Source organism: Heterocephalus glaber, unplaced genomic scaffold (assembly GCF_053883595.1).
Source record: "Heterocephalus glaber isolate CG9 unplaced genomic scaffold, H.glaber_assembly_v1.0 deba00001481, whole genome shotgun sequence".
NCBI classification, from domain to species: domain Eukaryota; kingdom Metazoa; phylum Chordata; class Mammalia; order Rodentia; family Bathyergidae; genus Heterocephalus; species Heterocephalus glaber.
The window spans coordinates 147,205-435,562 of NW_028258317.1; the positions used below are offsets into that span (position 1 = coordinate 147,205).

General features: G+C 37.7%; 5 protein-coding genes and 4 pseudogenes across 23 annotated transcripts; 7 read left to right on the forward strand and 2 right to left on the reverse strand.

Moving 5' to 3' along the window:
* Nucleotides 1-10,168: 10,168 nt before the first annotated feature.
* On the forward strand, nucleotides 10,169-47,310 carry Ptgr1 (prostaglandin reductase 1). Of its 4 annotated transcripts, none has more exons than XM_087184187.1 (10): nucleotides 10,169-10,333; nucleotides 12,016-12,131; nucleotides 13,628-13,673; nucleotides 14,662-14,718; nucleotides 17,941-18,108; nucleotides 29,437-29,554; nucleotides 32,248-32,403; nucleotides 35,086-35,194; nucleotides 38,942-39,060; nucleotides 45,428-47,310. In XM_087184187.1, the coding sequence occupies exons 2-10, from the start codon at nucleotides 12,023-12,025 to the stop codon at nucleotides 45,536-45,538; spliced, it is 993 nt and encodes a 330-aa protein (XP_087040313.1). In that variant the 5' UTR covers nucleotides 10,169-10,333; nucleotides 12,016-12,022; the 3' UTR covers nucleotides 45,539-47,310. The 4 variants fall into 4 exon arrangements, with proteins under 4 accessions (XP_087040313.1, XP_087040315.1, XP_087040311.1 ...); XM_087184189.1 differs by lacking the exon at nucleotides 45,428-47,310 and adding an exon at nucleotides 40,068-41,323 and having other exon boundaries at nucleotides 10,188-10,333; XM_087184185.1 differs by having other exon boundaries at nucleotides 10,253-10,508.
* LOC147825780 (protein FAM162A pseudogene) lies at nucleotides 35,213-38,935 on the forward strand (annotated as a pseudogene).
* On the reverse strand, nucleotides 46,469-102,803 carry Znf483 (zinc finger protein 483). 3 transcript variants are annotated; one of them, XM_087184184.1, is made up of 9 exons: nucleotides 102,664-102,803; nucleotides 89,466-89,536; nucleotides 88,591-88,717; nucleotides 62,178-62,416; nucleotides 59,483-62,031; nucleotides 57,394-57,473; nucleotides 55,781-55,907; nucleotides 55,013-55,108; nucleotides 46,469-52,589 (listed from the first exon to the last, which is right to left on the reverse strand). In XM_087184184.1, the coding sequence occupies exons 5-9, from the start codon at nucleotides 59,868-59,870 to the stop codon at nucleotides 51,031-51,033; spliced, it is 2,250 nt and encodes a 749-aa protein (XP_087040310.1). In that variant the 5' UTR covers nucleotides 59,871-62,031; nucleotides 62,178-62,416; nucleotides 88,591-88,717; nucleotides 89,466-89,536; nucleotides 102,664-102,803; the 3' UTR covers nucleotides 46,469-51,030. The 3 variants fall into 3 exon arrangements, with proteins under 3 accessions (XP_087040310.1, XP_012928866.2, XP_087040309.1); XM_013073412.3 differs by lacking the exons at nucleotides 88,591-88,717; nucleotides 89,466-89,536; nucleotides 102,664-102,803 and having other exon boundaries at nucleotides 59,483-60,024; nucleotides 62,178-62,354; XM_087184183.1 differs by lacking the exons at nucleotides 62,178-62,416; nucleotides 88,591-88,717; nucleotides 89,466-89,536; nucleotides 102,664-102,803 and having other exon boundaries at nucleotides 59,483-60,024; nucleotides 61,733-61,928.
* LOC101711658 (RWD domain-containing protein 1 pseudogene) lies at nucleotides 65,718-66,158 on the forward strand (annotated as a pseudogene).
* LOC110350003 (endogenous retrovirus group PABLB member 1 Env polyprotein) lies at nucleotides 79,414-84,645 on the forward strand. The gene is given in 5 exon segments (XM_087183549.1): nucleotides 79,414-79,512; nucleotides 79,978-80,598; nucleotides 83,563-83,850; nucleotides 83,852-84,076; nucleotides 84,079-84,645. Coding segments are annotated over 5 exon segments (1,800 nt in total).
* On the forward strand, nucleotides 82,293-82,411 carry LOC147825781 (U2 spliceosomal RNA; annotated as a pseudogene).
* Nucleotides 102,804-102,915: 112 nt separating the features above from the next.
* Nucleotides 102,916-229,950, forward strand: Ecpas (Ecm29 proteasome adaptor and scaffold). Of its 14 annotated transcripts, none has more exons than XM_087184173.1 (51): nucleotides 102,919-103,054; nucleotides 110,290-110,393; nucleotides 134,099-134,229; nucleotides 139,181-139,297; nucleotides 141,090-141,208; nucleotides 142,131-142,280; nucleotides 150,297-150,465; nucleotides 153,322-153,461; nucleotides 157,545-157,626; nucleotides 158,240-158,344; nucleotides 160,007-160,126; nucleotides 173,894-173,979; nucleotides 174,188-174,266; nucleotides 176,065-176,114; nucleotides 177,416-177,482; nucleotides 177,572-177,694; nucleotides 180,701-180,804; nucleotides 182,776-182,899; nucleotides 184,447-184,527; nucleotides 185,352-185,577; nucleotides 188,334-188,425; nucleotides 191,983-192,117; nucleotides 193,028-193,190; nucleotides 193,763-193,935; nucleotides 195,141-195,242; nucleotides 197,225-197,348; nucleotides 199,957-200,102; nucleotides 201,146-201,200; nucleotides 202,338-202,452; nucleotides 203,007-203,075; nucleotides 204,572-204,689; nucleotides 204,984-205,151; nucleotides 207,464-207,543; nucleotides 208,535-208,640; nucleotides 209,723-209,770; nucleotides 210,791-210,912; nucleotides 212,159-212,309; nucleotides 213,918-213,983; nucleotides 215,184-215,273; nucleotides 218,104-218,170; nucleotides 218,691-218,782; nucleotides 218,857-218,923; nucleotides 219,082-219,273; nucleotides 220,027-220,235; nucleotides 221,030-221,073; nucleotides 221,170-221,362; nucleotides 222,733-222,871; nucleotides 225,380-225,485; nucleotides 225,640-225,728; nucleotides 227,830-227,901; nucleotides 229,668-229,950. In XM_087184173.1, the coding sequence occupies exons 2-51, from the start codon at nucleotides 110,372-110,374 to the stop codon at nucleotides 229,802-229,804; spliced, it is 5,625 nt and encodes a 1,874-aa protein (XP_087040299.1). In that variant the 5' UTR covers nucleotides 102,919-103,054; nucleotides 110,290-110,371; the 3' UTR covers nucleotides 229,805-229,950. The 14 variants fall into 14 exon arrangements, with proteins under 14 accessions (XP_087040300.1, XP_004848178.1, XP_087040299.1 ...); XM_087184171.1 differs by lacking the exon at nucleotides 102,919-103,054 and adding an exon at nucleotides 103,295-103,636; XM_087184174.1 differs by lacking the exon at nucleotides 110,290-110,393 and having other exon boundaries at nucleotides 102,916-103,054.
* Nucleotides 229,951-265,588: 35,638 nt separating this feature from the next.
* On the forward strand, nucleotides 265,589-266,552 carry Or2k2 (olfactory receptor family 2 subfamily K member 2). The gene is given in 2 exon segments (XM_013073375.2): nucleotides 265,589-265,812; nucleotides 265,814-266,552. Coding segments are annotated over 2 exon segments (948 nt in total). The 5' UTR covers nucleotides 265,589-265,603.
* A 1,598-nt stretch (nucleotides 266,553-268,150) lies between these two features.
* On the reverse strand, nucleotides 268,151-272,776 carry LOC101711524 (transcriptional coactivator YAP1 pseudogene; annotated as a pseudogene).
* Between the last annotated feature and the right edge of the window lie 15,582 nt (nucleotides 272,777-288,358).

The window sequence follows — 288,358 nt, forward strand, 5'->3', positions numbered from 1 at the left end:
ATATGCCAGCTCCATGGGATCCTATTTGGTTACAAGGATATATATATGTGTGTGTGTGTATATATACACACACACATATATATATTTCTTTAGGAGAGGAAATTAGAAAAAAATTAGGAAATTAGAGGAAAAAATTAGAGAAAATTAGAGAAAAAAATTAGGAAATTAGAGGAAATTAGAAAAGATCTTGAGGAAAATTGAGATGCAATTTAGGCTTTAGAAATCCAACTAGATTCACTGGCTGATGTCATATTACAGAATAGGCATGCTGTTGATTTGCTAACAGCCCAGAAAGGAGGAACTTGCTTATTTCTCAGTGAAGAATGTTGTTATTATGCTAATGAGTCTGGTATAGTACAAGAATCATTAGACAAACTGAAAAATCAGATGAAAGTTCTTGATATTTGGTATAGGAGAGCCATGCTATGGAATTAATTTTACTTTGGCAGGATGGAAAACTTGGATAGGACCTCTTCTGAGTCCCTTTTTTGTTACAATATTAATATTAATATTAATGTTTGGTCCTTGTGTCATTCAATGGATTTCAAAATTTATACGGCAGTGCATTGCTGCCAGTCAGCACTACCAAATGTTAGTGCTAAGAAATGTAGATAAACTAGATAGAACACATAATAGACAGAGGAATTATCCCAAAGTAAATAGAGGGAGGAATGATAGGGAAAAGTTTTAGGGAACATAGGAAGTTAGTTAGACATTAAAGAAATTGTAAAAGCAAAATAGGTAATTTTTCCCTTTAAGACTTGCCTTTCCCCATTGCTCTTGTTGTTTAAAGTGAAGGTTATATGTCTCTTTGATCTGTAGCTCTACTATAGAGAACATCTTAACTCTCAAGAACAAAGTTGCAATGCTTGGGAAAATTTGTGATATATGTGCTTTAACTGTCATGTGTTTATGACTGTAATCAGTGACAGAAACCACCTGTGTCTAACCATTAAACAGGAACTGGAATTTTACTTACACAACAAAGACCACTAGGGATGAGATAATGACTAAAAAAGGTATACAAGGGGAAACTGGACAAAGAGCAGCATGGACACTGACTGGACCAGTTTCTGGTGGTCCTGCCTCCTTGCAAGTAAAATTTTATTATTTTACCCAAATTCTGTGTCTCCATGTATTTCTTTCCATGATTTCTGGAAGATGAGTGAGTTACTATCTGCCAGAAAGAGCCATTTAGGATGTGGGGCTGCCAGAGCCATTTCATCTAGCAGAGAACTGTATCATCAGCAGTATAATTTTTTGATATGTATTATATCCAGACATATTTGAATATCAATATCCATTGCAGCATAAACCACAAAAGCCTAGTGATAGGCCTAACATACATGTTCATGGGTGTATAAATGGATATAAAAATGTGATATTATTCAGCATTAAGAAAGAAGGAAAGCCAGTCAAATGCTGTACCATGGATGAACTTTGAGGACATTATGTTAAGTGAAATAAATCAGCTACAGAAGGACAAATACTACATGATTCCATTTATATGATACATCTAAAGTAGACAGATTCAGAAATAAAAAGTAGAATTGTGGTTTCCTGTGCATGGAAGAAGGGGGAAAAAACGGAGTTGTTCAATGAGCACAGAGTTTCTGTCATGTAAGATGACAAAGTTTTACAGTTTTATCTCTGAAGTGAACATAGTTAATGCTATCCAACTATATACTTAAAATGGTAAAAAAAATGGTAAAGATGGTAAATTTTATGTCATGTTTTTACTACAATTTTTTAATATGTAAAAGCTTTTCTTATTTCCCAAGGTATACCAAAAAAGGGTTGTAGGCTGGATTTGGCCTGAAAGCCATAGATAGTTGGCCAACTCCTGTTCTAATCTATAGTCTATATCCAATTTCAATCTTGTGTCTTAGTTATCCTTCCACCCTCATCCAACCTAATTCAGACTCATCTGGTCATGTGTGAAGCACTTTTTTTTGGTAGTGGGGATCGAACTGAGGACCTTGTGCTTATGAGGCAGGTGGAAGAACCACTGAGCTAAATCCCTGGCACAAGTCATGTCTGTTTTGTTTCCTTTGATTTAGAACCATTCCTTAGTCTTTCTTTGACCGCAAAGACTTTGACACTGGATTGTATAGCAGGTTACAAAACCAACATTAAAAAACTAATAGCTTTTCTATATACACCAGCAGTGAACTAGCTGAGAAAGAAATCAGTAAAACAATTCCATTCAAAGTCGTTTTGAAAAAATTACATGCCTGGATGGCTGGGGATTTAGCTCAGTGGTTCTGGCACCTGCCTCGCTAGTGCAAGGTCCTGAGTTCAATTCCTGGTACAAAAAAAATTACATCTCTGGAGATTAACCATGGAAATGAAAGATTTCTACAGTGAAAATTGCAGAACACTGAAGAAGGGAAATGAAGAAGACAATAGGTGATGGAAAGACCTCCAATATCCTAAAATGGTTATACTACCAAAAGCTATTGACACATCCACCAAAATTTCCTTCAAAATTCCAGTGACATTCCTCACAGAACTAAAAAAAAATCCTAAACTATATATGCAAACACAAAAGACCTAGAATAGCCAAAGTAATCCTGAGCAAATCAAGCAGGGCTGGAGGCATCACAATACCTAGTTTCAAATTATACTACAAAGCATAGTAACAAAAACAATATGGCACTTGCACAAAAACAGACATGTAGACCAATGGAATAGAAGACACAGAAATAAACTCATGTTACTGCAACCATCTATTCTTGATAAAGGAGCCAAAAACATACATTGGAGGTGAGACACTCTCTTTTACAAATGGTGCTGGAAAACTGGATATCTATATGTAGAGAACTGAAATTAGTTCCCTGCCTCTCACCCTATGTAAAAATCAATACAAAATGAATCCGAGACCTGGGTTTAAATCAGAAACATTGAAATTGCTAGAAGAAAACATAGGGTAAACACTTGTAGCCAGAGGCACAGGCAGACTTCTGGAACAGTACTTCATTAATAGTACAGGAAATAATAGAAAAAATCAAGAAAGGAGACTAATGAAATTAAAATTTCTACACAGCAAGAGGACCAGCTAACAGGAAAGACACAGCCTCCAGAATGGGAAAAAATCTTTGCCAGCTTCTCTTCCAATAGAGGATTAATATCTACAATATATAAAGAACTCAAAAAACTTAACATCAAAAACTCAAGCAGCCCAATCAACAAATGGGCAAATAAATTGAATGAACACTTCTCAAAAGAAGTACAAAATGGGCCAGGCATGGCGCACATGCCTGTATTCCCAGCACTCAGGATGCTGAAGCAGAAGGATCACCACAAGTTCGAGGCCAGCCAGGGATGCACAGTGAGTTCAGGGCCAGCCTGAACTACATAATAGTATTCTGTCTCGGAAAACAAAGTACAATTGGCCAATAAGTATATGAAAAAATGTTCCACAGTTTTAGCCATTAGGGAAATGGAAATTGAAACTACCCTGAGATTTCATCCACTCCAGTCAGAAAGGCTATCATCAAGAATACAAACATCAATAAATGCTGGCAGGATGTAGGGCAAAAGGAACTCTTCTACTCTGATGGTGGGAATGTAAATTAGTACAGCTTCTATGGAAATCAGTATGGAGGTTCCTAAAAAAATAACCCTAAAAATAGAAATGCCATATGACCCAGCTATGTCACTCTTTGGCATATATCCAAAGGAATTAGAGCTATCTGCATACCCATGTTTATTGTGCCCCAATTCACAATAGACAAGAAACTGAAACAGCCTAGGTCTCCATCAGCCAATTAATGGATAAAGAAAATGTGATACCTCTACACAATCAAGTATTATTCAATGATAAAGAAGAGTGAAATTGTATCATTTTCAGGAAAATAGATGGAACTGGAGGTCATTGTGTGAAGAGAAATAAACCAGACTCAGAAAGACAAGTGTCACATTTTCCCCTCACGTATTGAATCAAACAAAAAAAAGAGAGAAAAAAATACAAGGAAGACTATTCTGAAAGAAGAGGAAGGGAAAAGAGGGTGTAAAGGAGAGTAATGGGGAATGAATATGCTCAAAATATACCTATGTCTAAAATACCATATTGAAATCCACTATTTTGTAGAATTAATAGGTACTAACAAAATATGTTTTAAAAGATTATATAGTATAAGTTAGTTATTTTGCAGAAAGTGTCTCATTTTTAGTTTGTCTGCTATTTCCTCATGTTTCAGTACAGGCTATGCATTTCTATCAGAGTAACACAAAGTGATATGTTGCCTTTCTCAAGATATAATATCAGAAAGCTCAAGATAATATGCACGTGTCTCATTGTTAGCAATGCTGACTTCGACTTTTTGCCTGCCAATGTTTTCCCACTGTAAAGTTACATTTTCCCCTTTAATGAATAATCTGTCCAGAAATACAAGTAAATGTGTACTATGTAAATATTTTGTTACTTATTACACTTTCAACTACTTATTTCAGCTTCCATGTTTCTTTTTTTCCCATGCTTCTTACCTAAATCAATTATTGACATAATGATTGCAAAATAATGTCATTTGAATTCCATAATTTCATCTCGCTTTAGTAGTTGGCATTCTACTGAATGGAAGATCTTTTTTCTTATGTTTCCATTTATGAACTCATGGTAATTTAGTTTATATTTTAACATTAATTGTTACTGTAAATTATGTAATATGCTAATTTTACTCTTTACTTTGATATTCAAATTGCCTTAGATTTGGCCAATGGAAGGTGGCTTCTGTGTCCTTTTGACACTGATCCCATTCTATTTGGCTGCATCATGTTTTAAATATTTTATTTTGTACACTTTATTGCTTACTGACATAAAAAGGCTATGCCTCAACCCAAGCCACAGCCATCACAAGACAGACAGAAGCCCTGTGACAGAAATACAGGGGACATTAACCAAGCAAATAAGAGGCGAGAGGAGAGACTGGAGAGAAGCCAGGAAGAGAAAATGATACTCTAAGACCTTCGGTGAATTTGTATGGCAGAAATGTTACTGATGATACTTGACATCCCATAAATATCATCTTTCCTAAGTTTGTTGTCATCTATGTACAAGAATCCACCATCTGTATTGGAAGGTAGAATAGAACAAAGAAGGGAAGGCTTTGGAGCAGACTAACTAGATTTCGATGTGCTTGCTGAATTATTACATAGACTAAAAATACTAGACACTAGGGGCTACTGCAGTACAAGGCTCACAGTTGGTGCTGCACAAGCCCCATCTCACAAGTGCTGTGAGAAGAGTGAACCATTCTCTCTCCCAGATGTGGTGTGACCTTACCATCATGAGAATATTACTACAAATCAGTTTGATAAGGATTTCACAAGCATCCCACTAGACGAGTGAAATGGAAGATTTCATAGCTGAGAAAGAGAAGGACATATCTGTCTAATCCTTAAATCCACTGCCATAGAAAAACATCCAGGACGAGTTCCTGTCAAACAGATAATATAATTTGCCTTTTACACTTTATACATCTGTACCGTCTGGATTGTTTGGGGTGGCACATTCTTTAAAACTTACTTAGTAACATCATTTTGTTGTTTTAAGTGAATTATTCTTTAGGTAGTGGATTGGAGGTCACTGAAACCAAAGATCAGAAGTCTTGATTAAGAAAGATTTTTTTTCTCAGAGAAAAACCAATCTTTGACATCTTTTCTTGATCTTTGTTCCATATTCTATCTCTGTGTGCGATTATATGTCAGTCATGACTTACCCTAATCACCATGGACTTAGCAAACTGCAGTAATAATGAGTCATTATGACTGGCAGAGAAATCCTGTTTGATATGGCATAGTCAGCTCTTGTCCTGATCTTTCAATTCATATCAAATGGAACATTCTGTGTTCCTGGCACTTTAGTTCTAGCATTCTCACTTTCTTTGCAAAGACTTCCCACAGCCACAGCTTTATTGGCTCTTTCAAGAACCAAAAAGCAGAGTGTTTTTCTCATCTTTGACTTCCTGATGTACCTGAAACATGCTTTGTTAACAGCAGGAGCTCAATAAATATATTTAATGTTGAAAACAACATAAGAGAGCTAGGCATGGTGGCACATGCCTATAATACTATCAAGTGGGAGGCTGAGGCAGGAGGATTGCCACAAGTTTGAGACCAGGATGGGCTACATAATGAGTTCAAGGCCAGACTGAACTACATAGTGAGACCCTGTGTCAAAAAACAAAAAAATAGGGCCGGGGATTTAGCTCAGCAGCATAGCACCTGGCTGGCAAGCACGAGGTCCTGAGTTCAATCCCCAGTACGAAAACAAAAACCAAAACAACAAATACTCATAAGAAGATATGGAGGAGGAAGAGAGAAGGAAAACAAAGTGTTTGAGGGCCTTGCTACTTGCCCATACTATGTATGCCATGTCTCACTGATCTTCACAACAATCCTGTTTAGTAGTGTAGTGAGTTTCTGTGCATGTTTCCCTGAAATCCACTCTGCACATGCCAGATAAGATTTGGTGATTCTCACCCCCCGGGGGGGGGAATATTCCTCTCCTCACTTGGAAGAAATATGGACTTGAGAAATTATCTCCAAGGAAACACTGTGGCACAGGCTCGGCCGGTCCCCCCAGGTCATGTCTGCATTCTATACAGAAATCACACTATCCAGAAACCCAAGCCAGAGTGGCTTACAAAGCACTTTTATTTCTCTCTAGGGAACAAGGAGCCTAAAGTAAAGAAGGCCAGGGCTAGCACACCAGATGCCTCTTCTCTGCCTCCACTTTTCTAGCGAGTGGCTTTCTTCCCCATGGTCACAAGAAGTCTGTTGCACCTCTCCCCCCATGTAGCACCTCCACATTCCAGGCAGGAAGAAAAACAAAGATATATGTCTCCTGGATTTGTCCCTTTTCACTTTAATCAGGAAAACAGTAATGTTCTTAAAAGCTCTACTCTACCTACTAGATTATTATAGCTTACTGGTCAGAATGATGTCACAACTCCAGTAATAAAGAAGGCTAGACCACAAAGTTCTTTAACTGGGAACATTGTCACTCTGAACAAAAGTGAGGTGTGTATGTAGTACAGACAGAACAGATGATGGAGAATGGCTGTGCACACATGGTATACCAAGTATGAGATTGTTAAGTCCTTATAGCTGTTCTCTTCCATTAATGATATGTGCTTACTGCTTCAATAGCACTGTAGTATTTCTGTTAGAGACCAAAGGAAGCCCCAACTCTATGCACCCCAGATGGGTATGCACCTGGATGTTAGCATTTGGGCCAAATATCAGAAGAAGAGAAAGGCCTATTGTCTTCTGTCCATGGACCTGGACCATGGCAGAATCTTTCTTTTCCCTGATAAGAAGATGAGTGAGAGGTTTCGTGGATTCTTCCATGTTGCATTGATTTTCAACCTCAGAGTTGAGGAGTGAGTTCTTCACACTCATCAGTTTGTAGCACATCCCAAACTCATTCTTTTTTTTTTTTTTTTTTTGGTACTGGGGATCAAACTTGGGAACTTGCACTTGTGAGGCAGGCAGTGGAACTACTGAGCTAAATCCCCGGCCCCCAACCCCATTCTTTACCCTTCTCTTCTTCATACTACAAGCAACCAATGTCATTTGTTTCGTGTGTGTGTGTGTGTGTGTGTGTATGTGTGGTTTTTTTACATGATCTCAGAGCATGTGCTGTGTCCATATACTTTAAATTTGTAGAAATGATATTACACACTTCATTCTGTTTCTTATTTTTCTACTGCAGCACTGTATTTTTAGGATCCGAGTGGCTTTATATGTACCCAGCTTCTTCTGATTGCTGTATTATACACCAAAGTGTTCATCTAATGTGTTTTATCCATTCATTCACTTACAGGCTGAACTCTGCCACCACCAGCACCAGCACCACCACACACACACACGCACGCACACACACACACACACACACACACTTACACACACAAATCCGTATGTTACACTCCCAATCCCTGGTACCTTAGAATGTAACTACGTTTAAAGATAGGGTTTTTAGGGGCAGGGATTTCGCTCAATGGTGCCACCAGGTGTCTTGCAAGGTCATGAATAGGTGTTAATCCATGTGATTGTATTTGAAAAAGCCTTGAAAGAGGAGATTAAATTAAACTGAGGCCTTTAGGTGGGACTGTGATCCAGTATGATTGTTGTCCTCATAGGAAGATACCAGTGAAGCATGGTAGCATGGCAACCCTCTAATTACAGCTACTCGTGAGGCTGAGGCAGGAAGATGGGAAGTTTGAGAACAGCATGGCAACTCAGTGAGACCCTGCATCAAAAAAAAAAAATTTTTTTTTTAAGGAGCTGGGATTTAGCTTGGCAGATCACTTGCCTAGTATGTACAAGGCTTTGGTTTCAATTCAAGAAGAAAGAGGAAGAGGAGAAGAAGAATCCAGAGAAGGAGGAGCAAGAAGAAGAGAAGGGGCCAGGGATTCAGCTCAGTGGTTCCACTGCCTGTCTCACAAGTACAAGGGCCTGAGTTCGATCCCCAGTACCAAAAAAAACAGGAGAAGGAAGGGGTGGAAAGAAGAACAAAAGGAAGAAGGAGGATGAGGAAAGAAAAGAAAAACAAGAAGAAGATGAAGAAAATTAAAGGAGGAAGAGAAAGAAGAGGACAGGAAGAGGAGGAAAAGAAGGAAGACGCGAAGAAGGAAAAGGGGAGGTGGGGAGAAGAAAGACTCTAAGGAGAGCACTCACAGAGAAAAAGCCATGTGAGGACACAGGGAGAAGGTGGCCATCAACAAAGCGCGGAGTGAGTCCTCAGGAGAAACCAAAGCTACATATCCATCAGTGCTGGCGAACCTTGTAGAGACGAGTGCCCAAACTGCAACCCCACACCCGCTTATTATCACAAAGTGCCAACACTGCACTTAAACCTGAGTACTGAGGTTTGAGTTTAGAAGAAACAGTTCATACATTAAAATCCTTTGTCATAAAAGGAAAACAAATGACATGTGTGCTATAAGTTCCCCACCACTGATACAGATCTTCAACTTCCTGCCCCCACAACTTTGAGAAAGTGAATTTCAGTTTAAACCACTCAGCCTACAGTATTTTGTTGTAGCCCTAGCACCAAAACTAGTACATTCTCTCAGAGACACTTAGATTTCTTTCAGTTCCTTTGTTGAAAAGCTTTTGCCATTTACAAACAATTTTTGGTGGGAAACTGACAAACCTGTACAACTACCATCCAATTACTACTTCACATTGTCTCAGAAAACTGTGAAGTCTTATCTCTTGGAATTCTCAATCTTTCACTTAACACCTTGTTGACTGAAAGCCTGGCAGGGAGAAAAGAGGAATCCTACACCCAAGGATACATGATTGGTTTAGGTGACCCAGGGCAGTAATTTGCACTCATTTGAGAGAGGGTAACAAAGGGGAGTAGGGGGGAGTTTCAAAGTCCTTTAAACGTCTTTGCATTGTTTCCCTATTTACATTGCATGACTGAGGGGAGCCTGGGCTCAGGTTGGGCAGTTACACTAGAAGACAGTGTGGCTGGACAGGTTAAAAGACTTCTAGCGTGTATTGAGAATTGACCATGAGCCTGTACTGATCTAAGCACTTGATATTGAATGCTTTTAATTTAAAAATGATATTTAATCCCCATCTAGGAGCTCGAGATGAATCCAGGGCCTCCCCCAGGCCTAGGCATGTGATATTCATCTTGACTCTGGGGGTAAGCACTGGTGTTCTCTATTCTAGTAGTTGGGCTGAGACAAGAAGTTAAAGAAGCTGCACCAAACAGAGCACTCTGGGAACCAGCGACTTTCCCTTGTGCCCCACTGCAGCCTAGATCCGTATCTGGCCGCTGCCTGCTCAGGTGGTGACAAAGCACTTGATTTCGCAGGGGTGTGGTGCATGGGGCCTGCAGAAGGAAAAACCCTCGCTCATCCAGGAAAGAATCAGGAAAATATCTTTTTCGTGAGTAGATTTACAACAGGCAGACTTCTGACAGGCAGGTAGGGGGTCGCACCAGGGGATCACCCGGCTGCTTGGGCCACCTGACCATGGACTCTTTCAGCCCCCGCTTCGCAGGCACGGCTGTTCTTCCACGGGGGATCTTTCCACTGGGTTCCCAAAGAGGGCGCTGCAGCCGCAGGCCCCGAGTCACCCACGCGGGGCTCCAGAGCGGGCTTCCCTACTGCGCGCACACTCAGGAGAACACACAAACACCTACCTCAGACCTCCTTCCCTTCCAGGCTCCCCGGGAGTCTGAAGTCCAGCAGTAGCTCCGCCCTGGAAAAGCCCCACCCTCCCTCACAGCAGCCAAAAGGCCCAGCCCGCAGCGCTCCGCGGTGCAGACAAGCACAGCAGTTTCTCTGGCAAGCGGAACCTGCGGACTCCCGTAAGTCGACGCCCTACTTTTCCTTTTCTCCCGCTCCTCCTTCCCGCCTCCTGTCTTCTCCTTTGCTGCTGAGCTTCTGGATGCCGCCGCGGTGGAGGAGCGTTCGCGCCAGCGGGGCTCTCCTCGCGCTGAACAGTCTCCGAGCCTTGCGCAGCTCGAAACTTGAGATCCGGAGGTACCGGCCCTGCTGGTTGTTTGAAAGATCCGGGCCGGATTTGGAAGGGCAGGGCAGGGGAGGGCTGCTTTTCTGATGCACCCCCTTAGCTCCTTGCACCCGGGAAGGGGCTGAGCAAGGAATTTCGCGACTGCACAACTCGGGCAAGTATGCTGGAAAAGGAAGTTGGGGTGGGGATCCGGGCATGGGCGCGGTGGGCGCAGCCCCAGACCCCCTTCCTCAGGGCGGCGGGACCTCCTTGCACTGCGCAGGCCTCTGCGGAAGGCCCAGAGGGGGCGTCTGGACTTGTGGCAGGTTGAATTAAGGGCAGTTGCATTGGGAAGAGAGCGACAAGAATACTATGGAATCTTAAAAAAAAAAAAAAAAAAAAAAAAAGGACTCTGGAAGTAGAGAGTAGAATGATGGATACTTGCGGCTGGGAAGAGTTGTCCAGGGGTTGAGAATTGTTGCTCAAAGGGTCACAAAGGGAGCCTGGGATTTAGTTCAGTGGTTCGACCACCTGCCTCCCAAGCGCAAGGTCCCGAGTTCGATCCCTGGTACCACAAAACAAACAAAAAAACTTCTGTCCCGAGTAATGATGTATATTCCAAAATACTTGCAATTTCAAATGTTTCACCATAAAAGCTGATACTTAAGGACACAGGTAAGTTAATTAGCTTGATTCAGTCACTCTACATCGTGCATTATATCAAAACATCACACTGTACCCCCTGAATATACGGAACTATCAATTGGAAATACATTTTAAGACAGAAGAGGACGAGGAAGAAGGAAGTAACACTCCACGTGCAATGTGGAGGTGTTCCTTTCAGGCCAAAGTGTCCCTGCTCCCAGGTACTGGACAGAGTAAAATCTCCAGCTGTGTGGGCTCCTCTGTAGTATTCATGGTTGGAGGGCGTGGTTTCCTGCCTGGTAGTTCCATATCAAAAGTTCAGCGCCTTTTACAATTTTTAATTATCCTTACGTGGAGACAGGTTTCAACAAATCCTTGATTTTCTCCTTGGCGCTAAAACCAAAGAAAAGTCTCTGTGGAAAGTGAGGTGAAGCAGTAGCGCCACCCAGTGGCTTTCGGTCGTCCCTGAGACTGCGTTAGGAGGGATGTCTCTAAGCATAGGACAGGAGCAGGATTTCTAGGATGCTTTTTCCTGAGGACTTTTTATGAGAGATGACAAATTGGAAGCATTTTCACACCCTGTAGCTGTCAGTGCCCTAGAGAAACTGTAGTGGTGCGTGGGAAGAATTTCTGTGTCAATTTACATGGTACTTTGCCGTGGAAATTCCCTCATCTCCACTTTGGCAATGACAACAATGCCTATCTTTTAGAGAAGTTATGGGAATAAAATAGGATCATCTTCATGAAGTGCTTAGCTCAGCACCAGAATAGTCAACCCTAAATGGATGTGGTTGGTGCCAGTTAAGAGTACGAAAAGCATTATGGTCATGCTATTTGACCTCAGTGCAACCTAGTGACTTCAGGGCAGCTGGCTACATGTTTATTGTGTTCTAGGAGCCTCATGATGGTTCGTGCTAAGAGCTGGACCCTGAAGAAGCACTTTCAAGGCCATCCTACTCAGAGTGACTTTGAGTTGAAGACTGCTGAGCTCCCACCCTTAAAAAATGGAGGTAAGTTGGACTCATAAGATTGCAGAGTTGGAAAAGACTATTGGTTACCCTTTGCAGCATAACAGGCTACTCCAAAGTTCAGTGACTTCAAATAGCAATTATTTATGAGTTTATAATCCTGAGGGTTGGCATTTTGAGCTTTGGTAAGGTGAATGATTCTTCATCTGGGCCAGATAGTTATTTTAGGACAGGCCTCACTCTCGTGTCTGGTGGTTAGCAGATTTTCTGCTGCAGTACAGGCCTCAGTTCTCTCTGAGCCTTCCTGGGAGGCTGGTTTGAGCTTTGTTCTCATAATGGTCTTGTGGATCTGCAGCAACCAGAGTTGGGGACTCCAAAGTGCAAGCACTTTTCAAGTTTCTACTTGTATCATGTTTGCTAATGTTCTATTGGTGAAAACAAGTAACATTACCAAGCCCAGATTCCAGGGATGGGAAACCACATTTCCTTCTTTCATTTTGGTGAGAGGCTGGAGATTGAACCCAGTGCCTTATGCATGCTCAGCAAGTGCTGTATCATAGCACTACATTCTCAGCCCCTAGAAATAGATTTATTGATGGAAGGTGTGGCCAACAGCCAGCACACAGCTGTGGGAGGTATTTGTAGCCATTTTGTAATCTTCCGCAGAGAACTTTTCAGGGTCCTCTGCATGAAGGTTCGATGTCCTCCTAGAAGTTCCCTTTGTTTTCTTTGACAACTGAAATTCCTGCTTGGATGAATCACTCTTTAAGGCTTTGACCAGACCTGGGGAGGATGTCCCCTTTGTCCTCCTAAGCCCAATCATACTAGTGGGGTAAGCGCCACCCAGTACAGTGGGGGTAAGTGCCGCCCATGTGCAGAGCTCAGATTCTAGGAGGAATCTGTGAGGAGTCTTACAGGTAGGTAAGCTTTTGAGAGAAAGGGATGGAATCAAGTAGCACGGTAAGGTTACCAATGTCATTTAAATTGAGATGGCCACTACTCAGATGCAAAATTCCAGAAAATGTGTGCATGAAGGTTACTCCAGTAAAATGCCTATTCTTCGTACTAACTGAGGCTGGTAATGAAATCCAGTGTGAGCACTGTAACATAGGGGTTGCAGATTTGGCAGAATACTTAACCTAAGCTTAAATAAAATGGAAATACTAGTTAAGAACATCAATTTAAGTAATCCATATAAAGCATGGAATACTGAGTAAATATCATCATCATCATCATCATTATCATCATCATCATCATGATTATTAAATGGGTTGGGCCAAATGTGACAGCCCTTCTTATCTCTTCAACAGAAAGCACAGATGGTGGGCTGGGGGCATAGTTCAATTGTAGAGTACCTGCCCAGCATGCACAAGGCCCTGGGTTCAATCTCCATCATTGCAAAAATAAAATTAGCACAAACGTAGATAAGAGGTAAAGCCCAAAGTAGAAAGATATTGTGTTTGTATTTATAAGGCCAAAACAATAAAAAGCCATCAGGCTTGAGTTTTTAAATGCCTGTGGATTGCTTTCTTTTCTAGAGGTCCTGCTTGAAGCTTTGTTTCTCTCTGTGGATCCTTATATGAGGTATTATTTTTCCTCCTAAAACTTCTTACGTTATGTGTTGGATACTACAGTGAAATACCTTAGCTTGTCTTTTTTAAAGATTTTTATTTATACCAGTGTAGAATTTTATTTATTTCAGACCATCTGCAATGACCAGTGAGCATTGTAGCTCATCTTTTATGATGAGCTTCCATTTCCTCATTTTTCATGTTTTGTATCAGTGATGGGATTCACAGATGCTCAGTTTCTCCACACAAAAGTCTGAGAAGCTCAGCAGAGGATTACCCTGGTCCTTTTACTTTAGAAGAATCTCTAATCTGCTGTGCATAGTTTGCTTTTTATTGCTTACCACAGTTGCTTCCAGAAAAAAAGGAAAAGAAGAAACTAGCCCCTAACTTGTCCATTTCATTACTGGAAAATTATTTGAGCAAATTATTTGCTAGAACTAAAAACAGCTATTCTTGCCTTCCACTGACCTGTATTCTTTTAATCTAGGTAATCAGTGGTTGACTCAAACTTATATACACAGTAAACAATCCAGGGAGGGTAGGGCACAAGAAGTCTTTATAGGCTACGAATGCCTCAGTAATTTTTTGCCAAAGTAAATAATATACTTGAGGCCATCAATCTTTTAAATATTTTTTCATAGTTGACTGATAAAGATTCAAATCTTAAATGAAAAGCACAGTTTAAAAATGTTAATTAGAATCCCTTTATGTGAGGCTAGTGTTTTGTATAACAAAACCAGGTGTATATTTTTAAAGTCACTTATTGAAACTCATCTCTACTTGAACATGGTAGTAAGAATCTTAATTTTACTCATAAAAATACTACTACGGTGCATCTTTGGAGATCACAGAGCAGAAGTACTTCTAATACTGCATATGCTGCCCCTATGGGTTTTGTTTCTGCACATAGCATCCAGTGCTTTTCTGTTTCTCTAGAAATTAAAAAATGTTTTCCCCAGATACTCTTTGCACTAAGAATCAATTTTTTTCTTTTTTTCCAGACTGGCAGCCAAAAGATTGAAGGAGGGTGAAATGATGATGGGGCACCAAGTGGCCAGGTAGTTGATTCCGTGTCCCAATGCTTGGAAAATATGCCTCTTTCCTTCCTTCTGAGCTCTGTCTCTGTCCCTTGCTCCTACGATTACTTCAGCCTGCATGATTCACTCACTGTTTGATTCTGGGAGCAACTGAAGCAATCTTACTCTCTTCCTGATTAACTGGGAAGGAAGAAAGAATGTGAAATTGCCATCATGTCAGCCCCACTCTGCTTTTGGACTTTTCATCTGTTTTATTGATTTGTAAAAACTTCTTGTATGGCAATATTGCAAATACTTGAGTCTGCTTTTCTTTCTCCACTGTCCAATCAAAGTTTAAAATTTTTATGGCATAAAATTAAAAATATTGGTAATCATGGCTTTTTGGTTTGATCTCATGCCTAGAAAAACGTTCTCCCCAGGGTCGGGGACTTAGCTCAGTGGTTCTGGCGCCTGCCTCCGAAGTGCAAGGTCCCGAGTTCGATCCCCGGTACCAAAAATAAAAAAAAAGAAAGAAAAATGTTCTCCCCTAAAATATTTATTCATGTTTTATTCTCTATTTTATAGTTTAATTATTTTCATTTAAATTTTTCAATCATTTAGTTTTTGTGCTGGAATAAGGAGTGAAGTATTTATGTCTAAATGATGAGTCAGTTGTTATAATACCATTTGTTGAAATCTTTTTTGGATTTTTATTGGTATTTCAGTGATTTTTAATTTATTTTGAAGAAATTGACTTCTTTGTAATCTTTCTAAGTACAAAATATATTTCTCCATTTTTTCTACACTCTATTAACCATTTTCTTTCTATAAGGTTTTATAGATTTCTTGCTGCTAAGCAAAGACATGAGATGTGTTTGTGTTTGCTGAATTGGCAAAGATTTTTAAAAAATATAAATGCCAGTTTAGGAGATGGTGTGATGATACACTCATACTTTAAACGGTGTCCACCAAGTAGACAACTTACTATCTATCAAGAAGTTGCCACAACCTTCTAGAAAGAAGTTTGACACTATTCAGCAAGATTTCCAAATTTTTTCATACTCTTTGGTCTAGAAATTCCATTTATAAAAATGCAGTCTAAGGAAACAGTAAGTTAATATTAATAAAAATGCATTTAAATATAATTCACATTAGGGAAGATATTGGAAATAGGCTACTAATGGGGAAATAATTAAATTCATTACAGTTTTTGAAGAATTCTTAATAATGTGGGAAAAGGTTAAATTATATAGACTAGTATGATGTTGAGAGAAAAATTAGGTTACCAAACATTACTTGGATTATGTAAATACATATAATATGCATTTATAAATACATCATTAAAATTGCCATTAAAACACCAAAATATTTGCAGTTCTTTTTGTGTTGTGGGATTATAACTGATGTTTTAAAATTTGTGTTTATTTATTAAAGTGTTTTGCAGTGCAAGGATATTGAACCCAGGACCTCAAACCCAAGAGTACGCCAAGTGAAATCCTTAGCCAGCCTGATATTTTATTTTCTAAATGGTGTTTTACATTTTCTAGGGTAAATATGTATTATAATAAATTTATGATTTGTTGAGAAGATAGTAAAGACTGGTAAAGTGAGAGAAGATGAAAGAAAAAGAATCAATAAATGAGACAGAGAAGGACAGTTTAGAGAGGGAAGTAAAGAAGCCAGGAGAGATTGGTATCCTAGAAACCCATGGGGGATGCATTTTGGGTGATCCACAGCGCTGAATAGAGTACAAAGGTAAAATCTGATAATGACTAAAGAATATCCATTGGACTTTGCAATCAGGAGGTTGTTGGGATCTTAGTGCAATAGTAGGGGTGGATGGCAGGTGTGGTAATCACTTTTTTGTCACTGTAACCAAGTCCACAACTCAAAGGAGGAAAGGTTTGTTTTGCCTCACAGTTTCAGAGGTTTCAGCCTGTGGTTGGCTGGCTCCATGGCAGAAACACTATGGTGGCAGGGCATGGCAGAGAAAAGCTGCTCACCTCATGGCAGCTGGGAAGCAGAGATGGTTGGAAAGAGCCAGAAAGGAAGGGGCTAGGAAAAACATAGAACATTCAAAGCCATGCTGTCATCCAGGTAGGCCTACCTCCAATAAGTCCATTCAGCTATTAACTAATGAATAGCTTAATCCACTGATGAGATCAGCACCCTCTTGATCCAGTATTTCTCTAGGCCCCACTTCTGAGCATTGTTGCATAAGTCTTTGGGGAAAGCTTCATATTTCAGTCATAACAGCAAGTTATAAAATGAATGGGAAGTGAGGAAGTTTGGCTGTAGAAGGTAAAAAAGAGGAAAGGAGAGGTTGGGAATACCAAATGGCAGAGTTGAATGGGCTTATATTCTAAGAGAAAGGGGCATTAGAGAGGAAAATGTTAAAGATTCAAGAGAAAGGACTAAGGAATAGAGAGTGACCTCTGAAGAAGAGAGGATGGTGTCCTAGGCAACTTGAGCCATTGGGTTGAGTCTTCTGGGTTAGAAAGAAGACAAGTGGGTGAGGACCGGGACAGGTGCTAGGTCAGTAGAAAGAGTTCTCTGATGACCCCTTTCCCAATGGCTAAGAATTAAGGTGGTGAGATGTTGATAAAGCAATAATACACAATAGGGCAAGCCTTTGCCCTTGCCCCCCCACCATGTCTTTTTTTCCATAAAATGTTCTGTTCCAGAAATGTAACCATTTGTGATGCACAGTGTTCCTGCCCAATGTATCAAAATGTTCTGTCACTGTTTGAGCTGCAGATGTTCCTACCAGGCAAATGTTCTGTTAACTCTGCCCCTCTGCTTCTGTGAGCTTGCTCATCTGGTACGTGTTTCAGGAATGTTCTGTAACTCCACCTTCCCGCTTCTGTGAACATGCTCACCTAGCATGTAGGCCCACCCTCCTACCCCTTAGATCTCTATATAAGGCTCCTCCCATTTCTACTTGGTGCTCAGAATTCAGAATGGGCAAGCTCCTCTGAGTCAGCCAGTGATAAAGGTTTTTCTCTGTCTCTTCGAGCAACTTTCAGATTGTCAGGTGTACAAATTGCTATGGGTGTAGCACTTGAGCTGTCGCACTTGAACATGCCACTTGAGCTATAGAACTCGGCTATAACACTGAGCTGTTCCACTTTGCCACAACAGTGTGACAGGATATCAGCCGTGGAATGTCAACCTCAATGCCCTTGGTGAATATTAACCACACAACATCCTGACTTCCATGAAAGAGAAGATGTGTCACCTGTCTTACTGTGCTTTATCTTTCAGAGTTGTGGAAAGTAAAAACTCAACCTTACCAACAGGAGCAATTGTGGTGGCTCATTCAGGCTGGACAACACACTCCATTTCTGATGGGAAACAACTGGAAAAATTGCCTACAGAGTGGCCAGATACATTACCACTGTCTTTGGCGCTGGGGACAATTGGCTGGCCAGGGTGAGTTTCTGGGTATATTTCATTTGTTTGAGTGCCTGACACTCTGGTTTTGAAAGACAGCTTGTATAGAACTTGGTCAACAAGAAAAGACTTGGGAATTATAGCCCAGAGGCTGCTTGGAGAGCATGGTAGGACTAAGGAAAGGAACGGGAGCAACCTAAAAGTAAAAATGGATAAAGAAAATGTGACACACGCACACTCAATATTATACAACCTTTAAAAAGAAACAGATTCTGACATTTATGACAATATGGTTGAACCTGGAGGACATTTAGTGAAATAAATTAGGCACAGAAAGACAAGTGCCACGTGATGTCTCTTATATGTGGAAACTAAAAAAGTTGAACTCAGAAGCAGAGAGTAGGGCTGGGGATTTAGCTCAGTGGCACCACACCTGCCTTGCAAACACAAGGTCCAGAGTTCGATCCCCAGTACAAAAAAAAAAAGAAAAAAAAAAAAAGCAGAGAGTAAAATGATGGTTACCAGAGGTTGAGGGGCTGGGGCCTGGGACCTGAGGAAATGTTGGTCAAAAGGCACAGGGCCGGGGATTTAGCTCAGTGGTTCCAGCTGCTGCCTTGCAGGCACAAGGTCCTGAGTTCAATCCCTCGTACCAAAAAAATAAAATAAAATTTAAAAAAAGACACAAAATTTCATTGAGGCAGAAGGCATTCAAAGGAGCTATTGTACAACATGGTGACTGTAGTTAACAACATCATATTGCATTCTTTAAAAAGTGCTAAGAAGGTAGATTTGAAGTGTTCTTGCCACAAAAATGATAACTATGTGAGGTAACATGTATGTTAATTAGCTCAATTGAGCCATTTCCACTGCAACTAAATGTGTATGTTAGTTTAATTAAACCATTCCATTATAACTAAATAACTATATATTTCAAAACAAGTTGTGCACAAGAAATATTTATATATACATTTTTTATTTTTTAGTTAATAAATTCCAAGAAGAAAAGAGTAGCCTAGTGTGTTAGTTACTTTTCTCATTCCTGAAACAAAATACTCAACACCCAGAGTTAAAGTTCAGGGTTTGCAGAGGTTTCATTCCACAGTTGGCTGACTTCAAGGCAGGGTGGCATGGAAGGAGGACTTCACACAGGAGAAACAGTTTATGGCCTGGCAGGCAGAAGGCAGCAAGCAGCAGTAACAAGCCCGCCTTCCCACTTTCCCTTTATATTCCATCCAGCTGTAAGCCTATTAATTGGTGGCACCCACATCAGGACAGGGGGGCATCCATTATCCATACCCTTAATCCCAGGATCATACCCTTAATCCACATTCACACACCCTAATCCAGCCACCTTCAAAACTCCCCACTTATGACTGCATGAGGCTTTGGGGAGACATAGAGATACAAATCATAGCACCTAGAATCAGCCTTGCAGCTAAAGGAAAGGGAAGGAAGAGATCCTCAAGTCAGAGATCCTCAGATATAAAGAGAAAGCATCAGTTCAAAGTAACAAGGAGCATGATCAATACAAGCATCTGACAAAAATGTGGCATAAAGGAATCAGCTCCTCCTGTCTCTGGGGGGCTCTTGGCTTCACACATCACTCATGTCTGTCTTCACTTCACAGTTTAGAAAGAGAGTTCAGTCTACCCTGCCTTTCCTTTGTCTTTCTCTGTGTACATCTGAGCTTCCTAATGTGCAGGAGTATCTGAAGTCTGAATGATTCAGATGAGTCACAAATGTGGCTGTCCAGTCACTCAGCTTGGAACAGATTTCAAGTTCTTAAGCTTCTTATGGCTTCATCACTTAGAAAGACTCCTGCTCAGTCCATCCTGTGTCTTCTCTCCAGTTCCCAACTCACCTTTAGACCTCATTTCCTTTTATGTCTAAAGAAGCCCTTCTTCCTTCTCTTCCTCTTCCTCCACTCTTCCCCCTCCTCTTCCTCCTCATCTTCTTATATGTGTGGTAACGGGGGTTGAACCCAAGGCTTTCACACTGAGCTACATCCCCAGCCGTCTTTTATTTTGATTTGATCCAGGGTCTTGCTAAGTCTCTAAATTGCTCAGGCTGGGCAATTTGCGATTCTTCTGCCTCAGCTTCCCAGACTGCTGGAATCATAGGCTTGTGTGATCATGGCCAGCACCATTCTTTCTTTTATACCTGAAGATCATTGCTTTTGAGATTCCTAAAGCTTTCCAAGCCTGGTATTTATTTACTTCCTTTCCCTAAGTTGTGTATGTTGCACGATCATTTTCTTTTCCCCCTTTCTGCCCACTTTCTCTCTCTCTTCCCGAAGGACTTCTAAAAAATGAAATGAAATGGAAATATTTACCACCTGTGTTAATCTGCTTTCTCTTGGCTGGGACCAAATATCTAACAGCCAAACTAAAATAGTTTATTTGACTCACGGTTCAGAGGTTTCAGTCCGTGATCAGCTGACTCCAAGGCAGAAACATGGTCCAACGTTGCCAGATAACAAAACTGCACCATTCATTGGTGGCCAGGAAGCATAGTAGGGGAATAGCACCAGAGAGAAAGGGGTGAGGGACCAGGTGTGGAACTCAAGATTATGCCTCCATTACCCACTCAGACATGCCTAGAAGTATGCTTTACTAAACCCCTAGTTGGCTCCCAAGCCAATCGAGTTGACAGTTAACTGTCACACCCCCAAATTTAGCCTCTACCAAAAACAATCTCCATATACCTCAACTTCATTATTCAGTCAGAATTTCAGCTCAAAATCACCCCTGCAAGAGAACATCATTGTGAAATTAGAGGATGCTTAATGCCATTTTACTTTCAATTACTGAACACTAACCAGAATTACAGCCTTACTTCCTGGTCTTTCCTGCCTGACCTGCAACCCTTGACTGGTAAGAGCTATTTCTCCCATCTTGTCATCCTACCCATCCTCCTCTGGACCGTGACACAGGCATTGTAGGAGAGCAGATGTGAAGGTAGGTAGACATGAAGAAATTTATGAGCAAGGCCCTCATGGCTTTCTGGGTGGAAAGTAATTTATAAATTATCAGGAGAGCCTGACTGCTAAAAGAGAAGACAATTTATCTACTTGTGTGTATTTCCTAGGCATCATCCCTATCCCAAGGACTGTGCTTTTATTCCAGTCAGTCAGCTTTATACCAGTGGTTCTCAGTTTTTGACTGGGAACCAACTTATGAAGAGAAAAGATTTGTTTTGGCTCTTGATTTTAGAGGTTCTGATGCATGATAGATTGGCCCTGTTGTTTTTAGACCTATGGCCAGGCAGCACATAATGGTAGGAGCACATGGTGAAACAAAATTACTCCCCTCATGGCCAGGAACTGAAAGAGAAAAGAGGAAGAGATTGGGGTCTCACTCAAGACATAACCTTAAAAACCTAAAGACCCTCCCCCCCAAAAAACTCCACCTCCTCAAAAATCCACCACTTGGTGCTATTCTGGGTGTTAAGCCTTTAACACACTGGTCTTTGAGGGAATTTAAGGTCCAAACTACATGTTTTTCTTTCCAAGCTGTTGATTCTAAGTTCCTCTTCATCCAAAGTTCACCTTTAATTTTGCACTTGGATTTCTTGTTGACTTCTCCAACCTATCTCCATTTTATTTTTAACAAGAAGTGAGGTTTGGTAATGGTCTTGTCTATGTTAGTTTAGTATGTCTAATTAAGTTAGACTCTGATCTCTGGAAATACCAAAAAGGTATTTGGGGAAAGGAGTTGCAGGATGCTATGGGTTTAATGATAACAATCCGAAAATATATCCTCTGCTTCTCTTTTGGTGTTAGGCTAACTCACCCAGGAAACTGACATCAGTGTTCATTACACTGATGCTACACTGATGTTTACAGTTGCTAGCATTCATAAGAATTGCCTAGAGTGTTATTAAAATTCAGATTTCCATGGTTAAGTATTTCTGAATGAGTAAATCTAGGGTGAGACTTGAGAATCTAAATTGGTTTTTTTTTGGTACTGGGGATCGAACTTGGTACCTTGTGCTTGGAAGGCAAGTGGAGCTAAATCCCTGGCCTGAGAATCTAAATTTTTTTTAAGAGGCTGTCTTTTATTGGTATATTTTAGGTGTTCAGTAAAATGACATTTGTCATTAGAAATATGTACCTTTACATAGTCTCTCTTGGTTTTTATTTTTCCCCCTTCCCCTGCCCTCCTTTCAACCCCTCCATCCCTATTTACAAAGACTTTGTTTCCTTTTTTTCATTTTCTCATATTCCATTCCCTTCTTTCCTTTCACCTACCCCTCCCAATTCCCCTCCCCCCTCCCTTTTGCCCCTTTTCTTCCTATTTCACATTATCTATTATCTTTTACTCCTTATTTACACTTTCATTTTCTAACACTAAAGAAACTATTCAGTATTAATACATGTGTATCCTATTTATTTCAAGTAAGAGTATTGCCTCAATGTGCATCCATTTAGCTATAAATGTCTCTGATTTCTCATTTTGGATGGCTGAGTAGTACTCTGTTTTATTGAAAACCCCATATTTTCTTGATCCAGTCTCCAGTTGATGAGTATTTGGGCTGTTTCCAAGTTTTGGCTATTACAAATTGTGCTGCCATGAACATGGGTGCACATATATCACTGTGGTATGATTCTTTTAATTCTTTGGGGAAGATACCCAGCAGGGGAATAGCTGAGTCAAATGGGACTTCTAGTCCTAGTTCTTTGAGGTATCTCCATACTGATTTCCACAGTGGTTGCACCAGTCCACACTCCCACCAGCAGTGGAGCAGGGTTCCTCTTTCTCCACAGCCCCGCCAGCATTTATTATTGGTTGATTTCATGATAGCAGTCATTCTTTCTGTAGTGAGGTGGAATCTCAGTGTTGTTTTCATTTGCATCTCTCGAATGACCAGTGATGTTGAACATTTTTTCATATGTTTATTTGCCATGTCTACTTCTGTGTGTGAGAAATGTCTGTTCATTTCAGGTGCCCATTTTTGGATTGGGTCTTTAAATTTGGGAGGTCTGATTTTTGTAAGTTCTTTATAGATTTGAGATAGTAGACCTTTTTCTGCAGGACCGCTGGTGAAGATTTTTTCCCACATTGTGGGTTGTCTCTTCACACTGCTGGTGGTTTCTCTTGCTGTGCAGAAGCTTTTTAGTAAAAAGAGATCCCATTTGTTGATTGTCTGTGCCAGTTCACGGGCAACTGAGGTTTTTCTCATAAAGTCTTTCCCTACACCAATGTCTTCAAGAATTCTACCTCACCTCTGTTCCAGCCGGTTCAGTGTTTCTGTATTTATATTTAGGTCTTTAATCCATTTAGAGTTCAGTTTAGGGCATGGTGAGAGATATAGGTCCAGTTTTAGTCTTTGGCAAGTTGAAACCTAATTTCTCCAGCACCATTTATTAAAGAGACTATCGTTCCTCCAGTGATGGTGTTTGGCTCCTTTGTCAAAGATGAGGTGACTGAGTGTGTCTGGAGTTGTTTCTGCATGTTCTAATCTGTTCCACTGGTCTTCGGGTCTGTTTCTTTGCCAGTACCATGCTGTTTTATCACAGTAGCTCTGTGGTATAGATTCAAGTTGGGGGTTGTAATACCCCCTGCCATGTCTCTGTTACCTAGAATTGCTTTTGCTATTCTGGGTCTCTTCTTGTTCCAAATGAATTTTTGGATTGTTTTCTCAAGGTCCATGAAGTGTTCTACTGGGATATCAATTGGGATTGCATTGAATCTATGTAGCAATTTTGGAAGTATGGCCATTTTCACTATGTTGCTCCTTCCTACCCAGGAACAAGGGATGTCTTTCCATTTTCTGATATCCCCTTCCATCTGTTTTTTCAAAGTGCTATAGTTTTCAGAGAAGAGGTCTTTGATTTCTTTTGTTAGGTGGAATCCTAGATTGTTCAGTATTTTGGATACTATTTTGAAAGGAATTGTTTGCCCTATTTCTCAGTGAGTCTGTTCGTGTAGAGGAAAGTTATTGAATTCTGTGTGTTGACCTTGTATCCAGCTACTTGACTGAATTTGGTTATTAAGTCTAGCAGACTTTTGGTGGAGTTCTTGGGGTCTTCTGTGTAGAATATCATGTCATCTGCAAATAATGACAATTTGACTTCTTCATTTCCTATCTTCATTCCTTTTATTTCTTTCTCTTGTCTAATTGCTGTGGCTAATGTTTCCAAAACTATATTGAACAAGAGTGGTGATAGTGGACATCCTTGTCTTGTACCTGATTTTAGTGTAAAGGATTTCAATTTTTGACCATTTAGTATGATATTGGCTATTGGTTTTTCATAGATGGCTTTTTATCAAATTGAGGTAGAGATCATCTATTTCAAATTTTTGTAGGATTTTTATCATAAATGTGTGTTGGATTTTGTTAAATGCTTTTTCTGCATCTATTGAGGTGATCATATGGTTTTTATCCCTGGCTCTATTGAGATAGTGTATTACATTGATTGATTTCTGTATGTTGAACCATCCCTGCATCCCTGGGATGAATCCCACTTGGTCAGGGTGTATGATCTTCTTGATGATCTTCTGCATTCTGCTTGCCAGTATCTTATTAAGGATTTTTGCATCTATGTTCATTAGTGAGATTGGCCTATAGTTCACTTTTTCGATTGGGTCTTTTTCTGCTTTAGGGATCAAGGTGATGCTTGCTTCCAGGATGATTTCAGGAGTATTGCTTCCCTTTCATTTCCATTGAAGAGTTTCAACAGTAGTGGCAGTAGTTCCTCTCTAAATGTCTTGTAGAATTCAGCGGTGAAGACATCAGGACCCGGGCTTTATTTGATTGGTAAGTTTTAAATTACGTTTTCAATTTCAGTGATTGACACTGGGTTGGTTAGAATTTTTAGGTCTTCTCCATTCAACTTTGGTAATTCATATGTGTCTAGGAATCTGACTATTTCTTCTTTGTTTTCCATCTTATTGGCGTATAGGTTCTTGAAGGTAGGTATTGATGATTCTCTGGATTTCTGCTGGGTTCTCTTGTAATTTCACCCTTTTCATTCCTAATTGCATGGATTTGGGCCTTTACTTTCCTTTTTCTGATAAGGTTGGCTGAGGGTTTGTCAATTTTGTTTATTCTTTCGAAGAACCAACTTGGCTTCATTGATTTTTTTGTATTGTTTTCTTAGTCTCCATTGAATTGATTTCTGCCCTGATCTTTATAATTTCCTCCCTTGTATGAGTTTTGGGTTTGTCCTGCTCTTCTTTTTCCTAGAAGCTTGAGGTTCAGCATCAGGTTGTTTAATTGGGCATGCTCTGTTTTCCTAATGTGAGTATTCACTGTTATGAATTTCCCTCCTAAGACTGCTTTCATTTTGTCCCATAGATTCTGATATGTTGTATTGTCATTGTCATTTATTTGAAGGAACTGTCTGGTTTCTTCTTTAATTTCCTCTGTGGCCCATTGGTTATTCAGAAGTGTGTTGTTCAATTTCGATGTGTTTATGAAGTTTTTGCAGATTCTTTTGCTGTTGATCTCCAATTTCATCGCAGTATGGTCTGATAATATACAGGGGATAACTTCAATTCCTTTGCACTTACCTAAATATGTTCTATGAGCTAGTATGTGGTCTATTTTGGAGAAGGACCCATATGCAGCTGAAAAGAATGTGTATTCTGAATTTGTAGGATGAAACACTCTGTAAACATCGGTTAAGTTCATATGTTTAAGAGTTTAATTGAGTTCTAGTACTTCCTTGCTTGTTTTTTGTCTAGTTGATCTATCTATTTGTGACAATGGGGCATTGAGGTTCCCCACTACTATTGTATTAGGGCTTATATGGTTTTTCATGTCCATTAGTATTTGTTTTGTATAGTTGGGTGCACTAGTGTTTGGTGCATAGATATTTATGATTGTCATCTCTTCCTTGTGGATTGTTCCCTTTACAAGGAATATAATTATAGTGTCCTTCTTTGTCTCTCTTAATCAGTGTGGGTTTGAAATGCACTTGGTCTGCAAAGAGGATAGCTACTCCTGCTTTTATTTGGGCTCCCGTCACATGGAGTATTGTTTTCCACCCTTTAACTTGCAGTGTATGAGTTTCTTTTTGAATTAAATATGTTTCTTGTATGCAGCGTAGTGTTAGATCTTGCTTCTTGACCCATTCTGCCAGTCTATTTGTTTTGATTGATGAGTTGAGACCATTAACATTGATGGTTATAACTGATACATATTGACTTATCATTATCATGACTTTTTCTTTTTGTTTGATCCTCTCCTTTTGCTTTTAGTTTCTTGTCATGCCCGGTGCAGTCATTCTGCTGGGCTTCCTGGGGTTGTAATCCTCATTGTCTTTTCCTAGGATTGTGTCTAAAAGTTTTTGGAGTGCTGGTTTGGTATTCATGAAGTTCTTAAGGTGCTCTTCGTCATGAAAGTATCTTATTTCACCATCAATTTTGAAAGATAGTTTTGCAGGTACATCAATCTGGGTTGCAGGTTGTTTTCTTTAAGGCTTGAAACATATCACTCCCAGTTCTTCTTGCCTTGAGCTTTTGCACTGAGAAGCCTGCTGTGATTCTGATGGGCTTTCCTTTGTATGTGATTGGTTTCTTTTCTCTAACTGCTTGTAGAATTTTTCTTCTGTTGGGTTTCTGGAATCTTAACAATTATATGTCTATGTGTAGATTTTTTTTTTTAAACAAGGCTACTTGGAGTCCTATATGCCTTGCTTATCTGTATGTCAAATTCTTTTCCCCTGCTTGGGAAATTTTCTGCCATCACTTCTGTGAAGAGTTTTTTTGTGTCATCTGCACACTCTCCTGTTTCTTCATTGACTCTAACCAGTCTTATGTTATTTTTCTTTGCATCATCTAGCAGCTGCTGGATTGATTTCTCATGGTCTCTTACAATTTTAAAGAATTTTTTCTTTTCCTGGTCACTCATTGCAATCTTATCTTCTATATCTGAAATTCTGTCTTCACATTGGCTCATTCTGCTGCATAGACTTTCAATGGAGTTTTTAATGTCCTAGAAATCTGTTTGCATCTGTTTTATGGATTCAATTTGTTTCCTATGTTGGGATTCCATCATGTTCCTCAGCTCCTCTATTTTTTTATCGGTATCCTCTCTAGATATATTAATCATGTCTTGCACTGTGGACAAAATCTTTGCTGTTATGTGAGAAATTATTTCTGATTTCATTTTTTCCAGGTCCTCTTTCATTGCTAGTTCAGGGAGTCCAGGTGGTTGAGTATCAGAGTGTTCCATCTCATTTCCCTTTGGGGTTGTTGTAGGTAATCTGGAAGTCTGGTTCTGAGGCTTGTTTACCTGTCTTCTCATTTTGATGGGGGGTGGGGGGATAGGCGGGTATTCCTGATGCCCACGCAGCTCACCTCCTCTATGCTGGGAGCCACAGCATGCCTACCCAGAATCCTTTTCCTGGCTGGGAGACATGGTGCGCCAACCCAGAAGTCTCCCCTGTGCTGAGAGCCATGGCAGTTGCACCTGGAAGTGTCCTCTGGACTGGTAGCTGTGGCACACCAACCCGGAGGCCTCCTCTGGGCTGGGAGCTGTTGGCACACCAACGCGGAGGTCTCATCTGTGCTGGGAGCCACAGCAAGCCCACCCAGAAGCATCCTCTGTGCTGGGAGCCACAGCACGCCTCCTGAGAATCTAAATTTTTTACAGCTACTCTAGTTTAATTATGAGGCAGGTGGTGCTGTATCCAACTTTTAAAAGGCACTGTATTAATGGACTATTAGGTATAGTCACATATTGTTGTAGGAAATCTAGACCCAGAAAGACAAACCCATTTAAAAGACATGGAGGAAAGCCAAGACTTTATTTGACCAGCTGGCACAGTGGAGGTAGATAAAGACCTGGGCCCTGAAATGAAACATGGGGGAGTTTTATACAGTACTTTAAGTTTGGGTGGTCTTGGGAGGAGCCATAATGAAACTGTCTTGAGGTTGGGACTTTCTTTAGGAACAGGATATTCACATAGCATAACACAATAGGATACATATTGTGAACATTGAGGCTAACTAGATACATTTTTAAGGCTAACAGAGAGGACATAAAAAGATATAAATTGTGAACTTTGAGGCTAACGATATATATATATGTGTATATATATATATATATATATATATATATGTACTTTTTTTTTTCAAGGCTAACAGGGAGGACATAATAGAATACAAATAGTGAATACTAAAGCTAACAGGGTCTGGGGATTTAGCACCATAGTTCTGGTGCCTGCCTTGCAAGCACAAGGTCCTGAGTTCAATCCCCAGTACCAAAAGCAAATACTAAAGCTAACAAGATCTTTTTGATCCTGATCTGTGTTGAGCTTGTGCAGATCTCCTGCCCAAAGTGTAACTTTGCCTCTGAGTCTCCAACCTTGTCCCCTTCTTCTCTTCAGTCCACTGAGCTATGGTTCTGTCTTCACCCAGTCCCCACCAGAACTGTCTGTGCTGCATCTTTGTGGGCCCAGTAGTTCTTTTCCTGCAATCTAACTTCAGCATCCCACTTGAGGCGACAAGGACATTGCAGAAGTTCTCCCATGCTTCTAGGGAGGTGTAGAAAACTCTAGATGTTCTCTGTAACCCTCTCCTGCCTAGACATATCCCGGCATTGTATCTACTCTGTGGCCCAGACACCGTGATAACATGGAGCTCACCATCTCCTTAGGACTTATGTGGTGATGAGGCATACATTTTCCATTTTGGAATTCCCTAAAGTTTAAGGGATGAGCTGGAAAATAATTTCTAAGCAAAACGGCTTTTCCTGCGGCTAACAAATAGCCACCCCAGCTCATATCCCCTCCCACACCTAACACAAGTCCTCCCTCATTGTTCCTTGTTCTCAGGAAGTGTAAGTATCCAGTGTACTTTTCTAGCAAATCATGTATAGTAAACATAACTCCTAAACCAATGAACTGATGATAAATTCCTTGCTTCTGTATCTCCAGCCCCCTTCCCTTAACCCATATTAGCCCTGTTCACTGCCAGCTCCCGGCTGATGGCTTTGTGGAGAAATCCCCGATCAGTCTGCTGATGTAATAAGCTTGCCTCCAACCTCCAGGTGCATTCTCGATTCTTCTTGGCCTGATCTTCCTGTACCACTGAGACCTGCCACACTGTGGAGTATAAGTCTGTGGTTACAGGGGAACCTATTTTCTTTCACCTTCTGAGACTTGCCTTGGATGTGGACTGGATGTAGCTTCTCTCCAGCTAACTATTCCTTTCCTAGTACACATAATCTTTATTTCTCTCGGAGTAGAGAAGAAAGTAGACCAAGGTGTCTGGTGATACTCATTTCCTATGTTTTTAACTTTTTTAAAATTCCAGGGCTCCTGGCACTGGGCTGCTAAAAAGGCCTTCAAGGTTTATATAAAAGAGCAATAGGGGAAAGAAAGAAATCCTTTCACATACCCTTTTTTCCTTCCCTTAGCCTAACTGCTTACTTTGGCATACTGGACATCTGTGGCGTGAAGGGTGGAGAAACAGTGCTGGTTAATGCAGCAGCAGGAGCAGTGGGCTCCGTTGTGGGGCAGATAGCTAAGCTCAAGGTAAGTGTCTTTTTCCAGTAACAAATATTTATTTAGACCCGCAGTGTGCATTGGGAACACAACAGCCTTTTCTTGACCTCAAGGAACTTATGCTCTAATTAATGGACCTTAATTCGAAGTTCAAGGTTGAGAAATGAGGGGCAGCATAGCAAAGATGAGCTGAATAATGTCATTTGATAGCATTGTAGGTATCAAGTCCAAAATGGCCTCCGTCTACAGATGTGAGTTCATAAGAACCAATATTTTCATATGTTTAACTAAACAATCTCTTTCTATAGCTTAACATCTTTTCTCCATGATTGCCTATAATCAAAGAAGGACTTGAGGTCAGCCAAACTAAGAGTCATCACCCACATCGCTGCATTGCACAGGCTGTTGCACCAGAAAGAACTAACTTTTGGGAGGTACCCAGCAGACCTCTGCTCACAGTTTGAAGTTAGAGGACCTTAGGTAGCTCAGATCCAGTTTAACTTAGCCAAAGGCTAGGGTTCAGGACTCAGGACAAGGTAAATGGAAGGCTACACACAACAACCAGTGATTCAGTTTGGTCTCCTGTACTGATGGGAGTTTAGAATATAAATATGAAGCTGCCATGCAGATTGCAGAAATAGTTTATTCAAGCAAATAAGACTAGAAGTTGGATTATAGGAATGCCATTTCTTAGTTAGTGTGTAAACTTTTTTTTCCCAGCATTGGGGATTGAACCCAGAACATTTGAACCGAGCTACATTGTCCCCATCCCTTTTTTTATTTTTTATTTTGAGACAACGTCTCACTAACTGACTAAATTACCCAGATGAGGCTGGAACCTGAAATCCTGCCTCACCATCCTGTAGTGCTAGGATCACAGGCATGTATCACCATACCCAGTTTAGCATGTTCACTTTACAGTTAGTGAGTTATATTTGCTTTCCAACATGGAACCAATCTCGCATTCCTAGAATAAGTTTTATTTACATATGATATATTATAGAGTTATACCTCTGGAATTGATCTTTTGGAGTTGTGTACTGGGGACTGAATCTAGGGCCTTCAGGGTCCTAAGACATGCTGTACCACTGAGTTGCATCCCCAGCCCTCATTTAATAACATTTTAAAAGAGAATGTTTGCATCTGTGTTTCTAGGTGAGTTGAGCTTAAAAGTTTTGTTTTTGCAAACTCAGAGTGCCTAGTTAGACTTAATTTATGCTAGACTTACAAAATGAATTAGAAATAGTTCCAGTATTCTTGTTTCAAATATTTTGTCAAAAGCCAAGGGACTTTCACTGTAAAATTTGATAGGAGTTGCCCTTAAAGTTATTGTTTTATACTCAACCCTTCTGTTCATTTTATGTGTATTTTGTGTAAATAGTGGATAGCTGCATTTTATTTCTTCCCTATTTGGAACAGTGCTTTTATAGGTGAATTTAAGCCATTTTGTTTTGTTTATTGGTTATTGGTTTCTCTTCCTGTTGTAAAATTTATTTTTTTCCTAATTACTTAAAATCAATGTTTTGTTTAGATTCTGCCAGTGCTTATATTTAAAATGTCTTATTTATATTCTGCTAGTGTTTGTACACATATTTTCATACAAAAATAGGATTTATATGTATATGAACTTTCAATAGCGTATGTTTTACTCCTTTATTCTACTTCGATATCCTAGATTTTGTTTCAACAATCTAAGTTGAAAATCCCATTTAATTATTAAAAATCTGAAAATGCTCTTTCATTTTGCTGGGGTTAGATTCCCAAGGACCTAATCCCTCTGGGTCAGTGCTGTCATCCTAAGACTGCTTTTCATAATGCTCTCCAGTTCTTCCGTGATTAGGGAGTCCTGTGCTTTAGAGCATATCAGACGAAGGGTCAGTTGCCAAGGGCTGAGCCAAAGAATAGTCTAAAGAACCACCGCACCGAGAGATAGAACAGTCATCTTTGAAAGGGGAAAACAAATGCCCAAATGAAAAACCCAGGAAGTCGAATAAGTAGGTTGTTGAAGCAGCAGGTTGAAGTGAATTGCAAATCCAAAAAACATTGACAGGATCTGTTGAGGGTCAAGGCAAGCTAAGCGGGGTTGTAGGGTGGTATAGGGGCCAATGTCATGCATGAGGTTTGTCAGCCCCACATGGTATTCCTTATACATGAAGCGTGTGTCATAAAGAATTCACTGGTCAAAACTAGGCTTTTGAAAGGAAAGTTCATTCCACTTAACAGGGTCTAGCAATCGGGAAATTCGAGCAGCTAGCTGGGAAAAGCTGAGTTTATCACTTCCATGTGTGGATGACTGATACTGGGAGAGATATAGTGGGTGGTAGCTAGGTGGGAGAGACTTCATCTGTGATTGGATGGACTAACACCTGGGCAAAGAGATATTAGCAATGAACAGGGAAAGGAATCAGGCTTATATAGGTATTGAAGGGGCTAAGGAATCTGGGGTGAAATATGTATGACTTGGATGCCCAAGGACGGTCTGCTCAGGTGTGTACACAGTTGGCACCAGGGGTGTTATATACTGCATTTGGAGTCCTTCTGCCCTATTTACGGAGCAGCTGCTGTTGTTTGCTAGAAGCAGCCTGTCTGCTTTGTCCCATTTGTTTGTGAAGGACTCAGGACTGACAGTGTGTTCGTGGGGATCCCGACCATACTTGAGTAAAAGAGTGCAGTTGGTTCATGTTCCTGGTTCCTTAATAGTTGCCATTTTTCTCCCTATTTAGGGCTGCAAAGTTGTTGGAACAGCAGGGACTGATGAAAAGGTTGCATATCTTAAACAAATTGGATTTGATGTTGCCTTTAACTACAAGACAGTAGATTCTTTGGAAGAAGCTTTGAAGAAAGCCTCCCCTGATGGTTATGATCGCTATTTTGATAATGTAAGTGTGAACTGGAGTTACCTGATTAATTGATGAAGTACCATATGAAAGAATGTATCTCTAAACTTCCTCTATAAAATATAGGAAGAAAGTACATATATATGCCTCTTTTATCTTTTTTTTAATCAGTACATGTTTGTAGTACATAATGTTTACATTCCCTGTGGGGAGTTGGTACACATACATAACACATTTTAATTACTTTTTAAAAATCCCCCTTCCTTCTCCTCCTTCCCCCTTCCTCCATCTCTTCATCTTGTTCCCATTTGAGAAAGCTCTATCTCCTTACTTCCTATTATCTATCTTTTATTTTGCTCTTTATTCATATTCTGGGTTTCGCTTGTAGGAGAAACCATGAGATATTTAGGCTTGTGTGTCTGATTTGTTTCACTTAACATTATGGGCTCAAGGGGCATCCATTTTCTTACAAACAATTCAAGTTTATCCTTCTTTATGACAGAGTAGTACCTCATGTTCTCACTCCAAAAGTGATCTTTTATGACTGAGTTCTAATGCTTAGCAAAATGTTTTCAAGGGCCATCCACACTGTAGCATCTATCAATACTGCCTTCCTTTTTATGGCTAAAAAATAGTCCATTATATGGATATACCAAATTTTAATTATCTCCACATAATTGATGGGCATCTGAGTTGTTTACACTTCTTGGCCATTGCATATTATGCTGCTGTGAACATTCATATACAAGTTTTTGTACAAACACGTTTTCATTAACCTTGGGTGTCCACCTATGAGTAGAATTGCTAGGGCACACTGTAACTTCATATTTAATCATTTTGAGGAACTGCCAATCTATTATGCAAAGTGGCTGCACTATCTTATATTTCCAATCTGTGAGGGTTACCATTTTTCCGTATCCTTACCAACACTTGTAATTGTCTGTTCTCTTCTTGTAGCCATCTTAGTGGGTTTGAAGTATTTCATTGTGGTTTTGATTTGCATTTCCCTATGGCTAATGATATTTGGGATCTTTTCATGTACATTTGTATATCTCCTTTGGAGAAATATGTGTTCAAATCCTTTGCCAATTTTCCAAGTGGGTTATTTCTAGGGTTGTAAGAGTTCTTCATGTGTCTGATAGAATTGATTTTCATTATTCACAGTTAGTTACATTCTGGAAAGTCACCAGGACCCCTAAACCACTGCTTCTAGGAGAACTGCATACAGATATGTACGTTGTTTTATTATACTCTTAAATCCTATAAACAACACTTCCTAGTATTTTCCATTTTCTTTATTTTACAAAAGAGAAAATGAGGTTCAGCGATGTTCAGTAACTTGCCTCTGGGTGCCCTACGTACTCCTCCCCTCAGACCTGGTGTTCATACCCATCCAGTGGTCCCCAGAGCCCGGGCTACTGGAACTACACTGCACTGCCCGCCCCGACTCTCCATCCTTTGGTTATCTGTACATGAGAGTTGAAAAAAAAAGCAGTGGATTACCTTCCTTGCTTAGTCAGCTGGGAACAGCTGTCTCTTTTCTGCTACTTTATGCATGTCTAGAAATGCCCAGAGAAATCTCTGTGAGTTTTGATCTTGGCATTATGAATAAAATGTAGCATGTATCCCAATTTACAAATGTAGAATCCACTGTTAATGAGGTTTCCAACTATTTTCTCCTATTCCACAAGTTTTCTTCACTTTTACGATGCTATCCTTTGAAGCACAAAAGTTCTAAAGTTTGATGAAGTCTAATTTATCTAGTTTTTCTTTCCTTTGGTTGCTGTGGGTTTTTGTGTCACATCTAAGAAGGCTTTGCCTTTCTGAAGCTCACCAAAATTTACTCCTGTGTGAGTTCTAAGAGTTTTGCAGATTTTTTTTTATTATATCCATGTCTATAATGTGCGTATAGTGGAGGAAGCAGTCCGATTCGATTCGATCATAAATGTTCATTTTTTGTACTCTCAATTCAGTTCCACTGATCTGTATTTCTAGTCTCACACTGACCTGATTAGTTTAGCATTGTAGTAAGTTTTGAATTTGGAATGTGAGTCTTCCAACATTGTTCCTCATACGTCTTTTCAGTATTTTTCCATATGTTTGGATTATAGGAGAAGCAAACTATTGGACTTATCAGAGAACCAGAACATTTAGCAAATTAAAATTTGTTACTATATGTTCTTAGAGTCTAAAGGAAATGTCCATTTTTCTTTCTTTCTTTCTTTCTTTCTTTTTCTTTTTTTTTTGTACCGGGCATCAAACTCGGAACCTTGTGCTTGCGAGGCAGGCGGTGGAAGCGCTGAGCTAAATCCCTGGCCCAGGAAATGTCCATTTTCAACTTCTCTTTCTAACTGTAATTTTCTGCACAGATGTGCTCATGTAATTAACTCTTTTTGTTCTGGTTTGGTTTGGTTTTGTGTGTGTGTTCTGGGAATCGCACCCAAGGCGTGCACATACAAATCAAGCACTCTACCTCTGAGCTACATCCTTAGCCCTTTTTAAAAGTTTTATTTGGAGACAAGGTTGTGCCAAGTTACTCAGGCTGGCCTTGACCTTGCGACCCTCTTGCGTCAACCTCCCGAATAGCTGAGCTTAGTAATTGCGTGGCAGCGTGACTGGCCCAATTAATTTTCTTGCTACTAAACATTGTGACTTTATGATTCTTGTAAATTTCATGTTTACATTATGTAAAGTGTTTGCTTGTTTGTTTCCCTGTCTGTTTAGGTAGGTGGCGATTCCTCAAACACCGTTATACCCCAGATGAAGGCGTTTGGAAGAATTGCTATCTGTGGGGCCATCTCCGTGTATAACCGCACTGGCCCACTTCCCCCAGGTAACAAGTTCATGCAAATGATCACGAATGCAGACAGACCGGGTAAGGGAAGATGCACCGACATGGGATAGGCCAGTGACTGTAAACATAAGTGAAAGATTTCATCATATTCTTGATGAATAATAAAGAAATAGTATTTATGGGATTAGAAGTGTGATTTTATATATTTTATACTAAATCTGCTTAAGTTAGCTTTCAATACTGAAAGCAGGATGAACAAGTATGGAAGAAACATTTGCACTTATTAAAAGTTTTGATTACCTATTATTTTCTGTGAAGTCATATAAAGATAGCCAAGATTTGATTTAGAAAGAGAATGTCTGAGTTCTTCATATTAGTCTTACTGCTGAAGGTGCTGGATTGGGTGGAAAGTGTCTTGATGTGGGTGAAGGGAAAGGCAGTCTGCCACGTTTCCTCACAGTCTTAGACAGTGCTTCCTGGCGTGGCAAGATACCCTGGCCCGGTCAAGTTAACAGTTTCCACTAAAGAGAAAGGGGGTATGTATTTTACCTCCATCCTTGATTGTCCTTGTTTATTTGTCTGTGCCCTGCTGTGCCCTCCATATCCCACTTCTCCCCTCTCTTATACTGAAGTCATTCTTTTCTCTCCGCACTCACAGCAGTCCAAAAGCAGTGCCAACAGAGAACTGTATGCATTTCTCCCAGTCCTACGCCACATCTTGTACAGGCCTCAGTTTATGGATGGGAAGATGAACAACCTGAGACCCCTTGAATCCCATTAGCAGTAGACTCACAACAAAGACCCTTGTTCTGAATTCCTCAAATAAGGTCGTTCTCTGCCCTAATCATTTCATGCTGTTATAGAGTTACAGATTTACCTGTGGTCCCCAAAAGGGGGAAAGAAGAATAAAAAGAAATCTTTCAGACTATAATGAAGATCTAGGCAAAGATCGATCAATTGGTTACTCATTCTTGATCAGTGGGAATGATGTCTTACAGCCACACTAATTAGAAACAACCACATGGAGCTAGGTAGGGCTTAGAGTGGCATGGGCTGAGGAAAAAATAACTTGCAGATTCTCTCTTGAGTTATGAAAAAAAATCAAAGTGTGAGCTTCTCCAAGAAGGAAACTCCAGATCCATTTGGCAATTTCATCGTTAGGAGACATTTTCTCCCTACGTTTTTCTGCTTGGTGCTAAGCTAGAATCACAGCGCATCATGTGCCAATCAGTTGAGCAGAGCTCCAAGATACATTTTCTTAGCCCCAGTCTAATGAGATATAGCCAAGTATTTTGGTTACAGGAACTTGATCTAGTCTTTTCAGCAATTACTACTTGGAAGTTCAGCTACTCAGAGAGGTCATGGGGATGTCAGGTGACCTTGTCCATTCCACTTTAACCAGAGGGAGTTCTGCCTTGCTTCTGATCTCCAGAAATTCTTACATATTCCATTACTAGGACACCTAGGAATCCAGTAATTATTTCCACCAATTTTACCACTATGTTTGGTGTTTTGCTCTCAGAAAAGAATATTCCCATCAGCAATACTATTTCCCTCTCTTCCAAGTTGAGCAAATAGGGTTTCAATCCTTAACTCAAAAAGAAATACTGTTGGTGTCTTCTGAAGAAGTATTTGAATGTGTCACTCATTATGCAGCAGTTTCTATTGGCTCAGGACAATGTTCTTGCTTAATGCTTCCTTCTTCAAAGTAAAGAGTGGGGACTGTACACTTGAGTGATGCCAGGTGTCTAGGATGCTGAGGATACTTTCCACAAGTTGTCTGGGCTCTTCTGGCTCTGATACTCGCTAGGCACCTTCACCTGACTTCTTGGAACCTGAAAGACTTTATGTAGGTGTTATTTTCTCACTTTCTGGTCACTCAAGATCCTTGGGTGGGGGGGCGGGGGAGCTGGCAGCCCGTATGACCTTTTCTGTCCCACGGAGAAATAGGCCCTTTCTTACAGGGTGACAGAACCGCATGCTCATTCTAGGCGGATGGTTCTCAAGGTGTGGGCCCAGGGCCCACAGTATCCCTGTCTCCTGGGAATTTGTTATAAATATGAATTTTGGGGGCCCTCTCCAGATGCATAACCTGAAATTGTAGGACGGCCCAGCAGTCTTTCTCCATGAGCCCTCCACATGATTCTTCTACACACTAAACTGGAGATCCACTCTTCAGGCTGACTCTTGGTATTCTGCAATGGCAAGGACAGGGCAGGTGTGAGAGCTCATGGGTCTCCTGATCTATTGTCTCTCGCTAACTCTGAGGCTGGGGGTGGACACTGGTTCTTTGCATCTCCTTTAAGAACAGAACATCAAGAAATGCAAGGATGAGGTAGCACGAGGGTGCTGTGTTGTCTGCGAAGTGGCGGCCATGGGGAGCCTGCGCAGCTTTCGCCTGGTGGCAGGAAATTTTTTTAGGTTAGATGAAAACAGTGCTTCCTCATCACTAGGGTTTACCAGAAGCTCTGATTTGAAGAGACTGAATGGATTGTGCTCCAAACCACAGGAAAGTCCCAAGCTCCAACCAGCACTTTCAGCCACAAACCCGCGGTCTGGGAGAAGAAGATCCTGAGACGGTCAGGTCGCTTCAAGAGCCAGGACCAAATTCCATAGACTATCTCGTTTGAGATGCTCGATTCTGTGAAGAACAAGGTGCCGATGGAGATGAGCTGCATAATGATTGCCCTGATGGTGCTGGGATGTATCGTGATAGTTATCGAGGGCAAGGAGGCTGCCAAAAGAAATGAGTCTTTAACAACCTTGAACTTAAAAAGAAAGCTCATCTGAGAGAGGAAGCAGCTCTGAAGGCCAAAACAGAGTAGCGGAAGTCTCCATGCCGGCCGGACTGTGAACATCCAGGAGTAATGCAACAACTGCCTGTGTTGAGAAGAGTGTGGTATGACGACCCACTTCCTAAATGTATGTCTTGCACAAGCTTATACCAGTTCCTCAAAGAGGTACAAATAAATTTTCTTGAAGAAAATTAAAAAAAGAAGAAATGCAAGGAAGTCCTAGAATGCCTGGATTAAAATAGAAAGAGAAGCATGCTATGTACCAGGAATATCAGAGCAATCATTCTTCAGAAGTGCAGAAAACTATTAATACATCATCCCTGGGCCCTCTTTGTGTCCCGTAGCACTGTTTGGGAAGTTTTTGGTGGTTCTTACTTCCAGGATGTAAGAGATGAATGCTGCCTGACCCATACAAGGAATCTTAGTGTGCATTAGTTTCCTATTGCTGCTGTAACAAATTACCACAAACTTAGTGGCTACCACAACAGTCATTTATTCTCCTTCTTCGGGCAGTCAAAATTCTAAACTGGTCAGCAGGCCTGCCTGCCTTCTGGAAGCTCTAGAGGAGGATCTATTTCCTCACCTTTGGAACTTCTAGAAGCTGCCTGTATTCCTTGGCATGTAGTCCCTTTCTCCATCCTCAAAGCCAGCAGCATCCATCTTCATCCTACTTGTTATTCCTCTTGTCTACCCTTGCCAATCCCAGCTTCCATCATCGCTTATTTTTTCTTGGGTCTCTCTTGCCCTTACAAGAGTGCTTGTGATTACGTTGAGACGATCTGTCTAACCGAGAATAATCTCCCCATCTCAAAGTTCTTAATGTAATCACATTGGTAAAATCTTTTTTACAATGTAAGGTGAAATAGTCACAGATTTCCATTGTGGATGCTTTGGGGGCCATTATTCTGCTTTCCACACAGTGTTTGTTGTAAATCATGGCATGTTGACACCTCCATGGACCCTGTGAGCCAAATGTGCCCTCTGCTTTCAGGTCCAGACCCAGAAAGTATTATCTATAAGCAACTCCGCATGGAAGGGTTCCTGGTGTACAACTGGCAGGGAGAAGTCCGTGAAAAGGCTCTGAAAGATTTGAGGAAATGGGTTTTAGAGGTAAGCAGCTCCACAACTGCCCCATTCCACTGTATACTTGATCTCTTTGCTTTTGGTACTCAAAACCATTAGTCCATCCGTTCTTCCCTCTGGTATATCATCAGTTTCTCCATGCCTATTGAATCACTGCTTTTCAAATACAGACATTCTCACTTTTCTCATCTTAACATAGGAGAGGAAACAAAAAGAACCCTTTCTAAATTTCATCTCCACTGCACTTACAAGACCACTTCACTGATTTCCTCCTTTGTAGCAAAATACCTGGACATGTTATCTATACACATACATGCCGACTCTCTCCATTCTTTCTTGAACCCATGTATCAGGTTTTTGCACTGCTGCCATTGCATAAACACTGCTGTCTTCATGGTCACCAGTGTCTGTCACACAGGGAAATCCAGTAGTCTGTCTGTACTATCACTTGGTTATGGGGGAATATTTTAGAGAGTGATCGCTCTCCATTACTGTACTTTCTTCCTTTGGCTTCCTTAGCACTTGGTTTTCCTCACTAATTAATCTTCTGCTGACTTTTCTTCTGGCTTCTCTCCAAATTAATAATAGAGGACCTGAGGCATGGTCCTTGGACCTCTTTTCTTCCCTATCCACACTCTATTATCCCTTCATTAGCTCGTCCAAGCTCCTGGCTTTAAATACGAGCAGGATCCTGAGAGCCCCCCAATTTTTGTCTCCTTTGCAGTCCAGTCTGGTACCTGGATGCCTAATATACATCAAAAACTCCTTATGTTTTAATCCTTCCTGCTCAACCTGCTCTACACTCAGACTTCACTATCTCAGAGATAGCCGTTCTACTCGTCTACTGCTGAGTGCAAAACCTTTGAAGTCGTGAGGTTTGGGAGCTCTTGGGGAGCTAAGGTGGGAAGATTGTGAGTTAGACGCCACTGTGGGCTATGTGGAGAATCCAAGGCCATCTCAGACTATGTAGTGAGACCCTGTTTCAAAAGCAAAACAAAAACCTTGAATTGTCTTTGGTGTGTTTTCTCCCTCAGATCCATGTCCAACCTTTCAGTAGGTCCTGATGGCTCAATCCTCAATATATGTACAGAATCTGACCAGCTCTTGCATGTCCTCTGCTCCTACCGTGGCCCAGGCTACCACACCGCCTGTTCTGGACATGTGCAGTAACCTCTATCTTCTATGTGGTCTCCCACTTTTGCATGCCTACAGACAATTCCCATCTGGGTAGCCAGAGTGATCTTTTAACTGTCATTCTTATGTGCAAATCCCTGCAAGCCTTTCCACTTCAGTTAGCATAAATCCAAAGTGCTTTATTATAATAACCTACAAAGCTGTACACAGTCTGGCCCTTATTCCTCTTTGATTTCATTTCTTTAGTGTTCGTGCTTTTGCTTACTCTGATAGGTATCCCTCCGTGCCCCATGACTGCTTCCTTAAGTCTCTCCACGTTCTTCAAGTCCTTGCTTAAAAGCACCTGAGAATGAGGCAACTTTTAAAATTTTTTGCTGGGGATGGTGGTACACGCCTGTAATCCCAGCACTTGGGAAGCTGAGGCAGGACTGCTGCAAGTTCAAGGCCAGCCTGGGGTACAGAGTGACCTCAAGCCCAGGCTGAACTGCAGAATGACACTCTCTCAAAACACAAAGATAAACATTTTTCATTGACTTGATGCATAATATTTGTACACACTTTTGAGTTACACTATGATTTTTGATATACAATGCATAATAATGCATATACAATGCATAATAGATGTATCAGGTTAATGGAGATATCCAGCACTTCTGTTATGCTTTCTTTGGTTGGAATACTATTCAAAATCTTCTCTCCTAGCTATTTTAAAATACGTATTTCAGAGTTAGTGGGACTTTGATAGAAAACTTTATAAACTTTTTTCACTTCAGTAAAGATTTGTCTTGCATCTTGCTGTCATTAAAGGCAGTTGATCCTAAAATTTCAGTCACTTAAATGTACCCACGAAACAAAAATATATAGTCTCCATTTTTCCCGGACTTTAATTTGCTCAATTATACCTCAGTGTTGTAGCAGCATTGTGTACCTGACACAGTGCTTTGATCTTTTCAGACCCTTGGTACTGACCTGAAGGAGATCTAAGAGTCCTTTCTCCTTTTGAGTTCGAATCACAGCCTTAATGTGGTCTTTCTTGCTTTATGTGCGTTTGCCTAATGTAAACGTGTTTTAATGCTTCTTGTTTGTATTGGGTAGCATGGGGATAAGATTTTAACTGGTTATTCTTGAATTGCTTCTACAATAAACCAATTTTATAATCTTTAAATTCATCAGCTTTTTACATTTGTGTTCTTTCCATTTAAGGCTTCTTAGATCTAGTTATGATTAATGGAGCACATTGATTTGAAGTTTCAGATCTTCCAAAGCACTATTTTGTAATAATTATTTTCTAAACATACTGCCTTAAAAAAAAAAAGTAAGAAAGTGACTGTGATACAAATAATGTTCCTCTTCTAAGTATTCATATTAAATATGAAATATTAATATTAAATATGCTCTTGGAGCATAACAGACTGAAAAATAGCAGTAATTATATAAGCCAGAATTCATACCGATCAGTGTTGAAACTCAGTGCAAAAACAAAAGGCAGTATCCAGTGATTAAAAATTTCATAGGTTTTGTACATCTGAGAAATGAGTAGTCAGATGAATTTTTATCTTTGCATGTTTTTATAAGAATTGTGGATGTGCCTACCTCAACAGTCATTTCTTGTATCTGGAAAAATATTTTCCACATTTTAAATGTTTTATATTAGAGATTTCTTTAATGAACACTTGTCAAATATATATATATATATATATATATATATATATATATAGTACCAATGTTGCTATTTTTTTGTTTTAGATGTAAGAGCATGCTCATGTTAGGTACTTACATAGATTGTTACGTTATTTTTTCTTATTTACTATCTTTTTGTTTGTTTCTGTGGTTCAAATATATTCTTTCTTGAAAGTAAAAAAAAAAATACATATTTAATTGGATGTAACCATAGTATGCAGCAGAATATTAGAATGAATGGGGGAACTTTTAAAATGACCTTATTTTAAGTTCAAGTATCCCTTTATTTCTGATCTCGTCTTTTTATCCATAGCAATCCCATTTGTATGTATTGCCATCTCCCTTCCATGAGACTGTAACCTCCATGAAGACAACATTCATGCATTTTATTTTCTGATATAGCTGCAACACCCAGAATAGGGTTTGAATCAATGTAAGCACAAAGGGGCTGAGGGAGGTAGCTTAGTGATATAGTACATGCTTAGCATGCTGAGGCTGTGGGTTTAGTACGTAACACCAAAAGAAAAGGAAATATATATATATATATACTAGATAAAAGTTGTAGAAAGAATAAATAGTAGAGCAGCACATAAGTGAGCCATGGCTGTCCTAGGTCCTAGGTCACAAAAAGCTTTCTTATAGCTGTGCCTTTGGGTCCAGAAGAAGAACCTCTTTTATCATGAGCTGTGATCATTTTCCCCCATTACCATGTGGACTTTTAGTCAATAGAAATCTAAGAGCTCAAGGTGCATTATCCTAGTTTTGGAAAGGAAGTGTGATATGATACTTCCTAATTCCTGGCCCATGGTCATTTCCCAATTCCAAAAAATAGATTGCTCCTCTGGCAGCCATTGGAGCTTGGCAGTTTTCCCAGTGTAACACATGGAGTGCTGGGCTGGGCTCTCTAGAATCCTGAGAAGAGCTGAATTATTTTTAAATTCCTAGCGTGTTGCTTTTTTGTCCTCTATGACAGAATGGAATCTTGCTTTTCCATGATCACAGCTAACAACAAGAAACCCCCGTGCTGGTGAGCATGATGTCTATAATGCTTATTTCTAACAAAGTGAAGCTGATTAGCTTCTACTTTAAGTAACTAGTGAATTCTAGTCTTTTCCTTTCCCTCTCATCTTGATTTTGTAATATACATTGTATTTTAAAACAGTTTTACATACTACAGAGAGCTCCCTCTCATATTGTCTGCATTCTATACCATAAATTCCCCTATCATCAACATTTTCTATTCTATTTGTATTAATACAGTAGCTAGGGCTACTGTAACAAAGTTTAAAGCAACAGACTGGGTTGCTTAAAAGGCATTTATTTTCTGAAGGCTCTGGATGTTGGAAGTCTAACATGAAGGTGTCAACAGAATTCTTTCTTCCGAGTCCTTTCCCTGCATCTTTATTTAGTCTTCTATTATGTCTTAATCTCTTAAAAGAACACCAGTCCTATTGGCTTATGACCGACCCATGTGGCCTCACTGTATCTTTCTTTTCATTTTTTTTATTAGTACATGTTTGTAGTACATAATGATTACAGTCCTCACGGGGAGTTGGTACACGCACGTAACACATCTTCATTCTTTTTTTCATGCCCTTCTTCTACCCTCCCTGCCATGTGTCATCTCTTGGCAGCCTTCCCTTTTGAAAAAGATTTATCTCCCTACTTTCTGTTATCTATCTTTTATTTTGCTCTTTATTTTGGGTTTCTCATATAAGAGAAACTATGCAGTATTTAAACTCATGCACTTGATTCACTCAACATGACTCAAGGTGCATCGATTTTCTTATAAATGACTCAAGCTTATCCTTCTTTATGGCAGAATAGTACTCCATTGTTTATAAAGACCACATTTTCTTATCCATTCATCTGTTGATGGGCATATAGGCTGCTTCCAAGATTTAGCTGTCATGAACTATGTTGCTATAAACATGGGTATGCATGTACCACTGTAATATGATGTCTTTAACACTTTCAGGAAGATACCTAGAAATTGTTTCTTTAAAGGCCCTGTCTCCACACACAGTCACATTGTGAGGTACTGGGGTGAGGCCTTTAACATACGAATTGAGGAAGAAGGGCTTCACATTTCAGTCTACAATAGTATTCATTCTCTTTTAAACATTAAACTAGATTCTAGCTTTCCATTCTATTCAGATTCTATGCCTGTTCAAAACGTAGCAATGAGCTGAGGGTTTCAAGTCAAGGATTCAAGTCGCAGAGCTTCCCTGTTTTCTGAGTGCCTTAAAACAAATAATTTTCTTCCTAAGTTCATACCTGGTGTCAACCATCAGTAGAACACCTTGGAGAAAAAAAGCTTCCAGTTATTTCCAGTCTGTCTCAACATAGACCCCTTAGGAGAATCTGAAAATGTAAATCAGCCCCACATAGCAGACTGTATCCCTGGGGGAAGAAAAATGAAAAATCTTCCTCCCTAAAGTAAATCCTTCCCTCCCTTGCTCCTAAATAAATGCTAAGCACAAATTGAAAGAACCTTGGGCCGGGGATTTAGCTCAGTGGTTCCGTCGCTTGCCTTGCAAGCGCAAGGATGGGAGTTCGATCCCTGGTACAAAAAAAAAAAAAAAAAAACACACGCGCACAGAAAAAGAACCTTGGCCTGAGGGGGATACAAATTATTGGACTGCCATAATTATAGACACGTCCCGAAAAAGCTCTACCACTGCAGGCCCCAATGGGAGTAAAGATTCTGCATTGTGTGACTACGAGAAATGACTTTTGAAACAGACCATCTACCCAACACTCACATTTTAAAGGAGGAAAGGCATGTTTGGGTTCACAGCTTGTAGAGGTTTCAGTCCATCAGTCCAAGGCAGGGTGGCATGCCACAGGGGCATAGCAGAGGACAAACAGCACACGGCATGGCGGCAGGAAGCAGATAAAGCAAAAAGGGTAGAGGAAGAGAGAGATAGACCTAGGCCACACATCCCCCCTGTGACCCTCCTCCTCCAACCAGACTTCACCTCTCAAATCACATTTAGCTATAAATTCCTGAGTGACTAGTCCATTGGTAATTATCACACCCCTGTGTTCCAGTCACCTCAACAAAGCCCACCTATGAACATGTCAGACTTTAGCGGGGACATCCAGATATAAACCATAACATAGACAGTATCTGGCAATGATGTTCTGTTCTGTATCTACTTCCACCTTTTCGGAAATCATTGCATTAAACTTGTTATTAAACTTGTCTGGGCTGGGGACATAACTCAGTGGCACAGTGCCTGCCTGGCAAGTGAAGCATGAAGTCCTGAGCTCAATCCCTGGTACCAAAAAACCCCCAAATGATTCTATACAATTTGTTTAGCAATTTCTAAATCATAGCCTGTGACATTTCTTCTTTCATACTGTGATCTGACACCTACCTACTGTATTCTTATGTGTACTTTGTAATGTTAATACACTATGTATGGAGATCTTGCCCCTCAAATTAACTCAGTTCACAAAAAACATGCCTCCATCTTATGAACTGTTAAAAACAATAAATGATAAATTTGTGCTAGGATGAGAAGAGAAAATCATTTGGAATATGAAATCAATGTTTGTTGTTGTTTTGATTCAGGGAAAAATCCAGTATCACGAACACATTACCAAAGGATTTGAAAACATGCCAGCTGCATTTATGGGAATGCTGAAAGGTGATAATTTGGGGAAAACCATCGTGAAAGCATGAAAAAAAAGACATACGAATTATCATAGTGTGAGATTTGGATGACTACTTAATTTTTCACTATTTGGTAAAAATGTATACTGTACAAATAATCTAAGAAATAGTAACTATAATGATCTAGTGAATAAACTACATTAAAGTGGTCTGTAATCAGTGACAAGTAATACAAATTTCATAGTTAACAACAGCCAGTCACCTTTTCTATCTACTGCTTTTTCTAGTTTACAGTAGCAAATAATGACTTTGGGGTCTGTATTAGTCAGTTTTCCATTACTGTGACAAAATATTTGAGATAATCAACTTATAAGGAGGAAAGATCTATTTTGGGTGTTTTGTAGGTTTCAGTCTATGAGCTGTCAGCCCCATTGCTTTGGTCCTGAGGTGACAGGAACAACTGGTGGAGGAAGCAGCATACCTCATAGCAGTTGGAAAGCAAAGGAGACCAAAATGGTGGGGCTGGGGATTTAGCTCAGTTGTTTTGGCACCTGCCTTGCAAGCTTAAGGTCCCAAGTTTGATCCATGGTACCAAAAAAAAAGAAAGATGCTGGAGTCCCAATGTCCCCAGTAAGGGCACACCCCTAATATTCTAATGTCCTCCCACTACACCCAACCTCCTAAAGTCTCCACCACTCCTCAGCAGCACCAGAGGCCAGTGACCATATCTTTTAAAACAGAAGCGTTGGTGATGGGGCACTCATTCAAATCATAACAGAGTTTGAAAGTTTAGTATCTCTGTGACCTTCGACTTCCGATTTTTCATCTGATCCCCAGTACCAAAAAATAAATAAATAAAATAAAAATAAATATAAAGACTATTTCCTATCTGTAGGGGACAGGGGAAGGGGACGTTACCAGAACCTCTGCAGTGAGTCCTGGTCTCCTGCGAGCCATGGCAGCACATGGCGAATTACAGGAAAGGTAGAAAAATGAGACTGAGAAGAAGCTGAGCTTTGGGTCTGATCAGTGCTGCTCTGGACAGCAAAGACAAAAGCCCCCAGCTTACCACACCTTTTATTCAGTACATCGGGAGAAACAAATGTAACAAATGACTTGCAGAGAGTTCAATAGTTCACATTGGGATAAACAAGGTGTAACGGAAGGCTTGCAGAGAGTTCAGTACATCTCCGGCAAACAAGATGTTAATCAGTCCAAGAACAATGAGGAACTGAGCAGATGTTTGTTCTCCCAGGATGTTTCTTGTCCTGGAGAATCACAGCATCACCGGATCACTGAAGTCTCAGTTGCGACCGGAGGCCAAACTGGAGTTATTCTGTAGCTGGGCTGTAGGCAAGAGAACTAGGCTAACCAAATGATTTTTCCCTAGAATTATGTAGCATTGCTCCCAACACCTATCCTCCACTGCAATGAGGTTAGGGCCAATGTGATGGATTTCTGGCCTGTGGAAGAAAGAATCCTAAGGCAGGGGGCCTGAAAGTTTCTTGGTTAAAGCATCCTTAGGACTTCAATCATTTTTTCATAGTGCCTGATGCCAAAAGAAATATCTAACAGTTCTATTTGGTAGTTACTGTAGTTCCAAACATAGTAGCCATAGTTTATGCTGCATCTTTCACTGTGTTATCTTCAAAATATTCAAATGTCCTAGGGAGCCCCCATCAGTTCTCTGCACTGTCCTAGAATATTTTGGCTCCCAGTTGGGACTTCTCCAAGCTGTTTCTAGGCCAATGTTTGTGTCTGACCTAGGAGGTTACCTATTCTAAACGCCATGGCTACAAAATGTTGGAAGACTGCCTGGGAATAAAGTTTTATTGAGTTAATCAGTTGAGACCTGTTGGCTTTTCTGTGGGTAGCATTGCCTTCTCTAACTTTGTACTGTGCAATATGGCTATGAATAACTGAGAATGCAAATATGCCACATTTCAAAATTTAAAAAACTGACAGTGAAGCATTTTTTCATTAAACACTACTTTATTGTTTTAATAAAACTACAATTCACTTTAACTATTGTATTGCAGAGGACACTGTTGTACTATAACTTATATAGGAACGTGCATTATTTTTAGTGTCACATGTAAACACACTACCAATCTCTAGTCAGTTTCAAAGACTGATTCAGGTGACTTTTTATGCATGGATGAAATATCACGATAGGTCTACTTGGCTATATTATGCAAATAGCACAAGAGTATACCTAAGCAGACAGCAAAGTCACACTGTTACATAAATCATAATCATAAATTGATATCTATTGTCTTAGTTTTCTAGTTAAAATTTAAGAAAATATTAAAAATATAAACAAATGCATAATACTGAAACAGAATTCAGTGAAGACACAGAAGCTCATACTATAACCAGTCAAGAAAAAAGGGAATAGAAGAGTATAGTGGATGTTCAATGATAAATGATAATTGCAATTTACAGCAGCAAACAAAACCACTGTTTAATTCCAGTGTGAAAGACAATAATTGAGATAATATTTAAGATTTACAGAACTTTTCAACAACTTAGTCAAAAACAGAATCCACCAAATTAGTCATATGAGAATTTTAACAAAACTGTTCAAACAAATTTTAACAGGATCTGAGTTTGTAAACTTAGCCAGCTATAAAACAGCTTGGTTGTTACACATACATAAATATGTGCACACACACCCACACACACACAAATGCACACACACAACCTCAGATTGATTAAAAATAATCATGTTAGATTTCATAATTTAGAAAATTGTGAGAAAATGACATCTAAAAACTCACTGAAACAAATATTTAAATACCATTAAACAATTTTGCTCACACAATATACATGAAGAAATCATATTTTTCCTATAGGACATATATTTCTAATAATATCAAAGATCAGTTGATTCAAAATTTGAAATTTTTCAAGTATTTTCTTTAGTTTTAGGTAAATCATGTGATATAAGACACTGCCCAAGAAAAACTTTGGATATGTTCCATCTCAAAGAAAAAACAAAATGTCAACTCCCTAAACTCAAACTGGTGACAGACACTTTTTGACAATTTTCCATCTTTCAGAGAATTTCAGCTAGATATAAAGATCAATTTCTATCATGAAGATGGAATTTTACCCATGTAAGCCAAAATATCGGGCATATCAGAATTTTAAAGCAAGAGGTAACTTTTCCTTCATTGCTTTATTGAAATGTACAAGTCATGCTGAAAATATTTTAACAATAAGAGTATTATGATGTACTATAACTTGGATAATATCCTGAGTTCAATCCCTGGTACCAAGAAGAAAAAACAAGGATTGTGGTGAAGATTGTACAAACTCAGTAAACTTATTAAAACTCACTGATCTATACAGCTGAAATATTTTTATCATATAAATTTATACCTCAATAAAATTTAAGAAAAGTTTATACTCCAGACCCCCAACTGATATTGAGATAAAACATCCACTTATGAAAGTTGGGAAATCTAACCTCAGGAAACAACCTGGAACAAGTCTCTTCTGAAGAGTTTTCTTTAATTCTTTCTATAAATTGTATCTTTTCAGAAAAACCCCACTAGTTTACACTAGCATATGATTCTTATAACCCATATTCCTTTCATGGCTAGAGTGCATTTGGTAGGTCCATTCAGGAATAACTACACAGATCAATCTGTCACACAGTATTTGAACTGCAGGCTTTTGAGGTTGAGAGACACACAAAGAAAAAAACAAAAACCTTACATAGAGAGGTAGCATTTAAAACCTAAGCACCTGAAATTACAGCAAATATTCCTGAGACTCTGATCAGCATTAAGATCTCTTCACTGCCATAAGCCCAATGTACTATAGTTTAGTTCTGTATTTAAAGGAGCTGCCTCAAATTTCAACTTTATTAACTTATTTCAGTACACTGTTGAGTCAGGAGGGCTCCTGTGGAGCTCCATGACCTGAGACCCAAATCTCACTCAGGGTCTTTCATTCCTTTTTCAGTTAGAAATTATTCAGACTTCACCAAGGTAATTTTGAATATTCAATACCTGTATATTCCATACTTTGTAGAACTACTTCCACACACACACAAAAAGTAAAACTGAAAACATTTTCATCAATTCTACATTCGTTCCTTGAACTTGACTAGCTATCAAATGGGGTCTCTCTTAATTTTAGCGTATATATCCTCCAGAATGTAGAGGATTAAAATACCAAATTCCTACAACGGGAAAGTTGGGTTATATGCAGGACAAGAGCTGACAAGTAAGAAAGTAGATTTCCCATTTAAAGGAGACAGCTGCTACCCAGATCCAGCTGAGTGCTCCGTGGATACATGAGCCCAGTTAGGGCAGCCCTTAACATTTTGTTTTTATTGTTCTTTTTTTTTTTTTTTTTTTTTGGTACTGGGGATCAAACTCAGAATCTTGAGCTTGCAAGGCAGGTGCAGGCACACTGAGCTAAATCCCCAGCCCAAAATTTGGTTTTTAAGGAGAAACCTCAACATGAAATTCCCTATTTTGAAATACTGGCAACTAAACATACACACATAAATACATATATACATTTACATATAAATATCCCACCATGAAGACAACCCAAAATATGACTCGGTCTAAGAGATATGACCTCTGCAATACTGAATGCTTACACTGCAATTGCAGGAAGCTGTACTTGCTACAGGCACAAATTGTAAAACTTATAATTCTATGTTGCAAACGAAAACCTACTCGGGAAAGGTGTTTTTGGCACGTTTCTTTCCTCTACATCCAATTTATTTTTGGGGGGACTGTGATTCTTATGGCTTGAGTTAACTCAAGTTCAAGATTTTTGGATTCTTAATCCCTTTAGCCAGTAAACAAAAGTTAAAATTTGGGGTATTCTATCTTAGTAGAATTTCCCTGAAAACAAACCTCTTTGAGCTTCTCTGATTTGTTCCTATCATATTTTAGGGATTCCTGCACCAAGTGTTTAAAAAGTATTCAGCATTCTCACTAAACTAGAAGTCCAGTATACTGCAAGAGAACAGTTTTCTATCAGAGAAACAATAAAATTCCAAAAATCAAAAATGTTTAACATTTCTACAGCATCACAATTATCAGAGATAAAAATAACAAAACAAAAAACACCTTAGAAATCATTAGTCCCATCCATTCACTCTACTGGTACAGAACCTACAATACAGAAAGGTCAAATGATTTCTACCAGGTTATATAGTATAAAGCTGGCAATCTGAGATAGTAATGTGAGTCCAGTCAAGTTCTTTCCATCTTGATACACTAGAGTGGGAGAATAGCAGGAGAGAGAAATCCTCTGAAGAAAAACACTTTTCAAATTTAAGACTGGCCTTTTAGAACCGTTTCACATCTCATACTTTCTTCACTTTCCACATGGCTTTATCTACTCTATTACCATTCATCGGCAAGTGACATCCTTGAAATGAAGAGGGATGAATGAAGAATAATTTCTCTAGCTGCTAGCCCACTGAAGTTGCAGCTATTAATCAATGTTGTGGTAGTTCATATCCCAGGATTTCCAGTATTTTGAACTAAATTTCCAACCCCCTGCCCCATCTTACTTTATTTGCAGAACTACTTTTTAGTGTGTGATGCCCGATGTCTGATAAGGCTTGAAATACTTTTAAATTTTTTGTCACATTCATTGCATTCATGGTCACTTGTTCTGGTATGAATTTTTACATGTTCTACAAGGATTGTGCTCCGAGTAAAGGTTGCTCCACAAAAGTCACACTCATAGGGTTTCTCTCCAGTATGAGTTCTGTAATGTTCATTAAGAGATGAACTCTGACTAAAGGTTTTCCCACAGTCTTTACATTTGTAAGGTTTCACACCAGTATGGCTTCTCATATGACGACTAAGAAGGGAATGGGCAGAGAAAGCTTTCTCACATCGGTCACATTTGTAGGGTTTTTCTCCTCTATGAAGTCTTTGATGATAATGGAGAGTTGAAAAATGGCTAAAAGTCGCACCACAATCATTACACAAATATGGCCTTTCTCCAGTGTGAATTCTCTCATGTCGCTTAAGGCAAGAAGCTTGTCTAAAGGATTTTCCACATTCATCACATGTATATGGTTTCTCCCCCGTATGAATTCTCTGATGTTTGGACAGGGAAGAGCTATGACTGAAGGATTTCCCACAATCCTTACATTTATAAGGTTTTTCTCCAGTATGAATTCGCTGATGTTGATAAAGAGATGAACTGTCACTGAAGGGTCTCCCACAGTCTTTACACTGAAAGGGTTTTTCCCCACTATGAATTCTTTGATGTTTTGTGACATTAGCTAGGGTGATACCTTTTCCACAATCATCACATTTGTGGGGCTTTTCTACATTTTGATTTTTATAATGTGCCTTGAGCGATGAACTACCACTATGAGCTTTTCTACATTCAGGACACATAGAGGGTTTCTCTACAGTGTGAATTCTATGATATTTGCTGGGGGGGGCACTAAAGCAAAAGATTTTTCCACATTTACTACATTTATGAGTAGTTTCTCCAGTTTTAGTTCCCTCATCTTTATTTGAGGTTGCATCTTTTAATTTCTTCTGACATTTTACACAGGTAGAGTTTTTTATCTTAGAATGGGATGAAATTTGTGTAAATGCTACCCCACACTTACCGCAATTTGGGGATTTAGCCCCCAGATGAATTTTCTTACATTTCTGATGTTCAGGAAGAGATGAAGATGAATTTAGGTCCTTTCCAGCTTCACTGTGTTTCTCTGACTTTTCAGCAGTATTCTCTCTACGGTTCAGAACAAGATCTGAATGAAAACTGAAGGGTTTCTTGCATTCATTAAACTTTCTACACTTCTTCAAGTAGGCTTTCAGATGTTTAGCTTTGTCAGAAGTCCATTTGAGTTTCTGTCCATTGGGGCTCTTTTCTGGGTCTAATACTTCACCCTTATTGTCTATCCTGTGAGTTTTCTTTTGTATTACTGATCCTTTTGAATGTCCCTGTTTGTCATGATCTTCCTTGGATTTGCCATAATGTTTCCGGAATTCTGCTATCAGGCCACAACCATCATCCTTGAAGCATTCTTCTATTATTTTCTCTAAAGTTAAATCTTCCATAAAAACATTACAGTTTTGAACAGACACCTCCAATTCCCCTTTAGGCTCACACTCTAAAAAAGAAATAACACATAGAACATTTCCTGTTTGCTAAACTGATGTATTGATACTGAAACAGAAACACAGAAAGTCATGATAAGGAATATGGCTTAGTTAGTTTTCAATTAGTGCTCTATTGAACAGGGGAAAGAAGAGCAATATAGGCAAGCAAGTTAACACAAAGGTTAGGAAAAATATTGAGGAAGATGGAAAGTATATGCTTCATAATTAACAGATGCAAGTTCTTATCCTTGTGTCAGATTTCTATTTCAAACCTATTCTTCTTACATCCAAACTTTTCTCTTCCGAAACAATGCTAATATTAATATTTACTACATACTTATCAAATGCCAGGTCCACCCCAAGCACTTTGCTTGCATTATTTTGCTTCATCTTTACCACAATCCAAGTACTAGGTCCTCCTATTATCTCTGTTTTATGGATGTGACACCTGGACACCTGAGTGTAAGCAGCTTGCCTATGGTCATATGAATTACAAGTAAGCTTGATTTTTAATCTGGTCTAACACCAAAGCCCATGCTTTTGATCCCTATACCATATGTCTTCTTCTCAAAGCAGACAAAGCACTAATTTTATACAAAATGTTTATCATATTACAATTATGCAATACCATGCATGCTACACTTTCAAAGGTTATCACAACCTGGCCCATTCAACTATAAGGATCCTCTAATCTGGCATACATTTCTGGTCCTTCCTACATTGCTGCACTTTTGCTCCTATTCTTTTGGTCTTAAAACTTCATACTACCTAGTATTGAATTTTGCAGCACCTTCAGTATCACATATAAATTTGACAGGGGCTAGGCTTCATGTCCCACAGTCTCCAAGAAGCTTTCTCCAGTACTGTACTCTGATTGTGCTCTTATCAGATCTTTGAATTCATTTACTAAGCATATAATTCATCCTGATTTTTCATCACAAGGTCACATCATTTTCATAAATTGATTTTAAACATAACTATAAAATACAAACTCACTCACAATCCTATTACCCAGAAGTTATCTGAATGTTCTTTTAGAAAATGTTCAGTATACTTTTGAATAGAAAACTGTACGTGTATTCTTACTGTTTTTCTTTTATAACTATTTTCCATCTTATCCATAATTCAACATAAAAATGATTTAATCAATCATTAGATATACTTTAGTTATTCCCTTAACCAACCTTTCTAACCTACTTACTGTTCTTTATTAATTTGCATTAGCCTTTTTGTTTGGCAACAAGGTCTCTCTATGTAGTTCAGGCTGACCATGAACTCATGGTGATTTTCCAAGTGCTGGGATTACATGCATGCACCATTACACCCGGCTGATTTGCATTAGCTTTGTAAAATTCTGGCTACTGACTCAGCTTTTCAAAAATTTTTTGTGCAATCTTGTAAATGACTTTTTAAAGAACTTATACATCTACAAGCTGTTTCCTCAAAATAACCATCTTGGGCAAGGGATATATTTTATACCAATGATTTTATAGCTGAGGCAGGAGGATTGCTAAGAGCAAGAGGCCAGCTTGAACTATGTGGCAAATTCAGGGCCAGCCCAGTCTATACAGTGGGACCCAGTGTCAAAAAACCAAAAACGACTCTTCCTCACCAACATTTCTTCCTTCTCTTTCTCATTCACAAGCATCAGACCTGCATCATGTTCTTGTTTTGTTTTGGTTGTTATTTTTTTTTTTGGTACTGGGGATCAAACTCGGGTCCTTGAGTTTGCAAGGCAGGCAGCAGAACAATTTAGCTAAATCCCCGGCCCCTTACATCATGTTCTTATAGCTCTTCCAGCTTCTCCCAAGTCCCTCCCCATTTGTCCTCCTGAAATCTGCCCCAATAAATCTCCTGCACAGTTAATCATGTCTTGGCATGTACTTCTCAAAGGACCCAAAACCAAGTCTCTCCCGTTAAAAAAATATTTCAAGAGCTGGTCGGTGTAGCACATGCCTGTAATCTCAGAACCTGGGAGGCTGAGGCAGGAGGATTGCCATTGGTTTGAGGTCAGCCATGGTTATATATTGAGTTCAAAGCCAACCTCAACTACATAACAAGACCCTGTTTAAAAAAAAATCCAGTTGGTGCATTGCTGGCACATCTGTAATCCTAGCTACTCCTGAGGCTGAGGCAGGAGGATCACAAGTCTGAGGCTGGCCCAGATAATTTAGTAGACTCTCTCAAAATTAAATTGTATTCAATTTTAAAAATAAAATAAGGGCTGAGGATGTAGCTCAGTGGAAGAATACTTGGTCAGCATTCCCAAGGCCCTGAGTTCAATTTGCAGTATAAAGAAAAAAAAATCCAGAAGGCAAGTGATCTCTTCTAATCACCCTTATATTTTTGCATCAGGCCTGCCCAACATGTTAAAGGCTCTTTCCAATGTACTTGGTAAACAACTCTTTTTATTTCCTTCATCTCTCCAACTTACCTGGCCTGGAGTCTTTTGAGAGTTCTTTTTCTATTAGTCTTGATAATTCAACCCATTTTAGCTGAGAAATCAAATCTAATTTGGAAACTGGAAAGCCTGTTCATACAGAACAGAATGGAAAATGGTTATGCACCGAATAAGACATTTCAGCATGCATGTATAGCACTGGGCTGTCCAGGCAAGAAAAAAGATGCTATCAAACGCACAGAGTTCAACATTGGAATCAGATGAGGAAATGGGGGAAATGAGGCTCCACACTTCCAAATACTGAAGCAAAGACCTTTTCTTGGAGGAAACATCACAAAGAATATAGTTTTTAGAATCCACTTATAAGATCAGTCATATCAATGTGAAATATGGAGAAAAGGGGCAAAAGGGAAAGGGAAGTGGGAGAGATAGGGGATAGAAAAGAAGTGAATAGAAGTAACATGAGAAAATGAAAAAATGGAAACAAAGTCTTTATAAATGAGGAGGGATGGAGGGGTTGAAGGGAGGGCAGGGGAAGGGGGAAAAATAAGCACCAAGAGAGATTATGTAAAGATGCAAATTTCCAATATAAATTTCATTATATTGTATATCTAAAATGTACCAATAAAATAAAATTTAAAAAAAAGATCAGTCATATCAGTTCCTGGATGGCCAGGTAAAACAAAGTATGGGGGAGGGAGACAGAGAGGGAGAGTTTTCACATATCACCTATATTTCAGTAACAGAGGACAGAAAGATACCCAGCTTAGTTGCTAGACCATCAGGAAAGGATATCTTTACCCAAAAATTCTAGGTTCCTTAGGTTTTCCTGTAGCACGTCCTTATACAGCTCTTTCTGAAAAGGCTCCAGCTTCCTCCACTCTCTTCTAGAAAAGGTGATGGCCACATCTTTGAACACTATGGATTCCTAGAACATCAAACACAGTCCTTTTGCTTTATATCACTCCCAAACAGATCCAAAGGATGCAGAAAAGTGGTTAGGATATAAACTAGCAGTTTTGATAGTATTCAGGTTTTAAATCATTCTAAAGTAAGCTATGGAGTAGCTGTTATATGACTATTAGAAGTGATGCAGAATAAGGATATTGAGTAAACTCTGCCTCTCCCATTCAGTCCCTGGTGTTAAATACTGTACATGTATGCTAACCCTAACCCTGACACTAAATTTAACCCTAACACACTAATTTCTAGGATTAAAAAGAAAATCAGAAATGAAGGGTATGATGTATATCCCAAAACACCAAATTTTCAGGATTAATATAAGGTAACTATTTATATCACCAAATATCTTCCATATTTTAACTTCCAGTTTATGTACAGCAATTATCCTCTGTGTAGAGTAACATACATGTGGAGATACTCCATATTTACAAACAAGCAAACTGACTCATTCCATTTTCTATTGCATACTCTGCATGAAATTTTGACAGGCAGTATAACAGTACTATTAGCACCTATAGTGGCTTCCTATGGATGTAATATCACAAACAAATTACCATAACCTCAGGGGGTTAAAACACTAGAAATGTATTCTCTCATAGCTCTGGAGGCCAGAAAGAGGAGATCAAGGTGTTTGCAGGGTATTCCCTTCAGATTCTCTCAAGAAGTCAGTTCCTGGCCTCTTGCCGCTTCTGGTGGCTGCCAGTACTCCTTGGCTTGTAGCCCTGTCACTTCAAATTGCCTCCCTCTTCCCATCATCATCTCCAATTTGTGTATTCAAATTTTCTCTGCCTCCAATAAGGACATTTGTGAATTCCTTAACCAAAAACTCTTAATTCAATCACACCTATAAAGATCCTTCTTCCAAATAAAGTAACATTCACAAGTGCCAGGGAGTAGGATGTTCTGAAGTCATTATTGGACTAATATAGCACTATTATTCATTTATCAATAATTTTTTCCTATTTAGTAATTAATAGTATATAGAAAACACATTGATTTGTAACCAGCGACCTTTCCCAGATATTATATTAGTTTCAGTACTTGCTCAGTTGATTCTGTGAGGTTTTCCAAATGGACAATAATATTGTCTGGAGTGTAAATTTGCTTCTTTCATACTATGACATTGGCTAAAATGTTCAGAAAATATTGATTAATAGCACTATTTCCTTGTCATTTTACTGACACTGTAAAGACTGATTTTTATTTTACACTGTCTAGCTGGAGATCTTCTTTATCATAGTAACAATACTATTTGTACCTAATTTTACTAGGAGTAACTGGTGAGTTTTAGGAAACGTTCATGTTTAGTGCCAGAGTTATGAAACTGTGATCTCACATAAATAGCATGTGAAAACGCACTGTGAATTCCTCGTATTATTTTGTTTACTTATACTACTAAAAGTTTAGTTAAGTGTCCATTTAAGAATGAAAACCAGTGAAAGGAAACTTACACATGACTCAGTATTTGGAACCAGTTTATCTTCTTCTGAGTTATCCTCTTGGTAAACAGCAGAATCCTGAGCTCCTGGATCTAGGAAAGGGGGAAAAAAATCAGTCCAGCTTTCAAATCCAGTCTTCAGACTAAAAAAATTTTTTTTCAGACTAAAAAATCTTTATATACGGTACATGTTACTGAGATATATAGTGGGGGAAAAAGTTTCTCCTACTATATAATAGAACTCTGCTGTGATTCCATATGTGTATCAAGGGGTTCCCCACACCAACCATGCAATTATGCAATGCACTCTCCAGTGGATACCCACTTGGTGTCCTCCAATTTAATTCTGATGCTATCTGCAGATAACATCACATTTACAGGCTGAAGTCGGTCCCACAATACTGCGGCCCCCCTACCCCCTTTCAGCCACCAATCTTGGCCTCTGGTACCTCTGACACCCACAAATCAGAGTTCCTCCAAACTTCTCCTTGGGTTGGAAACATTCTAATGGCTCAAAGAACTCAGAAAAAAATATTTTACTGACATTTACCCATTATTACAAAACATACAGGTGAACAGCCAGATGGGATGGATGAATAGGGCAAATCACACAGGAAGAGGTCCCCAGCTTTCTGAAATTGGCTAAGGCCGAGACACACTGGGACATAAACTCTTTCCATGCCCTTTTCAGGTACACCAACCTCCATTAACTTTCATGTGTTCAGCTGTCTGGAAGTTCTCAAACCCTATCCTTTTGGAGTTTTCAGGACGTAGACATGATTGATTTCAGCCCCTCCCCACCTTCAGCAGTGGAAGGCAAGGCTTAAGAGTTCCAGCCCTCTAAGTGCAGGTTGGTTCCCTTAGCAACCAGCCCCTAAATGGTGGTTATTTAAGGGCTTTCCAAACATCAGGTGCCAGGTATGGTGGCACATGCCTGTAATCCCAGAACTCAGGAGGCTGAGAGAGGAGGATCACTGTGACGTCAAGGCCAGTGTGGACTACCTAGTGAGACCCTGTCTCGAAAAATAAAAATCAGCTCACTAATAAGCTCAGGTACATATGAAAATGGCTCAGGAGCTGTCCTGGAACAAGTTTTAGGAGCCAAGAAGAAAGGTTATTGCTCCAGTCACTTAGGAAATTACAACATTACAGGAGCTGTGAGCCAGGACCTACAGACAAAAACTAAAATATGTATTTCATAGTATCACAATGTTTCATGTTTCTCTGGAGAAAAGGTAAGAAACAAAGTTTCCACACTATTTGAAAACAGAACAGCCAGAGATGTTTCTTATAAAAACCCAGAGTTTTTTCCCCTACCACATCAAAAAGTTCTTTCAATTCCTAGGCTCACAAAAACTAATTTCCTTCATTCAATAAACCCTTGGCTTTACAATATTTAACTTGTAATTATACAAGATATACTCAGGTAGAACAGCATTTCTCTTTCACCTCCATTGTCCGTCTGAGCACAATGCCCTGCTAAGTGTCATGCGAATGTGTTTTTTGAGTAAAGGCAGGAGCTGGTTTCAAGAACCCACTCTGCATGTTGGATCACCAGCAGCGTCTTAAGCAGTTTTATTGATTAGACAACCAGTAAAAATTAAAATTGCATAATCAAAAACCAATGAAAATGAATTTAAAGAAAATGTCCTTCTTTACTAAATGCTAGCAATCAATTCTTTATTATAGGTGGCATCCACACCATCCAATTTTGGAGAAACACCACGTTGCAGTGATGGGTAGAATTTCTTTTTCCAGGAGTTGAGATACAGGGAAGTAGTGTTTACCTCTGTATATTTATTTTGTGGTCATGCAGCTAACTGGTGTGTCTAAGATGTAGGTTTCCTGACTACTGTCTGATGCCACTGCAACACGGTGCTTTTTCAAAACTCAGCCCTCTGAGGTTGATGCCCCTATGTAAAGACTTGAGCACTCTGCAAGGTGGAACAGTTTCCTTAAATTAATCCTTCATCTTTGATTACATAATTCTAATTGTTAAATTTTAGTCTTAAGACTCCTCCTTACTAGTAAATTCCTTCCTCTGAGGAGTTTATTTCACACTTTGAAGAGATTCTCCCACTTCCTCCATCTATAAATCTCACCTTCCTTTTCTTCAAGTGTTTGTGTTAAATCCTCTACCAGCATCACCACCTCCTCACTATTCTTAGGGTGTTGGGACTTTACCCAAATCCCAATCTCCCCAGGCAAAATGGTCAGGAATTGCTCGAACACTAATAGTTCTAAAATCTGTTCTTTTGTGTGAAGGTCTGGTCTCAGCCACTGAATGCAGAGCTCCCAGAGTTGATTCAGGGTTTTCCTGGGTCCAGCCTCTTGTGAGTAACAAAAACACCTGAACTTTTGTCTGAAAGACTCTGGGTCAGCAGTGTCTCCTCTTAAGATAGCTTCTTGGTTCCCAGAAGTATTCACTCCTGGGACCTTGTTTTGCTTGCTTGTGGCCAGAATTGGATAGGCTGGGGAAATGGCTGTCATCGTGTTCAGGGGCACTACAGCTTGCCCTGCTTATCACAAGCTGGAATGTGGTCCCCTGTAGATTATTTTGAGTATCAGTACACTCCACCAAAAGGCACGATACACAGGCAAATATCAAGGTTTCCAGGGATCCAGTTTACAGTCTTGAGCAACTCTGAAAAAGAAATATAAGACATAGATAAGTGAAACAAACTGTTAATCCTGAAGACATTGGTTTGGTTCACACACACTCTTAGGAGGTTTAGATCAGCCCTAGCTCAACTACTTTATTAAAGGATAATTTTCTTCATAGGTCAAAAGCCAAGAGTTATCCACAAGTAAAGATATCCTCCAGGCAGGCAGCTACTTTAGACTTACTCCTTTTCAGAAATCTTATCAGAAAAGACTCATTGTTCCCAGGGATAGTCATAAACCTACTTAATTGATAACTCCTGCCCTCTCTCAAACTGCCACACATTTCCCACCAGTTGCTCAACTCGGAAGCCCGACTTCAAATTCGACTATCACATTTCTCTTCCTCCTTACTTTTTACATAATTTTTTAGGGGGGGTACCGGGGATCAAACTCGGGACCTCTGTCGGCAATGAGCTAAATCCCTGGCCCACTTTTTACATAACTAATAACCAAGTTCTGCAACTTTATTTTCCAAGATTCTCTCCATGCTATCTACTGAAACTGCCTGAGGAAGGCTTCTTCAATCTGGTCTCACACTGCAGGCGAAGGATTTCTTCTGATGTGCAAGTTGATTCTGTCACTCCCCTGCTTACACTCCCTCACTGGCCCACAGTCTCAGCTAAATGTCAACCACAGGGTGGCATAACCACGGAGACAGGCAGGGATGACCTCACCTCGTGCTCTCTAACCTACCCTGAGGACATTAGAGACACAAAGAAATAGCTCCCCCTTCCCAGCCTCAATGCTCTCCTAACCTTAGTATCCATCGGAGTTACTCCCCCTCCTTGGAATGCTGCATTCTTCCCTTCTCCTACCAAACTTTCATTCATTCTTTAAAGCCTCTTTTCAACTGTCACCTCTTGTGTGAAGCTCTCTTTGGTTCCCCAAATGGCCCTTTGTGCACACCCTCCCCTGTGTTGCACGCTTTCATTCACTGCACAAATGACTGAGCATGGACAATGCGCCGGGAGCTGGGCACACAGCGGGCTGGGCGGTCCAGCGGAGCCTCCGTTCTCACCAAGGGCCGAGCAAATAATAAAAGCTCGGGAAGCACAAGGGAGAGGGTGTGCGCTTCCCATCGCGATTATCATACCAACAGCAACTCATCTCAGAGCACACAGTATCCAAGTGCAGCGTCCCGTTTATTCCTGTGCCGGGTGTGAGGTGCCCACCCGGTACCTAGCGCTCTTCTGAGTTCGGTGAAAAAACATACTGGGCTCCGTCTCCAGGGAGCTTACCATACAGGCTCCGTGAAAATGTGACGCACGCACAAGTGTCAGGCCGAGGAAGGGAGGAGGGGGCGGTTTTCGCTAAGGGGTTACAGTATTTGCAACGTCTGGAGGTACTTTTGCTGATCTGGACCGGCGAGAAAGATGCAGATCTAGGGATGCTGCTAAATATCGGGAAAAAGGGTCAGCCCCCCGCCCCCGCCCCCCCGTACACATACACACAAAGCAAGAAATTATCCCGCCCAACATGCCAACACTGCCCAAGTTCAGAGCGCCCAGGCACAAGCAGGGATGGAGGGAAGCCGGCTGGACCCTGCAGGAAAGCGCCCCACTCTCGAAGAAGTAGCCTCAGGGCACACCCAGATGGGTCTGCTGCTGTCCACCCGCATCTCGCCCCAGCTCTGCGCTCCAAGCCTGCGACCTGGCCACAGCTCCGAAACTAGGGTCCCAGGACAATACCTGCACCCGTCCGCAGCCAGCTCCACTGAAGTGAGCTTCCAGAAGCTCGACCCGCAACGACTGCCCGCGCAAACCCGCGGGAGCCACTGCGCCTGCGCAGAGGCTCTTACCTAGGATTCCCAAAGAGCGCTCCTCCCACTAACTCAAAGTTCTGTGCTTTCCATAGGCTTCCCCCTGTCCAGTTGCGCATGGTTAACGGAAGCGGTTGGTGGGCTCAGCTGCAGAATTATTGCTGGGCCAGAGGCCTAGAGGCCTAGAATCCTCTCAGGTTTTCAGGTCTAAGCGGTCACTACCATTTTCTGTAATCCAAAGTGGAAAAAGCCACTATAGAAGTATATTAGCAATACATTCAGTGCAAGTTGTAATTAACACTGCAACTAAACAAATGTTCATCTTCTCACACACCTGCCACCGTAATCCAAAACAAACCACTATCAAGCCTCACCTGGACTGTTGAAATAGCTTCTTGGTTTCACCTTTCTTCTCTTGTCCATTCATAGGCTAGACAGATGTTTATAACATCATACAGATTAGGTACCTCTTCTGCGTAAAAATCCTGCAAAAACTTTGCATTTCACTCAGAATAAAAATTCAGGTCTTCACAGTGGGTCTTTAGAGTGGCCTAATACAGTGAAAGTGACTCTGCCAAACATCTACGACTGGATACATTCATATAGCTAGCACCTAGATAGAGAAACAGAAGAATCACTTTACTTGTTTTCATATCCCACAATCTAGAGCCTAGTGACTAGATTCAGATGCTATGTGCTCTCTGGGTATGGCTTCTTTCATTCAACATTATGTTTATGAGATTTAACAATGTTGCTTCATGTGATTATCAATCAGTTATTGTCATCGCTAAATAATATTCCTCTTTCACCTGTCACTTAGTTTCCTGTTTTCATAACCCCTTAGCCCAGGATCTGTTGTCCTATACGGAGGTGTGGAGGAAGTATGTATTTATGTTTGTGTTTGTGTAAAGGGAAGGCTGATTTCCCTGCCTTCCTTCTGGAATCACACTACTTTAAAGAAATTGAAAAGCCAAGTTCTTACCTACTCCTCCCCACTTCATATTTTACAGAAAATAAGATCCAGCACAGGGAACAGGTTTGCCAAAGATCACTTGGTTGGTAAATTGACAGCTGACCAGCTCCAAGCCAAAGCCTTTTGGGAGGGAATACATCTCCCCCATCTCTAGAGGGAGTAGGGCAGGCTAGGAATATGACCAACAGTCCAGGGTAGATTTTTAAAAAGCTGTTGCTGTTAAATGTTGTAAAGTGTCAAGTTCTGCCTACTAGGAATATTACAGATGAAAAAGGGGCATTCCTGATTGAAGCCCTGGCTTCCCCTACTGCTGGCAGACTTTACATATCTCCTCGGGATCTTGAGGGCTCTTGTGTATCCAGTGTGGAGGCCCTGAATAATCTAAAGATCTGAGTTACTTCAAGGACAACAAATCCTCACTTCTCTGGGACTCAAGGGACTCCAGGGACTCCAGGAACCTTACAGCCAATGGGAGGCCATGATTTTCTTCCTAGGAGAACTGATCATCCCCTGGAAAAACAAAAAAACCTCTTCTTCTTGGCTATGTAGACACACAGGGAGTGGTATGTACTGGAAAGAAATAGCAAACTACCCACTAGAGAAGAAGATGAAGATATGAGCAAAGGAGCATTCAGTAGAGTCAAGACCCTGAGAGACTGAGAGGAAGCACAGGTGGAGAAATTAGCTTTAAACAATCAGAGGCAAGCCCTAGTGTTCCTTGTAATACAAGAAAAGAAGGCAAGAAATGGTATAGGTTCAGGGAGATATTTAACTTGTGCTGAGAGATCATCTACTGAGACCTCAGCAGAAATGAGGTAGCAGAATGTTGGTGAAAGTAGATTAGGTTTGAAATCGCAGCTGGGGAGAATGAGAGCTGCCCAGAAAAACACAACTATTTCCCCACAAACTTAAAGGCAATTTGAGATTAGAAGATACCAATTTATGTCATTCTCTATTTGAGCAATGAATGATTTTTCTCAAAGTAGCTCCAAAAAAGATGCAAAGAACTGGGACAGTTGGATTGATCTAACATATAAAGTTTTTTAGCATGAGTTTCACAGGAGAGCAATGAGACAAGCAGTTGAAGATGTATGAGCAAACATGTTTGAAATGATAAATGATAGAATCCAATTTGGATAAGTAAGATGAAGGTGAGAGTATGTAATATAAAAGAAGAAAGTAGCCCAGGTGCACACCTGTAATCCCAGCATGTGGGAGGCTGAGACAGGAGGATCATCATGAGTTTTGAGGCCAGTCTGGGCTATATAGTGAGTTCAAGGGCAGCCTGATATGTATAGTGAGACTCTATCTCAAAAAAGCAGAAAAGGAAAATCAAACTTTATTGATTAATGTACTTACAAAGTTAATCATATACCCACTATATGACCCAGCATCACACAGCTAGGTATTTACTCATGAAAAATGTAAACACCATATGGGGATGTTTGTGACTGTTTTATTAAAAATTGCCCCAAACTGAGACACCCACCCCACCCCCTTCACAGAGGAGGTGAGCCTCTCAGGTGCCAGCACCTCCTGACTCCCCCTTGGCTGTGGCCAGCCATTACCTGGATCTACACTGCAGAATTGCAGGGGTCATAAAGGTCATTGTTCTGAATTTGAAAAGATAGAGCAGAAGTGAACAACAGAAAGAGGGCCTCTCTGAGGACCCTTCATGAAAATTAAAGCCCACAGGAAAAGTGAAGAAAATCTCGGCAATAAAGGCACACCAGACCACCTTAGTTGGGGGAGCACAGGTGTGGACCAGAGCAGCACAGCTGCAAGCAGATTCCAGCCAGGGCTCCGCCCCTACCCCAGAGGATGGGCCACACAGGCCCAAGACAAGGGCCTGCCTGGAAAAGAGCTGCACAGGCACATAAGCAACAGCCAGAGGTTCAACCTGATACCATCAGTAAGTACAGGAGAACCTAGCCAGAAGCTTGCTCACACAACAGGAACTGGGATGCACAGCCCCCAGCCAAAGGCCCTCCCAGACAACAGCTACATGGGGGCCCTAGCCAGTGGCACACCTAGATACCATCCCAAATGTGCACAGGCCCAACCAGAAGCCCACCCTGACAACAGGTCAGCTCAAGGATCCAGAAGGCCACCTTTCTGAACCCAGGAATTAGTGTACTGGTGAGCAGCAGAGAAAAGGCAGCTCTGTGGCTTGCTGAGAAATGAAGACCACTGGGTGAGCAAAAAGTTGCCTCAACAAAGGCACAGCAGGCTGCATCTGTTGAAATGAGAAGACACATAAACAAGTCTCAAAACCAGACTTCCAGATCATTTAACACAACCCCAAAGGGAAACAAAATGGAACAATCTGATACTCAATCACCTGGACTCACCTGAACTGCCAACAAAAGAGGACCTGGAAAAAATGAAATCAAAATAATTTCTCAGATAACAGGAGAGATTGTGCCCATAGTATAAGACATGGTTAATACATCTGGAGCAGACACGGATTTTAAAAAATAGAGGTTGAATGCAGAACTAGCGATTGGCCGAGAACGGCGTGGGGCTGTGGCTCAGCAGGCTGGGCCTGGCCCGAGGCCTCGGGATTCAGCTGTGGTGCGCTGCCTGAGCGTCGGCGTGTTCCATGGGCAGCAGCCAGGGCCGTGATGACAGACTACAGCGAGGAGCAACGAAACGCATTGGAGGCTCTGGCATCTATCTACCCCAACTCCTTCACAGAAACTCTGGAGTTGCCACCAGTGCTTTTCAGTATTATCAGAAAATCCACCCAGCTTCACCATCACTGTGACATCTGAGGCTGGAGAAAATGATGAAACTGTCCAGACTACCCTCAAGTTTACATACAGTGAAAAATACCCAGATGAAGCTCTTCTTTATGAAATATTTTCCCAGGAAAACCTAGAAGATAATGATGTCATAGACATTTAAAAATTATTAGCATTACAGGCTGAGGAAAATCTTGATGTGGTCATGATCTTTAGTGACAGCAGTGCAAGAAAAATTAAATGAAATAGTAGATCAGATAAAAATGAGAAGAAAGGAAGAAAAGAAACTAAAAGAAAAAGAAGCAGAAGAAGCAGATAAGCAGTTATTCCATGGCACCCCTGTTACAACTGGGAATTTCTTATGTTGGAAAGCCAAGTTTGATGCAGAACTCTTAGAAATTAAAAATAAACAGATAAAAGTAGAAGAGCAAGCAGGAAAAAATAAATTAAGTGGTAAACAGCTGTTTGAAACTGATCATAATCTTGACTCATCTGATATCCAGTTCTTGGAGGATGCTGGAAATAATGTGGAAGTAGATGAGTCTTTGTTCCAGGAACTGGATGACTTGGAGCTGGAGGATGTTGAGGATGACCCAGACTACAACCCTGCTGGCCCAGGGAGTGACTCAGAGGACTGATGCACCATCTCTGGAGAGCTCCACAGCCACAGCATCTGTGGCTGTGCTGAGAGGCATTTAATTTTCCTTTCTTTTTTTTCTAAGAAAAAATAACTCTCAGGAGAATATTCTTCTGATAACTTTCACCATTGAACTTACACTGACCATAAAACTTCAAAAAAAAAAAAATAGAGAAGCTGGGGAACATGATAGAATCCCAATACAGGAAACAAATGGAATCTATAAAAAAGATGCAAACATTTCCAGGAGATTAAAAACTCCATTGAAAGTTTACACTTTGGCAGAATGAGCCAATGTGAGGATAGAATTTCAGATATAGAAGATAAGACTGCAATTAGTGACAGGAAAAGAAACATTTCTTTAAAATAGTAAGGAACCATGAGAAATCAATCCAGCAGCTGCTAGATGATGCAAAGAAGAATAACATAAGACTGATTGGAGTCAATGAAGAAAGAGGAGAGAGTGCAGATGACATAAAATAATTGTTCACAGAAGTAATGGCAGAAAACTTCCCAAGCAGGGGAAAAGAACTTGACATACAGATAAGTGAGGTGTATAGGATGCCAACTAATTGTGATCCAAAAAAAAATCTACACATAGGCATATAATTGTTAAGATTCCAGAAACTCAACAGAAGAACAAAATTCTACAAACAGTTAGAGAAAAGAAACAAATCACATACAAAGGAAAGCCCATCAGAATCACAGCAGACTTGTCAATGCAAACCCTCAAGGCCAGAAGAGCTTGGAGTGATGTATTTCACACCCTAAAGGAAAACAGCCTCCAACCCAGATTAATGTACCCTGCAAAACTATCTTTCAAAACTGATGGAGAAATAAGATACTTTCATGACAAAGAGCACCTCAGGAACTTCAGGAATATCAAACTAGCACTCCAAAAAATTTCAGACAATATCCTAGGAAAAGACAATGAGGATCACAACCCCAGGAAGTCCCACAGAATGAATCCATCGGACATGATAAGAAATTAAATGCAAAGGGGGAGAATCCAACAAAAAGAAAAAGTCATGACAATGATAATTCAATATGTATCAGTTATAGTCATCAATGTGAATGGTCTCAATTCACCAATCAAAAGAAATAGACTGGCAGAATGTGTCAAGAAGCAAAATCCAACAATATGCTGAATACAAGAAACACACTTAATTCAAAAAGAAGCTCTTAGGCTAAAAGTTAAAGGGTGGAAAACAATACTCTATGCAACAGGAACCCCCCAAAAAGCAGGAGTAGCTATCCTCTTTGAAGATCAAGTAGATTTCAAACCAAAATCTGAAACACTTCTGGTACCAAGAATTTCAGATAAGGGATAGTCAACCTGTATGTACAAATCTATTGTGAACATGTGTTTTCATTTCTCTTAAGTTAAAAACTTAAGAACAGAACTGTTGGTTCTTAACAGTAATACAAGAAATTTCTATATTGTTTTCCAAAATGGTTTTATCCTTTTACATTCACATTAGCAGTATTAGAAAGTTCTAACTGGTTCACACCTAAGCTGACATTTGTTCTTTTAAAACCTTTAACTTAATCTCCCTAATGAGTGTATAATACGATCTTGTTATTGTACTGATTAGTATTTTCCTGATTATAGTGTTGCACACCTTTCCTTGTGCTGTACTGGCTATTTATCATCTTCTTGTATCTACTTTTTAATTGGATTGCCTATTAAGGAGCTGTAAGAGTTCTGATATATTCTGGTTATATGTATTATAGGTTATATGTATTATAAATATATTGTTTAAGGACTACATTTCATTTTCTTAGTGATTTTTTTTTGTGTGTGTGTGTGGTACTGGGGATTGAACCCAGGTCCTTGCACTTGCGAGGCAGGTGGCAGAACCACTGAGCTAAATCCCTGACCCTTAACGATGTCTTTTAAAGTTTGAAAGGTTGATGGAATCTCATTTACCATTTTTTTTCTTTTTTACATCATGTTTGTTGTATCCTAGGAAATTCTTGCCTACCCTAAATTCATGAACATTCTCCCTTACAACTTCTTCTTAAAGGGCTGGGGATTTAGCTCAGTGGTTCTAGTGCCTGCCTCACAAGTGCAAGGTCCCAAGTTCAATCTCTGGTACCCCCCAATAATGATAGCAACTTCCTCTTAAAGTTTTATAGTTTTAGGCTTTCATATTTAGGTTCATAGACCCTTTCAAGTTATTTTTATGTATGGAAATAAAGGGTTGAGGTTAATTTTTTACATACAGCTACCAGTTGTTCTAGTACCATTTGTTCAAAACACTATCTTTTCCCCTGCCTTGAGTTCAGTTTATGTTCTATAAATGTTAATGTTAAATAATCTTTCAAAAATCAGTGGACCATATATGTGTGGTTCTATTTCTAGATAATGTTTTATTCCATTGATCTATATGTCGTTCCTTACTCCAACATTGCCTTGATTACTGTAGCTTTAGAGGAAGTCTTAAAATTAGGTACTAAATGTCTTCCAACATGGTTATTTTTTTTCTTTTTACTCTTCTAGGTCCTCTGTACTCGTACATAACTTTTAAATTTCAATATCCAAATCTTCATTTATAGCAAGTAAACATAGACCAGAATTTTTATATATACCTTAAGTTTTTTAATCCTGCTAAATTCAAATACAAGTTCTAGGGGCTCCTAGAGATTTCTTAGTATTTTCTCTGTTGATGATCATTTCATCTACATATAAAGATTTTACTTCTACCTTGCCAATCCCATTCTTTTTGTTTCTTTTTATTGCCATATTATTTTGGTTTGGGCCTTTGTTTCAAAGTTTAATGGACAGATAAAGAGTAAGCATATCTGCCCTTGTTCCCTACCTTAGGGAGAAAGCATTGTATCTTTTCTATTCATATAAGGCATTTTTTCTGGAAGTATGGAGTACATGTCTTTGATCTGTTGAGAAGGTTCTGTGCTACTTTTAGTCTCCTGATAGCTTTTACCATGAACAGCTGTAGAATTTAGTCCAATACTTTTTCTCCAACTACTATAGGATCATATGGCTTTTTCCTGTCCTCTGTTAAAATGATGACTAATGGGGGTGGATCTTCCAATGCTGAACCAACACTGCCATCCCTATAATAAAACCACTTATTACATACTGCCAGATCTGACTTCTAATAGTTTGTGTTGTTAAATAAATTTTTATCCATGTTCATACTTTTTTCTTCTATTATCTTCATCCAGTTTTAGTATTAGCACAATGTTGATTTAATAAAATGAAGGGAGAAGTGTTCCTTCCTTTTTCTGCTTTAAATGTTTGATATAATTCATCAGTTAAAATGTATATGAGCCTGTTGTTGTCACACAGGTAATTTTTCAAGCTAGAAATATACTTTCTTTAATAGGAACTATTCAAATTTTATATTTCTTCCAGAGTCAGTTTCATTAATTTGTCTTCCAAGGTACTTCATAGAAGTTGTCAAATTTATTTCAAAAAAGATTTTTGTAATATGCTTTCTACATCCTTTTAAACTATGTAAAATCTATGCCAATGTCCTCTAAATCTTGATAATGTAATTTAAAAATGTATAATTGATATTCTGTAATAGGAAGAAAAGGTCTAAAGGAGTAGGAGAAGTGGGAGGGGGAGGGGAAAGGAAAGAAGGGAAAAGAAAAAATATGAGATTAGGAAGAAAAATGGAAACAAAACATTTGAAAATAGGGAAGGGTGGCGGGGGTGAAGGGAGGGCAGGGGAAGGGGGAAAAAATAAGAACCAAGATTCATCATGTAAAGGTACAAGATCCCAATGATGAATGTAACTGTATTTTATACCTAAAATGTACCGATAAACTTAATGGAAAAAATATTGCCCCAAACTGAAAATAATTCAAATGCACTGGTGAGCAGATAAAGAAATGATTTTACACTCATATAATAAAATATTATCAGCAATAGGAAAGAAGTCAAAGTAGTGATGTATGCAAAATATGAGTAAATCTCAAAAGAAGTATGTTAGGTGAGAGAAGCCAGACACAAAATGATGTAGCCTGTATGATTCCATTTACATGCCATTCTAAAAAGACAAAGATATAGAGATGAAAATCAGACTGGTAGTCGTCAGGAACTAGGAGAGGAAAGAAGTGCTCAAGGAAACTTTGTGTGTAATGGAAATACTCTAAAGCTTGACTGTAGTGGTGGGTGGATGGTTATATTTGCCTGTAAAATTGTAAACTGCATACATCTGTCCAGTAGAATTGTATACCTTAGAAGTATGAATGGTCTTATAGGTGAATTATACTTCAATAGAAATAAAAGCATACTGTATTCCTATGGCTTAAGTGTGGTTTGTTCCCCCAAAGATTCATATGGCGGCAGCTTGGTCCTTGGGGTGATGCTGGTGTTGAGGTAGTTAAACCTTTAAGAGATAGAGCCTAGTGCAAGGTAATTTGGTCATTGTGGGCACTGCTTTCAGAAGGAATTAGTGCTGTTCTGTGGACACAAGAGAGTGGATTGTTATAAGAGTCTACCCCAGATGCTCACACCCTTCTGTAAGCATTTGGTTCTCTTTCTGATTCTCCATCATGTTGTAACACAGTTAAAAGGGTCTCTATCAGAGGCTGAACAAATGAGGTTGCCTGATCTTGGACTTCCATCCTCCAAAACTGTGAGCTAAATAAACCTCTTTTCTCTATAAACTCCCAGCTTCAGATATTTTATTAGAGTATCAGAAAACAAACTAATACATATATTTTCACATGAAGACTTGTGTATAACTGTTCACAGCAGCTTTATTTTTAATGATAAAAAAACTGGAACTGTGGTTGGGGATGTAACTCAGTGATAGAGTATTTGCTTAGCAAGGCCCAAGGTTCCGTCCCCAGTACTGGGAAAACAAACAAACCAACCACCTGGAACTATTTCTAATGTCCAGGAACCAGACAGTGGATAAACAGTAGTGGTACATCCATACAATAAAATACTATTTAGTAATGAACAGGAATGTATTATCCATATGTATCACAATATGGATGAATCTCAAAGTCAAAGAAAAAGAGCCAGGCATGGCATGCACCTATAATTTTAGGTATTGAAGAGGTTGAAGTAGGAGGACAGCTTGAGTGCAGGAGTTCAAGGACAGCCTGGGGAACATAATTAGAGCCTGTCTCAAAAAGAAACAGAAAGTTGTGGCATATGCCTGCTATACTAGTACTTGGGAGGCTGAGGCAGGAGGATCACACATGAGTTCAAGGCCAGCCTGGTACATAGTGAGACCCTGTCTCAAAAAAAACCCCAAAAGAAATGGGGAGGACAGAGGAGGGAGAGAGAGAGATAGAGCGAGAGAAAGAGAGAGAAAGAGAGAGAGAGAGGAAGAAGGAGGAGGAGATAAAGAAGAGAATATTAAATATTCCATTTATTAAAAATTTGAAGCTGGGGCTGGGGATTTAGCACAGTGGCATGGCACCTGCCTCCAAGCACAAGGTCCTGAGTTCAATCCCCAGTACCATAAAAAAAAAAAATTGAAGCTAAGCATGGTGGTGCATGTCTGAAATCCCAGCACTGGGGAGGATGAGACAGAAGGATTATGAGTTGAAGGCTGGCTTGGACTCCATAAGACCCTGCTTCTAAAAACAAAATACATTTTTTTAAAAAATGTAGGCTGGAAGTGTAGCTCAGCTCTATGGTAGAATATGTGCTTAGTGGTTAACACACATGAGGCCCTATGTTCTATCCCAGAACCAAACAAGCAAAACAAAAATATTTTTTGAGAAAATATAAATGAATCTATAGTGACAGAAAGCAAATCAGTGATTGCCCATGAGAGGAGACGGAGAAATTACACAGGGGTATGAGCAAAGTTTTAGAGAAAACAAATATATTCTTTATGTCATTGTGGTGATGGCTTCATGAGTATACACAAATGTTAGAAACTCATCAAATCGAACTCCTTAAATATGTGCAATTTATTGTTCATCAATTAAACCTAGATAGAGCTTGAAATTTTGTATCTCAATAAACCTGACTTTGGGAAAAGAATTAATGTATTGGGATAACTGAGTGAAAGTTAGAATGACAGGCTGATGGGTGGACTAAATGATGGAAAGATTTAAGTGGTAGAAGACTTGCAGGTGAGAACCAAGTCTAGGGTATGACCTTGAGAGAGAGCTGTTGTGATGCTATGAAGGTGAAGGGGAGTGGAGAAGAAATGTTCAAGGAGATGAAAGGCTGAAGTATGGGATGGCTCTAGTGATGAAGGTGAGCATCCAAGATGCTTAGGACTTAGGAAGATTTAAGCTAAATCAAACCCTGGTCTGTGGCAGTATTGTAGATAGGTAAGTTAATTAGATACCCTGGGCTGGCCCTCAAGGAGCCAACATGGGGGACAATGGAGAAGCCAACAAGGAGAATAATCAAGGAGCCAACAAGGAGGACAATCAAGACACATTCACTGAAGGCCAACACTGTAAAAGAAGAGAACCTACTATACTTGCATGCTTCCTCAAGGGATGAATAGAAGTGACTGATAATTCTAAATAAGAATCAATCACCTGTGTGGCTAACCAAGATCTTCCAGAAAAGATCCCTGATCCACCCCTTACCCAAAATCCTTGCTCATTCCGTGAGTGCTTGCTACGTGATTTGCTTCCCCATTTGATCCCCATTTAATCAATATTGCCTAAATGACTATTCTTGTTGTAATCTTATTGATCATAGTTTTGTCCCACCACATGTCCACCTGGTGATTTCTCATTGGATCAATACAACCTAAGTGAATCCACTTGAATCTTACTAGTTGACTATAGTTTTGTTCTACCTTGAACCCATCTCAGTTCCTGGCTTTGCTCCATAAAAACCTCCTGGGAAACAGGGTCCTGGGGAACCCACTTTTGGGTCTCCCTTCTGTCTCTCTTAGACAGAAGCTATGCTATCTTTCTCTCAATAAATTTTTCCTACTCTTAACCTCTGTTATTACTAGAATTCATTCTTTGATTTTAGAGAATGCAAACCTGTTTTTTTGGATATCTAGCAGGTTTGGGAGTTACATCTATTTCTCCTATATCAGTAGCACTAAGGATCAAGGATGTTCCCAGGGAATAAGGTGTATGAGATTAACAGTTTATACTGGAGAGAGCTGCCTGGGGAGAAGTGTTATCAGATTAGGCAGAAAGTGAGAGTCATTTTAAGTGAAAATATTTTGGCTAATTAAAGTTAACAGTTTATTTGAGCAAAACAAAAACAAACACAAATACAAAAAACAAAAACAGATTTGTGAATTGGGCAACCCTCAGAACCAGAAGAGGTTCAGAGAACCCCAACAGTTGGAGACACTATTTATAGGTAGAAAATAGAAGGAGATATGGAAACAGCTTGATGGGTTAAAGCTGTGTATTTGCTTGACCTGGGCATGGTATGATCAACTGTCTGATGTGATTGGCTGAGACTCAGCTATTTATCACAAAACTATACTTCCCGGGGTTTCAGTTTGTTTTATACTATTGTAGAATAGGTAAATTAATTATATATCTTATAGGCAGTTAGGTGGGCTGGCCCTCAAGAAGCCAACATGGGGGACAGTCAAGAAGGCAATATGAAAGACAATCAAGACACATCCATTGAAGGCCAACATTATAAAAGAAACTACTACACCCTCGTGCTTCTGCTGAGGATGAATAGCAGTGACTGATATTCTAAATATGTATCAATCACCTGGGTGGGGACCAAGGTTTTAACCCAGCCTTTCCAGGAAAGATCACAGACCCACCCTTACTGAAAATGCTTGTATGCTTGCTACATGACTTGCTTCCCCATTTGACCCCCATTTAATCATATTACCTGGGCAAATATACTTGTCATCTTATTGCCTGATCATAGTTTTGCACCACTTTGAACCTGCCTCACCTCATGGCTTTGCTCCATAAATATCCCCTGGGAAATAGGGTCTGGGAAACCCACCTTCTGGTCCCCCTTCTGTCTCTCTTAGATAGAAGCTTTCTTTCTGTCAATAAATTTTCCTATTCTTCACCTCCATTGTTCCTAGAATTCATTCTTTGATTTTAGAGAACACAAACTTGTATTTCAGATAGCTAGCAGGTTTAGGAGTTATATCTATTCCCCCTATATCATTTTGGAGGTCCCATTGAGATTACTGTGAGGTAAGTTTGCTTTTGTTCCATAGGTTCTAACTTTGGTATTTTTGCTTCATAGATTGTAACTTTTGATTCATAGGCTCTGGACATTTGTTTCATAGATCCTGATTTTTGTTCCATAATTTCTGGCCTTTGTTTCAAAAGTATCTTAATTTTAAGTTGTATGTTTTAAATGTTTGCAAATTTCTTGTTTCTCTTATGATGCATTGTGCTTTGAATAAAATTACATTTTATTCTTGTTTTGTACATGTTATATTTGGAGTTAGTTAATTAAAAATGTTGTAAAATGGGTCTCTTATGAAATCATCTCAGATAAAGACAGTTCAGGTTTTTATCTGTCCCTTATAGAATGCCAAACAGTGGTTACTCTACCAGCTAGTAATTACCTTTAGGGCAGCTGCCACTCTCAAAGCAGACAGATTTCTCCATTTGCTCTCTGGTGAATCCCCACTCCCATTGACACCAATGTGGGTAGAACATTGACCAGAGAGGCAATTAGGTTCCTTTTGGAGACAGATATCTGATTGCATGGACTAGTGGAAACTGAGGTGACAACTGAGGGGTCATGGCCAGGGCTACACTTTGGCAGATACCCAAAGGTCCCTCAGAAGAAACTAGCTCCCAACAGCTCATCCAGGTAATCAGCAGAAAATCTCTACATCTTGTGCCTATCTGGGCTCCTCAGTGAGGTGAAAGGGGAACTCTGTCAGTGATCATCAGGTATCTTCTATCTCAGAGTGATCTGAAGTGATGCCATCACAGCCCTTTCTTTCTTTCTTTCTTTCTTTCTTTCTTTCTTTCTTTCTTTCTTTCTTTCTTTCTTTCTTTCTTTCTTTTTGGTACTGGGGATCAAACTCTAGACCTTGAGCTTGCAAGGCAGGCACAGGAACCACTGAGCTAAATCCCTGGCCCCCATCAGAGCCCTTTCATAAGCCTCCATTAAGAGTTGAGCTACAGGTTTGAACTACTTTCTCTACTACTAGTAAGACAGGCCTCTAGACAAATGTAAAAAAAATGAATCTTTGATAAATTAAAAACTACCCAAACCCTTTCTCCCCCTAGGCATGGTCTTAATTATTTATGTGTGTAGAGAAGAAAAATGCCTTTGCCTATAGGTTATGGACTTTGGAACCTTAACTGTGGACTTATAGAATGCTGTATGATGGTTTTTGGATATTTAAATGCCTTGAACTTTAATTAGACTTTTTCTCTCTGCTAGTGAGTTAAAACTCTCCCTTAAACTTTTCTCCAACTTGTTGGGAGTTAACCTTAAAATTAACAGCCTTATGGTGAGAACTCCTCTCCTTTCGAGGGGTCAAACTGAGACAGCTTACAACAACTGTTTTGCCTTACAATAAGAAAATAGCAGTCCTGTGTACAAGAAACACACCTAACTCAAAAAGAAACTCAAAGACTGAAAGTAAAAGGATGGAAAACAATTCTCCATGACACAGGAACCCAGAAGAAAACAGGGGTAGCAATCTTATTTGCAGACAAAGTAGATTTCAAACCAAAACTAATTAAGAGAGACAAAGATGGTCACTACATCCTTGTGAAAGGAACAATCCAAGAGGAAGAGATGACAATCCTAAATATATATGCACCAAATACAAATGCCCCCAACTATAGAAAACAAATATTAATAGACATGAAAAACCAAATAAACACTAACACAATTGTAGTGGGGGACCTCAATACCCCACTATCACAAATAGACAGAACATCTAGACAAAAAGTTAACAAGGAAATTCTAGAACTGAACCAAGCTATTGAACAAATGGACTTAATAGATGTTTACAGAGTGTTCCACCCCACAAAACTGGGATACACATTCTTTTCGGCTGCACACAGGTCATTCTCCAGAATAGACCACATGCTAGCTCATAGGACATATCTAAGTAAATGCAAAAGAATTGAAGTTATCCCCTGTATATTATCAGACCATAGTGCAATAAAATTGGAGGTGAATAACATAAGAAATGGCAAAACCCCACCAAACACATGGAAACTGAATAACATCCTCTTGAACAACCAATGGGTCACAGAAGTAATTAAAGAAGAAATTAAACAGTTTCTACAAGTAAATGAAAATGCCAGTACAACATACAGGAATCTATGGGACACAATGAAAGCAGTTCTACGTGGGAAATTCATAGCAGTGAATGCCCATATTAGGAAGACAGAGAAAATTCAGATAAATAACCTAATGCAGAACCTCAAGCTCCTAGAAAAAGAGCATAATGAATCCAAAGCTCATACAAGAGAGGAAATTATAAAGATTAGGGAAGAAATCAATGCAATGGAGACTAAGAGAACAATACAAAAAAATCAATGAATCAAAGAGTTGCTTTTTTGAAAGAATAAATAAAATCGATAAACTTTTAGCCAACCTTATGAAAAAAAGGAAAGAAAAGGCACAAATACATGCAATTAAGAATGAAAAAGGTGAAGTCACAACAGATCCAACAGAAATCCAGAGGATCATCAATAATAACTTTGAGAACCTCTACTCCAAAAAAATGGAAAACATAGAAGAAATGGGCAGATTCCTAGATACATTCAAATTGCCAAAGTTAAACGAAGAAGATATAGAAATTCTAAACATCCCAATTACAATGAGTGAAACTGAAAATGTAATAAAATATTTACCAACAAAGAAAAGCCCAGGTCTGGATGGCTTCACTGCTGAAGTTTACAAGACATTTAAAGAAGAACTAATGCCATTACTCTTTAAACTCATCAAGGAAATTGAAAGGGAAGCAATACTTCCAAATTCATTCCTGGAAGCAAGTGTTACTTTGATTCCAAAACCAGGGAAAGACCCAACCCAAAAAGAGAACTACAGGCCAATCTCCCTAATGAATATAGATGCAAAAATCCTCAACAAGATATTGGCAAACAGAGTACAGAGGGTCATCAAGAACATCATACACCCTGACCAAGTCAGATTTATCCCAGGGATGCAGGGATGGTTCAACATTCGTAAATCAATAAATGTAATACACCATATTAACAGAGTCAAGGACAAAAACCATATGATCATCTCAATAGATGCAGAAAAAGCATTTGACATGGCTGGGGGGTATCACAATCCCCAACTTGAAACTATACTACAAAGCTACTGTGATAAAATCAGCATGGTACTCGCAAAGGAACAGACCTGAGGATCAGTGGAATAGATTAGAAGATGCAGAAACAACTCCAGACATGCTCAGTCACCTTATCTTTGACAAAGGAGCCAACCACCATCATTGGAGGAAAGATAACCTATTTAATAAATGGTGTTGGAAAAACTGGATTTCAACCTGCCATAGATTGAAACTAGACCCATACCTATCACCACGCACTAAACTAAGGTCAAAGTGGATTAAAGATCTAAATATTAAGACAGAAACACTAAACTTGCTGGAGGATAAGCTAGGTAGAACTCTTGAAGACATTAGCATAGGAAAAGACTTCATGAACAAAACAGCAGCATGGGAACTAGCAAAAAGAATCAATAACTGGGATCTCATCTTATTAAAAAGCTTCTTCACTGCAAAAGAAACCACCAACAGAGCTAACAGACAACTTACAATATGGGAAAAAAATTTTAGCAGCTGTACCTCAGACAAAGGACTACTATCTAGAATATATAAAGAATTGAAAAAAATCAGACCCCCCAAATTCAAAGACCCAATTCAAAAATGGGGATCTGAAATGAACTAACATTTCTCAGACAAGGAAGTAAAAGCAGCAAACAAATATATGAAAAAATGTTCAACATCACTCATCATTCGAGAGATGCAGATGAAAACAATGCTGAGATTCCACCTCACCCCAGAAAGAATAGGTGCTATGAAGAAATCAACAAATAACAAATGCTGGTGGGTTGTAGGGAGAAAGAAACCCTTCTCCATTGCTGGTGGGAGTGCAGACTGGTGCAACCACTGTGGACGTCAGTATGGAGATACCTCAAAGAACTAGGACTAGAGGTCCCATTTGACCCAGGTATTCCCCTGCTGGGTATCTTCCCCAAAGAATTAAAAGAATCATACCACTGTGATATATGTGCACCCATGTTCATAGTGGCACAGTTTGTAATAGCTAAAGCTTGGAAGCAACCCAAGTGCCCATCAACTGGAAACTGGATAAAGAAAATGTGCTTTTTTTATAAAATGGAATACTACTCAGCCATAAAGAATGAGAAACTAGAGTCATTTATAGCTAAATGGATGCATATGGAGGCCATACTCTTAAGTGAAATAAATAGGACACACATGTGTAAATACCAATAGTTTCACTAGTGTGAGAAACTGGTAGTGTAAATAAGGGTTAAAATGATTAAAATGAATAATTGATAATTTGAAATAGGAAAAAAAGTCCAAAGATGAAGGAGTGAAGGGAGGGGAGGGGGAAAGGAAAAGAGGGAAAGGAAAAACTATGAGAAAAGAAAAAAAAATGGAAATGAAATCTATGTAAATAGGGAAGGGCGGAGGGGGTGAAAGGCGCACAGGTAATGGGGGGGAAAAATAAGAACCAAGATACATCATGTACAGGTACAAACACCCAATGATAAATGTAAATGAATTGTATACCTAAAATGTACCAATAAAAGAACAACAAAAAGAAAATAGCAGTCAGCAACTTGCATTTGTGTTTGTACACCCTAACTAGAATAAAGGGTGTGGTCAGTCTTTCTCTTCATTCACGAATAGGAAGTTGATAAGGGTGCCTTTGCTAACATGTGGATCATGACTGCTAGAAAATAAACATAAGTTTAATCTGTGAGTTTTATATATTTAGTAAATTTAAAATGGACATGTAGGGGGCCACTGACATGTCAAAGCCCAGGTGTCTGAGAACACAAAGTCTGCCATTTAGTGCTGGCACTTGACAAACTTTGTTCTGATCAGACCCCGACCCCCCAACTTCAGCCCACTGGCCCCATCAGGACCTTAAAGAAATAACCTTGTCTTGTTGCTAATAAAGATTGCCTAGGTAAATGTATCAGATTACTCTGCCTGGGGCCTAGGGCAAAATCTCTGACCTTCCATCTCTAAAGGTGATCTCTTTTGCAGAAAAGTGCCCTAACTTGACTATTCATATATTTAATTCTCTTTCAAGGAACTAGAAAGCAATGCTTTAAATCTCTTGGTTTCCTAACAATACTTTCATCTCTAAACATGATTGTTAAGGCTAAAGTCAACTGTAACTTGTGCTTTGGGAGTACCGACTGGAGTAAGGTTACTGAGTTCCCTGAGGAAGATAAGATGGCAGCGATGGTAAAGAGTAGATAGTCCAGTCCGGTTTTATTTTCTGGGTCTCTCTCCAGGCAGCTACCTGCCCTGGAGTGGAATAAACCTTAGGGGATGCTCTGGGGTTGCCCTAGGGGCATAGGAATCAAGCAGAGACTTATGAGACGCCATTTTTGTTTCTCTCTTATTTCAGATGGGGACTCCATATCTGAACCTCTTACTCCTTTGGAATGTATTCTTAAACACTGGAAAATATTCGACCCTCACATACTGAAAAAGAGTGGTTTAATATTTCTCTGCACCTGTGCATGGCCTACTTATCCCCTAGAAACAATATGGAATACAGAGGGAAGTACTGATTATAATGCTATTTCACAAGTAGAATCATACTGTAAAAAAGAGGGAAAATGGTCAGAATTCCCTTACGTTCAGATTTTCTTTGCATTAAAAAATAATTCGTATCTGCAATCAAATTGTAAATGTGAGCCTCAGGAAAGCCGGGACCCTCTGGCCCCCATCACTGAGGTTTCCCGCCCTTGTCTTTTGGAACCTGAGGGCAAAATTTCCAAGGCTATTTTAGTCAAAACTCCACCTACTGCTGAGGCAAAAGCTCTTCCTACTTGTCCTTTAGAGCCTGAGGTCCCTCCTCCCTATCCTTTAGGGTTTGAGAGTGAGGTCCCTAGGCCAGCTACTATTAAACCCTCTACAGGGCTGTATCCGTCCTTAGCTAATTTTGTTCAAGCTCCTCTAGGGAAATATCCCTTACAAGAAGTAGATAATGGTCTCGGATGTGCTCGTGTCCAAGTGTCCTTTTCTCTCAGTGACCTCAATCAGACCTTAGGAAAGTTTTCAGATAACCCTGATAAGTACATTGATATCTTTAGGGGTCTTACTCAGGTCTTTGAATTAGACTGGAAGGATGTAATGTTACTTTTAAAGCAAACATTAACTTTTAATGAGGTACAAGCAGCAATACAAGTTCCCATTAGAGTTGGTGATGAATACCATCTTGTTAACTGTAGAGGGCCAGGACAAAGACAGCCAGGGGAGCCACAGATTCCTATTGGACCTCAAGTGGTCCCTACACAGGACCCCTACTGGCCTACCAATCATGTAGGAGATTGGTATGGAAGACATCTACAGTTTTGTATTCTTGAGAGCCTAACAGGGACCAAAACTAAACCCTTCAATGATCTTATCAACTATTCAACAAGAGGAGAAAGAATGCCCCTCTGCCTTCTTAGATCACTTACTCTTAAGAGGAATTAGTAAAACATACATCCCTAGCTCCTGACTTGGCAGAAGGACAGATTGTTCTTAAGGATAAGTTCATTACTCAGTCAGCCCCAGATATTAGAAAAATTTACAAAAGATGGCTTCTGACCCAGATAGCTCATTTGAGAATTTAGTGAGAATTTCCTCCTCAGTATTTTACAATAGAGAGCAGGAGGAGACCAAGGAGAGAAAACAGAAGAACCAAGAGAAGGCAACAGGCTTAGCAGCAGCTCTTAGAGAAATAGTCTCTGGGTCTGATTCTCAGGACTCCGAGAAAAGCTCAACGATCAAGCCCATCTGTTACCACTGCCAAAAGCCAGGCCACTGTAGGAAGGACTGCAACCAATGAGAAGCCCCTTAGACCATGCCATATTTGCAAAGGTGATCACTGGAGATTGCACTGTCCTCTGCAACAAAGGTCCCAGAGCTCAGACCCATCCTATCAGCTGGTCCAGCAAGACTGAAGGGGCCCGGGGCACTCTCTGTCTTCTCCCTCTGGCTGGACTGTCATCTCTATGGAGGAGTCCCAGGTAATCATGGCTATAGAGGAAAGAGAAATAAGCCTATTCCTGGACACTGGTGCATGTCTTTCAGTCCTCTTTAACCCTGGCCTTCCTTCCAGCCAACATACATCAGTGAGAGGAGTCACTGGAGAGGAGGTAACACTATTTCTCACAACCCTTAAGCTATAACTGGGATGGCTTTCTCTTCACCTATTCCTTTTTAATTATGATTGAAAGTCCAGTTGTCCTTCTTGGGAGAGATATCTTGTCCTGTTTAAATACTATACTATGTATGTACCCAGGTCAAGTGCACTGTCTTCCCCTTGTAGAAACAGAAATAAATCCTGAAGTATGGGCACCTGAAGGCAGGATAGGCAGAGCAATAAAAGGTACTCCAGTGCAAATAGACCTCAAAGATCCTATAATTTTTCTCCACCAAAGACAATATCCTCTAAGGCCTGAAGTAAAGAAAGGATTATTACCTATAATTGACAACTTAAGAACACAAGGTTTGCTTAAAGTTTGTAATAGCCCATGTAACACTCCAATGTTGGGGGTTCAAAAACCAATGGAGAATGGAGGGTGGTACAGGACCTTAGTTTAATAAATGAAGCAGTAGTGCCCATCCACTCAATGGTACCTAACCGGTACACTCACCTCTCTCAGATCCCAGAAGACGCTAGTTGGTTCTCGGTGTTGGATTTAAAAGATGCTTTCTTTTGTATTCCTTTACATACAGATTCCCAGTTTCTTTTTGCCTTAGAAGATCTTCATGATGAGGCCTCTCAGTTGACATGGACTGCTTTCTCAAGGATTCAGAGACAGTCCTCATCTCTTTGATCAAGTGCTTTCCCATGACTTGGCATATTTTGAATGTTCCCAGGTCATGGTCTTATAATACGTAGATGATATATTGTTATGTGCCCCCTCAGAACTTTCTGGCCAAGGCACCCATGCTCTGACAGGGGTTATAAGGTTTCTAGATCTAAGGCACAACTTTGCAGCCTTGAGGTAAAATATTTGGGCCTTATCGCTTCTCGGCCTTTTGGCTAAGATCAAGTGAAATATTTGGGCCTTATTATATCTAAGGGAACTCGAAGACCGAGGGAAGAAAGAATTAATCTGATTCTTTCCTTCTCACAGCCTAAGATTCTAAAAGAGCTAAGGAGATTCCTAGGAACTATAGGCTTTTGTTGCCTTTGGATAGCAGGATATGGTGAAATTCCGAGGGCCTTCTATCAGCTTATAAAGGAAGCTCAAAAGACAGATACTCATTCCCAAGCCCCATTCCAGAAGCTCAAACAAGCACTTCTAAATGCCCCAGCACTGAGCTTGCTGAATAGGACACCTGTTCAGTTTGTATGTTGATGAAAGGTGGGGCATGGTTTTGGGAGTACTTACACAGGATTGGGGACCTGCTCAATAGCCTATAGGTTACCTGAGTCATGAGTTAGACATTGTAGCCAAGGGATGGCCTACATGTCTCAGAACTGTAGCTGCAGAGCTCTCCTAGTGCCAGAGGCATCCAAGCTGACACCATATTACCTATTTCACTGTTGCCTGGAGGCCACAATCATCAGGAAAGGTAGAAAAAATGAACGAAACACTAAAGAGACATCTCCATAAAATGGTTCAGGAGACCCACCTACGGTGCCCCCACTTAGTACCTTTGGCCCTTATCAAGATAAGAAATATACCTCAAATTCTAGGCCTCAGTCCATTTGAATTTTTTTTTTTTTTGGTACTGGGGATCAAACTCGGGTCCTTGCACTTGCACAGCAGGTGGTGAGACCACTGAGCTAAATCCCTGGCTCCTCAGTCCATTTGAAATGCTTTATGGATGTCCTTTCCTCACTAATGATCTTCTCTTTGATAGAGAAACAGATGTCTTACTGGAAGATGTCACTTCACAGGCTAAAGTCCAGCAGACTCTTTAACAGCTAACAGAAGCTCAGCCTAGAGAAAGAGGAAATCCCGTATTCCAACCTGGAGATTTAGTACTAGTAAAGTCTCTTCCCTCATCAACTCCTTCCTTAGGACCAACTTGGGAGGGACCATGGGCCGTGATCCTGTCGACTCCATCAGCTATCAAGGTAGCGGGCCTGGACTCTTGGATACACCGCACCCAACTCAAGCCCTGGGAACCAGACACTGTCGCTGAGTGTGAGCAACCACCTGAATACTCCTGTAAACCCACAGAATCCATAGTTCAAAAGGAAAGCAAAGTCTTCAGATAAGTGATCTAAGATGTTACTCTCAGCCCTCTTACTAATTAATGTTATTAATCTTACCCCTTAAGGGAGAATGCAATTCCTTTCTAAGGTGGGCATAAGAATATGCAGACTCATTACAACAGACATCTTGCTGGATATGTGGCCTGCTCCCCTTGTCAAGTACATCAGGACTTCCTTGGTGGGTATCCCCATTTCAAAGAGATGATTGGAATAAGTTGCAAGATTATACTGATGAGACACAAAAGAGCTCAATAGTTCATAGGTCAGACCACCATTACAAGGTAACTGAGTGGCCTATAAGCTACACCCTTAATGACCCTGGACATAATCAAAATTTCTCTAACAATGCCACTGAAGCCTCTCTTACAGGCCCTAGTAAAATCCCTATTAAGTAGAAGTAAGGGTACAATCCTGAGAGAAAACAAGCATAGATATCAAGATGGCTATTTTCAGATATGGGATGATTATATATGGTTAACCCCCACTATAGTACACCTTAGTAGAAAGGCCTCCTTATGTTGGGAACAGAAAAATCACTCCTATTCTCATTGGCCTAACTCTACTAGATACTTGGGATGGACACACCCCCTGAAGAGTGTATACCCATAATAACTTTACTGGCCAAGGACTAGTTTTCAACAAACTGGTTTAATAGCCCTAGAATTAGATGAGAAGCCCCCAGTGGCACTCATTGGGCCTGTGGAACCAATTTGTGGCCCTGGCTACCCCCTGGATGTATAGGAAGACACACACTGGGATGTGCATGGTTACAAGGCAGGAGTGTCAAAACCCTCCACAAGCCTGCAAACTTACCCTGCCTACAACATTGATGGACTAGAAGTGTGTTTCACTAGTATGATCACTTGGCTTCTATCATTCTCCCCTCCCTAGGGTTAGAAGATGTCATGCAGCATATTGAGGCCTTAACTAATTATACTCAGCTGGTGTTAAATGATACTGCAATTAGTCCCTCTGTCTTGAATGAGGAAGTAAAATTAATGAGGCAAGCTGTCCTCCAAAATTTGATGGCATTAGACATTTTAACTACAGCACAAGGGGGTACTTGTGCAATTATTAAAGCTGACTGTTGTGTGCACATTCTTGATCCATCTGCTAATATCGCAATAGCTGTTCAAGATATTAGATGACAATTTAATGCTATGTCAGATTCTGAAGCTCCCTGGACCTTCTCCTTATCCTCTTTGTGGGAGGCTATTACTAGTTCCTCCTAGTGGAAATGATTGTTGGCTATATCCATAGCAGTCCTGCTGACCTTAGTATTTGGTCCATTTCTTTGGCTTTGTATCCTCCAGACTCAAAGCTATAAACCTACCCAAAATAACAATGCTTGGCACCTACTGAGGGCCTTTAAATAAACTATCTGTAGAGTAACTGACTGCCAATAACAACTACGACCCTCTTCAGCGGGAAGTAGCCAGAACTGTCTTTGCCCCCTTGGCCCCTCATGACAGTTAGGGGTACTTTTTCAAAGGGGGGAATATTATAGAATAGGTAAGTTAATTAGATATCTTATAACCAGTTAGACAGGACTGGCCCTCGAGAAGCCAAAATGGAGAACAATCAAGGAACCAATATGGAGAACAATCAAGACACATCCACTGAAGGTCAACATTATAAAAGAAACTACTACACCCTTGAGCTTCCCCTGAAGATGAATAACAGTGATTGATATTCTAAATAGGTATCAATCACTTGAGCAGGGGTCAAGGTCTTAACCCAGCCTTTTCAAGAAAGATCTCAGACCCACCCTTATTGAAAATTTTTGTATGCTTGCTATGTGACTTGCTTCCCCATTTGACCTCCATTTAATCAACATTACCTGGGCAAATATACTTGTTGTCATCTTATTGGCTGATCATAATTTTGTACCACTTCGAACCTGGCTCACCTCACAGATTTGCTCCATAAATATCCCCTGGGAAATAGGGTCAGGGAAACCCACTTTCTGGTCCCCCTTCTGTCTCTCTTAGATAGAAGCTTGCTTTCTGTCAATAAAATTTTCCTACTGTTAACCTTCGTTGTTCCTAGAATTCATTCTTTGATTTTAGAGAACACGAACTTGTGTTTCAGATACCTAGCAGGTTTGGGAGTTACATCTATTCCTCCTATATCAATACCAGCCTAGATTGAAGTTTCTTATGTAGGCACTCACAGCATAGGAACAGCCTTTGGGCGAATTTAGTTTAATAGGCTCCATGAAGCTGTTGAGGATGTAGCAGAGTTTGTAATTACTAAACAGGTTCCAAAGGTCTGGATTTGAGGGTTTGAGGTTGTTTCTGGGTGGTTGGTACAGGATGGGAGGAATGCCCTAGAGTATGGAGTTTATGGTATGGAACCAGAAATACTACACCTCTTTGGGGGGCTCTGGGATGTTCCTGAGGATTATAAGAGAAACAAGGAAATTGCTAGATTGGGGCAAATTCCAACTGGTTTCCAGCAGTTATTTTCTATCGGTCTGATAATATCAATAGTGCTATTGGATCTGAGGATGTAGCTCAGTGGTAGAGTGCCTGTCTAGGATGTGCAAGGGCCAGGTTTGATCTTTAGTACAACCTGCTTTTTAGATACTGGCCCCAACCAATTCCAGAGCTAATCTGGGGAGAAGGATACTGTATCTTTCTGGGTTGGTTTTAGAATTAAACAATCATCTGAGACCCCAGACTCCCCCCAAAACATGCTGGGAGCTCACGTTGTCCCTGCTTTTCTCAGGTCCCCTCAGCTGCCACATGACCAAGGAGCCAGTTTCCACTTTTGGCTTTGAATGCCAGTCCTCTCTCAAAGGCCCCATTGGCTGGACCTTGATTCACAGGGGTACAAGAGACAATGGCAGACTTCAGTGTAACCAAATGATTTTCTAAGTGTGTTGACCTTACCTAGTCACAGATTTTTTTTTTTTTTGAGACAGGGTCTCACTATGCAGTTCAGGCTGGCCTCAAACTCACTATGGAGCCCAGGCTGGCCTCGAACCCATGGCAATCCTCCTGCCTCAGTCTTCCGAGTGCTGGGATTACCGTTGTGTGCCACCATGCCCGGCCAGTCACAGATGATTCCTCTGTTGGTTTAGAAATGCTCACCTTTGCTGTGACCTCAGCTGGAAGTATTTCCGTTTGCTTTACAATTTAGCTTTTATCTTTAGTGATAATCTCTGTTCTTCTGTATCCTTCTCTTATTCTAATACACCCCCACTATAAGTGAGTGGAAGTAATGATTTTTTATAGGTCACCATATTAAAAACCCACTTATCTTTTCTCTAGCCTCCAAATCTATTTCTCTATATTGGTCAGTGGCATTATCTACCTTTTTGTTTGTTTTGTTTTTTGAGACAGGGTCTCCATATGTAGTTCAGGTTGGCCTTGAACTCACTATGTAGCAGCCCAGGCTGGCCTTGAACTCACAGAGATCTTCCTGCTTCACTCTTCCAAGTGCTAGGATTACAGGCATGTGCCACCATGGTCAGCTACTTTGTTATCTAAATTGAAAAACTTGGCAATGGTTTGCTTGTCCCTGAATCTGTATATCCTATCTGTCTTTGAGTTGTTTCTTGAATTTAAAAATCTAAGCCTCCATCTCTGTTACTGTCATCTGAAATATTTTAGTAGCTGCCTAAATAGCTGCTTTCCCTTTGTCCTTCCCTTTCATTCACATTTATGAAACATCTGGGTATACAAATGCATAGAATTTGGTATGACAGTTTAATGCAACTGGACAGACACTAACATTCAAAAAGTGAATCACAATAAATTGTTTAATCCTTATTGTCTCATCAAAGGAAGCAAAGACATTTTCCTGAGATTCACATTTTTTCTGTCACTAAATTCTAGAAAAAGCTACTCCTTGCCTAAAAGATACTGGAAAGACAGAGTGGTCAATTTCTTCAAATAAATTTTCTTTTCCAGTGATGGAGAGCAAAAGCCTTGCATATGCTGGGCAAATGGTCTCCCACTGAGCTACAACCTGTCTTTCTTCCCCGGAAATTTAAAAAATGTTCTCTGAGCCTGAGTGAAACAAAGCTCTATTTCCAGCAGCTAGTGGAGCTAGTTGAACTATAAGAAAGGAGACATCAGAATCTAGTCTGCAGTGAGTTAAATTTCCAGAACACAGTATAAGCAGAGCTGAATTTAGTGGGGTTTAGTGGCTAGTAGCCTATGTATTCTGCTAAAAAAATACATTTACAAGTCTATTTTCCAGATTTTATTTGGTTTTGAGATTCACAAATTGGGAAACAACCCGGACCAAAAATAGTTTAGAATGCCCTGGCTGACAATATAGGACAGTTATATTTATAGGAAACAGAGAACAGGAAATAACTTACAGAAAAGGAAGTGAGATACAGAGACATCTTTTTTTTTTTTTTGGTACTGGGGATCGAACTCAGGACCTTGCACTTTCAAGGCAGGTGATGGCACCACTGAGCTAAATCCCTGGCCCCAGAGACATCCTGATTGGTTACAGCTTATCTCTGTTTTCCTTGACTGTGGTGTGAAAAGTCCATGGCTTGTGATTGGCTGAGACTCAGCTACTTCTTTCAAATAGGTTATAGTTTATTTACACATCAAGTTAGGTTACAGTTTTCTATGTATGAAGAAATCTTTAGGCCAAATATAATAATTCCTTTCCACATATCTTAAATAGCAGTCATCTCAAATATGTTCTTGATGAGTGCAATCTGTTCAAAACTGAGTGCTTATATCTTAAGGAAAGATTTTGTTCTTTTGATTGTAGAAATCCATAGTATCCCCAATCTGTAGTATATGGAATGATCAAGTGGTAGTTTTTTTTCCTGTTATGAGTATTAAAATAGAACTACCTATAGCAGTGGTGGGGGGCCTGTGTCTAGATCCTCATTCCCATACCAGCCTTTTAATGTTCTAAGTTTTGTTCTTTCATATTCAAATAACACATTTTTTCCTTCTATTGTGTTTCTGTGGCTCAGAGTCTACATATTCTTATATAATCCCTTAATTACGCTAGAAAGATGTTACTGTTATCATAAGAAATGAATTGCAGCTGTGATGGCAGAGTGGTTGAGGTACTGGACTTGAAATCCCTGCACAGGTTCAAATCCTACTTACAGCGGTCACATTTTCAGTCTAGATATCCCAGGATTTGGGAGGCTGAGGCAGGAGGATCACCGTTAGTTCAAGACCAGCCTGGACTACATAGTGAGTTCAAGGCCAACCTGAACTGCATAGCAAGATCCTGTCTCAAAACAAAACAAAACAAAAAAAGAAATGAATTGATGATAAACAACCATGGAACCTATAGGATAAATAGCTGAGTATAGTATTTACTCTACATATTATATATATTAATGTATTTAATCCTCCATGTAAATCTATGCAGTAGGCGCTGTTATTCTCTCCATCTCACCAATGAAGAAACTGAGGCATAGAAAGGCTAATTATTTTACCAAAGGTCACTCAGCTAGTAAGCATTAAATAGCTAATAAAATGACAGAATTGGTATTCCAAAGCAGACAATTTTGAACCTGTATTCCATATAGTACACACCATATACTATACTTTGTTTTAAAATAAGATTTCTCTTAAATGTTTAGGATCCTTATTTCTTTCTAGTCTCTCTTCTTGCCTTTCTTAATAGTATCCTCCAGGATTCTATTCTTCAGACACTCCTTGGAATAGGTAGTAACAAGGTTCTGTGATCAAGATGAACTTTGCTCCTGAAAGTGTAGTTGAGATGTTTCCTCTTCTCAAGGAGATGATTTAGATCCTTCAGAGAAGGGCAACTATAAAACAAACTCACTTCATCTTTTCACATATGAGCTTGATTATTAATTAGCATTAATATTACTATCTATTTCCACCCAGCAAAGAAGTGGATGAAGTCAACCGAGTCAAAGGGAATGGAAACTCCCCAGGGCAGACTCCATTCTAGATGTATGCCATAGTTTCTCCACGTCAAGTTGAACTTTGTTTCTGGTTCTTACCTGACAGGGGAGCCTAGATCATTCTGTGCATATCAGAAGGCTTGGATTTTTCAGTCCTCAGAGTGGAGCATCTACAAAATAGATTTTTGTCTTTATAACTCTGATGTATTTTTATGCTACTAAAGTCTACTGCTTATCTATTAAATTGGGATAATAAGGTACACTGATGCCATATACAGTATATCTTTATAAATTTGTTTTATTGTGATTTAATTATGCCCAGAACTCTGCCTCATGGCTTATTTTCAATAATACTTATCAATTTATAGTGGTCACTTAACCACATCAATAGGAAAAGAGGAAACAAATGTAATTTAATTGTTATGGTTTGGATTTTTTGAGACCATATTTCACTATGAAGCATAGGCTAGAACAGGCTATGTATGTAGCCTAGGATGGCCTGGAACTCCTGATCCTCCAGCTTCAGCCTTCCAAATGTTACAAGTATGTGCCACCACACCCAGCTTGAATCTTTGTGTTTTGTTTGTTTGTTTTGTTTTGAAACAGGGTCTTGCTGTATAATTCAGGCTGGCCTTGATCTAACTATGTAGCCCAGGCTGGCCTCGAACTTGAGGCAATCCTCCTGCCTTAGCCTACCAAGTGCCAGGATTACAGGCATGTCCCACCATGGCCAGCTGCCAGTTTGAATCTTAAATGTCCAGCAAAAGCCATGTGTTTAGGGCTCAACTGCCAGCCTGTGGTGCTACCGGGAGATGGTGGAACTTTTAGGAAGTGGTAGAACCTTTAGGAGGTGGGACATAGAGCAAGAAAGTCACTGAAGGCCCGCCTTTGAAGGGGATATTGGGATCCCATCCCTTGTCTCTGTTTTACTTCCCAGTCGCCACTGAGGTTAAAAGCCACCTCCATTACAAAATTCCTGCCATAGCCCCTAAGTCAGCAGGGCCATGGCCCCTAGGTCAGCAGGGCCAAGTGAACATAAACTTCTCCTCTGAAACCATGAGCCAAAATAAGCCTTTCCTCCTTTAACTTGATTTTCTTAGGTATTTTATCAGTGTCACAGCTGGCTAACAGACTAGTAATCCAATTATTTTGAGATAATACCTTGGGCATGTTATCTCATAATTGCAAGTATTAGATATGGTTGTAAACATGCTTTTTATTTTTGAAATAAAATATTCATGGTTTTAAAAATTCCAATCCTACAGAAAAGTAGAAAAATAGTACAAGGAATACTCAAATACCCGTCACCTGATTTTGCAACTTGACAGCATTTTGTGACCTTTGTTTTCTCTCTCACATGCACTCACACACACATATTCTATTTTTGTTTTGGTTAGATTATTTGAAATTAAGTTGTTGACACTATTACATTTACCACCTGAACATTTCAGCTTGTACTGTCTAAGAAGCACATTCTCCTACATATAAAAAGTATCATCACATCTAAGGCTCTTAAGATGGGCATACTATTACTATCTTATAGTCTCATTCCAATTTCTTCAGTTTTTCCAAAAAGATATTTACAGATACTTCCTCATCCTCCTTTGCTGATTCAATATTTGGTCAATGATTTTGTTGGCATATCCAGCACCCACAACAGACATCCAAAAAAATCTTTCATGATACTGACTTTTTAAAGAATTCAATCTAATTGTCTTGTGGAATGTCCTATAAATTGACTCGTCTGATTGTTTCCCTGCACTTGGATTCAGGCTAAATATTTTGGCAAGACTACACCTCAGTATTGTTATATATTCCAATGGTATCACAGTTTATCCCATTATGGAAGATACTAAATTAGAGCATTTGGCTGAGGTAATGTCTTTCACCTTCATTAAAAAAAAATAATCTGGAGGTGTTGGGTGTGGTGGCACATACTTATAATGCCAGGACTTAGGAAGCTGAGGCAGGAAGATCACCATGAGTTAAGGTTAATGTGAACTACCTAGTGAGACCCTATCTCAACAAACAAGCAAACTAACAAACAAAAACAAACAATAACAACAGAAAAATCTAGAGGTGTTAGTTTGAGGCTATTTCTCAATTATTTTTCACCCAGTGGTTTTAGTGGTCATTAATATTGTTTGAACCTGTTACTTCTTTGGGGGTTACAAAACAGTAATTTTTCAATTTCTATCATTCCTTCTATATGTATTATCTGGCACCCTTATGTTCAAAAAAGAGCTATCCCTAGCTCAATCCCCCTTTTCATTTTTCATATCATTTTGAACTGAGTTCTTTTAATGAAATCCAATGTGTTATAATCCATCATCTCTGAGGGCATGGCTAACACAAGAGAATTAGAAATAACTCCTAATTAGATTATAAATCCTTTCCCCCAAATGGCAAAAATCTCTGGATATCATAGCATAGCTAAAGTCAAGAATAATACAATTTATTGGAAACAAGAGAATTGACAGCTAATGATGAGACACCTGTGCCCCCTCCCCTTCCCACCTCGCACCTCCTGACTCTTGATTTCGATGCTTATACTAATCCTTAAGCTAAAGGGAAAATTGATTGATCCAGGAAAAAAGGCCAAGTGGTACTAATATTGCATGCCTCCAGGGAAATAAATAGGAAGAGCCATCATTCTAAGAATCACTTAAAAAGCTCTGGATCCCTGTATGGAGAGACTATGATCTGTTTTCTAGTGATTCACTCTTCAATATAAATGAACAGCTGAGGATCATCCAACATTTGAGGAAAGCATCTAATACGATAATAGAGATCTAAATAAACAGAAAAGCAACAAATCTTGGACAAAATTGGAGTTTTACAGAAGGAAACTTCCAAAATTTTATTAATATTCTCAGAACAGGAAAAAAAAAAAAACTAAAATAGGACAATAATAAAAGGATTGTATCCATGAAGAAATTAGAAGCTCCCTTGGAAAAGGGAACAATCAGAGAAATTAAAATGTGATTGCAAGAATTTAAAAACATTGATAGGGTTGAAAGACAATAAAAGTTGAAAACCTTTTAGAAAGTAGACTAGAGGGGAGAGAGGGGAGGAAAAAGGGAAGTAAAAAGAATTAAGATGTGTTATGTACATGAACTAATTCCCCATGATGAATAATCATTATGTACTGCAAACATGTACTTATAAAAATAAAAAGTAGATTAGAAGACAAATATATGTGGAATTAGAGTCAAAAGATAAAAAGTTAAATGTTTAATCTAGGAGTTCTATCATCTGATTAATAGCAGTTTTTTTTTCTTAAGTTCTTTTATTGGTACATTTTAGGTATACAATTCGTTTACATTTATCATTGGGTGTTTGTACCTGTACATGATGTATCTTGGTTCTTATTTTTTCCCCATTTCCTGTGCACCCTTCACCCCCTCCACCCTTCCCTATTTACATAGACATTTCCATTTTTTTTCCTTTTCTCATAGTTTTTCCTTTCCCTCCTTTCCTTTCCCCTTCCCCTCCCTTCACCCCTTCGTCTTTGGACCTTTTTTCCTATTTCAAATTATCAATTATTCATTTTAATCATTTTAACCCTTGTTTACACTATTAGTTTCTCACACTAGAGAAACTATTCAGTATTTACACATGTGTGTCCTATTTATTTCACTTGAGTAGGGCCTCAATACGCATCCATTTAGCTATAAATGACTCATTTTCTGTAGTACTCTGAGTAGTACTCCATTTTATAAAAAAAACCCCACATCGTCTTTATCCAGTTTCCAGTTGATGGGCAATTGGGCTGCTTCCAAGTTTTAGCTATTACAAACTGTGCCACTGTGAACATAGGTGCACATATATCACTGTGGTATGATTCTTTTAATTCTTTGGGGAAGATACCCAACAGGGAATAGCTAGGTCAAATGGGACTTCCAGTCCTAGTTCTTTGAGGTATCTCCAGACTGATTTCCACAGTGGTTGTACCAGTCTACACTCCTACTGACAATGGAGAAAGGTTTCTTTCTCCCCACAACCCCGCCAACACTTGTTATTGGTTGATTTCTTGATAGCAGCCATTCTTTGTGGGGTGAGGTAGAATCTCAGTGTTGTTTTCATCTGCATCTCTCGAAGGACCAATGATGTTGAACATTTTTTCATATATTTGTTTGCTGCTTTTACTTCTTTGTCTGAGAAATGTCTGTTCATTTCAGATGCCCACTTTTGAATTGGGTTTTTGAATTTGGGAGGTCTGATATTTTTCAATTCTTTATGTATTCTAGATAGTAGTCCTTTGTCTGAGGTACAGTTGCTAAAAAATTTTTCCCACATTGTAGGTTGTCTGTTATAATAGCAGTTTCGAAAAGAGTAAAAAAGTTTTTTAAAAGATTTGAGAACAGTTGGGAATTTAGCTCAGTGGCATCGCTCCTGTCTCACAAGCACAAGGTCCTGAGTTCGATCCCTGGTACTGGAAAAAAAATTGAGAACATTTTCCAGAAATTGATGGAATCATTGAGTGTCCAGCAGTATAAATGAAGGTAAATACAATGGGGTGAGGGCATCCTAAACACTGTAAAGGGGAGGGAGAAAATGTAAAATATATTTTTAAAAACTCCATATAACAATGACAGTGGACTTGTCAATAACTGGCAGGTAGAAAAAAATTGAATAGTACCTTCAAAATTAGAGAAGGGGAAGTTATTTCCAACTAAGAATTCTTTCCCCACTCTCTTCAGCATTTTAGTGTATATTAGAGACATCTTCAGATATATTAAGTCTCCAACATTTACCTCCCAGTCTCTCTCTCTCAGGGAGCTCCTAGAACAGAGAAAACAAACTGTTGCTCTTAGTCCAAATCAAACTTGCTGTCTCAATTTAGGCATATATGTATTTACTTTTTAGTTTTTAATTGACACATAAAATTTGTATAAAGAGGACAAGCATCAGTAGAGTGACTTATGACGAGAAATGAAAATATTTGAATTAGCTATAATACCATGCCATTGACATTTACAAATTATTAAACTACCACCCTCCCAACAAAAAAGATTTGTACATATTTATGAGGTATCACATGATGTTCTGATACTTGTATATGTTATGTAAAGCATGGCAACCAGGACTCTGGAAGTAGGAGGTGAGGAGGGGACAGGGTGTGGGTGTCTCATCATTACAGGGTAAGCATAATTGTCTCCTCAAACATTTTGTCATTTCTTTGTGTGAAACGTTTAAAATCCTCTTTCTTTTCTTTTCTTTTTTGAGACAGGATCTTGCTATGTAGTTCAGGCTAGCCTTGAACTCATGATGTAGCCCAGGCAGGCATTGAACTTGTGGCAATCCTTCTGTCTCAGACTACTTTGTGCTGGGATTATAGGCATGTGTCACTGCTGAAAATCCTTCCTTCTAGCTTTATTCAAATATATATAATCATCTAACATCACCCAATGTATAATAGAACATCAGAATTCTTTTTGTAAATTAAATTTTATTGGAATACAACTTTGCTTATGAATTGTCTATGCTGTCAGGGCAGAGTTGAATAATTGTGTTAAATTGTATGGTCCCTGAAGCCTAGACTACTAACAGTTCTTTACAAACAAAGTTTACCAGGGTTGGGGGTGTAGCTCAGTGGTAGAGTGTTTTGAATGCTTGCCTAGCAGACAGTACACAAGATTTGATCCCCAGAACCAAAAAAAAAAAAAATAAAGTGTGTTGGGGAGTATAAACTAAGACAATGAGTGGCAAAACATTTACAGGGAGTTGCCACAGTGACAGTAAAGGGTCAAGGTAGAATTACATAGATTGAAGCAGGTGGAGAGACGATTCCAAGATTATCTCTGAAGGAGAAAACAAAAGAAACAAATGTGTTCGACTTTATTGAGAGTGTTTTGGAATTTTGTCACAGTTTAAGGGCAGCCATGTAGACAAAGAAACAATGAGTTAGAGAAATTAAAAAATGAAATGAGGCAGGTATAGTTGAAGAGAATGAGGGAAAGTGTTAGCTTTCCATGGCTGTGGCAAAATACCTAAGAAAATCAATTTAACGGAGGAAAGATTTGTTTTGCCTCTGCCAGGGGTGGTGGCTCACTCCTGTATCCCAGTACTTGGGATGCTGAGGCAGGATTGCCATGAGTTCAAGGCCAGGCTGAACTGCACAGTGAGACCCTGTCTCAAAAAAAAAAAAAAAAAAAAAAAGATTTATTTTGCCTCACAGTTTCAGAGGCTTCAGCAGCTTCTAGGCCTGTAGTTAAGCAATATATCACAGTGGGAGGTGGGGGTAGGGGGCGGGGATTTAGCTCAGTGGTGCTGCGCCTGCCTTGCAAGCACAAGGTCCTGAGTTCGATTCCTGGTACCAATATATATATATATATATATATATATATATATATATATATGTATATCACAGTGGGGGGCATGTGGAAGAGCAAAGCTGCTCACCTCACAGTGGCTGGAGGGGAGTGGGGAGCGGGGAGGGGTTGTGAGAACTATAGTTCCACTATCCCCTTCAAGTTTCTGCCCCCTTAGGGTCCCACCACCTCCTAATAGTGCTAAGGTGGGGCCCTAGTCTTCTTTCAAGTACTAGGTATTGAACTGAGGGTCTCACTAGTGAGAGGCAAGTGCTCTATCACTGACTTACATTCTCAGCCCTTTAACACATGGGCCCTCTGGGGGACATTCTGGATCAAATTGTAGCAGTAGTTGATAAACAGAAAAGAATCAGAGAGTAATGTAAGGAAAATCAACAGAGTAGACTCTTGATAGGGAAGACGTGGTCAATAGGGTCAATAGGAGGAAGAGTAATAGGTTGATCCTCAAGTGATTAGTTTCAGGGGAGTGTAGCAGGTTGAGGGAACCATAAAAATGTAGCTTGACTATGAAAATGGAAGCAGAAGGATCAGGTAGGTTTTTGTTTTTGTTTTTGTTTTTACAGAGAGACTGGGATGGAGTAGGATAAGAAGAGCATGCATGGAAGATGCACTGTTATGGAGCAAAGGCTGCCTGGGAGTACGGAAAGATGTCTCAGGATACATGGGCTTGGATAATATTAGGATGCTCCATCTCTAGTTTGTGTATATTCTTTCTTCAAAGTGACTTGCCTAAGATCACCTGTAAGGATAACGTGTCCAATTCACAATGACCCTTTTCTAGTTTTAAAAGCAGGTGATACTCCTAGTCATTTCCAGGGTGACTATGGTTCATTGCCTCTATAATGAAAACTCCAAGATTACCATTAAAGGTACATTTTGCTGTGTCAGTCCAGATAATGAGGAAGTGAATGACTATGACTGGGTATCTTTTTTGTGTGTATGCAGAAAAGTCCTATCCTTTTCGTTATAAGATGCTTTTTCAAAAAAAAATTTACATTTAATGACTCAAAAGTTGTAATGACTTAAAAGTATTGAAAATAATGTGTTTATCATTTTGGTAAATTGTATACTACTACTGATTATGATTACTCAAAAGAAAATAAGTTTTGAAATGGTCATAGAAAAAAATTTAAATTTATGTATACACTTGTTGAAGAAAAGGATAATAAAGTGAACTATAAAAATTTTCAAGGTTAAAACTACATTGCATTAGGGCTATGGGGTGTAGTGCAGTGACAGAGCATCTGTCTAGCATGGATGAGGCCTGGGTTTAGTCCCTAGCACAAAAAAAACATGCAGCCATGGTCCAAAAGGGCCTGGGTACTGCTCCAGCTGGCAGCAGACCATGGTGTTCCCCATGTGAATTGTTTTTGCAGGCATATGGAATGCAAGAGTTATGTGGTCATGAAGGGTTCCACTGAGATTTCAAAGGAAAGCCTGGGAGGCCAGGCAATGTGTATCAGGGTTAAGGGTTCCTGCAGGTAGCCCCTAAGAGGGCGATGTATGAGGCTGGGAGGGTAAAGCTGAAGCTGCAATGGAGATCCCAGCAAGTTAGAGATGCCAGGTACACGGAATGTCTGTTGAGAGACTCAGGCAGTGAGCAGAAACAGCCTGAAAGAAGCCATTACAGTTGTAACTGTCATGTCTACAGGGGTGGGGTTTCCCAAGCCCTTTGAGTTCACATCATGCCACCCTGGGCCCCCGATGCTGGACATGGACTTACAGAGTTTAATATTTGCCTTGATGGGTTTTTATTTTGCTTTGGCCCCAGCTCTCTTTCTTGTACCTCCACTGCTCTCTTTTAGAATGGAAATATTTACCCTGTGCCATTGTATCTTGAATATATAACTATTTTTAATTTCTAAAGTTACTCAGTAAAGTTTGCCTTGGTCTCAAAGGAGACTTTGGAGTTGAGATTGAGCAATGCTGGAACAGTGGAGACTTTGGGGACTCTCAGAGATGGACTAAATGTATTTTGCACTGTGAGAAGAGGATGTACCTTCGGAGGCCAGGAGCAGAATGTTATGGTTTGGATCTAAAATGTCCCAGAAGGCTCACTGTGCTGGGGCTCAGAACCCAATGCAGCAGTGTTCAGAGATGGAACTTTGGAGAAGCGATTGGATCATGAAGGCTCTAACTTCACAGATTAATGCACTGAAGAGTTCATAGCTCAGAGGTCTTATTAGGTGTTGGGGACTAACTGGATGAAGGTCACTGGGAGCATGGCTTTGAAGGGTGTATTTTGTTCCTGGCCCTTCTCCTCTCTCTCTGCTTCTGGGCTGCCACCAGGTGACCAGCTTTGCTCCACCATGGCTTCTTTCTGCCACGATGACCTGCCTAACTTCAGGCCCACAGTCATGGACCCAGTCTCACTTCAGGCCCACAGTAATGGACTCAGCCTCACTAATAGGCATGGTTAATTTTATATTAAACCAGATCAACTTTTGCCTTGTTTCAAATAATATTAGGGAGGAAAGAGAAAGTGGATTTGCCCAGATTGGGAATTGACTGAGAATGTCTGGAGTAGAGTAACACAAAGGAAAGAAATTGAAAATGCTCTAGAAAGAATTCATTGCCATCTCTTGGGTTTAGGCTAAGATCAGAGCACCATGAACAGTGAAATGATTTCAAGATCCATGGACTCATGGGCCAGAAAGTAGGCAAAACATTTGATGTTGTTGTGTTTTTTTTGTTGTTTTTTTTTTTGGTACCGGAGATCGAACTTGGGACCTTTTGCTTTTGAGGCAGGGGGTGGCACCACTGAGCTAAATCCCCGGGCCAGGTGAAACATTTGAGATGATGAGGGTCTTAATCTTAGAAGCTAATCTAAATTCACAAGAAGTTAGGGTGGAAGGGTTTTATGTCATAGACATTTGTATTTGTGAGTATGAGTTTTAGAAAGTGGAATGTCTTGAGCCATGACATGATTTTATGGGTAGTGAAATATATTTTTAATAAATAATGGAATAAAAAAATAGAGATGAAGAGCTTAAGTGTGAATTTTGGGGGCAAGTTGGGTTTAGTCCCTGACTTTTTCAGGAACCAAATACCATATGAGACTAATTTATATGCAATTTGGGCCAATCTGGAACTCTTTAGGATAACGAATCACTTGAGATAACTTAATTTCCTAGATAATTGAACATTAATCATTTTAGGCACCTGAAGTTGTTCATTATAATCATTAAAAAAAAAAAACACTGTTAAAATATACTTCATGATTTCTTTCTTTGTGGGGCTGGGGGTCAAACCCAGCACACTTTATTTTTAATTTGTTTATTCATTTATATTTTTGCAGTACTAAAGATTGAACCCAAGGCCTCACATATGCTAGGCAAGCATTACCACTCAGTCGCACTCCCAGCTCTATCTACTTATCCATCCATCCATGGATCTATCCAGTTTCAATGAATTGGCCAGACTGGGCTCACACTTGGAGTTCTCCTTCCTTAGCCTCCTGAGAAGCTAGGTGTGTACTACAAAAGGTGGTACCACAATAGGTGTGTACAACACCTGGGCCATACTTTATTATTATTATTATTTTTTGGTACCGGGGATCAAACTTGGGTCCTTGCGCTTGCCCAGCAAGCAGTGAAACCACTGAGCTAAATCCTCGACCCTTATTTTATTATTTTTAAGGACAAGATCTCTTAAACTGTTTATACTGGCTTCAGATTCCTGGGTTTAAGTGATCCTCCTGCCTCAGCCTCCTGAATAGCTGTGACTATAGGCATGCTCTGCTGTGTCTAGCTTACTTTGTTTTTTGATATTCATATATCAGATATTTTATTTTAATTTTTATTTTATTTTGAAACAGGCTGGACTTGAACTCATCATGCAGCCTAGGCTGGTCTTAAACTTTTGGTAATCCTCCTGCTTCCGCTTCCTGAGTGCTGAGATTATAGGCATGAGCCACCACACTCAGCTATCATTTTATTTCTTGATGTCAGATTAGCACCATGAACAGTGAAATGATTGCAAGATCCCTGGAGTGGTACATTTTATACTTTATAAATACCTTAACACAGTAATGCTTACCTTTGAGTTCTTGTGGTTTAATTTAATAATTTTTGTTTTTGTTTTTTTTCAGTGTCTAGTGGCACTTCTGTCATCCTTGGACCATTCCAGAATATTAGAGCACTTTCTAATATTCTACTTTATTTGTGAAATAAGATGGTTTCCCTTGTTAAAAGTGTGTATACATTTAATATGTATACACAAATGTGTTAAAAGCGTATATACATTGAATATGTATACAAAAATGGGAGAGGGAGCTTTCTAAGGAATAGAAGACAATTTCTTGGTTCTTGGATTTTGTGATATTTTAGTTTCTCAGTGGCCTTTTCTCTGGTCTCCCACCTCCCTTCACCCTAATTACTTATCTATGTTTTTTGCCGTATTTTTTCAGGGGTGGTGTTTGTCATTAAACCCAGGGCCTCAGGCATGCTAGGAAAGCATTTTATCATTAAGCTACACTCCTAGCCTTTGTTTATATTTTTGAAAATTGAAGTGATTCTAGATAGGAATTATATCAAGGCTGCTATTTGCAACTGAAGCACTTTATACAAATATGAAGCTATTTAGTGGACAAAAATACACAGTTTGAAGGGATAAGCAACTCTAAGAAAGGTTAGTTTTAAACAGCAGTGATCAAAAGCAGTTGTAAGTTGCTTATAAACTAGTATGTATAATAGGGATATTAAAAAAAATCTTGGCTGAAGATGTTGCTCAGTAGTATAGTGTTTGCCTAGCATGTGCAAGGCCATGTGTTTGATCCTCAGCACTGGGGAAAAAAAAATCTTTTTTTACCTTACTGTTTTGTATCTACATATACGTGATTACAAAATGATATATGTATACAAATGTTTTATAGTAGCATTGTGTGCAATAGCAAAACAGTGTAAACAACCTAAATGCTCAATAGAGGAATGGTTAGGCAGACATTTAAAAGAATGAAGTATTTCTGTACATTCTGGTCATAGTGGTTAAGAACGTAGACTTTGGGGAAGAGAGCCTGCTCAGTCGTAGAGGGTGCAGAACTTGGGTTCCATCACCAGCACACACATACCCCTACTTTCCAAGATTGCTGAAAGGATTATATGAATTCATCAAAGTAAAACATTTAGAATGGTGTTTGGGACAATTAGTATTATATTAGCTATTATTATTGTTGCTGATATGAAAAGCATCTTTTGATTTGGTGAAAAAAATGACGGTCACATAATACTGTGTAATAGGGTTCTATTTTTACCAAAACAAAAATCTGTGTACACACATACACATAATTTGCACCCATGAAAGACTGTAATTTCTACATATAAGGAACCAAGGAGTTGACTAGTCTTATCTGGAGGGTACAAATTGTCTAACTCATTGTTTTTTACTTAGTATGTGTACTTATTTGGGATGGCTCTGGAAAGCACCTTATGAAGTTATGGAATGTCAGTTTCCCTAACCAGTGTTTTGAGCAACCATTTTATATAGTCACAGAAATAGGAAAAGTTGCATGCACCAAACTGTTGACAAGGATTATTTCTGAGGAGGTGGATGAGGAAATGGTGAATATGGTGAGGAGATCTTTACACACTTTCATATTGTTTGTAAGTAGTTGATTGCACAGTTATTTTGAAAGCAACATTAAACAAAAGAGGAGGAATATCCTTTAAGAAAGTAATTGGGGCCCAGTGCTGTGGAATATGCCTGTAGTTCTAAGATACCGAGGAGGCTGAGGCAGGAGGATCACTTGGGCCCAGGAGTCCTGAAGCTACCTGGTCAACATGTGGAAAACCTGCTCAAAAATAAACAGTACATTGCATTACCAAAGAACCTGTCTCAAAATGTAACAAATAGTACATACTGCTAAGTACATTCATGTTTATGGTATGTACGATTACCAAATTAACAAAAAGGTTTAGTTTTTTGAGCATCAATTTTATTTTTTCTGGTCCTGGGGGTGGCTGTCTCACGCATGCCAGGTAAGCACTTTACTGCTTTAACACTGAGCTACATCCCTAGCGGGGAACAACAATGATAAGGGAACCCCACCCCATCAAAATTGTATGCAAGTCTGTATAGATGCGTGCAGAGAAAAGTTAAGGAGAATGCATATTCAATTCTATTTTCTGTAATTTTTTCTGCAGAGTGAGATAGTGGGGCTGTGAAGAAGGGCTTTTTGGTTTTTAATTTTATGATAATCTAAATAATTTACATTTCTTAAAAGTGTAAATTTCTGTAAACAAGACTTCACAATGTCTTTAGTGTTAAGTGTCTTGTATTTGCCTTAAGTATACTCCATTTTTAAGACACTAGGGGTTTAGAGTTTTACGTTTTTAGGAATAAATCATATTTCAATTTATTTAGGATCTTGATTTCTTTCTCGTATATAAAAAAGAAAAGCATCCTATATCTCATACCTAATTTGGGACAACAGTACCTTAAAGTACAGCAATTATGAGATCCGTCAATTTGTTTTTTTTTTTTTAGTGGTTTTTTTATTAGTACATGTTTGCAGGACATAATGATTACAGTCCTCTAGGGGAGTTGGTATATGCACATAACACATTCTTTTTCATCCCCTTCCCCTCCCCACCTTTCCCACCCTCCTCACTCTCCCCATGTCTTGTGCAATCTCCTAATTTGGATTCCATTTTGCAAGTGTACATGACCTAATGGACAAACTGAAGGCAGAAAGTTCATCGATATGGGGGGGGATTAAAATATATTCTGTACAGGTACAAATTTCCTATGATGAATGTAATTATTACGTATGTCTAAAGTATACCAATACAATTAATTTAAAAATAAATTTTAAAAAGAAAAATCACTCGGGTCACCAAGAAGAACCTATGAACAAAATCTTTACAGCGCACATATAATTTCACCGCAACTTTAAAAATCTTGGTTCACTTAACTTTCCGTGCGCTTAGCGCATTTCCCTCCCTCGGCAGCCCCGGCTCCGGTACCTTCGCGCTGGGGCGTCCGGGCGGACCGCGGCGCTGGGGCTCTCCCGGGACTGAGTCAGCGCCGGGGCCGAAAAGTTCGGCGGGAGGCGCAGGGCGGGGCTTCCTCCCGCCGACTCCGAACCCGGCTCTGGTTTTCCGAGTCCACGTCTCTTCCTTTGGACAAGCTCGTTTCCTCAGGTCGGGCCCAGCCAACTTGACAGCCTCAGCCCTTTAAAACCGGAGCACCGGCCCCGCCTCGAGGATCTCCCTGGGCCCGGATAACCCGGCTCAGCCCCTCGCGGGCCGCAGCGCGCCCTTCCTCTGGCCCGGCCCGCCCAGCGCCTCCGTCCACGGCGCCCACCTCGCGGGGCGGCGCTCCGCACCCGGGGCATGGAGACCGGCTCGGACTCAGGTCAGGAGGCCGAGCGTGCGGCCGCGGGGGCGCCGGGCTGCTCCGCGCGCTGCGAGGCGGTTAGGCCGCCGTTTGCCGGTTCCGCGCCGAGCGCTCGCCTGGGCGATCGGCGGCAGGTGGGCCGGACGAGCCGCGAGCGAGAGAGCGAGGGCGGGCGGGCGCGTGAGGGGCCGGCGGGGGGGCGGGGGCGCTGGGAGGATGGCTCAGCTCTTTCTAAATATAAAACCGGCGTGAGTCCGGCGAGCGCGGCGCGGAGCCGCAGAACTGCCGTGCGGGGAGTCGGCGCACGGGCGGCGGCTCCGCAGAGGCGCGAGGTTGAGGGAACTAGGGAGCCGCGAGCTCGCGGGGGGCGGCGAGAGCCACGCTCGCAGCGCCGAGGACGCAGGCGACGGCGGGCGGGCTTCGTGGGCGCAGCGCGGCCCGTGCGAGTGACCGACCGGAGGCGGCCCCCGGGCCCCGCCGCACCAGGCGCCGGGAGCCCCCCGCGCCGTTCGCGCGCGTCCTCGCCCTCCTGCCCCTCCCTCCTCCCTCCGGGGCGCAACATGGCTGCGGCCGCCGCCTCCGCCTCCCAGGACGAGCTGAGTAAGTGGTGCTGCCGAGCCTTCGGCGGCGAGCCCGAACGAACGCCTTGCGGGCCCTGGGGTGGCGGCCGATCCGGGCCGGAGGCCTGGGCCGCTCTCGCGTGGCGCTAGGACGCTGGGGAAGGCAGGCGGCGGAGGACTGGGGAGCTCGGGCCTGGCGGGCGGGTGGGGCGCGGGACGCCGGACGCCACCGGCGTTTGTAGGCCTCAGGTTTGCACCGTCACGTTGCGAAATTGAAACCAGAGCTCCGGGCGGAGTCATCTCTGTCCGAGACCCGCCCCAGCCCACGCTTCGGGGTGTCCGACCCTGTGCTCGCGGTACGGGGGCAGCGGGCGGGCCCGAGCCCCAGGGTGCCGGACACTGTCTGCTTGCCCGGTCTGACCCTGCCGTGCCCACCGTGCTGTTAGGCGAGTTCTGAAAATGGAGCTCTAGGGAAGGGGGAGAAAGTGCTCTTCTGTGACACCTTAGAAATCAGCCAAAAGGTCACGGCTAGGTGGTGACCCCGAGGGTGGAGAGGGAGAGTGGACCAAGAGAACCACCCTGCTGCCTGCAGGAGAAACCACGGAGTGACGTCGCTGTCAGAAAGGAGGGTTAGTACACACTGGACCAGAAGCGTTGCAGATGGGGAGAGTAGTGGTCACCCTGAATCCCAGGCCGCTCCGTCCTGGCCTCCTCCCCCACCCCTAGGTGCTTTGTGGGAAGTGTAGTCCCGGGACACCGCAGGCTCACGCTGGGGTCATAAATATTCAACTTTCATAGGACTTTATTGTTGCATTTTGGGCTAGTTTGCTCAGGCGCTGTAGATTATTTGAGCAGTCCCCCTTCCCCCATGCTGCCCTTCAGTTTACGATAGAAACAAGAAAGGTGTCATTTAGGGATGATAGGGATTTTAAATGGAAGCGTAGGTGAGGTGTTGGAAACTTATGTTTGTGAGGCTTATGTTGTTAGAGCTCCTTCTAAGGCTATATGAAAGTAATTATAATTTATGTTTCTTTGGTGGTTGACAGTTTAAAGCTACTTTTATATACATGATCTCACTTTTGCCCTCATAACCTTGTGAGGCAGGCAGGTAGGAATTACATTTGTTTTAAAGGGGAGTCTGGTTTAGAGATTAAGTTCTTCACTGCTTTGATACAGAATTGGTGGGACAAGAGTCCTGTTTGCTACTTTTGAAGCTGAAGGAACGAAGGAGAGTCTGAGGGGACAGGACTCAAGCTGTATTTAGAAGTGGGTGTGGGCTGATAGCCACGGAGTTGTTGCTGCCTGTCAGTCCCCATAGGAGCACTTCTAGGCCTTTCAATGAGACCACTTCCCTCATTTCTGTCTCTCTCTTTCTTTCCTTTCTCTCTCTTTTCTTTTCTTCTGTGGTAAATACACTGAACATAAAATTCACTTTCTTAACCATTTTTAAGTGTATACTTCAGTAGCATTAAGCTCATTCACACTGTTGTGCAGTTTTCACAACCATCCATCTGCAGAACTCTTCATCTTGCTAAACCGAAACTCTGTATTCATTCAACAACTCCCCATTCCTTCCTTCTCCGAGCCAGGCAACCACCATTCTACTCTTTGATCTTGACTACTCTAGCTACTTCCTGTAAGTGGTATCATCATACTGCATTTGTGTTTGGTCTATTTCATTTGCCATGTCTTCAGGGTTCATCCATGTTGTAGTATGTGTTAAGATCTCCTCTTGAAGGATGAATAATATTCCTTTGTGTGTATATGTGCCACATTTCCTGATCCATTCATTTCTCTGTGGACACTAGAGTTGTTTCCAAACTGTAGTTACTGTGAATAATGCTGCTGTGAATGTGAGTGTACAAATATCTTTTGGAGACCTTGCTTTTAGTTCTTTTGGGTGTACGTCCAGAAGTGCTGGATCAAATCATGCTTCTGTATTTAATTTTTGAGAAATCACTGATTTTGATTGTTTCTTTTTGTAGTGTTGGGGATTGAATCCAGGGCCTTAGGCATGCTAGGCAAGTGATCTATCCAAACTGTGCTATACTGTTTTTGACAGTCACCGTAGGACTTTACTTTCCCACTGACATTGCATAAGAGTCTTAGGTCCTCCACATCCCTGCCAAGATTTGTAACTTGCTGTATTCTCAGTGGTAACCAATCTAGTGGATGTCAGAAAAAAATTGATATACTGCAATCTGAGTTCTTGTTGTAGCACTAAACACTTTAAAATCTCTATTACCTTTAGAAATGGGGAACAAAATGAGAGGAAGAATTTGTATCATTCTAAAGTGGTTGAAGTATTTGTGTAGTATATGCAGTGTGCTCTTATAATATACTGGTACCATATATTCCTGGTTAAGGAATTTACTGGCTTTAGCAGCTAATGGAAAAGTTAGGAATAGATAATACATTTCTAGCCTTTTTACTTTTTTGTTTGGTCAAATCAGCAATCACTGGACACAAATCTGTTGACTTGGTTTCTGTATTTCTTCAAGAGAGTTTAAATACAGTATTTGACAATTGGCGTTTTAGAATAACATATGGAGAGGTTAAGAAATTTCAAATAAAATAATTTTAATTTCAGAATGACCTTAATAAAAGGGACAATGGCTGAGGAAGGTGCCTTTTTTTTTTTTTTTGGTACTGGGGATCGAAGTTGGGTCCTTGCACTTGCGCAGCAGGTGTTGAAACCACTGAGCTAAATCCCTGGCCCAGTGCTTTTTAATATTTCATTATAAAAGAGCTAGTTTTCAGAATATTTGTCTTATTAATTTATTTTTTGTAATACTAGGGATCAGAGCAAGGGATACTGAACCACTAAGCTATATCCTTAGCTCTTTTTATTTTTTGAGATAGGACCTAGCTAAATTGCCCAAGTAGCCTTGAACTTGGAATCCTCCTGCCTTAGTTCCCCAGTAGCTGGATTGCAGGTATGCGCCACCACACCCATGCTACTGTTACTAGTTTTGTAGTACTGAGGTTGAAACCCAGGGCATTTGCACTGAGCAGTATCTTCAAAACCCCTCTCCCCTTTCTTTTGGAGATGGGGGTCTTGCTATGTAGTTCATCCTGGCCTTGAACTTACTGTGTAGCCCAGGCTGGCCTTGAACTCAAGGTGATCTCTTGCCTGAGCTCCCCATGTGCTCAGATAACAGATGTGTGCTGCCATGCCAGGCTTTCCAGTCTTTTTGAAGTTTTGACTTTGAGGCAAAGTCTTGCTAACTTGCCCAGGCTGTGCTTGAACTTGAGATCTTTTCTGCCTCAGCTTCTCAGATTGCTTCTGGTTTGGGTATACACCACCACACCAGTGAGTCAGGTGATTATAACACAATAATAGTAAAACTAATGTTTATTGACGGCTTACTGTGTATTTTAATGTCTTTGCACCTATTCACTGAGTCCTTACAACTACCTGGTTAGTGTTATCTTAGTGGAGGACCTACTGTCCTTATACAAAGGTAGGGCGTCAACTCAAAGTCTCTGATTTAAAAATTTATGTTACTTCTACTCTACCACTGTATTAACCTCTGCAAGGGAGAATATACTGTTTATGATAAGATCTGGGTAATTTTTTTCTCTTTCATATCTTGCTGATATCTAGAAGGAATTTTCAGTAGTGTACAATATACAGTGTGTCAGTGTTTTGATGTTTGTTGAATAGAAATATTAGATTTTTGGATAAGATGCCAAAAAAGAGAACTATTAGTTCAGAGTATTAAAGATGGTTTTGAAATCTAGTATGTAAATTAATTAAGGTCAGAATTTGTGGTTTTCTGTATATTTAGGAGCATATATATTTGCAACAGAGATGAAATTCAGTTCAGGGCAGGTGGTAGTTTTTCTTAATATCCTCTGTCAGTTCATGGAAAAGTTGACATTGTAGTTATAGTTTAGCAGCAGACAGAGATTTCTGACAGGAGAGGAAGCATTTGAGACTTTTCACGTGGTCAGCTTCTTAGTGGTTTCTTATTCTGGGCTTTATAATTATAAGGTATCCTGAGTGTCTGATCTTTGTTGGGATAAAGACAGCTCATGAAGGAGCAACAACCTGTAATCTTAAAGTATATGCTATTCAATTGACCATTTGACATAGCCATGGGAAACTTCAGTTGTACAAGTTGGCCAGATAATCAACATGTCAGATATCTTCTGAGAAAGCCTCTCTGCCAGTGCTAAAAATCCTAGTGGCTCCTTTAGAGGATGATGGTCAGGAAGTTGTGTGTGTAGCTGCATGGTTGAACTTAATTCTGTGGGCATACTGAAATAGCCCCAGAGAGATGATCACTTTAATGAAAGGCATATGTGCTGCTGAGCTGATTTTTGTAGAAAGGGTAATTTAAGTGTGTATCATTTAAATTTTGGCTACTTAACCAAATCAGAAGGTTAAAATGGAAAATGAAGATAGTATTTCTATTTTTCTTAATCAATTTCTATTTCATTTTTTCACTTCTAGACCATTCTTTTTTGAATTATGCTTTCACAAATTGTAATATTTAATAAAGGCCAATGTCAATGAGAATAGTTGGTCCTGGGACATTGACCTTTTTCAAAGATACATGTTAATATTGTAGGCACTGCCAGTGTGCTCAGATGGTTTGATCCAGTTATTTATTTCTCTCCTTTCAGGACTGGCCAAGACTGTGTCTTGATGTTTGCCATCTTATATGGCATGTTTTACCCACACATTTTCCAATTCAATAAGCAGACTTTAAAAATTAAATGAATTTGTGGTCATGTCCTCAGAGACCTTATAATTAGAGACAGATTTATGTATTAATATAAGTAGCTAACATGAAGCATGATATTAAAATGACTAACATAAATTTTTGGAAAACTTAAAGAATAAGCATAACATTCCAGAGTAAAGGAATTATAGTTTGAGCTGACGCATGGAGGTAGAGAAATATTGTGCATTTCCGGAAGAAGCTAAATAAGTCTGTTATGAAGGAAATTGGCAGTATTATGGCTGTGTGCAGAACTAGGAAAGGGAATAAACTTTGGAGTCTGAGACTTGGCCTATGCTACCTTTATTTTGGAAGCTTGGGCAAATTACCTTCACTTACTAAGTCTTTTTTTTCTCATAAAATTGAAATAACAAACACAAGTGTTTTTAAGATTAATGTATGTGAAAATGTACAAACAATTAAATTCTCTATAAATTAATATTTTTTGGATGGAGGCGGTAACAGATGATATTAAGAAGATAGGTTGGGATTAATGTATTGTAGGAATGCCAACACAGCTAGTTTTGACTTTTTTTTTGAGAGAGTAGGGAACCATCAAAGGCTCTTAAGCAGGGCGTGACTTGAGTAGATCTGTTTTATAAGGGTAACAGGTGGCACTGGTGTATCATTGATTCTAAGTATCCAGAGACTAAGAGCAGCATGACTAATTGGGTCATCAATTAGGGAGGCCATCATAGTGGCCAAGTGAAAGAAACTTAAGGTCTGAATTAGAGGAAGTTGATTTGGTAAGGAGCCAGTATAATCTAGAATCCTTAAAATAGGCAGAAATTATTGGCCAAATAGATGAGAGTTTTGAAGAGAAGAAAGAGTTAGAGATGATTCCAGGAGTGTAATTAGAGTGTGGAATGGAGGAATAGGGGAGAGTGTAGCCTCTAAGAATATTGTATTTAGGAAATTGGAAATGGAGATAGATAACAGAGAACAGATTTGTGTTCAAATAAATTATTTTTTGAATAAATTAATGATACCCATGTTGAGTTGATTAGGGAGAATGTTTTGAGTTGTGACTAAAACCTCTGGAATAGGAGTCAGAGCTGGTTTTGAATCCTGGCTGTGGTACATTTTGGTTGATGTGTCCTTGAACACACAGTCACCTAACTTGTGGGCCTTGGTTTTCTCAACTATAAATGGGATAGAAACAAAACCAATCTAGGGGCCGGGGATTTAGCTTAGTGGTTTCGCCATCTGCTGCGCAAGCGCAAGGACCCGAATTCGATCCCCAGTAACAAAAAAAACCCAAACCAATCCTACAGGATTATTATAAGAATGGGAGGAGATAATGAAAACACATAGTAAGAACTTTATACAATGGTATAATGTTCGGCACATGGATTGCAGGTATATGGTGACCTTATTTGTGAAGCTGGAGAGAGAGAGTAGGAATGATGATGGAATCACAGAAATGGATAGATTATTCAATGACAAACTTTGGGAGTACACATAATGAGGAGTGAGAAGGAGAAAAGAGCCAAGGGAAGAGATAAGGAGTGCTGGGACAGGTCATAGGTTACTAGGGTTATATCTTAACTATTTATATTCTCAGTTGTAATGTTCTAATAACATGTAAATATGCTAATACTCTTATAAAACTATCATAATTCAGATACTTTTCTTAATTTTAATATAAAGTTTTAATACGTTTACGATTTATACATGGATACTTATATGATAAATATATTTTACTGATGTTGAAGCTTTTTAGTCTTCAAATAATTATCAGTATATTTTTGAAGTATTAGTGTATTTTTAAAACATTCTGTTTATGATATAGTCCTTATTCTTTCCCAAATTTGATAATCATTATATTTTTTCCCCTCATTCTCAATTGTAAAGCAGAGCATCAAAGATCTTAGCAAGAATGAAAAGTGCTTATTTTTTCTTAAAATGGCAGCTATGCATATATATCTTTTAATTGTATTTTTTTTGGTGTTCTAAATAATAGATTCTTTATACAATTGCATATGTACGAGTGGATGAACATACCATTGGTGATCCAGAGGATTTTTGTCAAGATTGGATAAACCATGTATCACATTGATTGTAGAGGTTAGTAGATTTAGTTCCTGAGGATGTGTGCATTTTTCTGTAGCAGCATTTAAAAATGCATGGATTATCAGGTAGCAATTTTCCCTAGATCTTTATGGGTTTTTTCCCCCCATTTCTTAGCTACCTTGCAAGAATCAGTGAGGTTCTCGTTAGTTTGTGTGTCTTAAGCTTCTATTCTCTGTAATGATAAACATAAAAAAGTTAATAGGAAAGAAGAAAAAGATAAAATTTGAAGATATTGCTTAGCAGTGTGCATGAGGGAAAGAATGGGTGATGGTTTATGGGTAACATTGTCTGCCACACACAAAAAAAGAATGTTCCATGCTCCAGAAGTCATCATGGAGTTAATAAACAGGAGGTATTGAAGGAGGCAGCATCATGGTAATTGAATATTCCTGATTCTGCTGTTTTGACATGCACTGTGATTTTTAAAAAAGCCATTTAATCTCTGCTTCATTGTGAGAAGAGTTCAAAAATGTCAGTTTCACTATTAGATGGTATCTGATGGACCTTTGATTGAAATTCCACAAATACAGTTTGCAATTATCTGATATCAGGTAATCAATAGCCACTGACTCTTGGGATTTTGTAACTTTAGTCCAAAAGTGTATTTTGTTACTATCTTCTAATTTAACTCTTACACTATTTTAACTACTCCTTCCCACTACATTCTGTTACTTCTTTGTATGCATATTAGTGATTATGGTATATGATGCTTAATTTATGTGGAATTTTGAGGGATGGAATATTGTATAAACCAGTGTTCAACTTTAGAATTAATTTTGCTTTACTTTTGCTATTTCACATACTTCGAGTGTGTAGAGAAGTAGAAAATTGGGAGGCTGGAAGAATTGTTTTAAAGAGCAATGAGGGCATTATTTATCCTTTAGCTTTTATAACTTTGGTTTTCTTTTTGGTACCAGGGATCGAACTTGGGACCTTGTGCTTGTGAAGCAGGAGGCGGAACCACTGAGCTAAATCCCCGACACTTTTATAACTCTGTACTTAGATTTTATAAACTCTTTAGAACTTTTGGGTGTATGAGAGATTAATGCCTTTATGGTATGGTATGCTGAAGACAAGTAGGTCAAACTACAAATGCTAGAACTTAAGTAGTAACTTAAATAAAAACATTCTAGAGTTTATACATCCAAATGATCATTGTTCTACTAAGTAATTGGTTTGGGTGGATCTTAGTTTGGCTTTTATGTAGTCTGAAGTCTTATATAATATATGTTATCTCCCTTAAACTGATTTTTATAAACTGAAGTAATCCTGCTCATCACCTTGCAAAAACTGATTTCTAGCAGGGTATCTGCTAGTTATTGGCTGTGGTGAAAGGGCCTCCTTGGGAGGTGGGAGTGTTCGTGGACCTCAATGTCTGCGTGTTGAGTCTGCCACTTACTCACTGCCTCTAGGGTACAGATGAGGATTGTTGCTTTATCACCTGCTCCAGTCCAGCCAAGCCACCCCTGTGATTTCCCTTCTTCCTCTGTGTGTGTGTGTGTGTGTGTGTGTGTGTGTGTGTGTGTGTATTGGGGGAGGAGCAGTAACAGGTGTGAGCAGAAATGAGTGTGGCCTTGTTATGGGCTATACGGGGTTGAGGCAGTCTGCAGATGTGTTAGGGAAAGAGAGACTCCTCTTTTGGTTTCCTTGCTTGCAGACTTGGACACTAGTGCATCTGGATGCATGGGTTTCCTCACTGGGGGATCTCCTTTTGCTGGGGAGAGGATAATAAGAGATCGGTGGACTTGTGGACAGGAAGATGCTCTGATTGCTTTATTTCTAGGGGCCAGGGATACTATCAAAGATTGCATTAGCAGACACTTTCTGCTCAGCACTTCATTGTGAAAGTTCTCATGTTGGCCCCTTGGGGTGTCTTGGCTGGAGGGAAGCAACTCCCACAGGAACCATGATTTATTGTTTCTTTTTTGGGACTAGATTTTCTCCCCACTCCCAACATATTGTGTCGTATTTGGTACTGCACTGCTTGACATTTTCATTGTAAGTACATTTTCATTTAATTGAGTTTTTTTGAAAAAAGGCTGGAGCTAGGAGCAAGCCTCTATTTAAAATCATAGGAACAGAAATTAGATTTCAGATTTCTAGCCATAGATTTCTAAAGAAGCATCCTGCTGGCCTCATTTGATTTTGTCAAGTGTTGGAATGGCATTTAGTGATTTGAAATGGTATTTAGAAATTAACAGATTTAGTGGAATTTAAGGGCTAGTACCTTGTTAGATTTATAATTCAGAATTGATCTACCAGAAAAATTTTATGAGTATTACCCATAAAATGTAGATGCTAACTAGAGCTTCCTTTTCATGGTTTTAGTCTCAAACTACTAATTGCAGGGATTGTCAAAGTTAAGAGTTGCTCATTCTTTTCCCTATCCCCAGTCTTGACTTGCAATTTTTATGTAATTTATTTACTTTTACTTTCCTTAGCTTCTGGGCTCCTATTTCTGAAAGCGCTGCTTTGTTTCCATCCTTGTCAGCTTAGACATGAAATCCATCTACTTCTCATACACAATCCCTTTTTTTTTTTTTTGGTAGCAGGGATCAAACTCGGGTCCTTGTGCTTTTGGGGCAGGTGGCGGAACCACTAAGCTAAATCCCTGGCCCCACAATCCCTTTTACCTAAGTATTACATGACTGAATTCTTGAAGATGTGTTGAGTCATAGGAAAAGCCCTTGCCTCAGGAGAATTTGGTTTGCTGTGCTTTCAGTTCCGCTCATTCATTTATTCATTCATTTTGTGAGACAGGGTCTCGCTATGTAGTTCAGCCTGGCCTTGAACTCACTATGCAGCCCAGGCTGGCCTTGAACTCATAGCAGTCCTCCTGTCTCAGCTTCCAGAATGCTGGGATTACAGGCTTGCACCACCACACCTGGCATATTTTTTTCTTTTTAAAACCTATAAGCATTTCCATAATATTAAATGCATACAGTCCCTTTTTCAGGAGATTCTAATTTATAAATTACCATCAACCCCCTCCTTTCCCTCATACAGATGTATAAATTTCTAAATAGCCTTTCTAATATATGAAGGATTAATATTTCATGATTTAACTGGTATTTGAGCAGCTGCTCTTTGCAAGGCAGTGAGTTAAGTGCTGGAATAAAACAGTTTCTTAGCATGAGCTGGGAGAAGATGGAGACAAATGAGTAGGTAGTCAGGTAATGTCAGATTCAAATCACTCCTCAAATTGCTGTGATATGATAGTCCATGCAAGGAAAGACTGCGCAGTTACATAATATGCGGCAAAAGATAACAATTACCAGGAGAGATAGAAAAAAGGTCTGTGGAAGTCTGTATGGCCAGAATGGGAGGGACATAGGTAGGTAGGGTGTGTGCGTGTGTGTGTAGCATGTGGTATTTGATCAGGACCTCCAGTGGGATGGCTTTGGATCTATGGAAATGCAGGGATGGTCTGGAGCTGATGGAACAATATTCCTTGTTGAGTGATACACTTGGTCAAAGAATTAAGCTGGGAAAACTTAAGGTACACTTAAGGTATTGGGATTTGGATGGCTTTTGGGGAGTGATAGAGGGTTTCTTGGGTCTAGATTGGCCTACTCTTAGGAAATACTCCCTTTCTGATCTGATATTCTCTGTAGACATGTGGGAGTTACTTTTTTTAATGGAATTATGGAAATATGTCATATTTTGTTGCTAAATACAGTGCCTTCTATTTATATTTGGATCCAGTTGTAAGCAGACTAAAGCAAAAATGGGCACTTGAAAGGAATCAGAAATCTTGTGGAACTGAGAATGGCCTTCAAGAGGGGTTTGGAACTAGGGGCTAGATATATTCAGATTTTCTTCTAGCTTCTCTTCTCTCTGTGCCTCCGTGCTGCTCTTTCTTCAGACTTACTTCCTCCAATTTTGTGCTCAATGGAGTAGGCTGAAGATGTCTATGTCATATCTTCTAGCTTACTTTTACAGGTTCAGTAACTCAGAGAAGGTTTGATTCTTTGATTCCAATTCCAGATGCCTGTAGAAAGGGTGAATTGTGCAAGGGATTCATACCTGCCACATTTGCTGTGGTCAGGGATACAAAGTTATGCTATATATAATTGTCTAATAAGATTTAGTATCTTTGCCACCTACTTTCTCTGCTTAAACCATGCTATAATTTAGCATACTAGAGGGAGCATTATGTTTGGAGATGGACTGCCACTTAACTTGATTTATAATTTTGGTCATTGTAATTTTTTCCGGACTCCAGTTTCCCATTTGTAAATTGGAGTTACTATTATTTACTTCAATAGGTAGTACTTGAGAGGGAGTTTATGTGTTCTGATTTGCGCTGGTGAGTTAAGATCTCTTTGGGTTCAACTTGTCTTATTATTTTGGTGCCTTTGATAAGTCAGTCAGGTTATGAGTCCCAGTTTTTCATCTGTAAATTTGGATAACTGTATTGCTCCATGTTTTTCTGAGACTCAAAATGCCACGTGACTATAATGTATTTATTAAAAAGCCACTGTGCCTGGCATAAATTTTTTTTGGTGGTGTGCTTTGCACATGGTAGGCAGGAGTTCTGCCACTAAGTTACACCCCTAACCTCTCATTTATATTTTAAAATTTATTTTTATATTCAGAAAAAATAATATTCTTTGTAGAAAACTTAAGTGAACTTAAAAAATATGAAACTTGTCACCCAGAAATAACGATTTGTTCTTCTAGTTCACACTAAGATATTTATGCTCATGAAGTTTTGATGACCCAGAATTAGACAAAAAACAGAAAAGAATCATCTGAAATTTTTCCATCACCTTGAATATTACCCTTTCTCTGTGCCTTTTGACCATTTTTGATTTTTTAGATGTTTTCCGCACAAGTAATGATGTGAGTGAAAAACCAGTGGATGTAGGTATATTGTCTTTTCTAACTCTCTGGGAAAATAGGATTTCCTCCTTAAGAAAAAGTGCAAGTTCTGTTCCTGAAGTATGAATGATTTGTATGGACAGTTATTTTTTCATGAATAGTTTAATATTTTCAGAAATACCAGTGGCAAAGATGATAACAATGAAGTGAAGTCTTCACACTTGCCTTTTCTTTTCACTGTTACTTTTGATTGTACTGGGGATTGAATCCAGGGTCTCATAAATGCTATACTGCTGAGCTATCACCAAATTCTTAAATGTTCACTGGTCATTTTTTTCCTTGGAGATAGGAGGAGGGAAAGTTCCTTCTTTGTCTTTAGAGAAACAAATACTATACTGATGAAAAATATGAATTAGAAAATTATTTAAAGGAAAATAAAAGAATATGTTTACTTTTTTGTTAGTTTTTTTTCCTTACATGGATGTAATGTTGACTTGAGCTAAACTGGAAATTGTTTTTCTTTTTGGGATTTAAGATTCTCAAGAGTTTGATGCTTTTCCTCTGAGACCAAATTTTTTTGTGCAGTATTCTTTTAAGCTTACAAGTTTTATAATTAAAATTTTTCCTTATCTGTGAAACATGAATTTTAAAAAATTTGCTCTGTATACTCTTTTCAAATAAAAAATTATTTTTATTAAATAATATTTGAAAAATACATGAAATATAGAAGGAATATCACAGATATATTTGCTATTCTTTTATATATGTTCATATTATAAATTATTATTATTATTTTATTTTGGTACTGGGAATCAAACTCAGGACCTCACACTTGCCAGGCAGGCGTGGCGTCACTGAGCTACATCCTTGGCCCTATATCATAAATTATTATGATGTATGTGTATCCTTCTTTTTTTCAGCCATAGCTAGGCAAGTGCTCTGCTGTTGAGCTTTATTCTCTACCCCTTTTTATTTTAATTTTGAGACAAGGTCTTGATAAATTGCCTACGTTGGCCTAAAACTTGTGATCAATCCTGCTGCCTTAATTCCTGAGTAGCTGAGATTATAGGCATGTGCCACTGTGCCTGTCTATGTTGCCTTTGTAAAGTAATGAAATATTCAAGTAAGAAGCATAGGAAGTAGTTTTATGAAACTTTTTTTTCTGGAGGTGCTGGTGATCAAACCCAGAGACTTGCACATTCTAACACTGAGCTACACATTCTTGTTTTTTGGTACTGGGGATCGAACTCGGGTCCTTGCGCTTGCGAAGCAGGCAGTGAAACCACTGAGCTAAATCCCCAGGCCTGAGCTACACACTCTTACGAAGACTTAAGCTTGTCTCACTCATTGTTGTCAAGTCTTTACATTGGTTCTCAGGTCTCTTCTTTTGGCAGTACCATGCTGTTTTTATCACTGTAGCTTTGTAGTATAATTTAAAGTCAGGGATTGTGATTCTTCCTGCCTTGGCTTTGTTGTCCAGAATTGCCTTTGCTATTCTAGGTCTCTTCTGGTTCCAAATGAATTTTTGGATTGTTTTTTCCAATTCTGTGAGATACGCTGTTGGAGTTTTGATTGGGTTTGCATTGAATCTGTATAACAGTTTTGAAAGTATGGCCATTTTCACTATATTGGTTCTTCCTATCCAAGAATAAAGGATATCTTTCCACTTTCTGATACCCTCTTTGATCTCCTTTTGCAGAGTGCTGTAGTTTACATTGTAGAGGTCTTTTACTTCCTTTGTTAGATTGATTCCGAGGAATTTCATTTTTTTGGATGCTATTGGGAAAGGGATTGTTTCTCTAATTTCTCTGTTATTCCTGTACAGGAAGGCTATTGAGTTTTGAGTGTTGACGTTGTATCCAGCTATGCCCCTGAATTTAGTTATCAAATCTAGAAGCCTTTTGGTGGAGTTTTTGGAGTCTTCTATGTAGAGTATCGTGTCTTCTGTAAATAATGATAATTTAACTTTTTCCTTTCTTATCCTTATACTTTTTATTTCTTTCTCTTGTCTAATTGCTCTGGCTAGTGTTTCCAGAACTATATTGAACAAGAGTGGTGGCAGTGGACATCCTTGTCTTGTTCCTGATTTTAGTGTGAAAGCTTTTGTTCATTTAGTATGATGTTGGCTATTGGTTTGTTATAGATGGCTTTTATCAGATTGAGATAAAGACCATCTTTTCCAATTTTCTGTAGGGGTTTTATCATGAATGGGTGTTGGACCTTGTCAAATACCTTTTCTGCAGCTGTTGAGAGGATCATATACTTTTTGTCTGTAGCTCTGTTAAGATAGTGTATTACATTTATTGGTTTGTGTATGTTGAACCATCCCTGCATCCCTGGGATGTATCCAAGTTGATCATGGTGTATAACCTTCTTGATGATTTGCTGTATTCTGTTTGCCAGTATCTTATTAAGAATTTTTGCATCTGTGTTCATTATGGAAATTGGCCTGTAATTCTCCTTTTTGGTTGGATCCTTCTCTGGTTTTGGAATCAGGGTAATGGTTGCTTCCAGGAATGAATTTGGGAGTATTGCTTCCCTTTCAATTTCATTAAAGAGTTTGAGAAGTAGTGTCATTAGGTCTTCTCTAAATTTCTTGTAGAATTCAGCAGTGAATCCATTAGGGCCAGGACTTTTTCTTTGTTGGTAGGGTCTTAATTACACTTTCAATTTCATTAGCTGATACTGGTTTATTTAGAATTCCTATATCTTCTTGATTCAGTTTTGGTAATTCATATGTATCTAGGAATCTGTCCATTTCTTCTGTGTTTTCCATCTTATTAGAAAACAGTTTCCCAAAGCAGGTATTGATGACCTTCTGGATTTCTGCAGGGTCTATTGTTATTTCACCCTTTTTATTCCTAATTGCATAGATTTGAGCCTTTTCTTTCCTTGTTTTTTTGATAAGGTTGGTTAACGATTTGTTAATTTTATTTAATCTTTCAAAGAACCAACTCTTTGATTCATTGATTATTTGTATTATTTTTTAGTCTCCATTGCATTAATTTCTGCTCTGATTTTTATAATTTCCTCCTTCATATGAGCTTTGGGCTTGACTTGCTCTTCTTTTTCTGGAAGCTTGAGGTTCAACATTAGGTTCTTTATTTGAGCCTGCTCTGTTTTTGTGATATTTGTATTCACTGCTATAAATTTCCCTCATAAGACTGTTTTCGTTGCATCCCCTAAGTTCTGGTATGTTGTATTGTCATTATTGTCCGATTGTAGAAACTGTCTGATTTCTTCTTCAATTTTATCTGTGACACCATTTGTTGTCCAGGAGGGTGTTTCCATGTGTTTATGAAGTTCTTGTGGTTTCTTTTGCCATTGATTTCCAGTTTCATTGCACTATGATCTGATAATATGCACAGGATAATTTCAAGTTTTTGCATTTACTTAAGCATGTTTTATGCACTAGTATGTGGTCTGTTTTTGAGAATGTCCCATGTGCAGCTGAAAAGAGTGTATATTCTGATGTTGTGGGGTAGAATACTCTATAGACATCTACTAGGTCCATTTGTTCAAAAGTTTGGTTCAGTTTTAATATTTCATTGTTGATATTTTGTCTAGTTGATGTGTCCATTTTGACAGTGGGCTGTTGAAGTCTATTACAACTGTATTAATGCTTATATGATTTTTCATGTCTGTTAATATTTGTTTTATATAGTTGGGTGCACTGCTATTTGGTGCATGTGTATTTGTGATTGTTATATCTTCCTCTTGGATTGTTCCCTTTACAAGGATGATGTAGTGACCTTCTTTGTCCCTCTCAATCAGTCTTGGCTTGAAGTCCACTTTGTCTGCAAATAGGATAGTACTCCTGCTTCTTTCTGGGTCCCAGTGATGTGGAATAGTTTTCCAGCCTTTGACTTTCAGTCTATGAATTTCCTTTTGAATTAAATGTGTTTCTTGTATGGAGCATATTGTTCAGTGTTGCTTCTTGATCCATTCTGCCAGTCTTTTTCTTTTGATTGGTGAATTGAGACCATTAACATCGATAGTTATAACAGATATGTATTGTCTTATCTCTGTCATGTTATTTTCTTGTTGTTGGCTTCCTTCTTTCCTTTTCTGTTTTAATTTTTTGCCTTGCCTGGTGGATTCATTTTGGGTTTCGTGGAGTTGTAATCCTTGTTTTCTCTTTCTAGAATGTCCTTCAGAACATTTTGGAGCGCTGGTTTGGTGATCATGCATTTCTTCAGGTGTTCTTTGTCATGGAAGTGTCTTATTTCTCCATCAATTTTGAAAGTTTAGCAGAGTACATAAATCTGGGTTGGAGGTTGTTTTCCTTTAGGGCTTGAAATACTTCACTCCAAGCTCTCCTTGACTTGAGAATTTGTATTGAGAAGTCTGCTGTGATTCTGATGGGCTTTCCTTTATCTAGAAATGAGTCAAAACACATCAAAGTCCTTTACAGAGAAAATTATAATTTGAACTATAATTCATAAAGGATCTGAACAGATGGTTTTTATTGCCATTGTAAATCACATTTGAAAAATGACATTTTTCTGATCCTTCATTCTTAAGTATCTCAGTTGATTTCTGTACTCTGGCCTTGTACGCAACACAGTAGTCTTTCTTATTCTCTATATGCTGTCATATATATTCTTTTTAAAAAGATCATATATTCTGTGAAATATTAGTAGTTCTTAATGTTTTTTGTTTTCATATTGTATTTTCTAGAACTTCTAGTTCACTTTGCTTAGAAGTGATAATAGTGCATGTTTTTGACTTTTCCAGATTTTGTGTGCAGTATGGTATTTGCTGTAGGTTTTACACAGATAGGCTTTGTCGTGATATGATTGCTTCTATCAGGGCTTTTTTATTTGCAAATCCACATTTATAAACTCTGCTCTGAGACTGGGGTTCTGCTATTCATTTTTTTCCAGATGCCTTTACCATTCACCTTCCTATATTAAGATACTAAGTTTTCCAATCTCAAGGTAATAATATTTTTCTTTTTTTAACCCTAGAAACTTTGTTTTACCTTTCACATTTAGATTGTCTGTGTGTGTGCACGCGCACACACATGCACGTACATGTTAGAGATTAAATCCAGAGCCTTCAGCATGCTAAGTACACATTCTACCATGGACCTATATATCTGCAGTCCTTCACATTTTACTTATCCATCAGGAGTTGATTTTCTTTTATGTATGATGTAGGATAAGGATTAAGTTTTATTTTCCCATACTATAACACAATTGGTCTAATACCATTTATCATAAAGACTTATCATTTGCCTTCTGCATTGTAGTGGCAACTTTGTTGTGAATCTGGTGAGTTAAGGTGTTTGACTTTTAAGGATTTTTCTGTTTTGTTCAACTAGTCTATTTATTTTTGCACGGTATTGCATTCTTGTTAAGTTTTAGTAAGCCTTCAAATGTAGTCATCTAAGCTGTTTTTCCACTTCAGGATCATCTTGGCAAATCTTGGCAAATTTTCCTATAGTCTTTTTTTGTTTTGTTTTGTTTTTTTTGAGACAGAGTCTCACTATATAGTTCAGGCTGGCCTTGAACTCAGTATGTATCCCAGGCTGGCCTCAAATTCAAGGTGATCCTCCTGCCTCAGCCTCTGAAGTGCTAGAATTACAGGTGTGTGCTACAACATCCAGCTCCTTTAGCTTTTCTTTTCCTTTTAGATCATCTTGGTAAATTTTTTTGAACTGGGATCAAACTCGGGTCCTTGGGCTTGCGCAACAGGGAGCGAAACCACTGAGCTAAATCCCTGGCCCCTATCTTGGTAAATTTTGATCCTTTGTATAAATTATAGAATTAGTTTTTTAGTATTTTTCCAAATATCTGCTAGGTTGTTACTGGACGGTATTGTCTGTAAATCAATTTGGAGAGAATTGACATCTTATCAGTACAAGTCGAATAACCCTTATTAAAAATTCTTGGGACAAAAGGTGTTTTAGATTTTGGATTCTTTTTGAGCTTGTAAAATTTACATGTGTATAATGACATGTGGGACTTGAGTCTAAAAAATTCGTTTATGTTTCATATAAAACTTTTACGTATATGGCCTGAGATAATTTTATACAATTTTTTTGAAGTACATCTGTGTTTTGACTGTGACCTATCATGTTAGGTCAGGTGTGGAATTTTGTACTTGTAGCATCATATCAATGGTCAAAAAGTTGTAGGCTGTGGAACATTTCAGATTTTGGATTTTTGAACTAGGAATCCTCTGTTTATATTTGAGTATTCTGAATATGGTATGTCCTTTAAGTTTTCCTAAATTTCTCACAGGTGTATATTTTAGTTTTCTGCGTAGAGGTCTTGTACATCTTTCTCTAGATTAAGGTATTTGATGTGTTTTGATGTCATTGGAATAGGTGTTTCCATACTTATTTTTTTGTGGTACTGAGGATTGAACCCAAGAAGTGCTGAGTTACCTCCCCAACCCTTCTTATTTTTTATTTTTATTTTTATTTTTATTTATTGGTTGATTGATTGGTGCTAGGGATTGAACTCAGGACCTTGCGCTTGGGAGGCAGGTGGCAGAACCACTGAGCTAAATCCCCAGCCCCTTAGTTTTTATTTTAGACAGAGTATCATTAGGGTGTTTGTGCTGGTTTTGAACTTGTGATCCTCCTGCCTCAGCCCCCTGAGTGCTGGGATTATAGCTGTCACCGTGCCCACATAAATTTTATTTTTTAAAATGGTTTATTGCTTGTATATAGAAAATTATTTGATTTGTATGTTTTATTGTTCTAGTGATATATCTACAGATTGTTGGGTTAGCTTTTTGTCGTATGACAAAATAGCTGAGAATAACAACTTAAAGGAGGAAAGGCTTATTGTGGCTCACAGTTTCAGAGGTTTCAGTCCATGGTTGGCGGTGTCCATTGCTGTGATCCTGAGGTGAGGTAGAAACATCTTGGTGGCAGGGTGCCAGGAAACAGAGAGAGAGAGATAGAGAGAGAGAGAGAGAGAGAGAGAGAGAGAGAGAGAGAGAGAGAGAGAGAAAAGAGAAAGAGACACAGGCAGCCAGCAAGGAAGGGGTAAGAGAGTCAGCGAGGAAGGGGTTAGGGACCAGGCGTATTCCTCAAGGTCAGACTTCCCATAACCCACTCCCCTGAACTAGGCCACACCTCATAAGTTTCCATTACCTCCTAATAATGCCATCATATTATTATCTCATTAGTGGATTAATCCACTTGATGAAAATAGAGCCTTCATGATCCAGTCATCTTCCAAAAGCTCTACCTTTGAATGCATGAAACTTTGGGGGGACATTTTAGCTCCAAACCAGAGCAGTTTTGAGTTGTCTATGTACTAACGATACCATCTGCAAATAAGGGAAATGTTATGTTTTTGAAGTCTTAATGTCTTATTTGTTTATTTGTTAAACAGTGATTTTATTGCTTGAGTACAAAGTCAAATTTATGCTACCAGGACAGAGGCTTTCGATGATTCATATTTCCAGTTGGTGGGGAGGACCATGGGTATTATAATATGCAGTCATTTGGTGACTTTGGCTGTCAGAACCATCCTTACCCTTTCTGTTAAACTCTCAAGGTGCTTTTGAATAGCAACCTCTTTCTTAATTAAGTTGTAGAGATTCTCAGGAAGATGGGAATAAGTCCTTCGGCTTAAGGATTTTCAAGATTTTATTGCCCATCACAAAAGGATTTCCCAGGATCACATCATAGTTCAAGGGAGTCAGGCCCTTCTTTTTTTTTGGTACCTGGAATCGAACTCAGGTCCTTGCACTTCCGCAGCAGGTGGTGAAACCACTGAGCTAAATCGCCCGCCCTGGCCCTTCTTGACTAGTTTGTAAATATTCTTCTTCACATCTTCATAGGTCACCTATAGCCAAGTGGGACAGGCCCTTTCCTGGAACATTCATGTGATACAGGATGGTGGCCATTTGGACGCATTTCATTTTCTTATTGCTTTGAATAAAATTTGTGGTACAAATTTGAATAGAATTGTTAATAGCAAACATCTTTGTCTTGTTGCCAAACTTAGGGGGAATGTGTTCAGTATTTAGCCATTAAGTATAATGTTTGTGGTAAATCTGTAAAGATTCTTTACAGATTAAGGATGTTCTCTTCACCTCCTAGTCTAGTCAACATGAGTAATTTATCCTCATCTGTTCAATGTGGAATACCTTTACTGAATATGTTGAAGTGATCACATGATTATCTTCATTTTGTTAATGTGGTTAATTACATTGATTTCAAATGTTAAATCAATTTTGCATTCTTGGAATTTAGTATTTGTGGTAATTTAAAGTGATTCATCTGCTTTTTAAGGTAGGATTAATAATTGCATGTCGTATCATTGTGGTATATCTCTGGAAGTAATAAATCATGTAATTATGCCTGTCTGCCAAGCTCTTGTGTCTCTGGATATTGTCACATGGATTTTAACTCTCTGACTTGGCTCAGTTTTTCCTTTGGTGGTAGTAAGTGGGGGTGTTTACGTACCCAGCGTAGGATTCCTACTATCAGTGAGATTCTACTAATAATTCATATTCTGCCCTCAGCTGATGGAATGTATGTTCTGAAATATTTGTGTTGTAGTCAGAGTTTTGCAAGGTAAATAGATTTAATACAGGACACATAATTTACAGGATTGTTATGATATTTACCCAAAAAAGTCAAATATGAAGGAGTGCAAGAGATTAGCCACACACTAGAGGCCCAAAGAATCCCGCTGAGGGCCTGGATCCCACAGCAACATCCCACACAAGTCCTGCTAAAGGTTTAGAGTCCAAGGCAATGTCCTCCACGAGTCCAGCCAGTGGCCTAGAGCCCCATGGCAGTGTCTCATGCTTGTCCGTATTGAGGATCTGCACCTGGAAGGCCCAAAGGCCAGTGGTGGAAGTCAGAAAACCTACGCTGGTGGGATGAAGGATTTGTGCCACCAGGCTGAGAGATCTACACTGGAGCCAGGAAGTGATGCTCACATTGAAGATCAAAGGAGAACAGCAGCCATTCCCAGCAACAGTGAAGCCCTGAGCTCCTCCAATGAGAAAGAACAGCCAAGTTCTCATCCGGAAAACTATGGTCGCGGCAAAGCTTCTCCTAGAAAATCAACAGCCCCCGATCTGTTCCTCCAGTTCTCTCTTTTTATGGCTATTGGCAACAAACCTCAAGTGGATCTTCCATGACCAGAGCATGCTGATTCAGTTCAGCTGGACAGTCCAAGTTGACCATTAGTTAATCCACCACAATTTGATAGATTTTTTATTTTAGTAGCATTACTTAACTTTATTTAAAAAAGAATCAATACTCAAGGAATAATATATTCCGGGAGATGATAACCACATGTATATATGCTATATAAAATACTTTATATATTATAATGTATAATTACTCAGAACTAGCCATTCCTGACAGGTTAAGGACACAGTCCACTACAAAATTGCACAATTCAAACACTTTCCACAATGTTTAGGCATTCACAGGCCACCCTCTCTTCTGACCAGCTGGCTATAAACTTGAGGGTCCCCACAGACTCCCTCAGATTTAGTAATTTGCTAGAATGACTCAATTCAATAAAGCCCTAAACCTATGATTACAGTTTTATAGCAAAAGGATGCAAGTTAGAACCAGACAAAGGGAGAGACATGTAGGGCAAGGTGTGGGAGGATTCCATCTGTGAAGCTTCTGTTCCACTCTACTATCCCAGTACATCAGTGTGTAACAATACACACACACAGTATTGCTAACCAAGGAAAGTCACTGAGCTTAGGTATTTAGTGTTTTTTATTGACCAGGCATCATTGATTGAATCATTGCTCATATGATTCAATTTCTAGCCCCTCCCTATATCACCTGACTTAAAGTTGCAGCCCTCTAATTATTCTGAATTATTTCTCAAGGCTACCTAGGATCTCCTGTCAAACTCCCATGAGTTACCTCCTTAGCATCTGCTGTCTGGTGTGGTTAGTGGGTCTCATCATTGAATAACTAAGGCACTCCAATCACTGGAGAAGTTCCAAGGATTTGGTTTAGAGTTACCTCCCAGGATCAGGAACAGAAGTCAGCCAAATTCTTCTTTATGCAATAATAAAAAATATATATGTAATATGATATATATATATATTACATAATGTTTCACATGCACATTTTATCCGCACAACCTCCATGTGAAGCAATGTTGTGTTTTTTAATAAATGAGGAAAGTAATTTTAGAAAGGTTTAATTTTTAAACTATAGTAAGTATAGGGATGATCAAAATATATACTTTCTGAAACAGTTTTGGAAGTCCTCTTTTGTGTCTTTAGGAGTTGTGATTAAAAAAATACAGTGAATGTTGCTTCTGAGTGCCATTTAATGGAAAGGCAGGCTTGTAAAAACATTACTCGGTGTTTCATGTCAAAGTGACATGAAAAGTAAACGTTTTGAATTAATTCGAGACATCAAGGTAGCCAGGAGAGCACAACAAAGACAAAATACTTACGGAGGAGTTGGGGATGTGGATCAGTGGCACCACACCTGTCTGGGAAGCACAGGGTCCTGAGTTCGATCCCCGGTACTGGGAACAAAAATTTTTTAAAGAAGGCTTCTAGAACTGCTTCATTAAGTGGCAAGTATGATGGGATAAGTGTGTTCGAAGTGAGGGGGATTAATGGTAATGTGTCTTTTACTGTAATAAATTTTAAAAACTTCTAGCATTCACCGTATTTTTCAATCACACCCTGCAAGTCTGACATGAAAATATAGGTCCATTGGCTCCATTATATCTCTTGGACCCCTCAGGAAGGCCATTAATTGGGCTTTTGCAGGTTATATTAGTAATAATTATATAGTTTATGAATAACTGTCCATGTAAAATTGCTTCCAAATAAAAGATAGATAACAGAAAGCAGGGAGATAGATCTTTTACGAAAGGGAAGGGGGGACCAAGAGATGGAAGGAGGAGGAGAGGGGGAGGGGAAAGGGGTTACAGAAAAGAATTAAGATGTGTTATGTACAAGTACCAGCTCTCTATGATGAATGTAATGATTGTGTACTGTGAGCAGGTACTAGTAAAAAAAAATTACTCCCATTATATATGCAAAGGAGACATTTTATAAATTTTTAATGTATTTTTTTTGTACTGGGGTTTGAACTCAGGACCTTGCACTTGCAAGGCAAGTAGAGTGCCACTGAGCTAAATCCCTAACCCTAATGTATTTTTTCATGTGTGTATGTATGTGCACACACTAAATCGAGTCACTTTGACAGAACTGTCTTTAATTCATTGATATGAGATAAAGGATATTTTCCTAACCAAATATTTTTAAAGGCTTTATATGTTTCAATTTTTTCAGTTATTACAGGTTTCTATAAATGCTGTGTAGGGAAGGGAAAGGAGGGATAGGAGTTTTAAAACTTGTGTTGCCTAGTGCTGCAATAAATTTATACTATATTCATTAACTTTAACTGGGTCCTTAATACTTTTCCATGTGGTTATGGTATTTTACGAGTGAGTTCTCTTCTTTACCTTCACCTTTGTAAGCCATCTCCTACTATTGCATCTCTGATTTGCCCTCTAAATTTCAACACAAGATGTTTTGTATTTACAGCAACAGAAGCCATTAGAAAAGCATTTTTCCAGGCCCTTCCGTGAAACTTATAAAATGAAGTTATTAACACCAGCTCTGTTTCCCTCCCATAATAATAGCAGAGATTGTCCTTCTATTTAAGGTAATTCCGCAAACTTTGTTCTGGATCCTGACTCTGGCCCTTTTTTTCAGGACCCCATTCTAAGGATTTTCTCTTCTCTTCAGTTTTCCTCTTTCCAATGACTTTTCTTCCCTGTTGCTATTTAAACATACTTGGATCTCTGATTGAAACAATGAAAAGTAACCATTCCTTTTATTTTTCATAACTAAAATTTTGCTAAAATTTGTATTGCCCACATCCTTTTTAGTCTTCTACACATTTCTCTACCTTGTACAGTCTGCTTTTGTCCCTGCCACTTCATGGAAACTGCTGAAGTAAAAGGTGTGAACCTCTGTTGTTAAAAGTACAGGTTCTTTTTCACTTCTTAATCTTGCATGATCTGTCTACATCATCTGAAATAGTTGACAACTGTCTCCTTGAAAATCTTTTCTTCCTTAATCTTGACCCCATACTCAGTTTTCTTATTGTTTCTGTTTGTTGCCCATCATTCTCTTTTTCAGATTTTCCTTTCTCTATTCCTTAAATACTGTTGTTCTGGAGCAGTCTATCCCAGGACTTCTGTCACTTTCTTTTTACATGCGGTTATCATGTATTCTGGCGAAGTAAATCTGGACAACATTCATGGTTCTTCCTTATCTTTATACGCACAACCACCAAACTTTGGCACATAGTAGGGTTTCAGTAAATATTTGAAGAAGTGAAAGACTGACCTAGATAGGAGAATGCCAGGCCTTGAATGAGGAGAGAATTTGAATTGGGCGGGGGGAAGAGGATTCAATTGCAGTTGTGTTTGACGTTAGTTCCTTATTCATGCTACTTAGTGAGCTTTTTCTAGTGTTGTTTTTTTTAAAATTTTCAGTATGTTCTTAGTTTTTATTTGCTGAATAATTATTTTTTAAATAGCAAAACGTTTATTGGTACATTTTAGGCATACATAATGCTAAGACTCATCATAGGGAATGTGCACCTGTATGGATTTGTGTATTTTTCTATTTTGTCATTAATATTCTTGAATGAGATATATTCTTATGGATGTTTGGACATTCTCTCCACAGAATTCCCTGTATAAGGTATAATACTTTCTTGGATTTGAGTGGTAATTAGATGAGTGTTTATAATAATTCATTAAACTGTGTACATATGATTTGAATGATTTTGTTTTTTAATTTCACAATGACAAAGATTTTAAAAACTCCACAGAAGACTGAGTTTCCTGTATCCCTCCATATAGCAAAGGAAAATTCCAGGTGGATCAAAGACTTGAATACAGAAAGCAAAATTTTAAGCATACTAGATAAAAACAGATGCATATACATGTCAGGTTCCTCCAGAATCACCCACCAGGTTCATTGATTCTCTTGGAGGACTTAGAGAACTGCACATGTTTTTATTCCTGGCTAGGATTTATCACCAAAGGAAAAAGGCATATGGAGTGAGGTCTAGAGGAAACCAGATGTAAGCTTCTGAGTCCTCCTCTGGCAGAGTCATATAGGACAGGCTTAATTCCTTTAGCAATGAGTTGTGACAACACTTGTGAAATGCTGTCTTACTACAGACACAGTGCCCAAGGTTTTAAAAATTTATTTACTTTTTGTGGTACTGGGGATTGAACTGTGGTTTTTTCATACTAAGCAAATGGTGTAGCACTGAGCTACATCCCCGGTTAATTTTTTTTGGTGACATGGTCTTGCTAAGTTGCTCAGGCTGTAGTTGAATTAGTGATCCTCTTGCCTTAGCCTCCTGAGTAGCTGGTATTGCAGGTATGTGCCACCACATCAGTATGGCCTAGTGTTTTTATTTGGAGCTAGTCATGTTGGCACCTTCTGCCTAAAACGTATCGAATTCCTCCCAGAAGAAAAGCTAATATTTAGCATAAAGCACAGTTTGCAGACTTCAGGCATGAGTCATTTTTATCAGTTCTGTGAATGGTGAAAACCCTCCAGAAATCCAAGTTTCCAGTAACCAAATGAGGGCCAACCTTAGAAGGCAGGCTTCTCTGTGGCAGCAGTTTTGTTAACTTTTCTGTACAGTGTGTGTGTGTTTTTTTTTTTTTTTTGGTACCGGGGATCAAACTCGGGTCCTTGCACTTGCGCAGCAGGCGGCGAAACCACTGAGCTAAATCCCTGGCCCCAGTGTGTGTTTTTTATAATATTGGATTGAAAAAGTATTCTAAGCATGAATAGGAATTGAGAAGCTATAAAGGGAAGGAATAGTAAATGTGACTATATATATGGAAAGGAAAAGTACTTTAGAGAGTCAGAAGGCAAACTGAGAAAATAGATTTGTAACATATGGGAGAAAAAAGGGAGTCCCCCAGTTTATAAAAGTTCTTACAAATCAGCAGCTGAAGAGCCGGGGATGTAGCTCAGTAGTAGCCCTCGAGGTCTCACATTCAGTCCCCAGTACCATAAAACAAAAACAAGAGCAAATCAGCAACTAAAAATAAGCATCAGGGGCCAGGGATTTAGCTCACTGATACTGCCACCTGCCTCAAAAGCACAAGCTCCTGAGTTCAATCCCTGGTACCAAACAAACAAACAGGAAAACAAAAAGCATCAGTAATTTGCTGAAGAAGATATTTCTCATGAGCTGTCTTTGCCTGAGTAAAAAAATAGATAAAAAGTAAAAAGAATACGATCATTTTTCATCTATCATATCCACTAAGATTGATAAATTACATTTTGTATGATTGATTACTCTGTAGGGGGGCATAGGGAAAATTGGTACTGTGTAGTGCTGAGGACATAAATTAGCACAACTCTTTTGAAGGGCATTTTCCTCAAAGCTGCTAAACTTGGTGAAACTTCTGCCTTTTTTTTTTTTTGTATTTTGGTACCAGTGATTGAACTTTGGACCTTGCACTTGCGAGGCAGTTGGAGTGCCCCTGAGCTGGATCCCCGGTCCGACACTTGTACCTTTTGACTCAACATTTATATTTCTAGTTTTAGCTTACAGAAACCTGTAAGAGAAGACAGATGCATATGGATACTTGGGTGTTCTTTTGAGTGTTGCCAGTAGTACTATAAAATTGGTGATAACACAAATAGAGGAATAATTAAATTTCTCTGCTTTTTTAGACTGAAGAGTTGTTTGAACTACATAGTATGTAAGTTTTAGATTCCCTTTGAATCTTCAGAACTTTGGGTTCCATTCCTTCTTGTTTCTGAATAGATCCTTTGGAGGTATGTTTTTGTTGCAGAATTATTGAGATTGGGTAATTTATATTGAGTTTATTTCTTACAGTTCTGAAAGCTGGGAAATCCAAGTATGAGAATCTTCCAACTAGTGAGGGCATTTATGCTGTATCATTCCATAGTAGAAAGATGAAGAGAGCACTGGAAAGCAAGAGTGCAAGAGGAGGCTGCTTTTTCATAACAAGCTCAGTGTTGCAAAACCCACATGCTTCTGTGATAACAACATTAATTTATTCTTGAAGGCAAAGCCTTCCTGACGTAACTCCTCTTGTTAGGTTCCGCCTTTAAACTCTGTTGCGTGGGGACCAGGTTTCTAGCACATGAACATGAACTTTGGGGGCATGTTCAAACCATAACAGAGGGTTAATTTGGTTTTTTCACTTTCATGAGGTTGTATTCAGGGCTGAGGGTGAAGGACAGGGTTCATCTGGCTTCTATGCCTCTAAAAACTTAAGAGTCAGGGACCATGTTAGTGTAAGCCTTTGATCTTCATTTTGCTAACCTTAATAGGTTGAAAATTTTATAGTTGGGTATATCTGCACATGTTGAAATTTCTTTCTTTCCATCAAGTTTGGACCTGATTGATTTATTTAAAGAACAGATGTGTCTCTATAGCTGACCTAACAGTGTTACATTGATCTTTCTTGTTGGATATGGAAGGTTTTTACTTCTTCCTTGGGTGTGCTCAGCCTCTTTCAGAAGGAACTCCACATGATATTTGGTGCCCTGTCTTTCCACTCCCACACCCCCTTCACAGGTAATTTTATTGCAGTTAGGGTGTTGCATTTAGCTTGTGTGTGTGTGTGTGTGTGCGTGTGTGCACGTGTGTTACAGGGCCTTTGCACTAAGCTACATCCCTAACCCTTTTTAATTTTTTAAAATTTTGAGACAGGGTCATGTTAAGTTGCTCAAGCAGGGCTTGACTTTGTGATCCTCCTGCCTCAGCCTCTAGAGTGCTGGGATGATAGATGTGTGTCACCATAAGTGGCTGTATGTAGCTTTCTTAAGTTGAATTGTAGAAAGTGTTAAGTACTACACTGGGAGTATATTGGAAGTATGCAGATGATTGTATGAAAAATTAAAGGGAGTAAAATACCTCTCTCCACCCCATTTAAACTTTGGCATAGCTTCTTTAGGACAGTTTGTTACGAAAAACTTAACTTTTTGCCTTTAACTGTCCGTAGAACTGTTCTATAATTCCTATAGCTTAAACTGGGAAATTTTCACTGCCTGAGAGCTGTAAAGTAATAAGACAAAAAGCTCCTTACATACAACTTATACACATACTGTGAGTTGAATTCACCATTCCTAAGCATTATTTTCACACAGCAATAGTCAGCATTTATCAAATTGAATCATTTGGTCTGGTAATCTCAGAGTCTCCCTACCTGCCCTTCTTCCCTTCCTTCTTTTGTTCTTTGTTTATTTTTATTTTCTGAGACAGGGTTTCTCTATGCATTTCAGGCTGACCTTGAGCTCATTATGTAGCCCAAGGTGGCCTCGTGCTCACAGTGATCCCCCTGCCTCAGCCTTCCACGAGTGCCGGGATTACAGGTGTGTGCCACCATGCCCCGCTTGTTGTTAGTTTCTTAAACCAGCCTTAACAATTTGGATTTTGCCAGTTTTCCCTTAATGTCCTGTTTTTTTTTCCAGGATCCTATTCCAGGCACCATTTAATTGTCAGGTCTCCCCAGCCTCCTCTGATCTGGGAGTTTTTTAGTCTTTTCATGTTTTTCATTATCTTGAAAGTCTTGAAGAGTCATGGCCAGCTAGCCTAAAGAATTTCTCCCAGTTTGAGTTTTTGTGTTTCACTTATGATTAGATTGTGGTTATAGATTTTTAGAACAAATACCAAAGAATTGAAATGCTTTTCTTTTTTTTTTGGTACTGGGGATCGAATTTGGGACTTTGCGCTTGTGAGGCAGGTGCGGCACCATTGAGCTAAATCCTTGGCCCTTGAAATGCTTTTCTTTTCACATCATGTTAAGTATACATGGTATCCATGAAATACCATGGTTAAAATAGTATTTTTCAGGGCTGGGGATTTAGCTCAGTGATGCCGCTGCTTTCCTCGCAAGCGCAAGGTCCCGAGTTTGATCCCCTGTACCAGAAAAAAAAAAAAAAAGTATTTTTCAGGTTTTTCCACTGTAGAGTTAACATTTTTTCCTTTATTTTTTTTGGAACTAGTCACTAAACCTGGTTTATCCTTAGTGGGGAGAAAAGGGAGAAATTAAGCTTTACCTCCTATAGGGAGAAGGATCCACATTATTTTGAATTTTTCTATAACAAAGACTTGCCTCTTTTCCTGTATTTATTTAATGATTTAATCTCTTCTGTGGGCCTGATGCTAGTCTTTGTTCTTCCAGTTGATCTAGCTTCGGCCATTAGGAGCTATTTCAGGTCATTTTCTATGTTCTCTTGACACGATCCATATTATTTCTGGCACTACAAGATGCTTCAGGCTCATTTTTTTTTTTTTTTTTTTTTTTGTATCAAGTCTTAGAACTAACCATTTTTTCCAGGGAGTGTGGTTCCTTTCACAGTAGAATGGTATTTGAAAATAGATTAATGCCCGATTCACAGGGGGTTGCTTCTTGTTACTATGTTACTATAGCGTCATTTCTTCTGGCCCTTTTAGGATTGATTAGATCTCTCTTCCTTTAGAAAACTTGAGGCAAACACAAAAGTAATTCTGTGTTATGAGGGTTGGACAGTTATCAATCAGTGGCCCATTTTGGTTTCATTTATATGAACCCTCGCCAATTTTTTGAAGTAAATCTCAGTAACTATATTCACCTTTAAATAGTTCCATCTTTATCTCTAAAAAATTAGGACTTCTTTAAATATTTTTTTCTTTTTTTGAGGGGGGCCGGTTGTGGGTTTTCCTGTATTGCCCAGGGTAGTCTTGAACTTTTGGCTCCAGTGGTCATTTCACCTTAGCCTCCCAAGTATTTGGTACTATAGGCATGTACTACCATGCCTGGCTAAATATATTAGTAAATTAAGGTATAGTAGATACAGTAGAAAGTATAAAAATGTAGAATGTGATGGATTTTTATAAATGTATATATGCATATAACCATCCTCCAGGTCAAGATGTAGAACATTTCTAATCCCCTAGAAGGTGCCCTAATTACCATTGATAACATTTATTTATTTATTTATTTTTGGTACCAGGGATCAAACTTGGGACCTTGCCCTTGCGAGGCAGGCGGCGGAACCACTGAGCTAAATCCCTGGCCCTACTATTGGTAATTTTTGTAAGAACCTTCAAGAAACAATATAGTACCATACCATTAGAACACATAATTTTTTTTTTCTTCCAGTGCTGGGGCTCAAACTGGTGCCTTGAGTATGTTAGGAAAATGTAAAAATTTAACAATAATTCCTTACAAATATCTAGTCATTTATGTAGGTTGCACTTATACTCACCTTTCTCTTTGCCCCTGCAATGCATTGGTTGAAGAAATCAGAATTGCTTGCTGTATAGTTTTATTATAGTGTGGGTTTTACTGAGTATATCCCCATGGTCTCACCTAACATGTTTCTCACAGTGGCTTTGCTGAGAGAAACTTGTTCCTCACTTTCTAGTTCAGTAACTCCACACAGCAATGGGCAGTGATTCTGTGTTTGGGGAAACTCTTGGTTTCACCAAAGATCTGCCATCCTTGAAATCTTATTAAAGGTTTTCTGCTTTGCTCTACTAGCCAGAGCAAAAGATTTTCAAAAATCTTGCATTCTTTCTAGTGTCTAAGTCCTTTAGAAAAATTAAGCAGCTTTGTATGTAGGAGAGAATTTCATTACTCTTGGAGTTGTTTTTCTCCTTCCCAGAGATTAAATGAACAGGGCAGTTGTAAGATTGCACAAGTAGTAGTATATAAGCCTTCACAGTGTTCCTTTATAGCTGTGTCAAAATCATCTGTGTAGAAGGCTAGTGGTAGTTAAAGTTCTGATTGAAGGATCTGTAGTACAGAAAAAGAGGATTAAACTATAAAAATAGTCTTGGTTGTGTTTAATTTGCCAAGTTCTCTCTTTTTTCCCCCCTTTTTATATTATAGATCAGCTTGAACGGGTCTTTTTACGACTTGGCCATGCTGAAACAGATGAACAGTTACAGAATATTATATCTAAATTCCTTCCTCCTGTTTTGCTCAAATTATCCAGCACCCAAGAAGGAGTACGGAAAAAGGTAAGCATGTTGGGACAGGTGGGGGAAATAAATGGTGAATAAATGGATATGTATTATAAAGTGAGTTTTCTGTTATCATTGTTGATGTCTCAGCTGGTGATTCTAGTTAATAGCCTTTCAGAGAGTAAGCCTACAATGAGCTTTTGCAATTTAAAAGTAGTTTGAATGAGTAGCACAGTGGTGTCTAGTACCAGCCATACATTTGGCATCAGTGGCAGATAATTTAATTGAGGTAATTATTCTGGACTCTGTAGGGGCCTGATCTAATATCCATGCCCTTAATTCTAATATGAAAGCCAGGGGTTAAAGGGGACAAAAATATTTTTAAATTATTGGCGGACAGTGACTATAACTTTAACAAAAGGTAAGCAAGAAATAATTTAAAAAGCAAAATGTTGTAGAATAGCTTCTGTTTAAGATTCTGCAAAGTGCTACTTCAAAAAGCTGGATAACTATGACATTAATATTTTTATTTTTTAAACTGTTCTACATGGAACATTTTCACCTTTGATTTATAAGATATTTCATTGCTTTTCTAGTTTATTTATGATAGACATTCTGATCTTTGAACTTTCATCAGGTTTTACCCCTTTGGGGTACCTTAATTGGTTGACAGTCTCCAGACTGGGCAATTTAGCAACTTAGGGAGACTCTGTCTTAAACCCAAAAATGAAAAAAGGACTGGTGTTCAAGTTTGAAAGGGTATATTGATGGTAGTGACACAATCATCCTGGGTGTTGGAGTAGAAGCTAAGAGTTGTGGAGTCTGTGAGTAAATTGCAAACTTTTGCAATTTCAATCTGGGGATTTTCAGTATTTTTTAATAATTTATTTTAGAGTATTTTGTTTCTTTGTATTCTGTCTTTCTTGGCTTGACCACTAAATACTTTAAAAAAAATTATACTGCTTTTTTTTTGGTGAGCTCAGAACCAACAACAACTTTTTATGAATTTCTCTTTGCTTGCTCTTTTGGTCATACCCTACATTTATATTGCTATTCAGTATTTTGTTATATTTTACTTATTAATTAGTAAAAGCATTGATTTTAGTTTTAAAATGCTTGATATAAAATTTGCCTGACTTTACTGCATTCTGGTCTGGGACCTGTTACGCAAAACTTAATGGCCTTTAAAATGTTGTATATTTAATATTTTATGGGGCTGCTGGAGAGTGAACTCAGGCCTTGTGCATACTATGCATGCCTGTACTACTGAGCTCCATCCCCACCGTTAGGCTGTATTCTAATGTTCATAAGAAACCCTTGGTTAGATAAAAAGAATATTCTTGTTTATAGGGTATGGAGCTCAGTATGTCATAAGGCCAAATTCTAGTAAAATTGTGCATTTATGTCTTGAGAACCTGTTGTTAAATTGATAGCAATGAATTACACCCTCCTGCTGCTGTTATAATTTTTCTGACTTTTCTTTTAATTCTGATAATTTTGATGATATATTTTGATGTACATATTTACTTATAACATCTTTTAGTAATTACTAGTATGTTATATGCATTTTTCTCTTGGAAGAGAGATTTACAGTTAAGTAAGTTTGAAAACTTTTGGAATAAGGGAAATGGGATATAATAGCAGAAATACTTGTTATATTTTATGCATTGTACTGTGCTCTTTCCATTTAATCTTCATAATAACCTTTGAAGTTTTGTCATTTAAATTTTACAAATGGAAAAAGTGATCCAGAAACTAGTAATAAAAGTTCAAACTCTTGAATGTGGACATTATCTCAATTTATTTTAATACCTCAGTAAGGTATAGGTGCTCTTACTATTCCCATTTTATTGAAAAAAAAACCTGAAACTGAAAAGGTAAGTAACTTTATATTACATGACTAACAATGGACTAGAAATGTGAGATCATTCCAAAATTGAGATGTTTCTGCTTTCGTGTAATGGCTGAACACGTTCATTCTTTAGCTTACACATGGAAGTAAATTGTGTACATAAAAGTTTGATTGAAAAGTAGAGGGTAAAAGAATGACTCTGATGGTAGTAACATAATTTTTCATGCATGTTATTCTGACTCCAGATAGTAGACTCTTGATGTTTGTTTCTCTTATTTATTTTCAAGTATAGCTAGATGGTCAGACTTTTGTAATTTGTGTAGTAAATTGTTAATACTAATATCTCTTGTAAATTGTAGAGCCAACATAATGGTTGGCATACTTATTGTTGTATCATTGTTAAACAAAGTATAGATACTTAGCACAAATTTAGAATGCAGTTGTTTTTCTTTTTTTAACCATGTGAAATAAGACTATCATGTGAAAAGAGTATATTTTTAATAAGAGCTCATTTATAATTAATCTAAATATGTAAATTTTTTTTATTGTTGGAGATTGAACCAAGAGCCTTGCACATGCTGCACAACCATTCTACCACTTAGTGTCACCCTACCCCGTGTAAAATTTTATAATTGATGAAACTAGAATTAATTTTACAGTATTTTATCTATTGACTTTTTACTTAGGGAATTTTTGAGTTCCGTTCTGCCAGTTTCATCCCATGTTAGACTTAAGTAGGATCGTGGGTAAGGTAGCTTGTAATTTCTGGTTAAATTGTGTGAAAGAGAAATTAAAAAGTTTTGAATTTGTACTGACATTAGTATACTGCCCTATTTTAAGGAAAATGAAGTTTATTATGTAGAATTCTACTTTATAGCTCACCTTGTATATTTAGACTCATCAGAATAGCTAAAAATTAAAGCCCTGACCTTATCCAATATTGACAGCAATATGGAATGACAGGAGCTCTCAAATTAATATAATTATTTTGGAAAGCTTTGGAAATAACTATGGAAGCTGAGCATATGCATACTGTTATAACCATACACTTCGAGTGTTAGATTATATACAGCAAAAATATGTACACATGTGCACCAAAGAACTTGTGTAAGAATGTCCAGATCAGTATTATTCATCATAGCTCCAAACTGGAATTAGTTTTTTTATTAATGGATAATTATATTTTCATTTTGGAGCAATGGAAGCGAATTACTTTTGTGAGCAACAACATAGGTAACTCATATATAATATAGAATAAAAAAACCAGGCATGAGTTCATCCTTTGTAATTCCATTTATACAAATTAAAAAATTTAGAATTCAGGACAGTGGTTACCTTTAAGGAGGAAGGGTTTTGTGACTTGGAGGAGGTGTGAAATGCAGGGCTTTTGGGGTTCTGGTGGTTCCATAGGTGTATTCATTTTGTGAAAACATTGATCAGTGTGCTCTGGATTCTGCATTTTAGTGTATGTTACATTAAAAAGTTTACATTGATAACAAAAGTTTATATTGATAAAAAAATTTACTAATAGGGAAAATATTCCCAAAGCTGACAATTCTGTAAGCTTAACGACAGAGGTTAACTATTTTCTGTTTAGTCAGGGGAAAGACTAGTTCAACTGACCTCTTGTTTTTTATTTTTTTAAGTTTATAGAAGATTCCAGACAATATGTAACCAAATTTAAGAGATTCATCAGTATTTAAGGTGATAATATTGCTAGAAGAAAAGTAGTTATTCCATTTAAAATTGAGACTATATTTCTCATAAAAAGCATGTAATTATGGACCTGATTGTTTGTCACTACCAATAATAATTTACCATAGAGTACTTCTAGGAATCTGCCCAGATTAAAATGCCTGTTTCTGCTGGGGATGTAGCTCGGTGGTGCTGTGTCTGCCTGGAAAGTGCAAGGACCTGAGTTTGATCCTCGGTACTGGAAAAAAACAAAAAAACAAGAATGCCTGTTTCTTTCTGATTTCTCTTGTCATCTAGCTGCATCAGGACTAGGTAGAATATGAATGGTAATGCAAGCTTCATGATTGCTGTAAGGGATCATGTCTTACACTGTAGCTAACTTGTGCTTACACATCAGTGTTTGAAAAGGTTAAGGAAATGGGCTGAGAGTCATATCTTGTACCTCTCGTTGGCTCAGTATCCTTGGACAAATTATTTTACTTCCCTGAAGCATCTGCTTCTTCATCTGTAAAGTGAGAATGATGACACTGGTTGTTGTGAGAATCATTAGACAAGAAATGCACACTGCTGTGCACAAGTGCAGAATGCGTAGAAAAACTACTTGATCAATATAAGCTATTTTATTTTTTAATCCTTCAGTTAACAAATGACTAGATTTTTAAATTCTGAAAGATAATCTGTTTTAGCATTGCTTTAGATTCCTTTGAACTCTTGCTGTTACTTTCAGTCATCCTTATAGATTTCATTAAGGCTTGCTTTGAGGCAAGAGCACAGATTTCACAAATGAGAGAGAACTATTCTGGACATCTGGCCCTCTAGATTAGTTATTTTAAACTCTTGAGTGCTTTCTTAGTTGGGGTTATATAAAAATCTTATTTCTCAATGCTCAGTGTCTCACTTCTCCCTTTACAGCACGTAATCTCTTTATTAGAGTAAGATTGATGCCATTTATCTTAAACCTCTGTATCTCCCTTTCTACCCACAAGAGCTATTGATGTGTCAATTCCTTTTCTGCTCTTTTTCCTACTTGAAGCAGAGGAAATTTGTTATTTCTGACTTAAATTCTTTAGTAGTATCAGATGATCTTAAGAATAAAAAAATGTTTCAGCCTTTAAATTCAGACTCTTCTGGGTTTTGGTCAAATGTGATGTGCCATGTTCTTTTTAACCCTTATACCTTCTTATAACTGATTGCTTAGAATTCTTTTCATCTTCAAGACTCAGTGTTCTTGTTGCTTCCTCCCTGAAGTGCTGCTTGATCTGGAAACCAGTAGGATCTTACATTTTTTTCTTCTTGTAAGATCTTGGCATCTTGTGAGACTGATATTGTGCACTCTCTTGGATGTCAGATTTACATCCTTTAAAAGAACAAAGTGGCTGCTGTAAACTAAAATAAATGATATCCGAGAAATGAATTTATAAAATATGATAGATAACTTCATTTTCTCTGTCTCTATTTTAGGTAATGGAACTGCTCGTCCATCTGAATAAGCGTATAAAAAGCCGTCCCAAAATACAACTCCCAGTAGAGACACTGTTGGTTCAGTACCAGGATCCTGCTGCAGTTTCCTTTGTCACAGTGAGTGTTATTTTGGAATATTTTCTGACTTACAGTAAGTTTTGTTTCATAATGTTTATCAGGTGTCATCAGGGTATTAGCAAATTTAGAATTTCACCTTAGATCACTTCTAAATGAAACATGAGATGTTTTTCTTTAGGTGACACACTGTTTTCCCTCTGAGTACTGCCAGGGGAAATACTGTAGTGCTTTGAAGGAAATGGTAGGAACAGGGTAATGAATGCTTGTTTACATTGGACAAAGGAATGTTGGTGAAAGGAGTTCTCAGGTATAATGATGTGGAAAATAATTCCCTCATATAAAATCTAAAAAGTTGATATCATAGAAGTTGAGGGTAGAATAGTGGTTAGTAGAGGAGGTTGGAGAGAGTAGGTGGGTTAGAAGGATGGGGTTCTCCATTACAGTTGGGAGGAGAAAGATATTATGGCATACTGTTGGATAGTAGGGTGACTACAGATAGTAAGGTACTATATATTTCAAAAAGGTAGAAGGATTTTGACAATTTCACCAGAAAGAAGTGGTAAATATTTGAGGAGATAGATGTGTTTAACCTGATGTAAACATTATATAATTATACATACTTTGAGATATCAGATGGTATCCTATGAACATGTACAGTTTTTATATATCCTGTTAAAAAGTAAAGCTCAATTATAAAACATGATTTGGTGCTTAGTGAGATTATATGAGATGAGTCTGAATAGAGATGAGGGGTATGTTAAAAGAGAAGGCATATGTAGCAGGCATGAACAAAGGATAATAAAGGAAAAGTAAAATGGCAAGAAGACATATGAAGGCTAGAATCAGTATTCTCTTTTTGGGGTGTGCATTCAGAAAGATATCCTTTTCAAAAGTTGTAAATCTGAGGCTGGTAAGAAATTTTCCTGTTAAATTGTTGTTTTCATGAAAGTGATATATAAATCATGCTGATACTATGCAAAGACAAGTCGTGTTCTTTTCCTTCTTCTTGTAGTTCCTAGTGCTAAGGCAGAATCTATCGAATCTTCTAACACCAAGAGTCACCAAATCTTTCGGAATCACTTAGTGGTCTAGGCATCTTGTCTTTGCTTATTCTAGAGGTTAAACTCCATTACACATGTCCTTTTCCCTAAGCAGTAGAAACACTGTGTGCCAGTAAACATGCCAAATAGAAGATATTTAAAGTAATCTTAGGAAGCCTGTTTGTTTTAGTGTAGAATTCTTTAGAAAAGCAAATCTCTTATCTTATATGTAAATCTGGATATGCATTTATGGGTTTGCTTTGTGTGTGGCTTTTGCATCGATTATAGAGATACAAACATACCCATAGCACTCAGCTTTCCCTGGCTCATGATCCATGTCTGAGTTACTGGAGTGAGGAACCAGAGTGCTACAGTGTTGTAAGGTTGCTTTAGTAATTGACCAGTTAGGCAACAGCAGCCTGGAGTTTAACACATGGTCTCTTCCTAACTTATAAAGATTAGTTGACAGATTGTGAGATGTGATGCTAATATGTAGCATGTTAGTTTAAATATGTTAAATGATTATTTTTTTTCTTTTTAGTGATAAGTGATTGACATTTAGATTAGGTTATCTTTCTCAAATAAAGCTCATCTTAAAGCAGCTTAAGTAAGTTGTACTGGACTTCTTCAGTGATAAGAATAGTTGATCAAGCTGTAACTGTAATAAATGTCTGGAGAGAGGATAATTCATGTTTGTAGTTTCTTTTAACCATTACTCTCTGTTAGCAAATGTTTTTATTGAAATCATAAAGTATTTCTTTCATACTCATTTACTTTTCTTACTGTATTAGAATTTTACTATAATTTATGTTAAAATGGGGTATCCTCGCCTACCAGTGGAAAAACAATGTGAACTGGCCCCCACGCTTCTTACTGCCATGGAAGGAAAACCTCAGCCACAGCAGGATAGGTATGATTTTCTCAATTATCTTATTTCCTGCTTGCAGGTGTCAACAGCTACCTTTCAAATGCAGGTTCACATTTGGTTTCACTTGGCAAATGAGTATACTTGAGCTCTTATAGTTGACAAGTAGTCGAATTTTCTGTGGTACCTCAAAGTTACTATTTTTTTAATATCATTACACAGTTTCTTGATGTGAACATTAAAAAATGTGCAGGACTAACAACATTTTTCTGAATCTAAGTGCATTTTTTTGTCAGTTATTTTTAAGCAGTTAATTTTACAAGATGATAAAAATCAGAATTAAAAACCAAAACATTTTAAGTTGGATATGGTGGCACACACCTGTAATCCTAGCATTTAGGAGGCTTGAGGTAGGAGGATTGCTGTGAGTTCAAGGCTAGCCCGTCTACATCAAAGTGAGTTCAAGGCCAGACCCTGTCTCCAAAAAAAAAAAAGGAATTGCTAAGCTGTTGCTTAAATTCATGCAGCGCTGCAGTGGTAACTGTAACATTGCATCCAAAGTATAAGATTTTAAAATATTTTTGATTTAATTTTATTTTACTTAATTGTGAGAGAATTTTATTTCAAGGTCATATTATAAGTTGAGATTTACCTAAGATTTAATAGAAAATCTCTTGTAGTAATTTCAGATATTAACATTAAGCATTTTTTCTGTATACTCTTTGCAGATGGTTTAATAATGAGCTACAGATTGGTTAAATGCCAGTTTTTACTCAATATATTGGGCTTTCATAGTAAGAAAGAAATAGAGGCTAGTCCTTAGATTAGAATTTTATATATTAATAGTGTTGAAAATGAATGGCTCTTGCTACAACTACTAGTTTTTGTTTTGTGATTTTTTTTTCATGTTTTATTTGCATGTACAAGAATCTTAAAGTAGTTGCAATAAATGTAATTGTTTTTTCAGCTTAATGCATCTTTTAATACCAACCCTTTTTCACATGAAATACCCTGTTGAATCATCAAAATCAGCTTCTCCATTTAATCTTGCTGAGAAACCAAAGACCGTGCAGCTGCTTTTGGACTTCATGTTAGATGTCCTTCTGATGCCTTATGGGTGAGTTAAAAGATAAAAACAAAACTGAGATAATTCATTCTTAATTGCATTTACTATTTAGAAATTTAGTGCTATTTTATATGATTGAACTCTCACTTGTAAATGCATGCATGCATCTCAGATTTTTTGCTGCAGTCTCAACATCCTCTAAACCCTAGCTCCATTACTTACTGGCCTTATAGATGCTCAGTTGCTGTTGTGATTTCAGATTCATCCCGTGAAAGCTTAAATCAGTCTTTCTTCATAAAAATAGTTCCACTCTCTAACTTACAATCAATGTGATAATGATTGTACAAGCTATTTTGGTGTACAATTATAAATTGTTTCTAGTTCTTCTCTTGCTGGTTGCTATAATATCTGTTCCATAATATCTTCTTTCTCCTTGATGTTCTAGAAACATTCCCACTGCTACCATTTAGTTCTGGCTTTTTTTAATCTTTGTCACAATTTCTTTTTTGCTAGTTACTTTTCTTCATACCCCTCTACACTGCTGTAGAGTTTACTGATTTTTAAAACATAGATCTTAATCTGGTCACTCATGCCTTAAAAGCCTTGAGTTCTCATTCTCTAGTCATTACATACACATATTCATGCTTTTCATGTACTCGTAGGTGCCCTTGTCTTTCTGTTTTCTAAGAGAATGCAGTTCTTTCTGTTGCTTCCCCATAAAACGAAGGAAAGAAATGAAGAAAGAAGAAAAACAACAAATAGCCACTTTGAAAAACATACCTTACTGGCTTAAATGTCAACTGTTTCTTTGACAAATTTCTTTTCCTAAGCAGATATAACTGTGCTATTTTCTACATCCTTATAATACTGAACATTCATATATGTGGCCACTTTGTGTTATCACACTTCCTTCTCCCCTAATAGACTGTCAGCTTGTTGTAGTCAAAATGTGCTTTATTTGGCTTTTGAACCTGGTTTGTTGCCCAGATTGTGATCTGCTGCTAGCCTGCATATCTTGTCCTGCTGCTAGAGACAGTTTTCTAAAGTGCTTCTTTCATCATGTTTCTTCCCACTCATTTATATATGTGTACATAATAAGCTAAGCATGTGGGACTGTATGTCATGTCTGTGTTCAACCCAGAGACAACAGAATTCGTCCTGATTCTTTCCCTCTAGTGTAGTTTCTTCTGCTCCTGCTCTAATTTCGTAGCTTGATTTTCCGTGCCTTTAGACACTTGGTGTGTGCTTCCATGACTGCTGTCATATAATTTATTTGCATCCGATAACATGGGAAATGCCTGCTCCATGTGTTGCGTTGTTACTGTCTTCATTTGTTCCACTTGACAGAGAATCTTACACTTCCGTCAGTCTCTGGCTTGTGCTTAGGATGATGGTTCGTTAAGTATTACATGTTCAGTACTTGATTGATTTACCCAGTTGCACTGGTCTTGCTATAACTTAAAAAGCCACTTTTTATATTTGTTAGATAAGGAGGCAGCCAGAATTGACAGGTGATGATGAAATCTAAATTATGTAGGAGTACAGTGTACCCAAGCTAGTGAGTCCTCACATTTTTTTTTTCTTTTCTTTCTTTTTGGTACGGGGACTGAACTCAGGACCTTGTGCTTCCAAGGCAGATGAGGTTCCACTGAGCTCACATTTTCCTTATCAATGAGGACTTGACTAATTTATATAAAAACATTAGTGATTCTTTAACAGATTTTTAATAAAATAGTGTGAATGTAAGAATTGAATGAATATGATATAAGTAATATGGAATGTTTTAGTATGTTACCAGGTTCTAAGTGGTTTCTTTTTGATTGTAACAGACTTTTTTGTTGTTATTGTTGTTACTGGGGATCAAACTCGGGACCTTGCACTTGTGAGGCAGGCATTGGAACCACTGAGCTAAATCCCCGGCCCTGTAACAGACTTTTTTTAGTACATGTTTGTAGTACCTAATGTTTACATTCCTTGCGGGGAGTTGGTATACATATATAATACGTCTTAATTCCTTCCTTTCATCCCCTGTCCTTCCCTTCCTTCCCTCCTCATCCATCTCTCGATCCCCATCCCTTTTTTTGTATACATTTGCAATACATAATGTTTACCTTCCTTGTGGGAGTTGGTACATGTACATAACACATTTTAATTCCCTTTTTCATCCCTTCCCTCTCCCCTACCCTTCATCTCTCTTTTTTTTTTGTACCGGGGATCGAACTCGGGTCCTTGCGCTTGCGCAGCAGGCCTCGAAACCACTGAGCTAAATCCCTAGCCCTACCTTTCATCTCTTGATCCCCTTTCTCTTTTAACAAAGATCTGTTTCCCTATGTCTTATTATCTAGCTTTTATTTTACTCTTTATTTATACGTCGGGTTTCTCACATAAGAGGAACCATGTGATATTTAAGCTTGTGTGTCTGATTTATTTCACTTAACATTATGGTCTCAAGATATATTCATTTTCCTATAAATGACTCAAGTTATCTTTATGGCAGATGGTGTCTAAATACCACATTTTATCTGTTCGTCTGTTGATGAACATATAGCCAACTTCCAAGAATTGTGCTGCTGTGAGCATGGATGTACATGTATTACTGTGATATGGTGTCTTCAGTTCTTTTGGAAAGATACCTAGAAGGAGGAATATCAAATGGAATTTCTGGTTTCAGTTTTTTTTTTTTTTTAAATCTCCATACCTATTGTAGTAGTTTACATTTTCACTTTTTATCTTAATAGCCACTATGACGTTGAAATTTATCAGCATTGAATTTTATAGTTGAAGGGACTTGAATTAATATTCATATAAAGTTTTATTTTGTAAATGAGGAATACTAGTTTACTTTTTTTGGGTTTTTTGGCTTTTTTTAGTACCAGGGATTGAATTCAGGTACTTGGGCTTGCAAGGCAGGTGCAGTGCCACTGAGCTAAATTCCCGGCACTAGTTTAATTTGATTAGAATGAATTTATTGGAGATCTTATTTCTGTACAAGCCAGGAAAGAAATAAGATGATAAATTAGTAACAAGGAGTGGGAAGGGCTTTGAACATACAAGCTAATTCTTTTATGACTTTTCCTCTTTGAGTCTTTGTGACTTTTTTCAACTTTTGGGGATATTATGTATTTATTTGGTAGGATGTTTCAGTGAGTTTTCCGATGTAGAGGTAAAAAGTGTTCACAAAATATCGAAAGTGAAGTACAACTTAGCAGAAATGAGAATAACTGTTAAAATTCTGTTTTGGATGTAGAATATACTGATCTCCTCTGCCCCTTGCCAGTTAACAAACCTGTCTTTATAGTTATCAACTAAAAACTCAAAATACAGTGAGTCCATAGTGACTCTTATAGTAATAGTTTGTAGACTGAGACTAAACAAAATATATTCATCGTTTTTTTTCCCCCCCAGTACTGGGGATCGAACTTAGAACCTTGTGCTTTCGAGGCAGGCAGCAACACTTGAGCTAAATCCCTGGCCCTTCATCATATTTTTTTTTCTTCCATTAAGTTTATTGGTATATTTTAGATATAAAATACAGTTACATTCATCGTTGGGAACTTGTACCTTTACACGACATATCTTGGTTATTTTTTTCCCCATTCCCCTGCCCTCTCTTCATCCCCTGCACCCTTCCCCATTTACAAAGACTTTGTTTCCATTTTTTTCATTTTCTTATATTTTTTTCTTTTCCCTTTTTTCCTTTCCGCTACCCCTCCTACTTCCCTTTTAGACCTTTTCTTCCTGTTACACAATATCAATTACACCTTTGTAAAAAAATTAAAATATCAAGATTTAGAGGACATTACCACAGATTTTACAGAATTTAGAAGGATGTAGAAAGTATATTACAAAAATCTTTTGAAATAAATTTGACAACTTTTGTGAAGTACCTTGGTAGACAAATTAATGAAACTGACTCTGGAAGAAATATGAAATTGGAATAGGACCTATTAAAGTATATTCCTAGCTTGAAAACTTACCTATATGACAACAAAAGGCTCATATACATTTTTTTTTTTTTTTGGTACTGAGGATCGAACTCAGGTCCTTGCGCTTGTGCAGCAGGTGGCGAAACCACTGAGCTAAATCCCCGGCCCTCATATACATTTTAACTGATAAATTATATCAAACATTTAAAGCAGAAAAAGGAACACTTCTCCCCTCATTTTAGGAAATCAACATTGTCAACAATCAACAATACTAAAACTGGATAAAGATAATAGAAAATTATGAACATAAATAAAAATTTATTTAACAAAAACTATTAGAAGTCAGATCTGGCAGTATGTAGTAAGTGGTTTTATTATAGGGATGGCAGTGTTGGTTCAGCATTGGAAGGTCCGCCCCCATAAGTCATCATTTAAACAGAGGAAAGGAAAAAGCCATATGATCCTGTCAGTAGTTTGCAGAAAAAGTATTGGACTAAATTCTACAGCTGTTCATGGTAAAAGCTATCAGGAGACTAGAAGTAGAACCTTCTCAACAGATCAAAGACATGTACTCCATACTTCCAGCAAAAACACCTTATATGAATGGAAAAGATACAGTGCTTTCTCCCTAAGGGGAACAAGGGCAGATATGCCTATTCTTCGTCTGTCCATTAAACTTTGAAACCTAGTCCCCACCAAAATAGTCTGGCAATAAAAAGAAACAAATAGCATAGGATTGGCAAGGAAGAAGGAAAATCTTTATATGTAGATGAAATGATCATCTACAGAGAAAATACTAAGAAATCTCTAGGAGCCCCTAGAACTTGTATTTGAATTGAGCAGGATTAGAAAACATAAGGTATATATAAAAATTCTGGTCTTTGTATACTTGCTATAAATGAATTGGATATTGAAATTTAAAAGTTATGCAGGAGTACAGAGGACCTGGAAAAGTAAAAAGCAAAAAAAAAATGGTGTTAGAAGACATTTATTACTTAATTTTAAGGCTTCCTCTAAAGCTACAGTAATCAAGGCAATGTTGGAGTAAGGAAAGACATATACATCAATGGAATAAAACAGAGAATTTAGAAATAGTACCACACATATATGGTCCACTGATTTTTGAAAGATTATTTAACATTAACATTTTTTAGAACATAAATTCAACACAAGAGCAGAGGAAAAGTCATCGTTAAGAAAATAAAAAGTAGTCCTTATCCAGAACATATTTATAATACTTATAAATGACCAGAATATACAAAGAACTCTTACAGCTCATTAATAGACAACCCAATTAAAAAGTAGACACAAGAAGAAGATAAATAGCCAGTACAGTACAAGGAAAGATGTGCAACATTAGAATCAGAAAAATACTAATCAGTACAGTAACAAGATCATATTATACACTCATTAGGGAGATGAAGTCAAAAGTTTTAAAAGAACAAATGTCAGCTTAGGTGTGAACCAGTTAGAACTTTCTAATACTGCTAATGTGAATGTAAAATGATAAAACCATTTTGGAAAACAACGTAAAAATTTCTTGTATTACTGTTAAGAAGCAACAGTTCTGTTCTTAAGTTTTTACTTAAGAGAAATGAAAACACATGTTCACAATAGATTTCTATCCCTTATCTGAAATTCTTGGTACCAGAAGTGTTTCAGATTTTGGTTTGAAATCCACTTGATCTGCCAAGAGGATAGCTACTCCTTTTCCTTTTTGGGTTCCTGTTGCATGGAGTATTGTTTTCCACCCTTTAACTTTCAGTCTATGAGTTTCTTTTTGAATTAAGTGTGTTTCTTGTATTCAGCATATTGTTGGATTTTGCTTCCATTCTTCCAGTCTGTTTCTTTTGATTGGTGAATTGAGACCATTAACATTGATGGTTATAACTGATATGTATTGACTTAGCATTGTCATGACTTTTTCTTTTTGTTGGATTCTCCCCCTTTGCATTTAATTTCTTGTCATGCCCGATGGATTCATTCTACTGTGCTTCCTGGGGTTGTGATCCTCGTTGTCTTTTTCTAGGATATTGTCTAAAATTTGTTGGAGTGCTGGTTTGGTATTCCTGAAGTTCCTGAGGTGCTCTGTCATGAAAGTATCTTATTTCTCCATCAGTTCTGAAAGATAGTTTTGCAGGGTAATCAACCTGGGTTGGAGGCTGTTTTCCTTTAGGGCGTGAAATACATCACTCTAAGCTCTTCTTGCCTTGATGGTTTGTGTTGAGAAGTCTGCTGTGATTCTGATGGGCTTTCCTGTGTATGTGATTTGTTTCTTTTCTCTAACTGCTTGTAGAATTTTGTTCTTCTGTTGGGTTTCTGGAATCTTAACTATTATATTCCTATGTGTAGATTTTTTTGATCAAGCCTAGTTGGAGTTCTATATGTCTCCCTTATCTGTGTGTCAGGTTCTTTTCCCCTGCTTGGGAAGTTTTCTGCCATCACTTCTGTGAACAATTATTTTATGTCGTCTACACTCTCTCCTGTTTCTTCATTGACTCCAGTCACTCTGATGTTCTTCTTTCCATCGTCTAGCAGATGCTGGATTCCTTTCACATGGTCCCTTACTATTTGAAAGAAATTTTTCTTTCCTGGTCACTAATTACAGTCTTATCCTCTGTATCTGAAATTCTGTTCTCCCATTGGCTCATTCTGCTGCCTAGACTTTCAATGGTGTTTTTAATCTCCTGGAAATCTGTTTGCATCTTTTTTATAGATTCCATTTGTTTCCTATGTTGAGATTCCATCATGTTCCTCAGCTCCTCTATTTTTTTTATCTGTGTCTGCTCTAGATTTATTAATCATGTCTTGCACTATGGGCACGATCTCTGCTGTTATCTGAGAAATTATTTCTGAATTCATTTTTTCCACATCCTCTTTTGTTGCCATTTCAGGGAGTCCAGATGGTTGAGTATCAGATTGTTCCATTTTGTTTCCCTTTGGGGTTGTGTTAAATGATCTGGAAGTCTGGTTTTGAGACTTGTTTACGTGTCTTCTCATTTCAACAGATGCAGCCTGCTGTGCCTTTGTTGAGGCAACTTTTTGCTCACCCAGTGGTCTTCATTTCTCAGCAAGCCGCAGAGCTGTCTATTCTCTGCTGCTCACGAGTACACTAATTTCTGGGTTCAGAAAGGTGGCCTTCTGGATCCTTGAGCTGACCTGTTGTCAGGGTGGGCTTCTGGCTGGGCCTGTGCACACTTGGGATGGTATCTAGGTGTGCCATTGGCTAGGGCCCCCATGTAGCTGTTGTCTGGGAAAGCCTTTGGCTGGGGGCTGTGCACCTCAGTTCCTGTTGTGTGAGCAAGCTTCTGGCTAGGTTCTCCTGTACTTACTGATGGTATCAGGTTGAACCTCTGGCTGTTGCTTATGTGCCTGTGCAGCTCTTTTCCAGGCAGGCCCTTGTCTTGGGCCAGTGTGTCCCCATCCTCTGGGGTCTAGGTGGAACCCTGGCTGGAATCTGCTTGCAGCTGTGCTGCTCTGGTCCACACCTGTGCTCCCCCAACTAAGGTGGTCTGGTGTGCCTTTATTGCCGAGATTTTCTTCACTTTTCCTGTGGGCTTTAATTTTCATGAAGGGTCCTCAGAGAGGCCCCCTTTCTGTTCTTCAGTTCTACTCTTCTCGAGCTCAGAACAATGTCCTTTATTGACCCCTGCAACTCTGCGGTGTAGATCCAGGTAATGGCTTGGCACAGCCGGGGGTGGGGGGATGTGTGTGTGCTGGCGCCCACATAGCTCACCTCCTGGGCACTCTCATCATAGTTTTTTTTGAGGCAGGGTCTTGTTTTGAAGTTCAGGCTGGCCTCCAACTCATTGCTATCCTCCTGCCTCAGCCTCCTGAGTACTGGAATTACAGGTGTGCACCACCATGCCCAGCTTATATTCATTGTTGATAACTGATTACTTTGCTGAAGTCGTGGATACCTTTTCTTAGATAGTTTTAAGATTGTATATGATAAAATTTTTATTTTGAGTGTTTATCTTTCTAGGAAAATATTGGAAGACAGTATATGATTGAATGTTTTTTATGTATGTGTGTGTAAGTACATATAAAATGTATGTTTTTATACAGGGTTAAACAGTATATGATTGAATGTATATCCAAATGCATGTGTTTTTATAAAGCGTTTTGATTTTCTTTCCAGATATGTGTTAAATGAATCCCAGAGTCGCCAAAGTTCATCTTCAGCACAGGGTTCTTCTTCAAACAGTGGGGGAAGTTCTGGAATCCCACAGCCTCCCCCAGGAATGAGCTTTTATGCAGCAAAACGAGTTATTGGTGATAACCCATGGACACCTGAACAGTTGGAACAGGTATCACACAGTGCTTGCTCATCATGGGACTTGACTGTGTACACTTAACCTTATGAAGTTCATGGGAAGCATGTGTAACGTAATTCCAGTATGTTCAGGCTCTCTAAAGAAATATATTTCAAAGGAGCAATTGATGTAGTGTGTCCTCTTCATCATGTAGTTATTTGTTAAAGCTCTAGGGAAAAGGAGGAGTGGGAAATAATCCTAAATCTTTCTGATGTTGCTCACATATTTCAAGTATTAAGTGCAATCTGTTTATAAATTGAGTACATTTAATTTCTGTCATTTTTTTTAACTTAGGTTTAACAATTATCTAGCTCCTTTGGTGCAGTTAAAGTACATTTTATCTTATACTGTTCAACTTTTTAGGGGTGTACATTTTGTGTGAGGAACCCCTGTACTTCACAGTGACAGTGTGGGGGAAAGCATGACTCCCTTTTATATTTCTTTCTGGGAATTTAAAAATTGGCATTAAGATTTTTATTCTGGATTTAAACAGCACACAGATGTTCTCTGAGCAGCTTTTAAAAATGACTGGTGCTCTGCAGAGAAGGTGCCTCACTGTGTCTGTGACATTACGCACCTCGGAAGAACAGATGAGATCAGTATGTAATTGTTTTGGAATTCAAGCACCATGGGTTAGTCTTCTAATCCTTCCTTTATTTCTCCATGATAGTCTCAGTGATTTGATCCTTTTCTTTTTGGCAATGTAAGTGATCATTGATCAAAACTGTTCCCAGAAGAGGCATAAACAGGCAAGTGGGGCATTCTTGCCACTCACACATTTATAGAATGCTTTATTCAGTAGGGGTTATAACTGCTTAGGTTTACTCCTTTATATTTTGTGTATCTTTTTTTCCCTTCCTTAAACCATGATGTAAGTAAGGTAAATAGTAACAGCTTTTACTCTTAGTGAGTGTAATTGGCTGACAAGCACTGTACTGTGTACCTTTTCTCATTTAATCCTCCCAGAGACCCAATGAGGCATAGAAATTGTTAGTTCCATTTCCAAAATGCACTAAGGTTTTGAGGTTCATCACAGTTTTCTGTTACTGGGCTTTGAACCTAAGTCTGTCTGAGGGTTAAAGCTACAAATGCTGGAGGGTAATTGTTAATGTTCACTTGTAATCTTTGGAGTTTTAGTGTGTTTGTGTGTGTGTGTGTGTGTGTGTGTGGTGCAGGGCATCAAACCCAGCTCCTTGAGCACACTAGGCAAATACTGTACCACTGAGCTACATGTCCAGCCTAGTTACAATCTTACATTGGTTATTATTTGCTGAAAGGAAAGGGCCTCTGTATGCATTTTTTTCAGTTTCATAATCTAGTACTGAAATGAACAGTTTAGTAGATAAAATCTGTTTTCTTCTAATTTTAAAATATCCTGTTTTACACTTTTTCTTCAAAATGAAACAACTTAGTTTTTTCTAATTGTTAAGTTAAAGGTTTAAATAGTTAAAAATAGTATAGGAACGGGGATGTAGCTCAGTGGTAGAGTGCTTAGCAATTGCAGGGCCTAGGGTTTATTCCCCAGCACTGGGGGGAAAAAAAAGTATAAAGAGAAGTTAAAAATTACCTGAAATCCTGACACCCTAGTTCACTATTCATCTATAGTTTGTTATGTGTGTATATATGTAAATAACAGTTTTATACAGTACACTTTTGCCTGCCATTTGTTGTTTACTTTTTTCATTTAACAGTATTTCAGGCTTGGAAAAGTCATTATTTTTAATGTTTGTATAAAATTTAATTAGATTTTTTAAACTAGTTTCCCATTAATGGAGATGTGTGTCATTTTTAGTTTTCTTTACACATATTTTTGTTTATATCTTTCTGTGCTTGACTTCCATAATTGTCCTTTTATGCTTTAAATAAATGAGTCTTTGTTATTGTAGCACTTAAAGAAGTTTTGTCAAGTCAGGAGAATGATCTGTTATACCTTTTTATTAAATTGGACTTTTTCATTTAATTATTATGAAATTTCTTAATCCATATATGTAAGAACCACTATTAATTGAGTTTTAAAACATGAAGATTAAAGTTTTACTTTTTAGATTTGTTTATCGTAGTTATTTGTAGTGAAATTCATAGCTCTTTCACATTGCATGAAGTTCTAAATGGAATCCAAGTGTTTCATTTCAGCCAGTCAATTAGATTGACTACTGTTTGATCAGAATTACACATGCTTTGAGTAAAATGTATTTGAAATCATACTCTTTGGGGTTTTTTTTGTTTTTTCTTTGATACCGGGGATCAAACTTGGGCCCTTGTGCTTGTGGGGCAGGCGGCAGAACCACTGAGCTAAATCCCTGGCCCCGTATTCTTTGTTTTTAATATCTAAGAAAATAGAGGACAAGAATTTGCATATTAACAAGAGAATGTAAGTCTATGGAAAGTAAGTTGTTTAGTTCTTTTTGAAATGTTGTACAGATTCACGGAGCGCTTTATTCTTCATGTAAAACCCTCTTACCTGGAGGGCTCAAGGTTTCATCACTCTAGGGAGGCTGTTGTAGTCTCAGTACAGGGGCTCTGTATATAATTGTTTTGGAGTCAGACAGACTTTGATTTGAATCATGCCATCATCACTTACTATGTGTCTTAATCTCTTAAACCTTGCCTCAGTTTCCACATCTCCGAAAGATGTGTAGCAATACATGCCTCATAGATTGTGAGGTTTAAATGAAAACACAGTATATATGATTTAGCACAGTCCTTGTTGTATTTTAAATCTAAGCAGGAGCTACTACTGTTGTTACTGTTAATCATTGGTTTATAATCACACTGGTACATTAATCAACACTTTTTGGGACTGTTCTGTTTCTCTGATGATTCTTTCTCCTTCCCTTCATTTATGTACAGTGTAAATTGGGCATAGTGAAATTCATAGAAGCTGAACAGGTTCCTGAACTTGAAGCTGTTCTCCACCTGGTGATAGCTTCTAGTGACACACGCCACAGTGTAGCAACAGCAGCAGACCTAGAATTGAAAAGCAAGCAAAGGTAACTACTTCTCTGTTAAACTTTTAAAAGCAAAAGGGCCACACATTCTAAATACTTTACACATATTTGTTCTTTCAGAATTTTATGAAATGAGATATTCAAATTAGCATATTATGAAATATACCCAGGTTGTATAAGTAAAGTTTACTGAAGAGCAAGCAGCTTTCTGAGTAAGAAGTTAGAAGAGCTGCTTGTAAGTGGAATTTAAAGGAGCATAAGTTAGGAATATCATCACAAGAAGTAAGACTTTTGGCTAGGTAAATAAACTTACATAATTAACGCTAAGAAAAAAATGTGAGATCCAAGAAAGTTTGTATTTTTAATTCTTTGTCTTAAACCATTTGAGATTGCCTTTGGTAAGGATATGTGTATTATGGTTAAACAGTGAAAATCAGGCTCATGAAAAGAGTTGTTGAATAGATCCCGATTCACATAGAAGGAGATGCAAATAGTAAATAAACTCGTGAAAATATTCTGTGTAAGATAAAATCAGTGAAAAATAAAACAGTTGGATACCAGTTTACCCAGCTGTAAACTTATATTGCTTTTTTCTTTGTTTTTTTTTGAGACAGGGTCCCGCTAGGCAGCTCAGGCTGTTCTTGAACTGACTATGTAGCCTAGGCTGACCTTGAACTCAGGGTGATACTCCTGCTTCAGCTTCCCAAGTGCTGGGCTTATAGGCATGTGCCCCGTCCCACCCGCACTTATATAGCTCTTGGTAAATTCATTTACATTTCTGTTGAAGCTGCTATTCCTTTTTTTTTCTTTTTTAAGATAAGGTCTTGCTGTGTAGTCCAGGCTGTCTTTGAACTTGCAGCAGCTTCTGCCTCAGCCTCCTGAATTCTGAGATTACAGGCATGTACCACCATGCCTGGCAAAAGTGCTATTCTTACACCCTGTTTATTGGCATAGTAAATTGAAATAATTTTTTTTTGGTACTGGGGATCGAACTCAGGACCTTGAGTTTGGGAGGCAGGCGGCGGAACCAGTGAGCTAAATCCGTGGCCCAATTTGAAATAATTTTTAGAAAGCAGTTTGCAATAAGTAATGAATCATAAATCAAAATCTTCTGGTAATTTATCATAAAGAAATCATTTAGAAGAAGAAAAAGAAAATGTTATAGATTTGTTTACTACATCATTTCCCGTAATTGTTAAAATGTGGAAGCAAATTTAGTTTTCCACAATGGGAATAAACAACTGTATATAACTTTATAGAATATTATACAATATTTGTATGTCTGCCAAAATAATTATAATACAGTAATATGTAAATTGCCCCCCAAATAATGGCAAGTGAATAAAGCAGAATACAAAATGGTATAATGTATTGATTGTACATTTAAAAAGTGGCATGTACAGAGACTGAAGAATATGAAAAAATGAAGCTATTTGGTTAAAAAAATCAAATTATGGATTAGATTATAAATTTTAAAATTGACATATACAAAGACTGAAGCTGTTTGGTTGAAAAAATCAAGTTATGGATTTTTAAAAAATTATTTTAATGCTTACACCTGTGTAATAACATGCAAGAGGACAGTGAAATGTGAATAAGGTCATAAGACTTTATAATGATTGCATGTATTGCAGTTTTCTCTAAGAATTCTTAGACCAACAAGTAGGTGTGATAGAGTAAGGAAGGTAACTTCATGGGGTCTTAGTTTGCTTATTGGAATATGTGGGTGGACAGTGGTGGTGCTTGGGAAGGCTTCTCCCTGGACAGCATGTAAGTTGCCATAGAAGAGGAGAGTGTTACTTATGGGCTTAATTCTGCTGATGCCCCTAGTTGTTTGTATGAAATTGGGAAGCTGGCCTAACCTTGTCAGGGTTTAGGTACTAGAATATGATTGGAATATATTGTATTTAACATTCCACCTAAGTTTAAATTCGTTGTTGCTTCTTATAACTGAATATTGCTGGTGTCTCCTCCAAGAAATTTGATTTTGAAGTATCAAAGAAATTTTCCTTTAAAACTTTATATTGTGTTTTAACTGCCCCTATTCTTTATACCATATATTGTGCCTTTGAATGTTGGAACTTAAATTTTTTTTTTTTGGTACTGGGGATTGAACTCGGGACCTTGCACCTGGTGAGGTAGGCAGCGGAACCACTGAGCTAAATCCCTGGCTCCCGGTACTTAAATATTTTAATTAGTTTTGGTTTCATCTATTTAAAGTTGTATGTATTTTTCTATAAAAACAATGTAACATTGTTAAGAGATAAAAAGTAAATGGAGAATGTTACAAAGCTACCCCATTTTGTCAAGGAAAAAGTTTCTCTTCAAATAATGTATCTGTTATTTCTTTGCTTCTCTGCCTGCTATAGCCATCCTTTTAACTCACATAGCAAAGAAATCTAGAAAAAGATAGACAAAAGTTAGTGGTTGATATATTGAAAAAGAATAGGGAAATAGTTCATGTTATAAGGAATTTTTTTTCTGTATTACTCATTTCTTAATTCACACAACAAATGTAATCAGAAAACTAAAACTAGAATGATGGGAAGATGCAGAGAAAAAAGGAAGTGAAAAATTACCCTCCTTAGTTAACCATTAACAAATCTTTATAGTTTGTTACCTAAAATCTTTCTGAGTTTGTCAAAAATCTCTAAACCTGAAGTATTGTAGAAAGGAAATAGTGGTGAAGCTTGAAAATTACCTAGTAGCAGTCAGCTGAGAAAAAACATAGGTGAATAATGCCTAAAGGAGAGTTGTAGAAATGTCTTTGAGAATAGTGTGATTGTGGATAGCCAGAGAAGAAACAATGAAAGAAGAGATGAAGCCAGGCATGGTGGCACATGCCTGTAATCCCAGCACTTAGAAGGCTGAGGCAGGAGAATTGCTGTGAGTTTGAGGCCAACCTGGGCTACAAAGTGAGTTCAAAGCCAGTCTGAACTATACAATGAGACTGTCTCAAAAGCCTCCCCGCCAAAAAAAAAAAAAACAAAACAGGGCTGAGGATTTATATCAATGACACCATGCCTGCCTTGCAAGTGCAAGGTCCTGAGTTTGATCCTTGGTACCGGAAAAAAAAAAAAAGAGATGAATCAGAAAAGCAGTTGAAACACCATGATAAATTTTATTTGCACAAGTGCAGCAATAGCTTGAAAGCAGAACCAGTGTCAAAAGGCAGAGTATAGTTTGGTAAAACCTCAGTGGTCAAGTAGAATGAAGGACTGCATTATTGCTAGGTTTATAAAATGATTGGATAAGATCTACTCTTGTGTGTGTGTGTGTGTGTGTGTGTGTGTGTGTGTGTGTTGGTAATCACCTTATATCCAGTTACTTCATATCCTAATTCACTTTTTGTTTAGCCCAGGAATCTCAGTGTCAAATGGCAACATGATTGCTCCATAGAATTAAGTGCTCAAGCTGCTAGTATGTGCTGATAGATAAGGAAGAGGGGATACTGAGAATCAAGTGACATAATATTAGATAAGTACAATGAGTTACAAGCCTTTAGGGTGTGAAGGTAAAACTTTTATTTGTCCCACTTGTCACTTTCTTTTTTTGGTACCGGGTATCAAACTTGGGACCTTGTGCTTGAGAGGTTGGCGGCGAAACCACTGAGCTAAATCCTGGGCTCCACTTGTCACTTTCTAAGTGGTTAAACAGAAAAATCACCCCCTGTTCCCAGCTTCTTAAGCATAGTATACTTCTGCTCTACTGAGTAGCTCCATGGCATTGGCCCTGGGAGCCTACATATTAGGAATACAGTCCACTTTTCTTGTTTGGTACCAAATTGGGTCATTGGATACAATAATCTGGTAAATTAAGGTGGGATAAGTGACTTGCTTTGTTTTTAAAGCTAATTTTTTTTTTTTTTGGTACCAAGGATTGAACTTGGGACCTTGCGCTTGTGAGGCAGGGGCAGAACCACTGAGCTAAATCCCCAGCCCTAATGCTAATTTTGATAGAAATTAGTTCGCTTCATTTCCTCTCTTCTCCAGTGTCAATTGCCCATTTCATTTTGTGTATTTCTAATATTTTCTTTTGGTAATAAGTATTGGGGTTATAATTTTTTGAAATAATTAAAGTGGGAGGAAAAATAATTTTAACACCTTGTACTGTAACCTTCCCTAGCTTAATTGACTGGAATAATCCTGCCATCATCAATAAGATGTACAAGGTATACCTTGGAGATATACCACTGAAGACAAAAGAGGTAGGTTGTTTTGATTTGTTTTCACATCAGGATAAAATGCATTTTGTTGATGTGATGTGTGTATATTTGTACATTTTTCCCCCAGTCGTTTTAATTTAATCTATGCTAATCTAGATTAATTAAAATCTCCCAGTAACTGTGTTTACTAGATTTGGTGTTTTCAATTCAGGCGCACAAATAATGTTGATACATTATTTAGATTAGGCATTAGCAAACTTTCTGCCAATATTTTAGGCTTTGCAGACCTGCAGCTTCTGAGACTGCAACTACTCAACTCTGTTAACAAGTAAGAAACAATATCTAATAGATAACTAAATGAGCACACTGTGTTCCAATAGAACTTTATGGATCCTGACATTAACATATTCCAATAATTTTCATGTGTTACAAAATATTGCTTCTTTTAAAAACCATTTAAAAGATATAATCGGGGTGTGGTGGAGCATGCCTATAATTTCAGCACTTGGGAGGCTGAAGCAGGAGGAGTATGAGTTTGAGGCTATCCTGAGTTGCATAGTCAGTTCAAGGCCAGCTTGAACTACATAGCAAGACCCTGTCTCAAAAAACAAAAGAACAAAACAACAAAAGAAGTAAAACTGGTTCTAATTCACAGGCCTTATCCAGACAGATTATGGGTCACCTTTGGCCTGAGGACTATAGTTTGCTGATCCCTGGTCTGGAATGTAGAAGAAAAGATGGATTCTTCTGCATCAATAAAGTAAAATCTTTATTAGTAACAAATTCTGTCCAGTCTTTGTGTTTTTTTTTGTTTTTTTGTTATTTTTGAGAATAGGTCTTGCTGTGTAGTTTAGGCTGGCCTTGGCTCACTGTGTACCCAGGCTGGCCTTGTTCTTGCAGTAATCCTCCTGCCTCAGCGTCTTGAGTGCCTGGATTACACGTGTGTGCCACCATTCCCAGCTTCTTCACTATGTTTAAAAATATTACATGTTCAGACTCAGATGTACAAGTATGATATGTTTGCTTCCTTGGTTTTCTTGCTTTTTAATCCATATTAGCTCCAAGTAGATTAAATTAAAGTGTGGTATTATAGAAAGAATAATGAATTGAGACTCCTGAATTCTAACCCTGAATGGCTGCACATGAGTGTGTTGGGTAGGAGAGGACTGATTAATCACAGACCTTCTGTGGACCTCATGTTCTTTATGTAGAAAATGAAGGAGAGTCAGAGTGTGGTCCAAGGACCTTTTTGGGATCAGGGAGCTTTTCTAGCAAAGGCAAGAGATTATTTACTTTTTAAGAAACTGCGGATATTTGTATTGATAGTACAAAAGCAGTGGTGGGTGTATATGTTCAGATCCTATCACAAATCAAAGCAAATTCATGTCACCAAACAATATGAGCAAATGTTCTGATCTCTACTGGCATACACTCATAATACGAAACAAAAACAAAGGAGAGAGAGAATAAAACTCAGCTTTAATTAATATCCTGATGAAGCTGTAGAAATTACTTTACTATGGTTATTGAGATAGGTTTTGGGCAGATATGTTCTCTAAAAAAAAAATGAAGTCAATTCAAGGAAAACATGATTTTGGGGGAATAATGAAAAATTGACTATTCAAAAAAAAATTAGGATTGTGGGAAACGAACTTATCTCAGTGATTTGACAGCTTATCAGTATGGTTTTTTCTGATACGGTATTGGTGATAATATGAACATGATTTTTTGGTTTGTGTTTGTGTGTTAGGATGAAACATTTACTTAACTCAGTGGGGCCAGTGTTTTCCAGATGACCAGTGATGTTACAGAAAGTACAAGAATAAGAGTCATTGAAAGTGTAAAATAGACTAATGTTATTTAGTAAAACAGAGCATGCAAAAACTCACTGGTTTGTTTTAAACTCTAAATTGTAGCTAACCTTTAATAAATTATTATATGTTTAGTTTTGGTGTAGTATCAAAAAAGATCCACCATCACCTGAAGAGGCTGAAATCCTCTCTACTTCTCTAACAGCATACTTGTGCAAGCTGGGTTTCATCACATACTTCCACGTAAACAATGTATCGTAGCAGGTTGAATGCAAAAGAATATGTAAGAATCCAACTGTCTTCTAGTATTATGATGGAGATTGAAGATAATTGCACAAAGTGTAAATGTAAAACTGCTACTCCCTCAGTACAGTGTTTTAGAAAATATAGCTGTTTCTCATAAAAATGTTATTTATGAAAGTATGTAATGAGTTAATATTTTTAAGTGAGTAAATAATTTTAAAATTTCTTAGTTTTAATATCTAGTATAAGAAAAAGTGATAGGTTATACTGATGCAAATGAAAGATTTGGAGTCTTTAGTAATCTTTAGGAGTAGAAGGCAATAAATAATTTTGAAATACTGAGTCATAATTAAACATATTTCCTATAGGGAGCAGTTCTGAAGCCTGAGCTAAAAAGGGATCCAGTCAGTACTAGAGTCAAGTTAAAGATTGTTCCTCATCTCCTTCGTTCTAGACAAGCTGCTGAAATGTTTCCAGCTAACATCCAGGTACTTTATTTTTTTCCAGAGAAAATTGGCTGATCTGAACTTTTATGTCTGTTTAATGAGAGCATCATTTGTGTTAAGGGATATTGAGATAGGTTGATATATTAAAAATATTAATGAGATTCTTTTTTTGGTAGAAATTAGTTTTTAAACATTTATTATAGAATATACTCTGTGTGTAGATTCCATTCACTCTAAATTTTTGGTAATATTCTCTTTTAAACTTTGTGTCAGGCCAGGGATTTAGCTCAGTGGTTCTGCCGCTTGCCTTGCAAGCTCAAGGTCCCGAGTTTGATCCCCAGTACCAAAAAAAAACCCCACAACAACAAAAAAAACACAAACAAAACTGTGTGTGTGAGTTTGTTTGTTTCAGGGGGCTTTTTTTTTCTTACAAAAATGGTACCACCAAAAACCTAGTCATTTAAATGGGGAAAAAATGAAGTCATCCTTACTCAAACTCATATTGAAGGCAGTGGCCAATTCCTCTTGATTTTTGCCTTCCTAATGTTTTCACCTTTTTGTCTTTTTTTGGCCTAATGCTGGTATTAATTAGGCTGTTACTTCTTATTTTGGTTATTACAGAAGCCTTCTACCTTGTCTCTCTGCCTCTAGTCTGAACCACATCCATTCTGTTTTCAGTATTGCCACTGGAATCATCTCTGCAACTGGAAATCCTTGTATTTTATGTTGGTGAAGGATGTAAGCTTTGCAAAAGACCATTCTTTCCACATTGAATGGTATTGACACTTACCAACATTCATTTGACTATATGAAGCCTTATTTCTAGGTTCCTTAATTTATTCCATTGACCATGTCTTATGCCACTATACCATTATTTTTAATTGAGAAATAATTGTATATTTTTATGGGGTCAACTGGGTTTTTTTTTCTACATATACATTGCAGAAAGATTCAGTCAAGCTAATTAATGTGTTCATAACCTTATATTTTTGTGGTGAGAATGTTACAAATGTATTCTTTTAGCAGTACCACTAATTTGATTGCTGTAGCTTTGTAATAAGTTTTAACATCAGGAAGTGTGAGCCCTCCAGCTTTTTTCTTCTTCAAGGTTGGTATTCAAGATCCCATGTGAATTTTATGATAGGATTTTCTATTTCTGTAAAAAACACTATTGGGATTTTGATAGGGATTACATTACATCTGGAGATGGTTTTGGGTAGTATCCATATCTTAACAATATTAAATCTTTCAGCCCATGAACATAAGATATGCTTCCATTTGTTTATGTTTTTAAAAATTTCTTTCAGCAGTGTTTCATAGCTTCTATTGTACAAGTCTTTTTTTATTTCCTTGATTAATTTCTAAGTATTTTATTCTTTTTTTTTTTTTTGGTACCGGGGATCAAACTCGGCACCTTGCACTTGTGAAGCAGGAGGTGGAACCACTGAGCTAAATCCCTGGCCCCTAAGTATTTTATTCTTTTTGATGCTGTTTTAAATGGAACTACTTTTTAAGTTTCCTTTTTAGAGTATGCGTTGTTATTGTGTAGAAATGCAACTAATTTGTGCCTGTTGACTTTGTATCTTACTACTTTGCTGAATCATTTATTAATTCTAATAGTTTTTTGTGGAATCTTTAGGTTTTTATACTTTAAGATCATGTCATCTGTGGACAGGGATAATTTTACTTTCTCTTTTCCAATTTGAATATTTCCTTTCCTTCCCTTCCCCCTCCCCCCTTGTCTAATTACTCTGCCTAGAACTTATAATACTCTTTTGGATAGAAGTAACAAAAGCAATTGTCTTTGCCTTGTACCTTATCTTGGAAGAAAGGCCTTCAGTCTTTTGTCATTGTTATTATGTTCACTATATATTTTTCATTTATGGCTTTCATTTGTTTTGGGGGTGTTGGAGATCAAACACTGAGCCTCGTGCATACAGTGCAAGTGGTTTTATCACTGAGCCACACCCCAGGTCCATGTAGCTTTAATTTTTTTAGTATTCATACCAAAGATATGAAAGGTTTATATCTCATGTTTATAGTAGGCATTCTGAATTTGCATGTATAATTACCCTTAGCAGTGAGTTTTATATAGTCCTGTGAGTTTTTTGTGTCTCTTTCAGCTTGAAGAACTCCATCTATTACTCCCCAATCCCCACATTGTCCAAGAAATCAAGCCCAAGACCTCACCTATGCTAAGCATACACTCTTCCACTGAGCTACATCTCTGGCCTAGCTTGTTTTTTTTAAAATAAAATATGTCTGGTGGAGATATATTTTTTCAACTTTTGCCTGCGGATGTCTTTATTTCTTCTTCCTTTCCAAATGATAGCTTTGCTGGATACAGTGTTCTTGGTTGGTAGTTGTTTTCTTCAGCACTGTGAAAATCTCATGCCATTCTCTTTTGGCCTGCTATGTTTCTGCTGAGAAGTCTGCTGTCAGGTGAATTGAGATACCCTTATACTTAATTTATTTTATCTTGCAGCCTTGAAAATCTTTTATTTTTAACTCCTGAGAGCTTAACTATAAGATTCCTTTGGGTAAATTTAGTTGTGTTAAGTCTGACTGGTGACTTTTGGCCTTCCTGTACCTGGATATGTGTATCCTCTAAGTTTAGAAAATTATCTGTTATTATTTCTTTGGGTAAGCTTTTTACCCCTTTGGTATTCTCAATTCTCTCTTGCTTCCAAGTTATCTGAATATTTGTTCTTTATACTGCATGAAAGTTCCCATAAACTTTCTTCATTACTCTTTATCCTTTTTTCTTCTCCGACAGTGTTTTCAAGTAGTTTGTCTTTGAGCTCACTAATTCTTCTGTGACCTGTCTTGCTGTTGATGCCTTCTGTGGCATTTAAAATTTTATAGAGTATATTTTTCAGCTAAATTTTAAAATTTAATTTAATTTTTTTTATTTTTTATTTTTAAAACTTCTTTATTTTTAAAAAATTGCTTCCATCTCTGTTGTTTCTGTTAGGATATTGAAAGATTTCTCTTTTCTTCAAGTTCACAGAGTTACCTGGAAACAGAATTTAACTTTCTTAAATTCATTGAGAAGTCTCCTGTACTGTTATGGTTTGTGTCTCCCAAAGCCTCATGCAGTCATAGATGGGGCTTTTTAGAGGTGGCTGAATCTAGAGTGTGTGAAGCTGGGATGAAGGCCATGTGATTACTAAACCTGATGGGTTTGGCACCACCCGAATCCCAGTAATCTGGATAAGATAAAAGGGGCAGAAAGATGCTGTTAAGGTTTCCTTGTTGCTTTTGCTACCATGTGGGTGCCATGTACTGTTTCTCCTCTACCATGCCCCCCTGCCATGTGCCACTGTGCTGTGGAGCCAGCTGATTATGAATTGAAACCTCTGAACTGAGAGCTAAATAAACCTTTACCTTCTTAACTTTGGTTGTCCACTGTTCTGTCTCAGCAATGAGAGAAAAGTAACTAATACACATACTGATTACTATGTGGTAAGATTTTGGTACCTTATCTTGATTGTTAGGTGACACCTGGTTTTCTGAAGGTTCTCAATGGTGTTGGTTTGTGATATTTCTGCATTAAGAGATTAGGTATTCTAGTTTTCCTAATCTGGCTTTGCTTGTACCTGTCTTTCTAGAAATTCTAAATAGCTGCTAATTTTCCCTGGACCTATAGTCACTTCCACTGTTTCAGCACAAGATGGCACCCAAGACCAAGTATACCAGAAGTCTGCTGTTGGTGTGTTGTCACTGTTTCACTACTAAAGGGTGATCCAAGCTCAGGTTTATCCCAAACATAGCATTGATGTATTTTGTTCAGAAAAAAACCAGGAAAGTAACTACAAAAAGTATCCATCCCCGCAAGCCTCTCCCAGGGCCTGGTGTAAGACCAGATGCTTTGTTTATACTCATTGGCCTATAGTCAGGTACTGTGGATGGACCACCCAGTCCTAGGCTTCTGTATCATGTCTGTGGCTATTAATGCTGCCAAACTGTGTCAGACCCCGAGCCCACAGCTTGCCAAGACTGGCATAGCATTGAGGAAGGGCCAGTGTCCGTGCTGGAGTGGGCTATTGCTGAGAGGACTCATAGTCTAAGACTGCTGCACTTAGCCATAAGTGATGCTAACTGGAATAGAAGTCCACTAGACTGGGGCTGAGTGTCTTTTCACCACCAGGGATATTGTAAAGGCTCTTTCTTTAGGCAGAGTTCCAGAGCAAAGTCCAGTGCTTACTACCACGTTCTAAACTAGCAAATGGTATCTTGCTTCATGTTATGCTGCTTGAAGTTGGGGTAGTGTAGATGAAGGCAGTCCCTTGGTCACCTAGGCTGATATTAAGCTACATTGCACCTGGTCAGAGCTTCAGGGACTTTCATCTTTGTGGAGAAGGAGTGTGTGCCTGAGGCCCACTCCAAGACTGGCAGTGATGTGGGCAAAAACTGTAATCTGCCCCAACAGTGCTGTGTCTCTACTCGATGCTGAGGCAGGTCTAGAGGCTCTGAGCTCTGGCCTGTATATGGGTCTTTTGGTTTCTGCTATTGGAGACTTAGCACTAAACTCTTAAGACAAATTTCTTATGCGAGCTTTTGTGCCCTGCTCCTTAGTGGGTAGTCTTGCTGCATGCTCCTTTGCCTGAATTTAGAAGGGTGATGGAGGCAGTGTCTTTCTGCCTGGTTAATACAGTTCTAGTGGCTCAGCCTGGAGGTATTGGTCTGATGGTAGGGATCACAGGGCTCTGCACAGCATGGGATTTCACAGTGGTGGGCCTGATGCTGGGTTTCAGGTTTAAGGCCTAGATAGAATTTCCCTGCTTTCTCCCAAGCAGGAGTCATTTCTCTACTGTGTGCTGCTTAGAGTGGGGGTAGGTTGTGACCTTGGCAGTTCCCTTCTTGGCTTCTTCAATGTGTTTTACCTTTTTGTTATATTAAAAGAAAACACTGTAATCTCTTCCTGTATTTTTTTTAGCTCTTGCAAAGGCAGTTTGGTATGTGAGTAATTGTTCAACTTGGTGTATCTGTACAGGGGAGACCACTCTGGAGGATCTTACTTAGTCGTCTTGTTCAACTCTCTCCATAGATGGCCTGTATTGTGTTGATGTAGTTTCTGATAGGTTGAATTTTTTTTTAATCATTCAATTTTGTTAGTGCTTTTTGGCATTAGTTGAGATAATTAGGTGGTTCTCCTCTCCCATTCTATTAATGTGGATTATTGTATTGATTGATTTTTATAGGTTGAATTTCCTGGCCTTCTAGGAGTAAAGCCCATTAGGTCATGCTGTATACATTTTCTAATATGGTATGAATTCAGTTATTGATGACATAGTGTTTTATTTTTTTGTAACAATGTTTATAAAGCATATTAGTCTTTAGTTTTCTTCTAATGTCAGTTTCATTTGATTTGATTTTAAACCTCAGATTCCTCTCTCCTTCCCTTTCTCCCTTCCCATTTCCCTCCTTAATTCCCTTCCCATCTCCTTTCCATCTTTCTTTTCTTATTTCCTTTCCCTTCCCATCTCCCTTCCCTTCTCATATCCCTTCCATCTCCTTTCCCTTCCCATCACCCTTCCATCCTTCTTTCCTTCCCATCTCCTTGCCATTTTTCTTCCCTTTCCATCTCCATCCCATCTCCTTTCCTTCTCCATTTCTCTTTCATCTCCCTTCCCTTTACATCTCCCTCACCTTTCCATCTTTCTTTCCTTCTCCTTTCCCTTCCCATCACCCTTCCATCTCCCTTTCCTCCCCATCTTCCTTCCCATCTGCAGTAACCCCTACTGTGTAACAATACTGTGAAAACTGAATGGCTAATGGATAGAAAGTTTAGAACACAAAGGCTGGTACTCATGCTGTTATTAAGTTCTTAGTAAATGGTGAAAGGTTGGAAGTTATTTCCCTCCCAGTCTCATCTTTCACCACCCCTTTCTCTGCACTTGTGCTCCAGTAAAACATTGTAGCTCCTTAAATAGTCTGTTTTCGTGACTGTGTTTCCACTGATGATGGATGCTTCCCTGTGCCTTTTGGCCTGGTAAACATCTACTCATGTTTCAGTATTTGCTCAAGTGTGCCATCTCCTGGCCAAAGTGTTTCCAGTTCCTGCCTCTTCTTTTACCACATTGAGCATACCATACTCTCTTTTATGTTTTCAATGCATAGTGGGCACAGACTTTTGTCCTTAGCATCTCTCGGTCTTAAGGCTTATTTATATGGCCATTTCATCCTTTCAGACAATGAAACTTCAATTTCCACTGTCTGGTGAAAATAGACACTTTAACATTTGAATAATTTCAAAATTCTCTTTATGACTCCATAAACATAAATTTTCTACAGAAAATTAGATTTCAGTTTTCAAGCACTGTTTCTCAGAAAATATCTTGATAATTTTGGCTCAGAAAATATGATTGTTACTATGTTACATGATAAGCTGCTAGAATTTTGGGGTAAACTATTCATATACTTCCACTAGATTTATACTTTATTTCTAGTTACTTACACGTTTTAAAAATGAGTCCACCTAAAATAATGCATTTTCAAAGGCAAAACTCATTACCTGTTATCTGTAAACATTCTTTTTCTTATATTTCTTTTTTTTTCTTTGTTTCTGTGTTGCTGGGGATTGAACCTAGGGTCTCTGGCATTTGTATTTCCATTTCTAATGATAATGTTACCATTCTTTTGTGTAGTTTGCTCTTCCCCTTTCTTCATCTGTTAGTCTCAGAATTGGAGGGACCATTTGAATGAGTGTTTTGCCACTCTCACCTGAAGTGGACATATAAAAGCACTCAGCACAAATCTTCACATATAATATTTCACTAAAAATTTTATTTTTGTCTCACAAATGAATTGTTCCAATTCATTTTTTACATTTATTATTACTATATTATTTGTATAATGTGACATTATCAGATTAATGATCTACCCTTAATCTTAGCCAAAAGGCCAAGAAGCAGTGAGATTAATGTTCTATACAAAGTCGGCTCCAAATAATGTAGCACTAAGTAATATTTTGTTCTGTATCTTTTTTTTTTTTAATTCTTTTATTGGTACATTGTAGGTATACAACACAATTACATTTCTCATTGGGAAGTGTACCTTTACATAATGCATCTTGGTTCTTATTTTTTCCCCATTCCTAGCCCTCCCTTCACGCCCTCCACCCTTCCCTATTTACAAAGACTTTATTTCCATTTTTTCATTTCTCATCATTTTTTCCTTTCCCTTCTTTCCTTCCCCCTGCCCCTCCCACTACCCCTACCCCTTTCAACCTTTTCTTCCTGTTTTGCGTTATCGATTATTCATTCTAATTATTGGTACATTTTAGGTATACAGTATAATGACATTCATCATTGGAAGTTTGCACCTTTACATAGTCTCTCTTGGTTCTTATTTTTCACCCTTGCCCAGCCTTCCCTTCAACCCCTCCATTCCTCCCTATTTACAAAGATTTTGTTCTTATTTTTCCATTTTCTCATATTAATTCTATTCCTTTCTATCCTTTCCCCTAGCCCTCCCATTTCCTTCCCCTTTGCCCCTTTTCTTCCTATTTCACATTGCCTGTTATACATTTAGTCCTTATTTACACTGTTTCTCACACCAGAGAAACTATTCGGTATTTATACATGTGTGTCCTATTTCTTTCACTTAAGAGTATTGCCTCAACGTGCATCCACTTAGCTATAAATGTCTCTAATTTCTCATTTTTTATGGCTGAGTAGTACTCCGTTTTATAAAAAAACCACATTTTCTTTATCCCCTCTCCAGTTGATGGGCATTTGGGCTGTTTCCAAGTTTTAGCTATTACAAACTGTGCTTCTGTGAACATGGGTGCACATATATCACTGTGGTATGATTCCTTTAATTCTTTGGGGAAGATCCCCAGCAGTGGAATAGTGGGGTCAAATGGGACTTCCAGTACTAGTTCTTTGAGGTATCTTCATACTGATTTCCACAGTGGTTGCACCAGTCTACACTCCCACCAGCAGTGGAGCAGGGTTCTTCTTTCACTACAGCCCCGCCAGCATTTGTTACTGGTTGATTTCATGATAGCAGCCATTCTTTCTAGAGTGAAGTGGAATCTCAGCGTTGTTTTCATTTGCATCTCTCGGAATGACCAGTGATGTTGAACATTTTTTCATGTATTTATGTGTTATTTCTACTTCTCTGAGAAATGTCTATTCATTTCAGATGCCCATTTTTGGATTGAGTCTTGAAATTTGGGAGATCTGATCTTTTTAAGTTCTTTATAGATTCGAGATAGTAGACCTTTGTTTGAGGAAGAGCAGGTGAAGATTTTTTCCCACATTGTGGGTTGTCTCTTCACACTGCTGGTGGTTTCTCTTGCTGTGCAGAAGCCTTTTAATAGGAAGAGATCCCATTTGTTGATTGTTTGTGCTAGTTCACAGGCATGAGGTTTTGTTCATAAAATCTTTTCCTACACCGATGTCTTCAAGGGTTCTCCCTAACCTCTGTTCCAACTGGTTCAGAGTTTCTATTGGAATATTTAGATCTTTAATCCATTTTGATTTCAGTTTAGTGCATGGTGAGAGATACAGGTCTAGTTTTAATCTTTGGCAAGTTGAAGCCCAGTTTTTCCAGCACCATTTATTAAAGAGGCTATCTTTCCTCCAGTGAGGGTGTTTGGCTCCTTTATCAAAGAAGAGATGGCTGAGTGTGTCTGGCATTGTTTCTGCATCTTCGAATCTGTTCCACTGGTCCTCAGGTCTTTTTCTTTGCCAGTACCATGCTGTTTTTATCACAGTAGCTTTGTAGTAGAGTTGAAGGTTGGGGATTGTGATACCCCTGCCACGTCTCTGCTACCTAGAATTGCTTTTGCTATTCTGGGTCTCTTCTTGTTCCAAATGAATTTTTGGATTGTTTTCTCAGGGTCCATGAAGTATGCTGCTGGGATCTCAATTAGAATTGCTTTAAATCTATGTAGCAGTTTTGGAAGTATGGCCATTTTCTCTATATTAATCCTTCCTACCCAGGAGCAGGGGATGTCTGTCCATTTTCTGATATCATCTTCAATCTCTCTTTTCAGAGTGCCATAGTTTTCAGAGAAGAGGTCTTTGATTTCTTTAGTTAGGTTGATTCCTAGGTATTTCAGTTTTTTGGATGCTATTGTGAAAGGAATTATTTGCCCAATTTCTCTCTCAGTGAGTCTGTCATTCATGTAGAGGAAAGCTATTGATTTTTGTGTGTTGACCTTGTAACCAGCTACTTGACTGAATTTGGTTATTAAGTCTAGAAGACTTTTGGTGGAGTTCTTGGGGTCTTCTATATAGAGTATCATATCATCTGCAAATAATGACAGTTTGACTTCTTTATTTCCTATCTTTATTCCTTTTATTTCTTTCTCTTGTCTAATTGCCGTGGCTAATGTTTCCAGAACTATATTGAACAAGAGTGGTGATAGTGGACATCCTTGTCTTGTTCCTGATTTTAGTGTGAAGGATTTCAGTTTTTGACCATTTAATATGATATTGGCTGTTGGTTTTTCCTAGATGGCTTCTATCAGTTAGAGGTAGAGACCATCTGTTCCAATTTTTTGTAGGATTTTTATCATAAATGCATGTTGGATTTTGTCAAATGCTTTTTCTGCATCTATGGAGGTAATCATATGGTTTTTGTCCTTGGCTCTATTGATATAGTGTATTACATTGATTGATTTGCGTATATTGAACCATCCCTGCATCCCTGGGATGAATCCCACTTGATCAGGGTGTATGATCTTCTTGATGACCTTCTGCATTCTGTTTACCATTATCTTATTAAGGATTTTTGCATCTGTGTTCATTAGTGAGATTGGCCTATAGTTCTCTTTTTCAGTTGGTTCTTTCTCTGCTTTGGGGATCAAGGTGATGCTTGCTTCCAGGAATGAATTTGGGAGTATTGCTTCCCTTTCAATTTCATTGAAGAGTTTAAACAGTAGTGGCAGCAATTCCTCCCTAAATGTCTTGTAGAATTTGGTAGTGAAGCCATCAGGGCCCAGCCTTTTCTTAGTTAAGTTTTTAATCACGTTTTCAATTTCATTGGTTGATATTGGGTTGTTCAGAATTTTTAGGTCTTCTTCGTTCAAGTTTGGTAATTCATATGTATCTAGGAATCTGTTCGTTTCTTCTGTGTTGTCCATCTTATTGGCATATAGGTTCTGGAAGTAGGTATTGATGATCCTCTGGATTTCTGCTGGGTCTGTTGTCATTTCACCCTTTTCATTCCTAATTGCATGGATTTGGGCCTTTTCTTTCCTTTTTCTGACACGGTTGGCTAAAGGTTTGTCAATTTTGTTGATTCTTTTGAAGAACCAGCTCTTGGCTTCATTGATTTTTTGTATCGTTCTCTTAGTCTCCATTGCATTGATTTCTCCTCTGATCTTTATAATTTCCTCTCTTGTATGAGCTCTGGGGTTGTCCTGCTCTTCTTTTTCTAGAAGCTTGAGGTGCAGCATCAGGTTGTTTAATTGGGCTTGTTCTGTTTTCCTAATGTGCGTATTCACTGCTATGAATTTCCCTCGTAAGACTGCTTTCATTGTGTCCCATAGATTCCAATATGTTGTATTGTCATTGTCATTTAATTGAAGGAACTGTCTGATTTCTTCTTTAATTTCCTCTGTGACCCATTGGTTATTCAGAAGTGTGTTGTTCAATTTCCGCATGTTTATGAAATTTTTTGAGTTTCTTTTGTGGTGGATCTTCAATTTCATCGCACTATGGTCTGATAATATAGAGGGGATAACTTCAATTCCTTTGCACTTACTTAAACATGTTCTGTGTGTGAGTATGTGGTCTGTTTTGGAGAATGACCCACGTGCAGCTGAGAAGAATGTGCATTCTGATTTTGTGGGGTGGAAGACTCTGTAAACATCTCTTAAGTTCATTTGTTCAGTAGTTCGATTGAGTTCTAGTATTTCATTACTTATTTTTTGTCTAGTTGATCTATCTATTTGTGACAGTGGGGTGTTGAGGTCCCCCACTACAATTGTATTAGTGCATATATGACTTTTCATGTCCATTAGTATTTGTTTTATATAGTTGGGTGCACTAGTGTTTGGTGCATAGATATTTATGATTGTCATCTCTTCCTCTTGGATTCTTCCCTTTACAAGGATGTAGTGTCCTTCTTCATCTCTCTTAATCAGTGTTGGCTTGAGATCTACTTGATCTGCCAAGAGGATAGCTACTCCTGCTTTTTTTCGGGTTCCTGTCACGTAGAGTATTGTTTTCTACCCTTTAACTTTCAGTCTATGAGTTTCCTTTTGAATGAAGTGTGTTTCTTGTATGCAGCATATTGTTGGATTTTGCTTCTTGACCCATTCTGCCAGTCTATTTCTTTTGATTGGTGAATTGAGACCATTAATGTTGATGATTATAACTGAAACGTATGGACTTGTCATTGCCATGACTCTTTCTTTTTGTTGAGTTCTCCCCCTTTACATTTAATTTCTTGTCATGCCAGATGGGTTCATTCTGGTTTGCTTCCTGGGGTTGTGATCCTTAATGTCTGTTCCTAGGCTATTGTGTAAAATTCTTTGGAGTGCTGGTTTGGTATTCACGAAGTTCCTAAGGTGCTCTTTGTCATGAAAGTATCTTATTTCTCCATCCATTTTGAAAGATAGTTTTGCAGGGTACATCAGTCTGGGTTGGAGGCTGTTTTCTTTTAGGGCTTGGAATATGTCACTCCCAGCTCTTCTTGCCTTGATGGTTTGCCTTGAGAAGTCTGCTATGATTCTGATGGACTTTCCTTTGTATGTGATTTGTTTCTTTTCTCTAACTGCTTGTAGAACTTTGTTCTTCTGTTGAGTTTCTGGAATCTTAACAATTATATGCCTATGTGTAGATTTTTTTTTGATCCAGGCTATTTGGAGTCCTATATGCCTCACTTATCTGTATGGCAAGCTCTTTTCCCCTGCTGGGGAAGTTTTATGTCATTATTTCTGTGAAGAGATTTTTTTATGTCATCTGCACTCTCTCCTGTTTCTTCATTGAGCCCAGTCAGTCTTATGTTATTCTTCTTTGCATCATCTAGCAGCTGCTGGATTGATTTCTCATGTTCCCTTATAATTTTGAAGCAATTTTTCTTTTCCTGGTCTCTAATTGCAATCTTATCTTCTATATCTGAAATTCTGTCCTCACATTGGCTCATTCTGCTGTGTAGACTTTCAATGGAGTTTTTCATGTCCTGGAAATCTATTTGCATCTGTTTTATGGATTCCATTTGTTTCTTATGTTGGGATTCCATCATGTTCCTCAGCTCCTCTCTAGATTTATTAATCATGTCTTGCACTAGGGGCACAATTTCTCCTGTTATCTGAGAAATTATTTCTGATTTCATTTTTTCCAGATCCCCTTTTGTTGCCAGTTCAGTGGGTCCAGGTGGTTGAGTATCAGAGTGTTCCATCTCATTTCCCTTTGGGGTTGCTGTAGGTGAAGTGGAAGTCTGGTTTTGAGACTTATTTACATGTTTTCTCATTTTGACTAGGGCGGGGATCTGTTAGCGCCTGCACGGATTACCTCCTCTGAGCTGGGAGAGGTGGAACAGGGGCCAGGAGCAGCGGTAGGGTTGTAGGCCCAAAAGCCCTTTCCTGTGGGCTGGGAGCAGCAGGCGGGATGGTGGCCCAGAAGCCCCTTCCTCTGGACCAGGAGCAGTGGGATGGTGGCTCAGAAGCCCCTCCCTCTGGGCCGGGAGCAATGGGAGGGATGGTGGCCCGGAGGCCCCTTCCTCTGGGCCGGGAGCAATGGGACAGAAGGTGGCCCAAAAGCCCTTTCCTCTGGGCTGGGAGCAGTGGGAGGGATGGTGACTGGGAAGCCCCTTCCTCTGGACCAGGAGCAGTGGGACAGGATGACTGCTCAGAAGCTCCTACCTCTGGGCCGGGAGCAGCGGGACTCAGTACCATGTTGTGGTGGTCTGGTGTCCTCTGCATCTTTGTAGTGTGGAACCAGGTGGCTGCCTGTCTGCAGCGGGGTGATTTGGCATCTTCCGCATGACTCGAGACCTCGGTAAGGCGTGCCCAGACCTACCTGTCTGCAGCGCGCTGATTCGGCTTGTTCCCTGTGACTCGGACCTCGTGTTCTGTATCATTTTTAATGTATATACATCTTAACTACTCAACAAGATTGAATGCTTTGGTAGCAATGCTTATTTTTTAATGTCTCATGATAACTAGCATAGTGGCAGTTATTGAGCCAGATAACTTAGTGCTAGTCTGCAGCCCACATGTTATTGTTAAGTAAGAGCAGAGTACTATTAATAGTTTTAGGAATAACGATATAACGTTTTTGTTTTGTTTTTAAGTGTAAGAGTAAATTTTCCTATAAAAGTAGGAATTTGAGGGGTTTAGGTATTCTTGGTGTTGATATTTAATATTATAACTTGCTGCATGATGCATATGACTAATCTACATGAATTTTAAAAAATTTTTACACAATACTTGGAACACCTTTACCCTGACCACACACTTGTACAATGATTCAATTTTGATCTTTATTAAGAAATCTAATTATAGCTGCAGATGATCTTGTTTCTAGTGTCCCTTGTGTGGTATGGGATAGTAGAGTAGTTGCCATTGCAATGGAAACTCTTCATTGCTTCCTCTTGGTAGAGCTACAAGGTTTGCTAACTTGTGAGATCAACCATTGTGCCGATTAGATTACACCACAGACTATTGATAGGAACTACTAACTGGTTTTTAAGTTGGTCAGCTAATAATGCTTTCTGAAAAGAACTGCATTAATTTTGAAAAACAAGATAGAGTGCAAAAGATCTATTCAATTCTGACTACTATTCAAAAACAGTAAATTGTAATTTTCATTAATGGATATCCTTGACTTTGCTCCTTTTACATAGGTTGTATATGATGGACTTTTTGGTACAAATACAAATTCAAAGCTAAGAACATTATCCCTGCAATTTGTACATCATATTTGCATAACGTAAGTTTTTTGAATGATTTTAACAAGTTTTCAACTGCTAGAATGATCAAATACTCAAGTGTATCTTTTTACCCATCTTACCTAGAAAGAATTCATGATTGTCTTATCTTAAAATTTTTCATATTTTAGATTATTTCATTTATCTTTAATCATTTGAAAATATATGTAATTCTCAACTTGCTTTGTGTATTTGTGTTTTTTTCAAAAGCTGTCCAGAAATCAAGATTAAGCCTTTAGGTCCAATGCTTTTGAATGGCCTCACTAAGCTAATTAATGAATATAAAGAAGTAAGTGACTTTTAAATTTTAACATTTTATATTTTAAAGTATTTTCTGGTCTACCTGTTGATGTAATTAGTTTGTTATTCATTATTTCTTAACACTTTCATTTGAAGTGGTGCAAATTTCAGAAATTACTACCTTTTTTTTGCTTTTTTTAAAAAGAAATAAGTATTAAAATTTATACAAGTCTTGATGGGGTCTTACCACTTGTGCATTCTGTGCTCTTTCTATGCAGTATGCAAAATAAAGTGAGATTAGTTGAAATTAATTTTACATTTACTTCCAATATGGAACTATTTGGATTTCGTTTATACTGGGAAACAGTGTTAGTCATTAGGGGATAAGAATTTGCTGATTCAAAATTTTATCAAAACATGCATTCAGTAAATTTTTGATTCCTTAAGCTAAGTGGAATGAGAGTTCTTAAATTGTAGGTTTTGGAGTCCTGTTTTTCCCTACTGTACTTCTCTTACTATCTCCAATATTTCAGGAGAATTTGCCCCCCCCACCCCAAAAAGGTAAGGTTTCTAGAACTGTAGTTGGCATTAATTTCTTAAGTCTTAGGTAAACACGAATGCATGTTTGCAATAGTATAGTGAGATTAAGACCTTGACATTTGAAGTTAGAATTGTGTTTGAATTTCTAATTTTGTTCTTTGGTTGAGTTACTTAAATTCCTTGGACCTCTTTTCCTTATCAGAAAAATTAAAATGGCACTACCTCACTGTATTATTGTGATGATTAAATGAATTAGTACACATAAATTGTTCAGCACAGTCAAGCGACATTAGCAGTTACTATTATTAGTGAAAAGCTGTTCACTTGTGTAGCATTGCTAGGCCTGGCCCTCCTACCTTTTATTTTTTTTCCCCACTGAATCATGCTTGCCTGATTTGTAAGGTTTACAGAACCTTTAACATTTTGTGACATAGATACTTTGAGTGGTTGGTAGAAATAAATATGCTTTGTGGCTTTTGCAGAGAAATTATATGCTTCAAAATAGATTAGAGATTCTATATTAACTACAGGACTCTAAATTTCCTACCTGCAGGTGACATCTGCATGCCTTCCTAACAAACAAATCCATAAGAGTTGCTGTTCAGATGTGGAAGGATGAATCCTAGGTTAAATGTATAAAATTTAACTGGTATAAGTGTGTTACTATGTTCTGAGTAATCAGTTAGACTGGTGCTTTTCATAAAACCATTAAATTTCTACCGTATCTTCAGGAGGGAACTTTACTCATCTCATCATGCTGCCTCCTTTAATTTGTTATGTTGGCAGAAATGAGAGTGAGCTTTATTATAGTGCAGAGTTTTAGAAGATCACTCTAGCTTACTGCATGCAGTTTGGTGAGAGACAGAGGCTCCTAGAATTATCTAGTAAGCTGTTTTTCTAGCGTGTTGAAGATGAATATTGGTGTTTGTAGGATATGTGGTGTTGAAAATATCCTGATCTTTGCACTAGCTAAGTGAAACCCTTCATATATGACCACTGCATTTTCCTTTTGGAATGAGTTGGGGACACAAGATTTTGTTTTGTTTTTCCTTTTAGTAGTGTGATTGATTTTGCATATGTGCTACCCAGGCGATCGCAGTGTGATTGATTCTGGGTTTGACATACTTCTTGTTCAGATGCCATTATCCTATAGATAGTGTGAGATCTAGGTTTAACAAGGAATAAAATAATGCATGTAATTGTAGCGAAAGGTTTTGCTGTTTACTGTGGTTTTTTGTTTTGTTTTGACTTTTTTTGGTTCTTTTTGTTCTTTTCTTTCCTTATTTTATTTTTTTTTTAATTTCAAGGACCCTAAACTACTGTCAATGGCATATTCAGCTGTTGGAAAACTCTCCAGGTGAGTAAACTCTTTCTTAGTGAGAGATATCCTGTTGGCAAACAGAAAAATTATATAAAATGTGATAATAGATGGAAAATAAGTTTCTTATATTTCTGAAAGGAAATGTATTTAATGGCCATATGTTTTTAAAAAAATTACTTTGTAAAAAAAAAGATGACATTTTAATTTACATTTTAAGACATATTACCACATTAAATATAATATTGAAAGACTGAGTTGAATTTCATCATAATGGGTCACAGTTTTTGTACCCTAGAGATATTTGATTGACCTGAAATTTTTTTTTTTTTTTTTTTTTTTTGGTACTGGGGATCAAACGCGGGTCCTTGTGCTTGTGCAGCAGGCAACGAAACCACTGAGCTAAATCCTCGGCCCTTGACCTTAAATTCTTATTACTACTTACTATTAAATTTTGTAATCCCAGTGTTCAAGTTTGTCTGTCTGTTTGTTTCTTTCTTTCTTTCTTTCTTTTTTGTTTGTTTTGGATAGCATTTGCATTACAATTCTGAGTGGTCCTATTGTCAGAAGATGGGTTCATTTTCTTTTGCTTATGATTTACTCATTCCAATCATCTTCCTTTACTGTGTTTCAAAGCAGAGAGATCCTCAGCGGCACCATGCGCTGCTGTGGACTCAAGCGCAGGTTTTGTATTGGTCTGTGTAGCCTAGATCCTGCTCTTCTGTGCTGTGCAAAGAATAAAGCTTTGGGGTTCAGAAGAAAGAGATCTCAGATCCACTTACACACTGCATAGTCTTAGCAAACCTTATCCCTTATCTATTGGTGTGAAGTAGAAAATCCTATTACTGTGATAGTCTTTAAATTGCATTTTTGTCTGATCTCTTTTCTTCATGCTAAAATCAGAAATATTAACTGAATGCATGGAATATTACAGAAGAAACATCTGAGGGATATACATATATCTGTAAAAAATCAAGAGTTACCTGAATTAAATACAGTATATCCCCAACTTGTGAGCGAGTTCCATTTTGGGAGAATGATCCTAAGTTGGATTTGTTTGTAATCCAACAAAGTGAGTCTTATACAGTACATTTGTGAATCTTACATATAGTATACCTGTGACAGTTCAAAATTTGAGTGTAAGTCAGGGACTTACTATAATGGAAGATTAAATATTTCTCTTTAAAAATATTGAGCTTTTGGGTGAGGTAATGTAGTGATGTTGATGTATTCAGAGGTTAAAAACATGAATTCAGGAAAATTTGTGTATAGTTTCATTTTCTCCCTTTTAATCTTCTGGAAGTTTGTGGTAGTAATTACACTCTTCTGTTCTCTTACAGTCGAATGCCCCATCTATTCACTAAGGATATAGCTCTTGTACAGCAGCTTTTTGAAGCTCTATGTAAGGTAGGGAAATAGGTGGTAAGTTTATACTTTCTGCTTCGCTGCACATCTGGAAATCAACAGGGAGGGAAACATTTTTATCATCCTTACAGGAAGAACCTGAGACTCGACTTGCTATTCAAGAAGCATTGTCTATGATGGTTGGAGCTTATAGTACTTTGGAAGGAGCACAGCGAACACTGATGGAGGCACTCGTGGCTTCATACTTAATAAAGGTAGGTCCAACTCTGTGAATGACAGTGGCAGGTGGTATGCACATTTTATGTTAAAAGTTTCAGTTGACACATAAAAACTGTATGTATTTCTAGGGAATCATGTGATGTTTTTAGTACATGTATACATTGTATGATATTCAGATCTGGTAAGCATATCTGTTTTCTCATACATTTTTGTGGTGAGAAATTAAAAATTCTAGCTATTTTGAAATATACAGTACAGTACATTATTATCTGTTGTTACCCTACTATGGAATAGAACACTAGAACTTATTTATTTCTATTTAACTGTAACGTAGTGCCTGTAGGCCAGACTTTCCCCATACTTCCCTGTCCCTTACTTTACCCATACTCTGATAGCCACTATTCAACTTCTAGGAGTTCAACTCTTTTAGATTGTACATAAGAATGAGGTCGTGTAGTACTTGTTTATCTGTGACTGTTTTCTCTTAACATAATGTCTTCTAGTTTAGTCTGTGTTGCCTCACATGACAAGATCATATTTTACTTTTTTTTTTTGCAGTTCTTGAGATCAGACCTAGAGTATACATGCTAAACAAGTACACTACCACTGAGATACCTCCTTAGCCTCATATTTTACATTTTTATGAACAAGATTGAATTACTTTTCTTCTTAACTACTTTGAAAATTAAGAGGAATACTTGCTGACATATGATCTACTTTTAATTCCTCATGTGGAAATTTGATTTTAAGGGAGAAGTGATAGTATGCACATTGGTTATGCTTACATCCTTCTGTGTGGGAAAGCTATTCTTACTGCCATGTTTCCTGAGGTGGAAGTATTTTTTCTTAATAACTGGTAATTGAGCACTACAGTTATTTGAAAAAGAATGCTATAAGAAACAGTATCAGAAAAAAGCAGAAAGAAAGACAAATTACATGTTGGGCATGGTGGCACACACTTGGGAGGCTGAGGCAGGAGGATCAGGAGGATCACAAGTTCAAGGCCAGTGTAGACAATTTAGTTAGACTTTGTCCTAAAAAGAGTGGGGAACATGAGCTATAGCTTAGTGGAAAGCCTTGGGTCCAGTCTCTAGTATCCCCCCATCTGTAAAAATGAGTGTTTAGGAAGTAAGCCAGTAACACCACACATGCTCTTTTTTTTCCTTGGTACCGGGGATTGAACTGGGATCCTTGTGCTTGTGCAGCAGGTGGTGAAACCACTGAGCTAAATCCCTGGCCCGACATGCTTTTTTTTTCTAGTCCTCTTTATTTGGCTTTTATTGAAGTTTGTAGAAGAATGTGGAATAGTGTGCGTGTGTGGTGTCTCCCTCTCTCTCTATATATATATGTACACACATATATACATGTATATACATATGTGTAATACATAATATAAAATTATATGTCACATATTTGCTTTATATATTTGCCCTTTTAGGAGTAGAAAGAGAGGAAAATTGGAAAAGGGAATGATCACAGAAAAATTTATGAGGTTAATATAAGTCGCTTCCTATGAAATTCATCTGATATGATTTAATACATTTATATTGAGGGAATTCTTAAATATTAAATAGGTATCAGGTTTCTATTGAAATATGACAGGATTAAATTGTGCCATTATGCATATTTAGAAAGCTTACTATATAGATTCCTGTTGTCAAATCTTCCTGGTGTCCAGTTTACATGGCTCTTGGTCAGATCATGGATGAAGATTTTTAAAAGTCTTATCTAGAATAGAATGCTTTTTTAAAAATTTTTTTTTCGGTATTGGGGATCAAACTGGGGACCTTGCACTTGTGCAGCAAGTGGCGAAACCACTGAGCTAAATCCCCGGCCCCTTAGACTAGAATGCTTAAAACTTTCCTTGGGTACCCTCACTAGAAGTGTGATACTTATATAATGCTTATAGATACTGGTTCTATTCATGCAGACTCATATAACAAGCCAAAGCTATTTTTTTCTTTTTATAGACTACATTTAAAAGCACTCAAACTCCAGGCTAAATCTATTTATTTGGTTGGTTGGTTGATTGGTTTTTTTGAGAGAGGATCTCACTTTGTAGTTCAGGCTGGCTTTCAACTCACTATGTATCCCAGGCTGGCCTCAAACTTGTGGTGATTCTGCCTCAGTCTTCTGAATGCTGGGATTACAGGTGTATGCCACCATGCCTGGATCTAAATCATATGATTTATAGACTAATCCTTAATATCATTGCTCTGTAATGTAGCTGAAGGAATGCTAAACAGCAAGAATATCAGAGTGAATGGGACAATCTCTGAAATAGTAGATCTCTATTTCACTTACATTTGTGGCGGGTGGAATGACCTAGAAAGAAAATAACTGACAGTAAACCTTCAGGATCAGTAAATTCTAAAACTGGTTTTCTGGTTGAACTTTATATTCATAAATTATTAATCTCAGTTAATATAATATATTTATGTAGTTGAGTCTTTTTCTGTAGTTAGTGTTAACTTTAGAGCTGGTCTGAGAATGAATTTTTAAGGACTCAAAATACAGTAATCTTTGATTCTGTCCCTCACAAAATACCTGAATTTCACTTGTATGACTGAGAGTTAGGGAGGCAGAGATAGTGGCCCAAAACTGTTGTAGTGACATGGCCCCAAGATTTGGGGTGGACATGTGTGTGTACACAGAGATCCTTTAGTTATGATCATTGTGGATATTTCCTCCATTACTTGGAAGATCCTTTTAGCTCTTTATATTTACTCTATGAAACGCTCCTGTCCCAAATACTTTAAAACAGCATAAAGATGTGAACAGGGCTAGGGGCATAACTCAGTGATAGAGCACAAACTTAGGATGTATGAGGCCCTGATTTCGATCCCTAGCACAGAAATGATCAAAAATATTGAACAAAAGATTTTGATTTAGACACATATTTATTGAAATGCTAACTTAAATTTTGATTTGTTTACCATTAAGATAAGTTATGTAGAATGAGTTTCTGATAATTAAATTTTCTTTCTTTTTTTTTTTTTGGGTGGGTGGTGGGTATCTCTGTGTTTTTATGTGTCCAATAGCCTGAAGTTCAAGTTCGACAAGTGGCTGTGAAATTTGCCAGCACCGTGTTTCCCTCTGATCACATACCTTCCAGATACTTGCTCCTACTAGCTGCAGGAGATCCGTAAGTTTCCGAAAGGTGTTAATTTGAATTCCATAATTCAATAGATTGAATTACATGTGTAGATATGTACAGTATATTTGTATACTGGTAATGTGATGGTACATATATATCTGTAGTATATGATACGTAGATAATATGTAAATATGTTTGTGAAGTGGTGAAGTAAAAAAGAATACATAATTACATATGGAGTATTCTTATAGCTCTAAAAACAGGTCTTGTAGGAGAAAAAAGTATTATTGAATGTTTGAAGAGTTTTATTTTATATCTAATATGCTAAGATTTAAAGTGGGATATGTATTGGATTTTGTATTGAATGATATTACTACATTTCTAGAGGGGATTTTTTAAATCACTTAAATTTTTCTGCAATTGGGATCTTTGTAAAGCTGTATATACATTTAATGAGGTTTATGTGTGCATGTTAAAACAACTCTTATTAAGTAAATATGATCTATATTGTAACTCTTACTAAGTCTGTGTTATATATTGTCAAGTTAGTGACATCTTAAAATCCATGAAGCAGTCTAGTATATTCCATAATATTAAGCCATTATTGTGCTTAATATTTAGAATTTTTGCATTTTTAAAATGAGATTCTTATGTTTTAAAGTCTCATTTGTGTTGATGAATGGTTTGAGTAAAATTATGTATCCTTTGATCATTTGAATAACCTTTCTGATAAACTTTTGTGGTCCATTTTTTAAAAAATGGTTAATTCCTTGATAAACGTTTCATTATTCTTATCAGCCAAACTGTGATGCCCTTGATGCCATTTCCCCTCCTGTAAATTGTATATATTTTGCTATGAATTTTTGTTCAGTATTTTAACTAAATATCATTGGTATTGCCAGGTCCTAAGTTTTGATTTTTGATCTTGGCTGCTGCTTCTTATTCATTTCCATTTATTTTGGTTTTGGATTATCAGTCTTGATCCTTGTGGCCTACTTTTCTCACTTGTCTGCCTTAGGTTTTCCAAACCCCAGGCCAGAGGGTTCCAGGGCCTGGGAGCCAAGCTAGTAGTTCTGTTAGAGCCAGGATATGACTAGAGAGGTAAGCAGAGCTGTTAACCACTCTGCCTTATCTCTGAGTGTGGAAAATTACTTTTATTTTTAGAACCAAAACCAAAGAATAACTGATTGAACAGTTTTTCTTTAGTTAAAACTTTTCTGGTTAAATGAAAATTCTCTGACAACTGGAACCTTTATTAATTCTTTTTAGCACCTTATAAGGTGTTAGGGAATTTAGAGGTAATTATGGATTTAAAAGGACTGAATAAAACTATTACTCAGGCCCTTCTCTAGGTGGCTTTAAATTGGTTGAGTTTTACATTTTTTAATATTTTGATGTCACTTATTATTAACTGCCAATTGTACAACATTGTTGCTGAATTCCATTTAGATGTCAGAGGTTTTTTTTTTTAGTACTAGGGATTGAACTCAGGACCTTGAGATTGCGAGGCAGGTGCGGTGCCACTGAGCTAAATCTTCAGCCTAGGTGTTAGAGTTTTGATGGAGTATATAAAACACTGGACAGTCACTGAATTTTAAAGTGTATTATACTTATTTATCCCCTAATAAAGGTATTATACCTCTAATAATGGTAAAGCATACACATAGTTATTTGTGTAATTAATTTCAGTATTCTTTTTTTTGGTACTGGGGATTGAACTCAGGACCTTGTGCTTACAAGGTAAGAGTGGTGCCACTGAGCTAAATCCCCGGCCCTCTGTACTGTTTTTATCTGTGAGTAAAAAACATGCAATCAGATGACTTTCTGAATATCATGAAATTTCCACAAAGAAGTACTTTCTTATATCTTATATTTTACTTATTCTTTGCTTAGTCAAGAATATATTTAAGATATTTTTTCAGAACTCTAGCTACTAAATAATATTCCAGTTTTTATTCTTCAAATGATAATTCTACAGTTGGTGAAATTCATTTTTTATTCTTATTTGTCTTCTGAAAGACGAGAAGAAGTTCATGGAGAAGCACAACGAGTGTTAAGGTGTCTTCCTGGTAAAAACAAAAATGAAGGTGCTTCTAAGCAGATGCCTTCTTTCCCAGAAATGGTATATTATATCCAAGAAAAGGTATGGCATATTTAACAGCAGCTAATTAGTTTAAAATACATAATGGATTATAAAAATAAAACTGTACATTTTAAAGCAAGAAATATAATCACTTAATTGTTGAGCAGTAGTAAAGTTTCTGGCAATGGTAATGTTTACATTAAGAGAGAGGCACAAAGTGAGGAGACAAATATAATTCTTAAATGTAGTTGGTCTGTTTCACCTAAATTTGAATGACTCAGTAATTCATTTCAGACATGTTTTGGCTATACAGTATTTAAAATTGTTTTCTCTTGGTATGGTGTGCTTAAAAATATAACTACCGGGCCGGGGATTTAGCTCAGTGGTTCCACCACCTGCCTCACAAGTGCAAGGTCCCGAGTTAGATCCCCGGTACCAAAAAAATACAACTACTTTCTGCTTTTATTTTACTTTTTATTGTTTTGCTGTGTGGGGAATTAAATCCAGGGCCTTGTACAGGTGCTGTACTGTAAACTACAGCTCCAGCCTTCCCTTTTATTTTATTTTATTTTTTTTAATTAAAAAAATTTTTTTTTTGGTACCAGGGATCGAACTCGGGTCCTTGTGCTTGCATAGCAGGCGTCGAAACCACTGAGCTAAATCTCCGGCCCATTCCCTTTTATTTTTAAGGGCATTATTTTATTTATTTATTCATTCATTCATTCATTCATTCATTTATTATTTCATGGTACTGGAACGAACACAGGGCCTTTGTGCTGAGCTACATCCACAAGGTTTTTTGTTATTATTATTTTTTTATTTTGGGACAGGATCTTGTTAAGTTACCCAGGCTGGACTTGAACTTGCCATCCTCCTGCCTAGCCTCCTAGAGTGCTGGGATTATAGGCATGTACCATCATGCCTAGCTTATTATTTTATTTTTAGGGTCACTATTGAATCATAAATTTAAGGATGCTTCAAGGAGCAGTTAAGGTTTTTCTACCATGATCATTCTATCTGCTTTTTCAGATTTCTGTCTTGCATGGTGTTTTCGGTTGGTGGATCAGAGTATAGTATTGACACTGATGATCCCCGATCCTAGCCATCCTACTTTTTATATGTGACTATTTTAATATGTTTGAGGATACCTTTACTGTCTTTTACCTCTACCGATGATTTTGTAGCTTTTTGCTAGCTAGGTACCTTAGGAGAGTTGAAAGTCAGTATATAGTAACCATGATTCTGTTTTTCATAGCACAGTCACATTTCTATTCTGAAGATGCCTTGTGCTCATGTTTTTTTGAAATCATTATTATTAACAAAAATAACTGGCAATTGGTGGCCTATCGTGGCCATATCAGTAGATGGATGTGGTAGGTTTATTACTTTTTAAATATAAGCCAGTAAAGAACGCATAGGGAAAAGCCAACATATTCTGCCATTTACAACGTGAGGGACACATACAAATCAGTAGGAAAGTGCCTGATTAGAAAAAGACAGATGTGAACCTTGGACAATAATGTAGCTAAAAATGTGGTTATTTTGAGTTGAAGAAAGACTCCATTTTTTAGTAACTATGTTATTTTGGGGTTTATTTTTTTTCTTAGGCTTCCCATCGAATGAAAACTCCAGTCAAATACATGACTGGGACCACTGTCCTTCCATTTAACCCAGCAGCATTTGGAGAGGTAGGACTTTCATATATTTATATTTGCTTTCTGTAAAAGTTCTAAAAGATAACACCCAAAAAGATGTCTGTGATCTTTTGTTTTATAGGTAAACCCATATCTCGGTGTCATTGTTCTTTACTGGGGTATTTGTTTTAAAATAGGTATTATTTTAAAATAATAAGTATTATTCTAATTAATAATAATCTGTGTCCCTCCCTCCTTCCCTCCCTCCCATCTAGGACTTGATTCGAGATAGGCAAGTGCAGTACCACTGAGCCACATCCCCAGACCTCAAAGAACCAGAGGCTCTGCATTTATTACTTGTTGTTGGGCTTTTGCAGCAAGTTAGATTTGAGTTTTAAAGCTGACCTATTGTTGAGGTCAGAGAGGATTAATTCATTATATTTATTAAGAGAAATTTTATACTGCAGATTGTTGGTTTGTACTAATTATAAGAAATAGTATTGTTTAGTGTTGAGTAAGAGTAGGGTTGGAGGGTGGTATAGCTCAGTAGGGGAGCATGTTCAAGGCCCTGGGTTTTTCCCTACCCTAAAAGTGAAAAAGTTGAGTTTGGATTCTAACTCCTTGAAATTCCATTTAAAAAACAAACACTATTTAGCTCTGCAAAAGCTCGTTATATAAATTTTGCTCCATTATGGTAACTTAGTTAACATATTGAGTCTTTTTTCCTTTTTTTTTTTTTTTGGCTTCTGTGAGGAGTGGGAAAGCTTTATGAAGCAGGATAGAGGAATTAGAACTAGAAACTGTCACTTTGAATAATAGCCTCCTTCATTGACTTTTCTGAGATGTTTATGTGGTATTCCTCGTGTTTCTGATTTTAGATAGTCCTATACTTGCGTATGTGCCTAGCTCATAGTGCGGGGGTGGTGCCCACCTCTCAGAGTTTGGCTGATATGCAAGATCATGCACCTGCCATTGGGCGCTACATACGGACTTTAATGTCAAGCAGTCAGGCGACAGCCTCATCATCTTCTAATAAGAGTGGAGAAACCAACCCTGTTCAGATTTATATCGGCCTGCTTCAGCAGCTGTTAGCAGGTGTTGGAGGTAAGAAGTTGTGTTGCTAAGGAAAAATTTTAAAGCGCATAAGCACACATTTTTTTATTAATAAATATTATTTTATTTTATCCCATTCCCTCCTCAAGCCTCTTTCTCTCCCTATGTTCAAAAGCTTTGTTTCCATTTTTTCTTTTTATTTTCACATTTTTTTGTCCCTTCCTTCTTTCTCCCTCCCTCCTCTCTTGTTTCCCTTTCCATTTGAACACTTTCTTCCCATTTCCCATCATCCATTATACATCTCAGTCCTTATTTCCACATTCAGCTTCTCACACCAGAGAAACAATTGGTATTTAAACATATGTGTCCGATTTATTTCATTTAAGAGTATGATCTCAAGGTCCATCCATTTAGCTATAAATGTCTGATGCTCATCCTTCTTTATGGCAGAGTAGTACTCCATTGTATAAAAACCCCCTGCATTTTCTTTATCCACTCATCAGTTGATGGGCAGTTGGGCTGTTTCCAAGATTTAGCTATTACAAACTGTTTCTACAAACACGGTGTGCACATATCACTGTGGTATAATGCTTTTAATTCTTTCGGGAAGATAAGAGGAATAATGGGTCAAATGGAATCTCTACTTTTAGTTTCTTGAGAAATCTCCGTACTGATTTCCACGGTGGTTGGACCAGTCTACACTCCCACCAGCAGTGGAGAAGGGTTCTCTTTTCCTCACAGCCCCACCAGCATTTGTTACTGGTTGATTTCTTGATAGCAGCCATTCTTTTTGTAGGGAGATGGAATCTCAGCATTGTTTTAGTTTGTCTCTCTTGAATGACCACTGATGTTGAAAAATTTTTCATATATTTGTCATTTCTAATTCTTTATCTGAGAAGTGTCTTTTAATTTCAGATAACCATTTTTGCATTGGGCCTTTAAATTTGGGGGGGGGGTCTGATTTTTTTGAGTTCTTAATATATTCTAGATAATACTCCTTTATCTGAATAGCTGGTAAAATTTTTTTCCTACTCTCTGATTGTCTGTTCTCTCTGTTGGTAATTTCTCTTGCTGTGCAAAAGCTTTTTAATAAGATGACATCCCAGTTGTTGATTCTTTGAAGTATTTCTTGTGCAGTCTGGGTTTTGTTCATGAAGTCTTTGCCTACTCCTATGTCCTCAAGCATTCTACCTATTCTCTCTTTCAGTAGTTTCAGTATTTCTGTTTTAATATTTAGATCTTTGATCCATTTTGATTTTAGTTTAGTGCATGGTGAAAGATACGGGTTTAGTTTCAATCTTTGGCATGTGGAAAGCCAGTTTTTCCAGCACCATTTATTAAAGAGGTTATCTTTCTTCCAGTGAAGGTGTTTGGCTCCATTGTCAAAGGTAAGGTGGTTGGGGGCTGGGGATTTAGCTCAGCGGTGTTGCCACCTGCCTCACAAGCACAAGGTCCTGAGTTTAATCCCCAGCACCCCCTGCCCCCCCAAAATAGGTAAGGTGGTTGAGTATGTCTGGAGTTGTTTCTGCATCCTCTAGTTTGTTTCATTGATACCCAGGTCTGTTCTTTTGCCAGTACCATGCTGATTTTATCATCATAGCTTTGTAGTATAATTTAAAGTCAGGGATTGTGATACCCCATGCTTTGCCTTTGTTGCCCAGAATTCCCTTTGCTATTCTAGGTCTCTTTTGGTTCCAAATGAACTTCAGGATTGTTTTTTCTAATTCTGTGAGATATGCTGTTGGGATTTTGATTGGGATTGCATTGAATCTGTATAACAATTTTGAAAGTATGGCCATTTTCACTATATTGGTTTTTCCTATCCAAGAACAAGGGCTATCTTTCCATTTTCTGATATCCACTTCAATCTCCTTTTTCAGAGTACTGTAGTTTTTAATGTAGAGGTCTTTTACTTTTGTTAGATTGATTCCTAGGTATTTAATTTTTTTGGATGCTATTGTGAAAGGGATTGTTTCTCTAATTTCTCTCTCTGTGAGTCTGTTATTTGTGTATAGGAAGGCTGTTGACCCTTTAGTGGTGACTTCGTATTCAGCTATGCCACTGAATTTGGTTATCAAATCTAGAAGTCTTTTGGTGGAGTTTTTGGGGTCTTCTATGTAGAATACATGTCATCCACAAATAATGATAATTTAACTTCTTTCTTTCCTATCCTTATTTGTTTTATTTCTTTCTCTTGTCTAATTGCTCTGGCTAATGTTTCCAGAACTGTATTGAACAAGAGTGGTGACTGTGGACGTCCTTGTTCCTGATTTTAGAGTGAAAGCTTTGTTTTTGTCAATTTAGTATGATGTTGGCTGTTGGTTTGTCATAGATGGCTTTTATTAGATTGAGATAAAGACCATCTATTCCAATTTTCTGTAGGGTTTTTTCATGAATGGGTGTTGGACTTTGTCAAACATTAAGCACAGATTTAATTTTAAAATCATAAAAATTTATAGCAAAATTTTTTGTAGATGATCTTTTCACTTCTGTTACTGATCATTAGTCCTTGTTTTCTAATCTTATTTGATTTATTCGTGATACAGTATTTCTCTTTTCAGAAAGGAATGCTGATAGTAGGTACACATTTTTTACTTTGGAAGCAGATGTGAAGAATAGGATATCCCTTTTGATAATTAATTTGTAAACTTGCTGTATTGAAACTCATACTTTATGTTGTGTATTTTTTTTTTAAGAATTGAGGTAGTTTGTGCTTAAGAAGTAGTCTTACACTTTAATGGAATTTGGTGGTCTTCATATATTCAATTCATTCCTTTTCTTTAAAATGGTTCTGAATTCTTATTTAGGCTTGCCTGTCATGTACTGCCTATTGGAAGCTGTGTCAGTATATCCAGAAAAATTGGCTACCAAGTTTGTAGATAAAACAGAATGGATAAAGGTATGTCTTATGCATATGTATTTCTCTTTGAATTTAGGTATTTCAAACTTTAACCTCATGATTTTTTCTTCTACTGGTGTTACTGTAACCTTTTCTGCGGTTAGGTCAGTTTGAAAATTTCCATCAAACACTAAAAACCATTTAGGTCACAATATCTCATTTCCCCATGTGGTTGAGAGTGTGAATTTTTCTGTTTAAAAAACTTTTAAAAAAATCAGGTTTGTATAGTTTAAATAAAGAACATTTAAAATCTTTTACAACTGTCTCCCACCTACCCAAATATCTACAACTTCCTAAATTTTCCTCTTTTTCTTCTACCATATGTACATAGAACATCAGTGACATTTATGTAGCTTACTTTTTAGAATTTACTTATGTATATGTACATGAAATCATTTTTAATTTTTCTCCCTTCTTTTACATAAATGGAAGCATATTTTCACCTCACACTAAAACTTTGAGCTACTCCTCTATAACTATGGAGAGAGCTCCTCTTTAATGGCTTCAGTGTTTTCCATTGTATGATTTATTCTACTTTCTTATTGATGATTATTTGGGTACTTCCAGTCTACTGCAATGAATAATACCATTGTGTACATGAGGAAATACATTTTTTAGATGGATTCCCCAGAGGTAGTATTATTGAGTCAGAGGACAAGTACTTTTGTACTTTTGATAGATAATGTCAAGCCCTCCATGTGAGTGATACTGATGTTTGTAGCATCCATAAGAGTGTTCCTTGTCACTTGATTACACCAAAAAGTTATCAAGTTTAGCAAATAAAAATGTAAGATGCTCACTTAAATTTAAACTTCAGGCAAAATGGCTTACAGAGTTTCATATACCTCTTGTAATAGTACACAGTGCAGTTATTTTTGGAAAATGTAGCATGAGTTATGGTAAAATCTATAGTTCAAGAGTATAAAAATATGAATGTAATTGACAAAGACATGTAGACTTTGTACTTTTCTGGAAAATTTGATCCATGATATTGCTTCTAGTTTAAAAAATTTTTTTTTCTTTATGGTTATTTCTTTTTTTAAAAAATTTTATTTTATTGGTACATTTTAGGTAAACAATATAATGACAGTCATCAATGGAAATTTGCACTTTTACATAATCTCTCTTGGTTCTTACATTTCCCCCTTCCCCTGCCCTCCCTTCAACCCCTCCATCCCTCCCTATTTACGAAGACTTTGTTTCCATTTTTTCATTTTCTCATATTAATTCCATTCCCTTCTTTCCTTTCCCCTACTCCTCCCACTTCCCCTTCCCCTCTGCCCTTTTTCTTCCTATTTCACATTATCTGTTATACCTTTTAGTCCTTATTTACACTTTCAGTTTCTCACACTACAGAAACTATTTGGTATTTACATGTGTGTCCTATTTATTTCAGTTAAGAGTATCGCCTCAATGTGCATCCATTTAACAATAAATGTCTATAATTTCTCATTTTTTATGGCTGAGTAGTACTCCATTTTATAAAAAACCCTCACATTTTCTTGATCCAGTCTCCAGTTGATGGGCAATTGGGCTGCTTCCAAGTTTTAGCTATTATAAATTGTGCTGCTATAAACATGGGTGCACATATATCACTGTGGTATGATTCTTTTAATTCTTTGGGGAAGATCCCCAGCAGTGGAATAGCGGGGTCAAATGGGACTTCCAGTCCTAGTTCTTTGAGGTATCTCCATACTGATTTCCACAGTGGTTGCACCAGTCTATACTGCCACCAGCAGTGGAGCAGGGTTCCTCTTTCCTCACAGCCCCTCCAGCATTTGTTATTGGTTGATTTCTTGATAGCAGCCATTCTTTTCTGGGATGAGACAGAATCTCAGTGTTGTTTTCATTTGCATCTCTCGGAATGACCAGTGCTGTTGAACATTTTTTCATGTATTTATTTGCTCTTTCTGCTTCTTTGTCTGAGAAGTGTCTGTTCATTTCAGATGCCCATTTTTGGATTAAGTCTTTAAATTTGGGAGGTCTGATATTTTTTAAGTTCTTTATAGATTCGGGATAGTAGACCTTTGTCTGAGGAAGAGCAGGTGAAAATTTTTTCCCACATTGTGGGTTGTCTCTTCACACTGCTGGTGGTTTCTCTTGCTGTGCAGAAGCTTTTTAATAAGAAGAGATCCTGCCGGAGATTTAGCTCAGTGGTTCCGCTGCGTGCCTCGCATGCACAAGGTCTCGAGTTTGATCCCCGGTACCAAAAAAAGAAAAGAAATACAGATGGTTAATAAATATATAGGGCCCGTGATTTAGCTCAGTGGTTCCGCCGCCTGCCTTGCAAGCACAAGGATCCCAGTTCAATCCCTGGTACCAAAAAAAACAAAATAAGAGATCCCACTTGTTGATTGATTGTGCTAGTTCACGGGCAACTGAGGTTTTGTTCATAAAATCTTTTCCTACACTGATGTCACGGTAGCATCCAAAAAACTGACATACCTAGTAATCAACCTAACAAAAGAAATCAAAGACTTCTCTGAAAACTATAGCACCCTGAAAAGAGAGATTGAAGATGATATCAGAAAATGGAACAACATCCCCTGCTCCAGGGTAGGAAGGATCAACGTAGTGAAAATGGCCATACTTCCAAAACTGCTGTAAAGATTCAGTGCAATGCCAATTGAAATCCTAGCAGCGTACTTCCCTGACCTTGAGAAAACAATCCAAAAATTCATTTGGAACAAGAAGAGACCCAGAATATTAAAAGCAATTCCAGGCAACAGAGACATGGCAAGAGGGTATCACAACCCCCAAGTTGAAACTATAGTACAAAGGTACTGTGATAAAAACAGCATGGTACTGGCAAAGAAACAGACCTGAGGACAAGTGGAACAGATTAGAAGGTGCAGAAACAGCTCCAGACACACTCAGCCACCTCATCTTCGACAAAGGAGCCAAACACCCTCACTGGAGGAAAGACAGCCTCTTTAATAAATGGTGATGGAAAAATTAGGTTTCAACTTGCCAAAGACTAAAACTAGACCTATATCTTTCCCCATGCACTAAACTAAAATCTAAATGGATTAAAGATTTAAATATTAAAATAGAAACTAAACCGGCTGAAAGAGAGGTTTGATAGAACTCTTAAAGACATTGGTGTAGGAAAGACTTTTTCTTGATTTTAAAAGGATCCTGTAATTTTTGAGTTTTGCTTTTTGGGTTTTCCTAATATGGTCCATGGGCTAAATATGGTCAGATGTCTTTTTTTTTTTTTTTTTAAATGATCTGCAAGCTAAGAATGGTTAGCAATGGTTGAGTCAAGTCAAAAGAAGTAATGTTTCATGACATGTATAAACTGTGGTGTCTATAATGTTTTATTGGAACTCAGCTATACCTATTTGTTTATATGTGGTTCTGTGGCTGCTTTTGCACCACAGTGGCAGAATGGAGTAGCTGCAACAGTGTCCATATGACCCACAAATAATAATATCTATAGTTTATTGTGTTCTTTTCTCATGGATATCGATAGTTTGAACATTAAAATGCATCATTTTAATTTTAGTTGTTAGCAGGAGGATAATTATGTATATGCTCCTTTTTTTTCTGCTCAGAGTCTAATGAATAGCAGTAAAGAAGAAATGCGTGAATTGGCAGCATTGTTTTATTCTGTGGTGGTTTCAACAGTTTCGGGAAATGAGTTGAAGTCAATGATTGAACAGCTTATAAAGACTACAAAAGACAATCATGTATGTTGCCAGTTTTGTCATTGTACTTTTTTTAATGGAAGATAAGGTTTTATAAAAGCTATTTTTAGTTCCCATCTGTAAAATGAACCGAGAAATTGTTTGCTTTTGTGATTGTAAAGATGAAGTGAGATAGATTTCAGTCAGTACATTTCACAGATTTGAGAGCTGTGTCTGAAAAGCACTGTTTTAGGTGCTGTGAATACAGTGGTGGGAAAATTCAGGTGAATCCCCTGTGCTACCTGATGCTTGGAATTGTTAGCTCCTTTTTTCTTCCACATCTACTTCTGCCTTTCATTCTGCTATCGAAAAACAAATTGTGCTGGCTTCCTTGTGTTTGGAGGTTTTACCAGTTAGATATCACATTGTATTTTGCTGGCAATAGGGAGAAATTACAGTAATACTTCAGTTCAGTAATGCTTCTGTTTGCAAACAATCTGGTTTACAAACAAAAGCATTTGGCAAAAGTTTGCTCCTGTTTGCCAGTTCTGCATTGGGTGACAAATGCGAACCATGGCGATCTTCCCCACACATCTATTTTCCCCCAAATCCTAAAACAAATTAAATGTATTAAATTGAGCTACCACTGTGTGTTTTGAATATTATGATATTGTAGTACCACAAATGGTATAACGTAGAAGAAAGCATGAGTACTATAGGAGCATGTGAGTAAGATTAGGGTGTCCAAATTTTGGAGTGATTAAGACAGCCTAACTTCTCAGCATTCTTTGATTTAGAACTCGTTTTCTTTTGTTCGTTAAGTCTCATTGATACCAGTGAAAACTGGAGTGATCATTTTATTTTTTTGCCTTATGTTTTATCAGTTATGATTCTAAAAACATAGTTACTTCAATCAATATGTTCCTTTGTGTGTGAGAAAGAAACATGTTTGCTATTGTGTTGTTAAATTCAGAGCCCTGAGATACAGCATGGATCCTTACTTGCATTGGGATTCACGATTGGAAGATACTTGGCTAAAAAGAAAATGAGAATGGCAGAGCAGCAGGATCTGGAGACAAATTCTGATTTCCTGCCTGAGCAAGAGGAACTTATTCAGAGTGCCACAGAAACAATAGGTCATTAATGTCTATGCTGACTTGGCTGACTTTATTATGTTAAATTTTGATATATTGTTATAGTGCTAAGCTTTAAAGACACAAACTTTTCCCCCCAAATTTATTTAATATTAAGTAAATTCTATGTTTTTAGTAACAATGAAAGTTTTTTTTTGTACTTTTCTTCTGTGTGTTTCTGTATGACGGGTGATTTTGTTATGGAAAAAAATTTAAACATTCAAAAAAGAACACTATAGCCAGGCGTGCTGGTGCATGCCTGTAATTTCAGCACTTGGGAGGCTGAGGCAGGAGGATTTCTGTGAGTTTAAGGCCAGTGTAGGTTACATAGTGAGTTTAAGGCCAGCCTGAACAACATAATGAGACCCTGTCTCAAAAAACCAAAAACCCACTATGCTCTGTTGACAATGCTATCTTACTACTTGAATAAATGTTAACAAATAGTCAACCAGAAAATATTACAGACTTTGATTTTATTTTGTTGTCTTTAAAAAGTCTTTACTGCATTGTTGATTGCTTTGGATCACAAAGATAAATGCTGTATTATTCTCTGTTTCGTCTAAATGTGCTTACAGGGTCGTTTTTGGACAGTACATCACCCCTCTTGGCAATTGCTGCCTGTACGGCCTTGGGTGAAATTGGCAGAAATGGTCCACTGCCAATTCCTAGAGAGGGACCTGGTTTTACCAAATTGCATCTGGTAGAGAGCTTACTAAACAGAATTCCTTCTGGTAAAGAAACAAATAAGGCAAGTTTTGTTTCTTTCCTTCCCTTCAGAATTCTGCCTTTTGTGAATGTACAAACCAGATTGTAGTGAGATAGGTGACACTGTTTTGGAGGATTTGCTAATACAAAACAGAACAATAGAAACATCGGCATGTTTTCTTTTCAGTGAGGAATAATTTGTATACAACTTTAGTATGTGCATCTTTTAACCCAGTTACTCAAATTAGGTCCTTAACTGTTAAAATTTAAATAAATTCATCAGGAAATCTTTTGTAATGCAAAAGGTAGATAATAAAATGCTTAGTAGTTTTGTGAATTTTAGAGCAAATATAAATACTAACTTCTTGTAGTCAGTTTGATTTTAAGAGGTTGGCATTAGTAAGTGGTACAAATAATCTGAGGAAAAGGACATTGATCAATTTTTCAGTTTAGAGTAATAATTTCATAACTTTAAAGCATTTTTTTGTGATCGAAACTTCAGTATTGAACAATAGATGATTTAATGAGCAGAAAAATCAGTTTACTGCAAGCAGAATAAACATGCTAATCTTTGGTCTAGCTGCTGTTGAAAACTCAGACTATCACACAGTGTAGTTTTTATTAGCTATTATTAACTAGTTATTACCAACTATTACCAACCATTATTGAGCTCTATAATGTGCTAGGGACTATCCTAAGTGTTTTCTGTGCATTGAAATAGAATCCCTCAAAAAGTCTGCCATGTGTGGTAGTGCAGTTGGGAGGCTGAGGCAGGAGGATTGCTGTGAGTTCAAGGCCAGCCTGGGCTACAATAGTGAGTTCGAGTCCAGCCTGAACAATAGCAAGACCCTGTCTCAAAAAAAAAAAAAGTTTAGTGAAGTATGCTGAGGAAGAGCCACAGAGAGCTGAAGTAACTTACCTAGAGTCATGTACCTGTAAATGCTGCTAAAACGGTGAGGAGGTGATTTGGTCCTAGGTCTTCTGGGCCTAGAACCCACATTTGTCATGTGGGTTTAAAGGATAATAAGCTTAAAAACTGTCTTCTTTCTTTGGTTGCAGCTATGAATCCTTAGTGGACTCTACTTATGTCTTTCAATGTCTTATAGATATAGTACTATAAAACTGGGTGCTTTGTAAAGATTTAGGCATTAGTGTACAAATACCCTGCCTGTCATTTCATCTTGGAATGCTATTCTGGGATAAAGCTGTTATGAACTTTATTTAAAAGAAAACATTATGTTCTTACAGATGAAAGAGCGAGCCATCCAAACGCTGGGCTACTTTCCAGTTGGGGATGGGGACTTTCCTCAGCAGAAACTCCTCTTGCAAGGTCTGATGGATTCTGTGGAGGTATTTATACTGCAATCTGATTGTTAGTTGTTCATTCAAAAGGCATTTTTACATGCAGTGAGATTTTAAATTAGACCTTTATTCACTTATTTACCACATACTTAGTTTCGACTGCTAGCTCTACACTTTTCATGGTGCCAGGTACTGCTCTAAATCACTGATTATGAGACACCTTTCCTCATAATTTTGAGTGCAGAGAAAAGAAGAAATCTACTCAGCCAGCCAGCAGTGAGGAATGTACCTATATCAGATTCTCTCCAGATGTCAGTGACGTTGTAACCACTTGGAGAGACACTTATGATGTCTGCTTTTTCGTATTTTCCTTTGTAAAATCCATTCTAGATTTGCTTAAATAAATGAAAGCCTATATGGACTCTTAACTTGCTTCTGATACTTTGAGTTTAGAAATACAGAAATACATGAAAAGCTAGACTATGGAAATAATGTGGAGAATAAAGGATAAGAATGAATGTAAAATAAAAAACAAAAAAAGAATGACTGTAAAAGCATGAATCAGAGAAGCAGAGTATCTTTACAGTCAACCAGAAGAAAGTTTTAAAGTTTTTTTTATTTTTAGCTTTTATTAATCAAACATAAAAATAGAATAAGAATATTTATTTCTGGAATATTTAAAGTAAACCTAGTATATCATATCATCATACATAAGGGCAATAGGGGTTTAATTTTTTTTTTTCTGGTACCAGGGGTCGAACTCTGGACCTTGCACTTGAGAGGCAAGTGTGGTGCCACTGAGCTAAATCCCTGGCCCTTAATTTTGTTTTTAATACCAGTTATATTATTCACAATAGGAACAGACTTAGAAAGTGGATCACTGATGAAGATCCTCTGCATTGAAATACCTTTACTCAGGTTGAAAGTGCTAATAGAAGCTTTTGGCCCAGGATCCTGTAGGGCTAAAGCTCTTTAAGTCGTTTTTTTCACACTAGGAAACATATGGTGTTCATTTGATACTTTGTCAAGACTAGAGCATTTAGTTGATTGAGCGTGGGAATGGTTAACATAGAAACGGTATCTGTGTGCCTTGTGGAGTCACTGTGCTCATGTCCCTCATAGTCATATGCTGTCTGTTTTTATTCTCTTCTCCTATTCTTACATTTCTTCCAATTCACAGTAAACAGACAAGTATCAGAGGGAATTAAGGCAGGTCCAATTCCAGGTTGGGTCAGTGATTCATACTGGTGAAGCATATTAGAATTTCTAAGTCAGATTTTAAACATTTGACTTTGTACTGCATAGAATTTTTAATGTCTGGTGTTTAAAACAGTTTCAAACATATGAAGTAATGAGTAGTGTGAAGAATCTTTATCCAGATTTGCCAAGTTTTAACATTTTATATTTGCTGTATCATTCTCTATTTTTTTCTGAACTATTTGAGAGTAGTTTGCATATGCTGTGTAGTTTGAGTGTGAAGAGCTAATAAAACAAGTTTAAATAAATATTAGTAAATTATAATGGTTACTATTTATTATGTGGTTGCTGTAGTCAGACATACTCTATAGTAGAAGCTTTATGTGCATTAACTTCATTTTATGAAGTTAGTAATCTATGGCCAGATGAAGTGAGTGTTGCTGTTTTGTTGAGGCCTAGAGAAGCTTCCTTGAGCATATGTTGCTAGTGAGGGACAGAGCAAGAGTTTGCACTGAGATCTTTATGGCTTCAAAGTCAGTGGATGCCCTGTCCTCCTAGGAGGACCATAGCATGCTTCCAAAGAGTAAGTCACTACTTCTTAGTTCTCTCCTGAAGGTGAGGAGTGTAGCGTGGACCTGGACAAAGATCTTCAAATCACACTGACCTTCTCAATCTCCTCACTCTCTCATGCTTTTCAACCACTGAGTTAAGCCAAGCAGAAGAATAAAACCAAAGCATGCTGAGAAATGAGAGATTGAGATGCTTTTCTATAGACATGAATGTCTTGGGAAAATGTCCTTTTCTGTTCATGGTTCTTGCTTCCTTCTTTGCAGGCCAAGCAGGTAGAACTTCAGTTCACTATTGGTGAAGCCATCACTAGTGCTGCTATAGGAACTAGCTCTGTGGCTGCCCGAGATGCCTGGCTAGTGACCGAAGAAGAATATACTCCTCCTGCTGGTACCAAATACTCAGCTAATTGACTTGTAGTCATCAAGTAACCTTTCTCTGTTTTCTTGATCACATTTGAGGGAAAATATAACTCTTTTAAAACATTTTACTGCATATGGTTTAGTAATTAGGTTCAGCTAAGGAAGACACTTGATTAAATTAAGCATGAAATTAATTAGAACTTTGGTTTTCAGTCGTTTGGCAAGCAAGCCAGAGAGTTAACAGATTTCCTTCAAACTTAGGCTCTTTTCATGAGGATTAGAATGTTTAACTAGTTTTCAGAATTGGAAACATAGTAGTTTCCAAATTATGTCTTCTAATCATTTATTACATAATGAACTTCAGTGTTTTTGCCAGCCCTGAATGTGCACTGGCTTTTAATGATGATATAGTTGAAGGACCATGTGGTTCCTGATTCTGTGTTAAAGATATTGGTATGTTGTGGTTTGATTTGAATTTTGAATTGAAAATGTATTTCAGTATCTGAGCCAGAGATTTTCTTTTAGTTCTTAAAACAAATGGAAAAGTCACTGTTTTTATATTTTGTTTCCTCAGTTGTGGAAATGAAAATGTAGTGTTCTCATTGTAACAATTTCATTGTGAATTGTTTTCCAGCATGAATAAATTAACTTAGTTATTTCACTTAGGGTTACAGTTAACATTTAGTAGTGCAGTGCTGTGTTCACCTATTACTTCATTAGCCACCATAAAGAGCTTCTTTTGAAATAGAAAAACAACATACTTTTGCTTATACTGTAATTAGGACTGTGTATTGATGGAAGCTGAATTAGTCACTTCTCTTTGAATGCACATGAGGTAAAGCAAGGAGAAATTTGTATAGAAGGAAGAAAATACTCAAGGGAAATGACCATTGTTACTGAATGAAGTCTGAAGTGGAAATTTCCCCAGTTGCATTTGAGAAGTGATATCAGAGGACTGACAAAAAGTGAGGGCTCACACAGAGTAGAAGATTTGCTATGAAGCATGTTTTTGATTTCATAGGTGTTTACGTAACAATTTAAATAAAGGGTAGTAGAGATGTATCATACCAATCTTCATATTTCCGAACTTCCTTGGTTATCTTAGACTGTTTTTTAAAGATTGGATCTGGCTTGGCTTTTTACTCATACAGTAGAATCAGGTTGTCCATTAAATGTTGAGGTAACTGAGCATTGTGGTACATGCTTATAATCCCAGCACTTGGGAGGCTGAGGCAAGAGGTTCTCTATGGGCTTGAGGCCAGCCTGGGCTACATAGTGAGTTCAAAGCCAACCTGGACTACTTAGCCAGACTGTGTCCCAAGAAACAAAAACAAACAAAAAGTTGAGGTTCTCTTGTCTTTGTGTGGTTAGAGAAATGGAAACATAAAACACTGTGGAGAAGTGGGTGCTGATGAATCTTTGACCTGAATTTTGATTATTGCATGTATGTTCTGTATGTCATTCTTAGCTGAGTGCTACTCAACCTTTTACGTGTTGTTTTTTAGGCAGTTAGGGTCAAGGTTTTGGCAATCCCAGTATCTATAGCATGTAATACCTGGTACATTGTGGGACTCTAGTATGAGTTTGTCCCCTTAGTAATTATAGTTGTCCAGACAGCAGAATAGTAGCTGGCTAGAGTTGTGGTTGTGGAAAAGGGAATGGAAGGATTCCATCTGAGCCTGAAAGCTAGGTTAATATGTCCTCACCGTCACTGGATGAGGAGTTAAGGGTGTATCATATACTGCTAGTGGATTAAGATGAGGTGATCATTGGACTTAGCAGCAGGAAAGTAATTGAAAAATTTCTGTGGAAAAGAAAAGGGGTAAAAGGCAGATTTGGAGTAAGTTCAACTATAAGAGGAAGGAAAAGTTTAACCATGAGTATAGACAGCTATTTTGAAGGATTTAATGTAAAGCAGTGGTTCCTGACTGGAGGGGTAAGACATTTGCTAATATCTGGACCCTGGAGAGCATGAATGCTACTGGTCTCCAGTGGGTATAGGCAGAAGGCAGTGTACAGGACAGCTCTCTGCAGCAAAGAATTATCTAGCCAAAAATGTTAATATCTTTGAGGTTCACAAACCCTGCGGTAATGAAGGAAAAATGCGTGGAAGCTGGAGGAACAAAGTTAAGCAAGATAGGATGGTGAGTTGGTTTGTTTTTAGGTGGAAGATAAAGACCTAGTAAAGAAAGAGAAATTTCTGAGAGTGGGATAACTTTTCATTCTATGGAACTAAAGTTACGTGAGTACCTTTGAAAGGTTGTTTAGTTTATGCTAGGTTCTGAAGTGAGTAATTATTGATTCCTTCAGCAACTACCTTTTTTTGTGCACTGATGGGGCATTGAACCTTTATGTTGAACTTTTATGAGGCCTTTATGCTGAGCAAATACATCCCCAGCCCTTTTAAAATTTATTATTTGGAGTCTGGGCTACATTCCCCAGGCTGGGCTTGACTGCCTCATCCTTCCAGAGTGCTAGGATTACAGTTGTGTGTTACCACTTTGGGCTAGTAACTATACTTCAGTTACTTGGATTTTAATATGCTATAGAATTGTTTTATTGAGTAATCGATTTAAATTTAGTTTTTCAGGAAACTATATTTAGTTCAATTACTATTTTTGTTTGCTTTTCTTCAGGAGCTAAAGTGAATGATGTGGTCCCGTGGGTGTTGGATGTGATTTTAAATAAACATATCATCAGCCCCAACCCACATGTGAGGCAAGCAGCTTGCATCTGGCTCCTTTCGCTTGTAAGGAAGCTAAGTACCCATAAAGAAGTGAAGGTAAGCCATGTTGTATACGTGATCAGGTTTCTTGGGAACCACAGTATTTTTATTTATTTTTTTGCTTAAATTCTTTTATTGGTACATTTTAGGTATACAGTATGTTTACATTTATCATTGGGTGCTTGTACCTGTGCATGATGCATCTTGGTTCTTATTTTTTCCCCATTACCTGTGAGCCCTTCCCTATTTACATACTTCGTTTCCATTTTCTTTTCTTTTCTCTTAATTTTTCCTTTCCATTCTTTCGTTTCCCCATCTCCTCCCACCACCCGTACCCCTTTGGACCTTTTCCTATTTCAAAGTATCAGTTATTAATCCTTTTAATCTTTATTTACACTCTCAGTTTCTCACACTAGAGAAACTATTCAGTATTTACACATGTGTGTCTTATTTATTTCACTTAAGAGTATGGCCTCAATATGCATTCATTTAGCTATAAATGACTCTAGTTTCTCGTTCTTTATGGCTGAGTAGTACTCCATTTTGTAAAAAACCACATCTTCTTTATCCAGTTTCCAGTTGATGGGCACTTGGGCTGTCTCCAAGCTTTAGCTATTACAAACTGTGCCGCAATAAGCATGGGTACACATATATCTCTGTGGTATGATTCTTTTAATTCTTTGGGGAAGATACCCAGCAGGGGAATAGCTGGGTCAAATGGGACCTCCAGCCCTAGTTCTTTGAGGTATCTCCACACTGATTTCCATAGTGGGAACCACAGTATTTTAAATTGAAAGGTGGAAAGGAAAGTCTATGAAGGTGAGGCCTTTAACCAGAAATAGAAATTTTGAAATAAGCTGTATATGAAGGAGTGAAGGATGGTAGCCAGTAAATGTTGGCTGGAAGGTAATCTAAACTTGAATGCATAAAGTCAGAAGTGCTGAGGAAGGGGAGGCACAGGCATTTGTAAAGAGGAGGGGACAATATGGTGGTTTGTGACTGCCTTGATTGTAAGACAGGTGTTGTGTGTTCTAAGAGTAAGAGTCTTGCTTTTCTAAAGTGGTAAGGTTTTGTGTCCTAATGCCTTTTTCTTCTTTCAGTCTCATCTTAAAGAAATTCAGAGTGCATTTGTTTCGGTTTTGTCAGAAAGTGATGGTAGGTTTTTGGTAAATATTTTATTTATTTTTCGAGATGTGGTCTTGTTATCTTGCTGTGTTGCTCAGGCTGATCTTGAACTCTTGAGCTCATGTGATCCTCCTGCCTCAGCCTTCTGAGTGTTGGATTATAGACATGCATTACCATGCCTAGTAATTAAATATTTTATTTCTAAAATTCATTAAACTTAAAATTATAATTTTGAAATATCTCAATTAATGAACATAAAAGAAAACCTTCTGAGCTATGTGATTAAAGCAAACTAAACTTTATTAGTATTAATGTAGTCAGACTAGTGACAAAAAACTATACAAAATTTCTGATTAGTATACAGGAAATTAGATTTCTTTGATAGTATTAGAATATGTTCTCCGGCTTTGCATTTAAAACTGGAGCTGTGGCCACCTTTAGCATTAGTACTTCTATTAAGCATTAACTTATTTTCATTTCTTGATTACCTTTCCCTTCTAATTGAAGCTAGGAGAAAGTTAATGTGTTAGACATATAAGTAGTAGCTTTGTTTTATAACTTGGCTTCAACAATTTATAAAGTCAATATAATCTTGTATTGACTTCAGTCTTTTTTTTTTTTTTTTTTTTTGGTATCTGGGATCGAACTCGGGTCCTTGCACTTGGGGGCCAGGTGGCGGAACCACTGAGCTAAATCCCCGGCCCTGACTTCAATTTTAAAAAATTGAATATGGGTATATTGAAATTCTGTGAGGCTGTTTTATCTCTGATACGTACTACTTACATTCTGTCATTGTGTACTGTAGAGTGACACTGTATAAGTCTATTGCGATTGTCTTGGTTTGTGATTTTTTTGTGAATGTATTTCTCATTACAGCAACTCATGGTGCCATGTCCACTGAGATGATCTAGTGTGTTTCTAGCAAAATTGGCAGATTGATTCTGTTTTCTGCTTTCATATTTTTATCTTGATATCACTTTAAATTAAAGTTAATACAACTTTTTTTTTGGTACTGGGGATCGAACTCAGGACCTTGCGCTTGTGAGGCAGTTGCTGGAATCACTGAGCTAAATCCCTGGCCCAACACAACTTTTAAGAAATCTTGACTTGATGGTGGTAGTTACATTTTTAGAAAATAATATAATTATGTCTGAATTTTTTTTTTAGAACTTGGCCAAGATGTTGCCTCAAAAGGCCTTGGATTGGTTTATGAACTAGGCAATGAACAAGATCAGCAGGAGTTAGTGTCTACACTTGTAGAAACACTCATGACTGGCAAAAGGTATGGTGAATTTGAGAATTTTAGATTTGAACATATAGGGCAAGTGTATGTACATATAGAGGATGTGCTAGGAAAGAAGATTTAGGAAGATACATCCTAGTGTATATATTTACTTCAGAAACATGCCAGTAGGTCCAGCTTTGAAAGTTGAAAGGTCCCAGGATAATTAAAGCATTGGTTTACAAAAATACCCTAATTATGGATGGCTTATCTGTGATTAGTGAAGACTATGTGGGGGGAATTAGTCTTGGAATTGGTTGCTGCTTTGTGTAGCCTTCCTGTTGGGAAGAAGCATTTTTTATTGTGTGACCACATTTAATTCATTGTGTCTTTGTGTAGGATATCTTTTACATCTATTAATTTGTTCAGTCTAGATTTGATTTTATAAAATCCCCAGCCTAATGGAAAGAATAGTTGACGTCTGTTATCTTGTATACAGTAAACCCTTGATAAGGAGTTTAATTTTTATTAGTTTACAAATGAAATGCATCTGTTAGTTGAATGCTGCCATGGGAAGTTTGAAACTAATTTAAATTCCTATTATTTTGGTATAGAGCTAAACATGAAGTTTCTGGAGACACAGTGGTATTTCAAGGGGGATCCCTTGGCAAAACACCGGATGGGTAAGTGCCAAATTAGTGTAGATGTCTTTAATTTTTTTTTTAGTCTGGTAAATAGAGCCATTGTGAAGTTGATTTTTACCCTCTTAGGAAATGTTTGTTGGTGGAAAAATAAAATTTATATGAAAAAAATTCTATCTCAGTTTGGGTTTCTTAGTTTCTTAGATGGAGATTTACATTCTGAAAGTTCATTGGGGAATTTTGAGGATTGTCTTCGGGGCAGCAATCAAGAAAGACAGGACTATTGACAGAGGGAGTGACTGCAACTACTGCTATTACTTCAGCAGTTACCGAACTCTCAAGGAGCTCTGAGCTCTGAGGGGACGGCTGTTAGTTGCCAGGCTCTGAGACAGATTCCAGGCCTTTTTGTTACCTCATTAGGCCTTGAACCTGCTAAATGAAAAGCCATTGGTTGTGGGTTGTCCTGTGGACAGCCATGATCTTGGGCTCTGAGGGAAGTTCTGGAAAATTAAGCTAAGAGTTTTTAGCTCCCAAGCAGCTTGACATCCAGTGCACCTAGGTTTTGGTGGGGGCAACTCAGTATTTTAGAATTGACCAGTTTACCATTAAATTTAATTCATTGAATTTTATCTCTTTTATCATTATTTTTTGTGGTTGTATTGTTACTTTTACTCTAGGAATTGTCAGGTAAATCTGTGCAACTTGCTCTGTCTTGCTGTGCTATGGACCTTGCAACAGGAGAAAGCTGCATGTTATTCATTTGGTCCTTACATTCTTCTCTATAGCTCAGGTTTTGGTTTTTTTGGGGGGGGGGGCGGTTACCAGGGATCAAACTCGGGTCCTTGCACTTGCAAGGCAGGCAGTGGAACCACTGAGTTAAATCCCTGGCCCAGTAGCTCAGTTTTTGTATCAAAAGTGGTTTATTTTCCCCTATGTTGCTGGGAATTGAATATGGGACCTTGCACATACTAAGCAAGCACGTTACCATTGAGCTATATCTCCAGCCCCAAAAGTTTTTATTTTACTGTCTTTGTAAACTGAGTTAAAAAAAAATCCTTATTTTTTCATGAGATAAAACAAAGGGTCAGATATTTGAGAAAATATTACTTGTTCAGTGGAAAGTTAACAATATTCAAAGAAGTTATTGTCAAGATTAGGATGGCCTAACTTAGAAAAGCCTTGGGGAAGACAAGTGACTGTCTTAGGATTATGAGAGAGATTTGTGTACAATATAATGAGGAGTAACTGAGTTGCCTCCCGTTTGAGGGTTTCACCTTCATGTGTGATGCAGGTGCTTTTCAGTTACTTACCAGCAGCAGTGTACAGGGGCTTAAGATTGTTGGTAATTGAACTAGGGAGCTTTTTGTGTTCTTCTCAACCTGATTTTCTATCTCCATGGTGATGAGATAATTCAGTATTAGAAATTGACTGAAAATGTAATTTTAAAATGGCCCAGTAATACTGATGATGTAATAATATGTACTAGGCTGGAGATAGAGAAATATGTTATTGCATACTTCTTTTTCTCTGTTTCTAAGCCAGGGCCTTTCTACTTATAAGGAGCTTTGTTCTCTGGCAAGTGATCTTAGTCAGCCAGATCTGGTATATAAATTTATGAATTTGGCCAACCATCATGCAATGTGGAACTCAAGGAAGGTAAGTTGTTATCACTGGGCAGGTTTTCTTCTTTTCTCCCCTCCGAACCCAAGCAAGCTGTATTGACACACAGTACCAGTTGATACACAGTGGATTTTGTGAGCTTCTGTGACTGAGAGCCATACCACCACATGCTTACTGTTATTGATTGGTAAAGCTGCAACACCCAATAAATGAGACTCTATTTAGGAACAAGATTGGGAGGGAGAATGTTTTTATTCTCATAGATTCAATGTTAATATTTTACTATTGCAGATGGGTCTGAACAACTCATTTTACTATCATCATTTTTAGGGTGCTGCTTTTGGTTTTAATGTAATTGCTACAAGAGCTGGAGAACAACTGGCTCCTTTTCTGCCTCAGCTGGTTCCTCGTCTCTATCGTTATCAGTTTGATCCCAACCTTGGCATTCGACAGGCCATGACAAGTATTTGGAATGCATTGGTTACTGACAAATCAACGGCAAGTATCTGCACTCCATTGTGTCTGCAAAATGCTGTAGCTTGTCTAAACTTAAACATAAAATTTAAGCCAAATGTTCATCCTCCTACTTTGTATACTTACTTTTTTAAAAAAGCTTTCTTTCATTACTTGCTTTCTTCCTTCTCTTAAAATATCAGAAATGCTCGTGACAGTATTGAGATTTCAAAAGTTTATTGAAGCTATCAAAATGTCCACTGGATGAGTGGTTAATTCAATAAATGGAATGCTATATGTTGATAAGTAATATTAATGCCTTGGAGAATGAGTCATAGTTCTACTTTTTTTGATTGATTGATTGATTGATTGATTGATTTAGTGGTCCTGGCAGTTGAACTCTGGTTTTCACGCTTGCTGCTAGGCAAGCAGCTCTAACACTAAACTACATCACAGGCTTAAAATAAAAAAAAATTTCTTTTTGAGGCAGCATGCTACTAAATTGTGTAGGCTGCTCTTGAACTTGGAATCTTCCTGCCTCAGACTCCCAAGTAGCTGAAATTACAGGCATGGTACAAAATGCCTGGTAAAGTTCTATTTTTAAGTAGTTTCTTTAGTTAGGGAGACACCATATATTTTCTTTGTTGATTTTCTGTCATCTGGCTGTTTATCTTATTCTGTATTACTTTCACATCTTAAGATTTCTTAGGGCTTGCCTCTGAATACCTGTTGCTGTTGCAGCCTTCTCTGTATCAGTTCCAGGGAATATAAAGATAATGGTTAGTATGATGGTTCCCAGTCCTCTGCTTCTGCCCCAGCCATGACAGCTACTCCAGACTTTTATCTGTCTGCTCCGCATATTCTCTTAGCTGTTGTTTCAAGATACCATGAAGTTAATGTCCAGAGCAGGACTTTAACAAAGCTTTGCTTGAATCCACTCTCCTCTTTCCCAGATTCTTTCCTGGTTAACAGATTATTACCTTCTCTTCTCTTTGCCTTCTGTTATCTAATTATCTGAATATTTAGATGAGGAAGAGTGATTTTTAAAAAATGCAAATTGGATTGTGTCACTTGGGGTTAAAATCCTTTTTTTGGCTTTACAGTTCATTTTAAATAAATTCCATGATCCTTTTTATATATTAAAAGTCCTTACATATAATGTGACCCCTTTTTTCTTTCTTCTCTCTGATAGTAGATTGAATGTGCTCCTATTCATGGAATAGCTACTCGAAGGTTGAGTTTTGAAGGCTCAATGAGTTCTGTTTGTGGTAGGAGTGTATGTGGTACGTCTGGGTCAGCCAAGATGTAATAGGCCAATGAGTCTCAGAGATTTGAGTTTAGGCCACAGGCCTGTGCTCATAAGATGTGAATTTACTACCTCTGTATTAATGAAGGGTGAGGCCATGATTGTGATGAGATCACCTACAGAGAGTAGAAGAAGGGCATAGGAAGGTACCAGTTTGTTCAGTGTTCCGTGTTATTTATCTTTATGTCTTGGTTTTCTTACCTGTAAGTGAACATAACAAAACCTTTTCTACCTGTAAGAGTAAAAATGAAAAGGCCACAAGTTCTGAGAGTCTTTGGATCTATTGATGTGAAAACTGAGGCTACCATCAATTTGTTGTTATTACCAAGTAAATAATATATCAGAACAGTGGCTTATAATATTAAACTCACCTTTCATTCTGAACAGTCATACTTCCTTATGAACGAGACACGTGCAAGGTACTGAGGATACAAAGATAAAACACTGTCCTTGCCCTTGAGGTTTCCACTATAGTGAAGCAGGAGTGTTACCGTACAGTCTGACATGATGAACCTTATGAAGGTACTATGGGAACACAAGGAGAGTCCCTAGGCCAGTGTTCTCTGGATAGTAGCTAATTAAAATCTTGAGGGGTAATTTTAAGTTAGCCAACTAAGTAGGACATGGAAGAGTATTATAGGTAGAGGTAGTATGTACGTGTCAAGGAATGGAGGTGAGACAGGACAAGATACCTTTGGAACTGAATGAGTCATAGTGGGCTTTGTGTGTGTGTCTTAATCTCTTGCACTGAGGAAAATAAGAGTATTGAGGGTTTGCATTTGAAAGTGATTACTCTGAAGTGATTAAAGTGGGGAGATATTTATAGACTGAGAGGCCTAGAGAGATACTTAGATTGTTTAGTATAGAAATAGGATCAGTATACCTGAAAGATGAATAATTTGATTGTTGGATTTTATTTTTTTTTATTTTCTATTTTTTTGCGGTACCAGGGATCAAACTCATGACCTTGTGCTTGCAAGGCAAGTGTGGCACCACTGAGCTAAATCTCTGGCCTGATATATTTTTAAATTTATCCTCTTGCTTTTATTAGGTGGATAAATATTTGAAGGAAATTCTTCAAGATTTGATTAAGAACCTTACCAGTAGTATGTGGCGAGTTCGAGAGTCCAGGTACTACTTTGCAAATATAAGACTAGTCAAATATAATGGAAATGTGTTTTTCCTTCAAATGTCAAAGTTTTCTAATTTGTGTAAAAAGAATAAATTACTAAAAAGATTGTCTCTGGTTTGATTAGACAGTTATTTTTTGTTGTGTTAAATCTCTGATCAGTGACTTTCCTCAGTTAGTTTATTTAAGTATGAAATTAAGCCAGTTCTGGTGTTGCGCGTCTATAATCCCAGTCTCTGTAATGCTGAGGCAGAAGAATTGCAGTTTGGACACCAGCCTGGGCAATTTTCTGAGAATTAAAAAATAAAGATCTGGGTGTACACCTCAGTACAAGGCCCTGGGCTTCAATCTTTAGTACTGCAAAAAAAAAATATGAAATCAGTCTTGAGGATCATTTGTTAAATTGAAAGACATCAAGATATATTTATAAATTAAGTGTGCTGTGCCACCTGTAATCTCAGTACTCTGGAAGAACGTCCCAGGAAGATCAATAGCCTGGCCCAGCCTGGGCAACTTGATGACTTAGTGAGATCTTATCTCAACATAAAAAAACATAAAGGACTAGGAATGTAGTTCATTTTGAAGTTCCTAAGTCATAAACCCCAGGATTACCAAAAAAGAAAATAAAATATCTTTCTTCACTCATGATTTTGGAGAGTAGCATTTATTTCTATATATAGTTTATATAAAATGATGTACTTTATATTCATTTATCCCCTGCTATATACTTGGCAGCCTGCTAGGCCCTAAGGGCATACTGATGAGTAAGAAATGGTCTGTCATAGTGGTGGGAAACAAACATTTGATGATTGGAAATGCCATATATATATAATATATTTGACGTACTAAGAAAATAGTCATGACTATCTTGGGGAGAGGGAATTAGGATTATAAGTGTAGACAGAATCTATATCATTGTTTTATATAAATGTTTCATAGTAGAATATTGATCTTTATTTATTGTATATTTGAAATCAAATTTTTTATTTTCAGCTGTTTAGCTTTGAATGATTTACTGAGAGGAAGACCCTTAGATGACATCATCGATAAACTTCCAGAAATTTGGGAAACACTTTTTAGAGTGCAAGATGATATCAAGGTATTATAGAAATAAATCTGCAGTTGTTTATAGAATAGCTTAAACAGGAACTGTTAAGACATGTTAAATATTTCAAAATTCCCTACCTGCAGTTTTGAGAAATCATAGTTTCTTCTCAGAATTTTCACTTGAATGTGTCTGAGAAGTTTCAGGGTTGGATATCTTTAGATCTAAATTGAATCGACTTAAAAAAAAAAATAAGATGGCTATAGCCTGACTTTCTTTCTGTAGAGATCCCATGATACCATTGGATTAAGGACAGATAATTATTTTGAAATGATTAATAACAAATTACTTTGATCAGGTTCATAAAGATGGGGCATTTATTCCCAAATAATGTAATTAATGAACAATTTCTCTGAATTTTTTTCAGGAGTATTAGCGTCACATCACTATAATAAAATACCTGAGATTATTAAGTTATAAACAGAAAAGATTTATTTTTGTTCACAGTTTTGGAAGTTCCATTATTTTGGGCCTCAAGCAAGGTGGCACATCATGGCAGGAGCATGTGGTAGAGTAAAACTGTTCACCTCGTGGCTAGGAAGGAAAGAGAAGGAGGAAGAGGCCGAGATTCCTACAATACCCTTCAAGGACACATTATCATTGACACCTAATGACCTCCTGCTGTACTCTACTTCTCAAAGTTTCCTCCATCTCCCAAGAGTGCCCCTATACAGGCCAGACCTTTAGCACATGAGCCTTTGTGGGACAGTGAAGATCTAAACTGTATCACTGGGCAATTTAAATTTTAGGTATTTTAATTTTTTATACTTATAATTAGCCATCAGGCTTGCCTTTCTTTTTGCCTTATTCATTAGAAATTTTACATGTTTCAAAATCCTCAAATCTTTATATATTTAGTTTCTGAATTATTGTACTCAAGAGCAAAATTTTCATAAGGTCAAAATAAGTCATACTAAATTTTTAAAAATAATATGGCATATGCAATACTATGTTCTTGATTGAAAGAGTTTTTCACTAATCTGTGTAGTCTGAGGTACTGTAATTAATTGCACATCATAAGGTAGATAAGAATCAACTCTTTCACTTGTTTGATGCCAAACTTTTCTCACTTTAAGGAGTCTGTGCGAAAAGCAGCAGAACTAGCTCTGAAAACTCTGAGCAAGGTAAGAACCGTTGTTTCATAAAAGGGATGGAGTGAAACAAGGTTCTTTGTGACCTTGACAATGCTTTCTTTTTTGTCATTTAAGATAACATTTAGTTGCTGTGTCATTGACTTCATGTTATAGTTCACTGCTCTTAAAATGAACTAGAAAGTAGGTATTGTTGCATCACAATACTAGGATCTTGAACACAGTACAGTATACTTCTAGTCTCTTTAAGTGGAGAGCTTCTGCATGCCTTTACATAAGGTATAACTTTCACATGGTGATGAAGAAAACGTTACTCACTCAGATCAAGCAACATCTACTTTTCCTCATACCATCTTTCATATTTATGAGGTTGGCAAGCTTTCTGAAACTAAATAGTTTGCCACTTTAACTTGTGTTTTATCCAGGATTTTAACATTCTAATTAGATATACAGTACCTTGTCATAGGTCATATCTGTAATAAGTAATAAAACTAAGTTTTAAATCAAGGTGTTTCTCATTCCAGATTTGTGTTCTGTACTAATCTATTGCTCTGCCACCTAAAACTGTTGATGATGATGATACTGTAAGCATTCTTCAAAGTGCTTGCTTATATATTTCCTCATTTTATCGTCACTCTTTTTTTTTTTTGGTACCGGGCGCTTGCGAGATTGGCACCAGAACCACTGAGCTAAATCCCCAGCCCTCTTCAACTCTTGTTTCCCATTTCACAAATTAGAAAATCAAAATTTAGAGAGTAAGGGCCGGGGATTTAGCTCAGTGGCACAGCGCCTGACTGGTAAGCACAATGTCCTGAGTTCAATCCTCGGTACCAAAAAAAAAATTTACAGAATAAAATGGATTACAAACTTTTGTTTAGTTATTGGTAGACCTTGGACTCAATACCAGAACTCATTTCTCTGTTTTCCCCAATAATGTCATAAAGAGTAGACTGACTGTTTTCTACTGATAGTGAAATAAAAAGCATTTTCTCAGATGAATGCTTCATTGGTTGAGAGGTCACTGTCACTAGTTCAGTGTTCTTTGTATGTGAGGTTTGCGTGAAAATGTGTGACCCTACGAAAGGTGCAGCTGGCCAGAGAACCATTGCTGTCCTCCTCCCTTGTCTTCTGGACAAAGGAATGATGAGTCCTGTAACAGAAGTTCGAGCCCTCAGGTATGCATTAGTTGATAAAGAGAATGTGTTGAATTCCTTAGTTCTTAGCCATTTAGTAGAGGTTGTTTCTTCAAGTCCTAGATTCTTGAAATTATGAAGAGATAGGTTGAGGAGAATCCATTGAGGTGACTCAAACATTGGTGAAAAATATTGAGCAGAATATTTTCAAAGTAGCATTCTCAGGAGAGCTTGTTTTTGACTAGTGTACTAAGTTGCATGTTATTCTGTTGTCATTGCACCATTTATACCATAGTTCCTCATGGTTTGCTTGTGTTCTAACACTTAGTAATACCACTGTTTTGCTGTCCTTGGTAAAATATTCTTTGTAGTCATTGCTAGTGGCTTTCATATCCACTGAAGTGAAAGGCTGATGAGCAGCCGTATGATGATTCAGGCCAACCAAACTTAACCTCAGTGATCAGTCTTCACTCAGATAAATGCATCCTGATGTGATTCAGTAGAACACATACAGCATTCCCTATAAAAGATTCTTCTTCTTTTTTAAAAATATTTGAATCTGAACTTGATTTAGCCTGCAGATCTGCATAGGGGACAGAAGAACATGTTAAATGACACAACTGAAATACAATAAATAAAAATATAAATAAAACAGGAGGGGAGGATCTATGAAAAAAAAAGATTTAAGGAATGGAGTAATTTGGAATGGATGAATCTGGATCTTGATTCCAACAAAACAGCATTTAAAGAAATCTATGAAACAAGGAAAATTTGAATGTTAGATGAAAAGAAAAAGTTATTAGTATTTTTAAAGTGTGAAAATGGTGCAGTGATCATGGTGGAAAAAAAAAAATCTTTGTCTCTTAAGAGTTGCCTACTGAAGTTAAGTTGTAGGATGTGCTTTCAAATAATACAATGGCAATGGGAAAATTGTGCCTGAATGTATTGACAGAAGTATAAATAAAACAAAATTGGCTAAATGTTGCTAATTTTTGAACGAGGTGGAGAATACATGGAATTTCATTTATGATCCTCTCTGCTTTGATATGTACTTGAAAATTTCTTTAATAAAAAAGTTTTTTAAAAAGCCAAGGGAATGGAGGCCCTGAGATTGAGTCCTCTTCCCCTCTTCGCCCCTAGTTGCCTAGACCAGGCTCTGTATCCATGTGACTATGTGTATATGTATGTGCCTGGATCCAGTAAACTGCAGAACATCTTCAGGATTAGATTGGTAAGATCTCTTAGTTTTGGTGAAAGGACTCAGGAGTTGTATTCTGTGTGTCTATAGCATTAACACCCTTGTGAAGATCAGCAAAAGTGCAGGAGCCATGTTAAAACCACATGCACCAAAACTCATCCCGGCTCTGCTGGAGTCTTTAAGTGTGTTGGAGCCCCAGGTTCTCAATTATTTGAGCCTCCGGGCTACAGACCAAGAAAAGGTGAGTTGACAGCAGAATTATATTCTGATAATTTGTGTGATATTCTCACTCATGTAACATTCTCACCACTCTTAACAGCAAAACAGCTTCACTCCTGTGAATACATGTAGTGTTTTACTAACTTTTTAGAGAGGACCAGGAGTCTGGCTCATACTCTTGTGTGAATCAGATGAAAATTGACAGCATCTTAAAAATGAATGAATTTAAATTTAACACAGTTTTTATACACTTTTTTTTTTTAGGGTTTGGGTGTATACTTTTAGAGTCGCAGAACCACTCATTGCCCTAAAGTAAAGAGGATTTTACTAAGTGCCTAGACTTTGGTGTTTCTCAAAATATCTCTGCTTTTCAAATATACTGTGGTTGCCTTGTCTTTGATCAGAATCACTTTTTAAAAATTACAGATGAAACATTTTAAGCAAAATTAAAACGGCACAGAAAGGGTAGAATGTAATCCCTTAGGGCTCTCCACTTTCCTGTGCCTTTTAAAAATTCTTTTATAGTCATAGGCTACAAAACCAAACATACTAATTTTACAATAGACTGTGACTGTTGTTCTGCAATTCAGTCTTTTTAAGATTTAAAAATATGTCTATATATAGATTCATTTTACTCTTTAATGGATGCCTAGTATCTTGAGTGAGGTCATTTTGAATTTTTATAAGAAAGATTTTGCAGCATCAAAGGTTATTAATTTTTTTTTCTCCACACTTTTGCCAACCTTGAATAATGACGATCTGACAAATAAGATTTCATTGTTCTGTTTTGCATTTTCCTTTTATGGCATTGTCCATTGTCTTTTCATATTGTATTAGCCATTTATACAGTATTTCTTCTGTGAATTGTATTTCTCTTTCATACCTATTTTTCTCCGTGGCTTTTTAAAAACCATTCATCTTTGTTTATTAGAACTTTTAAGCTCCTGTCATATGTAGCATGTCTTGTCTTGGTTATCATTTGATTTTTAACTTGTCTAAAGTATTCTAATAACTACTGTTCTTATTTACTGTTAATACTGCTGTTTCTTCTCCATTCTTCATTCTTTCCTCTTCCAGCAGTAGACTTACCTTCCTAGGTTTGCAAGGAATGCTTATTACATATTGAGAATTAGGAGATACATATTTCTAGTTCTGACTTTGCAGCCCTAGGGAAATTACTTCTGTATTCCTTTTCTCATTTGTTTTGCCTGGAAAACCTGTCTGCCAGCAGAGTTTTGACTAATTTACCATTGTAAATATGAAGCTTCACTAAATGTATACAATTTTTTATTTTGTAAAAAATTCTCAAACACTTTAGACAGAAATTTAGTCTACGCCTTTATTGGTTAGAGCATCAAGAAAGCTGGATGACTTGCTCAGAGCCATACTGTGTTAATTTCAAACTACTTAATTTCTCACAGTTGTCTGAATTTCTCACTGTGAGATGCTACCTTTCCAGGTGAATTGTTGAGTAAGGATCAAGAGAAAAATAGAGGTAGACATATCTTTGATTTTATTACAGATTATCTTTTTAAAAGTTTTGTTTGGAAGTAAAATCCTCTTCTTGGAGTCTGTGTAGCTTATTCCTAATTAGCTGAATGAAGTGAGTGATTGAATTTGTGTTCTTCAGGCTGCAATGGACAGTGCCCGACTCAGTGCTGCCAAATCCTCTCCCATGATGGAAACAATTAATATGGTAAGTGTCTAAGTATCCTGAGAAAGTTTGTTTGCTTTCTTTCATGTGTAATCCGCTTCAGTATCTTGCTACATTAAATGAAACAGATTGAGGGGATGTATCAAGTAGCTATTGTGACTCTAGGTTTTTTTCTTTTTAAAATATTTTATATTTAAAAATTTTTAACTGATGATACCTAAAATTTGTACGGATTTATGAGTTTTTTCTTAATTCTTTATATTTTTGTCACAGGATAATAACATTAAGCATTTCCTCTATAAATCTATTCCTGTATATCTTTTGTTCTGCTTATTTAGAAAGGTTTAGAAATTTTTTTTTTTTTTTTGCTTCTTCCTAGTCTTTTTAGGAAGGACGAAGAAAGTGTAAGTTAGAGATATTTAATAAAGTAGGTGGCATAGAAGGCTTGTGAAGGGAACTAAGCAGTGGTGTATGTTGTTTCAGCCATAGAAAGGAATTGGAATGAAGAGTTTGCTGGCACTTTGAATTGTAAAGTTCTTGGGGTCTTGGCAGGGTGAACTCTGCTAGGTATTTCCTACAGTGGTTAACTAAGAGCTTGTGACCCATTGGAAATTGCTTTGCTAAGCAAATCACAATGCTGGCCAAGAATAGATATTTTTTAATGCCTACTAAGGAACTGTTACCAAAATTTGGTCTAAAGGTATTAGATCCTAGTTGAATTATTGAGGCAAAGTAAAGTTTAAAAAAGTAGGAATAATTAGCAAACACTATACGAGTATGTTCATAATAATAGAATATGTGATTACATTTTCAAAAATATAGTGAGATATGAAGGAATTCATCTAATAAATTGACTTATTATGAGTGGTAGGATAGGGTAAGACCAGTGAAGAAGGTCAATTTTAACCTAAGCCTTTTATATTAAACATGGATTGATAAAGAGGAAACAAGTCTGGAAAGGTCCTTTATCCTTAGGTAATTATTATTTTCTTTTTTAATACATTGATTTTAAAAATTATTTTTGGTTTGTCCTGTTTTTAACATTGAATCACTGATGAATGATTTTTCTTATCTGTTTGTAGTATGATGGTTTAAATACTGAAATCAGAGCAAAATCATACCAGTGGTTTTTCAGCTTTATGTCAAATTCATATATTTGACATGGCCAGTTTTTAATTGAAGATGTGGTACTGACTTATTTATTTGCTAAGGTTTGCCTATATATTTATTCTTTTCCAAAAGTGCCTGCAATATCTTGATGTGTCGGTGCTGGGTGAGCTAGTTCCTAGATTATGTGAACTGATCAGAAGTGGTGTAGGCCTTGGAACTAAGGTAAGCAAGTATGTTTTTCTTTTCTTTTTTTTTTTTTTTTTTTGATACTGGGGATCGAACTCGGGAGCTTGTGCTTGCAAGGCAGGCACCGGAACAACTGAGCTAAATCCTCGGCCCTAGCAAGTATGTTTTTCATAGAGGAGGTACACATCTTCATTAGTTTTAGACATAAAAATATAATCATCATGTTTGAAATTCATATATTCATAAAACCTAATGTTAGTATACATTGAACATTTTGTATCTGTGATTACAAAACCACTAATAACTTTGTTTTTTATGGTGGTACTGGGGATTGAACCCAGGGCCTTTGTATTGAGCTATATCTTCAGCCATTTATTTATTTATTTAAATTTAATTTTTTTTTTGTACCGTTAATCGAACTCAGGACCTTGCACTTGCAAGGCAGGCAGCAGCACCACTGAGCTAAATCTCCAGCCCTCCTTATTTATTTTTTCATAGAGGATTTTGCTATGTTGCTAAGTTTCCCAGGTTGGGCTCAAACTTGTGATCCTCCTGCCCGAGCCTTGCAGAGTGCTGGGATTACAGGCATGGCACCACTATGGTTGGCACCTCTAAGAATTTAAAACATATAATTGATTTGGAAATAAAACATGACACTAATTCGGGAAATATTGTCTTACTTTCTGCATGGAATTATTTCTGTTCCCTGGTCACCATCATGTCCTTTAATTCTCCATTATTATGTGTCAGTGGAGATGCTCATCTAATTGTCAGGGACTGGCTATTTTAGGCCATGATTAGAATTTTTCATACAGGGGTCAACAGGATAGAAAAAAATGTTTTCCTGTTTTGAGATCTTACAAGGATCAGATCCTCCCACCCCCTTTTAAAAACAAGACACATTTTTTTTCTCATGACAAAAAAAAATCAATATTTGTATTTTTAAATTTATTTATTGTTATTTTTTAAGGGTAGCACAGTTTTATTAAAGATAGGAAAAAAACCGGACTCTGCAGAGTAAGTTTGGGCCAAGTAAAGTAGGAAAAAAAGTACATCCTACAGCATGAGGGTGGGCCATCATGCAAGAGCAAGACACAGTTGCCAAAATTTTAACATTTATATGTCAGGAGAAAGTTAAAAGTGTTTATAACTTTACCATGAAGAAAAAACTGCTATTTATACGTGGGAGTGTTTTGTCTCAGTATATTTTCTGTGTATGTATCTTCTGCTCTGTTTTCTGTAATGGCCATTGTATTGATACACACCATTTATTTCAATCCATTAAGGAACATCTGATTATTTTCAGTTTTTTTAAAAAATATTAAACAGGCTGGGTATGGTGGTGCATTCCTATAATCCCAGCACTTGGGAAGCTGAGGCAGGGAGGATTGATGTTAGTTCAAGGCCAGCCTGGACTACGTAGTGAGACTCTGTCTCAAAACAAACACACAAAAATTAAAACCCAGCTGTGTTGAACATTTTTTTATATGTTTATTTGCTATTTCTACTTCTTTGAGAAATGTCTCTTCATTTTAGATGCCCATTTTTGGATTGGGTCTTTAAATTTGAGAGGTCTGATTTTTTTTTTAAGTTCTTTATAGATTCTAGATAGTAGACCTTTCAGGAACAGCAGGTGAAAATTTTTCCCACATTGTGGATTGTCTCTTCAACATACGAAAAAATGTTCAGCATCATTGGTCATTCAAGAGATGCAAATGAAAACAATGCTGAGATTCTACCTCAACCAAGAAAGAATGGCTGCTATCATGAAATCAACCAATAACAAATGCTGGCAGGGCTGTGGGGAAAGAGGAACCCTGCTCCACTGCTGGTGGGAGTGCAGACTGGTGCAGCCACTGTGGAAATCAGTATGGAGATACCTCAAAGAACTAGGACTAGAAGTCCCATTTGACCCAGCTATTCCCCTGCTGGGTATCTTCCCAAAAGAATTAAAAGAATCATACCACAGCGATATATGTGCACCCGTGTTCATAGCAGCACAGTTTGTAATAGCTAAAACTTGGAAATAGTCCAGATGCTCATCAACTGGAGACTGGATAAAGAAAATTTGTTTTTTTAATAAAATGGAGTACTAAGTCATAAAAAATAAGAAATTAGAGACATATATAGCTAAATGAATGCACATTGAAGCGATCCTCTTAAGTGAAATAAATAGGACACACGTGTATATACCAAATAGTTTCTCTAGTGTGAGAAACTGAAAGTATAAATAAGGACTAAATGTATAATAGGTAATGTGAAATAGGAAGAAAAGGGGCAAAGGGGAAGGGGAAGTGGAAGGGGTAGGGGAAAGGAAAGAAGGGAATGGAATTAATATGAGAAAGTGAAAAAATGGAAACAAAGTCTTGATAAATAGGGATGGAAGGGTGAAAGGAGGGCAGGGGAATGGGGAAAAAATAAGAACTAAGAGAGATTATGTAAAGACGCAAATTTCCAATGATGAATGTCATTATATTGTATACCTAAAATGTACCAATAAAATAAAATTTAAAAAAACAGTAAAACCCTCTTGTGAATGTGTTTGGCTCCATTGAAAGCTATTTCTTTTAGCTAAACATCTAGAAGTAGAAATGGTAGCTAGCACAAGGATGGATGTTGCCTTCCCATCAGGTTGTGCCAGCTTTCTTTCTTGCTCAGTGTCTGAGATCACTTATTGTCCTGCTGGTGGTCTTAAAAAAATCTGTTATTACTAGTATGAAATACATTTTCCCTTCTCTTGACTGATTGCAGGAGGGGCTATTAGGCTTCATGTGTTTCCTATAAATTGTTGGTACTTGAAACATATTGATAATAGACAAAATATTGTGGTCATCAAATTTAAGCCTGTGCTTTTGTAATCCTAAAGGGAGGCTGTGCCAGTGTCATTGTGTCTTTAACTACTCAATGTCCCCAGGACCTAACACCTTACTCAGGTGAGTTTGTCATATGATGTGGGGGGGATATTGCATACATATCTTGTGTGATAAAGTTTTAAAAGGAAAAATATTTAGACATGTTTGTGATGCTTTGTGCTTTTGTTCCTGTCATAACCCCGGCCTAATCTGTTTCTCTGCAGGAGGTACAGGGTTTTTAGCTTGTTTTCAGTGTTTATTGTTTCTTTGTAGCATAAGGAGGTATCTGTCATTCTGTGGGAGTTGTTCATCATTTGTAGCTAATTTTACATTAGCATTTTTTTCTTGTTAGATTGGCTCCTAGATTGGGCTAATGAACTTTATATATCTAGCTCTCATTATTGCAACTTTCTTCCTGATATTCTAGACCTAGGTTGACTTTTAATTTTATAGTTAGTGAAGGAAGTTAAATAATACAAATACAAATCCAAGGGATCTATACTGCTGGAGTAATTAGACATTTATAGGATTATAGTCTTTGGGGGTCCTGGGAAAAGAGCAGAACAATAAGTATCAGATTTTTTTCCTTTATTTCTGATAGGTAAACTTATGAGTGCTTTGCTTAGTGGCCTGACAGATCGAAACAGCGTGATTCAGAAATCCTGTGCATTTGCCATGGGCCATTTAGTTCGAGTAAGTTGAGCTTCTTATTTAAATAAAACTCTTTGATAGTTATAAAGAAATGACTAGAATTGTTTCTTTTTCAGACCTCACGGGATAGTAGCATTGAAAAACTGGTGCAGAAGCTCAATGGCTGGTATATGGAGAAAGAAGGTATCTCTCTTCTCTTCTGTGATTTTGTGTGCTTTGCTACAAACGTTTGTAATTGATTTTATCTATTTGTATTGCTATAGCACACATTGTGTACTAGTCTTTCAATAACTGCCTTAAGAAACAGTAAATGCATAAAAATTTTGATTTCTTCTCTTCAGAACCCATCTATAAGACATCTTGTGCTTTGACTGTTCATGCAATTGGGCGATACAGCCCTGAGGTATTGAAGAACCATGCCAAAGAAGTTCTGCCATTAGCATTTTTAGGCATGCACGAAATTGCTGATGAAGAGAAATCTGAAAAAGAAGAATGTAACTTATGGACTGAAGTGTGGCAGGAAAATGTACCTGGTTAGTAAACAGTGCCTACGAATTAAACCTGCTTCTTTGGTACCACAGCTGGAATGTCTTACCTCGTTTATGCATAAATTCCTTTATAGTTATGTTCTCAGGACTTTAACAGCACATCCAATTGATTTTAAACCAAACCAGATTTCTCAGTTTGCAAGGTTGGGACTTCGAATTCTTGTCTTTGACTCACTGCTGCCCATGTGAGAGAAGATAAACTGTGTTTATGCAAAGTAGAGCTTTATTGTAGTTGATAGTGGGAACATGATTTAGTGTTGCTTAGAATATTATTTTAGAGTAGTATTTCTCAGAGTACTTTTTATCTTGACACACATTTATGGATGATGATAATGTGTATGACACCTACCTGGGAGTATACCCAAGATCATAAAGTCCTACTTTTTAAAAGAAGTCATATCACCCACTCACACACTGTCTCTCCCTTTGAGAGTGATGTATCAACAGTCACTGACTTAGACTGCTTTTTTTTTCAGATTTCAAAAACTCAGCTTCTCCTGCTCTTTAGTGCTGGGAATTGAACTCAGGCCCTTCACACTGAGCTACATACCCAGGTCCCCCCTCACCCCTTTTAAATTTTCAGACTGAGTCTTGCTGAGTTGCCCAGGCAAAGCTTGAATTTGTGATCTTCCTACCTCAGCATCCAACAGTGCTGCTGTTAGAGGTGTGCACAACCATGCCCAGATAATTTTTCTTATTACTTAAGAAATGTTTTAACTTTTCTTTATTTTGACATAGGATCTTTTGGAGGCATTCGATTATACCTGCCAGAGTTGATTACCATCATGCAGAAGGCTTTACAATCGCAGTCCTGGAAGATGAAAGCCCAGGGTGCAATTGCCATGGCATCAGTTGCAAAGCAAACAAGCTCTTTAGTGCCTCCATATCTGGGAATGATACTGAATGCTTTGCTGCAGGGCCTGGCTGGAAGAACGTGGGCAGGAAAGGTAAAGAAAACATTAATGCCCAGTTAAATTAAGGTATCTTTAAAAGTAGTATGAATTCATCTTTCATTTCTGTAAAAATAATGAATCTGGTTTGGTGTAGATAGATTATTTTTGTGAGCTATGTTTCCAAGCCAGTGGGAGGCTTTCTGTAAACTTTGTGTGATTAACTATGATATCTCATCTCAAAGTATAGCATCATGTGTTTGAATAATGTACAATAATGGCAGAAGATTGATATTTTTATCATATTCAGCCTTTGAATTTAGCTCTTAAACCAACTTGTCACTGTTTTGCATGGAGAGGTCAGGGTTTGGCATATGCAAAATTGAGTAGAAAGGTGAACTGCTTCTAATTGTAGATCTGAAGTTGCCCATCTTAGAGGCTTGTGAATTAAAAACAGTTGTTTTTACACAAGGACTGTAGTAAAATAATGTTTAGAGGGCACTCAGTGGGGAACATGAGATTCTGGCAACATGCATTGGTTTTGTTTATTTTGTAAAGGTCACTAGTGGCCAGTGCAATATTGTAGAAATAGTACTGGACTGGAAATAAATCATAATCTTAATTCTGCTGATATTTTTTGATATTTCTGCTATATGATGTTGGTCAAATTAGTTCTCAGGCATTTATGAAATGGAGATGAAGATAATTATCCTGCATTCACAATTTGGGTTAAAAATTGATGTGTCAGTAAAGTATATTAAAGATAGATGAATTTTGTTAATTTTTATTGCCACAGTATGGAGAATGTGGCATGTTTAGGCTTCATGCTGTTCCTTTTTTCAACCCCTTAGGAAGAACTATTGAAAGCTATTGCCTGTGTGGTGACAGCTTGCAGGTAAGTAGTCTTTTAATGAAGATGCTACTTCCTAAACCAAACCCGGAAATTGCAGCCATTATTAACCATTTTGATGGTTTTCTGTGAATCCTATAGTGCAGAGCTGGAAAAGTCTGTGCCCAATCAACCCAGCACAAATGAAATTCTTCAAGCTGTTCTGAAGGAGTGTTGCCGGGAGAACCTCAAATACAAGATTGTAGCAATCAGCTGTGCAGCTGATGTTTTGAAGGCCACCAAAGAAGACAGATTCCAGGAGTTTTCTAACATTGTCATACCTCTTATCAAAAAGGTAATGTTTACCTATAAGGTCTGGTTTACACTTAAAAAAAGTTAAAAAGATTTTTATGTCCTGATTGCATGTTTTATTAGGATTAGTTTAGCTGTAAGTAGCAGAAAATCCCAAAATATTATAGCCTCAAACAAAATAGAAGTTTGTCTCTCACCTAATAGGTGGGAGTCTCACAAGGTCTTCAGGAATTCTGGTTCTTTTTTTTTTTTTTTTCTGAGATGAGGTCTCATGATGTAGCTCAGATTGTCCTTGAACTCATTTTGTAGCCCAGACTGGCCTTCAACTTGAGGCAACCCTCCTGCCTCAGCCTCCTGAATGCTGGGATTACAGGTTGCACCATCATGCCTGGCTAGGGTTTCTGGTTGTTATAAGCCTCTGTCTCTGCCATCGCAAGAGTATGACCATCATCTTCATGGTCCATGAGGTGTCTGTTCAGGCAGATGGCGGAGAAGATGAAGTAAGGAAGAGAAATCATAGTGGACAAGTCATTTCTCTTCTAAGAAGTTTTGGAAACTGCCACATGGCACTTTTACTTATGTCCTATTGGCCAGTACTTAGCCACATTCACATACCTGGCAGCAGATAAAGCTAGGAAAGATAGCTTTCATTCTGGATGTCTGTTTTCCCTCCATAGGAAAGTAGATTTGTGGTGAATCAACAGTTTTTGTCAAAATGGGCTGTCTCGCAAGCATGTGCAGTCCTCTCTCCTTGGTCATCCTAGAGCGAAGACAAGGAGCCTCACATGTCATGTGGATTGCCTCTGCATTATACTAAGACTAGTTTTAATGGGAAAATGAAGTACATTTTTAAAAGTTGGGTACTAAAGAGATTTTTGTTTACCTGTTTATTTGTGAGATCTGAATATTTTGAATAGCATATCTTTTTATATCTTGTGCTGCTGCTAATTGGCAATTGTTTTCTTTCAGTAATAACAGTGTAATTTCTGTTACATAATGATAGCAACAGATTTGGGATACTTGTGTTTTAAATTGACTGTATCACCAGATAGCTGGATGAGTTACTTTTGGACTTTTTCCTGGTTTATCAAGAAAGTTTTGGTTTACATCAGTACCAAATTCTTTCCATCTTTAATTCTGTGATTCTGATGTAGGTCTTTTTAGGTTGTACTCAAGACACTACATATACAGTATTTTTCTGCTTTTATTTACAGTTTCTTTTAAAATATTCTCCAGATTATTAGAGATGTAGTATTTCTATTAAAGTTCTTGTTAGAAATAGAAAAACTTATGTAAGGAATTTATTATTTAGTTCTAAGCCAATATCTCCTTTGTTACCCTGGTTGCTTTAATATTGTAACTTGGAATCCCAATATTTTAAATTTTGTTTTCCTGTTGTTTGAAATGTCTTAGAACTCGCTTGAAAGCATGGGGGTCCGGTCACCTAAAACTGAAGATGAGAATGAGAAGGAACAGGAGCTGCAGCTGGAGTCTCTGCTGGGTGCCTTTGAAAGTCTGGGCAAAGCCTGGCCTCGGAGTGAGGAGACCCAACGTAAGTACCAGAACCTGCATTTGGAGAAATGCTGTAACCAGGGATTACTTAATAAGAGCATAGATTTTCTGTATGGCAGATTGTTGTTTCTTGGAGAGCCTGATTGATTAATAGTAAGAATTATTCAATATAAATTTTACTCCTGCATCAGCAAATAATCTCACCAATCATTATATTACTTTATTAGGGTTACTGAAAGACAGTATCACAGAATGGGTGGCTTAAACAACAAAAACTTGTTTTCTCACAATTCTGGAGAAGTCTGAGATCAAGATGTTGACAAAGTTGATTTCTTCTAAGGCTTTTCTCCTTGGCTTATGAATGGCTTTTCAGAGGGCTTCTCTCTGAGTCTCTTTCCTGTTTTCTTCCTGTGAGGAAATCAGTCATATTGGGCTAGGACCCACTTATACAACCTTCTTAAAGAGTGTATCTTTTAATACAGTCACATTCTTAGGTGTGAGGGTTTAGGACTTCCAACATGAGAATTTGGGGTGACATAGTTTAGTCTGTAATAATCATGAGACATTTTATACAGATAGTTTGACTATAAAATTTTTCTGTTAGTCTTTATGATCATAGCCCCACTCTGAAGAATTCATAGCATTAATTAGTGGAATCTCTTCAATTTAAAAATGAATGGGCTTGCTGCCAGGTCTTCAGTAATCAAATCAAGTCTGTTTCATTTAGAAACTAATGGCTGAGAGATTTTTGGAATTGAGCATGTATTTCCAAAAGATTAGATAACAGTAAACCTTGATCATTGGACCAGGTTGCAGTTAGTGTGGAGTCTTTTAATAGGGCCTTAAACTTGGGCTGATGCTACTCTTTTTTTTTTTGCCTTGTTCTAGGTCTATACTGTGTGTTACTGAACATTTCATTATTCTCAAACATTGTAAAAATCATTGTTGATTATTCATCATTTATGTATCTAAACCCATACAGGGCTTTCTTTGAGCCCATGGTTCTTTGGGTGAAATTATGTTTTCCTGTGTATAAAGTATACTATGTATAGGAAGGAATTCTTCAGAAGATAGTGTATAAACTTGTAGTGGTGTTATTATTTTTTCTTTCTTTCTTTTTAAAATTTTTTCTGATATTTTTATTCTCTTTTTGGTATATGACCCTATGAATAGGCAGAAACAATAACACAGTGGTTCAGATATAATTATTTAATAATTACACATATACAGGTATTAGTGGATTATGTTCACATGTTGTTTTCCTTGTACTGAATTGTAAACCTTGAAATTTGAATACCTTTGTGCCTAAATCAATATTGTCCTGCTTTCTTCTCTTGAGATCATTATGGCAATAGATTCTAATTTAGCTGAAGGTGCAGAAATATTTTACTAGATTAGCAATTTTGGGAAAAGCAAAAATAGATGTTTCAATTAACTCCGAAATTTTTCCTTTCTAAATGTACACATATTAGATGGTTTTAGAGCAGTGGTTTGCTCAACCATGATTTTCCTGAGGATGAGCCAAAAACATTTTTGTATTATTTACATTGCCTCCTGTATTTATACATCTGGGCCAGTTTAAAATAACCTTGGAAACAATTGAACTGCTGTTTTTTTTGTATTATGTTTTATAGACTGTAGTGGAAGTCTGCTTATTTAATACCATTAGGACTGTATTGCTAATAGCTAAGGAAAGTTAAAATAGGAAATTAAGGAAGCTGTAACACAAAGTGAGTGTTTTTACTAGAAGACACAGATATGTACATTTGTTTGCCAGCTATTGAGCAGAACCCAAGGCCTTCCTTTTAGAATTTTAACTGTTGCACACTGGCTTTTCACATATATCTTACTCATAATGCATCATCTTCAATTTCTGATTTTTGCTGCTTTAAAATAGAGAAATTACAAACTTTTATGAAGCAATTCCAGTGCAGAATTCTAGATTTCTACTTCTTCCCCTCATATTTACATTGAGTTCTGCTAAATTTTATAGCATTTGAAAAATAACTCCTTTGTTGTATTTAATATTTCTGATTCATCAGTTGGCATAATATTAATTATGTAATTATAATAGCTGTTCCATCTGTCTTAACAGATTTGTATTAAAGGACTGTTGACTCTTGATAAACTTAGTTTGCAGAAGCTTGTCAATGTCTAGAGGGCGCTCCACAGTCCTGTTTTCTTTGTTGTCATTCAGCAAGTTTTAAAGGGAAAGGGGAGGGGGTTAAGTTTCTGTGTTGGTTCAGTGGAGGATGATAGTAATTTGAAAGCAAAAATTTATGAGCAGTTAAATTTTGTGTTGAAGAGGGTTCTGATCAAGGAAATTTGTTTGGAAATTGGACACAAACCATGCTGAAGTTGATTTTGTAAATTTCATGGCTTTAATTAAAGGCTTTATTGTTCTCCCACCCCCATATACTGTTTTCTGTTTTCTTCTCCTGGTCTTCTCTTTCTTCATCCCTCTGTCTCTTATACTGCCTGTCCTTCTGTCCCTTATTTGTTCTTCCTTGCTTTTTCATATACTTTCTTCTACTTTGTCTTTTCCCAGGCTGTTATCGTCAGGAATTGTGCAAACTGATGTGTGAACGGCTAAAACTCAGCACGTGGAAAGTGCAGCTAGGCGTCCTCCAGTCAATGAATGCCTTTTTTCAGGGGTAATTTGCTTCATGGTTTAGATTTCTCCCTTCCCCTACTAGTGTTCTATATATAATGGAATTCTTATAAATTTCTAAGCTAGTTGCTTAAGTGGCATGGTAAAATGATGCATACATATAGAAATTGTTTTATCTTGCTTTTTGATTTGTACAGGTTAATGCTTCTGGAAGAAGAACATGCAGATCCTGAGGCTTTGGCTGAAATTCTCCTTGAAACTTGTAAATCAATCACATATTCTTTAGGTGAGTATAGTAAAGTGAAATTGACAAGGAGTCCAAATTTTAACTAACCTGAGTTTCAGATATTCCCTGTCTAGTCCTAGGAGCTAAATTTCTAGAATAATTACTGAATTATCCTACTTAGTATATTCCATATGCTTTCTTAAACTGGAATATTTTAATTTGAAATTATAATAGGATTTTAGCACTTAGGTTAAATCTTTGTGGCAGGCATTTAAAACATTTTTTTAAAAATTTGGAAATGATTTCAAAGTTACAGAACAGTTGCAATAATAGTTCACGTAATATCTGTATACACTTTACCTAGAGTTAAATATTAACATTTTTTCCCATTTGTTTTATCCTGTGGATTTCTAGATACATGTTTTTTCCCTGTACCATTTGAAAGTATATTACTTACATCATGCCCCTTTATTCCTAAATTCTTCAGTGTGCATTCTTTTATATAACCATTGTACAGTTGTAGAATATAGATGATATAGATGCAATATTTCCTTTTTTTGTTTTTGTTTGTTTGTTTGTTTTTTGAGACAGGGTCTCACTATGTAGTCTAGAGTGGCTTTGAATTCTCTGTGTAGCCCAGTTTGGGCTTGAAATCACTGTGATTGTCCTACCTCAGCCTCCTGAGTCCTGGGATTGCAGCAATATTTTCTTACCAAATTTTTACCACTGATACTCATTTTTTTTTCCCTAGTTAAATCAGTAATGTTTTTTATAAGCTTTTCCCCCTCTCCTCCCTTCCATTAAGAAAGCCAGCCCAAGATCATTTATTGCATTTAGTTGTCATTTTTTTAATTCTTCTTTAACCTGGACACCTCAGCATTTCTTTCTCTCCTATGACATTGAAGATTTTGAAGAATAAAGTCTCCCTGACTCCTTTTTTTTTGAAAAACAATACTCCTCATTCCTTGTCTGTCTCACATTTCCTCATAATTAGATTTAGTTTATGCATTCATAGTTGGGATTTTACATAACGTATTGTTTTTCCTCACATCAATAGCTACAATGTCCATTTATCTTGATTTGTGACATTAATTTTGATTACCTGGCCAAGGTGCTGTCATTCTCTGCTGCAGTTTCTATTTTTCTCCTTGTGTTTAATAAGCAGCCTGTGAGAACATACTTTAAAACCAAATAGTGTCCTCTTCAAAACTGCAAAACTGTAAAACTGTGGCTAGTAAGCAGTTTGTGAGAAGACTTTCTAAGACTATATAAATACTTCTCATTTTCAGTATTTCTTCTCTAGATTTAGCATTAACATTCATAATTCTTCTCTGAACCATTTTTTTCTAAGATGATTTTTCACCTGTAGTACTTTCTCCACATTTACCATTTGGGAGTTGATATTGTATTGCATGCAAGATTCTTTTTTCTCCCTATATGGCATTCTTTCCATTTCCCCCAACTCCCAGTGATTTATAATTTTTTGTTTTTATTACTTAAATTGCCCCAGATTTAGCTAGTGGAAGCCCCTTTGGGGTGACTCCTCTGTTTATTGGGCAGATCGTGTTATTCCTTATAACACTTTTTCACTATTCTGTTTGGTTGTTAACTATTTTGGTAGACAGTTTCCCTGTGCACCAGGTGTAGTGTCAGAGAGTGGATACAAGGGAAGCATGTTACAGTTGCAATTCTTGGAGGTAGCATGCTTTTATGGGAAAGCTGGCAGCTAACAAACTTGTCTTCAGGGTTCCAGATATCCTTGAGTTGGCTTAAACACTGGGTTGTACAATGTTTTTTGGTAAAATTAGAATCATCGTGCAAATTTAAAGATCTTTCTTAGGTTTGATGTGATGAGGACCATGTTTGATGATGACATATTTGAGATAGTGCCTTTTGATCTCCAAAACAAGTCTTTTAAATACTGCCATTTGTTTGGTGATTGGTATATTTGGCACAAGCCTTCTGAAGCAAGGAATGTGGATACATAGCACATTTTAAGTATTTGACAATAATTAGTAGAGGGCAGTTTACTTAAAACAAAAACTAGATATATCTTTCCATGGAGGTATAACTTTGAACATCTTTCTTGCAGTACTATTAATTTAATCTTAGAAGTTCTGTCTTTAAAGCACACATATGAACTGTCTGATTTTCTTCTTAGAAAATAAGACCTACTCATCTGTGAGAACAGAAGCTTTATCTGTGATAGAATTACTACTTAAAAGACTTGAAGGTGAGTTTTTGATAGTTCTGATCAGGGGACCAGCAAACTGGGGTACTTTATGGGATACATTTTATTTTATTTTTTATTTTTTTGGTACTGGGGATACCTTGCACTTGCAAGCCAGGCACCAGAACCACTGAGCTAAATCCCCGGCCCTGGCATACATTTTAGAAATGTTTTGTTTTCTGTTTTTTTGCTTATTCTCTAAATTACAAATTAATATATGTGCACATGAAAGTAGAAATGCAAAGCTAGGCTGGACATAGTGGCACATACCTGTGATCCTAGCACTTGGGAAGCTGAGACAGGAGGATCGCTGCAAGTTCAAGGCCAGCCTGGACTACATAGTGAGACCCTGTCTCAAAAAAAAAAAAATGCAAAGCTAAAACTATTAAATTTTAAGTACTTAAATTTGGTACTTTTAATTTATGTACTTCTAATATACTATAAAGCTATAGTTATCTCAGAATTTAAAATAAAATTTTTGTTTTTGTGATGAATTCTGACTCAGTTTTGCTTAATTAAAAGAAATGATTAACAGTACCATAGTAGAGGTTATTGTATACATGTAAATAAACAGAATAATACACTGGAAAGAGAATTGAGAACTATTTTAACAGTGACCTACTTGAATCATCAGATTTGATAGTAGGGTTTTAATTTTAGTCCTGCCTCCCCTCATCTTTCTTTTTTTAAAAAAGCTTCATCAAGAAGCAGATTTCTTTTAATGATCTTGTGTAACATTGGTAAATGAAAACTACTAGAGCCTTCTTCAGTGGTTGTATCTGTCATTAATTTTAGGAAGTATGTTTTCTTTTTTCCTCTTTTTGAAAAAATTGTATTAACCTCATGAGTTAAGATACAAAAGATAAAGAGTTTTCTCCACAATGTTTTATATTTTCTATTTTCACTACCCTCTCATTTAATTGTTTTTGTTTTGTTGTTTTTTGAGACAGGGTTTCCTATGTAGTTCAGGCTGGCCTTGAACTCTCGGGAGTCCTTCAGCCTTCCAAGTGCTGGGATTACAGGTGTGCACCACACACCTGGCACCTCTTTCAACAATTGAAATACCTCTCCTAGGTTTCCATAAACACATATTACCTTTTTTTTCTTATTAAAGTAAAAGAGCTAGGCACTGAATTCTCAGTTTGCCAGATGCATCCAGTACTAATATAATGTAGATTATATTCTATGAGCATACGTGATAATGTATTCTAAGTGCAGGTAAAAGGTTAAATAACTTGCTTGAAGCCATATCACTGAAAAGTGGCAGAGCCTCATAAACAAGATGTAGGTTTTGATACATTTTCTTATTTTCTAAAATTTTCAGTACATATGTAATTCTTTAATGGTTACCTTAAAGTAGAGAATGATAAAATGTTTACTTAAACTGATCTTACAATTACAAAATTACATGTTGCAAGACTTTTTTTTTTTACTGCATCTTTGTTGTAACTGAAATAACATTTTTTTTTGCTACTGTGTGCCCTGCTTTGATATTTCCTTCTTCCCACTTTGCTGCAGTGTTCATTTCTCTCCATCCCCCTTACACTAGGGGAAGAGGATGGAACTTCCTGATATGCTTCAGGCTATTGTCAATAATTAGGTTTTGAGAGACCTTAGTGAACCTGTAATTATTATGCACTGATTTGTTTTAAAAGATTTGCTTTATGGTTATTTGGGGGACAGTATATATGGAGGGAAAGTAGGTGTTTTTTTTTTCCTTGCTTGTTCTATAAGGATTCTTTGGCTTTTTTTTTTCTTTTCCCATTTAGAATCTAAACAGTGGGAGAGTTTGACGTCTGAATGCAGAGTACTCCTGATTGAGTCTTTAGCCACTATGGAAACAGACAGCAGACCCGAGCTGCAGGAGAAAGCATCATTACTGAAGAAAACACTTGAAAATCTGTAATAAATTAGAAGGGGATGAAACAAACAAGTACCGTGTTCACTGGGGGTTGAAATGATGTTATTCTTTAAAAAACCAAGTGGGGAAAAGTAAAGATTAATCTGTAGCATGCATCATTCCTTGGCTGAAATAAAAAAAAAAGCCTTAAATTTTGTTCCTTATTAGCTTTATTTTACTTGATGTTTTTAAAGTTTTAAAGCGTGTGGCCTAAGTGGATGGAACCTTTGGTGGTTGAGAGGTGGTTGTAAATGAGACTGGCAGAAACAGTTGCTAAAAAAATTAAAGCTGTTATTAAAGAAATTAATAGATAAATTTGCAGAGCAAGCTGGATAAACATCTTAGAACTGCATCCAAGATAAAGTTACTTCAAGAAGGGACCCTATAAATCACTTACTTTAACTTCCTCTGACACCTGAAGAAATGGGGTTGTTGATGACATCACTTCCTTTCTGAAGCTTGTGCCAAGGTCAGACCCACGGGTTTAATGTTCTGCCCAGTACACTTTGTTTTATAACATATGCCAGATCAGTGCTGGTATCAGCCTGTACCAGAAACTCCCAAGATGAGGCACATTTAGTGCAGTGGTGGCAAACCTATGGCACATGTGTTACTGTGTTTTTCTTTTCTTTTTTTTTCCAGTACCAGGGATCGAACTCAGGAATTTGTGCTTGCAAGGCAGGTGCGGTGCCACTGAGCTAAATCCCTGGCCCCTTATGTTTTTCTTTTAAGACAAAGGATGTTAATGTATGAGTTTTCTCTAAACTAAGACCTTATTATTTAGGTTTATTGCAGAGTTGGTACTTTGCGATAAATACATGGGTTTTAATTTGGGCCCTTGGTCTCTAAAAGGTTCACCATCACTGATTTAGGGTGATATACAGTAGTCCTTATATCAGAACTAAACTGACTTTTATTGAATTCTTAAAAGTAAAACTGAACATTGTTTAATCTGATTTGTCCGTCCCACAGCCACTGGATTGCATATGACCCTGGACAGCAAGTAATGGAGCCCCACTAGATCATGATACAAAGTTACAGTGTTATTCTGTGATTTTTTTTCATGACCTCATTGCATGGTGCTCGGGTGCATACTGCATGAGTGATAAAGGAATGAATGTTATGTATGGAGTGTGCAGTGCAGTGCTAACTCTGCCTCCTGCACCTGCCACACTTGGTCCGATGAAAAGAAACCTACATGCATCAGATGTTAAAACTTAGCAAGTAAAACACAGTGATGGCCAATAATAATATTTCAACCTACCTACACGTGTATGTACCTATGAAATCAGACATTTATTGTTATTAAGCAGATATGTAAGTTTTCTTATTTAATAAACTTGGGCTTCTTTTATTTCATAAAATAGTTAAATAAATTTAACATTTTGTTACATATATGTCAGCCATATCATATTATATGTGGTCCATGACAATTCTTTACTCAGTAGGAGTCCAGGTAAGCCAAAAAGTTGTACACCAGTGATTTAGATGGTTAACTTTTAGAAAGTGATTGTTCAGCTCTTTACAAGTTGAGAGGACAGATTTGGTCTCCATATAATACTGATTGAAGTCCTTTTACAGGCAGATGAAAGTTGATTAGGACAAGATTGCTCTGTTTGTATCTGTAGTTACATATTTTGCAAAACCCAAACCAACAAAAATGAAGTTGCAGACTACGACCGTTTATAACTGCAAAACTGTAACAACACTTAAAATTTTCTACTCATTTTTGTGCTAATAGTATGACTGTGAAGTAAGAGGAAAACCTTTTAATTAGCCATCTGGGAATTAGTTCTTTTAAAATGCCTTTTCTCAAAATAGCATGATACCACTCCAAGTAAATAGTTACAGCCAGGGCTTCTTTCCTTTCTTCTGCTATTCATTCCCCTGCCAAAGGGCGTACGTAAGTTTAACCTAAGTGTTTAGGGTGAGCGGAGAGCACTTTAGCTTGTCTTAGATTCCAGAGCACAAGATTGATTTACATTCAATACTGTCCTTTTATTGTCATTAGCATCAAGTCTCCATTGATCAAACTATTTCAGAAATTTTAGAATGTAATTCGTAATAAAAATAACCTTTTATATCATGACCTGAATAATTTGTGTGCATGAATGTATGTATGTCTGAATATAAAGTATTTAAAATAAATGTTTCGTGAAATAACACATAGTTACTATGTGTGATAGCCTTTGAGGTGTTGGGTTATTTATTTTTTATTTTTTTTGGTTTTTTGAGACAAGGTCTCACTTTGGTTTTTTGAGACAAGGTTTTTTGAGACAAGGTCTCAGCAGTTCAGGCTGGCCTTGAACTCATTATATATCCAAGGCTGGCCTCAAACTCACAGTGATCCTCCTGTCTCAGCCTCCCAAGTCCTGGGATTACAGGCATGTGCCACTGTGCCTGGCTATGTGTGATACACTGATCTCCATCTCTCTCTTTCCATGGTAAGTGTTCTTCAGACCTACTAATAAGTTCAGTTCCTGACCACAAGTGTGTTGCTACTAAGTTTGGAAAACACTGCCATAGGTGATTCCTAAACTTGCCAGTGTATGCTGTTTGGAATTGTTTCTGACCAGAAAGTTTACAAATAAAAATTTTAGTGTTTATTACCAAAATCCTTTTTGCTGATATCTATCTATGGTTGTGAGTTTTTGTACCATTGTGAATTTTAAGGAAACTATCACAGACTTCCATTTGAAAATGGCTTAATATCTTTAGATGTTCTTCAGAAAGCTACGGCCTTGGGCCTGGGATTTAGCTCAGTGGTTCTGCCACCTGCCTTACAAGTGCAAGGTCCCAAGTTTGATCCCTGGTACCAAAAAAAAAAAAACCTCGGAAAATTTAAAAAAATAAGAACCAAAATACTCATGTAAAGGTACAAGATCCCAATGATGAATGTAACTGTATTTTATACCTAAAATGTACCAATAAACAATGGAAAAAAATTTAAAAAAAGAAAGCTATGGCCTTTCAGGACTTGATGTTTTCCAGATAATTATTTTCCTTCTAAGTGTCTTCCTTTCATTTACGGTAACCAGGATACTCGTGATTGCCAGGAATGCAGTGTATGTTCAGAGTATAAGGGCCAGATTTGTGTGCTTTATCTATAGCGAGTGTTAAAACCTCATCAAATTGTGCTTTTAAATTAAAAGGATCATTTATTTTCTGTGTTTGACACTAATGGGAAAAAATTTTACAATTTGAAATACTATTAAAATGGAAAAATGAATTTTATATATACACACACAGAGGTTATATATTAAACATCTCATGAAAATGAGCTGTTAACCCTTGAAGAAATGCCATGGGGCATAAATTACTCTAAAGAACATTCACTTTATAGATGCTTATGTTAGATCAACAAGAAACAAGCAATACAGAGAATGTGACCAAAAATAATCTGAAAAAATGGGTGCCACCGTGGCTACAAAAAAGCCAAATGTGTTATAACATTTTGTGCACTTTGCACAAATCAGCTGCCTTCATGTATTAAATGTCTTAAAGATTCATAAGTTCCTTTTTTTTTTTTTTTTTTTTTGGACTGGGGATTGAACTCCGGACCTTGCACTTGGAAGGCAGGCGGTGGAACCACTGAGCTAAATCCCTAGCCTCTTAAATTTCTTTAATGAAATAAGTTGGTTGATTATTGTGCTAATTTTTTAGTTGGTATGACTAGTATTAATACTTATATTTGGGCAGTAAATCAGTTCAAGCAATTAAATAGATTTGGTACACTTACAGACTTTTTATTTTATTAGTGAAATGGATAAAAGTGACTAGGTCTGTTTGTACCACCGGTGGTACATACCACCTGATAGGATAGTCATGCATGTGCCACCAGTGGTTCAAGCTGGTGGGAACGTGTTAGGGATTTTATTATTTAATACTGGAAATTTCTCTTGGTGCTGAGAGTGGTGCTAAGATTTTGGACCCTTAGTGCTGTTGAATTATATTTCTTTTAACTTTCTAAGTACATTTCTATTTACATAATTAATACTTTCATCTTGACCAACGAAATGATTTGCACAACTTAGTACTGCTAAGTTGTTTTACAGTGCAGCTTATGTTTGATATGTATGCATTTGTTTAAAAGGATTAATAATTTGTACAGTGTCGGTGGTGAACATTTGTAAAAGTACCCATGCATGTATCATGAATTATCATTCTCCAAAGCTTCCTGGAACAGATTTTAATTATATCCTCCCTATAAATTGTGCTGTTTGTCTTACAAATAACTTATTTGTAGGGTCTATTGCTGAATTCCATAATTCTGGCTTTAGTGTACTAGCTATGTCTTAAAATTTTTATTGATATGTGGAAAAGGAAATACCTAAATGTGGCAATTGGAAATAACCATAAAAGTTGTATAAAATTATAGTTTTGGTGATAAGTTGCAATGAATGTTTGTGTCTATTGTAGCTCTCAGAGTGTCTGCCTATAACACAGACTCCTTGCACAAGACTACCACCAAATCCTTATTTCTTTGCTTTTCTATCTTTTACATGTATTTCCTAATAAGAAAAAAGGAATAAAGATAGGACTTACTGGTCTTCTAGTAGTAGTACATTATGTGAACAGTCTGTGTTTTGTGAGACATTTCTACCTGTTGCTGCCAAAATACATTCATGCTGCTTAAGTCCAGGGAGTTGTTAACACTCACTGTAATGTACAAACTGTTGTTGAATGTATGAATATATAAAATATTTTTGTATTTTCTATGTGATATCTTTACAGAATCTGTAGTGTATACTCAGCTGGCTAAGCATGTAGTAGACTTCCTTGAAAATCAGGAAAAAATACCCAAGAAGATTTTAAATGGTAAATAAAATTTGTGTTCTTTTGAAGTAATGCATTAATTTTTACCAGTTACCTAGGAAAAATTTCAGTGACGAAGGCATGAAGTAGTTATACTTGAATAAAAGGCCTTGCTGCCTGCCATACTCTGAGATAACTCTGGTTATTTAGTAAGTAGAAATTGCTGGTTTAGGCATCAAGAGTTCCAAGGCAAACCAGAAACAACTAACATCAATCAACTGCTCTCAGATATTTGGAGGAACATTGTCACTGAAGAATTTGATTTTCCAATAAAAGTAATTTCATATGACCAAGTAAAAACAATAAGCAGTTCTCCTTTTGACCAAGATTAATATACATGGCTATGGACATAAAATGTCAAAGGTCTAGGCACATCCTGTACTGTAAATTATTAAGCAAATTTAAGGTGTGGAAGATACATTTGGAAGTAACGATTATTCCCTGGTAGCAGCCAGCAGATCTAAGATAGTCCCTCCTAAAATACCTTTCTTATGGCTTTCAAGCAGATTTCAAGTAGATTGTTTGGAATAACAGTTTTTTAAAGTGGTAAAATCATAATGTTACAAAAATTTAAATAACCATCCTTTCAAACAGTGTTTATAGAAACTTAATTCACCTTTGAAAATTATTTTTCTTTTATGTTTAGGTAGCATTGATAATGCCTTCATTAAAAAGTACAAAGTCCAGTGAGAAAACACTTACTGGGAATATTGTTTTTAATTAGTCATGAAAAGAGTAATTTAAAATCAGTGTTGGGTATTAGTGGTTAGAAATATAATTCTTAAGCTCTTGATTCCAGACGAATCTTCAAATACAAACTCTTATAACAATTGAAGCATTTTTCATTAACTTTTATTTTAGCATTGTGAAGATGTCACACTGTTTCTAGCCTCCAGGATTTCTAATATGCTATCTGTAAACATTCATATTGTTTCCTTGGATGTGATGTGTAACTTTCCTTTTTTTGCCTTCATGATTTACTTTAGTTTTCAATTTCAGCACTTTAATATACCTAGGTATAGTTTTCTTTGTATCCATCCTGTTTAGGTTTTGCTTAGTTTTTAAATTTTTGAAATATATGCATTTACCATATTAGGAATTTTATTATTTTTGCTTTTTAAAAAAACTTAAATATATTCTGTGCCATTTCCTTCCTTTCCTCTGGAACTCCAATTAAAACTGTTAGATAATTTTTTTTTCTACAGGTATCAGCTATTTAATAAAAATCTGTCCTTAAGTTCACTGTCTGTACCATATCCTTTCTGATACTAAGGCCCATCCTGTGAACATTCTTTTAGGTAGTTGAGTTTTTCAGTTCTGGAAGTTCCATTTAATTCTTTTTAAAAATATTTTTAAATTTTTCTGATATTCTAATCTTTTCATTTACAATTTTTTTAAAAAGTTTGCAGCATGACTATAGTAACTGCATTTAAGTTCATGTCTGATATTTATATATCTGGATCATTTTAGATTTGATCTTTGTTGCTTGCCATCCTCACAATCCCATTGTTTCTTTAGGATATCCAGTGTTTGGGGATTGTATCCAGGACATTGAAAATGTTATATTGTGGAGACTATTACTCCAAAGAGTTCCTTTTCTTTTAACAGACAACATGGTTAGATTTAGAATACAAACTGTCACAGCTGAGCTGTTTATCATGGACATTAGATATTCAGAGGGATATTCAGAGGTCAGTCAGACTTGCACAGTTTGCACATAGAAACTCAGGTTCCTCTTCTCTGCCTCTTTTCTTTCCAGAATTCTCCCCTTTTTGTCACTGGCTCTGCCTCCCTATGGTCAGAAAGATGGTGATTCTCAGGAGAGTTTTGGGTGGTGTGTGCTGCATACACTTTGTGATGCCTTTCATCCTTAGTACAAAGCCCCCAGACCAGGAAACATCCTGTGTTGGCCCCATCCATATTTTGGCTCTCCAAAATCTGCCTGGCTTTGTGGCCTCCCAGGACCCTTAAGAGAGTTGTTTTGTTTTGTTTTGGTATTTTGTCCAGTGCTTATAGTTGTTATACATAGATCAGTGTCTTGGGAAGTTACCCCACCATATTGGAAGTAGAATTTGAGAATATTTATTTTTTTAAAATTACACAAAACATTTTTACCCATATGGTTGTGCTTACAGGTATTTACCCAAGTGAACTGAAAATGTCCACGCCAAATCTACACACAGGTGTTTATGGCAACTTTATTCATAATTGCCCAAATTTAGACACAACCAAGGTGTCTTTCAGTACATGAATGATACATAAACTGGTACATCCAGACATAGAACATTATTCAGTGCTGAAAAGAAATGTGATACCAAGCCACAAAAAAAAAGATGGAAGAAAATTAAATGCATATTACTCAGTGAAAGAAGCTAATCTGAAAGGGATACATAATGACTCTTAACTATATGACATTTTGGAAAAGGCTAAACTTTGATAAAAGTAAAAAGATCAGTGTGTTGCTAAAGGTTAGGGTGGAGGGAAGAATAGGCAAAGTACAGAGGATTTCTAGGGCAGTGAAAATACTATGTGATACTTTAGTTATAAATGTCATACATTTGTTCAGGCCGATACGATGTAACCCAAGAGTGAAACTGTGGATTATGGATGTACATTAGTAAATTCAGTTGTAACAAAATACAAGATGTTGATGGAAAGATTGTGCATATGTGGGGCTGAGTGACTATACTCATACTTTAAACATTGCTATGAACCTAAAATTCCTCTAAAAATAATGCTTATTGAAAAATGTAAGATTTTATAGATTTATTTTAGATTGCAAAGGTCATAAGTACTTTTTGCACAAAGAACATTCTAGAGAAGAACGTGAAGATCACCTGTCTGCAACCATCCAATTATCTTAATATTTTGAGAGCTACCATTCCAGGAAAAATAACTATGAATGACAATAATGTAACAATAATGTAATGAAGGTGAGCCAGTCCCAGCAACTGGAAGGAACCTCCCACGCTCCTAGGGCAGAGAAGGTGAGCCGCGTGGGTGCCAGAAGCACTCCCCCCCCCCCCGTGGAAATGAGAAGGCACGTAAACAAGCCTCAAAAACAGACTTCTGGATCACCTACAGCAACCTCAAAAGGAAACGAGATGGAAAAATCTGATACTCAACCACCTGGACTCTGAACTGGCAACAAAAGAGGATCTGGGAAAAATGAAATCAGAAATAATTACTCAGATAACAGCAAAGATTTTGCTCATGGTGGAAGACATGATTAATAAATCTATAGAGGACACAGATAAAAAAATAGAGGATCTGAGGAACATGATGGAATCCCAACATAGGAAACAAATGGAATCCGTAAAACAGATGCAAACAGATTTGCAGGAGATTAAAAACTCCATCGAAAGTCTGCTCAGCAGAATGAACCAATGTGAGGATAGAATTTCAGATATAGAAGATAAGATTGCAAATAGTGACCAGGAAAAGAAAAATTGCTTTAAAATTGTAAAGGAACACGAGAAATCAATCCAGCAGCTGCTAGACGATGCAAAGAACAATAACATAAGACTGATTGGAGTCAGTGAAGAAACAGGAGAGAGTGCAGATGACATAAAAAAACTGTTCACAGAAGTGATGGCAGAAAACTTTCCAAAGAGGGGAAAAGAACTTGACATACAGATAAGTGAGGCATATAGGACTCCAGCTAGCCTTGATCAAAAAAAATCTACACACAGGCATATAATAGGATTCCAGAAATCCAACAGAAGAACAAAATTCTACAAGCAGTGAGAGAAAAGAAACAAATCACATACAAAGGAAAGCCCATCAGAATCACAGCAGACTTCTCAATGCAAACCCTCAAGGCAAGAGGAGCTTGGAGTGATGTATTTCAAGCCCTAAAGGAAAACAGTCTCCAACCCAGATTGATGTACCTTGCAAAACTATCTTTCAAAATTGATGGAGAAATAAGATACTTTCATGGTAAAGAGCACCTTAGGAACTTCATGAATACCAAACCGGCACTCCAAAAAATTTTGGACAATACCCTAGGAAAAGACAATGAGGATCACAACCCCAGGAAACCCAGCAGAATGAGTCCATTGGGTGTGACAAACGCAAAGGGGGAGAATCCAACAAAAAGAAAAAGTCATGACAAGGCTTTTAAAACTTTCTTCATCTCCCTATTGAGTGTATAATTCAATCTTGTTATTGTACTGATGAGTATTTTTCTGATTCTAGAGTTGCACACCTTTCCTTGTGCTATACTGTCTATTTATCATCTTATGTCTACTTTTTAATTGGGTTGTCTATTAATGAGCTGTAAGAGTTCTGTATATATTCTGGTCATAGGTTATATGCATTGTAAATATGGTCTGTTGAAGGACTACTTTTCATTGTAATGATGTCATTTAAAGTTCTAACTTTTGATGGAATCTCATTTATCAATTTTTTCTTTTATACATCATGTCTTTTGTATCCTAGGTAGTTCTTGCCTACCCTGAATTCATAAATATTTTCCCTTATAATTTCTTCTTAAAGTTTTATACTTTTAGGCTTTCATATTTAGGTTCATAGATCCCTTCAAGTTATTTTCATGTATGGAAATAAAGGGTTGAGGTTAATTTTTTATATACGGATACCAGGTGTTCTACTGCCATTTGCTGAAAACACTATCTCTTCCTTGGCTCTTGAATTGAGTTTATATTCTGTAAAATGCTAACGTTAAATAATCTTTCAAAACTCAGTGGACCATCTATGTGTGGTTCTATTTCTAGATTCTTTGTTTTATTCCAATGATCTATATGTTTTTCCTTACACCAACACTGCCTTGATTACTGTAGCTTTAGAAGAAGTCTTAAAATTAGGTACTAAATGTCTTCCAACACTGTTTTTGTCTTTTTTTTTTTAACTTTTCTAGGTCCTTTGTACTCCTACATAACTTTTAAATTTCAATATCCAATTCTTCATTTGTAGCATGTATTCACATACCTGAATTTTTATATATACCTTGTGTTTTCTAATCCTGCTAAATTCAAATACAAGTTCTCGGGGCTCCTAGAGATTTCTTAGTATTTATAAAGATTTTACTTCTACCTTGCCAATCCTATCCTAATTGTGTCATTTTATTGCCAGACTATTTTGGTTGGGCCTAGGTTTCAAAGTTCAATGGACAGATAAAGAGTAAGCATATCTGCCCTTGTTCCCCACCTTAGGGAGAAAGCATTGTATCTTCTCCATTTGTATAAGGTGTTTTTCCTGGAAGTAAGTATGAAGTACATGCCTTTGATCTGTTGAGAAGGTTCTGTTGTACTTCTAGTCTCCTGATAGCTTTTATCATGAACAGCTATAGAATTTAGTCCAATATTTTTTCTCCAACTAGTGACAGGATCATATGGCTTTTTCCTTTCCTCTGTTTAAATGATGACTTTTGGGGGTGGATCTTCCAATGCTGAACCAACACTGCCATCCCTATAACAAAACCACTTTCTACATCCTGCCAGATCTGACTTCTAATACTTTGTTTTGCTAAACAAATTTCTATCTATGTTCATACTTTTTTCTTCTATTATCTTTATCCAGTTTTAGGATTAGCACAATGTTGAGCTCCTAAAATGAGGGGAGAAGTGTTCCTTTTTTCTGCTTTAATTGTTTGATATAATTTATCAGTTAAAATGTCTGTGAGCCTGCTGTTGTCATATAGGTAAGTTTTCAAGCTAGGAATATACTTTCTTTAATAGGTGCTATTCAAATTTTATATTTCCTCCAGAGTTAGTTTCATTAATTTGTCTTCCAAGGTACTTCTTAGAAGTTGTCAAATTTATTTCAAAACAGATTTTTGTAATATGCTTTCTATATCCTTTTAAATTCTGTAAAATCTGTGGTAATGTCTCCTAGATCTTGATATTGTAATTTAAAGAATGTATAATTGATATTGTGTAATAGGAAGAAAAGGTCTAAAGGAGCAGGGGAAGTGGGAGGGGTTGGGGAAAGGAAAAAAGGGAAAAAATATGAGAAAAGAAAAAAAATGTAAACAAAGTCTTTGCAAATAGGGAAGGGTGGAGGGGGTGAAGGGAGGGCAGGGGAATGGGGAAAAACATAAGAACCAAGATACTAATGTAATGGTACAAGATCCCAATGATGAATGTAACTGTATTCTATACCTAAAATGTACCAATAAACTTAATGGGAAAAAAATAATGTAATAAATGGAATGCTGTTGTAATGTGAAAGTGATAAACATGGTTTTGTGACTTGTGTACTTACTATGAAATAGTTGTGTTAAACATTGAACCTGGTTGTTTTATGATTTCAAAATCCACTTAGGTCTGTGCCAGGGCTATGCATTATTTAAGTGCATAGCTTTTTTTTCCTTTCCTAATAAGGCTGTAATACACATCGTTGAATATTGAACTTTGAATATTTGTTCAGTTATTTCACTTGAATAATTGTTAGAAATGGAATTATCAAATGGGAAGTGAAAAGTCAAATGTTATTAAAGTGGATTGTGGCAGAAAGGGAAAAGGAATTAGTTTCTTAATTAACATTTTATTCTCTTTTTTTTGGTACTGGGGATCAATCTCAGGACCTTGCACTTGTGAGGCAGGCACAGGGCCACTGAGCTAAATCCTTGGACTGATGTTTGTTTTTTATGTAATTAAAATGATAATTGTGAAACTAAAAATCAAATGGTAGAACCCCTGCGTTGTATATACAGATATATAATATTTTTTAAAATGTAAAATGGGATATTAGACATGTTTTCTCATATCACCTCAATAGTTTTAGAAATAAAGGAGGTAAAATGTCAAATTGAATCCTATTGACTTAGATAATAAGCCTTATGAAAGTGTTTGAATTCCCAAGAATCATGTTCTCATGTCGCGGTCCGGCCGCAACCTGTCGAACAAGACCTGAGTGGGGACGTGAGGATTGAAAAAGAAGAAACAGAGAGACGGGAGGGCTCACAAAGACCGAGCGAGCAACTTTATTTTCACCTCTCTTTTATACATTCAGTGAGTAAGGTCATTAACCATGACCTTTATCCAAAAAGACCTGCTTCCTTGTTTGCTAGTTTTCTAGACACTCCTTGCCCTCAGGGGCTACTTTGTTTCATGGGGTTACAGAAGGTTCATCTTGTTCCCAGGGCAATCTCTAAAGGTAAACATCGGAATTAGCGAAGACATGGTTCCCCATAACAAAGTCTCCTGGATATTTATAACAGAGGGTAAAATTAAAATAAAGCTTTTTGGCTGACACCGCTCCTCACATTCTCATTTCTGAATTATTTTATAAGTAAAATTTAAATGTTTTTTCTATTTGGATCTTAGTTGAATTATATGTACAGGTAGGAATTCCATCTCTTTTTTTTCTAGTTATATCAGTGGTCTGCAAACTATGTCCCACATGTGAAACCCAACACGATGCTTACTTTTGTCAATATTAAGTACTATTGGAACATACAGCTTGATCTGTTTATTTCTGCTTAGTTTCTGGTTGCTTTCATGCAGAAGTGAGTAATTGTGATAGAGACCACAAGGTCCCCAAAGCCTAAAATATTTAATCAGCCCTTTTAAGAAAAAGTTTGACTCCTGTCAGAATATTCATAGAACAAAGTGGTGAGACCATACAAATGCATCAATTCTATTACTATTTCCTTTAAAATACTTTAAAAATAGATTTAATTTTCTTGTGAACCATTGTGGGTTGAAAAATTGAAAGTAAAGAGAGTTCTCATATACTTTCTTAATTTAGGATTCATGAACCATGTACTTTATGTAAAATGGTTATTTGAAGAAAAGTTTAATGATTTATGCTTTATCACAACAACAGTAGCTGGTCTATAGATGTTTTATATAGAGAGAATGTGGGTAATGTGGCCTCTGGTCAAGAAATGAGAGTTCAGGGTTTTAAAATTTAATTTAAAAATTAATAATTTAATTATTTGCAGTTAAAACTTACACCTGTGATTTAGAGTCCTAGGTTTTGGATTTTGGCTTATTTTTCCTATGCTAAGGTACTCTTTATACTTTAATACTGAATTATTCTAGCCATGTCAGTGATTTTAGAAATGCATATTTGAAATGTATTTACATTGTTTAGAACTATTCTCCAGAAATCAAATATATGAGGGAAGAAAAAATGGTAAGAATGATTCTTTCAAAGGAGTTTATTTCCAGTTTCTGTCTTGGTGCAGAGATTAACTGCCCATCACATAAACACAAACATCAGTTTTATTTCTGTATAGTGTCAATCGATAATCTATCAATGAAATTAAAATGGTTTCATTTGCAATAGAAAATTATTTATTCAACAAGAAGGAAAAATTGGGAGTGAATTTAAGGAAACAAGTGGAAAAATTGTTCCCTGAAGTTTTCAAAACATTATCGGAAGAAATTAAGGAAGCACTAACTGGAAAACATCCCTTGTTTCTGATCAGAACACTTAATATTGTTAAGATGGCTGTATTTACCAAATTCATCTAAAAGATTTAGTGTAATCTTTATCAAAATCTCAACTGAATTCTTGGCAGAAATAGACTAATCCGGGCTCAGTGGTTTCTCCGCCTCCTGTGCAAGCGCAAGGACCTGAGTTGGATCCCTGGTACCAAAAAAAAAAAAAAAGAATAATCCTAAAATTCATATGGAAAGCAAAGGACCAGAATAACCAAACTATTTTGAGGGAACAAAGTTGACTCCTACTCCTGATTTCAAAACTTAGGACAGAACTATAGTTGTCAAGTCTATTTGACACTGGAATAAAGACATATGGTGAGTTTAAAAAGCGAATGTTTTAAAAACAAAAAAAAATCTTGAGGTTCCATCATAGTCAGGTAGGTGGCAGCAGTGAGAGTGAGGCTCTGAAATGTGCACTGGAAATCTCAGGTACAGAGCATGCCTGGCAGCAGGAAGGAAGATCAGAAGATCATTTATTTTAATAAGGCAGTTGGCAGGTCCTGGATGAGGAACAGTTCAGAGACCTGCAGTAACACACTGCACTGTGGATTGGGAAGGGTGAGAAGATGATGTATTGTGGTCAAAGCAATGCTCTGATGAGGAAGGGGGAGTGGGAGAGAGCCAGGCCTGGGGGTCTACCCAAGTCCTGCTACAAAGCTTTTCCACATGTGAACATGGAAGAGCTCATTAATTGAATTCAGACTGCAATATAAATAGAGCCATGGGGACCCTTTAATACTGTGTTTTTCAAGTGTGGGGCATATTTTTTGGCAGTTTCTCTTTATTTTTTTTCTGTTTTTCCTCTCTTTTTTGGGGTCTCTCTCATCTATTTTCTCTCATATATAAATGAGAGAGAGACTATGCAAAGGAGAATAACAATACTTAAAATAGTACTTTTCATGGGCAAATAAGGGCAACCCTCACCAAAATTGTATATAGAGGATTTAAACATAACTCAACATATTAACTGGTTTCAGCATTCTTACAGCTTTCCTTCTCATGCTCCCACAAATATTTTCTCAAACTCCCTCAACAGTAGCCTTTTACTGTAACTATAAAAATGATTCCAAGAGTCCGATCTTCTGTTTTTCATCTATTGACACTGCTCTCTTCTTCTGATTTATTCCCTTTGTCTCTTCCTTTCTCCTTCTCCCTCCCATCACTTCCCAGTTCATCTGTTGGTAGCGTAGTACAGTCTGTATGGAGCATTGATAAAAGGCTGAACAATGTAAATGACTGATGTATCCGTAAATGATTGTTGGATCCTTTAAGGTTAATACAACTGATAGGAATTTTCTCCTTGCAGCACAGTGACTGGGTCCAATCTTGTTTTAATAAGTGAGTGGTTCAATCAGGTTGATAAATACCAAAAATGCAATCAAAGCCAAGATCATCTCTTGGGAAACAGACACTAAAGAGATCTACATACTAGAAACAGAGTCTTTCCACTCTGAGTCTCAGTTCTCAGAACACACACACACTCCAATAGAAAAACAAGAAAACAAGGCAACAAAATGCTTCCAAAAACTCCTAATTACCCCCAAAGTTACCCAGTGGGCATCTATAGGGTGGAAATAAAAAGCCAAATAGTTGAATTATATGAAGTGAGAAAAGAAACAACAAAAACCCAGATTCTTAAGGTGTGCAGGAGCTCAAAGATAATACAACTGCACAGATAATGGACTTGATAAAATGATCCATGAAGTTAAAGATACAAAATTCTAGATGAGCTAACTAAAATACAGAAGATATGAATGACCACTTTAGCAAAGAATTAGTCTATGAAAAGGTATCAAGCAGAAATCCAAGAGATAAAAACTATTGAAAGTATGGGTAGCAGAAATTACCAATGTGAGAAGAGAGTATCAGAACTAGAATATAGAGCTGATGCAGGTGAATATATACTCAGATATCTTAAGTATAACAAGAATTCATGGGAAATTGATTCAACAGCTGCTAGATGATGCAAAGAATAGCCTCAGATTAATTGGAATTAGAAATTAGAAGAGAATATGAGTAGCATAATAAATCTGTTTACAGAAATCATAGTAGAAAACACTCCAAGTATGAGGAAAGAATTCAACAAGGGATATACAACCCCAAATAGCCATGATCAGAAAATAACTTCCACAAGACACATCACAGTTAAAATCCCAGAAGTCCAACACAAGGACAATTTAAAAACATGTCAGAGAAAATAACAAATCACAAAGGTAAATGCATTAGAACTACTGAAGATTTCTCAACACAAAACACAAAAAAAGGTCAAGGGAGCATGGTTGGAAGTTCTTCAAACCTTAAAATAACTTTCAACCCACATGAATGTATCCTGCAAAACTATCTTTCAAAATTGTGGGAAAAATTAGACTCCTTCATGCCAAAAAATATTTTTAAAAATATCATGACTGGTTCCACCGCTCCCAGCCCAGAGGAAGGGGCTTCTGGGCCACTGTTCCACTGCTCCAGGTGCAGAGGAGGTGAGCCCTGTGGGTGCCAACACCACCCCCACCCCTATCAAAATGAGAAGACACATAAGTCTCAAAACCAGACTTCCAGATCACCTACAGCAACCCCAAAGGGAAAGGAGATGGAACAATCTGATACTCAACCACCTGGACTCCCTGAACTGGCAACAAAAGAGGATCTGGAAAAACTAAAATCAGAAATAATTTCTCAGATAACAGCAGAGATTTTCCCATAGTGCAAAACATGATTAATAAATCTAGAGAGGACACAGATAAAAAAAATAGAGAAGCTGAGGAACATGATGGAATCCTAACATAGGAAACAAATGGAATCCATAAAACAGATACAAACAGATTTCCAGGAGATTAAAAACTCCGCTGAAATTCTACACAGAAGAATGAGCCAATGTGAGGATAGAATTTCAGATACAGAATATAAAATTGCAGTTAGTGACCAGGAAAAAGAAACATGGCTTCAAAATTGTAAGGGACCATGATAAATCAATCCAGCAGCTGCTAGATGATGCAAAGAAGAATAATATAAGACTGATTGGAGTCAACGACAAAACAGGAGAGAGTGCAGATGACATAAAAAAACTGTTCACAGAAGTGATGACAGAAAACTTCCCCAGCAGGACAAAAGGACTTGACATACAGATAAGTGAGGCATATAGGACTCCAACTAGCCTTTATTAAAAAAAATCAACACATAGGCATATAATTGTTAAGATTCCAGAAACTCAACAGAAGAACAAAGTTCTATAAGCAGAGAAAAGAAACAAATCACATACAAAGGAAAGCCCCTCAGAATCACAGCAGACTTCTCAACACAAACCCTCAAGGCAAGAAGAGGTTGGAGTGACATATTCGAAGCCCTAAAGGAAAACAGCCTCCAACCCAGATTGATGTACCCTGCAAAACTATCCTTCAAAATGGATGGAGAAATAAGATACTTTCATGACAAAGAGCACCTTAGGAACTTCATGAACACCAAACCAGCACTCCAAAAAATTTTAGGCAATATCCTAGGAACAGACAACATGGATCACAACCCCAGGAAGCACAGCAGAATGAATCCATCAGGTGAGAAAAGAAATTAAATGTAAAGCAGGAGAATGCAACAAAAAGAAAAAATCACGACAATGATAAGTCAATATGTATCAGTTATAACCATCAATGTTAATGGACTTAATTCACCAATCAAAAGAAATAGAATGGCAGAATGGGTGAAGAAGCAAGATCCAACAATATGCTGCATACAAGAAACACATTTAATTCAAAAAGAAACTCATAGATTGGAAGTTAAAGGGTGGAAAATAATACTCCATGCAACAGGAACCTGAATAAAAGCAGGAGTAGCTATCTTCTTTGCAGATCAAGTGGATTTCAAAGCAACACTGATTAAGAGAGATGAAGAAGGACACTACATCCTTGTAAAGGGAACAATCCAAGAGGAAAAGATGACAATAATAAATATCAATGCACCAAACACGAGTGCACCCAACTATATGAAACAAATATTAACAGACATAAAAAGTCTTATGTGCACTAATACAATAGTAGTGGGGGACCTCAATACCCCACTGTCACAGATAGATCAACTAGGAAAAAAAATAAGTAATGAAGTACTAGAACTCAATCAAACTCTTGAACAAATGAAATTAACAGATGTTTACAGAGTGTTCCACTCCACAAAATCCAAATACACATTCTTTTCAGTTGCACATGGGTCGTTCTCCAAAATAGACCACATATTTACTCATGGAATGTGTTTAAGTAAGTGCAAAGGAATTGAAGTTATCCCCTGTATATTATTAGACCATAGTGCGATGAAATTGGAGATCAATAGTAAAAGAAACTGCAAAAATTACATAAACACACGGAAATTAAGCAACGCACTTCTGAATAACCAGTGAGTCACAGGAAATTAAAGAAGAAATCAGACAGTTCCTACAATTAAATGACATTGAAAATACAACATATTGGAGTCTACAGGACACAAAGCAGTATTAGGAGGGAAATTCATACCAGTGAATACACATATTAGGAAAGCAGAGCAAGCCCAATTAAACAACCTGATGCTGAACCTCAAGCTTCTAGAAAAAGAAGAGCAGGGCCAGGGATTTAGCTCAGTGGGTTTGCTGTCTGCTGCACAAGTGCAAGGACCAGAGTTCAATCCTCAGTACAAAGAAAAAAGAAAACGAGTAGCAGGACAAACTCAAAGCTCATACAAGGGAGGAAATTAGAAAGATCAGAGCAGAAATCAATTCAATGGAGACTAAGAGAACAATACAAAAAAAATCAATGAAGCCAAGAGTTGGTTCTTCGAAAGAATAAACAAAATTGACAAACCCTTAGTCAACCTTGTCAGAAAAAGGAAAGAAAAGGCCCAAATCCATGCAATTAGGAATGAAAAGGGTGAAATTATAATGGACTCAGCAGAAATCCAGAGGCTCATCAATACCTACTTTGAGAACCTATACGTCAATAAGATGGAAAATACAGAAGAAATGGGCAGATTCCTAGATATGTATGAATTACCAAAGTTGAACGAAAAAGACCTAAAAATTCTAAATGATCCAATATCAATCAATGAAATTGAAAACATAATTAAAAACTTATCAACTAAGAAAAGCTCAGGTCCTGATGGCTTCACTGCTGAATTCTATAAGACATTTAGAGAGGAACTACTGCCTCTACTGTTTAAACTCTTCAATGAAATTGAAAGGGAAGCAATACTCCCAAATTCATTCCTGGAAGCAAGCATCACCTTGATCCCCAAAGCACAAAAAGACCCAACCAAAAAAGAGAACTATAGGCCAATCTCACAAATGAACATAGATGCAAAAATCCTTAATAAGATACTGGCAAACAATGCAGAAGATCATCAAGAAGGTCATACACACTGACCAAGTGGTATTCATCTCAGGGATGCAGGGATGGATCAACATATGCAAATCAATCAATGTAATACACTATATCAATAGAGCCAAGGATAAAACCCATATGATTATCTCCATAGATGCAGAAAAAAGATCTGACACAATCCAACATGCATTTATGATAACCCTACAAAAAATTGGAATAGATGGTCTCTACCTCAATCTGATAAAAGCCATCTATGAAAAACCAACAGCCAATATCATCCTAAATGGTCAAAAACTGAAATCCTACACACTAAAATCAGGAACAAGACAAGGATGTCCACTATCACCACTCCTGTGCAATATAGTTTTGGAAACATTAGCTACAGCAATTAGACAGAGAAAGAAATAAAAGGAATAAAGATAGGAAATAAGTCAAATTGTCATTATTTGTAGATGACATGATACTCTATATAGAAGACCCCAAGAACTCCACCAAAAGTCTTCTAGACTTAACCAAATTCAGTAAAGTAGCTGGATACAAGGTCAACACACAAAAATCAATAGCTTTCCTCTACATGAACAATAGGCTCACTGAGAGAGAAATAGGGCAAACAATTCCTTTCACAATAGCATCCAAAAAGCTGAAATACCTAGGAATCAACCTAACAAAAGAATTCAAAGACCTCGTTTCTGAAAACTATAGCACTGTGAAAAGAGAGATTGAAGATGATATCAAAAAATGGAAAGACATCCCCTGGTCCTGGGCAGGAAGGATCAATATAGTGAAAATGGCCATATTCCAAAACTGCTATATAGATTCAATGCAATCCCAATTGAAATCTCAGCAGCATACTACATGGACCTTGAGAAAACAATCCAAAAATTCATTTGGAACAAGAAGAGACCCAGAATAGCAAAAGCAATTCTAAGTAACAGAGACATGGTAGGGTGTATCACAGTCCGCAACCTGAAACTGTACTACAAAGCTACTGTGATAAAAACAGCATGGTACCGGCAAAGAAACAGACCTGAGGACAAGTGGAATAGATTAGAAGATGCAGAAAGAACTCCAGACACAGTCAGTCATCTCATCTTCGACAAAGGAGCCAAACACCCTCACTGGAGGAAAAATAGCCTCTTTAATAAGTGGTGCTGGAAAAATTGAGTTTCATCTTGCCAAAGATTAAAATTAGACCTGTATCTCTCACCATGCACTAGACTAAAATCAAAATGGATTAAGGATCTTAATATTAAAATAAAAATGCTGACTCACCTGGAACAGAGGTTAGGTAGAACTCTTGAAGACATTGGTGTAAGAAAAGATTTTATGAACAAAACCTCATGCCTGTGAACTAGCACAAACAATCAACAAGTGGGATCTCTTCTTATTAAAAAGTTTCTGCACAGCAAGAGAAACCACCAACAGTGTGAAGAGACAACCCACAATGTGGGAAAAAATCTTCACCTGCTCTTCTTCAGACAGAGGTCTACTATCTTGAATCTATAAAGAACTTAAAAAAATCAGACCTCCAAAATTTAAAGACATAATCCAAAAATGGGCATTTGAAATGAACAGATGTTTCTCAGACAAAGAAGTAGAAATAGCAAATAAACATATGAAAAAGTGTTCAACATCACTGGTCATTCAAGAGATGCAAATGAAAGCAATGCTGAGATTCCACCTCACTCCAGAAAGAATGGCTGCTATCATGAAATCAACCAATAACCAATGCTGACAGGGCTGTGGGGAAAGAGGAACCCTGATCCACTGCTGGTGGGCGTGTTGACTGGTGCAAGCACTGTGGAAATCAGTATGGAGATACCTCAAAGAACTAGGACTAGAAGTCCCATTTGACCCAGCTATTTCCCTTCTTGGTGTCTTCCCCAAAGAATTAAAAGAATCATACCACAGTGATATATCTGCACCCATGTTCATAGCAGTACAATTTGTAATAGCTAAAACTTGGAAGCAGCCCAAATGCCCATCAACTGGAGACTGGATAAAGAAAATGTGGGGTTTTTTTTATAAAGTGGAGTACTATTCAACCATAAAGAATGAGAAATTAGAGACATTTATAGCTAAATGGATGCACATTGAGCCTATACTCTTAAGTGAAATAAACAGAACACACGTGTAAATACTGAATAGTTTCTCTAGTGTGAGAAACTGAATGTGTAAATAAGGACCAAATGGTATAATAGATAACGTGAAATAGGAAAAAGGGCAAAGGGGAAGGGGAAGTGGGAGGGGTAGGGGAAATGGAATGGAATTAATATGAGGAAATGAAAAAATGGAAGCAAAGTCTTTGTAAATAGGGAGGGATGGAGGGTTCAAGGGAGGGAAGGGGAAGGGGGAAAAATAAGAACAAAGAGATTATGTAAAGGTGCAAATTTCCAATGATGAATGTCATATTGTATACCTAAATTGTACCAATAAAAATAAAAAAATTTATGACTACTAAGCCCTTACAACAAAAATTACTCAAGGATATCCTAGACAAGCCAATGATGACATACATCAACACAAAAGAACCTACTGGAATGAATACAGCAAGCAGTGAGGGGAGTTAAGCAAAAGGAAAAAATAAAGGAATTAGCAGAAGAAGAACAATGTAATGACAATAATAAATCAATACCTTTCAGTAATAACTCTGTGTAAATGGTTTCCACTCTCCAGTCAACAGACACAGATTAGTAGAATAGGTCAAAATCCAAAACCAAATAGTATAGTATATACAAGAAACTCTTCGTATTTAAAGAAGCCCATGGAAAATAATTTTTTATGCAAAAGAGCCTGAAAATAATCTGAAGTAGCCACCATTCCATTTTCTGATGGAATAGACCTTAAGTCAAAACTGATTAGATGAGGCAAAGATCACTACATACTGGTAAAGGAAACAATTCAACAGGAAGAGATAACAATTTTATATGTACATCTACCACATACCAGGACCCTAGGAAAAGAACAATTCAAACGTAAAACTAGTACAAGGATGGAATTATAGAAATAAGAGCAGAAATTAATGAAATTGAGGCTAAAAATTTCAAAGAATTAATAAGCACGTGGTTCTTTGAAAGGATAAAATAGACAAACCTTTAGCAAACTTTAACAAAAGGAGGAGCGGAAAAGCCTCAAATCAATACTTTTAGAAACAAAAAAAAGGTGAAAGCACAATGGACTCTCATGAAAGCCGGAGGATTTTAAGCAACTACTTTGCTACTACTACTTTTTTTTTGGTATTGGGGATCAAACTCGGGTCCTTGCGCTTGCACAGCAGGCACCGGAACCACTGAGCTAAATCCCTGGCCCAAAAATGAAATACTTATGCATTGCTGGTAGGAATATAAAATGGTGCAGTTGCTTTGGATAACAATTGGCCAATTCTTCATATAGAGTTAACATGTAATGCATAAACTTTATTTCTAAGTATCCAAGAGAAATGAAAACATATGTCCACCCAAAAACTTACACTTGAATATTCATAGAACATTATTTATTATAGCCAAAATGTGGAAATAACTCAAATGCCCATCAATTGATAAATGGATAACAATTATATGTGGTTTATCCACATAATAGAATATTATTTGGCTATAAAAATAAATGAAACGATAGATTTTGCAACATGAATGAGCCTCAAAAATATGTTAAGTGAAAGAATTTAAAAGTCTACATATTGTGTGATTCCATTTATGTGAAATATCCAGAACAAGGAAATCTATACAAATAGAAGATCAGTGATTTCCTGGGGTTAGAGGTTAGGGGAAAATTGAGAATGATTTATAAAGAGTGTAGGGATTTTTTATAGGTAATGATGAAAAATTGTGTGCTAATAGTTACACAACTGTTTAAATACACTTAAAATTATTGAGTTGTATACCTTAAATGATTGTATGGTATGTGAGTTATATCTCCATAAAGCTGTTCTTTTAAATGTTATCCATTTGGAATAGGGTGGGGCATTTAAAAAAATAGTGTATATCAGTAATACTGAATAACGAGATTTATTTTGGTATATTGGTACATGCGTATAACATTTGATTATTTTCATCAGCTTTACTACCTCCTCCCTTTACTTACTCTTCCTCCTTATGCGCATCTTTAAAAGTCTACCTTCTTGGTTCCTGTCTGTCTGGCTTGCTTACCTGCTTGCTTGCTGTTGATTGCTCATATAAGAGAAAACGTGATATTTAACTTTCGAAGACTGGGTTGATTCACTTAACATGATGGTCTCTAGTTCTATTCGTTTTCTTGCCACTGACATGATTTCATTCTTCTTTATAGCTGAGTAATATTCAATCATTATATTCAATCAATCTATCATCTATCTATCTACCTAACTACCTACCTACCTACCTATTTTTTTATCCATTCATCTGTTGATGGACACCGAGGCTATTTCTACAACTTAGAAATGTGTAAATTGAACTGTGATAAACATGGATACGCATTGTCACTATAGTATTCTGGTTTTTATTCTTTGAGGAATATATCAAGGCATATTATAGCTGAATAAAATGGTATTTCTATGCCTTAGTCACTTTTCTCATCACTGGGACATAGTACCTCACACTTGCAGTTTAAAGGAGAAAAGGCTTATTTTGGCTCACAGTTTGTAGAGGTTTAAATCCATAGTTAGCTGGCTCCAAGGCAGGTTGGCATGGCAGAGGGGCATTGCAGATGGAAAGCTGCTCATGACATGACTGCTAGGAAGCAGAGGGGGAAGGGAGGAACTGGGGAGGGAGGTAAGCCTTTCCAGATCATATACCCAGTGACCCAACTCTTCCAGCCAGATCACTCCCTCCTAACAGCAAGTCAGCTATAAGTCCCTAGAAAAGCCTCACCTATGAGCACACAAAGCTCTTGGGGGTCATATAGATATAAACCATAACATCTTATTTTTAGTTTTGGAGGAATTACAATACTTATTTCCTTAGTGGTTGTAGTAATTTACATTCTCACTAACAATGTAGGAGGGATCATGTTCCGTCCCATCCTTAACAGCATTCACTGTTTTTCTTATTCTTTTTTAAAAAATTAATTTTATTAGTATATTTTTAGGTATACAATATAATGGCATTCATCATTGAAGATTTTTACCTTTACATAATATATCTTGATTCTTATTTTTTCCCCATTCCCCTGCCCTCCCTTAAACTCCTCCACCCCTCCCTATTGACAAAGGCTTTGTTTCCATTTTTCCATTTTCTCATATTAACTCCATTCCCTTCTTTCCTTTTCCATACCCCTTCCTCTTCCCCTTCCCCTTTGCTCTTTTTCTTCCTATTTTGGATTGTCTATTATACATTTGATTCTTTATTTACACGTTCAGTTTCTCACACTGGAGAAACTATTTGATATTTATGCATGTGTGTCCTATTTATTTCACTTAAGAGTATCGCCTCAATGTGCATCCATTTAGCTATAAATGTCTCTAGTTTCTCATTCTTCATGGCTGAGTAGTACTCCATTTTATAAAAAATACACATTTTCTTGATCCAGTCTCAAGTTGATGGGCAATTGGGCTGTTTCCAAATTTTAGCTATTACAAACTGTGCCGGTATGAACTTGAGTGCACATATATCATTGTGGTATGATTCTTTTAATTCTTTTGGGAAGATCCTCAGCAGAGGAATAGCTGGATCAAAAGAGACCTCTACTCCTAGTTCTTTGAGATATCTCCATAGTGATTTCCACAGTGGTTGCAGCAGCCTACACTCCCACCAACAGTGGAGAAGGGTTCCTTTTTCCCCACAGCCCCTCCAGCATTGGTTATTGGTTGATTTCATGATAGCAGCCATTCTTTCTGGGGTGAAATGGAATCTCAGTGTTGTTTTCATTTGCATCTCTTGAATGACCAGTGATGTTGAACATTTTTTTCTATGTTTATTTGCTATTTCTACTCCTTTGTTTGAGAAATGTCTGTTTATTTCAGATGTCCATTTTTGGATTGGATCTTTAAATTTTGGAGGTCTGATTTTATTAAGTTATTTATATACTCTAGATAGTAGATGTTTGTCTGAGGAACAGCTGGTAAAAATTTTTTCCCACATTGTGGGTTGTCTCTTCATGCTGTTGGTGGTTTCTCTTGCTGTGCAGAAGCTTTTTAATAAGAAGAGATCCCACTTGTTGATTCTTTGTGCTAGTTCCCATCCAACTGAGGTTTTGTTCATGAAATCTTTCCCTATGCCAGTGTCTTCAAGAGTTCTATCTACCCTCTCTTCCAGCCAGTTTAGGGTTTCTGTTTTAATATTTACATCTTTAATCCATTTTGATTTTAGTTTAGGGCATGGTGAGAGATATAGGTCTTTGGCAAGTTGAAACTCAATTTTTCCAGCACCGTTTATTAAAGAGGCTATCTTTCCTCCAGTGAAGGTGTTTAGCTCCTTTGTCAAAGATGAGGTGGCTGAGTGTGTCTGGAGTTGTTTCTGCATCTTCTAATCTGTTCCACTGGTCCTCAAGACTGTTTCTTTGCCAGTACCATGCTGGTTTTTCACACTAGCTTTGTAGTATAATTTTAAATTGGGGGTTGTGATACCCCCTCCCTTGTCTTTGTTGCCTAGAATTGCTTTTGCTATTCTGGGTCTCTTCTTGTTCCAAATGAATTTTTGGATTGTTTTCTCCAGGTCTGTGAAGTATATTGCTGCGATTTTAATAGGGCTTGCATTGAATCTATGTAACAGTTGTGGAAGTATGGCTGTTTTTACTACATTGATTCTTCCTACCCAGGAGCAGGTGATGTCTTTCCATTTTCTGATATCCTCTTTGATCTCTTTTTTCACAGTGCTATAGTTTTCAGAGTAGAGGTCTTTGATTCCTTTTGTTAGCTTGATTCCTAGGTATTTTAATTTTTTGGATGCTATTGTGAAATGAATTTATTGCCCCATTTCTCTCTCAGTGAGTCTGTTTTTCATTTACAGAAAAGCTATTGATTTTTGTGTGTTGAACTTTTATCCAGCTACCTTACTGAATTTGGTTTTTAAGACTAGAAGACTTTTGGTGGAGTTCTTAGAGTCTTCTGTATAGAGTATCATGTCATCTGCAAATAAGGACAATTTGATGTCTTCATTTCCTATCTTTATTAGTTTTATTTCTTTCTCTTGTCTAATTGCTGTGGCTAATGTTTTCAAAACTATATTGAACAGGAGTGGTGATAGTATACATCCTTGTCTTGTTCCTGATTTTAGTGTGAAGGATTTCAATTTTTGACCATTTAGTATGATATTGGCTGTTGGTTTTTCATAGATGGCTTTTATCAGATTGAGTTAGAGACTGTCTATTCCAATTTTTGGGAGAGTTTTTATCATAAATGCATGTTGGATTTTTTCAAATGCTTTTTCTGCATCTATTGAGATGATCATATGGTTTTTGTCATTGACTCTATTAATATAGTGTATTACATTTATTGATTTACATACATTGAACCATCTCTGCATCCCTGGAATGAATCCCACTTGGTTAGGGTGTATGATGTTCTTGATGATCTTCTGCATTCTATTTGCCAGCATCTTATTAAGGATTTTTGCACCAATGTTCATTAGTGAGATTGGCCTATAGTTCTCTTTTGGTTGGGTCTTTTTCTGCTTTGGGGATGAAGGTGATGCTTGCTTCCAGGAATAAATTTGAGAGAATTGCTTCCCTTTCAATTTCATTGAAGAGTTTAAACAGCAGTGGCAGTAGTTTCTCTCTGCAAGTCTTATAGAATTCATCAGTGAAGACATCAGGGCCCAGGCTTTTCTTAGTTGGTAAGTTTTTAATTATGTTTTCAATTTCATTGATTGATATTGGATCATTTAGAATTTTTAGGTCATCTTTGTTCAACTTTGGTAATTCACACATATCTAGGAATCTGTGCATGTCCTCTGTATTTTCCATCTTACTGGCATATAAGTTCTCAAAGTAGGTATTGATGAGCCTCTGGATTTCTGCTAGGTCTGTAATTTCACCCTTTTCATTCCTAATTTCACGGATTTGGGCCTTTTCTTTCCTTTTTTTGATGAGGTTGGCTAAGGGTTTGTCAACTTTGTTTATTCTTTCGAGAACCAACTCTTGGCTTCATTTATTTTTTGTATTGTTCTCTTAGTCTCCATTGCATTGATTTCTCCTCTGATCTTTATAATTTCCTCCCTTGTATGAGCTCTGGGGTTGTCCTGTTCCTCTTTTTCTAGAAGATTGAGGTTCAGCATCAGGTTGTATAATTGAGCTTGCTCTGTTTTCCTAATGTGAGTATTCACTGCTATGAATTTCCCTTGTAATACTGCTTTCATTGTGTCCCATAAGTTCTGATATGATGTATTGGCATTGCCATTTAATTGTAAGAACTGTCTGATTTCTTCTTTAATTTCCTCTGTGACCCATTGGTTATTCAGAAGTGTGTTGTTCACTTTCCATGTGTTTATGAAGTTCTTGTGGTTTCTTTTGCTATCAATCTCCAATTTCATCACACTATGGTCTGATAATATACAGGGGACAACTTCAATTCCTTCGCACGTACTTTATGAGCGAGTATTTGGTCTATTTTAGAGAACAACCCATGTGCAGCTGAAAAGAATGCATATTCTGATTTTGTGGGGTGAAATACTCTGTAAACATCTGTTATATTCATTTGTTCAAGAGTTTGATTGAATTCTAGTATTTCATTGTTTATTTTTTTTCTATTTGATCTATTTGTGACAGTGGGATATTGAGGCCCCCCATTAATATTGTATTAGTGCTTATATGATTTTTCATGTCTGTTAGTAATTGTTTTATATAGTTGGGTGCACTCATGTTTGGTGCATATATGTTAATGATTGTCATCTCTTCCTCTTGGATTGTTCCCTTTACAAGGATGTAGTGGCCACCTTTTGTCTCTCTTAATCAGTGTTGGTTTGAAATCCATTTGATCTGCAAAGAGGATAGATACTCCTGCTTCTTCGGGGGATTCCTGTTGCATGGAGCATTGTTTTCCATCCTTTAACTTTTAGTCTATGTGTTTCTTTTTGAATTGTGTTTCTTGTATGCAGCATATTGTTGGATCTTGCTTCTTCACCCATTCTGCCAGTCTATTTCTTTTAATTGGTGAATTGAGACCATTAATTGATGGTTATAACTGATAAGTATTGACTTATCCTTGTCATGACATTTTCTTTTTGTTGAGTTCTCCCTCTTTGCATTTAATGTCTTGTTGTTGCTGATGGATTCATTCTTCTGTGCTTCCTGGGGTTGTGATACTTGTCTTTTCCTAGGGTATTGTTTAAAATTTTTTGTAGTGCTGGTTTGGTATTCATGAAGTTCCTGAGGTGCTCTTTGTCATGAAAGTATCTTATTTCTCCATCAATTTTGAAAGATAGTTCTGCAGGGTGCATTAATCTGGGTTGGAAGTTGTTTTCCTGTGTGGCTTGAAATATGTCACTCCATGCTCTTCTTGCCTTGTGGGTTTGTGTTGAGAAGTCTGCTGTGATTCTGATATGCTTTTCTTTGTATGTGATTTGTTTCTTTTCTCTAACTTCTTGTAGAATTTTGTTCTCTTGGGTTTCTGGAATCTTAACTGTTACATGCCTATTTGTATATATTTTTAACTGTATATTCTTTTATTAGTACATTTTAGGTATACAATATAATGACATTCATCATTGGAAATTTGCACCTTTACATACTCTCTTGGTTCTTATTTTTTTCCCCTTCCCCTACCCTCCCTTCAACCCCTAGATCCCTCCCTATTTACAAAGACTTTGTTTCCTTTTTTTCATTTTCTCATATTAATTCCATTCCCTTCTTTCCGTCCCCTTCCCCCTCCCACTTCCCCTTTGCCCCTTTTCTTCCTATTTCACATTATCTATTATATCTTTTAGCCCTTATTTACACTTTCAGTTTCTCATACTAGAAAAACGACTTGGTATTTACACGTGTGTCCTATTTATTTCACTTAAGAGTATCACCTCAATGTGCATCCATTTAGCAATAAATGTCTCTAATTTCTCATTTTTATTGCTGAGTAGTACTCCTTTGTATAAAAAACCATATTTTCTTGATCTAGTCTCCAGTTGATGGGCATTTGGGCTGTTTCCAGTTTTAGCTATTACAAACTGTGCTGCTATGAACATGGGTGCAAATATATCACTGTTGCATGATTCTTTTAATTCTTTGGGGAAGATACCCAGCAGGGGAATAGCTGGGTCAAATGGGACTTCTAGTCCTAGTTCTTTGAGGTATCTCCATACTGATTTCCACAGTGGTTGCACCAGTTCTAGATTTTTTTTTTTGATTACGGCTATTTGGAATCCTATATGCCTCACTTGTCTCTGTGTCAAGATCTTTTCTCCTATTTGGGAAGTTTTCTGCCATTACTTCTCTGAATACATTTTTTATGTCATCTGTACTCTCTCCCGTTTCTTCATTGACCCTGATCAGTCTGATATTATTCTTCTTGGCATCTTCTAGCAGCTGCTGGATTGATTTCTCATGATCCCTTACTATTTTTAAAGAATTTTTTCTTTTCCTGGTCATTAATTGCAATCTTATCATCTATATCTGAAATTCTATCACATTGGCTCATTCTGCTCTATAAACTTTCAATGGAGTTTTTAATCTCCTGGTAACCTGTTTGCACCTGTTTTATGGATTCCATTTGTTTCCTATGTTGTGATTCCATTATGTTCCTTAGCTCTTCTATTTTTTTTCTTTTTTATCTATATCTGCTCTAGATCTATTAATCCTGTCCTGTATTATGGGCACAATTTCTGCTGTTGTCTGAAAAATTATTTCTGGTTTCATTTTTTCCAGGTCCTCTTTTGTTTTCAGTTCAGGGAGTCCAGGTGGTTGAGAATTAGATTGTTCCATCTCGTTGCCCTTCGGGGTTGCCTTACGTGATCTGGAAGTAGGGTTTTGAGACTTACTTATGTGTCTTCTCATTTCAACAGATGCAGCCTGCTGTGCCTTTGTTGAGATGACTTTTTGCTCACTCAGTGGTCTTCAATTCTCAGCAAGCCACCGAGCAGCCTTTACTCTGCTGCTCACCCGTACACCAATTCCTGGGTTCAGAATGGTGGCCTTCTAGATCCCTGAGCTGACCTATTGTCTGGGTGGGCTTCTGGCTGGGGCCTGTGCACACTTGGGATGGTATCTAAGTGTGCCTCTTGCTGTGGCCCCGATGTAGCTGTTGTCTGGGAGGGCCTTTGGCTGGAGGCTGTGCACCCCAGTTCCTGTTGTCTGCACAGGCTTTGGCTAGGGTCTCCAAGCACTTATCAGTGTTATTGAGGTGAACCTCTGGGTATTGCTTGTGTGCCTGTGTAGCTCTTTTCTAGGCAGGTCCTTGGCTGTGGCCGATGGAATGGCGGGTCTCTAGCTGAAGCTTGCGTGCCTGTGCAACTCTTTTCTGGGTGTGCCTTTGGCTTGGGTGGGTGTGCAGAAGCCTCTGGGGTTGGGGTGGATCCCTGGCTGGGATCTGCCTGCAGCTGTGCTTGTCTGGGCCATATAGCTGCTCCCCGGGGTCTGTGCGCACTTACTCTGGCTTGTTTCTTTTGAGCATTGAATAATATTCTATTACTAAATATTCCACAGCTTATGTACCATTCACCTACTAAAGAACATTTTGAGTTGTTTCTAAGTTTTGGAAAGTATAAGTAAAGCTGCTATAAACATACATGTCCAGACTTCTTCATGTGCCTAAATTCTCAACTCCTTTGCACAAATTCCAATAAGCATGATTACTAGATTGTATGGTAAGCTTATATTTTGTTTTGTAAGAAACACTGAACTGTCTTCAAAAGTACTTGTACTATTTTGCCTTTGAACTTTAAAATTGATTTGTTGAAGTGCACAAAATAATTTCCTGGGATTTTTATTGAAATTGCATCAAATCTATTGTTTGGGTTGAGAAGGACTGACATTTTGGCGGTGTATCTTCCTAACATTGAAGAACATGGAATAGCTCTCATTTATTCAGTTCTTTGATTTCTCCCATCAGATTTTATAGTTTCCCTCATATTGACCTTACACATATCTTGTTAGATTTATGCCTAAGTATTTCACTTTTTGAATGCTGATATACATGGTATTGTGTTTTAAATTTTAAATTCCATTTTAATTGCTGGGATGCAGGACAGCAATTGACTTTGACTATTAGTCTTGTATCCTAAAGTTTTACTGTAATTACTTATTAGTTCGAGGAGGGTTTTGTTGATTCTTTCAGATTTTCTGCATAGACAGCCACCTTATTGTTGATTGTCTTGTAAAATTCTTATCGCCTTGTTTCCTGGTGATGGGAAAGACATGACCACTGACCTTTAGAAAAAAGTTTCATGATTAATATTAAAACATGAAGTACTTAACTTTATGAGGCTTCTTGTGTTTTACAATCAAATAATCCCATTGTCAGGTTTAACTATTTCAAGTTCCTCTGATGTGGGGCACTCTAACCCTTTATCCTCAAAATTTCATTCTATTACTTAATTAGCTCTGTTTAATTCTTATATCACCCCATTTAGTTGATATGACTTCTATTTTATTTCTAAGAAGGAAAAAAATTACCTATTTGTGTTATGACAAAATTTTTCTGATTGTCCTCTTACGTATAGCATCCATTTACCCTCAGTGATCCAGAGCAAATTAAATGACATAAAGACAGAAAATATGGGAACTGCATGCTTCGCAAAACAAATGTGGCAACAAGTGTACCTTCTCTCCACACATATCTGGAGTGAGCTTTTTTTTTTATTGGTACCAGGGATTGAACTTGGAACCTTGCACTTGCGAGGCAGGCTGTGGAACCACTGAGCTAAATCCCCAGCCCCAGAGTGAGCTTTTAAAAGACTTTTTTTTTCAATGAACTGGGGGTAAGTTGGAGATATTTTGTCCTTTTAACACCAAGTACTGTATATTTTCTAAGAGCAAGGACATTCCTTTACATAACCAGTTATCAAGATCAGGAAATTTAACACTGATATAATACTAATATATAACCCTCAGACCATACTCAAATTTTACCTATCATTCTAATAATAACTAATTATTATTGTTCAAAGTTCATTTTATCTAGTCTAAATTTCAGTGGCAGGTTATGGTTGTATTTAGTTGTTGTGTCTATTTAATCGCCTTTGGAATATTTCCTGAGTTTTTTATTTGTTTGTTTCTTAATCTTAATATTTTTGAAAAGTAGAGGCTGATTATCTTACACAATATCCCTAAATTTGGTTTGTCTGGTTTTCCTTCATAATTAGATTTGTATGACTTATTTTTGTTAAGAATACTACAGAGATGACATTGTAACCTCAGTGCATCATATCAGAAGGCACAAGGATTCAGTTTGTCCCAATATTGGTGATGTTAATGTGGTTATCTTCTAGGCCTTCCCACTGTAAAGTTATTTTGTCTTTAAAGTTATTAAGTAATTTGTGGTGAGGTGACGGAACCAGCCGTCGCTAGTTGAACAGAACCTGAGCAGAGGGGTGAGGATTAAGAAAAACAACACAAACTCGGGAGAAAAGAAAAGGAGAGGAGAGGGAGAGCCTTCTTCTTCCCACTTTATTGAGCCTCTTATATATCCTCCTTCATTACCCACAGCCTCCCTCCCTTCCTCCCCTCATGATCTCGTGACTAATTATTTTTCCAGCGAAAAGGTCAAATATATCTTTACAATTCCGGGAATGTTACTTTCTTGTCCAGCAAACATTCAAATCCTCTCTACATTCCTTGTTTTCTTTACAAGTCAACATCCTTGTTTTTGTACCAGTTTCATATCCTGGCTCATTATGTTCTTATCTGGCTCAAGAATCTCAAAAAGCTCAGGGTTGTATCAACCCTTCGCTCTCCACAGTGAGGTATTTTGACACCATGTAAATAACTCATCCAAATTTACCTATAACAACTAAAATACCCACTACAACTTTTTACCTATGATAACCTACTGCCTACAATAAGCTGTTACTGTGACTATTTTCTAGTTAACACCATAATTCTAGATTCATTTTTTGGCATCCTACTGTGGAAAAGAGCTTTCCATTCTTATTTATATCATAATGGATGCAGACATTTTAATTTTATTCTGTGAAATATAATCTGTTATCATTTTTAATTTTGATATTCAAAACAACTTTTTCATGTTTGATGATGGAAAATTCATCAAGGGTGTGATGTTTTGATATATTCCTATCATTTTTTGCATACTTCCTACATTTTAGTATGACAAGGTACTTTAAGTTAATCTTGCCTTTTCCCTGTCCCAGTTCTGTTATCAGTCACTTTTCCAAAGAGTTGTAATTTCTTCTGGTTGAGAATGTTGTTTAGAAGCCAAGACCTGGGGTTTAGTTGTGTTCATTGCTACTGAGGTTTCATAGCTTTTCGGTCCTCTAAATATGTGCACATGGAATAAAATTTCTGCTCACTTGTTGGAACATTCAGTGATTTATTTGTGGCATAAAAGAAAAAATATTCTTCCTTTAATTTGTGAAAACTGGGAAGGACTTTCACAATTTAAAAAATCATGTATTTTAGAATTTTAGGGATATCTTTTCTCTGTAGTGTGTTAAGTATTCCTTTTCTTGTTTTGAAACAGGGTTTTGCTATGTAGTTCAGGCTGGTCTTGAACTCCCTATGTAGCCCAAGCTGGCCTTGGATTCATGGTGATCCTCTTGCCCAAGCCTCCTGAGTACTGGTATTACAGACCTGCACCACCATGCCCTGCTAGTCTATTAAGCATTCTATACTATAATTATTTACAAAAAAAACTTGACATAGTTAAGAATTGCTGGAAGAGGAGGAATAGAAAAGTTTGCTTTTATGAGTTCCTTGCAAGTATTGTAGAGGAAATGTGCTTCACTTTCTGTTGACTGTTTGAAAGTTTGGTATAATTGGATCTTTGGGACATTATCCCTGAAGGATCTGAAGTTTTAAACCTCTGTATATTATAGCTGCTGAACTTTAAATTGTTCAGGGACAACAGGTATTCCCCCAATACAACAAATGGCTTAAATTTACATAGCATTTCAGTTGCTATCCTTTGATATTTTTAGTTATGGTGGCATCAGTTGATAATTTTGAAAGAAATGAATTTTGAAGGAAATGAATTGTTCTATTGATTTTTACATAATAGCATTTTACTTTTTAGAAACATGGGTGCATTCATTCTTGCATACAGCCAACTTTATAAAGTATGTTGTAAAATAATTTTTATTTGGTGGTGACAGGGAAATTAGAATTCAGGCAGGATTAATTTTTCTTGGCTACTATTTTTAAACAATAGAAAATATCAATTCCTAGACAACTGGCCTGATTTTTTTTTTTTCAGTACCAGGGATTGAACTCGGGTCCCTGCGCTTGCAAGGCAGGCAGCAGAACCATTGGGCTAAATCTCTGGTCCCTGATTTTTTATTCTAAAAATAGCATTTGCTAGTCTTAATAGTAGCACAAAAATTAACTTTCTTTAAAGTAATCTTTTATAATAATTTATCATTATTTTGGTATGGAATCTATTAAATATAAAATCTTGTAGATAAGTCTATAAGAAATAATCTGATAATTAGTAAGTGTAGAAGAATCAATTATTGTGGTGGGAGAAAAATGGAACTCTTAAGAAGAAAAGCAAAAGCTCTGTATGTTCTATTACCACAGAGGGAAATAATACCGACAAAAAATCTCTAGACTACTTAAAGGACATTCAGTATCACTGACAATGTTTGGACCTGCAATGTAAGTTGCATTGGGATTAATGACTGAAACAGAAAAAAAAATAAACAAAAAGTGAAAGTCCTTATTAGCAGACTGGAAATGAGATACAGTGGAGGGAGAAGCAAAGATAATTATGTAACATAATAGAAACAATTTGAAAAACATTTTTGTTTCGGTGTTGGTAATTGAACTCAGGGCCTCACACATACTAGGCAAGCACTCTACCACTGAACAACATTGCTAGCCTAAGTTTGAACATATTTATGCTCTTATATAAATAAAATAAGATATTGTCACAACATTACTGTCTTCACCATCACAATTTATGCCAGCTTTTTAAATATGTAGAACTGGGAGAATGAGTACATTGACTGAAGTTGAAATGTAATGAAAAAAATGCCAGTGATGAGAAAGTGAAGACTGAAATATTATAACATTAACTGTATGATTGGATTCATCTATAAAAGAAAAAGCAGGAAAAGGATGGTAGTACACATGGATAGAGTGAAAATGTAGAGAATTTCTAAGAATGTGTATTTGATAATAGGATGGAAAGAATTAGCAGAGAAAGAAAATGTGTGAAAGTGATAAAGAGTAATGTAAGTGCAGAAGTAAGGTAAGTTTTCTCATTTTTTGTTAATGTTGTGATATGTGAAAAATACCTTGTGACATTTATAATCTTCAATTCTATTTTCAAAGAGATGTACTGTTATTTTCTAAAGGAGTTTAATTTCTATATTTTATAGATGTTCATCAATTTTATAATAAGTGTATTAACTGTGTGTAATTTTTGTTTTTTTCTTTTCTTTTTTTTGGTACCGGGGATCAAACTCAGGACCTTGCGCTTGTGAGGCAGGTATGGTGCCACTGAGCTAAATCCCCAGCCTATCTGTTTGTAATTTTTAGAATCAAAGGGTTTGGGGTTCAATAATGAGTTAAACTGTATAATGGATGTATCAGTGTTTAAATAAAGTGGGTTACTTTGTGTGACTTAAAAATTGAATAATACATATAATCACAATGCTTTAAGCAATATTATCCTTTTTGCAAAACGTATGTAAACTCCCAAGTAGTTAGCTAGAAAGGACAGCTCATTTAGACCCAGAACTTCACAGGTATTGGCTTAAAATTTATTTATGTGTTGCTTTCATCATTCCTCTTTCAGTGAAGATTATTGATAGTTTTTATTATATATTATGAGCTTTCTTTCCCTCACTTATCTGTGCTTAATAATTTATTTAATATAAAGTTATATTTTTCCTCATTCAGTCACTTTTAAATCTTTATTGAAAAATCTACTGTGCCAAAGGTAGGTTTATTAGGTGAGATTAAAATAGTAAATAGGTTTATTCTTATTTTCAGATTCACTGTTTTCTAAATTTTGTTGTGGAAGAATAAACTTTTATGTAGTTTAAATCTGCTTTTCCCTCTTAGATCAATATGTACATATCCTGTATTTTCTTGCAGTAAAATTGGCTTCATATTAAAAGAATAAGTTTCTAAGTGCTTTCTTAAGTAAATATTACACTTGGTCCATTTCTTTATGTCCTTAGATGAAATGAAGAGAATAATAGCAAATAAGTACAGGTGAAAGAAAGAAAATGCAAGAAGAGAATTTCACCATCTGGAGTTTTTTTTTCCTGGAGGGATTTTCTCGATATCCAAGGTTAGAGATTGTTCTCTTCATCTTCAGCCTTATAATGTATCTGATTACCCTCTTGGGAAACAGCACTCTTATTTTAATCATTATCCTAGATTCACACCTTCAAATGCCCATGTACTTCTTCCTTGGAAACCTCTCTTACATGGATATGTTACACATCTGCTTCTATTCCTACTTTGTTGGTGAACTTGCTGTCATCCCAGAAAACCATTTTCTTTCCTGGGTGCACTACACAGATGTATCTTTCTCTCACTATGGGCTCCACAGAGTGTGTGCTCCTGGCTGTGATAGCATATGACCATTATGTGGCCATCTGCAACCCACTGAGATATCCCACCATCATGAACAGGCAGGTCTGTGCACAGATGGCTGCTGTTTCCTGGATGACTGGCTGTCTGACTGCCCTGCTGGAAAGCAGTTTTGCCCTGACGATACCCCTCTGTGGGAATCTCATTAATCATTTCACGTGTGAAATTCTTGCAGTGCTAAAGTTAGCTTGCACAAGTTCACTGTCCATGGAAATGATCATGCTGGTGGTTAGTATTCTCCTCCTGCCCATTCCAATGCTCTAAATTTGCATCTCTTATGTTTTCATCCTTTCTACTATTCTGAGAATCAGCTCATCAGAGGGAAGAAACAAGGCCTTTTCCACTTGTGGTGCACACTTGACTGTGGTGATTTTATATTATGGGGCTGCCCTCTCCATGTACCTGAAGCCTTCTTCATCAGGCTCACAAGAAATAGACAAAATCATTTCATTGCTTTATGGAGTGCTTACTCCTATGTTGAACCCCATAATTTACAGTTTAAGAAACAAAGAAGTCAAAGATGCCATGAAAAAACTGCTGGGAAAAATACAATTGTATCAAACACATGAACATCCCTGACTGGAATCCTACAATTTTACCAAGTATGTACCTCTGGTAGGACTTACTAGAGAAATTCCAAACACTATACAACCCCTTAGAGCTCCGGCTTGAACCTTAGCTCTATCATCTTACAATTGTTAGGTACAAAGAAATTGCCCATGAACAATAGCAGGTTCCAATATGTATTTATCAGTATTTGATGTTACATGTGAGAAGTTTTGAGCTATTGAATCATCAAATGTTTGCACCAGGAGGACATTTTGATAAAATTAGAGTCAGTAAATGTTAGCGACAAAAGAAACTTGTATATTCTCTTTGCTTAAATCCTTTTTAGAACGAGGTGGGAACATAAATAGACAAACAAACAAAATGAATAATAAAGATTGGCCTTGATTACGGAAATGAGAAAACAAAAGCAAAGAAAAATTAAAAGATTTGCTCAACATCACACAGCTGCAGAACTGGGATGACACAGTCTTCTGACTTGGCCAGAGTGTATTCTATTACATGGTGGTAACTTCTTAACTACTCTTGTTATTCAGAACTGCTGATTATAACTCATTTTCCCAAGAAGTGCATCCAGTGATACTAGATGTAGTGAAACAAATACTAGATCTGTTTGCCTGCCATTCATGTTTTTCTAAACACTTAGATACGTGTGCAAATGGTATCTGCATCCATGTCACTATACTTCCCATATGCTAAGTGTTTTTCATGCATGTTTGTATATTTTTCTTTTTTGGATGATTGAATTCACAAGGCCTTTTATGTACTTTTTATGTTTATAGCAGTCCTTCAGCAAATAGCTTTACCAGCTTAATTAATAAAACATTTACTTCATTTAATAAACAAGTACCATTGTGCAAATTATGAAGAAGAAACAAAGGTGATAAATATATTGAAAATTAAGATGAACCTAGAGGAATGGTAATAATATTTAAAGCCTAGTAAGTAGGGAACAAGCAAGCACTAAAGAAGAGCAACCCTTGCAGTAGGGAGAGGATAGAAACATGGAGGCAGCTTCCAGCATTGGTCAAGATGAACTAAGAATATTCTACTCGGTCTCTCCCACTAACAGGAATTGAAAACCCTAGGCAGAATGCATGGAGCAGTTGAAGACTCTGAAAAAGAAATGGTAGCAAGCAGACTGAGGAAGGAAAATGGAATTCAAAGTATTACCAAACTGGTGGTGAATTTTCTCTCCACTCTTCCTTCAATATATCTTTACCAGGGGACTCCAGAGTAACAGAAAATGCAAACCTATTAACTGGGTACAATCAGAGGATTTCAAGAGGTTTTTTTTTTTTTGACTTTCAGGAAAGAATATATTTGACCACAAAAAGATATTACATAAGAATAAATAATGTAACAATTTATGTAAGTACCTAACATGAGCATGCTGTTACATCTAAAACAAAAAAAAGTAACATTGGTACCATATATATATATATATATATGTATGTATATATATATATACATACATATATATATATTTGACAAGTGTGCATTAAAGAAATCTCTAATATAAAACATTTAAAATGTGGGAATACTTTTTCAAGATATAGGAAATAACTGTTAAGATAGGCACACCCACAAATCTTATAAAAACATGCTTGCAAAGATAAAATTCATCTGACTACTCATTTCTCAGATGTACAAAAGCTATGAAATTATCAATCACTGGACACTGCCTTTTGTTTTTGCACTGTTTTGAGTTTCAACACTGATTGGTATGAATTCTGGCTTATATAATTCCTGCTTTTTTCAGTCTGTTATGCTCCAAGAGAATGCATCTATTTAATATGAATACTTAGAACAGCAACACTATTTGTATCAGAGTCACTTTCTTACTGTTTTTTTTAAAGGCAGTATGTTTAGAAAGTAGTTATTAAAAAATAGTGCTTTGGAAGATCTGAAACTTAAAATCAATATGCTCCATTTATCATAACTAGATCTAAGAACCCTTAACTGGAAAGAACACAAATGTAAAAAGATGATGAATTTAAAGATTACCCAATTGGTTTATTGTAAAATCAATTCAAGAATAACCAGTTAAAATCTTATCCCCATGCTACCCAATACAAACAAGAAGCATTAAAACACGTTTACATTAGGAAAAAGGGCATAAAGCAAGAAAGACCACATTAAGGCTGTGATTCAAACTCAAAAGAAGAAAGGCCTTCAGGTCAGTACAAAGGGTACAAGATCAAAGCACTGTGTCAGGTATACAGTGCTGCTACAACGCTGAGGTATAATTGAGCAAGTTAAAGTGCAGGGGAAATGGAGACTATATATTTTTGTTTTATGGGTGTATTCAAGGGATTGAAATTTTAGGAACAACTGCCTTTAATGACAGCAAGATGCAAGACAAATCTTTACTGAAGAGAAAACAGTTTATAAAGTTTTCTATCAAAGTCCCACTAACTCTGCACAACTCACATCCACCTTCTCACCCTCCTGCTAAGCTAAAGCTACTCTGCTATTTATATACTTATATCTATATTTATATCTAGATATCTAGACATATATATATGATGTGATCTTCATTTGTATCTATCTTACTGGCAAACTGTAGGCACTCCTTCTAAGTAGCTTTTATCTTCTGCACATTAACAACCATCACAACATTCTGCATCATCCATATGCTCCAAGTTGCATTCTAGGTAGAATTTCATTATTGTTCTAAAACTCAATGCACCTACACAGGGGCCAAATCCCCCCAGACTTAATTCAAGATTGAATCTTTTTACTTTTTTTAATATAAATTCTATAGTCAATTATGATGAATGACCAACCTATGAATCATTATATACAATACAATGATTGCATTGTTTTTTAGCACTGAAAGTATTTAAAATTAAGACTTTTTACTTCCACTTTTGCACTCCTCCAAATTGAAGGGTCAAAATACTTAAAGATTTTGTAACTGGGAAAAAAACCCCCCTATCTTCCCAAGCTGAGGCTTTTCATAGAAGCTTTAGCCAGGAAAGAGAATTTGTCTGTTATAAACCCTTGAAAATAAGGGCTTATTTTAGAATGACTGAAAGACCCTTAAATCATAGAGGGGCTAGCTGGTGCCACTAGAATTCACAACCAACCACTACTTCATAGCTTATATTGAAGAGTTAATTCATACTCATTTTGTTCCTTTTAAAAAATATTCTTTGGAAGCCATTATTTCTTCTGTAGACACATACTCTAGTTACATCTCTTCCTGTAAAAATAAAGGTATAATCATGATTATCTCTATATCTTTGCTAAATTCAGCTATCAATATACATTTATTAATCTGATCAGTTTACCTGCTAACTCATGACCTTACAGTATTCTACATACTACCCAGGTCAATTTTCAGCATACTAAAGTAGGAGCAAGTCTTATAAAATCTTATTTCAACCTAGTAGTATTTATTGTGTTCATTATAAATGAGACCTAAGGTACTAGAATTTACTTCCAAAACTGCAGTGAGGATAAACTTCCAAAGTTAATGGAAGGTAAACCACTAAGCTTACTTCTGCCATGTACATTACAAACCTACTCAATAATTTCCCATCAAGACTCAAATTAGTCCGAGGGGGAGATTAAGCCATTTCTTGTTTGCCCCTTTTCAATTCATCAGATAATATTTACCATGTTTCCAGAGGCCACAGAGTACTCCTCTAGGGACTATCCATAGTAATACTCTTTCTAGAATACTAAACTACCTCAAATATCTGTAGATTTCCCCAACAGAATTAAACTATTTGTGAAATATAAACTATTAGCCGTGTATTCTAAATGCATACATTGAAAACTACCATTTAAAAAATAAACTGGAAAATAGGGAAGCCTAAAAAAAGATACATTCTGCCATCACACTATTATAAACACTGTGTGTGTGAATATATAGAAAAAGCAAATAATCAAGATTTAAATAAGTTGGCAAAACCCAGGAAATACAGATTTTACCAAAGAACTACAATAACCTTCCCAAGCTACAATTATAAACAGATTCACTAATATAGTAATTTGCCTAGGTTCTTGGAAAAAAACCCAAAAACCACCACCAACAAAAAACCCAAACAAAAAATAAAACACACACCCACAAAAATAATCCCCCAAATCTAGAGTATGTGGCAATAGTTAATGTATTTCTATCGAAATTGACTCATGCCTTATAAGCTCCTAAAGTAAAATCAAGGTCACTGTGTGACTAATGATAGCACTAGGGTGAAAAACGCTGAAAGTAAAACAGTCTTCAGCCTTGGTTTCAGCTATCTCTTCAAATCAGCTTTAAGTACTTAATATCAGGTACATCATTTTTGGCTTGTCAGACCAGTAAGACATGTTATGCCACTGGCCAAAGGCAGCTGAAGAAACAACTACTTGAACAAACTAAATGCTGTAACATGAAGCATTTGACTTCCAAGTCTAAATAGTTAAAATGATCAGTGAACATCTAACTGGGCAAAAGGAATGACATCCATCATCCAAACAGGCTCATTTCCCCAGCCCCCACAATGAACAGTAGTTATAGTAGCAAAAGAAACAAAAAAACCTTTTTGTGATTCTTTAGGGCCAACTGTGAAAGAGGGCAGCAATATATTAACAGCAGCAATATATTAACAGCATCAATGAACAAGGAAGAGGAAAATAATGGATGAAAGAATCTTGCTGGACGTTTATCTTTTTTCTAGTATTAGCCAGAAAAATTTAATGGGCTTATTTGGAAATTTCAGGTATACACATCTCATCTCCTTAGATCCTTCACAGATTTAGAATTCAGTCTACCTGAGGGCTCTATAACCACATAAGAAAGCTTTCTTTATCTAGCTTGGTGGCAGCTAAAACAGACTCCATGTCATTAAGGATGCCAGAACTCAAAGCTTCCTGCCGACTGGGCATTAGCTCCTCTCCTTCTATGTTCATTCCATCTCCTTCCAGTGTTCCAAGGTCCACATTTGTCCCAGGAATGGCTTCAAGGTAGTCTGGGAAACGGTTCTGCTCTGAGGGCAGGGTGCTTTGGTTGATGGTATCACCTGTATCCATTTCATCAACGCTGTTTAGGAAGTCATCCGGAATCTGAGGGACAGTGTAGCTGCTCATGCTTAGCCCACTGTCTATTCTCATCTTGAGAGTGATAGGTGCCACTGTTAAGAAAGGGATCTGAGCTATTGGTCGTCATTGTTCTTAATTCCTGAGTCATGCCAGAAGACACTGCATTTTGAGTTCCACCATCCTGCTCCAGTGTTGGCCACTGGCTACGAAGAGGGAATTCCTGACATTTTGGAGATTTTGCTGTGCTGGGATTGATATTCCACATTGCCTGGCGAAGCAGCTCTTTCTGGTTCAACCGAAGTCTGCTGCTGTTGGTTGGAGGTGCTACCACCCATAATACCTCCCTGTGGGCTCTGAGAAGCCAAGGGCGATGGCTGTTTTACTGGAGCACTTTGACCGATTCTCTGGCTCATGGCTTTACCAAAATGAGGGTCAAGCCTTGGGTCTAGCCAAGAGGTGGTCTTGTTCTTATGGTTTATATAGTAAATTTCTCCATCCTGAGTTATGGCTTGTTCCCATCCATCAGGAAGAGGACCTGAGGCCGAGTTCATCGAATTTTGCTGCACTGGAGGACTGGTGGGGGCTGTAACATTCATCTGAGAAAGCATGGTCTTCCTGGGGTCCTGCCATGTTGTTGTCTGATCGAGGTGATTTAAGAAGTATCTCTGACCAGAAGATGTCTTGGCCACCTCCCAGCCTGCTGGCAGAGGTACGTCATCAGGTAGCTCAAAAGAAGACTGGCAACGGTGTTGGGCAGCGGGCGTAGCTTTTGGGCCAGAGACCACTACAGTGGGGGTCAACGTCCCAGGAGAAATGGCTCCCAGGCAAGGACGCTGGAGGAATGAGCTCGAACATGTTGTGGAGTCAGGGCTCCTGCAGTACCTGCATAGGTACTGGCCTGTTGGGAGTGGGATTTGGGCTCCGACGGCTTCAAGAAAGAGTTGGGCGGCTTCAAGAAAGAGTCGGGCATCTTCCGGAGCCTCATGGGCACGGTCTGGGGCAGGCTGGCCGGCTTGGGGTTCACGACAGAGTTGAAGAGCGCCTCCAGGTCGGTCTCTGAGTCCCCCCGGACGTGCACGCTCTGGTGGCCGGCCGGGGGCCTGCGGCGCCGCCTGGGACGCCGGGGGAGCCGGCTGCCCTGGCGCGGACGGCTGACCCTGGCCCTGAGGCCTCGGCTGAGGCGGCGGCTGCTGCCCGGGATCCATGGCGCGAGCCTCCCCGCCGCGCGCCCCTGGCCAGGCTGGCGAGGGCTCCGCCCGGACGCCGTTCTCGACGGGCGAGACCAGGAGCGGACGCGGCGCTGTGCCCGCGCCCGCGCCCGCGCCCGCGCCCCGGCTCCACTCCCCTGGCGGAGAGGCTCCGACCGCGGCGCCTCAGAACTTTGACCGCGGCGCCTCAGAACTTTTTCCTCAGCTCTCCGGACTGAGGCCTGACGACTCCCCGCTGCCTGTCCCCTCCCCCTTTCTCTTTTATTTCCTTTTCTCGTTCTTTCCTTCCTCCCTTTCTTTTCCCCTGCGGCGGCTGCGTCCGACTGATTCAAGAGAAGTTTTTTTTTTCTGTTTTCCCCATTAACTTTATTGGTACATTTTAGTATACGATACAGTTACATTCATCATTGGGATCTTGTACCATTACATGAGTCTCTTGGTTTTTATTTTTTTTCCCCTTCCCCTGCCCTCCCTTCACCCCCTCCACTCTTCCCTGTTTGCAAAGACCTTGTTTCCATTTTTTTCCTCTTCTCATATTTTTTCCTTTCCCTTTTTTTCCTTCCCCTCCCAATTCCCCTGCTCTTTTAGACCTTTTCTTCCTGTTACACAATATCAGTTATATATTTTTAAAATTACAATATTAAGATCTAGGAGACATTACCACAGATTTTACAGAATTTAAAAGGATATAGAAAGCATATTACAAAAATCTTTTTTGAAATAAATTTGACAACTTCTAAGAAGTAACTTGGAAGACAAATTAATGACACTAACTCTGGAGGAAATATAAAATTTGAATAGCACCTATTAAAGTATATTCCTAGCTTGGAAACCTACCTATATGACAACAGCAGGCTCATAAACATTTTAACTGATAAATTATATCAAACATTTAAAGCAGAAAAAAGAAGGAACACTTCTCCTCCCCTCATTTTAGGAAATCAACATTATGCTAATCCTAAAACTGGATAAAGATAATAGACGAAAAAAGTATGAACATAGAAATTTGTTTAACAAAACAAACTATTAGAAATCAGATCTGGCAGTATGTAGAAAGTGGTTTTATTATAGGGATGGCAGTGTTGGTTCAGCATTGGAAGATCGACCCCTCAAAAGTAATCATTTTAACAGAGGAAAGGAGAAAGCCATATGATCCTGTCACTAGTTGGAGAAAGAGTATTGGACTAAATTCTACAGCTGTTCATGGTGAAAGCTATCAGGAGACTAGAAGTAGAACAGAATCTTCTCAACAGATCAAAGACATGTACTCCATACTTCCAACAAAAACTCCTACGAATGGAGATGATACAATGCTTTCTCCCTAAAGTGGGGAACAAGGGCATATATGCCTACTCTTCATCTGTCCATTAGACTTTGAAATATAGGTCTAAACCAACATAGTCTGGCAATAAAATGATACAACTAGGATAGGATTGGCATGGCAGAAGCAAAATCTTTATATGTAGATGAAATGATCATCTACAGAGAAAATACTAAGAAATCTCTAGGAGCCCCTAGAACTTGTACTTGAATTTAGCAGGATTACAAAACACAAGGTATATATAAAAATTCAGGTCTATGTATACTTGCTATAAATGAAGAACTGGATATTGAAATTTAAAAGTTATGTAGGAGTACAAAGGACCCAGAAAAGCCAAAAACAAAAACAAAAACAGTTTTGGAAGACGTTTAGCACCCAATTTTAAGACTTCTTCTAAAGCTACAGTGTTGGGAGCAATGCTACATAATTCTAGGGAAAAATCATTTGGTTAGCCTTGTTCTCTTGCCTACAGCCCAGCTACAGAATAACTCCAGTTTGGCCTCTGGTCACAACTGAGACTTCAGTGATCCAGTGATGCTGTGATTCTCCAGGACAAGAAACATCCTGGGAGAACAAACATCTGCTCAGTTCCTCATTGTTCTTGGACTGATTAACATCTTGTTTGCCGGAGATGTACTGAACTCTCTGCAAGCCTTCCGTTACACCTTGTTTATCCCAATGTGAACTATTGAACTCTCTGCAAGTCATTTGTTACATTTGTTTCTCCGGATGTACTGAATTCTCTGCAAGTCATTTGTTATGAGGTACTGAATAAAAGGTGTGGTAAGCTGGGGGCTTTTGTCTTTGCCCCCCCGAGCAGCACTGATCAGACCCAAAGCTCAGCTTCTTCTCAGTCTCATTTTTCTACCTTTCCTGTAATTCTCCATGTGCTGCCGTGGCTCGCAGGAGACCAGGACTCACTGCAGAGGTTCTGGTAACGTCCCCTTCCCCTGTCCCCTACACTACAGTAATCAAGGCAGTGTTGGTGTAAGGAAAGACATATAGATCATTTGAATAGAACAGAGAATCTAGAAATAGAACCACACACATATATGGTCCACTGAGTTTTGAAAGATTATTTAATATTAGCATTTTATAGAATATAAACTCTATTGAAGAGCCGAGGAAGAGATAGTGTTTTCAGCAAATGGCACTAGAACACCTGGTATCCGTATATAAAAAATTAATCTCAACCCTTTTTTGCCATACATGAAAATAACTTGAAGGGATCTATGAACTTAAATGAGGAAGCCTAAAAGTATAAAACTTTAAGAAGAAATTATAAGGGAAAATATTTATAAATTCAAGGTAGGCAAGAACTACCTAGGATACAAAAGACATGATGTATAAAAGAAAAAAATTGATAAATGAGATTCCATCAAAAGTTAGAACTTTAAATGACATCATTACAATGAAAAGTAGTCCTTAAACAGACCATATTTACAATGCATATAACCTATGACCAGAATATATAAAGAACTCTTACAGCTCATTAATAGACAACCTAATTAAAATGTAGACATAGAATGATAAATAGCCAGTATAGCACAAGGAATGGTGTGCAACTCTAGAATCAGAAAAATACTAATTAGTACAAGAATAAGATTGAATTATACACTCATTAGGAAGATGAAGTCAAAAGTTTTAAAAGCCTTGTCATGAGTTTTTTTGTTGGATTCTCCCCCTTTGCGTTTAATTTGTCACGCCCAATGGATTCATTCTGCTGGGTTTCCTGGGGTTGTGATCCTCATTGTCTTTTCCTAGGGTATTGTCTAAAATTTTTTGGAGTGCCGGTTTGGTATTCATGAAGTTCCTAAGGTGCTCTTTACCATGAAAGTATCTTATTTCTCCATCAATTTTGAAAGATAGTTTTGCAGGGTTCATCAATCTGGGTTGGAGACTGTTTTCCTTTAGGGCTTGAAATACATCACTCCAAGCTCTTCTTGCCTTGAGGATTTGCATTGAGAAATCCGCTGTGATTCTGATGGGCTTTCCTTTGTATGTGATTTGTTTCTTTTCTCTCACTGCTTGTAGAATTTTATTCTTCTGTTGGATTTCTGGAATCCTAACTATTAGATGCCTATGTGTAGATTTTTTTGATTGAGCCTAGCTGGAGTCCTATATGCCTCACTTATCTGTATGTCAAGTTCTTTTCCCCTACTTGGAAAGATTTCTGCCATCACCTCTGTGAAGAATTTTTTTTTATGTTATCTGCACTCCTCTTTCCTCACTGACTCCAATCAGTCTTATGTTATTCTTCTTTGAATTGTATAGCAGCCGCTGGATTGATTTCTCATGTTCCCTCACAATTTTAAAGCAATTTTTCTTTTCCTCCTCACTAATTGCAATCTTATCTTCTATATGTGAAATTCTATCCTCACATTGGTTCATTCTGCTGTGCAGACTTTCAATGGAGTTTTTAATCTCTTGGAAATCTGTTTGTATCTATTTTATGGATTCCATTTGTTTCCTATGTTGGGATTCCATCATGTTCCTCAGATCCTCTATTTTTTTATCTGTGCCCTCTCTAGATTTATTAATCATGTCTTGCACCATGATCACAATCTTTGCTGTTATCTGAGTGATTATTTCTGATTTCATTTTTCCCAGATCCTCTTTTGTTGCCAGTTCAGAGAGTCCAGGTGGTTGAGTAGCAGAGTGTTCCATCTCGTTTCCCTTTGGGGTTGCTGATGGCAGCGGGGGAGCTTCCTTCCGGGTGCTGGGACCGGCTGAGCTTCACTGCCCTAGGAGCCTGGGATGGAGGCAGGAAGCTCCAAGAGAAGTTTTAAAAGAAGCTCTGTAGATCCACATAAACTCCCTAAAAAGAGGAAATGAGCCCCTATGTATCAAAAACAGTGAGCTATTTCATTTTTTTCTAGTATGCTTAACCTCCTAGGAAATGCTGTGGTGGCAGTAGCAACATCAACAGTTGAGGCAAGGGAGGCACCTAAAATTCACAGGAAGAAGGACCCTTTTCCTGGACCAGAGAACCAATGATTCTAAGAGAATAGGGAAGTCCTTGTTGCTTTCTTCCCCTCTCCAGCCTCTCAGCAATTGGTCTCTGGGCAGATGCAGTTGTGACGTGCACTACAGAGCAGGGAATCAGAAGCACTGGCTTTTTAGCTAGGGAACCAAGCATGGGGACTTTCAGGAGGTAGAAAATGAAAGAGATCATAGAGAGGTGGGAGCTCATTCAAAAAATCCTGCAGAGTTATATATGAGCATCTAGGCAATCATCGAGGTTGTACACGCATGGATCTGACATGAACTTGGTACCAAACTTCCAAATACTAAATATGTCATGTATACAGGGCAGGGCAGATCTGAATAATTATTTAAAGTCTTTGAAAACTTAGGTGACACAAGATGGATAGAAACTTGAATTCTGAGCTTAACCCTGTGAATTGATTTACACACACACACACACCCCCCCACACACACCCCATAATTTTCCTGGATTTTAATAAGTCGAAGAATCAATATATTCAAGAAGTCTAAGATACAATCTAAAAATCACTCAACATACGAAGAATTATGAAAATCTCAACATTTTGCAAAGGAAAAGACAACCCATACCAACTGCAACATGACAAGGATATTGGGATAATTTAAAAAAGCTTTGCAGCAGAAATTATAATCATTCTCTATGTGGTACAAGCACTCTTAAAATAAATAGAAAGAGTGTCTCAGTAAAAATATAGATGATAGAGAAAGAAACAAATTGGAATTTTATTTTATTTGTTTTTTGAGACAAGGTTTCACTATGTAGCTCAGGCTGGGCTTAAACTCACTATGTAGCCCAAGCTGGCCTCTGACTCTGGCCTCCTGCCTCAGATTCCCAAGTGTTGGGATACAGGTATCCCACCATGCCTGGCCCTATAGATAGGAATTTTAGAATTAAAAAAAAATTCAACTGAAATAAAAGTATACTTGATAGGCCCAGTAACAGAATGTAGACTGCAGAAGAAAAAAAGCTGAATTTGAAGATAGAACAACAGAAAGTATCCAATTTAGACAACAGAAACAAAGAGCTGGGACCTCATTTAAGGACTTAGGAAGTGTTCTCTCCCTTCCATTTTTGGGAAGGTTGGGGTTTTGGGAGGTTTGGTATTAATTTTAAAAAATGTTTAGTATCATTTACTGGGAAGCCAGTTGGCCTTGGGATTTACCTTTTGATGTCTCATTCAGTATCTTTAGTAGTTATAGGTCAGTACAAATTTTCTATTTTTTCTTGAGTCAGATCTGATAATCTGTGTGTTTTCAGATTGAAAATGAAGAAGTAAAATTATCTCTTGGTAGATGACATAATGTTAGTCATAGAAAATTCTAAACAATTGAAAAGTGAAGTAAAAACAAGCTATTAGGATTAATAAATGAATTTAGCAAAGCTACAGGATACAAGAGCACAAAAACTAGTGATATTTCTATACACCAGTAGTGGACAATCTGAATAGGAAATTAAGAAAACAGTTCCATTTAAGATAGCATAAAAAAAGAATAAAACACTTAGGAAAATTAGTCCCAAGAGTTCAAAGATGCAAGATTTGTACACTAAAAGATATGAAACTGGGGCCAGGGATTTAGCTCAGTGGTTTCGCCAACTGCTATGCAAGTGCAAGAACCCGAGTATGATCTCTGGTACCGGAAAAAAAAACCAAAACAAAACTATTGAAATTAAAAACTTTGCTAATTGGACCGATACTCTGTACTCATATTGGAATATACAATAGTGTTAATATACTTAATAATATACTTGTGAAAGATTAAAAAATTTTAATTTAGCAATATTTCTCAAAGTGATCAGTGGAATTTTTGTCAAAATCTCTTTGCTTTCAAAGCAAATTGTAAGGAATCCCAAGTAAGGTGGTGGAATCAGACTTTCTGATTTCAGTACTTACTACAGAGTTGCAGAAATTAAAACATTGTGGTACTGTCATAAGCACAGTCATGGAGAAGAATGGGATAGAATTAAAAGTCCAGAAAGAAATCCATACACTTACTGTTAATTTTGAAAAGAGCACCAAGAGTATTCAGTCAGAGGAAGAATATTATCTATGAAGGACCCTAGTTAGCAAGACAGACTCCATATTGCTGCTGAACGACCCACCTGCCTGCCCTTTAGATGAACTCAAAAGGAGGAAGCTTAGAAACCTCCTCCCCTTAGAGTCTCTTTAGAAACAACTATTAATCAACTATTGTTTTACAAATGTTCTAACAGCAGGACATTCCCCTTCTCTACCTTTTGCTTGCTTTACTAGTTCTACCCCAAAGGGGGGCCTAGAAACTGCTGGCCTCAAAGGTGTATAAAATATGTTAATCTCCCCCCAGTTGATGCTAGGCTCGGGTCCCTGCCGGTAATAAACTCCTGTGTGGATTTAATATCAGTCTCTGGTTGGTTCTTTCTCGCTGGGTGCAACAATCTTCAACAAATAATGCTGGGACCTCAGAATATTCAAATGCAAAAGAATGGAGTTGTTCTCTTACTTCATATCACATATAAAATTTAACTCAAACTATACCAAAGACTCAAATATCAGAGCTAAATCTATAAAACTTAGAAGAAACAGATAAATATTTATGAACTTGGATGTGACAATGGTTTTTCAGATATAACACCAAAAAACTCAAGTGAAAATAGAGAAAAATAGCAGATGCATTGGACTTAATTAAAATTTTAAAAATTTGAGCATGGGCCAGGGATTTAGCTCAGTGGTTCCGAAGCATGCCTTGCAACCACAAGGTCCCAAGTTCGATCCTCGGTACCAAAAAAAAAAAAAAAAAAAAAAAAAAAATTTGAGCATCAAAGGATACTGTCAAGAAAGTTAAAAGACAGTTCCCAGAATGGAAGAAAATATTTAGTAATCATGAATCTAAGTAAGGCTAATATGCTGAAAATATAGTATTCTATAGCAAAAGATAAACCAATTAACAAGCAAGTAAAAGACGTGAATAGATATTTTCAAAGGACATATACACATGTGGCCAATGAGCATATGGAAAGATACCCACATTATTAGTCAGAGAAATACAACTCAAAACATAAATGTTTAAATACAACTCATAATAAGATATCATTTCATACCTGCTGGGATGGCCATAGTTAATAGAGAATAACAAATGTTGGTAAAGATGAGGAGAAATTAGAACTCATATCTTATTAATGTCACATGTTGCACACTGTTTTTTTTTTGGGGGTTTTTTTTGTATTAAATTCTTTTATTGGTGCATTGTAGGTATACAACAAAATTACATTTCTCATTGGGAATTGTACCTTTATATAATGCATCTTGGTTCTTATTTTTTCCCCATTCATAGCCCTCCCTTCACGCCCTCCACCCTTCCCTATTTACAAAGACTTTATTTCCATTTTTTCCATTTCTCATCATGTTTTCTTTTCCCTTCTTTCCTTTCCCCTGTGCCTCCCACTACGCCTACCCCTTTGGAACTTTTCTTCCTATTTTACATTATCGATTATTCATTCTAATAATTGGTACATTTTAGGTATACAATATAATGACATTCATCATTGGAAATTTGCACCTTTACATAGTCTCTCTTGGTTCTTGTTTTTCACCTTTGCCCAGCCCTCCCTTCAACCCCTCCAGTCCTCCCTATTTACAAAGATTTTGATCCTATTTTTCCATTTTCTCATATTAATCCCATTCCCTTCTATCCTTTCCCTTAGCCCTCCCACTTCCTTCCCCTTTGCCCCTTTTCTTCCTATTTCACATGACCTATTATACATTTAGTCCTTATTTACACTTTCAGTTTCTCACACCAGAGAAACTATTCGGTATTTACACATGAGTGTCCTATTTATTTCACTTAAGAGTATTGCCTCAATGTGCATCCACTTAGCTATAAATGTCTCTAATTTCTCATTTGTTATGGTTGAGTAGTACTCCATTTTATAAAAAAACCCACATTTTCTTTCTCCAGTCTCCAGTTGATGGGCATTTGGGCTGTTTCCAAGTATTAGCTATTACGAACTGCACTGCTATGAACATGGGTGCACATATATCACTGTGGTATGATTCTTGTAATTCTTTGGGGAAGATCCCCAGCAGAGGAATAGCGGGGTCAAATGGGATTTCCAGTCCTAGTTCTTTCTCCATACTGATTTCCACAGTGCTTGCACCAGTCTACACTCCCACCAGCAGTGGAGCAGGGTTCCTCTTTCCCCACAGCCCTGCCAGCATTTGTTACTGGTTGATTTCATGATAGCAGCCATTCTTTCTGGAGTGAGGTGGAATCTCAGCATTGCTTTCATTTGCATCTCTCGAATGACCAGTGATGTTGAACACTTTTTCATATGTTTATTTGCTATTTCTACTTCTTTGTCTGAGAAACATCTGTTCATTTCAAATGCCCATTTTTGGATTATGTCTTTAAATTTTGGAGGTCTGATTTTTTTAAGTTCTTTATAGATTCAAGATAGTAGACCTCTGTCTGAGGAAGAGCAGGTGAAGATTTTTTCCCACATTGTGGTTGTCTCTTCACACTGTTCGTGGTTTCTCTTGCTGTGCAGAAACTTTTTAATAAGAAGAGATCCCACTTGTTGATTGTTTGTGCTAGTTCACAGGCATGAGGTTTTGTTCATAAAATCTTTTCCTACACCGATGTCTTCAAGGGTTCTACCCAACCTCTGTTCCAACTGGTTCAGAGTTTCTATTTTAATATTTAGATCTTTAATCCATTTTGATTTCAGTTTAGTGCATGGTGAGAGATACAGGTCTAGTTTTAATCTTTGGCAAGTTGAAGCCCAATTTTTCCAGCACCATTTATTAAAGAGGCTATCTTTCCTCCAGTGAGGGTGTTTGGCTCCTTTGTTGAAGATGAGATGGCTGAGTGTGTCTGGCATTGTTTCTGCATCTTTGAATCTATTCCACTGGTCCTCAAGTCTGTTTCTTTGCCAGTACCATGCTGTTTTTATCACAGTAGCTTTGGAGTAGAGTTGCAGGTTGGGGATTGTGATATCCCCTGCCATGTCTCTGTTACCTAGAATTGCTTTTGCTATTCTGGGTCTCTTCTTGTTCCAAATGAATTTTTGGATTGTTTTCTCAAGGTCTATGAAGTATGCTGCTGGGATCTCAATTGGAATTGCATTAAATCTATATAGCAGTTTTGGAAGTATGGCCATTTTTCACTATGTTGATCCTTCCTACCCAGGAGCAGGGGATGTCTGTCCATTTTCTGATATCATCTTCAATCTCTCTTTTCAGAGTGCCATAGTTTTCAGAGAAGAGGTCTTTGATTTCTTTTGTTAGGTTGATTCCTAGGTATTTCAGTTTTTTGCATGCTATTGTGAAAGGCATTATTTGCCCTATTTCTCTCTCAGTGAGTCTGTCATTCGTGTAGAGGAAAGCTATTGATTTTTGTGTGTTGACCTTGTAAGCAGCTACTTGACTGAATTTGGTTATTAAGTCTAGAAGACTTTTGGTGGAGTTCTTGGGGTCTTCTATATAGGGTATCATGTCATCTGCAAATAATGACAATTTGACTTCTTCATTTCTTATCTTTATTCCCTTTATTTCTTTCTCTTGTCTAATTACCGTGGCTAATGTTTCCAGAACTATGTTGAACAGGAGTGGTGATAGTGGACATCCTTGTCTTGTTCCTGATTTTAGTGTGAAGGATTTCAGTTTTTGACCATTTAGTATGATATTGGCTGTTGGTTTTTCATAGATGGCTTCTATCAGTTTGAGGTAGAGACCATCTATTCCAATTTCTTGTAGGGTTTTTATCATAAATGCATGTCGGATTTTGTCAAATGCTTTTTCTGCATCTATGGAGATAATCATATGGTTTTTGTCCTTGGCTCTATTGATATAGTGTATTACATTGATTGATTTGCGTATATTGAACCATCCCTGCATCCCTGGGATGAATCCCACTTGATCAGGGTGTATGATCTTCTTGATGATCTTCTGCATTCTGTTTGCCATTATCTTATTAAGGATTTTTGCATCTATGTTCATTAGTGAGATTGGCCTATAGTTCTCCTTTTCAGTTGGTTCTTTCTCTGCTTTGGGGATCAAGGTGATGCTTGCTTCCAGGAATGAATTTGGGAGTATTGCTTCCCTTTCAATTTGATTGAAGAGTTGAAACAGTAGTGGCAGTAGTTCCTCTCTAAGTGTCTTGTAGAATTCAGCAGTGAAGCCATCAGGGCCCGGGCTTTTCTTAGTTGATAAGTTTTTAATTACATTTTCAATTTCATTGGTTGATATTGGGTTGTTCAGAATTTTTAGGTCTTCTTTGTTCAACTTTGGTAATTCATATGTATCTAGAAATCTGTCCATTTCTCTGTGTTGTCCATCTTATTGGCGTATACATTCTGGAAGTAGGTATTGATGATCCTCTGGATTTCTGCTGGGTCTGTTGTCATTTCACCCTTTTCATTCCTAATTGCATGGATTTGGGCCTTTTATTTCCTTTTTCTGACAAGGTTGGCTAAGGGTTTATCAATTTTATTGATTCTTTCAAAGAACCAACTCTTGGCTTCATTGATTTTTTTGTACCGTTCTCTTAGTCTCCATTGCATTGATTTCTCCTCTGATCTTTATAATTTCCTCCCTTGTATGAGCTCTGGGGTTGTCCTGTTCCTCTTTTTCTAGAAGCTTGAGGTTCAGCATCAGGTTGTTTAATTGGGCTCGTTCTGTTTTCCTAATATGTGTATTCACTGCTATGAATTTCCCTTGTAAGACTGCTTTCATTGTGTCCCATAGATTCCGATATGTTGTATTGTCATTGTCATTTAATTGAAGGAACTGTTTGATTTCTTCTTTAATTTCCTCTGTGGCCCATTGGTTATTCAGAAGCATGTTGTTCAATTTCCATGTGTTTATGCAATTTTTTGAGTTTCTTTTGTGGTGGATCACCAATTTCATCACACTATGGTCTGATAATATAGAGGGGATAACTTCAATTCCTTTGCACTTACTTAAACATGTTCTATGTGTGAGTATGTGGTCTATTTTGGAGAATGACCCATGTGCAGCTGAGAAGAATGTGTATTCTGATTTTGTGGGGTGGAAGACTCTGTAAACATCTCTTAAATTCATTTGTTCAAGAGTTCAATTGAGTTCTAGTATTTCATTACTTATTTTTAGTCTAGTTGATCTATCTATTTGTGACAGTGGGGTGTTGAGGTCCCCCACTACAATTGTATTAGTGCATATGTGACTTTTCATGTCCGTTAATGTTTGTTTTATATAGTTGGGTGCACTAGTGTTTGGTGCATAGATATTTATGATTGTCATCTCTTCCTCTTGGATTCTTCCCTTTACAAGGATGTATTGTCCTTCTTCATCTGTTTTAATTAGTGTTGGTTTGAAATCTACTTGATCTGCCAAGAGGATAGCTACTCCTGTTTTTTTTCAGGTTCCTGTTGCATGGAATATTGTTTTCCACCCTTTAACTTTCAGTCTATGAGTTTCCTTTTGAGTGAAGTGTGTTTCTTGTATGCAGCATATTGTTGGATTTTGCTTCTTGACCCATTCTGCCAGTCTGTTTCTTTTGATTGGTGAATTGAGACCATTAATGTTGATGGTTATAACTGAAACGCATTGACTTGTCATTCCCATGAGTTTTTCTTTTTGTTGGGTTCTCCCCCCTTTCCCTTTAATTTCTTGCCATGCCAGATGGGTTCATTCTGTTTTGCTTCCTGGGGTTGTGATCCTCAATATCTGTTCCTAGGCTATTGTGTAAAATTCTTTGGAGTGATGGTTTGGTATTCACGAAGTTCCTAAGGTGCTCTTTGTCATGAAAGTATCTTATTTCTCTATCCATTTTGAAAGATAGTTTTGCAAGGCACATCAATCTGGGTTGGAGGCTGTTTTCTTTTAGGGCTTGGAATATGTCACTCCAAGCTCTTCTTGCTTTGATGGTTTGTGTTGAGAAGTCTGCTATGATTCTGATGGACTTTCCTTTGTATGTGATTTGTTTCTTTTCTCTGACTGCTTGTAGAAGTTTGTTCCTCTGTTGTGTTTCTGGAATCTTAACAATTATATGCCTATGTGTAGATTTTTTTTTGATCAAGGCTATTTGGAGTCCTATATGCCTCACTTATCTGTATGTCAAGCTCTTTTCCCCTGCTTGGGAAGTTTTCTGCCATTATTTCTGTGAAGAGATATTTTATGTCAAAAACCACATTTTCTTAATCCAGTCTCCAGTTGTTGGGCAATTGGGCTGTTTCCAAGCTTTAGCTATTACAAACTGTGCCGCTATGAACATGGGTGCACATATATCACTGTGGTATGATTCTTTTAATTATTTTGGCAAGATACCCAGTAGGGGAATAGCTGAGTCAAATGGGACCTCTTATCTTAGTTCTTTGAGGTATCGCCATACTAATTTCCACAGTGGTTGCACAAGTCTACACTCCCACCAATAGTGGAGAAGGGTTCTTTTTTCCCTACAGCTGCACCAGCATTTGTTATTGGTTGATTTCTTCATAGCAGCCATTCTTTCTGGGGTGAGGTGGAATCTCAGGGTTGTTTTATTTTGCATCTCTTGAATGACCAGTGATGTTGAAAATTTTTTCATATGTTTATTTGCTATTTCTACTTCTTTGTCTGAGAAATGTTTGTTCATTTCAGATGTCCATTTTTGGATTGGGTCTTTAAATGTGGGAAGTCTGATTGTATTATGTTATTTATATATTCTAGGTAGTAGATGTTTGTCTGAGGAACAGCTGGTAAAATATTTTTCCCATATTGCGGGTTGTCTCTTCACACTGGTGGTGGTTTCTCTTGCCATGAAGAAGCTTTTTAGTAAGAAGAGATCCTACTTGTTGATTCTTTGTGTTTTTTCCCATGCAACTGAGGTTTTGTTCATGAAATCTCTTCCTATGCCAGTGTCTTCAAGAGTTCTACCCACCCTCTCTTCCAGCCAATTTAGTGTTTCTGTTTTAATATTTAGATTTTTAATCCATTTTGATTTTAGTTTAGTGCATGGTGAGAGATATAGGTCTAGTTTTAATCTTTGCCAAGCTGAAACTCAATTTTTCCAGCACCATTTATTAAAGAGGCTATATTTCCTCCAGTGAGAGTGTTTGGCTCCTTTGTCAAAGATGAGGTGGCTGAGTGCATCTTCTAATCTGTTCCCCTGATCTTCAGGTCCATTTCTTTGCCAGTACCATGCTGTTTTTTTCATAGCAGCTTGTTAGTATAGTTTCAAGTTGGGGATTTTGATATCCCCTTCCTTGTCTTTGTTGCCTAGAATTGCTTTTGCTCTTCTGGGTCTCTTCTTGTTCCAAATGAATTTTTGGATTGTTTTCTCAAAGTCCATGAAGTATGCTATTGGAATTTCAGTTGGAATTGCATTGAATTTATATAGCAGTTTTGGAAGTATGGCCATTTTTACTATATTGGTTCTTCATACCCAGGAGCAAGGGATGCCTTTCCATTTTCTGATATCCACTTGGATCTCTTTTTTCAGAGTGCTGTAGTTTTTAGAGTAGAGGTCTTTGATTTCTTCTGTTAGGTGGATTCCTAGGTATTTTAATTTTTTGGATGCTATTGTGAAGGGAATTGTTTCTCCAGTTCCTCTTTCAGTGAGTCTGTTGTTCATGTACGGGAAAGCTATAGATTTTTGTGTGTTGAGCTTTTATCCAGCTATTCTACTGAATTTGGTTATTAAGTCTAGAAGACTTTTGGTGGAGTGCTTGGGGTCTTCTATATAGAGTATCATGTCATCTGCAAATAATGACAATTTAACTTCTTTATTTCCTATCTTTATTGCTTTTATTTATTTCTCTATCTAATTGCCATGGCTAATGTTTCCAAAACTATATTGAACAGGAGTGGTGATAGTGGACATCCTTGTCTTGTTCCTGATTTTAGTGTGAAGGATTTCAGTTTTTGACCATTTAACATGATATTGGCTGTTGGTTTTTCACAGATGGCTTTTATAAAGTTAGGTAGAGACCCATATATTCCAATTTTCTGTAGGGTTTTTATCATAAATGTGTGTTGAGTTTTGTCAAATGCTTTTTCTGCATCTATTGAGATGATCATATGGTTTTTTTCCTTGGCTCTATTAATATAATGTATTACCTTGATTAATTTGCATATGTTAAACCATCCCTGCATCCCTGGAATGAATCCCACTTGGTTAGGGTTTATGATGTTCTTGATGATCTTCTGCATTCTATTTGCCAGTATCTTATTAAGGATTTTTGCATCTATGTTCATTAGTGAGATTGGTCTCTAGTTCTCTTTTTTGGTTGGGTCTTTTCTGCTTTGGGGATGAAGGTGATGCTTGCTTCCAGGAATGAATTTGGGAATATTCCCTTTCAATTTCATTGAAGAATTTAAACAGTAGCAATCCCCCCAAAGACTCATGGGGTCATACTTGGCTGAGTTTACAGTATGTGATGCTGGAATGAAGTGTGATGCTGGGGTCAAAGATGTGTGATTACTAAATCAGTCCACTGGTTCATTTGGCATAGTTTTTGGTGTGAATATTGGGATGGTCCTTCTTGGGTGTGAGTTCTAGCCACCCTAAGGGCATGTAATCTTGATAGGTTATAAAGGACAGAAAGAGGGCTGCTGTCATCTCTTGCTGCTTCACTTGCTGCTTTTGTTGCCTTCTCCCTGCCATGAATTGTTTCCTCTTCTGCAATGCTCCCCCTCCCCTGACATGCATCCTGCCTTAGAGCCACCCAATTATGAACTGAAACTTCTACAAACTGTGAACCAAATAAACCTTTTCTCCTTTAACTTTGGGTATTGGATATTTTGTCTTAGAAACAAGAAAAGTAATTAAGACATGGACCTTATGCCTCTTAAGAGAATGAAATGGTCATTTCCCCTATAGAGAGATGGACAGCCAGAGCTTCCCTGAAGGAGAAACCCATAACAGTTTGAGTTACATTACCTCATTCTAATTGCTTCTGCCCTAGAAGAGGTGTGGAGCCTACAGAGCAGAGGATAGTGAACTGATTTAGGGATTGGGGCAGTAATGGAGGAAATAAACAGAGCTCTGCTTATGTTTATTTCAAACACACAAGGGTTCTGTCCTGAGATGATTAGAAATAATCACTAAATAAAAGAATGCATAATCTACATTATTTTTTTGTGGACTGTGGGACCTCAGAATTTTTTTGTCTTTTTTAACTTTAAAGTGGGTAACAGGGCCAGGGATTTAGCTCAGTGATTCCAGCACCTGCCTCACAAGCACAAGGTCCTGAGTTTGATCCCCGGTACCAAAAATAAAAATAAAAATAAAATAAAGTGGGTAACAATGACTTATGGCAC

What these genes read in the sequence shown, in the direction of transcription:
- Ecpas (XM_087184174.1), top strand. Translation starts at nt 103,033, where the DNA reads ATGGAGACCGGCTCGGACTCAG. An exon ending in TACCACTGAAGACAAAAGAG is followed by an intron (nt 157,627 to 158,239) that starts GTAGGTTGTTTT and finishes TCTAATTCACAG; the next exon opens with GCCTTATCCAGACAGATTAT. An exon ending in TCGGAGTGAGGAGACCCAAC is followed by an intron (nt 222,872 to 225,379) that starts GTAAGTACCAGA and finishes GTCTTTTCCCAG; the next exon opens with GCTGTTATCGTCAGGAATTG.
- Ptgr1 (XM_087184185.1), top strand. Translation starts at nt 10,414, where the DNA reads ATGCCGCCGCGGTGGAGGAGCGTTCGCGCCAGCGGGGCTCTCCTCGCG. An exon ending in CCCACCCTTAAAAAATGGAG is followed by an intron (nt 12,132 to 13,627) that starts GTAAGTTGGACT and finishes TTTCTTTTCTAG; the next exon opens with AGGTCCTGCTTGAAGCTTTG. An exon ending in GGGACAATTGGCTGGCCAGG is followed by an intron (nt 18,109 to 29,436) that starts GTGAGTTTCTGG and finishes TCCTTCCCTTAG; the next exon opens with CCTAACTGCTTACTTTGGCA.
- Znf483 (XM_087184184.1), bottom strand. Translation starts at nt 59,870, where the DNA reads ATGACAGCCATTTCCCCAGCCTATCCAATTCTGGCCACAAGCAAGCAA. An exon ending in TTCCAAATACTGAGTCATGT is followed by an intron (nt 55,908 to 57,393) that starts GTAAGTTTCCTT and finishes TTGATGTTCTAG; the next exon opens with GAATCCATAGTGTTCAAAGA. An exon ending in AAGGAACCTAGAATTTTTGG is followed by an intron (nt 55,109 to 55,780) that starts GTAAAGATATCC and finishes CTGTATGAACAG; the next exon opens with GCTTTCCAGTTTCCAAATTA.